General features: G+C 41.0%; 4 protein-coding genes across 5 annotated transcripts; 2 read left to right on the top strand and 2 right to left on the bottom strand.

The window, feature by feature from the left end:
- The first annotated feature begins 609 nt into the window (after positions 1-609).
- PRG4 (proteoglycan 4) lies at positions 610-61,977 on the top strand. Its single transcript, XM_065409921.1, has 12 exons — positions 610-625; positions 28,858-28,980; positions 32,704-32,823; positions 40,364-40,492; positions 42,943-43,107; positions 45,468-48,962; positions 50,572-50,655; positions 53,101-53,240; positions 59,008-59,164; positions 59,986-60,180; positions 60,401-60,526; positions 61,868-61,977. The coding sequence occupies exons 1-12, from the start codon at positions 610-612 to the stop codon at positions 61,975-61,977; spliced, it is 4,860 nt and encodes a 1,619-aa protein (XP_065265993.1).
- Positions 61,978-62,038: 61 nt separating this feature from the next.
- Positions 62,039-130,564, bottom strand: TPR (translocated promoter region, nuclear basket protein). Its single transcript, XM_065410182.1, has 51 exons — positions 130,401-130,564; positions 128,300-128,404; positions 127,659-127,732; positions 126,346-126,442; positions 125,879-125,982; positions 123,399-123,563; positions 122,425-122,517; positions 120,377-120,457; positions 114,978-115,065; positions 114,321-114,461; positions 113,488-113,579; positions 112,495-112,692; positions 111,384-111,491; positions 110,523-110,749; positions 105,311-105,474; positions 104,917-105,056; positions 104,673-104,821; positions 103,723-103,885; positions 103,027-103,161; positions 101,980-102,120; positions 101,640-101,808; positions 99,647-99,813; positions 98,076-98,228; positions 97,267-97,383; positions 95,513-95,716; positions 95,215-95,399; positions 94,572-94,719; positions 93,629-93,766; positions 92,295-92,426; positions 90,791-90,921; positions 90,183-90,393; positions 89,639-89,785; positions 89,162-89,360; positions 88,295-88,500; positions 87,397-87,458; positions 82,467-82,675; positions 81,899-82,171; positions 80,782-80,930; positions 79,722-79,805; positions 78,262-78,462; positions 76,518-76,649; positions 75,912-76,002; positions 75,038-75,222; positions 72,684-72,752; positions 72,111-72,205; positions 71,235-71,341; positions 67,633-67,728; positions 67,257-67,413; positions 65,464-65,582; positions 63,202-63,300; positions 62,039-62,219 (listed from the first exon to the last, which is right to left on the bottom strand). The coding sequence occupies exons 1-51, from the start codon at positions 130,549-130,551 to the stop codon at positions 62,164-62,166; spliced, it is 7,107 nt and encodes a 2,368-aa protein (XP_065266254.1). The 5' UTR covers positions 130,552-130,564; the 3' UTR covers positions 62,039-62,163.
- A 451-nt stretch (positions 130,565-131,015) lies between these two features.
- ODR4 (odr-4 GPCR localization factor homolog) lies at positions 131,016-167,321 on the top strand. 2 transcript variants are annotated; one of them, XM_065409001.1, is made up of 14 exons: positions 131,016-131,134; positions 132,252-132,376; positions 139,799-139,933; positions 140,377-140,472; positions 142,994-143,100; positions 144,505-144,541; positions 144,670-144,810; positions 145,570-145,665; positions 146,605-146,673; positions 148,765-148,893; positions 154,762-154,852; positions 157,345-157,530; positions 163,895-163,987; positions 166,783-167,321. In XM_065409001.1, the coding sequence occupies exons 2-14, from the start codon at positions 132,278-132,280 to the stop codon at positions 166,848-166,850; spliced, it is 1,347 nt and encodes a 448-aa protein (XP_065265073.1). In that variant the 5' UTR covers positions 131,016-131,134; positions 132,252-132,277; the 3' UTR covers positions 166,851-167,321. The 2 variants fall into 2 exon arrangements, with proteins under 2 accessions (XP_065265073.1, XP_065265074.1); XM_065409002.1 differs by lacking the exon at positions 145,570-145,665.
- A 7,747-nt stretch (positions 167,322-175,068) lies between these two features.
- Positions 175,069-179,248, bottom strand: PDC (phosducin). The gene is made up of 3 exons (XM_065410037.1): positions 179,188-179,248; positions 177,400-177,560; positions 175,069-175,596 (listed from the first exon to the last, which is right to left on the bottom strand). Exons 1-3 carry the CDS (start codon positions 179,246-179,248, stop codon positions 175,069-175,071), a joined length of 750 nt encoding a protein of 249 aa, XP_065266109.1.
- Positions 179,249-243,793: the final 64,545 nt, after the last annotated feature.

The raw sequence follows: 243,793 nt of genomic DNA, 5'->3' as shown, positions 1-243,793 counted from the left end.
CTCTTGACCCAGTTGACCCGGGCGGAGGAGGCTGCCGAGTAGATGGCCTGGCAAGCCTCCACCCGTGCCAAGTCACCCAGGTCCTGGACCGCGAGGAGCACGTCGTCGGCGTACGCCGACAGGACCAGCCGCAGCTCCAGCTCTTGCAGCACCAACCCCGTCAACCTCCTGCGGAGGAGGCAGAGGAAGGGCTCAATCGCCAGAGCGTACAGCTGGCCCGAGAGGGGGCACCCCTGCCGTACTCGTCGCCCGAAGCTGACCGGTTTGGTCAGGGTCCAGTTGAGCCTGACTAGACACTCCGTGGAAGCATACAGCACCTGGAGAAAACCCACAAACTGGGGTCCAAAGCCAAACACTCGCAGAGTGCTCAGGCGATACCCATGGTCCACCCTGTCGAACACCTTCTCCTGATCCAGGGACAGGAGGGCGAACGACAGACTATCCCTACACCCGAGCTCCAAGAGGTCCCGGACCAGATACAGATTATCGAATATGGTGCGGCCCGGGATGGTATAGGTCTGGTCTGGATGGACCATGTCCGCCAGCACGGACCCTGGCCGCAGCCAGATGGCCTTGGCTACAATTTTGTAGTCCGTGCTGAGGAGCGAGATGGAACGCCAATTCCGTAAGTCGCGGAGGTCCCTCTTCTTCGGCAATAAGGCGAGCAAGGCTTACCTGCACGAAAGAGGGAGGACCCCGCTCTGCAAGGACTCAGCCCAGACAGTGACTAGGTCTGGGCCGAGGATATCCCAAAACACACAGTAGAACTCCACGGTCAGCCCGTCCTTGCCCGGAGATTTATTGGTGGGCATGTGGCGGAGGGCTTCCGAGAACTTGGCCAGAGTGAGAGGCAGCTCTAGCCGGTCTCGGTCGCCCGCGCTGACCATCGGGAGTCCATCCCAGAGCACTCTGCAAGCATTAGGATCGGTTGGATCCAGGGAGAAAAGGCCTGGGTAGAAGGCCCTGGCCCTCCCGCACATCTCCGCCGGATCCATGAGGGGGGAGCCGTCCGCCGCCAGGAGGCAGGTGATGTGCTTCTTGGCCCCCCTCTTTTTCTCCAGGGCGTAGAAGAAGCGGGAGCCATGATCCATCTCCCGAAGGAGGCAGATGCGGGATCGAACAAAGGCACCCCGGGCCCGATGGTCCTCGAGGGCCCGGAGCTCCTCCCGCTTCTCCTGGCACACCCCGCAGAGGGATGGATCCTCAGGGCTGGCGGCCAGACACCTCTCCAGCTCTAAGACCTCCCGTTCCAACTGCCCTATCACCGCATCCCTCCGTCAGCTGGTGCCCCGGGTGTAGTCACGGCAGAAGAGCCGGGCGCGCACCTTCCCCACGACCCACCACCGCCGCGCCGAGGGAAAGGTGTGCCTCTGCCCTCGCCAGGCCAGCCAGAACTCTCGGAAGGACGCCACGAAGCCCACATCCTCCAACAAGCTGTTGTTGAAATGCCAATAGGCCGGCCCTGGCCTCTCCGCACAGAGAGAGACCATCACGGTGGCTAGATGGTAATCCGAAAACGGGGCTGGCCGGATGTGGGCACATCGAAGGTAGAAGCGTGACAGATATATGCAGTCCAACCGGGAGTGGCGCAACTGATGGGCCTCCACCCGGACAAAGGTGAACGTCAAAACGTCGTCCGGGTGGTGGTCGCGCCAGACGTCCACCAGGGAGTGAGGGTCGATGATCTCCCGGAGGACATCCGCGGCTGTCGGGCACTGCTCGGTCCCCGAGCGGTCCCGCTCCTTGAGGGTGGTGGGTTGATGGGTAGGAGCTTCTGCCCAGCGGGGAGGGGACTTTGGGGGATTCAGCCCTGTGGGGCGCACCTGCCAGGGCTTGGGGCTTCAGCAGGAGTGGGGCTGAAGCCCCAAGCTCTGTCAGGTGCCTCCTGTGGGGCCGAAGCCCCAATCACCGGCCCCTGGCAGGTGTGCCACAGCTCTCAAACTTCTGAAGATTGTTGTATGCAGCTTGGAGGCCAGTAAGATTGACCACTCCTGTTACAGACTGTAATCAAATCACCCCTTAACCTTCTCTTCGACAGAGTTCCTAGACTGAGCTCCTTGAGTCTTTTGCTATAAGGCATGTTTTCTAAATCCTTTAGTCATTCCTGTGACTCTTCTCTGAACTCTTTCCAATTTATCCTTCTTGAATTGTGAACACCAGACTGGACACAGTATTGCACCAGGGCCAAATACAGAGGTAAAATAACCTCTTTGTTCTTACTCGGGATTCTCCAGTTTATGCTTCTAAGGATCACATTAGCCCTTTTGGCTACAGAGTTGCACTGGGAACTCACATTCAGCTGAATATCTAACTCTTTTTCAGAGTCACTGCCCCTACGTACAGTGATGTTAAATGACACTCCCAAGGTCAAAGAGTAAGTCAATGTCAGATATATGAATATCAGAGGGGTAGCCGTGTTAGTCTGGATCTGTAAAAAGCAACAGAGAGTCCTGTGGCACGTTTAAGACTAACAGATGTATTGGAGCATAAGCTTTCATGGGTGAATACCCACTTCATCAGACGCAGTGGGTCATACTGTCAAAAACTGTCACTTAGCGTGCATATCGGGGGGAAAACAGATCCCTTGCTGGCCCACAGTTTGAGAAACAAAAAAAAGAAAGTCAGGCCCAATTTTAAATAAAGTCCAGTCCCTCCCTACTTCTGAATGGCTTCCATTCATTATCATTTATTATAGACTCTGTATGATTACTGTTAGAAATCACTTTGTTTAGGCCTCTGTATTGTTTAGATAGAGGTGAAGATTGTGCTACTCAAACAGGAATGGCTACTCCAAAACCTTGTTGCCAAAAAGCAGGGGCATGGAGAAATAAGTGCTCTCAGATGTGAGGAAACATTGGTTGAAATATATAGACAAAAGCGATGTGTAATTCTCCACAATGATCCACTACGAAAGCACTGTTGATGCTTCCTGGCAGGACACACCTAGAAATAAACCCTTGTATGTTGTTGAGTGCGACAAACATATAGAAGGGGCGGGCAGAACACAGCAAATGATAAAAACAAATGATGCCACAGGGAAAATTCTAGCTTGGTATAAGAAACTTGGGCTGCAGATGGCCCAGTCAGCCAGCCACAATATTTTCATCATATACTAGCAAATAACAGCTGCTCCCATTTTTGGATTTCCAGATATCCATTCTCTCCAGCCTCATGTTTGAATATGTAGACCTGTGATATGAAGAAAGCGGAGGATAGTGGATAGATCAGTTCATAGGAACACCAATTCATAGAAACACTTCCCTTCAAGAGTTAGCAACATTCCAAACAAGATGAACTATGGGTGTGTGAACTAGGGAAAGGCATAAAAGGACACCAGATACAGTATTATAGTGCACAATAGATTTATAGAGCCACACCTATCCAAATGTGAACTATAACTAACTCTGTCTTAGCACTATATAGATAGATAGATAGATAGATAGATAGATAGATAGATAGATAGATAGATAGATAGATAGATACCATGGTGTTGTATGATTGATATATATAAAGAGAAAGAGCCAAAAGAGATATCTGTGTATGTACTATAGAACATCATACGTGATATCTGATACATGGTATCTGAATGCATATAAATGACACCACCTTTCAATAGCATACCGGGGGCAACTTGAATCAGAAAATAGGGCTCACACCATATTTGCTATAAAAAGGGGATTGGCACATTTTTATCTGTGTGAAGGTTCATTCATTTAGATTCTTTAGAGAGACCTGTCCAGGTTTAGGAAATAAAATGAGGTTACTGGCCAAATTCATCGTCAGTGTATCTGCATTTACCAAATATGAATTTGGCTCTAAACGTTTGGGGTTAGATTCTGCTATATACGTGCCTCAGCCCAGAGTACAGGGGAAGCCGGACTGTAGCACTAAAGATGTTGCGCTTCAGGGGGACACGCTTTCCTGGGGCTGCTCCATGCATACATGGCGGATGTGCACTCTGCTCCATCGATGAGAATGTCAGTGGGAATTGTGAAAGTCAACAGAAAGACTTCAGTAACTTCAATGATCTTTGGATCAGACTCTTGGACTGCATTGGCGTAGGGACCATAATTTGATTTGTACCATAAGGCATCTGGCACTATTTAAATGTTGCAAAATAAGTCACCACAATCACCATCATCTGAATTCTGAGAGTAATAGGAAATGATTTCTTCTATTACCAGATGTGCTCAGGGGGCATTAATCCATGTTGTCCAGCTTGGTTTTGCATCATCTGTCCAAACAAACAAAAATATACTACTTTGCTAGTGCTGTTGGTAAAAACAGTGTTGATATGACATTTGGTCAGTCAAGCGTCCACTCTAATTCCCAGCAGACACATTTGGGAATTAAATAAAAAGTATTTGGGTAAGCACCTCACCCACCATTTTCTCTGGTTTGATAGAAGGTTGGTCCCACAGAAATTAATTTTACCATGAAAGATACAAAATAGTATTTGTAAATCAGAACATATGAGGAAATCCAAAAATGTGCCCATATTTATGTTGCCTGTAGCTCTGCCAGAAAGACTTGTGGACAGGTTAATGGAAAATGGAATGATTTTTGCAGTACTCCTTGATATTGCTTCAGACTCAGAGAGTTATAACGTAAAAAGCTTTAAAGTAAACATGTTATATATTCCTGAAATCATCACTACATGTACAATTACAGAAAATGTATACATGTGCCATAATACCTACGGCTGAATTACTTTTTTGGGTTCAAGCCAAAAAGTTATGGGTGAGTAGAACACGACATTCACAGCAGAAAGAGAGACAAAGTGGGATTTTACAAACCTGTTCTCCCTCCAGATGGTATATATATTATATATGGTACTGTTGTGCTTAAGACGTGAGATCTCATCTTGTTCTCATAAAAGTGAATGGAAAGGTAGCCACCGGCTTCAATGTGAACAGGATCTGGCAGGCAGTGCATTTCGGAGGTATGCCAATATTCTTGTTTCCTTTTATTTGACAGAGTTACATTTGGTGTTAGTGGGAATAGTCAAAGTTTTCCAGGATTTAGTGATATTGGTTTAAAACTGGTAAAATATACATCAGCTGGGAAAGCTGGATTTAAGCTGCTATTTCAGAAATGGATAACAGTATATATGTGCTAGGGCATCTTTGGCATTTAGAAGATTCATCAAGTAAGTATAAGGTTAGCTTTAGTTCCAAGACTGAAATACAAATTTGACTTCCCTTGTGTTCATCACTTTTTGATTAATAAATACATAGACTATTTTTTCTAGCATTTATATACCCGTATGTACTGATCACAACAATATTTTTATATATTTACACACACACAGACACACACGTTTCTACAGAGCATATGTCACAGGCTTACCTGTATTTTAAGAAATATTGGATGTGTCCACATTGGGTACTTTTTTTTTACTGTGTTATGTCCTCAAAAACAAAATGCTACTAAAATTGCGTGGTCTGCAAAGAAAAATAATGGTTGTGTAGTTTTCTTAAGGCATCTCAAAGAAAGAACACTATTTACAACTATATGAAAATTTCCCCTCACACAAAATGACAAAATTCATTCAGGAGGCTGCAACTCCCTCAGTAGTGAAGGGATTAAAGTATAATACTCAATGCAATCAATGTTTCAATTCCAAGGTCAGGAAGTTGGGAAATGACTATGTTGTTGTCTCCCCCATGCAGATTATGTAATGGCAAAACTGTTTTGACTGACCAAACAGGACTCTTCAACAGATGTGCATGATACACGATTTAGTAAACGGAAAGCAATTATGGTCTGATCCATTCATAGTGAGGTAATGTCTCCAAAATAACTGTTGGCCCTACATTCTGATGGTAAAATTCTTGCAAAAATTATAAAGATTTGAAAGGACAAATTCATATTACTTTGTTGCCTTTCAATAAAGCTGAAATGACTAACCTTTCCTTAGTTTTCTTCTAATCTGGGACCTTCATAGATTTCATTTCTGAAATGTACTGGTCTAAATATAGTAAGGGGAGTTCAATGTCACAATAGCTACAAACTTGCTGTGACATCTCCTGGCCAAATGATAGATGTAGCTGAGTAACAGCAGACAGAAAGAAGCTTTGAAGAATTCTCGGGTGTTGCCATTGAGTATTGCTCAGTCATGCTCACCAACCCACCCAGCAATACTGGAACAGAATGTTATTCATATCCTAACATCAACCTTAGAATTTTGCCAAGCATCTGACTGTAGCCTTTGCTAGGTACAGACGAGTCATCACATTGAATGCTGGTAAATGAGTCGAAGACAAGAGAGTCTCTTTTAGCACCTGAAACCATCTCCATTTATTTCCTCAATTCACAACTCCTATTTGCGCTCACTGTCGCTCTACAATCTTGGTGTCATGTTCTTGACCCTAAATTCCATTTTCTCCAACACATCCTGTGTCTGCAAATCAACCGATCACCATCACAACATTGGCAAAAATATACCAGTGCCTTGACTCTATCTCTGGTAAAATATTCGTCTGTGCATTCACCATTGCCTCCCCAAGTCTCAATACCCCAGCCTCTGGCACATGGAGAATGTGGCTCCCCAAAGTCTCATTTGAATTGTGGAAAAGTTTTTATGCAGAAAGAATCTGCGTAACGTCTAAGATCGGTCTGTCCTATGCAGCCACACACCATGAAAAATGCCATCTTGTTCTGCTCATATCCATTCAGAACACTGCTACAAAGATCATTTTCCTAGCCTGTGACGTTGACCATGTGACCTCCTCATCCCTCCGCCCTTTCCCTCTTCTCTATCACATTAAACACAAGCTACTTGTTTCCATTTTCAAGGCCCTTCATGACCCATCCCCATCCTACCTATCATCTCTCATTCAGTATTGAAAGGTCAACATTTACCTCATGATGTCAGCCTCCATCCTCCACTTATTACATTATCAAACAAGCACCTTTGTGCTCTTTCCTGTGCTGCCCTTCATGCTTGAGAGTAGGTAAACATCCCAGTAAACATCCGCAAAGCCACTTCATCATTCTCCTTCAAATCCTTCCCTAAAATGCTCCTTTTTCCCCATCATGTTTACAAAAATCTTGACAATAGTTAGGGTATGTCTACACTACAAACCTAAGTCAACCTATATTACTGCGGTGGTGCATGTCTACCCTGCCTTCCTGGGTCGGTGGTCGGCGTCCTCACCAGGAGCGCTTCCACTGAGCTAACAGAGGCACTGTGGGGAGCTGAGAGCCTGGTCTCTCAGTTCTTCTGGCAGCTCCCTGTCAGGAGCCTGGCTGCTGCAGGCTCCTGGGCTCCTAGGAGGCTACCTCCCTCTCACTCCCCATTCCCCGCAGGGAGTGGGGGAAACCGGCCAGGGCTTCTCAGTCCCCCTCTCCTCCCCGCCTGCTCCCCGAGCCATGAAACTGACAAAGCTGCCTGGCTCCCGGCAGAGAGTGGGTGGGGGGGACACCCCTCAGGCTTCTCGCCCCGACTCCCAGCTGGGATCAGGGTTCTAAGCTGTCCCGGCTTCTCATCCTAGCTCCCAGCTGGGATCTGGGTCTGAAGCCCCTCGGGCTTCTCACCCCAGCTCCTAGCTGGGAACAGGGTCCAGCTGCCCAGCTCTCTAGGGGAACGGGGGCTTTCATGTCAATTTCACAGCAGGTGCCATGAAATTGACCAGACTGTCAACATAAGGGTCCCAGTGTCTAGACAGACATTGGGTCACCCTAACTACACCGACATAAGACTTACGCCTCTCATGGAGGTGGAATTATTATGTCGGTATAGTAAGGCACTTTCATCAGTGGAAGGAAGGCTGTAGTGTAGACACTGACATAATTAGGTTGACATAAACTGCCTTGTGTAGACTAGCCCTTAGGCTGCTGATGTACTGAGAATACTGGCTATCATGCTAAAGAATATGGTCTTATTGTTTCCTAGTATGCCCCGGCTGGTCAGTCCTTATCCATCCATTGTCTCTCATCTTATACTTAGATTGTAAACTCTTTGGGGTAGGGACTGTCCTTTTTTCTGTGTTTATACAGCACCCAGCACAACTGGGCTCTGAATAGCACCTAGCATAACTGGGGCTCATAAGCACTATGGTAATACAAAGAAATAATAAAACATTTGGGATAAAGCTTTAACACTGTCTCAACTGGCCTACTTGGTTGATTGGGTCTAGAAATCAAACTATCCACAAATCTTTAGTTGAGATTTAAAAAAAAAAGACAAAAAAAATGTAAAGTACCACACTTAAGAAGGAAAAATCAACTGCACAAATACAAAATGGGGAATAACCGGCTAGGAAAGAGAACTGCAGAAAAGGATGTGGGGGGTTATAGTAGCTTGGAAATTAAATGAGAGTCAACAATGTGAAGCTGTTGCCAAAAAGACAAATATTCTGAATGTACTAACAGGAGTGCCATACATCAGGCATGGGAGGTGACTGTTCTGCTCTACTCTGTACTGGTGAGGCCTCAGCTGGAGTAATCTGGCCAGTTTTGGGCACCACACTTTAAGAAAGATATGAACAAACTGGAGAGAATCCAGAGGAGAGCAACAAAAATAAGAGGTTTGGAAAACGTGACATATGAGGTTGAAAGAATCGGGCATGTTTAGTCTAGAGAAAAGAAGGCTGAGGGGGCACATGCTAAGTATTCAAATATGTAAAAGGTTGTTAGAAAGAGGTCCAATTGTTCTCCATGAACACCAAGGGCAGGACAAGAAACAACCAGCTTAGTATGCAGCAAAGGAGATTTAGGTTAGATATTAGGGAAAACTTTCAAACTATAAGTACTGGAACAGATTACTTTGGAAAGTTGTGGAATCCCCTTCACTGGAGAGTTTAAGAACAGATTATATAAATACCTGTTGTGGATGGTCTAGGCAGGGCCGGCTTTAGGGCGATTCACCCGATTCCCCCGAATCGGGCCCCGCGCCCCTAAGAGGGCCCCACGCCCCTAAGGACCCTCCACCAACGTGCCGCTGAAGGCACTGTCAGCCAATTGAGCTGCTGCCGAAGACAGCGGCGGGACTTCGGTGGCAGCTCGATCGCTGTCGCGGAAGAAGGACCCTCCGCCGCTGTGCCGCCGAAGGCACCGGCAGCCAATTGAGTTGCCACTGAAGTCCCGCCGCTGTCTTCGGCGGCAGCTCTTTCGAATCGGGCCCCGCAGTGCCTAAAGCCGGCCCTGGGTCTAGGTATACTTAATCTTGTGTGTGTGTGGATGTTGGGGGGGAGGGGAAAGGGAATGGATTAGATGCTCTCTTGAGGTCCTTCATTTTTATGATTTGTCAATAGACTTTGGTGTCCATTTTGAGAAGTTTAGTTTTTGAGAGAGAGCTGAGATCTTCATTCTTCATACCTTGATAAAGACCCTTTAACCACTCAATCTCCTGTTTAGTAAGGGACATTTGATAACTAGACTGAGAGAGCCTTTTCCAGTTATATAAATATCATTTTAGCATATTTATAGTATATTCAGACTCTAAGACTTGCTTTTTGGCCACATAGGCTTGAAACATTATCCTTTTTAGTATGGGAAAGTTTGAGCTATTTAGATTATCTGACAGGTTTCAGAGTAGCAGCCGTGTTAGTCTGTATCCGCAAAAAGAACAGGAGTACTTGTGGCACCTTAGAGACTAACAAATTTATTAGAGCATAAGCTTTCGTGGGCTACAACCCACTTCTTCGGATGCATATAGAGTGAAACATATATTGAGGAGATATATATACACACATACAGAGAGCATGAACAGGTGGGAGTTGTCTTACGAACTCTGAGAGGCCAATTAAGTAAGAGAAAAAAAACTTTTGAAGTGATAATCAAGATAGCTCAGTACAGACAGTTTGATAAGAAGCAAGTGTGAAAATACTTGCGCTATATTGATGACATCTTCATCATCTGGACCCATGGAAAAGAAGCCCTTGAGGAATTCCACCATGGGAATTCCACCATGATTTCAATAATTTCCATCCCACCATCAACCTCAGCCTAGATCAATCCACACAAGCGGTCCATTTCCTGGACACTACTGTGCTAATAAGCGATGGTCACATAAATACCACCCTATACCGGAAACCTACTGACCGCTACACTTACCTACATGCCTCCAGCTTCCATCCAGGACACACCACACGATCCATTGTCTACAGCCAAGCTCTAAGATATAACCGCATTTGCTCCAATCCCTCAGATAGAGACAAGCACCTACAAGATCTCTATCAAGCATTCTTAAAACTACAATACCCACCTGCTGAAGTGAAAAAACAGATTGACAGAGCCAGACGAGTACCCAGAAGTCACCTCCTACAAGACAGGCCCAACAAAGAAAATAACAGAACACCACTAGCTGTCACCTTCAGCCCCCAACTAAAACCTCTCCAGCGCATCATCAGAGATCTACAACCTATCCTGAAAGATGATCCTTTACTCTCACAGATCTTGGGAGACAGACCTGTCCTCGCTTACAGACAACCCCCCAACCTAAAGCAAATACTCACCAGCAACCACACATCACTGAACAAAAACACTAACCCAGGAACCTATCCTTGTAACAAAGCCCGATGCCAACTCTGTCCACATATCTATTCAAGTGACATCATCATAGGGCCTAATCACATCAGCCATACCATCAGGGGCTCGTTCACCTGCACATCTACCAATGTGATATATGCCATCATGTGCCAGCAATGCCCCTCTGCCATGTACATTGGCCAAACCGGACAGTCTCTACGCAAAAGAATTAATGGACACAAATCTGACATCAGGAATCATAATACTCAAAAACCAGTGGGAGAACACTTTAACCTGTCTGGCCATTCTATGACAGACCTGCGGGTGGCTATCTTAAAACAGAAAAACTTCAAAAACAGACTCCAACGAGAGACTGCTGAGCTGGAATTGATATGCAAACTAGACACAATCAACTCAGGATTAAATAAAGATTGGGAATGGCTGAGCCATTACAAACATTGAATCTATCTCCCCTTGTAAGTATTTTCACACTTGCTTCTTATCAAACTGTCTGTACTGAGCTATCTTGATTATCACTTCAAAAGTTTTTTTTCTCTTACTTAATTGGCCTCTCAGAGTTGGTAAGACAACTCCCACCTGTTCATGCTCTCTGTATGTGTGTATATATATCTCCTCAATATATGTTTCACTCTATATGCATCCGAAGAAGCGGGTTGTAGCCCACGAAAGCTTATGCTCTAATAAATTTGTTAGTCTCTAAGGTGCCACAAGTAGATTATCTGAGATTATATTTCTGAATCTATCATGTTTCCATTACTGCAGTATCTGGGTACAATTATAATACCACTTTAGTGTGTTTACACTATATTCATACCCACAATTTGCACTTGGACTATCTTTTCATATAGGAATTTTGATGCCTGTCAAAGCCAGAAATTTAACCTTTCCTTAATAGAGGTAAATACACTCATGTATGCATATACTCTGTGTCACAAACTTTTGCCTGAAGATGATTGTGGAATAGTACATTCACAGCTTCATTTATAATTTATTTCCCCCTAGTATTTGACAATTTCAGATAGGAACGTCCTGGTTTTTTAGGTTTCCAAAATATGTTGCTTCATCAGGGCCACTTGGTCTCTTTGTAGCTTTAGTACAGAGGTTGTATTTCACTAGACTGTCCTCAGTTTCTTTCCCCAGAATTCCTTAATCATTCTGGTGTGCATCCACTATACTTTCTCCATCTTTATGTATTTTAGTTTCTTTTTCCTAGGTCACTAATATTAATGGAGGATGAACTTTCAAATATTTGGAAGTTCAGTTCAGTATGAAGTATAGGTACCCAGAAACTTAAGCTCATTCAAAATACTTTGGTAAAGAAATCAGGCTAGAAGTCTGATAGGAACAGGCTGCTTCCTGAGAATTCTGATGCTCACTGGTTGTACCCCTAAGTGAAACACTAAATATGTTTTTTGGGGGGGGGGGAGTGGCATTTAATACTTTTGCTCTCAGCCAAAACCATAAGCATACAGAGCTTTATGTAAATGAGGAAAAAGATTGTCAAAACACTTTTAAACCACACCAAAAAAAGATTCAAATTCATACTGAATTTGTGGAGAAGGTTCAGGTCAGGTTATAATGATCTGAATCATTACACTTATCCTTCAATGTATACAGGACATTAAGCAATCAAAAGGTCACTAATGATCATCATGCCAGCTAATGTTTATCATGGCAGCCAAAAAAAGGAGAAAGAAAAATTATCAGAAAAATATAACAATTTCCATGGTTAATTTGAAAAGGACATTGAGATACCAGATCAGCATGGCCTCCGTATATAATTTTGGTTATTAAAATTATACTTTTGCAGTCTGTGATTTAGTCCTTAAGACTCCCCCAAAAGCAATAGATCAAAACTGACCAAGCTAAGGGACTTAAGCAAGATGGGCATCTGCCATTTACAAGCAGTTTTAAAATGGGTTCTGTGTCAAAAATTATAATCTAAGTACTTGTCCCTCAGGTATATCATTTAATCCATAACCATGGATGTGCCAAGTCCTCTCAGGAGAGTTCTCTTTGATAAAACTCTGTCTATAAGTCTTTTTATCAACAGCTCTAATATTTTCCTCTAAAAATCAAACATATGGAACTCTGACAGTCCATTTCTTCTGGTTTGTTTGAAATACAATGTATGTCTAAAGGGTGGTATGTATTTTTAAATATTATTCACTAATGATTACTTTACTCACTGTAACCTATGACTCATTCTGAAAATAGAAAATATTGCTTATGAAAAGAAATCCTATCAACTCCTCTCCTTCAGACACATCTCTCTGATGTACTAAAATTAGATTATAAACTCTGCAAAGTGGGGCCTTGTCTTTTTTATTTATTCTGTAATGCATTTGGCAGATTTTGAGTACTGTAAAAATATTTTTATGACAAATGTATAAATATACACACAGAGAATCATATCAGCTGACTACCTAGAGAATACCTTCATGGCTCGGTCAGACATGTTCATTGGCACAGTACTAGGGAACATCAACAGGTTTTCTGTAACTGATTCCTGAGCATATAAGAACCAATAGTCAACTGAGTACAGTATCCTGTCTCTACCCGTGATACTAATGATTCAGATTAAGGTGTGAAACCTCAAATAACCAAACCATTCCAGACTATGACACAGGAAAGGGAGGAGATTTCTTCCTGATCCCAGCTGGAGATTAGTTACGTCCTGAAATATGGGGTTTGATAACTTTTTTTTTTTTTTTTTAATTAATGGAGATATCCTATCTCCTAGAACTAGGAGGGACCTTGCAAGGTCATCAAGTCCAGCCCCCTGCCTTCACTAGCAGGACCAAGTACTGATTTTGCCCCAGATCCCTAAGTGGCCCCCTCAAGGATTGAACTCATAACCCTGGGTTTAGCAGGCCAATGCTCAAACCACCAAGCTATCCCTCCCCCTTATTCTAGCTAGTGTAATTGTAGATGCAATTTCCTACCTGACTCTTGAGAGCGTCTGCTGGTACCAGTAGCTTCCTGTTACACAATATGGCAAAAAGCTGTGGAACATGGCAACATATTGAATAAGAACAATTGCCTCTCTGTTAAAATACAGGGGGAAATACAAAATTGGATGTATGAAGCCAATGTCTACCAGTGTATAGTAACCTGTGATGCAAACTCCTCTACTCCTTCACATTGTTCAGCCTCATGTTACACTCAATTTTCTTCTGAAGTCTGTTCATCTGTTTGTCTCATATCACAGTTACAAAGTTAATATTATGAAATTTGTACTTCACTTATTAAATGTCCAATCTCTGCGTATATTTTTTTAAGCAAAGGAGACGATAAGAACATACCTTGGGTACAGAAAAGAAGAAAATCCATCTCTAGTTATTTCCCTTTATTTTATTACTAGTTACGTGAAGAGAAAACCCTCCTAAAACCTACTTTGTGTTCTGTTAGTTATTCATTGCAATAATTAGGCACACCCAGTTCAAAATTTACTGCCTCCACCTAACACAGGTCTGGGAGCAGGGGTGGAGGTCTGGAGGCAGGGGGTCTGGGTACAGGGGGGCTCCAGATGTAGGGGTTGAGGTTCATTGGGGTGAGGTTTGGGTATGGAGGGTTAGGGTGTTTCTGGGTGTACCGTGAGGCTTAGTGGAAGTGTCTGGGTATGGGAGGTCCAGATGCATGGGGGTGGGCAGATGGGGGAGCTGCTCCCCATAGAGTGACCCCTCCCCCCACAGCTGAGGAGTGATAGGGACAGGAAGCAGGGAAGGATGCTGAGCCTCCTGAAGCTGGAGGAGATTTCTGGGGGTAGTTCTGACACAGCCACAGCCACTCCTTGCAGGGGAAGAGGAAATCCCATCCTCCCCTGCTTCCAGCCCAGATGGGATTAGCAGCTGATCCCAGCTCAGGATAAGAGCCACTGGTTAGGGTGTCCCCAGCCCTGTAGTGATGTATCTCTCTGCCGGCTGCTCTGGGTGCCTGAAACAATGTACCTGTGCAGCTAGGGAGTGGTGTGTAACTACACTTGCAGCTTCCCTTTGTTTCCCTGTCAGAAAGTCATTTTTCTGCGGGGAAGCAAAGAAATCTGAAGGGGACATGAATTGTGCACACATGCAGTGGCACAGAATTCCCCCTAGGAGTACCTCTTGTTATATTTTACCTCAGAAACTCTTCCCCTCCTTTACTTGTGCCTCATGGTTTTTCTCTTTTCTTCTGCTGTTATATAGCAAAATTATTTTGTGTGTATTATATATATATATATATATATATATATATTATATTATATTATATATATATAATTAATATTTTTTGTGTGTGTATATATATATATATATACACACACACACACACAAAATATTCATTATGATTCTGTAGCTATATTAACCAAAAATGACTTAAATAATATGGGTATATGATTTATTCTGTAAAATGATTTTGTGGCAGTATAGCTACCTGTGAGCCAGAGATTCACATAGAACGGATTCAGATTTATATGGTTCCTGTTGGGCCTGATTGGGGAGAAATAATTGGAGAGCTTAGTTCACCTGTGGGCTCTTTGGATTCAGCTTGTAAACAGGAAAGCCACACATTTGGGAGCTTATAGAGATGCCATTTAGCAGAGCCCCACCCCATCCCTGAAAGGTTTTCTCTAAAGGGGCTTTTCCTCATAAAATCCATCAAGAGTTATGGTCTAGTTTGTATTATTTATATCACTATTTTGGGCAAAATAAGGCACTTCAGCACGGAATGGTCAGAGCCTTGGGCAGCCTTAATTATTCCATGCTACAACTTTGTGATATAAAGTTGCCCTAGCATATTGTTAGTGCCTGTAAAATAAAGAACATTACCATTTATGCACAGGTGAATGGTCTTAGGGTCAGCTTCCAAAGGAAACCTAATTTCATATACCTGACAGACATACCAAACTGAAAGCTAGCAGCCAATTGATCCACCATCATTCCTACTCCTGCTCTCCAGCGTGCTTAATATTTTCCAAAGGTGCATTCAGTAGGAAGGGCCAAATATAATAGTACCTCTGCTGCTGGTCTGGCTAGCACTATTAGATTTGTTTTTCACACAAATATCAGATTGTTACTTTATCTACTATATCTGTGGCAATGGAGCAATGTTCTCTGACTAAACTGCTCTCTCTACTTATTGACCTTAAAAACTTTTTCTCCAATTTTTCTGAGAGAAGCATTATAAAGGTTTTGTTCTAACAGTGTTTATAATAATTGGAAATGCAGCAAGTCTTTTGTCTGCTTAATTGATATAAAACTGATTAGTTCTCAGAAAGAATGGATATGACCAGCTGACTTCTGTATTATTACAGCTCAGATATTTATTACAGGATAATTAATTACAATAATGCTAATACTTCATAAACTGCTAACAAAGCCAATGCTGCTACTGGTCCCAGTTCAAAGAGGGATTATATATGAGAGTTCTTAAATATTAATTGCACCTTGTATACATTTGTGTACAACAAATAAAATGCAGGCAGCTCTGGGAAAGAAGAGAGCAACAAGTAACTGCTACACAAGAAGGAGAGAGAAAGCTAACAGCTTCCAGAGCAGACTATTTCTCTTATTGTGAAACTACACTCTTCCTCCCTTAGGATCGCTGGCTCTTGCTCCCCAATCTTCCCAAAGCTAAGTCTAGAGCTGCATAAGCCTCTCCAACAGGAGCAAAGATCTCTCCTCAGCTCATTAAGGTTTTCCTCAGAGCCCCATTTGTAATCTTCCAAAACACTCTGGCCTCTCTCCGCTGACACTCATAATTCTCCCTCTGATCATACTTAGATTTATTTTGTTATTAAACCCTCTCTACTGCTCTTCAATGCTAAAATTTAAAAGACCTAAACTCATAACTCAGAGGGGTAGCCGTGTTAGTCTGGATCTGTAAAGTCTGACGAAGTGGGTATTCACCCACGAAAGCTTATGCTCCAATACATCTGTTAGTCTATAAGGTGCCACAGGACTCTTTGTTGCTTTTTACAAACTCATAACTATTATTTAAAGACCAATAGCATTCTAACTACATTTTCATCTACTAATCATTTTTAATGCTTATTTTCCCTCTTACTCAATTCAGATGTCCTTATATAAACTCAGCTGGGGCAGTAGTACCCTTCCCAGAAACTAATCAAGTCCTCACATCAATTTGGCTAATTGACTCCAGGTTTAACACTTTTGTTAGACCAAAAAATATAGCAAACCCGTTTTTAAAAGGAAACTTTTCAGGAGTGGCTCTATTTGTGGAATGGTAACAAGGTACTGCATATTAAGCACCAGTTCAAACACAGCCCAGATGGGTGATGACCACATTTTTTTAAAAATCATGTTTGTCTGTTCACTAGTCTTTATGAAATCAACTGGTGCTTTCAGTTCGAGCCCTGTGCAGATAAAAGATTTTTATCTGCATCCGATCTGCAAAAACGATCTGTGGATATCCGCAGATGCAGATATCTGCGGATGTAAAGCGGATATCCGCGGATTTGCAAGGCTCTACTTTCAGTACAGCTCCTGGTGGGCATGCAGTCATATCCTAAAACCACCACAAATCGAACTAACTGGCCGGATTTGGGGAGAAGCCAAGGCTGAACAGACATACAGATTAATCTCTTCAGGTCAGAGTTATGTTACACTGGCAGAGGATCAATGTTGGGAAGACATTAACGTAAATAAAGGATTTCACTCTCCAAAATTGTTCAGATAGCATCTTTTAACAGCACAGCATTCACTCACATTCTCTTCAAACATACTCTTCTCATATGGAACAACTTGAAAAGAGATTTCAGGTGACTCCCCGTTTTAAAAAAAAAAGGGAGAATTGACAGAAATCAGCTATGGCACAAGTGTCATTTACTTTAATTATCTGAACTTTTGTTTTTTGTTGCTTGATTATATTGTGTAACATACATCCTCTAGTAGCCATTTTGTCATATGGCTATGCTGCAGAGATTTAATTGTTAGATGTCTGCTTTCCACAGTGTGTCAATCCAATAATTAAATTATTGCATGGGCTAAGCATGCATCAATATTGGGTTTAAGGATTTATCTATGTACTTAGGGCAGGGTAGATTCACAAAAAGACTTAGGCACCTAACTGCCACTTTAGGAGCCTAAATCCCAGAATCAGAACCCCACTGGGATTCATAAAAACCTGTTCAGCAGCAACCAAATCCCATAGGCACCTAAAAATTGCTCATCGCCTAAAGTTTTACAGTAAATGTTCCCTAAGGCCCCTCTATTTCTGCCTCTAGTGTGTGCACTGCATCCCCTTGCCAGGTTTCCAGATGCCTACGCCCCACAGTGATGCATAAACTGGGAAAAGATAGGCATTCCTTTGCTTATCTTGCCTGTGGGGCCCAATCCCAAAAGCATGCTCAGACCTCGCCTACTGGATTGGGCCCCTATAGGCAAGCTTCCACAGAACAGACAGGGAGCAGGGAGGCCCAGTGATTCTTCCATTATTTATCCACAGTGCAACAGCTTCAACACTGGGCCAGAGAGAGCAAGCAAGCATAGGAATGACTATGTAGTCTGGTGTTAAAGCACTTACATGGGAGACCCAGAATCCAAACAGCCTTAGGCAGTCACCTGAGAGGTGGTAGATCCCTGTTCCACTCCCTTCTCCCTCTCAGGTAGAGGGAGGAGTTGAACTGGAGAGCTCTCATATTCCAGTGAGTCCCCTAACCACTGGGCTAAAAGACACGACATCGGTCCTTCTCACCACCCCATGGTTTCTTGCAAAAACGACTCAAGTGCCTCATGCCAAGAGAGAGCTTGCAGCTGGGAATCCCAAGCAGAGGGAGGCATCTTCCTGCAGCCTGGACATAGGCGTCTATCTCTGTGAGAGCAGTGGGGGTTAAAACACACCCTTTGACCAGCATCTTCCATTGGCTAGTTAGGCAGCTTCCTGTCTAGTATTCTGGCTTTTGTCGATCGCATTCTAAGGCACCTCTCTCTTCCCATTCATTGTATTGCAAGCCTAGGGGCCTAACTCAGGCTCTGTAGTTCACAGTATCACTCCTGTGATTTTCCAGGTGCCATAATGCTGAGCATTGCAATGCCCAAGTCCCTTTGTGGACCTTGGCCTGAGTGAATGGGCTAAGGTCACGCAGAACTTGAAGAGAGCTGGGAATTGAGCCCAGATCTTCAGAGGTCCTAGTCCAGTACTTAACCTCAAGACTATCATTACTCTCCATTTTGATAAATTGTTGCAACTAATGTGATAGTATGAACCAGTTTTTAAATAGTTATGTGGAGAAAAGGACTGTGCAAAAGAATTACTAGAGCATATCTAGTACCGGCTCTAAGGCCAGTCATACTGCTATCTTTCTCTAAAAAAGCCTTGGACTTTTCAGCATGTGTTAAATAAAGCTAATAATTTTGTTAAGGAAATCCTAAAGGATCTTATATGAGTCTTCAGTGCACAGCACTGTCTTATGTGACAAGAATGAAAGATCAAATCAAAATCATTGCTATCTTTATCCAGACTGAGCTACCTCTGTAATTAAACTTTACATATGCCCCTATATTAGGGCTGTCAAGTGACTAAAACAGTGCCATGTGAATACCTGTTCTCACTTTCACATCACATTGCAAATAAGTAGCAGGCAGCATTATCTCCCGTAAATATAAAATAACTTGTTTGTCTTAGCAATTGGCTGAATAAGAAGTAGGACTGAGTGGATTTGTAGGTACATTGTTTTGTTTTTGCGTGCAGTTATGTAAAAAAATAATCCTACATTTGTAAATTGCACTTTCATGATAAAGAAATTGCACTACAGTACTTGTACAAGGTGAATTGAAAAATACTATTTCTTTTATTTATCTTTTTTACAGTGCAAATATTTGTAATCCAAAATAATCACATAAAGTGAGCAGTGTACACTTTGTAGTCTGTGTTGTAATTGAAATAAATATATTTGAAAATGTAGAAAAACATCCAAAATATTTATAATAAATTTAAATTGCTATTCTATTGTTGTTTAAAACTGCAATTATTTTTTTAATTGAGTTAATTTGTTTTGACTTAATCACTTGAGTTAACTGCAATTGACAGTCCTACCCTATATGTTTACCTGATCACATTCTCTCTCATTACTGATCTTTAACAGGCGCTGCCTGGTGCTGATTAAGGCACACTTGAACAGATTGGTTGATTTGGGCCCCACTAGGAATGGGCTCTTAAATTTAATTCAAGGATTTCAAAGCACTTTACAAATTTTAATTAAATAAGCCTTGCAACAGTCCTGGGAGGTAGGCATGTATTATTAACCTCGTTTTATGGATGGGGAAACTGAATTACAGAGGTTAAGGCCCAGATGCTCAAAAGTATTTAGGTGCCTAGACACTTAAATGCCTTTGAGTATCTGGGCCTAAGTGTCTTGTCCAAAGTCACAGAATCCATGGCAGACCAATAATAGGCCACCAAGCTCCTCACTCCCATGCACTAACCACTAGATAATGCTTCTTCCTAATCTTTCCCTTTGCATCAGATGTAGAGAGTAACATTGTAAACAAACAAACACAAAAGTTGGTTATGTCCCAATAGAACACTAATCCCTGAAAAGAGTTTCTGGCTGCATTTCTCCACCATCTCTTCCTGCATACACTCCCCACTCATGGCCTCACTAAGGGCATGTCTACACTGCAACTGAGAAGTGTGATTGCAACATGTGTAGACATATCCAAGCTAGTTTTGACTAGCTAGTGCACTAAAAACAGAAGTGTAGCACTGGCGGCACAAGCATGAGCTATCTGCCCAAGTATGAGCCATATGCCCAAGTATGAGCCATCTGAAAGCCTACATACATGGTCGCTAGCCCATCCCACCACTCGTGTCGCTGCAGCGACCCCTCTATTTTTAGTGCACTAACTCGATCAGAGCTAGCGAGGGTATGTGTACCCAAGATGGAAATTATACCTCCAGCTGCAGTGTAGATATACCCGTTGTTTCCCCAAGGAGCAGTGTGGCTCTACACTGCTCCCTCTGTCTGCCTGTGGACAAATCACAATCTTTAGCACCAAAATGTGCATGCATGTCAGAAACAGTCATTTTCCAGATCGCGCTGAATGACTGAGGGCAATATGGGTATTCCAGTTAGATTAATAATGTAGAAATAAAAAGACCTAGACCTAATTGTACAAGCACTTTATGGGTATTCTTTCAGGGAGGATTATTCCGGAATCATTAGTTCATTTTAAGTTGCTGCAAGTCAATTTTTTTCAATTCACCAACCTTTTGAATTTTTGATTTCCTGAAAAAATTCAGAATTATTTTGCAAAAAGTTTTCCATCATTTTTCAACCAGCTCTAATCTTACAGTGCTCAGTTACTGAGTACAACACAATTCCTTATTCTGTAATAATAATACAATAATACTAACAGTTTGTCTTTTTATGGCACTGTTCACCTGAGGGTCTCAAAGCACTTCACAAATATTACTGAAACCTCACAACAACCCAAAAAGATAAGTAAAAGATATGTTCAGGAGCGATCACACCACCTATCAATTAGAGGCTGTATGTAGATTAGAGTCCTGATCCAGCAATGCATTAAATAAGCATCTGCTTAACTTTAAGCACAAGTAGTGTCATTTATGCCACTGTTTAAACCCAAGTTTTGCTGAAGGCCACTTAGGTTAGGAAATGAAAGTAGGGAGGGATAGCTCAGTGGTTTGAGCATTGGCCTGCTAAACTCAGGGTAGTAAATTCAATCCTTGAGGGGGCCATTTAGGGAACTGGGATAAAAATCTGTCTGGGGATTGGCCCTGCTTTGAGCAGGGGGTTTGGACTAGCTGACCTCCTGAGGTCCCTTTCAATCCTGATATTCTATGAAGAACATTACTAAACCACCTCACAGTTTGGCAGAAATCAGCACTACTGGCAATCTCTGCTCAAGATTAGATTAGCTGAAAATTTTGTAGCTCTGAAGCAGGGCCAGCTTCAGGCACCAGCCCAGCAAGTAGCTGCTTGGGGCGGCCAAGGGGAAGGGGCGGCACGTCGGGCTGTTCGGTGGCGGGTCCCTCTCGGAGGGAGGCACCTGCTGCCGAATTCCCGCCGAAGAAGAAAGCGGCGTGGTGGAGCTGCCGCCGATTGCAATGGCGATCGCAGTAGGTTTTTTTTGTTTGTTTGTTTTTCTCGCCGCTTGGGGCGGCAAAAACCCTGGAGCCGGTCCTGCTCTGAAGGGTAGGGAAACTTGCAGAGTATTGGCTCAGATTCTAAGCCTGGCTCACACTAGTTCTAAAGAACTTACATGAGTATTAAAGTTGACTCAAATGTAAATAAAATAAAATAAAAATAAAACACATTCAAACTGAACATAATTGCAGGTGAAATCAGCTTGAACTTCCAGGCTGGGAGAGCCTTTCCTAATGCTGGTATGTTTTGCAACAGCTTCTTTCATCAGAAAATCTAACATCTGCATTCTCAAATGATATATAATGCTATAAAAATATTTTATCAAATTTAATACATCTATAAGATACAATAAATCCAATAGCCAAAACATAATTACCCATCTTCATTTTTAATATATGCCTCTGGCCATATTTCTTAGAATGATTTAATACAATTCTAGCAGTACTAAAGGAGAGCAGGCATTCATTCTGTTATATGGGTTTTGTTTTTCTTTAGAATCTGATGCTTTTTTCTCATGAGAGACTTTGCTAATGCCATTATGAATTGGCTGTCATAGGCTCTTAGAAACTACAGATGGAAGAGTCTCAATTAGGTCACGTTTTCCATCCCATGGATGCCAGTGCAAGACTGTTCTCTACAATTTATTCTCAAGTGCTTTGTCCAGTCTAGTTTTAAATGACTCAAGCAATGGGACTCCCGCTATTTTCCAGGCAAGACTATTTAATCACAGTAGTGCTAGTTGCATCCCCCTTGGGACCATCCTAACCAATTTCCTCTCCTTTTCTGGCTTAAAATATTTATAGATAATTCTCCTATTCCTTCCCACCACACACTTTCATTGTCAAGTAAATTTCTCATTGAGTCAACTGATGGGAAAAAATGAACTGAAATGTTATCGCTAGATAATAAATATAATATAATGGTACTACCTCCAGTGTGAGATCGTGAATAAATCCTGTAACTTTTTGGTACCTCAGTTTCCTTTTCTGCAAATAATGCTTACCTTGCAAGCACATTGGGAGGATTGTTTGTCAAATGCATTGAGATCCTTAGATAAAAATGTTATATGCATCAAATGTATCATGTATGTTACTCATGACACGTTGGGTAATTAGTTCATCTCAGTATATTTACAGCGATATATTAAATGTCTGAAATCATATCCTTTGTAGGGTAAGTGCAATACCTATCTCTATTCACAATATATTGTTCAAAGTGCTCTTTTTCAAATAGGAGGGTTTCCATTTTTTTATGTTGGTCCTACTCTAGGTGTTTTTCCATGGTGGAAAATATTTTTGGTACCCTTCATCCCCCATAGCCAAGTGGGTGGGGGAAACACACACACACACACACGCATACACACACACACACACACTAGTTGAGCGAGATGTGGCACCCTTCTTTCTCCCTCCTCCCAGAACACTGATTTGGCAATCTTGGAAGTTGGCACCCCGGGCAATTGCTCTGATTGACCGTGCCGAAGGCTGGCCTTATTCTAATGTCCTCAGAATATTGGAAAAGGGCACTTTTATAAAATGAAATAAATAACATAAAAATTAATTAATTAAATGATACAAGTGTGCTTTATAGGTTATGGAATGTAGATGACTATAAATGTACACAGGGAGCTTTGAGGCTTTTCCCCATGTCATTAAACTATATTCATCTCAAAGCAGTTCTATTATTACCAAATAATTAATCTGGTACAAGCCATATTGGCCCCCAAGTGAGATAGCACCAAGAATGTGCTTAAATCTCTCCCTAATTCAGGAGAAAACCTAAGCAACTACTTTCCTGAACAGGGAATCTTTGCCTGAACTGGACCAATTAAAAGTTTGAAGGAACCCATCTATAGCGTAATTTAGTTTGAAAAAGCAGGGTATGTACATAATGCTCCAATATTCTGAATCTATTCAATAGGGAATAGATAAGGATCTTGATTATCAGAGTAATTTGAGTGTCTACATTAATGCTTACAATTAATCACATGTTCTGCATTGGGTAAATTAAAGAGTGGACCAAATCCTTCAATTTTTAGCCAGTTCTTACTCAAGAAAAAAATTCCCATTCAATTCAATGGGAAGTACCAAGTATGGGCTGCAAGATTTGGTCCATTATTTGGTACCATATGAATTAAGTATTAATAGTATTATAATTGTTCCTTAGAACTATTTGAGAAGAAATGCTGGTATTAATAGCACATAATAGTGCTATTAAACTACTGTTTGAATATATTTTCTTTCCTATCAAATCAAAGTTTGCCTGCAATGATTTGCTACTGCTGTGCAATACGATCTAATCCCTACCAGATAATTTACTGTAAAAAGATAATTTGTTCATTTCACTACAAAATTAAAATTGTGTTTTGACTAATAAGCCTAAATTTAATTCATTAATATATTTTTGTAGTCATTTTTCTTAATCAGAGTGTTTTCCAGATGTTGCTTAAGTCTAGCCATCTGGAACCTTTTCCAAATAATGTGGAAACTTTGCTGTCATAGGTTGTCACTGTTGGTTTTGTCTAACACGTTGGGTAATTAGTTCATCCCAGTATATTTACAGCAATATATAAGATGTCTGAAATATCCCTGAAAGCAGACATATCCTTTATAAGGTAAGTGCAATACCTATCTCTATTCACAATATTTTGTTCAAAGTACTCTTTTTCAAAAAGATGATATTCTTTCCTGAAGGACCTAGAATGGAGATAACCATTTGTATTTTCCTTTTGCAAAAAGAACCACTTTTAACCAGCATTCCCACTGAACATCTTTATATTTCTAAACCAGTGGTTTTCAACCTGGGGTCTCCAGACTATGTCTAAGATTTCCAAAGGGGTCCACACCTTCATTTGCATATTTTAAAGGGTGCGCAAATGAAAAAAAGTTTAAAACCACTGTTCTAAAAAATAATGAGATATCTGGGTAACAGTTTGTTGGATTACATTTTTACCTACTCTATTGATTAATTTGTCTGACAACCTCTGTTTTGACAGCAATTTTTAAATATATAAGTGTTTTTTTACCAGTAAATATATAATTAGAAATTGTTATCTTGAAATCATTTTAAAGAAAAGCAGCTTAAATAAATGTATCTAATTTACTGTGTTCCTCACATTTAGGGACTCCTAGAAAAATATTAACTCCATTAATTGCTATAATTTACAGAAACAGACTTTAAGTAATGATGTTATTTACGTCTATTTTTTCTGCAAAGTTTAATGCATAATCAACTTATTATTAGGGGATACATGGCATAATTCTGTGTTATCAAGTTCTCTATATTTTCAAACTGATGTTTAAGTTGTTGCGTGACTTTTATTAGGTACTAAAGCATTCATTTGCATTTTATTTTTTAGTATAAACTAAATAATGTTTCAGATAGTGATCTGAGAGTATTTTAAATACAGTGTTTCTTTTCAGGAAGGATTCAGTACCTAAATTAACCATGGTGTGGAATATATATTACATATCCCTGGTGTTATTTTCAGCATCCTTGATTCAGCAAGCTTCTTCTCAAGGTATTGTAACATACAAAGCCGAAGCAAGGCTGTTTGGAATATTTGGAAAAATAAATTAATACAGATAAATGATTCCTTCATTGCAAACATGTCTTAAGAAACTACTACATTTTATAACTAATTTACCAACATGGCTATCATGATTCAGTTTGCCAAAATCTGAGAATCCTTTAAAACATATGTCAATATAAATTGATCTTTTAAGTGGAATAATTTGTAAATCTCAATGTCGTAAAATGTATATCTACATGCTTTGTGTGTATCTATAACTCTCTTTCTGTAGATATAAGCTGCATATCCTATTGCCCTCTAAATGATATAGCTAGTCAAATCCATTGCTGATATAATCCAGTGAAGTACTTGCAATTATATCACTGATTAATTTGGCCAGGAGTGCTTAGATACTGATCAGAATCATAACAAGGCATGTACATAACATGCTAACTAAACACTTTCCTTGTCAGTAACAAATTATCTGAACACACTTTTGATACTACCATGCAATCTTCTAGTGGCATTAATTTCTCTAATATTATAGATTCTTTTAATTTCTCTCTTAAAACTTGGCATCTACTAACCAAGATAGCGTCTTTTTTGAAAAATGGAAGAAACTACAGCATAGCAAATATTAAGCTTGCTGCTATAATTCTTAAGCAATTTAAATACTTAAGTTTCTACAGTAGCCGATATTACATAGTTGTATAGCAGTAACACAAAAAAGTTCTCAACAGCTCTCACTCTTTACAAGGCAGGAATCAAATTTTATCGACTCAGGGCCCGATGGAACTCCCTTTCAAGTGAGTGGAAATTTTTGCATTGACTTCAACAGGGATCAGACACTCACTGCCAGGAAAGAATGCACGAAAACCAATTGTGGTTTTGTTGGGTTTCTTTTAAGAAATAACTTCTCATCCTACAGTTCATAAAATTGTCTTTTAATCTTGAATCCAGATTTCACCTGTGTTCTCTCCTCACCCATCTCTCTTACATGGAGGGGCAACTGTGGTGTAACAAGCTATGCATAAGGCTGGTAGTGAGGAGACATGGGTTCTAACTCCTGACTCTTTCACCTACTCATAGTGTTCCCTTTGACAAATTACTTCACCTTAGAACCACAGCTACTCTTTGGAATACTGCAAGTGAAAATAGTTACTTGCCTTTGTAATAAAAAGTGCTATGTAAATGCAGAGTTTAATTATTATTTTTATCCCAACTCCTCCCCTCCTCTTGATACACACACATATGTACAGTGTTTGTTGTTGAAAATTTTTCTTGTCTCCAGTGCTGTGTTATGTGTTATTTCTTGCTGCTTCTCAACATTTCAGTTCACTGTCTTGAGTCTTTTTTTCAGCTTGTTTACTAAATGTACAGTCTCCTGGTTCAGATTTAAGGATGCTTCACTTGCATTTTTCAATTCCAGAAGGGGAGGCTGTTAGTACGCTAGTGTGTTTTCATTTACTGGGGGTATTGTTCCAAGATGATTGTATGATCTAGAAGAACAAGATAATGGACTACAATTAGAAGTTGTGGTGATTTCATTGTGAAAACAGTCGTATCCGTCACTTAGGTTTTCATCTCTAAATGCACAGCTAGGGAGTTCCCCCACTATCTTTGATTATCCGTGATCTCCCAGCATTGAAGCCACTCTGTAAGATGAATGTTACTCCGCTGAAAATAAAGAATCCATATGAACAAAAAGAAAGAATATATTTTATCCTGTTGTGCCGGGCTGGGACCCAATGATTCCTAAATTCTAATCCTAGTTCTGAAACTGACTCCCTTTCTGACATCAGGCAGTCCCTTAAAGTGCAGTCTTGTTCTGAAAAGTGACTGTAACAACATCATCACAGGATTCCTTTGTATTGTGATCTTATTCACCCGTGTACAAGCAAAACAACTTTTTTAAATGCGCAGCCTTGCAAACTCAACCTGAGATCTGAAAGTCAACCAGGGTTGTCTCCTGCTCCTACACATCATCACCAGTAATAAAGATTATACAGCCCTAATTATGCTGTCAGTGGCACCTGTGCATCTCCAGTGCCTTCTGATTCTGCATTTAAGGTATGTCTTCTGGACTACTGGAACAAAAGCAGTGAAGACAGTGCAGCATAGGTAGTAGGAGTCCAGCACACACATGGGTCCTTAGCCTGATCTGAAGCCCATGCTGAGCTATCTGCACTGTTGTTGCCTGTGCTAGCTTGATAGTTATACCTCTGTAACCACACAGAGCCTTCACTGAGATAGCACAGGTGTCATTGAAAGCAGAATATGGCCTTCAGAATTTCTGTTAACTGATGATAAGCATGTGAGAATTTAGCTTGCCTTTCAGATCCCAGGTTGAGCTTGCAGTGCTGGCAGTTGGAAAAAATAATCTTTTATTTGTAATTGGAGCAAATTTGTTCTGGAAGTCACCAAACAAAAAAAAACATTGAAAGCCACATAGAGCCATTTTTACAGTTATTTTCATAGCAGAACTGCACTGTCTCAGTGTTCCATCTGGAATTTATTACCTAATTTTTTGCAAAATGTTTTGAAGAAGTAAAACTTTCTATTCATGTTAAACATTGTCATCATCAGTGGGATGCAAAATTAAAAGGTGAGATGGAAAACAAGTGTGGTCTTACCAGTCAGTTGTTTTTTCTAAGCTATGACCAGTAAAATACAAATGCTGATAGCTCACAATACAACTGACTCATTCAGTATGACAGATGGCCACGTACCAATCCCCAATTCAACATACTCCCAAAACTAGGGCAATTGAAGTTAGCAAACACAGTACTGGATGCAGACCTGAACCACACAGTTGTCTAGGGTGACCAGCAAGTGTGAAAAATTGGGACGGGGGTGGGGGGTAATAGAAGCCTATATAAGAAAAAGACCCCAAAATCGGGACTGTCCCTATAAAATTGGGACGTCTGGTCACCCTACAGTTGTCCCCTATCTATTTCCATAATATACCAAACCAAAACTTCAAACCTCAAAACCCCTGAACTTTAGTATGTTTGAAATCTGTCTGCATTTGTAAGCTCAGGCTCATTTCTAATTTTAAAGTAGAATATGAATTTATGCATTGTGATAGTATGACCATAGCTAGGGTGACCAGATGTCCCGTTTTTAAGGGGACAGTCCCGTTTTTTGGGACCTTTTCTTATATAGGAGCCTATTACCTCCTACCCCCGTCCTGTTTTTTCACAGTTGCTGTCTGGTCACCCTAACCATAGCTCAGCATTCTAGATCTTAGTATTCAATATAGCTCAAAGAATACACACAAATTAACATGTTTTGGGCCCACTCCAACTCCCAGTTAATGAGAGTTTTGCCACTGATTTCCGTGGGAGCAAAACAACTCTACATTTTTTTCATATGCAGTCGATATATTTTGGTTTAACTGGAAAGAAGAAACCTGCCTCCTACAAGCCACATCAGGGTTTGACTTAAATTAGTGCATCCAAACTTTGAAAATATCCCATAGCAGAAACCTTTTCTTTTGAACTCTGGATAATGCAACTATTATACCCCCTAATATAGGGCCCAATCCTAGGCCTACTGTAGACAATGGAAAGACTCCTATAAATTTCAGTGGGAGATGGATTGGGCCCATTGTTTTTTTTCCCCCTTAAGGATTTCATTTGCTTAGTCATTATAAGCAAAACCATTTTACTACTTTGCCATTCGCTGTTTCCTTACAAACCATTCTAGTTTGGCAATGTTTAAAACTAGTATTGTATGATTTTAGATTTATCAAGCTGTGCAGGGAGATGTGGGGAAGGGTATTCTAGAGAGGCTCCCTGCCATTGTGATTATAGCTGTCTACACTACATGGAGTGCTGCCACGATTACAAGAGATTCTGCACAGAGGGTAAGTTGTTAAACCCAGTCAGTTTCTACGATGATGAGCTCTGCTCTTATTTCCTTTTGCACCTGTACCTTGTGCTCTTCTCAATGTTTATACGTCTCTTTCGCTTTACTGTGTCTCTCGTTTCCTTCTCATAAATGTTGTATCATGTCTGAATACAAGTTTTTCACGGATAATCACCACTTCAAAAAGTCCAGTATTCACATTTACAATAATTAGGCTGTCACTAAGAAAAGTGCCTTGCTTTAAAGACTGGCAGAGCAGCACAGAAGGGGTTAATATTTTACCTGCAATTTGGGGCCAATCCTGTTCAGTGCTTTTTTAAAAAACTTTTTAAAGCAACATTTTAAAAACCGTGGGGGCCAAAGGCCATGATTCAAAGCCCAGTGAAGTCAATAGGAGTCTTTCAATGGACTTTGCATCAGATTGTGCTATCAATTTTTAAGCCAAAAATCACTACTGAATAAAGTATTCCTGTTTAAAAAACTGATGGCTCAATATGGACCTATACATTCTAAAGAAAAAGTACCGTATATACTCGATCATAAGCTGGTTCGTTTATAAGCCGACCCCCCCAAGATGGAAAAGTAAAAATGGAAAATTTTTATAACCCATTCATAAGCCAACCCTATAATTCAGTGGTCAGCAAACTTTGGCTCCCGGGCCATTAGAATAAGCCGCTGGTGGGCCGAGATGGTTTGTTTACCTCGAGTGTCCGCAGGCACGGAGATAAACCTAAGTAAACAAAGTATCCCAGTGCGCCAACTGCTTATCCTGACAGGCTGGGACAGCGACTGGTGGGGAAATTTTGGGGGGTAAGAAGCTGGGAGTCAGGGGAGTAACCCCTGTGACCACCCCCCACATGACCCCACCCCTACCCCAGGACCCCTACACTCTTCCCATCCCATCCCTTCCCACCTTATCTGGGGAGGGCCAGGGGAGGATGTCTCTGACCTGGCTGGAGCTGCTCCGGCAGGCTAGGCAGCGTGGCCACAGCCTGCTCCGGTGGGCCAGACCGGGTGGCGCGGTCGCAGCGTGTTCCAGTGGGCTGAGCCGGGCAGCACGGCCACAGCGTGCTCCGGCGGACCGGGCGGCGCGGCCACAGCCTGCTCTGGGGGGCGGAGCCAAGCGGCATGGCTGCAGCCTGCCAGCCAGAGCTGCTGCTGCTTCGGAGGCTGGGGGGAGAGCAGCGTGGCCAGAAGAGGAGAGACTCTGGCCCCGCCCCTTCCCTTCTGGCTGTACTGCCTCTCCTTGCTCCCTCTGTTGGGGGGAGGGGCTGCGTCCCACCTCTCCCTCTCTATACCCGTTCATAAGCTGACCCCCTTCTCTGGTGCTTCCCTTTTTTACTAAAAAAATTCAGCTTATGAACGAGTATATTCGATAGTTGAAATTTGCCACCTTAAAAACTCACTTCTGTTTCTATTTGCTGAGTCCATGTAGTTGAAAATGTTGTGTGGGAGACTGATGGGGAAGAAGATAGAATGAATACTGGACTTAGATATATTTCTCCTATAATCGACATGCCACTGAACAGTGCAAATATGCGTGTTTCGATCTTTTTACAAGGATTTTGGCAAATTAGGTTAATTGTGAGGCAGCAATGCATTAAATTCATGTTTATGACTAAGCGTTTGTTCACAGGGTGCATTAATCTGCACCAGAGGGATGTGAATTCTAGGGTGCACAAGTGTGTCACACACTAACTAGCCTGTGTGGAGTCTGCTGGTGTGCATTAAAAGTTCGCTAGTGTACGTTAATATAGTCCTGTTTAAAACAATACTATGTTATCGTGCACTGGGGAACTTTGTGTGTGTGTGCCAGCAGGGTCCACATGGGCCAGTTAGTGTGCAACATGCTAGTGTGCACTATAATTTATACTTTCTGGTGAGGACTAATTGCTCAATGCAGACAAGCCCTTAAGATAACCATGGTGTACTGTTCCCTGCAGTTCTAACAATGCTGAAACATTCTAGGGTAGGATTTTTTAGTTCTATCATTACAGAATCATAAGTCGCAACTCTGTTACCCTTACTCATACTAAGTGGTACATTACTGCATAAATAGCCCTATGGAAGGGACCTGCATTGTGATTAACCCAGTCTAGGGTGACCAGACGTCCTGATAAAATCGGGACCGTCCTGATATCCACCGGCAGCGCTGGATGTTTTTTTTTTGCTCCGCCGCCAGGACTGACTCCACTTTTTTTTTTTTTTTTTTGCACACGCCCCTCCCCCCCATGTGTCCCGATATTTTCTTTCCCTCATCTGGTCACTCTAACGCAGTCATAAATATTAAACCGAGTGTATTGATGGCTCACATAAACCTGATTTGAATAAGACAAAACGTTAACCTGCTGAGCAATTTCAATATTCCTTCGATTCTCTTGAATGATATGTTTTAAGAGCCAACTCCAGATCTCATTTACAGTGGTACATATCGGGAGATAAACCACTGACATCAGTGGAACTACTCTGGATTTCTATTGGCGTAAGTGAGGTCAGAATCTGGCCGTAAATTATCCTACCAGCACTTAATTAATATTTAACCTAAAATAGGATTTTGAGCCCTGCACATAATCAGAGCTGAACTTCAATAGGAAGTTCAGGCACAGAGAGGCTACAGGCTTGGGTTCATTGCCTGTATGCTAAACAGTGTAACTACCAACTGATTGCTTATTTTGATCCCGGTTCTGGGAGGTACTGAGTATCCTCAGCTCCCAGTGACTTCAGGTCCAATATGACCATTGAAATAGTAAAATTTGTATCTGTAATACACATTCTATACAACATCAACAAATGTTAAGATATTGTAAACATTTAAGGCCAAATGTTGTCCTTAAATGTATAATTTATATAAAATTCTGATGTCAATGGGAGCTGCACACACAGGGGATAAATTGACCATTACTATTTATTATGCAGTGCAAGAAACGTAGTAGTTATTAAAAGTTAAGCCCCAATGGATTATTAAGAATAGATAACAATTCAAAATGAATTAATACTATATAATTATACATCTAAATATTAGTACTGATATTATGTTATGAAAAGGTACAAAAATAATTTTGTACTTAATTAACATTGGGGACAAATTTGCAGAAAAGGACTGTGTAATTTTCTATGCATAGCCATTTGCATGTTCCAAAAATAGCATGTGTATATCAGATAGTCTAACCCATGACAGGTTCAAGCAAATCCTTTTTTTCATGTGCACTATTTTTAATGTTGACGACACAAATAATTGCTCATGCAAAATGGTGTAGAGATTGAGGGGCCCATTTGAAAATCTGGCCCAGTATAACTTTTTTGTTAAATCTAAATTCAGTCCCTATTTGAAACATTTTACATCTGGCCCAATATTTCACAGGCATCACCTCTGACTAGGGGGAAGGAAATCCTGTTCAAAGGAACCTTCTTATAGTGAACTCTGAGATAATGAAACAGCTTCTAGTGAAGCAGAATGTAAATTCTAAATTGTTTCAGTACACCACAATGTGCAAACTGCAGTTCCAGTTACAGCACATGATTCCCAACCCACTGAAAGCAATTGGAGTCTTTACATTGTTTTAAATGGGCTTTAGATCAAACTCAGAGTGACTACGTGCTTATATGAAGTTGTTCTTTATAGCAACAAAAATTAATGACTTCACTATAAAAGGGTTCCACTGTAGAACAACAACAACAAAAGCGGGCAATAATGCTGAACCTCTTGCTTTGCCTTGTGTAGAACTCTCCTGTAAAGGACGCTGCTTTGAAACTTTTGTAAGAGGGAGAGAATGTGACTGTGACGCAGACTGCGAAAAATTTGGGAAATGCTGTCCAGACTATCAGAAACATTGTGAAGAAGGTGAGTGTACTTTCCTTATAAATGGCTTTCTGTATTTTATGTATTTAATATAGCTGCCTACGTGTTGTAGCAGATTAAGAGCCCCACATATGTTGTACTTAATAATGCTCACATTAAAGGAATTTTGCCATTAACTTCAATGGAAATAGGATCGATCATTCCCTTTCATTAACAGAACCCTCGCATATGGAAAACAGGAACTATGAGGAGGTGATTAAATGAATGGTCTGGTTACATTCCTTTATTTGAACATAGATGCTCTGAAATACCTACTGGCATTCTTCTCTGAATTAACTGCTCTGAGCTACCTTCTGAGTCTTCTAACTGCTAATGCTTTCATACAGTCTTTAAATAATTTTTTTTATCACTAGTTAACAAAACAGACTTTCTCAAGAGTAGGAGCTTTATTATGAACAGGAACTGCTGAAATCACCAGAAAGAAAAGAATTTGTAGGGAATGATTTTTTAAATTTGTTTTTTTTTAGTCTTTATATGGAACATCCACACCCCCACAATTCTAGGTCCATGATTTATAATAATATTTTCAAGCCTAGATTCTTTGCAGGTATAACTCCACTGACTTCAATGTCATTACATGCAAACGTAGAATTTGAAGGTTTAAGTGTGGGGAACTGGATGGCTCAGAGTACTGGTAATGGGATATAGTCTGAAATTTACTCTACCTGCAGAGAATCTGACTCTATGCACGTAGGGTACAGAGAGGTTAGGCAAGAAAATTCACACCCCCACTCCCCATGCAGGTGTTCCCTGTAGGTTAGAGTTGATATGTATATGTATATGGCAGGGTAGTGTGAGAAACCATGTCTTGCTGCTTTCCAAGCTGCACCTGTACTATGGATAAAGGCAGAACTTCATTCTCCAGGGAGATCTATTCTAAAGCTTTCAGTAGCACTAAGACATGGATTCAAAGCATGGAAGCACATTCTTAACTTTAATCATGTAAGCAATCCCATCCTATTCTGCAAAGCACTTAAGCATATACTTTAAGCATCTGCTTAAGTGCTTTGCTGAATCTGTGCCTTAATACCCTTATCTGCATGAAACTGATATATGCAGCTGGCACTGAGATACTGCCTTCTGATATCACAGGATCTCCAGGGCATTATTGTAGCCAGTTTTAAAGTCAGCAGTTCAACAATCAACATGAACATTGTGAAAAAAAAATTTAATTACCATCCCAAATGTTATTCTGTTCACAGAACATTTTTAACCAACCACTACCAGGTTTTTTGTTTTACTTTGTGTGAAAAAGTGAAAACATCTAATTAAAGTCTTGGGAATATTGTACTAATTCATGAACATCACGTGAATTTAAGGTCTAAACTACCAGGCTGCTGCCTTTGAATGTTTCCCTCTGTCCATTTGAACTGCTAGGAAGATTCTGTGCACCAGGTGACACTGTCTGATTTTCATCACTGATTTGGGTTCCCTACCCTTTTTGCTTTCTCAGACCTCTGCTTCAACACTGACTCTTTTCAGTTAGTGCTTAAAATAAAACCTTCTCTTACTAATGCAAGAGCAGAAAGAACTAGATTAAAAATACTATGTTCTTCTGCAGAATTATTGCCTACAAAAATATTTAAATTATTTGCTCATTTCTAAACTATCTAAGCAAAGTTTTGTTTATAGTGAATACTTTCACTCCACCTCCCCTAATTTCCCAGAGAAAGCAATTGCATCATAGATCTGCAAGTAACATTAGCATTGCATAGCAAAGGAGAAAAATAGGGAGGCGACCACATTTTGCTGCAAAGCTTAGGTGTGTATCTGCTATTCAATGTTTAAATTGGAGGAAATCCATACGAATGGTAGACACCTCTTTTGCTTTCACTGCTCAGTCTGTGGACACTCTTTAAATAGCAAGCAAGCAAGGTTACTTAAGAATAGTTGACCTAACAAAGGTGGATTTTTTTAATGTCTTACCAAAGTTTTTAATGAATATCATGTTGTACCATGTTAAAAATGTCATAACACACATTGCCAAGTCTCATTTTGTAGCAGCAATGGAAAAAGTGACAGAAAATGTACAGAATTGTCTAAAATGAAATTCAGTCAAATTGTTATCTTGGGCCGCAAGTTCCCTAAGAGTTTGACAAGTGGTCAGGGTTATTTGCAAAGGAGCAAAATCAATGACCAATTTAGAGCCACTTTAAGGCCCCTGTACTGTACACTTCCAGCATGATGGGTAAAAGGGTCTTAGTGTTAATAAAAATCAGACCTGACTTTTTTTTTTTTTTTTTTAAGAGCACAATCATCTTCATCTGTAGGAAGAAAAATGAAATTCACATTTTTATTTTATTGTATTTCATTGAATTCCCTAAAGCTGTAGCATTAAACCATTTTTGAATGGCTGAAGCTAACTGGCAGTTAGACCAGTTAACATTTATTTGTTTACTTTTAAAAAAAGATTTTAGGGGACACCTTGCAGAGTTGGCCTATATCCTGACCTTGTCGTGGCTGCTGAAATTCAAGCTGCCATGTATGTTGATCCAGTCTCCTCTCTGCAATGTTGATTCCAATCACTTCAATCTCTACTAGGCTAAGAACATAAGAACATAAGCACATAAGAACGGCCGTACCGGGTCAGACCAAAGGTCCATCTAGCCCAGTATCCTGTCTACCGACAGTGGCCAATGCCAGGTGCCCCAGAGGGAGTGAACTTAACAGGCAATGATCAAGTGATCTCTCTCCTGCCATCCATCTCCACCTTCTGACAGACAGGCTAGGGACACCATTCCTTACCCGTCCTGGCTAATAGCCATTAATGGACTTAACCACCATGAATTTATCCAGTTCTCTTTTAAACTCTGTTATAGTCCTAGCCTTCACAACCTCCTCAGGCAAGGAGTTCCACAAGTTGACTGTGCGCTGCGTGAAGAAGAACTTCCTTTTATTTGTTTTAAACCTGCTGCCTATTAATTTCATTTGATGACCCCTAGTTCTTGTATTATGGGAATAAGTAAATAACTTTTCCTTATCCACTTTCTCCACATCACTCATGATTTTATATACCTCTATCATATCTCCCCTTAGTCTCCTCTTTTCCAAGCTGAAGAGTCCTAGCCTCTTTAATCTCTCCTCATATGGGACCCGTTCCAAACCCTTCATCATTTTAGTTGCCCTTTTCTGAACCTTTTCTAGTGCCAGTATATCTTTTTTGAGATGAGGAGACCACATCTGTACACAGTATTCGAGATGAGGGCGTACCATCGATTTATATAAGGGCAATAATATATTCTCCGTCTTATTCTCTATCCCCTTTTTAATGATTCCTAACATCCTGTTTGCTTTTTTGACCGCCTCTGCACACTGCGAGGACATTTTCAGAGAACTATCCACGATGACTCCAAGATCTTTTTCCTGACTTCTTGTAGCTAAATTAGCCCCCATCATAGTGTATGTATAGTTGGGGTTATTTTTTCCAATGTGCATTACTTTACATTTATCCACATTAAATTTCATTTGCCATTTTGTTGCCCAATCACTTAGTTTTGTGAGATCTTTTTGAAGTTCTTCACAGTCTGCTTTGGTCTTAACTATCTTTAGCAGTTTAGTATCATCTGCAAACTTTGCCACCTCACTGTTTGATGCATTGCTGGGGTGGAGCTCAATAAACAGTTCACACTTCACACAAATCATTGTTAATATAGCACTCCCATGTAAAAAAAAGATTTTAAAAAAATGTACAACTTCTAAAGGTAATTTTTTGTTCTACATCCTCTATTTTTTTTTCATGAAAAGTCACCTGCCTGGACCTGATCCAGCTCTTGCTGATTTCACTAGGAGTTGATCCAGGCCCCAAAGCATTTTCATTCAATAATTGCATACATTCCTCAATGTAAATTATGGGCTCTATTCTGCCAGTCTTATTCACCTTGAATACTAGCTTAATGTGTCACTAGCCCTGTTGGTTTCCATGGGACTACTTGGGGAGAAAGGGACTACTCAAATGTGGTTTATGCATTTTTAACTATTAGAACTTTCATGTGATCATCCTTACACTCATTATTTCTCTTATGATATTTATAAGCATCTTTGATTGCAACAAAAAAAAGCTTGTAAAACTTCTGAGCTCTAGCTATTTCTTTCATGCAATTTACATGGGCTCTTATAAGGGCTCCCCTTCAATGGGTGGGGAGAGGTGGGGGAAAGGTTACAGGGATGGACAGGAGGCAGTTGGGTTGATGTCAAGAGAAGGTCACTGCACTGCCCTTCCTGCTGACCAGAAGAGTGGTACGCAAGTGTGCGCATTTATACCCTATGCATACCCAGTGAAGCCATCTTTTACCCACCCTCCCACCTATGAACCTGGCAAAAGGACTGACTCCCTCTTGACAGACTGTGGGAATTACACTAGTTGACCATTTCCTTGAGGAACTGGGAAGGAATTTTTCTCTCTTTGCCAGATTGGCCAACTCAGGGTGGTTTTTTCCACCTTCCCCACAGGAGGTCTGGGGTCCACTGGGGTGGAGTAGGTTATAATTAAGGCTACGTTTTAGTCATGGGTATTTTTTTGTAAAAAGTCAAGGACAGGTCATGGGCAGTAAACAAAAGTTCATGGCCCGTGACCTGTCCATAACTTTTACTATATACCCGATTAAAACTTGGGGAGGGGGCATGGCTGCTGCGGGGGTCATGGCCCGGGGGATGCCATGAGTGCTTGGGGGTGCCGCGGATGCTTGGGATGGTGTGGCCCAGGAGAGCACTGCGGGTGCTGGGGAGGAGCAGTTGGTGGGGCTGGAGCAGGCTCCCTACTCGGCTTCTGGGAAGCAGTGACCTCCAGCTCCTAGCTCCATATGCTGCCTCCACTCTGCCCCAAGCCCCAGTTCTGCAGCTTCCATTGGCTGGGAACCAAGGCCAATGGGAGCTGCGGAGGCGGTGCCTGCAGGCAGAGGAAGCATGTGGAGCTAGGAGCTGAGGGAGGGGAGTTCCTGTTGCCTTTCTGGGGAGCCCCCTTCCCCCCAGGTAAGCACTGCCCGGCACCCCAACCCACAGCCCCCCCACAGCCAAACTACTGCTGCTGGGGGGGCAGGGGAAGGGGAGGGAGAGGGCGAGACCGCCCCAGCAGCAGCTGGTGCAACTAGCCCGGGACTGCCCGAGCTGCTCAGGCGGCTCTCGGGCCATCCGTACTGGCCACTGCAGAAGTCACAGAGATCAGGGACAGTCATGGTATCCATGACTTCCGTGACCTCCATGACAAACAAGAAGCCCTAATTATAATGTTGCAACTTAGCATGTAAAACTTGTGGTAGATGTCCAGTGCAGGTACTTGGAATGGAAGGGATACGGTTATCGAATAAAGTGGATTGGGAAAGGATTTGAAGGAAAGCAGCCCTTAAGAGAGTCGAGTAAGGGAGGTTTGATGCTCCTACATCTGGAGCAATGGTGAGCCAACTCCTCTGCTTTTATAGTCCCTTTTCACCTCATATGAGGAGAGGGTGGTAGAATCCTCACAGCAGGATAGCTGGAACATGGTTGGGGATCGTGACGGGGTTGGGACTCACCACCTGGCGCCTCCTACTGGTTGTCTCGGGAATTAGCTCTGTCCAGTGGAGTGCCCCCTCCTGGTGGTGTCCCGTCTGTCGTCTCGCCCTGGTTGGCGTGTCCGGACCCGTGTTGCTCCCAAGCTCGTGGCGTCCTCTTCGAGCCACTGCCCTCCGGCAGTGCCCCTTAGTCCATCCTCGCCCCCTTCCGGGGTGGGGATCAATCAGCTGCCTCTCTGCGTCCTGGCCGATGTGGCCAACTGCACCCTCAAAGTCACTCCCCTCTTGGCAGGGGGTTGGTGCAGCTCTAGATGGTCGCTCTGTCGGCCGGGTGCAAGGCAAGGGGGGGGACCCAGGCCCGCCCACTATGCTGAGTCCCAACCCAGGGATCCTCTAGTGGCAGCCATCCTGCCCTCTTTCTCTCCCTCCATCTGTCCACGTCCCTGGGCCGCTTCCCCTTCGGCCCCTCGCACCAGCTAGGCCCTTCCCTTCAGGGCCTGCAGCCTGACAGACTCCGGGCTGGAGTTACCCTCTGCTCCCCTTGGCCTGCCCAGCACTGCGCTGTCCCGGGTGCTAGTCTCCCAGCCTGGAGACAGACCTTCCCCTGTCGAAGGCCTGGGACAGACCGCCTGCTCCTGCCTGAGCAGCCTTCTTATAGGGCTGAGCCTGGCCCTGATTGGCTCCCTCCAATCTGGGCCCTGATTGGCTCCCTGTCTCCGCAGGCCCACTGGCCTGCTGCAGCCCCAAATTCGGGGAGTGGGGCAGCCGCCCCACTACAGGGATTATGTGGAAATTAATAAGAAAAGGATAATGACCTGCACTGTACAATTTGTTGCCCGATACTTTACGTGAATAAAATTGCAGCCTAGTGAAACTATCTCCATTGCGTCCTGTTTTTCTTCTGGCGTGGCTGGACAATTGGCTGCTACCTGAACCTTTGCTATTTGTCTCACTACCTGATCCAAACTCACAGTTTAGATTCACTGCTGGATCCCAAATTATTTTCTGGTTCTGGTTTGAACACAGTGACAATATATCTGAACCCAAACCCTGATTTAGTCTCAAAATTGAACCTAAGGGGACTAATCTAATATCTGGATCTGACCAGCGGCGGCTCCAGGCACCAGCGCTCCAAGCGCATGCCTGGAGCGGCAAGCCGCGGGGGGCAGCCTGCCGGTTGCTGTGAGGGCGGCAGTCAGGCAGTCTTCGGCGGCATGCCTGCGGGAGGTCCGCCGGTCCCACGGATTTGGTGGCAATTCGGCGGCGGGTACGCCGAAACCACGGGACCGGCGGACCTCCCGCAGGCAAGCCGCCGAATCCGCGGGACCGGGGACCTCCCGCAGGTATGCCGCCGAATCCGCGGGACCTCCCGCAGGCATGCCGCCGAATCCACGGGACCGGGGACCGCCCGCAGGCATGCCGCCGAAGGCTGCCTGCCTGCCGTGCTTGGGGCAGCATAAAAGCTAGAGCCGCCCCTGGATCTGACTTTGCCCACTTGCTCCATGTCTACTCTCTCTCAAGGAATTATTAATTCTTGAAGGCCACCTCTCCTGGAAACTGTCATATGTATGGAGAATGAACTAAATAACTAAAAAATGTTTAGGGCCTCTCAAAAGATAACACTCTGACTATGAGTTAGTTCTCATGGAGGACCAATGTGAAAAACATGTTCAAAGTTTGTAGCCCAAGACATTTTTTAGCTAGAGTAAGTGGACATAAAAGTTAAACAAAATTTAAAAAAGCGAACACCCTCCCCACCCCAAAATCCCATTAGTGAAAAGTGTTCAACTGATCTCAATCTTTCAGAAAAAAAGGCCTTCTCTGGCCTTAGATTAAGCATGAGAAGAGCTTCAGGCTGAGTGTGAGTGTGAGTGTGGTTTTTTGCAAAAGTTTGGGAGAATAAAGGGAGTGGAGCAAAATTAGACTTATAATGGAAATGTATCGCAACTGTTCCATATCATTTGCTAATGATTATATGTTTGATGCTGAATGAGAATGGAAGTCCCATTAACACACAGTATTTTTCTTGGCTTCAGCACTTACTACGAAATCATCATCATCCAGAACAGCTCCTTTGGTCACCAAAACAACAGCCAAACGGTCATCTAAAAATTCAAAGAAGAGGAAGCCAAAGAAAGTAGTACAATCCCATGAAGTTATGGAAGGTAGGAAAGAATACAAATGCAATGGAACTGGGCATTACCTGAATGAATATTAAAGGTCATTCCACAGTTCTGGATATAGAAAGCTAATATGAGACATTACCAGACAGCTACCAGACTTATTTATAAAGCTTATTACATCATCTACTTCTCAGAGAAGAGCTTATTGGCTTTTAAGATCTATCCTTGCTAATATAAATGTTAGAAAAGTGTGGTGATCTCTCTTCGGTCCCTAGTGGATTTTCATTCACATCTCAATAAAGATTATATGAACAATTGGCAATTTCAGGAAGAGTCCAGGACTGTAAAAACAGAAGTACAATAGTTCAGGACAGCAGTGTGTTGACAGAGCTGAGAGGGGAAACTTACACAGCAAGGGTCTGATGCTCCAGTTAAGCCAGGCTGCATAAAATTTCAGAAAATACCCATAACTTTGTGGAAAGTGCAAAACACCTTTTTTCCCTAGTGTTGTTATATTATATAATAACTTGTTAGATTATAGGGTGACCTTGAAGTTCATATGCTTATATTGACTGGGACAGATTCAAACTTGATGTAACTCTATTCACTACAATAGTAACACCAGGGGTCAATCATGGCAAATGTATGAGGGTTTTTAAACAGATAAACCTTTAAAACTCCTGCAAAGTGGAGTTTGCAAAAATGGCAATAATTTCCCATAGAGAGATAATACAGTGGATCAAAGGTAAAGAAATTACATTCATTTTAACTTTTTAAAAGACAACGAGAATCTTTAACAAGGATCCAAATCCATTTATTGTATATTGCAGATGTTAAACGGGAGAAAGACCTAGTCTATAATGCTTTGCCAGTACAGTATTGTTCCTACAGTACGTTTACAAGTGCAGCGTTTCTCAGACAGTGGTCTGTAGAGCACTTCCAGGTGGTCTACAGAGAGACAGATCTGTCACAGTGTTGTCTAACACTCGTTAAGCAGCAATGCTTGCTGTTAGCAATAGCCCAGATCTAAAGATTTCCAGTGGCTTTTTTGAGAAGCTAAATGAGCATTGCTTTGAACCACATGCAGACGTTGCATGTCTGTCAGGTTTTTGGGAAAATAGGTGTGTAAACTTAGGTCGGAGAGTGGATAACACCAAAATTGAAGCAAATCATATAGAAGGACAGAACAAAACTGTACAATATTTTGGAGATACGATACAATGAAAGATTAGGCATTTATACACTTAAGGCCAATTCCTGATCAATTTAGATATGCAAGTATAATCTGACTAAAGTCAATGGGACTACTAACAAAGAGTAAGGCAAGCAGGTTTTGATCTAAGTTCATGGAGAGGAAATAAAGCACAGGATACAAAATGGGAGGACTTGTAACCAAGATGTTACCATGCAGTTGCAGTAAAGTGAGCTAATTTTCCTTTTGTCTCCTTACTATTCTCCTATTAATACTTGTCAGATAACCAAGCTTTATCATAACAACAGGGAAGGTGTGCAGTCGGGATTAGGAGATTCAGAGGGAAGCAGATCCTCCCAGGGATCATAAATTTTATGAAGTGGTCCACTATATGAGAAAGATTGAAAAGCCCTGTACTAGAGTGTTTTCCTGTTTATTAGTTTTAAAGATCTCCAGTAAAGTTTACAAAAAAACTTCTAAGCCAATTTTTCTCAGGTACGGGAGACTCCTTTGAAATGCCTTTAGCCCCACAGGGTTTCTGGTTATGTACCACTTATATCTCAGAGGTGTATATTACAAACAATTCTAAAATCAGAGGATAGGGATAAATGTATGTTTAAATATGATTAAAAATTTAAGGGCCAAGCTTTTCAAATGACCCCCTTTTAATATATAGTCTGAAATAAGTTATTGGTTGACAAATATTATGGGCCTGATTCGCCTCTCACAGAATAAATCTGAAGTAACTCCACTGGCATGAATTAGAGGAGGATCAGGCCCTATATCTTTCCCATGTCCCCATTTTTTTTTCTCCAAAGGCAGAAAGTCTGAATTTGAATTCTTAGGACTTTCCCTTTTTAGTCTATTCTGCAGGTCCTGTACACGCTTTGTTAGAATCCTGAGCTTTTTCTGATTTTAAACCCCTTTACAGCTGATCTGTCACTGCCTTTACTTAGACAACAGCCACCAGCTCAGCCACACACACATGAAATGGGGAATAAACCTCAGAACTTTCTGCTCTAAAATCACAGTCTTCCAATATTAAAGGAGGCTGCCATGGGGTCATATTTTCATGCAATATGATCACAAGATTTGGCAGCACTGCTACCTCCTACTGAGTGTTGCTTCCATTCATTGATGGTTAAGGAGGCAAAAAATTTCAAATTACACCTCACATCATCTTATTTACTCCAAATCTTTATCTTTTGAGAGCAATTTTGTTTTAAACTGTGCATTAGCTTCTTACACATCTTATTTTGCATGACTTTCTGTTTTTACCAATTATTTTACTTGGCTGCAGAACATTCAGAATCTGAGAAACAGAAATCTTCTTCCTCATCGTCTTCCTCGTTGTCATCCACAACAATTCGGAAAACAAAGGCTTCAGCAAGAAACCCCAGTGAAAAAAACCAAACAAATAAAATTAAAAACAAAAACAATAGAAAAGTGAAGGATACCATGAAAGGTATGGATTGTGATCAAATAGCCTAATACAGAAATGAAATTTAAACTGTATATACAGTGGTATAATAGAAGCTGATGTTTAGCAGTGCATGCTTGTCTTTCTGTGTTGAAGGAATTCTTAAGGGTTTACCACAAACTCTCCTCTTTGCTAAATTTTTTAATTTAGCATCTGATTAAATTCTTTAAGTATTGATCCTCCAAGATGTTCTGCATGGGCAGACCATTAAACCCACATGGAGCTCCACTGAGGTTCTGTACGGGTATTTGGAACAGGTTGCCAGATCAGGACCTTAGAGAGGACATGTGGGGCAAAGATTTTCAAAGGTTAATGTATTGGAAGCACATTAATGAATGCATCAATGAACCATACCTGTAAAGTCCCATATTTGTGTGTGCATCAGGTTCAACTGATACACATACAGTTTTGGTGAATAAGTTTTGAAAATTTGGCCCATTACACATGAGCAGTAGTATATGGTGAAGCAGCTTCTGAGCAGATTTGCTGTTGGCGTAAGGGACAGCAGGTCAGTTATGGGAATGGCTTTTATATACTGTGCAATACAGTACAAAACAATGCATGTTCAGATTGAACCTTTATTACTGGCAATGTACCTAGCTTGAATGTCAGCGCCTAGGCTTAGTTTTCAGGTCTGGAAGGCAGACAACATACCTAATTTTACGTGTAAGCTGAGAACATTTGATACAGAACTCATTAAGGGACAATAAACATAGAACCCCATGTTGCCATTTCTACAGGGTCACTTTTCAGAGCAGAGCCACCATTTATGGTTCACACAGAAAGAGACTAAAATTAATATATTTCCATGGAAGAATCGGAATATCCTAAGCAGCATGCAGAAGTCCGCTTTTAGCTAATGCAGCATCTCTTCCTTTTCAGATCTTCAATGTGCACCAATAGCCCTATCCCCTTTTTAAAAAATGAAAAACAATCTCCTTCATATATAATAAAGCAGCTGAAGCCAAAAAAATAAACAATAAAAGCCCACCAAAACTACATATAACCAGAGTCAACCCAACATTTTGAAAAAAACTTACATAGTAAGTAAGTCACTAGGCAGGCTTAGGTAACCCATGTTGAACTTTGGTAGGAGGGAGATTAGACAGTGTGGCACATTGAAATCTCTTTTCTGAAGAAGGATGTGAGTGGGTTTGTTAGGTGGGAGTGGTTTGGAGTGTTTGCTACCCTGACTGAGGAAGGTCACGCCCCTGGAAGGGCCACAGCAGGCTCTCATGCTGGGGTTGACTGCAGGTACACACAGGATAGAATTGCCGACACAGTGTTGCTCTCAAAATTGCTGGGCCCTGTATCAGAGCATATTTGGCCCAGCGCTAAGGTTGGCTGTGTAATACGTAAGGCTCCTTTGGACTCTATTAACTTTTATATTACAAGTATAATATGTCATTAACCCCGTGAGGCCAGAAGCTGGGGTTTGCTAGAACACATCCTTTTTCCAGCCCAGCACCATCTACATTTACCATTTGTGTATTTAACAACTAGAAAAGGTAAAAAAAAATCTAACCTGTCTCCACCGGAACGTCTGGTCGAAAAGGGACCTTCCCCTGCCCAGTGAAAATGAGAGAGTGAGTGAGGGTGGGGGAGAGCCAGCGATGGAGGGAGGGGTTATGGAGTGAGCGTGGCAAGGCCTCAGAGAAGGGGCAGGACAAGGGTGTTCGGTTTTGTGCAGTTAGAAAGTTGGCAACCCTAGAGAGACTTCCCATTTCCTCACACGGTTTGTTATTACAGTTAGAGAACCAACTGACATTGGAAGAACACAACATAGTGCATCACCGCATGTCACAATATTAGGATAGTTTCATAAGGACATAAAAATGTAGATGGCATAAGTCTGTGATAATTAAAATAACTTAGGCCTTTCTATTTTCAAAGGTGCACTTACTTAACTAAAGGTGTAATTTTAAACCAATTTAGGGTTAATTGTTAAATTAGGTTAATCGTTAAACCAATGTAAAATCTTGCATGGACAGTCTTAACACAGTTTAAACCTGGCTTTTATCATTTAGCTTAACTCAATTCCTTATCTCCTGATGAATTAAACTAAACTGATAAAAGCTACGTTTAAATTGAATTAAGATGTCCACAGAGTTTTGCACCAACCACATAGGGTTCTAAACTGATTTAAGTTAAAACAGTGCAACTTTACAGAAAAAAAAATGAAAAAGGTATTGGTACAAGTCACAAGAGTTGCAACTATTTCCATCTGTGTTTACAAAAAAAATATGAGTGGTTACTGTGTCAAAGCCAAAAGAACAAATGCTGGAATGCTGCAAAATATGAGAAAATAAAAAGTGGTGCTTTAACTTGATATGCACTTCTTGTAGAGCAAGACTCAAAAAACAGAAGAACTTCATCCAGGACTTCTACATCTGGTGAAATAAGAGAGATTTCTGAGGAGATTGGCAGTGGATTGGACAATGTGGGTACCAGGCCTGCTCCTACTGCAAAGCGCCCTGACAGAAAAATTTCAAGACAAGGAAATAAAGGTACAACAGCAGCTCCTTTGTCAGAAGAAAGTTTTAGCCAGACCCCTGCCTCCCAGCCAGATCAAGTTACTATGCCCTTCAAAATGAATACTACAAAGACATTAAGTCCGAAGACCAACATGCAACTTACTACTACAAGTATGGCTAAGATCTCAGCATTAACTAATTCAGCTCATTTCACTAAAGCTAAAGACACAAGTACTACAGCTATGAAAAATGCCACAACTACTACAGCTAAAGGGATGACCACAGCTAAGAGAGACAAAACTACTGTAGTGATAGAGACAACAACATCATCTAAGAAATACACTACAAAAACAGCTGAAGAGTCAACAGCTAAAAGTGACACAACTACTGTAGCTATGAAGATAACAACAGCTAAAACAGACATGACTACAGCAGCTAGGAAAGCAACAACAGCTAAAAGTGACAGAACTAGTGCTGCTAAAATGGCAATGACAACAGGTAAAAGAGTCACACCCACAGCAGTCACAGAGAAGACAAAAGGTAAAAGAATCACAACCACAACAGTCATAGAGAAGACAACAACAGATAAAAATGATATGACTACTGCAACTAAAGAGACTAAAACAACAACAGAAAAGCAAGGCACCACGACAGATAAAACAATACGCAGAAAAGACACAACTACTCTAGCTAAAGATACTGTAATGACAACAGATGAAAGAGACCTAACTACTCTGGGCAAAGAGACTGTAACAACAACAGAAAAGAAAGACACAACAACTGCAACAGCTGGAGAAACAATAACCACAACAGATAAAAAAGTCACAACTATTGCTGAGAGAGAGACTGTAACACCTAAAACAGTCACAGCTGCAGCTAAATTCACTATAAAAACAACAGATAAAAAAGACACAACCACAGCAAACGATGAGATTATACTAACTCCAGATGAGAAAGACTTAACTAAAAAAGACACAACTTCTGCAGTGAGGAAGACTGTAACAAGAGCACCTAGAACAGACACAACTGCAGAAATTCAAGACACTGTAACATCAGCAGGCAAAAAAGATACAACTACTGTGGACAAAGAAAACATGCCAACAGATGAAAGAGACAAAACAACCACAGGTAAAAAAGACACAACGACCATGGACACAGAGATTGTGATGACTACAGCGGAAAGAGACACAACAGATAAAAAAGACACAATTACTGCAGAGAGAGAGACGGTAACAACAACAACAGCTAAAACAGCCACAACTGCTGCAGCTAAAGACACTGTAACATCAGCAGCTAAAAAAGACACAACTACAGTAGGTGAAGAGATTATATTGAGTCCAGATGAAAAATACTTAACAACTAAAAAAGACACAACTACTGCATATAGAGAGATTGTAACATCGGCTACAACAGCCACAACTGCAGCAGCTAGGGAGACTGTAACAAGAGCACCTCAAACAGACACAACTACAGAAACTAAAGATACTCTAGCCACCACAGGTAAAAAAGACACAACTACCGTGGACAAAGAGACTGTAATGACAATAGATGAAAAAGACAAAACAGCAGATAAAAAAGACGTAACTACTATAGCTACAGTCAATATAATAACAACAGATGAAAAAGACACAATAGATAAAGCCACAACTACTGCATCCAGAGCTACTGCAGCTAAAAAATCTGTAATGACAACAGCTAAACTGGACACAACAGCAGCAGCTAAAAAGACACAAACTACCACTAAACAGACACCTATTGCTGCTGAAGTAACAACTGTGGCTATAGAACTGACAACTGCAGATAAAGAAGAGACTGTAGATAACAGACAGAAAACTACAGCTACCGAAGAAACAACAACTGAAGAGAAAAAAGAGTTAACTACTGTTATCAAAGAGAGAACTACAGAGGACTCAAAGGGCATGACTACTGCAGCCAAAGAAAAAATCATGAATGAAAAAAAAGAGATAAATACTGTTCTCCAAGAGACAACGACAAGTGATACAACAGAAATAACTGCTGCTGATAAAGAGATAACTATAGCTGATAAAAGAGAGATAACCACTGTTACCAGAGAGACAACTATGGCAAATAAAAAAGAAACAGATGCTGTCACTAGAGACACCTCTACTACCAATAAAAAAGAGGTAACAACTGCTACCAAAGAGACAGGTACAGTGGATAAAAAAGAAAAAGCTTCTGATGATAAACAGGCAACTACAACAGGTAAAATAGACACAACTGTCAGTACTGTCACTAAAGAAACACTGACTGTCTCTGAAGAGGTGTCCACTACAGCTAAAGGCTCCCAGGAAAGACCTGTGTCACCAACAGAAGATAAACCTGGTACCACTGTCACTCAAATCCCACCAGTAAAAGCGACTGCCAAACCCACCATTGAACCTGAAAAAAACACTAAGTCTGCAATACAAATTACTGCTACTCCACCCATAAACCTTTCTACCTCTCAACCTAAAGACCTCCCTGAAACAAAAGTCCATTTTGAAACCACAAAAGAAACTTCTACTGTTACTAAAAGATCTACAGCAACTTCCATTTCCAAGGAGACTACTGAAACCAAAGACATCTCTGAAAATACATACACTACAGATACAACCACCCAGAAAAACACAAGACAGTTTCCAACTGAAAAATTACAAACTTCCAAGATCATCATCAGTCCTTCTTTGGCTCAGAAACCAGCTACCCACCCAGTAACTCCTGAGCAGGAGAAACACATAGATAATTCAAGCCCCACTGCAATTAATCCAATGACTCTTCCAGACAGTAATTTCCCTCGCAGAAACACAGAAAACCCTAAAGAAACTCCTGTTCCTTATGAGGGACCCAATCAAAATCCTACCTCTTCCAAACAAGTTAACTCTATAGACTACCCAGCCATCTCATTCACAGCTTCTATTGTTCCACTGAGAGGTATACCTAATCCTAATGGCAATGATGAAAACAACAGGTTGGAAACCATTACAAAAATAACATGGACAACAACAAAATCTAATTCAGCTATCCCTCAAAAACAGGAAACAACGTCACATGGCATTACGACTAATACCAGCATTGATCTTGTTTCAGATAAAGAAATTACCAAGCAAAGTCCAATAGCTATGAACACAAATACGTCAGTAAAACATTCAATAGTGTCTTCAACCTTTACAGCTGAGAAGGATATGCATCATACCTCCACCTTGCCAAGCGGATTCGTAACCACAAGGCCTGAAGAAAGAAGAGAAGTCACACATTTCCCCACTAAAACATACTCATCAATATCTTATTCAACTAAAGCTCCTGAAAGAAGCCCCACTATACACACAGACTCCAAACTACAGGACAAGATCAACACAACTTACAAAGGTATATTTCTTTACAATTGTAACATTTATATTTATAGGGATGAACAAATGAAATTTCTCAGATAGCCAGAGCATGTCTCCATTTCAGGAACCATACGTTTCTGAAGAGATTACTTGGAACATTGACTGTAAGTACCAGGGAACATATGAATCAAAACAGGGTCAAGGAATAAGGCTAGAGGGAGATTTCCAAGTCTCATGAAAGTATTCCAGCAAGTCATTGGCTAGAGTTCAACTATTAGTCATGTGACCTAATTTGGCAGCCATTTTGCACTGATACCCACAATAAAAAACAAGACACATCCCACCCCTCAAGACTCCTTCCAGCTGCAATATTGTTCTTGCCCTCACTATCCATTATATTTTAATTAAATTTTAGCCCTATTATTTTCCTTTGACAGTTTTCCAAATTCACATATTCCTGAATATTTTGCTACAAGTAGGCACCACTAGACCTAATATTTAAATATTAGAGTATTCACCCATCCTTTATGATTACATAACTTAAACTATGCATATACTCATTCTTAAGAAAAAAAGAGCTACAGGAAACATTACATGGTGTCTGTTTCATTCACACTTATGAGTGGAGAATTCTGATGTGGTTTTGCATCCACTTTTAATTGGTGTGAATGACAGCACGAGGTGCAAGCCAATGGAGAGTTGAAATCAATGGGAGCTAGATGCCTAAATACATTCGAGGATCTGAGCCTAAATCTATATCTGCTCTATCTATGTGAATGAAAGAGGAGACAAGAAAAATATTTTCAGGACCTCTTGGTTTGAGACAGCTCAGATATACTATGAAGGATTGAAAATTTCCTGCAGTTTTTTTTTGTTTCCCAGCTAAAACCCAGAGGACAGAGAACTGTGAAAAGTTGATTAAAACAAAACAGAAGAGGTAAATTCTTTTTTCAAATTTCTATAAGAGATTTCTGGACAATTTGAGTCAGTTCTTATCAGACCTAAATCCATTTACCCAATGCACAATATTTCAGCCCTTTTAGACTTTTTCAAATAAGCATTGTTTTTAAAGATAGTATTTAAACAAAGAAGAGCAATCCACTAAATAGGCAGGAAATGGATACAAAATTAAATATGAGTTTTATGTGAGAGCTAATTAATTTGGTTATTTATTATGGTATACTTAGAATTCTACCCAATTTTTTTTCTGAAATGCAGGTACTCAAAATATTAACAAAAGAAAACTATAGATTTCTATAAAAGTATCGGAGTTTATATTCTTTGGTAACAAATATCAAGGTTAAAACTTTGGATAACATATCTCAAATGAACAATAGCTATTACTTGTAACATAAATATAGGAATCAGAACCCTGGTTCCTGAATAGTCTCAAACACTAGGAAGGAATGGTGCTTGTCTGCAGCATTCCTATTCAAAGTTTTACTTTTATGCTTTTTTATAGTGTAATAAGTTGATGAATACACAGTATAGGTTTCCCTGTGCACACTCCAATAAATAATGAAACTAAGAGTCTGTTCCATTAACAAGAGGTTTATTTTACCTGACAATCCCAAGGCATTTTAAACTATTCTTTGAGCTTCAACTTCATTTAAATAAAAAACTATACACTAATTATTTTGTACCAGATGAACAAGATAAGAATTTGTGTAACGGAAAGCCAGCAGATGGAATAGTTGCTTTACCAAATGGAACATTAGCTGTATTCCGAGGTGAGTGGTCGACTGGATTTTTATCATTTTCATGCCTTCACTTATGTTTTAATTAAGTACTTACTTTTTGGCCTTTCCTAATGATCAGATAATATATATTTGGCTATTGTCCATTTAAGTCCCACTTCCTGATGCTAAAAGGAGGCAACAGCTCAATAGTATTTCCAGGGCCTCACAATTAGTGTGGCAGAGGACATGGCATAGTATTTGCCTTTGTGAGTGATGCTCTGTCCAAATCACTACCAGGAGTGTAATGTAAACATATAATGAAAATGCCATGTGATGCATTTTGTGTGTATTACAAGCAATTGATTGAATCTTAAAAAGTTCAACTTCCAGAGGTTCATTTTAAAGTATGTGTAACAGACAGGGACCCAATATAATGTAATTACCGGACACTTATTTTGGTGCATATGGCACATTATTGTTAAATTATTGCAATGTTTATGCTCTAGAATCTAAGATTTCATTCAAAAAATTCTCTAGCCCTTATAGTGATGAAGTAAACCTTCCAAATGTAACGGAGGGCTTGTCTACACTTACTGAGGGATCAACAAGCAGTAATCGACCGCAGATCGCTCTCCCGTCGACTCCTATACTCCACCGGATTGAGAAGAGTAGGGGGAGTCGATGGCAGAGCATCTCTCGTTGAAATCACGTAGTGTGGACCCCGCGGTAAGTAGATCTAAGCTACGTCGATTTGAGTTACGCTATTCGTGTAACTCAAATTGCGTAGCTTAGATCGAATTTCCTCTGTAGTGTAAGACAAGGCCTGATACAGGAATGTCTACTTGAGTCTGAAGACTACCTGTAATACCAGCTCTGGGATCAGTGTAAAAAATAAACTGCTTAACAAAATAAACACACATAGGCATTACTGTACTGAATGGGAGCTGGGATAACGATGCATAACTTTGGGGACAACTACACATAAGTTAGTTTTATTGTGCTAAGTAGGATATGGGCTACAGAAAAGCCATGGAAATTTCTCTTTGCAGGAACCCCACAACACCAATTCATGCCTTTACCCATCCCAATTTCCATCCTCCACTAATAACTTCTCCACTCCCACTGCTGCTCCCTTCTCTAATTTTTTAATTCTGCCTGCTCCTAGTGTTTGATGAATACATGAACATACAGCCCCATTAACAATTATTAAAACTTTATAGGAAGCAAGGACGAGATGACTTTAAGAAACTAACAGAGAAAAAGGTAGAGTTAAAATAAGGGGTATAGATAGGAGCCAGAGATAGAAAAGGCATAGAAATCAAAGGAAATTAATATCCAAATAAATTCCTCTACAGCAATAATCAGACACTCTATCCCTCAAAATAATCATATCTCCTCTAATAATTAAATGTGACTGGCGTCCCACAAACAGAACAAAATAATAAAAAGTGAGAGCAGCCAAGGAGCTTACCCATAGCCCTTGGAGTGAACCTCTGCGTACTACTACGTGGGTGCTTGGGGTCACCAACCCGAACTATTGACCTCACATGAGCCTGACGGGCTCCAGACTAGCCCTTCACTCACCCCTGATCCCTTTTGTATGTAACACTACATGTAGCATAGCCAGTACTCAATGTTGTGGTATCATCTCATTTCAGTGCAGATAGTTCGCCTTCTGGAGTGGACCTAGGTTGCTCAAAGCCAGGTACCTTGATGAGGCCTAATAGGGGAGGTGGGGAATTAGGCCTCCCCTGCTGAATAGTGGAATCTGAGAGTTCCTTGTTGATCGTAATGTGTAGCTTGATGAGTGTGAGGGGTGAAGGGAAGGGCTGGCTCTTCTCCCCACTCAAAGCCTTCTGTACTTCAGCTGTTTGGGGACAGCTAGCTTGGGATGAAGCCTCCCTGTGAAGCTGGGTGCTGCAGGATGGCACGGTTTCTCTTTCTGGGAACAAAGGGGCTTTGCACCATCTATGCCCTTTTCCCAAACAGTGTGTTTGTGCAGGCTTCATGCATGTGGCTAGGTGATCACAGCCACAGAAAGGATATTCTGGGGTTGTGGTTGGCTGTTCTGTCAAGTCAGTCAAACTCCTCCTCCTCTTTTCTGTCCCAGCAGCATTGCACAGACTTTGCTGCCCTCAGCCACTTAGGTTAGGCAGACTTCCCGTGTCCTCCTTCTCCCCCAAGCTTGCTGAATGTTACTTTTCCAGCAGATGCTTCTGGGCTCCAGGCGCTGCAATTACATGGAGGGTCTGATCCTGCTAGGTGCTGAGCCACCTCTGTTACCTTGGGCACTCAGCCTTGCAGGACTGAGCACTTAGAAAGGATGTTATGCCATTTCAAAGAGGGTGGCTCTGTGGTCCTTGCTTCTACTATTTAGAATTCTTCTATATGTGGCATTGTCTGTACTATTATTTAAAAAAATAAAAGTTTAAGTAGGGGCAAAATGGTGCACATCAGTGAGATTTTTCAGGGCTAGAACTATTTTTTATTTTGCAGGTCATTACTACTGGCTGCTGGATTCAGCTAGGCAGCCAACAGTGTCCCCTCGTAAAATCACTGAGGGTTGGGGTATTCCATCCCCCATCGATACTGTCTTTTCCAGATGCAACTGTGATGGCAAAACCTTCTTCTTTAAGGTAGGGAAGTTATCTTGCTTAGTTTGAGTGTTTTAAAAGATTTAATTTCACAGATGCCTCTACGAATGAAAAAAACAAAACAAAGCAATGAAGGGCTGTATAGCAAAGGGTAATAGTAAAGAAATAGGTTCATGAGCTCAGCTGTCTAATTGCCCAGTTTGCCTTAACAAGTATTCCTGTTGGCATTCTCATGAAAAAGGTCAAGGACTGAAGGGAAATGCAGACTGAATTAACCCTTCTAAGGCAGTTAGAGAGGATGCTGGTGAGCCCACAAAGGGTAGCTTTCGCTGCAGAGGCCTGTATTGTATGCATTCTATAGCCAGAGAATATCAGTTCTCAGAGTTGTCAAGCTGGATCCTTTCCTGTGCTCAAACACTCATTATATAGATATAAAACTGACTACCGAAACCATGGCAACAATATACTAGAATTAACAAGCTGCAGCTGTGTGGGGGCTGTGACACTCAGGCTCCCACTGATGCCTTAACATGGTTTCCTTTCCTATTGCCATGTTGTATGTCTGAGGTAAGAACCTGCAACAGGCAGAATGATCCCAAGTACTATGACAAGACAAAAATCCTCTTTGCAGCAGAGAATGCAGTGCTCTTTCTATGATTTGTAAGTTACACAGTATACAGTCCTTCAAGTGCACTTAGAGAATTTCTAAGAAGGGTGCTGAGGTGTGCACATTTTTAGTACCACCTGAGGAAAAACCCTTTCTGAATGGCTGCTTTCTCCACTTGCCTGCCTCCTGAAGTACAGCAGCCTGGTAGAGCTCTCCATCCCCTCACACCAACTTTCATAGGAGAGAAAGGCAACCAGAAAGAGCCCAGCAGCTCAGGGCACCTCCTCCCTTCCTGCAAGCAAGGAAAAGATAGCTCCTCAGCAACACTGAGCCTGGGAAGGTGAAAGAAGGGATCCTGCTACAGGCCCAGGCCAGGGAGGGCTGGTGGTGAAGAACCTCAGGATTGATGGGAGGGTTTTTGGCAGAATTAATTGATGGGGGTGGGGGTGAATTCAGACCACTTTAAGTACTGGTTATATGTGAACAAACAATGGATACGGGTGGGGGATGCCTGCTCTTTAAGCCATCTGCAGTGTAACAAGCACAGCTATGTAAAGTCTTTTAAACTCGGTACTTTTAAACTGCTCCTAACAGGAAAGGAGTGTTAAAGTATTCAAGTGTTGTTTGATGCAATTCCCACTGGAGGATAAGAAATTCCTACAAAACAAGTAGAAAGAGTAAGGCTGACTGTACTATGAACAGAAGCTTCTTACTCAACAAATTGGCTCATTTGTACTCAGAATCTTCTGTTTACTGCAGTAACAAAACAAAGGCTATGGCTACACTGGCGCTTTACAGCACTGCAACTTTCTCGCTCAGGGGTGTGAAAAAACACCCCGCTGAGCGCAGCAAGTTACAGCGCTGTAAAGCGCCAGTGTAAACAGTGCCCCAGCGCTGGCAGCCGTGCTCCCAGTGCTGTAAGCTAATCCCCTCGGGGAGGTGGAGTACTTGCAGCGCTGGGAGAGCTCTCTCCCAGCGCTGGTGCCGCGACCACACTCGCACTAAAAAGCGCTGCCGCGGGAGCGCTCCCGCAGCAGCGCTTTGGAGTTTCGAGTGTAGCCATGCCCTAAGGCTATGTCTACACTACACAGCTTTTAGCAACACAGCTGTATTGCTAAAAGTCACACAGTGTAGCCTGTTTATCGGCTTTCCTGCCCATAAAAAACTTGCACCTCCAACAAGCAGGGTTAGTTCTGTTGGCAGGAGAGTGCTCCTGCAGACAAAGTGCTGTTCACACTGGTGCTTGTCGTTGGCAAAACTTCTGTCTTTCAGGGGTGGGGGTTAACACCTCTGAAAGACAAAAGTTTTGTCATTCAATTGCCAGTGTAGACAAAGCCTTTCTACTTTTTAATCTTGCTGGTACTGCAGAGCCAATGCAACTATGGGAGTGAGTCCGCTTGTGAATCAACAGAACTGTTAAATATGACCAAACTGCAGCCTTCAGAGAAGCCTCAGTAACTTGACTGATATAGTTGCACAGGTGTTACAGGGCATAATTTGAAAGCACTATGGTTGCACAGGTGTATGCCAGGGTGTAATTTGAACCAAAGTTTTTTATTGGTGATGAACAAGCAGGAAAACACACAAACCCAACTTGACTTTTATAGCCTAGAATGAGGCTAGGACTGGCAGTTAAGAAAAACATTACTTGTCAAATGAGCAAATTTGAGCTGGAGATTAAATACAAATATAAAATTTCAAAGATGGATCGCTACAATGCCTTTTTTAAAGAGGCATTTTTTCATAACAAAATCACATGAAGGCTCCAAGACCATACTGCTCTTCTTATTCAATAGTTTTGAGAAACTGAATAACTGACAAATATTTCAGCACAGGGACTAAAGACCTCACAAGAAGATATGCATAGGTGTGTTCATTCTTGTGAAAATAATATTTTGATATTCTTATCGATAAACTAGGCAATTACAACTTAGATGGGGCTACTATAAGGTGGGTGCATAACTGTCTGGATAACCGTACTCAGAGAGTAGTTATTAATGGTTCACAATCCTGCTGGAAAGGTATAACAAGTGGGGTTCCGCAGGGGTCTGTTTTGGGACCGGCTCTGTTCAATATCTTCATCAATGACTTAGATATTGGCATAGAAAGTACGCTTATTAAGTTTGCAGATGATACCAAACTGGGAGGGATTGCAACTGCTTTGGAGGATGTCATAATTCAAAAGGATCTGGACAAATTGGAGAAATGGTCTGAGGTAAACAGGATGAAGTTTAACAAAGACAAATGCAAAGTGCTCCACTTAGGAAGGAACAATCAGTTTCACACATACAGAATGGGAAGAGACTGTCTAGGAAGGAGTACGGCAGAAAGGGATCTAGGGGTTATAGTGGACCACAAGCTAAATATGAGTCAACAGTGTGATGCTGTTGCAAAAAAAGCAAACGTGATTCTGGGATGCATTAACAGGTGTGTTGTGAGCAAGACACGAGAAGTCATTCTTCCGCTCTACTCTGCGCTGGTTAGGCCTCAACTGGAGTATTATGTCCAGTTCTGGGCACCGCATTTCAAGAAAGATGTGGAGAAATTGGAAAGGGTCCAGAGAAGAGCAACAAGAATGATTAAAGGTCTTGAGAACATGACCTATGAAGGAAGGCTGAAAGAATTGGGTTTGTTTAGTTTGGAAAAGAGAAGACTGAGAGGGGACATGATAGCAGTTTTCAGGTATCTAAAAGGGTGTCATAAGGAGGAGGGAGAGAACTTGTTCACCTTAGCCTCTAAGGATAGAACAAGAAGCAATGGGCTTAAACTGCAGCAAGGGAGGTTTAGGTTGGACATTAGGAAAAAGTTCCTAACTGTCAGGGTGGTTAAACACTGGAATAAATTGCCTAGGGAGGTTGTGGAATCTCCATCTCTGGAGATATTTAAGAGTAGGTTAGATAAATGTCTGTCAGGGATGTGTGACGGGTTGGATCACAGAAACCCCCTTGGGAGCTGCCACCCTATGTACCAAGACTACCCCTGCTCCTGTTTTCCCTGCCAGCTCAGGACTCCAGGACCCTGTCTTGCTGAGCCAGACACTCCCGTCTGCTTCAACACAGACCCAGGGTCTGAATCACTTGTCCCAAAGCTGCAAGTTTACCTGAAAACAGCTCACAGAAGTGTGCTTGTCTTTAGCACTCAGATGCCCAACTCCCAATGGGGTCTAAACCCAAATAAATCCGTTTTACCCTGCATAAAGCTTATGCAGGGCAAACTCATAAATTGTTCGCCCTCTATATCACCGATAGAGAGATATGCACAGTTGTTTGCTCCCCCAGGTATTAATACATACTCTGAGTGAATTACTAAATAAAAAGTGATTTTATTAAATACAGAAAATAGGATTTAAGTGGTTCCAAGTAGTAACAGACAGAACAAAGTAAGTCACCAAGTAAAATAAAATAAAATGCGCAAATCTATGTCTAATCAAACTAAATACAGATAAGTTCCTCACCAGTTCCAGAATGCTCCCTTTTACAGGCTAATCTCCTTTTAGCCTGGGTCCAGCAATCACTCACAACCCCTGTAGTTACTGTCCTTTGTTTCAGTTTCCTTCAAGTATCCTGGGGGGGTGTGGAGAGGCTCCTTCTTTAGCCAGCTGAAGACAAAAAGGAGGGGTTTCCCACAGGTTTAAATAGACTCTCTCTTGTGGGTGGAGACCCCCCTCCTCACTCCTATGCAAAGTCCAGCTCCAAGATGTCCAAGTTCTAGAGTCACCTGGGCAAGTCACATGTCCCTGCATGACTCACTCTTTACAGGCCGAAGCCATTGTCCACATGGTATCTTGCATGTCTCCAGGAAGACTTCTTATGTGGATTGGAGCATTCCAAGATGCATTGTTCCCCAAGTGTTTCCTGATCAGGTACTTAACCTGGCGAATTCCTTCCTAAAGATGACTAAATGCCTCACAAAGCTTACTTAGAAACCAAGCCAGCATACAGCCCATATTCTTAACCTCAAGTAGAAAATGATATACATGTACAAATAGGATGAATAGATATAGTAGACCATAACCTTTACAGAGATATATTACATGGCACAGGCAGCACAAAACATATTCCAGTTATGTCATACATACATTTATAAGCACCCCCCCATAAAGCCTTATGGGGTACACTGTCACAGGATGGTCTAGACAGTATTTGGTCCTGCCATGAGGGCAGGGGACTGGACTCGATGACCTCTCGAGGTCCCTTCCAGTCCTAGAATCTATGACACACTTTATTGATCGAAAAGCTTGAATTTTGCATACCGCTGGTTTGGATGGCCAAGGCAGTAGTGCATGCTCTGGAAACCTGCAATAACAATTTGGCAATTATTGACAGGATTCTATTGATATAGACATTTGTATTTATCAGTTTGAATTTTTCTCATCCTTTCTCCTAGTCCTTTATTTTTATATTACTGTTTATAATTCAAATTAAATAGTTTATTTCTGGAAATATTGATGATTTGTTTATTGTTTTACATGGGGGGGGGGGAATTAGCAATGGCTCCTCTGCGACTGGGAGTCCGTAGTCACGAAGTCCACAGTTGGGAATAAATCAGTGGAGGAGAGAGCAGAATACCTATCTAATTCTTGAAACATTTCTGCTTTCCAAGGGTCCAGACTTAGGGCCTGAGAAAAGGATGGGCTGGTTTGAAAGCTGAAATCTCTCCTATGAGCTATTCAAGGAAAAATTCTGGTCTGAAATTGTTTGGTCAAAATGTTGGTTTTCAGCAGAAAACTTCAAAAGAAAATAAAAGCTTTATTTTGTTTTTAACTTAATGTTTGTTTTTGGAATCAGCAAATTGGGGTTCCCATTTTCAATTTAAGGATTTTCAAGATCCCTCCCCCCCTTTTTTTAGCTAATGTAAAAGGAAGAAATATGTTAGTGTAAGTGGGGGGAGATTATTCCAAAAAACAAAATGGAAATCTAAACAAGTTTTTCACTGTTTCAAAATGTCAATTTGAAATAAAGACTTGTTTAAAAGTTTACTCCAGTAAAATCCACATTTGTGGGTATCAAAGCTTCCTGCTAAAAAGCTTCAGTTTAATCAGTTCAGAGTAATCTCTCGAACATAAGCAACATTAATTTTTAATTTTGATGGATAACAGTAATTAGATGTGGATTTCATAATCACCTGTGTAGTCTACATTGAAACCTATCAGCAATGGACATTTTTTTCTCCTTAAGTAAAAGTTTCTGTTTAAATCCTCAGGGTTCCCAATACTGGCGTTTCACTAACGATGCGAAGGATGTGGGATATCCCAAACAAATTGCAAAAGGATTTGCAGGACTAAGTGGGAAAATAGTAGCCGTTCTTTCAGTAGCACAACACAACAAAAGGCCAGAATCTGTGTATTTTTTCAAGAGAGGTATGTTTCATGTCTACAAATGTTAGAAGTATTCAGCTTATTTCTTTTGGGAATAAAACTCTGCTCCATTTTCAAGTAAGACTGCATGTCTGGCAACAGATAAGTGATGAGAACAGTACATAGTGCACCAGAAGATCCTGAGCTAACCTGAGGCTTCAGAGACAGCCTTTGAATGCCAAAGTGATCATGGAAGTTTACTTTTCAGGATAGGGTTACGAGGAAGAGTTTTACCATCCTTTGAACGCTATTCCATTCACAAGTTAATGGGGCATGGTAAGGTCTAAAATAGACCAATCACCACATATCTATGTATGGAACTGTTTCTCAGTCATGGTTTCTTTCCTTGTAAAGCACTGGATTTATCTTATTTGAATGGTATAGCATCTACACAGGAACATTTGAAGGCGCTATTCAGATTAAAACAGCTAGGCAAGTAAAATAGACCCAATCCTGCAATCCTTTCCCTTGAGGAATGGGAATTATGTAAGCAGAAAGCCTGCAGCATCAGGCTAGTGCCCTACAATTTCACCTTTTCTTCTCAAGGGTATTGATCCCATTCACGCTACTCAGAATAGTGCTTACTACCATGGATAGTCTCATTGACTTTAACAGAACTACTCACAGAAGTAAACAAATGTTAGGACCAGGTCCTGTTAGCATCATACTTCCAAGTCATATATGTAATTTTGAGGCATTTCAAGCTGAAAGTTTCCTCAATAGCCTTTGGACTCTTATCTTCCCAGCCTAGCAAGTTCATATTAGGGTACTAATGACATTTCTGATTCAACTGTTTTCACAACTGGAACAAACTTCTGCTTCAGGTGGCAGCGTTCAACATTATATCTACAATCAAGAACCAGCCAAAAAGTGCAAAAAGAAAGTATATGTTAGATACCCAGCTTACACACCCAGAGCTGTGATCAAGAGGAAACGCTTTGAACGTGCAATAAGATCAGCAATCGTGTACCGCACACCAGTCATGTACCACACTCTCAGAATCAACCATAATCCATCTGGTCAGTTATATTTAATGTTAAATGGTTTTTATCTTCATTTTAAAATTAATAGTTTCTGAAGGACAGCATTTTTCATCTGTTCAACTTCTTGAATGTTTGCTTTTAAATCTCTTCATCCTAGCAGCTGTTCTCTCTCTCAGCTTCTCTTCCCAAGTTATAGCTTTGCACAGCCCATGTTTTAATATATTTTCCTAACTTAAAGCAATTTTCTTGTCTGCAGGAATATTACATCATGAGGTTAAAATAAATTCTTACTGGAGAGGATTTCCAAAAGTAGTTCACTCAGCTATATCAATACCTAACTACCAAAGGCCAGATGGCTATGATTACTATGTTTTCTCTAAAGGTAAGTTAAAGCTAAAACACATTAATTCAAATCTCAAAGGCAAGTGTAGTTTTCTGAAATGTGAAGTTACCGACCTTTTCCACTGCAAGAGAACTGCCAAGATGAAGTTAATGAGTACTAGGGTTCAGGCTTAAAAAAAATGGCAATAACTCAAGCTTCGCCCATAATCCCTGAATAAATGGATGTTTCTACTTAAAATGATCAGCAGAGAAATAGCTAGCCTGTGAAACTCAGTGCCACAAGATGTCAAGCAGACAGGATTAAAAAAGGATTTATCCCTATTAAAAAAGGATAGGGATAACAAGACTATCTGGAGTGGTCATTGTAATGACAAACCATTCAAGAATGAAATCCTCACACCACTGAAGTGGTAGGAGTTTTGCCACTGACTTCAGTTAAGTCAGGATTTCACTCAGACACTTCAGGATTTAAATCCCTGTGCTTCAGGGCATAAATCAACCTCTAATGGGGTTAAGGAGAAACTTTCCCTTTGGGCAGCATCCCGTAACGGCACAGTGAAGGATTTTGTTGTTACACCTACCTCTAAAGCACTGGATGCTGGACTAGGACCACCACTGCTCTGATCTACTATGACAATTCCTATCATGCCTATGAAATAAGTGAGACAATGCACACCTGTGGATAAGAAGGTGCCACTTTTACAGTTTTAAGAAAAGGCTTAAACTCTTTAGACCCTTCAGAGAAGTGCTGGCACAGAATTCAACTGAGCATGAGACAGCAGAGACAAAGAACATTCTCCCCTTAACTCTCAAGTCTTTAGCTGAGGGACGTTCAGTTGTTTAACACTATCTGTTCAAGTGCACCCAATTTTACAACTATGAAGAATGTCTGAGTGTATCTGAATCAGCTGTGTTTGGGTTTCAAAAAAAGATCATATCTCACAGGAGAACTCTGAACAGCGTGAAAGCTTCAAAGTAGTATTTGTCAAGAGACTTGACAAGCTGCCAGTATCTTTTTAAAAAGGGAACTGCTTTATATGGGGTACTGTGACTCGACTAAGTGGCACTGTTTTCCAAGCACTAGCTGGCTATAACTGTTATAGGGTAAGATTAGATAATTGCCAATACTCAAATTTGGGTGACTAAAAAAAGTAAATGTCCGAATGAAATGTTTTGTCTGGAAACTGATATTAAAGCCTCTCTCTCAACTACATGTGCATCAAGTGTGATATAATGTACCAGTTCTGCCAACGTGACAATAAAAAGGGAAAGAGGCATCTGATGTTAACTCAGCACATTAATCAGAGAGCTTTTTATGTACTAAAGACATCCTACATCTGGAATTTTAATTTCCACTTAAACTGCACTTCTCTCATTGCAGATCAGTACTACAACGTGAATGTGGCCAGCAGAATAGCAAGATCAGTTACCTCTCAGACTGGGCAGACAGTATCCAAGGACTGGTATAAGTGTCCTAAAGATGATTTGTAAGACAGGATTTTAAAGAAAGAAGCCATTTTACTTAGAGTTTGTCTAATTTTATTAATAAAGACATTGAAATGTGCGCACATCAATCTACGTACAAAATGCTGCTTTTAGCGCTGCAATCATTACACTTAAGCAACAGTAGCCAATCTGACAGTCTGTATACACAGCTTCAATTACTTTACAGAACTTTTAACTAATATTGCCTCTGTTTAGGCCTCCTCTGCCTCCCATTGCATGAGTTACACCTGTGTAGGGAAAGAGAAGAGTATTAATGCTAGTACTTTTCCCCACTCCAATAATCAAACATTGTCAGTTGGCTACTTTGTTTGGTGATGAGATGAGTGTGCAGTGGAAAATTCTGTTAGCAATCTCTCTCTCTCTCTCTCTGTGATGGCCTAGCACAAGGAGGTACTACTGTGGACTTTCATTCTAGGGGCCAGATGAGTCACAATCACAGCATGCTGAATTACGGGTCAAGTGGGTTACCCTCCTTTTTCAACAGCCAGCCTTTTGGTTAATGTGTGACAATAGATGGGATTGTAATGGAAATTCCTTCTAGTTCTGTAAGTGCATTTTTTTATGGTTAGATCCACAGCATCTGAATGTTAACAGATGTATCTGCACTAGCACAAGTATATGCAGAATATTTAATATTTATGTTGATGAATAAATTTAATCTGGGTAGGTTTTTTTTTTTTAATGTGGGGGTTGTTATAGTTAAAAATCATTAGTAGCAATCAAAGTAAAATCTGGAGAATACTAACATAATAAGCTTCTGTAATTTCAATCATTTAATTTTCTTTAAAAAGCAGCATAATGATTCCAGACATCATCTCACAAAAATCTTAAATTTGAAATAGGAAAATTGTGTTGGGAGTAATCTTAAAGATCAGAATTGTATCATATCAAGCTTATGTCCTAGCGATAAATCGCCAAAAAAAAGTAAGTTTAAAATCGACTGCAATTTATATGCCTTCTAAAAATCAGAGCCAGGAGCTACAGAAGGAGGAAGTTTTCTGTAGTCTTTTTGCCTGTCAGCCAAATGAATGCTTTGGATAATATATATTGAAAGGTCTGTGGGGCAGGGACCCTGCATTATTCAATGTCTCATCATGTATACTTCTGGTGGCATTATAGATATCCAGTTTCAAATGGGTTAAGAAAATTAAGAGTTCATTTGAAAGAGTACAGACAGTCACAATAATTATAACATTGACAGCCACTTACCCCTCTGTCTGTTAAACTGACGACCACGGACACCAGTTCTTAATGTTGGTGGCTGAAGTCTGACACGCCGGAAAGGCTTTGGCTGATTACTGCTTGTGTCTGTAGAGAAGGAAGAGTTTCAGAAAGAATATATAAGATTGTTACTACAGTATAATTTGTAACTGTTAGTGAGTCCATCGCTTAATTAACATACAGCTGTACTTGTCTTTCATATTTTAAAAACTTGAGGGTGCAACATATTTCATTAACATCTTCTCAAATAATAATAAAGCCTCAGATTGAACAAGTATGTTTGTTTTCCTTTGATTTTTTTTTTTTTTACTCACTAGCTGGATTAAATTACTTGCAGCTAAGACCAAATGCATCTAATTACAATCTTGCCCTTTTACTTTTGCATTGCTTACATCACATCCCTTTAAAAAATTCCACTGGGACTAAATTTTGAATCCCATACTCACAAGAGTAGTCCCAATGAAGTACATAATCACAACTCCAGGAAGGGATTCCCAATCTGACCCTAAAATTTTCTTTTGAAGTGAGTATCCTTCAAGGTATTTTAAAAAGTTCTATCTCCATTAGTTACTGATGACAAAAATATGGTCCAGATACTCAGTCTGTTGCCCTCACCAAATGGAAAAGGAAATTAAATAGATGAAAAAATGTCGAACTCTCCAAAGATTCACATGTCCATTTTATTTCAAAATGGAGTGACAGACTAATGGTTGGTAGACCAATGGATTAACAAAAGAACAAAGCTTTGCATCTGTGAATACTCATATGCCCATCATGTTACTTGTAATTTTTCACTTAGTAAAGGGATATTTTAACACAGTGGCTCCCAACCTTTCCAGACTACTGTATGTCTTTCAGGAGTCTGATTTGTCGTGCATACTCCCAAGTTTCACCTCACTTAACTACTTGCGTACAAAATCAGAAAAACATGAGAAAGTGAGGAATTTTTTAGTAATAGTGACACTTTTTTATTTTTACCATATAATTATAAAATAAATTAATTGGAATATATTGTACTTACATTTCAGTGTATAGCAGAGGTGAAAGTAAGCCGGTGTGCCGTACCGGGGCGGCCCGGCTTCCCCAGGTGGCAATTTAAAGGGCCTGGGGCAGCGGCTGGAGCCCCAGGACCTTTAAATTGCCGCCAGAGCCCTGCTGCCGGAGCTCTGGAGTAGCAGCGGGGCTCCAGGGGTTATTTAAACGGCAAGGGCTCCCGCTGCCTCTACTGCCCTGGGCCCTTTAAATAGGTGCCGGAGCCCTGCCGTCGCTACCCCAGGGCTCCGGGGGCTATTTAAAGGGCTGGGGCGGTAGAAACAGGGGAGTCCTGGGCCCTTTAAATAGCAGCGGCAGCTGGGGGCTCCGGCAGCGGTTTAAAGGGCCCGGGGCGGTAGCGGCGGCCGAGCCCTGGGCCCTTTAAACTGCTGCCCGAGCCCCTGGCTGCCGCTGCTACCCCGGCGGGGGAGGGCACTTACTGGTACAGGGTGGGCCGGGGCTGGCTCTGACCCCCCCCATCCCTGCCCCTTCCGCCCGAGGCCCCGCCCCAACCCAGCCTCGTACCGTTAAGTCCCTATTTTTACTTTCACCCCTGGTGTATAGTATACAGAAGAGTATAAACTAGTCATTGTATGAAATTTTAGTTTGTACTGATTTTACTGGCTAGTGCTTTTTATATAGCCTGTTGTAAAATTAGGCAAATATCTAGATGAGTTGACGTACCCACTGGAAGACCTCTGCGTACTCCCAGAGGTATGAGTATCCTTGTTGAGAACCACTGTTCTGGCAAACCTGTGATTATTTATAAGCAACCCAGACGTCTTAGAGGTTTATCCATGTTATCAACTGACACAGAACAAAAATCAATACAAGTTTAAACACTTACGGTGGAAGAAGTTCCAGATTCAGGATATATGCCACTCATCTGCCTACAAATTGCCACCCTAACTTACACAATGCTGCCATAATGATTAGAATTCACTCATAATTCAACCCGTCAACACACTGGGTGAGAAGTGATGGCCACACCACTTAATGATGGCCACACCACTAACCTAAGTTTCCTTTTTACCCACTACAGAGACAATAATAAGTATAAATAAAGTTATGCTTTAGAAGGAACATTAAATGTTCAAAATAGTTGGTCTTAGTTTGGTCTCCACTGCCAACAATGTGTATTGCACTGGGGAAAGGCTTGAGGTACAAGCATCCTACAAAGGAGTATGAAGCAATCTGCATTAGGAAGGGAGCCAATACCTGCTGATGAGCTGGAAGGAGGATCCTGACTGGTGGAAGGGAGGTCTGACTCATCAGATGCTTGAACAGATTCTTCTTCTTGCTGGCTATCAATTTCTAGACCAGCTTCTGATGTAATTCTGGAACACAAAAATTCAGGTGTCGAACAATGGTGATAAAACTCAAGAAAAATCGATAATCCCTAGAGCACAGATAATTTTGTAATTTAACAGGAAATTGATTTTTGTTTTACCATGGGTATTTTCATTCACACACTTCACTTTTTTTCTACCTTGTTACCAGAAATTAGAGATATTAGTATTTTAAAAATAAAGGCAGACAAATCCTCTTTGGCACTCATCTACCCATCCACTGCACACCACCAGGGTGACTGCCTGATCAGAAAAATGAAGAAGAAAAAAATGAAGTTTATTTGGGTGCACTTGAGTAAAACCATGTGGCATGGAAGAATTTATACACCAATCTGCTCCCCATATTACAGAGGTCAGTGGGTAAGGGGGAAGTGAATATTTAATTTAAATGGAACCCATTAAGACTATGCAGTATGATCCAGTATATGAAATGTAAAGGCTGGGAAAAAGAGATGGTTCCTAGGGTTTTGCCCAAAATGTCCTTTTCAATGCAATACCTAAAAGGCTTGGATTAATGATTTTTCAAAAACCAGTGCCAAGACAGTGAAAGACAATAACAAAGCTATCTTAAAGAGCACTCTACAGAGTCCAATGGAAGGACAACTAGATCAGTTGATTATATGGAAGTCTGAGGGCAGAATTAACAAAATAAAAATAAAATCATTTTAAACAATCTATGGGGCTGCTTGGTTGTATTTTCTCCACTTAACTCCCCATTTGTGCTGTTTTATTTCCCCTGCCTGGGTGCAGGACTTTACATTTGTTAATATCAAATTCTACCCTCTGCCAAAAGCCCCACAGCTCTCCAGGTCACTCTTAGTTTGTTTTTGTCCCGTATGTCTCTACTTCTGGCGGTGTTCCAAATTTTGCTCACACTTGAACTTCAAACAACACACACAAAAGAAAAAAGCATTTAGCAGCTGAGCAGAGAGATGCTTTAAAAAAAAAAAAAAATTAGACAGGCTTCTGGAAAGCCTGACAGTCCCAGATCGGGCTCCAACTATCACTGAATAAAGCCTGACGGATACTTCACTACTGTTATAGTTACAAGTTAGTTGAAGTACTCAGCAGACCAGTTTTGAGAGCCATTGCATCAATCCATTTATCAAGGAAATGCATGCCCAACTCACTCATGATCTGGGTGTCCAGAAAGGGTTTATATTCTTTTAAAAGATTTACATTTTGTTTCTGTTATTTCTGCAAAGTAGTAAATTAAGTTGTTCGGAAAAAAGGAAATCTGATACTGATCTGTGACCATTTTGAGATGTCTAGAAATTCTAGATCCCACTACCAGCGCCAGAGGTTGAATAAGCCTCCGATTCAGAGTTTAATTCATGTTTTCCACTGCAAGCGGATTAGCTTGTGAACATCTTCCACCATAAAGTGGAAGCCACGCTAATCCTGTTTTCAAGATGAATATAGTTCAATACAGGGAGACCAAAAGAAGAAGTTGGTATTGAAGGAGGCAAAAGGTCACCAGATTCATTTTACAACTAATTTAGGAAACCACTCAGTGCTGGTGATCCCTCCCTGCCATGGACCAAATAGAGCTAAGATTTAACAGACAACAGACACACTCAAACAATGAAATGCAATGAAAGCATGTAAAACTAAATCTCAAATACAGAATTAAGTCTTAATCCACCGAGTAGTGTATCTTACCCTTCAGATTCTGCCTCCACAAAAACCTCATCCCCATCATCACCCACTCCAGATTCAGTCGTAGTGGATAAACTGCCAGTGGATGTTGTCACCATTGGAACAGACTGAGAAGCATGCTCTGAAGGATCAGCTGAGGTACTTTCAGTAAAAACAGTCACTTTAAAAAACAAAATCAGGAAAAGCAGTTAAGAGAGAAGGTTATTTTGTACTTATACATACCCAATATTTTAATAAATTGGGTATGTATACTACAAGAACTCCATCTGCAGTAATATTTTCACCATAGCAATAAACAACATAACAGTAATATTATGCATTTTGTTAGGAAGTCAAAGCATCTAATATTATCATTACACTTCGCAATACTGATTCTCACCTGGTGCTGCAACTTGCAGCGGAGTTGTTGGGACACTGCGGCCACCAGATTCTTCTTCATGGGCAAGGAAGAGTGGTGTTTCGTACATTCCTAAACCTACAACAAACAACTCTTGGTATTAAGGATGTAGTGAAAGCCTGTTAGACAGCAGAAAAGTATACAATTACCTGAAGGCAAACTAGTTACAGTACAATACTAGTCTAGTACAACCCCGATGTAATCTATTGGTTTGTATTTAAATACTGAGACTGAGTAATTGAGATTACTCAAGAGTAAACCTAGTTTGCACTTATGTAGAACCTTCAGCCCAAAGTTCTTCAGTATTAATGAAAAACTACACTCTCACTTTAAATAAAATATCTCTATTTTAAAGACAGGGAAATAGATGCAGATGAGTTAAGTGACTTGTCTAAGGTTATACAGGGAATCAGTGAGAGCTAAGAACCAAACCTAAATCTTCTGATGATTGACCTGAGCTTTAACCATTAGATAATGCTTCCTTTGACCAACTTGGAATTTTTTTTTTCAATTCTATGAGTGAAAATCCTATTAATTGTACATATGCAACTTAGTTTAAGCTACTTAAAACAAAGATAAGTTATTTCCAAAATAAAATGTGTCACTCAGTAATGGGAAATTTATTTTACAGAATTTAAGGTTGAACAGAAGTAGTCTGGGCCTTCGAGCAATCTGAATATTTTTTACTCTATTTTTTTTTAAAACAGCCCATCCTTTAAGCTTTGGTTCACTCCCACTCGATTAAACTATCATATCCTTTTCAGATGAATATTGGAAGATCCCATGATATTTACTGTTTACTTGAAATCTGTCAGACTTTTACTACTGCAAGAGAATCTCAACCAAGATCAATTTAGGTTAGAGCCAAGTCTTGCCAAAAAGGCCAGAAAGTAATATTGTGCTGCTAAGTACCCAGGTTCGTTAACATGAGATAATTTCCCCTAAATGTATTGAAACCTATGAAAAGAGACAGGCGCTAGGTAATTATGCAATTATGAAAATGTCTCATTTGGCAAGCTTGTGAAAGCCTTACACTTAACTTGATGGCATTTCTGTATGCATACATGCATGCAATGCAGTAACTTTTGAACTCTGAATCCAATCAATTCCAAAATTCCAGGGAATGTTCTCGGCATCAATGGCCACCCTCTTGATTTTGGATAAAACTGAAAAACTCAAAGGGTGAAAACTGTGGATACATGAAGCCACTGCCAACTCTTTAGCACAAACCAGAGACCTCGAACACCTCTGCAGTTGTCTGAAGATCAAACTAGTTGACATCACCCATTAATGCCTTCCAGCACAATAATACTCCTATCTCATCTCTGTCTATCCTCTCAGTTCAGTTTAACATGTTGACACACTAAATGACTGATCTTCCAGTCAGGAAAAAAAATAATGGTGGTGGGGTAGGGGCATACACACAGATCCTGCCATGATGGAAATGGTGTGGGGGAAAACTGGGAAAGCTGAAATAGGGGGCACACAGAACTCTTAGTGGGAGAAGGTTTGGGGACCCTGGTATGGTGGGAGGCGAAAAGAGGGCATAGGGGCGCATACAGAGCCCATGCCATGGGGGAGGGAAAGAAAGGGAGACCCTGGAATGGGAGAGAAGGACGGTATTTGGCACACAAAACTCCTGACAGGTGGGAGGCTGGGGGATCCGGATATGGGTGGTGATGAACACAGATCTTCTATCATAGGAAATGGGAGGCATAGGGGAAGTGAGAATGGGCATGCACATAGAGCAGCTGGTAGGGAGGAGAAAGGAGGAGTCTGGTATGAGAGAAAGAGGAATGCAGGGCACACAGAACAGATGTCTGGGGGAGATTGAGGGAATTGCAGGGAGTCCCTGGATATGAGGGATGAGACAGCGGCACACAGGAGGCTTATAGGAAGATTGGAGGAATGCAGGGAGCCCCTCATGCGTGCAATAAGATCTGCCTACACAAGCTATAAAACGTGCAATCCCCTAGCAATTTTTCTTTTTCCAAAGCTTATCTTAGTGATGGTGCTGTACTTCTCAACAAAATATTACTGCCCTCAGTTCTTGATCTTCTCTCCGTTTTGCTTTTCTGACTCTTCTCAATCCACTACTTTGCTCAGTGCCACCCCTACAATGAGTGGTTTAGCAAATCTCTTACAGTTGCTTCTGTGCTGCCAGGAAGGCATGGAAGGGAGACTGCTTGCTGCAGAACAGCAGCAAGGACAAGAATGAGCAATTGCCTGCCCACCATCATAGTAGACAAGGGCATATCTATCTCAAAGACTTGCTCTCTTCTGTACTCTACCACAGCAGCTCTGATCATAAGGAACGCACTGACGCTGGATGTCCCCAGGTTCAAGCTCATAGGAATTGAAAGCATTTTCAGTGGGCTATCATATTCAGTCACAGCTTCAGGCTCATCTTTATCTAGCTACCTTCAAGAACACAATGCCAGCCCTATTCCTTTACACTAGCTTTACAATAATGAAGTTAGAGCACAGCTTAACAGTATCCCTCCTGGAAGCAGAGACTAATCCAATTGGGAAATAGTTTAAAGTGAGACAGGGGAGTAGAGATTTGGTCTTTGGAACAGATTAATGTTTCATATGTTATGCATGGAAGGCCCAGATACAGCAATACACACACGAGAGTGACATTAACAAAAACTTTCTTGTGGGACATCGAGGCTAATCTACCGAGTACAATAGATCTTGACACACCTGAACCAATGGTGAGAAGATCAACAGAGACACACATCAAGACATGCTAGAGAACTGTATGCTGTGCAATTTGAAAGCATCTGTTATATTTTGTGTGTTTTAATTTTGCTTGAGTGAAATCAAATTTCAATTTGTCACATACGGTGACACAGGCAGTCTCTGCCTGACAACACAATGGCTCAACAAGCTACCTACTTCACTGCTTTAGTGTTGGTTCTCCCAATACTTGTACATGCTATTCTAAATGGCTAACCATAGGCTTAGCAGAATTAATTTTATAATTTTAACAGATAATATCCATGTTTATTTAAGCAACTTTTTATTTGTATCAATTTATATTTTCACAGTTGCTGGAAATTATGGAGGTGGAGGGTAAGACAATTATTTAACAACAATAGATGTTGAGATTCAGAAAAGTTAAAGCTTTATAAGCATGAAATCACAAAAAGTTGTCATCACATGTCAAAATATACAAAGTAAACATCCTTAAAACAAACTAAGTTCTCAGACAAAGTAAGAAAGATGCTGCTTATCTTTAAATTTCAGTTATCATCAATTAAAATATTTTTTCATCAGTTTGTGTATGTATGGTGAAATTGACATTTACCTACATTTACTAATATAAATCGAGTCTTTCCAAGCCTAAACCGTCAATCATCCTTACATTAATAGTAGTTACAAATGACAAAGCTAACAGTACTAGATAAGCAAAACATCTTCTCTGCCTCCTTAGTCCTTCTACCCTTCCTACAACTACACAAAAATACAGACAAGGATATAGTTGGAATGGAGGTGACAATTACCCAAGCTTGATTAGTTTCTCAAGCTGTTTACATTTTTTGTAACAATCATAAAACAAAGGTATTACACAGATTTACCTCCTTGTGATGCAAGTTGGCCAAGATCGGAGTGGCTGGAACTAGTCTGTGGCATATCTTCTGGAGGCCCAAACCTGAATCTGGGAACTCCAGCAACCTGGGGGGAACTACAAAGATGCATAATGTGCTGTGAACAGTTTAATAAACTAAAAACTATAATAAAATTATTTTAATTGAATAAGGAAAACAAATTATCTATGGTACAAATAAGATTAGTATCCAAACATAGATAACACTTAGTGTTATCAGCATTATCCAAAGGAATTAGTTTCTCCATTACAGCTGCATCAAAATGATAGGGTCAAAAAATACTCCACTAGTAAGAAAATAGTAAAATCGCTTTCAATGAATACTGTAACATTTAAATAGCTCCTATGGCTTTACACAACTAATTTGTAAGTGGCCTGCTGAGCATGTCCTCCACTCTCCTCTATCCAAAGTTGGGATAAGCAACTATTCTTCACAGCAGCTTGCTAGTGTATTTTAACTGATCATTATAGTCAATATTGAGAAAACATGCTTTTGTCACTTCTAGCATTAATGTGAATGTGCAAAAGAGGGGCTCAAAGTAGCATGATAACCCACTGTTGCCCTAGTAATTTAACTGTATGACTTTTTAAACAAATAGGTTACACTAGATTAGAATGTGATCATAAACTTACTTTTCTGAACCCCGTTTTATGATGTACGGTTCAAACAACTCAATATTTGTGACTTTCTCTTAACCATCTAGTAGATGGAATGCTATTTAGTATCTTACTACACAATCACTAAATCATTATATTTTCATTTACCTTTAAGCAAAGAACCATTCAACTGTTAGTAAAAGGGAAATATACAAGAGCACTTGCTTTTATTATTATGACTTCTACGTACTGAATTGCTTCTGCAAATCCATCTGTACGATGTGGTACCACAAGAGTTGGGGTGCTTGGAACTGTCCTGTCCTCATCATCAAAAAAGTGTTGCTGCTGAAAAAAATATTAAGATCAGAAGCTAAAATATATTCATTATTCCTACTCTGCTTGCTTCTAAATAAAACTCATCTACAAAGGTTGTTCCCTCCCAAAAAAATAGACGCATCAGCTTTAACTATTATTTGTCCAGTCAACAGTGTGAAGGGAACCAATGTCAAAATAAAAAAGTATTTTAAAAGATTGATTCCTAAAAAATAGTAATAAATATTGGCTGTGTCTAAACTGACCCAGATTCTTAAGGGTTTTTAGCTTCATCTTATACTTAACACACCTTGCCTGGTATTCACATTTGGAATAAGTTAAGGGATGGAAGTCCCATTAACATGATAACCAGAGCTTGACTAAACCTATCTGCAATGTTACACAAACACCCAAGGAATTCTTTACTGCTCTGGTAGTCTTATAAAAGACTACAAAGTTCAGAGTGCTCTCTCAATAAAGGTTTTTTAGGAGCAGACTGCCATTTACTTACCATGCCCCCTATACCAGGAGTTAGTTGAAGCCCACGTCCCACTGACTGCCTCCGAGTCATCTGGATTCTCTTTATAGTAAAAGGAGGAATAAAAGTGGTATAAATGTTTCCTGGGGATTTTAGCAACATGCAAATATCTTCAGGAATAAAGTTTAGTGATAAAAGGTAAATAAAGAAATTATTTTGGCTTTCAACCAAAAGCATGACTTGAGTAACAAAACCAGCTAGCATATTTTTGTTTATTGGTGAAAGCCATATTCCAGATATATTTAATCATGCACTTAATTCCTATAGTTAAAACAATCCCAAATCAGGTGGAATCAACTATTTTACAAAATGAGACAATATTACACCCAAAAGGGGGGAAATTAATATAGGAACTCTGAGTAAAGAGGAAATAGTGAGTGTATCAATGGCATTTAAATCATTTTCACAAGACACAATTTTAGTATAATCTAAACAAATGGTTCAGTGGTTTAGCATTTAGTGTAAAGTGCTCAGAGCGGTTTTTTTGTGCACTTCATCACACACAGAAAGGCTTTAGAAAATAAACAAAATATTATAAACCATATATAATTGCTTGAAAGAGCACAATAAACCAAATGAAAAATTTATGAACAATTATAATTGTGTTTAAGTTAGAACTATTAAGGTCAGTTTAATTTTTTTCCTAAAAAACTTAAAAAATTTCAAGTTCTGAGCATGGAACTGTCAAAACTTCTGGCATTCATTCTTCCACTCTCTCTTGGTGCTCACTGTACTGTGGAGGAAGCATGCTCAGCACAGCTCACCACTTAAATTCTCAAACCAATTAAGCAGCAGTGCAGACCAACTCTCAATGAGACCTAGTCAAGGCAGACTGAGTAGAAGCCTACTGACAGCTGCATTCAACATTTCTCGGTGTAATAAAGTATGCCCATACAGGTCCCATACAGATTCAGGCCACAGAATTTCCCCAAAATAACTCCTAAAGCATATCTCTTATAAAAATTAAATCTTGTTTTAAAAATTGCCAGTGATGGAGACTCCACCACAACTATTGGTAAATGGTTCCAATGATGAATTGCTCTTATTAAAAATGTATGCCTTATTTCCAGCCTGAATTTGTCTAGCTTCAACTTCCAACCATGATCAATGCGGTTTCTGGTCTTTGTCTTCTTTCTCCATTCTTTCCCCATTCTCCTATCTATCCCACCTCTTTTATCCCATCCTTCCTTGTGTGCTACCTTTTTTCTCTCTGCACTTTTTGTTTTTTTGATCTTTATTTTTTCTCTATTCTTCTTTTCTATCTGTTCTTTCTTGGGGCAGAGATGATTTGAAATTTGGCAGGTGTTGTTACATGTACCTAGCTGAGCACAGGCATTGCTCCTCTTCCCACTCTGCAATTTGTGCTTCCAATTCAGCTCCCCATCAGGCTACACTGAGGAAAAGAACCCTGATTTTCAAGAGAGGACGAAAGTACAGGGAAAATCATTGTCTCTGTCCTCACTAGCTGCAACATTTTCCACACCTCATGCATGGGGTGGGCTCATACACAAAGTCAAGGAGAGATCCTGTGACACTGCAGGACTCATCTGTGTAGCACTATGCTTTTAAAAACAGCCGCTTTCCAACCTTCCTTACCCACTGCTAGGTCCAACCATGAAATATAAGCATGCTAGCTGAAGTTCCTGGTAAAGTGGAATAGTTAATGTTGACATGTAATCTGTCACTAGGGTTCAGAGATAAACACCCCATAGAAATAAACGGGAACAGTGCACACCTCTCAGAACAAGGGGACTGTAAAGAATAAGCTCACAATCAGGAGGCTTCTTTTTGCAACCATAAGGGTAAGACTTTCTGAAAGCTTAAAATTCTGTAGAATCTTAAGATGTCACGTACAGCTCAAAGGCAAGGCATTGGGCACAAAAAGGTTAGCTGAGAAGACAGTGGGAGTTTCCTTATGCCACACCTGCATCCGGGCAAAGAATATTTAACAAAAATCTGAGCCAGATCTTGTTGAGTTACAGCCTGCTCAAAAACTGCTTTTAGAGTGGAAATACTGACAAGTATTGACTAGAACAGTGCTGGTATAATCATTTCAAGATACACACCCGTCACTACTGCCTTACTGCTTGTAATGGTCATTTCACTTGTACAGCTAGTAAGTAAAATCACTGCCATATTTCAAGAGATGAGAAATTTAAGTTAATTTGCTCAGCTGTTTCAATTAATATCTGTATGTTTCCTTTTTGTAAGACACCATATAAAAGTAATACAGTTGGATCAAATACACAGGACTAACACCTTATTTACAAAAAGCTACATAATTAAGTAGTTTCCTTAATTTTTTAAAGCATTGAGTGATTTCCTACCTGTACTGGTGGTCCCAGTTCCTGGGGTGGAGCATGAATAGTCAGTCGTGGGGGTAGAGGATGTGGTGGTCTGCGTGGTGACTGAGGTGGCCGAGGAGCCTGTCTCTCTGAGGCAGATGTTGGCTGCTGTTCTCTTGAACTTTCATGGGAGAAAGTGGACTCTGTAGCACTTGTACTTCCTTCGCCTAAAATGCAAGGAAATATCACACAATAAAAACACTGTACTCCACAAATCTATGACCAGAGTAATTCAGGCAGTATTTCTTTTAATTTACTGTCCTTAGTTGCAATGACAGAAGTATGACAACTTAAAAAAATTGATGTACACTGTAATACTTTATGAAGAATATGGGGTCACTTCACCCACCACCCAAATGGAATCAATCCTGAAGCACGAGTAGTTTGAGATGAAGCTGCAATAAAAACTTACAGAACATATACCAAAATTGAAAATCAGATTAACATGCTAAAGCAGACATTTCTACGCGTGCAAAAAGCAGTAATTGACCAACAGTGACAATTGAACAGTGCCCGGATTTAAAAAGTCATTTGAAAGACAGCATGTCTACACGTTAAAGAAACATTTAGCACCCTGACAGGCAACTGTTCACCAATGACTCAGAGGGAAGAGGATCATCTACTGAATCATCAACAGCTCTTTCTGTAAGTAATGTTTTCCATACAAATATTGAATACACCCAGTGCTAGTTAGCTTATAGAATTTTACTGGAGCACACCCCAAAGTGTGCTCCAGTAAATCTGTCTTTTCCACCTCAAATTCAAAAATACATGTTTTAACAGAAAGAGCTCAAAAGGCTTGCACACGTCCCCCCTCATAACCAGAGACTTTAGAGATAGCACAGATTAATTGTACCACTGTTTTGAGAGTCTGCTGCTCTCTGGTTGCTTTCTCCACCTCCCATGCTCTCTTCAGTTTCTGTACAAGGATCTGTACCATCAGCACCCTAAAAATACATAAAACAGTGATTCAGTGCAAAACCCCACCCAGGCCAATAATTGAAAGAGAATAGAAAAAGCTCATATAGGAAAGATGAAAACTTAAGAGATTTTATATACCGTACATAGTTGTAAAGAACAACCATGTATACATTTACACAAGTTTTAAAACCTATCTATATCAAAATATCATTTATTCAATATGTTTCAACTAATAAACATTTGTTGTTAAGAGTTACACTTGGCTAGCTTCACAGCTACCATATTCTAGTATTATAAAGCTTATGCTGTGTCCTGTACTTTGTATTATCCAACCTTTCCACACATTGAAAAGTTTTTTACTGAAGAAGAAAACCAGTTGCAACATGAACTATATTTATTACCTAATCACAAAACCCAATTTACTTGGATCAGTTCAAATTAAGGTTTTCCTTTCTCAACATGAGATTACAATAGGAACAAGCTGTAACATCACAATTACCTCAAGAGATCTCATATGTGTACAAAAGGTTGCTACTCTTACCTCAGCATCATCTGCTTCATATCCATCATTGCCATCAGCACTCCCAGTTCCTTCATTACTATCATCACCTTCATCCCCCATTCCTGTATCTTCATCATCATCTTCATCCTCCTCTTCCTCATCTTCATAATCCTACAAATGTAGCATAACACAGGTTTAGGAAAAGCACAAAAGGATAATATCTAGCTCTTATATAGTACTTTTCATCTATAGATCTCAAAGCCCTTTACAAAGGAGGTTAGTATCGTTATCGCTATTTTAGAGAATGGCTAAATCATTTTGTAGTGTGCAATGAACAGATAGATTTTCTCTAAAGGTCTCTTTCTAGAGATGTTCAGAATTCACTTTTAGGCATATACAAACTTCAAATGTAGTAGGTCAAGTGAAAAATTTGATTGTCACCTGGAGTAATGCGCAGTGACAGAGATGCATGAAAAAGTTTATATAGTGACTAATTAAAATATGCCTGCTTCAAGCTAGTTCTCTTGGGTTACAGACTGTGTCATTGTATATGTTTGTACAGGATCTGGCATAATGAGGCTGGGATCCTAACTGGGGTCTCAGGGGATCAGGTTGAACCTCTCTAATCCGGCACTCCCTGGTCTGGCAACGTCCATGGTTTGGCATAGGCGCCGACTTTGTGGGTGCTCCGGGGCTGGAGCACCCATGGGGAAAAATTAGTGGTGCGGCACATCCACCGGTGCAAAGCTCCCCCCCTCCCCATGCCTCTCGTGCGCCGGCGGCCCCGCGCTTACCAACTCCGCCTCCTCCCTCCCAACGCTTCCGGAGTACCACAAACAGCTGATTCGCGGCGTTCAAGCTCCAGGAGGGAAGAGGAGGAACTGGGGCCGGCGGCTGGGACCGCAGGCAAGGGGCCAATGGCTGGGACCTAGGGCCGGCATCGGAGCTCCCAGGCGGGGGGCCAGTGGCCGGGACGGCAGGTGGCAGTGGGGCTTCCGGGCAGGGGGCCATGCTAGGTGCAAAGCCTGGGGGTGCTGCAGCATCCACTTCCCCCCCCCCCCCCCACCTCTACTTCCATCACCTATGGAGACCTGCTGGCACTCTGCATTGACCTCCTGTGGTTCAGCAAATTCTCTGGTTCGGCACCGGTCAGGTCCTGAGGGTGCCGGACTAGAGAGGTTTAACCTGTATAAATAAGTTACATTAGTAACAGAAAAACTCAAGGTATTTGGTAATGTCAGTGTGATATATTCTGGGGGTTGGATGATTTTATTTTTTTTGGGGAAGCAAGAAATACTGAGGATTTCACTTAAGGATAGGAATTTTTTTTTAATAGCTACTTCAAACTTTTTCTGTGCTGAAAACCTCTCCACAACCTGGCTAGCAGAGACATTTCATTATATAAATGAGTGCTTCAGTCAACTTCACAACAGTTCAAAAATCAAGCTGAGTTGAGTAAATAAATTTAAATGTCCAGCTGTATGAATAAGTGCAGAATTCCTATTAACAGGAATTGTGTGCTTAGTTTTTCCTGCATCAATGAGAAAATGTATTGTTTTAATTCTGCTCAGGCCAGGTAAATGGATGCGCAGAACTTCTAAGAGTGCATATGCTCTTCTATGTTTATTGTTAAACAGCAGAAGTTTGTAAATTGTGAGTTCGTCTTTACAAAGAAAAAACAAAACAAAACAATGTAATTGCTTTTGGGTAGACACCTGCAGGATGAGCTGTTTATTTGCACAAAGTTATTGAAGATTACAAACTACAAATAAGCCAGACATACTTCTTGCTCGCCTTCATTTTCCTCATCATCATCCTCTTCGTCATCGCTGTCAATCACAATGACATCATCTCTCTTGGACTGACCATCCTGGGATGATGAGGTATTCTGTTGATCGGACTGAAGAGGTCCAAGATCTATTGGGAGGGACTGAGAGGTTTCTTCACTGTCTTCCATGGGAGCGTACTCTCCCTGGGTGACCCCCTTTAAAAGATAAAGGAAAGTTACTAAAATAAAAGTGATACTTCATATATGTGTTTTTAAAAATGTTTGCCATAGGAGAGATTAAGTCAATTTCCAATTCCATTTAACTTTTAAAGCCCTCCATGAGTGCTGCTAAAAGCAGCTGTGTCACCACTTGTGGTTCAGAACCTAGATCAGATTTGGGTCCACTCTACACTACAGCTGTGTTGTTGTAATCTGTTTGACACACTCATCTTAACTGGTTGCAACAACCACATTTTTGTTGTGTCCACTCAGTAGCTTTTTGTTGGGTCCACAAACCATGCTACTACATGAATTCAACCTACCAAAGATGGCAATTATGTTTGTATTGATGCATTCTGGGACAATCTGGGCATAGTGCCTGAATAAGGAGAAGTGCCCAGAGGATATGTAAACAGAGCCTCGCTGGTAGCATATGCGTAATATACTCTGGTTTACCCTAATACACATACAGCTGGGAGAAAGGAGAACTGGCCAAATCAATTACAACAGCTCTGTTAGAGGAGCCCATCAACATACAAAAGAGTAGTATGCCAAACTGGTGGTGAGATGACAAGGAATCTGGCTCTAAAGAAATACAAAGGAAAGTCTAAGGTACTGAACAGAACTACTGACATTGTCTTCACTGCCTATACTCTTTTGTGACCTCCTCCCCCCGCCCCCCCCCCCCCCCGAGTTCCTTGCTGACTGAAACATGCTCAACTATTTGTCACAGAATCTTTCTGCAACATAAAGCCAAAAAAATGAAAAAAAGCAGTGTAGTCTGCGGGAACAAAGCAAGAAATTTAAGAATTTAGAACTCACAAACTCCAATCCTGGCTCTGATGTGACTCCTTTAATCCTTATGTCTCAGTTTCCCCCAAAAGTAAAATTACTACATAATTCAGTGGCAGTACTTAATGTTTATATAGTTCTTTGAAAATGTGAAGTTATATATACATGCCAAGTACTATCTATGGAGGTATGTGAAAATCGCAATCAAAATTAAATATACACTGAATGAAACTTCTAGCCCTAAAAATTGTTATAATCTATACAAACTGATTTCCATTACAAATCTCTAAATTATGACTGACATTTCACAAAGATGTTACCATCAACGAACACTTTTCTAATAGCGACTAGATTGATATACTATGCTAACTTCTGCAATTGTTAAAATACAAAAGTGGTATTTGCAGGGAAGGGCTGTTCATGCTACAATTAAAATTAAGATTTTTTTTTTTTTTTTTGCTTACTTCTCCAATGGAGTCTTGAGAATCTTGATTGTAAATTTGAGTTTCTACCTCACCGTCAGTGCTTTCTTCTGCCGTGACTTCCTCCTGAAAAAGCATGTATTTTTCATAGTAAGAGAGTCAGACAGACAACTACCATTTCTACATCAATGCCCAACGCCTATCTTGTGACTGCTGACTAGCCTCTCTCCATCCAATCTCATATTTCTGCTTTTCTGACATCTCCTCATAAGTGTCATATGAGATTCCATTTTCTCTCTACATCTGAATATCCAGACCATGTCCAAATATTATTGCTGCTTCTTTCTCCATAACTCAAAGACCTGGCCTTCTCTCTATCCACACTGCTAAAACTCTTGCCCACGGCCTTATTTCTCATTTTCAATTTCTGCATCTCCTGCCTTCCTGACACCCACCTCATTCCTTTCAAGGCCTATTCAAAATACTGCTACGCTCAACTGCATGGATTTCAAATTAACAGTGTTTTCCTTAAACTAATAAAAATTCTACTCTTTAACACAAAGCCCCTGCCATTAAATGCTATAACTTTTGCTTTATTTGGAAGTTCAAGGTGTAGGCTATTCTAATGGTATAGAGCAGGGGTTTGCAACCTTTTTCTTTCTGAGCCCACCCCCCAACATGCTATAAAAACTCCATGGCCCACCTGTGTCACAAAAACTGGTTTTCTGCATATAAAAGCCAGGGGCGGCGTTAAGGAGTAGCAAGCAGGGCAATTGCCTGGGGCCCCTATGAAGCTGTTGCTCAGGCTTCAGCTTCAGCCCCAAGTGGTGGGGATTTGGCTTTCTGCCTTGGGCCCCAGCAAGTCTAATGCCAGCCCTGCTTGTCGGACCCCCTGAAATCTGCTCTTGGTCTCCTCGGATCCCTGGTTGAGAACCACAGGAAAAGAGTTTGTCAATTATCATTTTCACAAAAGGTCCCTGACTTTGCCAGCAACAGAATTTTAAAAGCTTTTGAAACAGGATCCTTGTCAAAAGCTTATTCCAATCTCAAATCCTGGGCGGGGCAAAATTATTCACTGGAAGTATTTTCCCTTCTTACAAACCTCAGGTCCAACTCTCTGTATGCTTCTCAGTTTCTTTGGAAGAGGTATATCCACTGTTTCCTCTGAAATTTGTTCCGAGTTTTCTACTGTGCTCTCCTCTTCCTCCTCTCGTGGACGCTTGGGCAAGGAAGAACTTGGGGTAGCTGAAACTTGAAAGAGCCCTCGGTGTTATTTTCAAGAGCATTATGGCACACAAAAAGGGTTTAGGAAACTGGCAGAAAACCAGATGATTTCAGATTTTTCTCTGAGAGACTGCCTCTTGCTCTATACTCAACCATGGCACTTGGGACTGGATAGGAGTGTCTTGCTGTTCGCTCCTGGGGATGAACACACTAGGGGTGGCAGCAGAGCTTTCTGAGCTGCAGGCCCCCCTCTGTGAAACTGGCCCCTATTCAAAGTCCACCAGAACCCAGATTTGCTTCAGCTTTTTTTGTTTGTTTTTCAGTAGTCTTGTTCCTGACAGAACGTGGTTGCTAACATTTCCGTGGGTAGCAGCAAAGACAATTAAAAATAGTCACAATGGGTAATTTTGGGGGTAAATTTTGCAAATAACAGAAGCATCTATAATGACAGATGCTCAATGCAGCAGTAAGATCTAATTTTTTTTTAAATTGCCATCTAAGGCCTAGATGGGGGGTTTGAAGAAAGTACAGGTACAATCACAGAATATATGTTCAGTTCAGTTGATTTAGTTTGCTTTCCTACAGTAGTCATTTATAAAGTTTAGACCCAAACCTTTATATTAAACTCTGAATCTTCATACCAAAGCAAGATTGAGGAAACTGAGAAGCGAATGAGGGGAGATCCTGCTTTTTTCTGTAGCAAACAAGATTTAACATCCAGCACTAGTTTGAATAGACATGTGAACATTCACTTCTTGTTTCAGCTAGGATACCTTTTAGAAGTGTGCTAGGTCACATTTTTTAAAAGGTAACACTTTGGCAGGTGCAAGAAGGTAGGCCAGACCTCAGTCTTTTTGAAAGCCTACCCCACAATTTGAGCACGAAGCCATCAGCTGCTATTATATGCATTATGGCCTGATTCAATGAGGATCTGTAGTGGTTTGGGCACACCATGAGATTAGGCCCTGTATATTTATTTAGAGAATTAAACCAACCTGTACCAAACACTGCTGTGGAAGTGGAGGGCCTTTCTATCTGTGAGCTCTGTACGACCTCTACAATGGTGGGGGGTGGCTCTTGAGTTGCTGGCTCAATCTGAGGATGAGTTTGCTGAGTGGGCTGCACAAAAGCTGTAGCTTGAGTCTGTTGCTGAACAGTTAAGATGGGTTGAGAGAGAGATGTCTGGACATTAGGACTGGTGGAGCGTACAGATCCACTTGTGCTTCCAAAGACCGGAACATGCTCTACTGGTCCTTCTGACTGCATAGCTGGAAAGCAAATGGTAGCACATTTTAATTGGTTTATAATTATCTAGTACAGTTCACATTACTTTTCACTTGAGAAAGCAGTGGATAGTGAGATTTAATGTTTCTCATGTATAGCCTGTTAACTGATTTAAAGGTATAAAAACTGTAAAAGCACAAAAAAATTAGCAAGGGGATTCAAGGTCAGGTAGAATACCAGAAGTTATATTTAACTCTGAAATTGACTAGATTTCAAGGTAAAGGAGCCCCTTTAAGGTTATTTTAATTTAGATAGTTGCCCTTTATTTAGAACACTTACCTTCTTGGGTTTCCACCTGTGTTGTAGGCATAACTGTGGCTGTTGGAGTAGTGGTTGGATTTGTAACTGTAGCAGGAGTAACCATTGGACGGATACTTGCTCTTGGAGTAGATTTACTCCCGGGTATGGCAGTAGCAGTCACTTTACTTGGAGTTGACACAACAGGCGTTGGCTTAATGTTTGCTGTTGGTGGATCTGAAGTGCTAGCACTGGAAATAGGACACTGGTTTTATTTGTGCTAACAAAGTCAGGGTCAGACTTACAAGTGTATCAAATTCAGTTTTCTAACAAAATATCAAATGTTGATTTAAAAAAGTTTCACAACAACATTTAAAACAAATCATGGCATAGTACTAGTATCTAAGCTAAATTATTATTTAATTGGCATCACAGAGACTTGGTGGGATGCCCACATGGGTGAAAGTGATCATGAAATGATAGATTTCATGATTCTATGGAAAGGAAGGAGTGAGAGCAGCAGAATAAGAACTGTGGACTTCAAAAAGACGACTGACAAATACAGAGAACTGGAAGGCAGGGTCCCATGGGAAGAAAATCTAAGGGATACAGGAGAGTTGGCAACTTCTAGAGGTCACAACATTAAAGGCAGAATGGCAAACTATCCTGATGCAAAGGAAGATAGGAAGAATAGTAAGACGCCAATGTGTCTCCATTAGGAGCTCTTTTATGACCTGAAAAATCAAAAAGGAATCCTACAAAAAGTGAAAACATGGACAAATTGCTCAGGAGTACAAAAGAATAGCACAAGCAAGTACGAACAAATTCTGAAAAGTTAAAGCACAAAACAAGTTACAGCTAATAAGGGACATAAAAGGTAATAAGAGGCGGCTCTTCAAATACATTTACAGCAAGAGAAAGATGAAAGTGTAGGCTTCTACTTAGTGGGGAAGGAGACCAAGTAAGAGATGACATTTGGAAGGCTAAGGTTTTTAATGTCTATTCTGCTTCAGTCTTCACTAAAAAAGAAAAGTAGTAACCAGATACTCAATACAATTAATATTATCAACAAGAAGGGAAGAATGCAAGTCAAAATAGGGAAAGATCGGGTTAAAGAATATTTGTATAAGTTAGATGTATTAAATTCAACAGGGCCAAAAGAAATACATCCTAGGGTACTTAAGGAACTAGCTGAAGCCATCTTGGAATTGTTAGCAATTATTATCTGAGAACTCAAGGAGGATGGGTGAGGTCCCAAAGGACCGGAGAAAGGCAAGGAGAGTACTTATCTTTAAAAAAAGGGAACAAAGAGGATGCGGGGAATTATAGACCAGACAGCCTAACTTCAGTACCTGGAAAGATACTGGGACAAATTATTAAATAGTTTATAAGCACTTAGGGGATAAGAGGGTTATAAAGAACAGACAGCATGAATCTGTCAAGAACAAATCATGCCAAACCAACCTAATTTCCTTCTTTCACAGGATTACTGGCCTTAGAGTGACCAGATGATAACTCCAAAATATCGGGACCGCCACAGGGGGAGTGCCTTTTCAATTGTTACACTCACCTGGCACGTCCGGGTCTTCGGCGGCACTCCAGCGGCGGGTCCTTCAGTCGCTGACGGTCCTTGGCGGCATTTTGGTGGCGGGTAATAAATCTTGCCACCGAAGAAAGAAGTACCCGCCACCGGAGTGCCGCCGAAGACCCGGATGTGCTGGGTAAGTGTAACAATTGAAAAGTCACTCCCCCTGCCTGTTACCGCCGCCTAAGCAAAAAAAAAAAAAAAAAAAAAAGGGGCCGCCGCGCCCGAATCAAAATATCAGGAGAAATGGCGTCCCGACCATACTTCGGTCGGTACATGGGACAAACTGCTCAATGTCTGGTCACCCTAACTGGCCTAGTGAATCGGGGGAACCAGCAGATGTGATGTGTCTTGATTTTAATAAGGCTTTTGACACTGTTACCACAACATTTTCATATAGACTACATTTCCTGAGTTTGCTTATGAGATTGCTTTAGGGTAAGAGCATAACTGGTTGAAAGACTATACTCAAGCTGGGAGGGCATATCTTTAGGGGTCCTGCAGGCCTGAGTCTGGTACTATTCAATATTAGAAGGATAGAATATTAGAAGGATTAGAATTCAAAACCAACCTTGAAAAATTAGAGAATTGGACTGAAATCAAGATGAAATTCAATAAAGACAAGTGCAAAGTACCACACTTAGGAAGGAAAAAAAATCAAATAACGAACACAAAATGGGAAATAACTAGCTAGGTGGTAGTTATGCTGAAAAGTATCTGGGAATTATAGTGGATCACAGATTGAAAATCAACAATGGCTGCAGTTGCAAAAAAGGCTTATATCATTCTGGGGTGTATTAACAGGAGTGCCGTATGTAAGACATGGTAAGTAATTGTCCCGCTCTACTCGGCATTGGTTAGGCCTGAGATAGAGTAGTGTCCAGTTCTGGGCGCCACACTTTAGAAAAGATGTTTATAATTGAAGAGACCAGAGGAGAGCAACAACTGGGTGATGGGGTAACAAAATGGCAGATGAAATTCAATGTTGATAAATGCAAAGTAATGCACATTGGAAAACATAATCCCAACTATACATATAAAATCATGGGGTCTAACTTAGCTGTTACCACTCGAGAGACAGAGCTAGATCTTGGCATCATTGTGGATAGTTCTCTGAAAACATCCACTCAACATGTAGCAGCAGTCAAAAAAGCTAAGAGAATGTTGGCAATAATTAAGAAAGGGATAGATAAGATGACAAAATATCATATTGCCTCTATATAAATCCATGGTATGCCCACATCTTGAATACTGCATGCAGATGTGGTCACCCCATCTCAAAAAAGATATATTGGAATTGGAAAAGGTTCAGAAAAGGGCAACAAAATTGATTAGGGGCATGGAACAGCTTCCGTATGAGGAGAGATTAATAAGAGTCATCGCTTTTCCAAGCTGAAAAGTCTGAATAAGGGGGGATATGACAGAGGTCTATAAAATCATGACTGGTGTGGAGAAAGTAAATAAGTGTTATTTACTCCCTCTCATAACACAAGAGCTAGGGGTCACCGAATGAAATTAATAGGCAGCAGGAAGTATTCGAACAAAAGGAAGTATTCCTTCACACAACACACAGTCAACCTGTGGAACTCTTTGCCAGAGGATGTTGTGAAGGCCAAGACTATAACAGGGTTCAAAAAAGAACTAGATAAGTTCATTGACGATAAGTCCATCAATGGCTATTAGCCAGGATGGGCAGGAATGGTGTCTCAAGCCTCTGTTTGCCAGAAGCTGGGAATAGGTAACGGGGATGGATCACTTGATGATTACCTGTTCTGTTCATTCCCTCTGGGGCACCTGGCATTGGCCACTGTCGGAAGACAGGTTACTGGGCTAGATGGACCTTTGGTCTGAGCCAGTATGGCCGTTCTTATGTTCTAACAATAATGATAAGAACATAAGAGCAGCCGTACCGGGTCAGACCAAAGGTCCATCTAGCCCAGTATCTTGTCTACCGACAGTGGCCAATGCCAGGTGCCCCAGAGGGAGTGGACCAACAGGCAACGATCAAGTGATCTCTCTCCTGCCATCCATCTCCATCCTCTGACAAATAGAGGCTAGGGACACCATTCCTTACCCATCCTGGCTAATAGCCATTAATGGACTTAACCACCATGAATTTATCCAGTTCTCTTTTAAATGCTGTTATAGTCCTAGCCTAGGATAAAATGTTTAGAAATTCTGACCTATGAGGAAAGGTTTAAAAAAACTGGGTAGGTTTAAGTCTAGAGAAAAGACAACCGGGGGGGAGGGCATGATAAACAGTCTTCAAATACGTTAACGGCTGTTATAAAGAGGATGGTGATTAGTTCTCCATGTCCACTGAAGGTGAGACAAGATATAATGGCTTAATCTGCAGAAAGGGAGATTTAGGTTAGATATTAGGAAAAACTACAAGGGTAGTTAAATTAAGAAGAGGTTACCAAGTGAAGTTGTAAATCCCCATCACTGGATGTTTTCAAAATCAGGTTGGACAAACACCTGTCAGGGATGGTCTAGGTTTACCTGGTCCTGCCTTAGTGCAGAGGGCTGGACTTAATGACCTCTCGGGGTCCTTTCCAGCACTACATACTTATGATTCCATAATCAACAGCTACCTTCAAAGTTTTGTTCATAATTATCATTCTTGCATATCTCCACTAGAAAAGATTCTGCAGGGCAAATTATGCCTGGTGCACAACCCCATAGCCTTGATAGATGTGATTAACTAGAAATCTGCATGGCTCCAGGCGATAAAGCGCTGTCTATACTGGCGCTTTTCAGCACTAAAACTTTGGTCGCTCAGGGGTGTGTTTTTTCACATGCCTGAACAACTAAATTTGTGGGGTTAAAAGTGGCAGTGTAGACACAGCCTTATAATTGTCACTGAAGTCAACTGATATGGCTTAATACAGAGGGAGAATATCTGCTGAATAAGAATGATGCGAGTGATTTTTACAGTCACTTCTCAAGATCAGAACTTCATTTTAAAGAGATACCAGGATTTTAAAAATCAAAGATGTGTATCATTGTTACAAGAACACCCGGGGTCAAAACTGTTCCAAGAACAGAAATGTCAGATTATAAAGCCATAAAGATTATACATCTTCACAGCCTGGCGTAGTATCTGAAACGGCTTATAATTTTTCAAATGGACTAGATTTCAAGTTCACAGTGTACCTAAATGTGACAGTTTAGCAGTAAATGACTTAACTGGTTAGATTTGCCTCAGGAGGCAGACAGTTCAGTTAGTCCATAGCTCAGTATTAGCATTAAGCAGTCAGTAACTTCCAAAAGCTGTTCAAAAATTCTTAAATGAGAAAAACCCTTTAATTCATTTTAATTCATTCCTACAGTTCAAAACAAAAAATATAGACACAGCAACTGGACAAAAAAGAACCTACAACTTACATTCCTCTTTCACCTGAAGCTGGAGTAGATTTGAGTGTAATCTGCCTCTGCTGTTCCGGAACCTATTAGACATAAGTGTTTCTGTACATTATATGATTCCATTGCCAAATATTAAGCCAGCAGGCTCTATAAAATAATCCAAAAATGCAATTTTGATTACTGCTTCAGTAGACATATCTCCTTAATTACAATTGTTTCAACTACGGATTTGGCAGAATACCAGGTGAAGTTCCATGCTTACTCTCAAATATTCTGAGCTTGCTCAAGCAAGTCAAGTATTTTCTGGGATACCCATGATAATGCAGTTTTTTCAGTCAGCCAAAAAGAGTACTGATTAATTCTGTTCTATTGGAAAGAATCATATTTACTGTTGGACCAGGATGCAAGCTCAAAGTGTTAGCACCATAGTCCTGTGATATTGTATGTGCATATAAGACTGCAGACAGAATCAATGAGAGGAGCACTGTTTGAACGCTCCTCTGGTGAAACCTAGTCAGTAAAACAATTATATGCTTTTGTTAGCAATGGAAAGTTTGAATCCTACCAGAACGAATTTTTTGTTATTAACTTCTAATGCGCCGAAGAGCTGTTTCCCTTCCTTCCAAGACCAACTGGCTTTGGGACACTGGAGGTGGTATGTACTGTTTTGGGTTTCCAGCCACATTATTCTGGGTATTAAAAAGACTGGAAGCACCATGGGAAGAGGTTGTGTCTGTTGAATTTCCACCTGCTATCAGAGATATGGTATTAGGGAAGGGGCACCACACAGGAACTATTCTAATTCACAACTGCTCCGTTACTGTGAACTCAAAGCCCACACATTGTTAGACACAAACCATTCTGTTTCACTACATATGCTAATACAGCTAACAAAAGCTTCACATATCTTGTACCTTACCTTATTAGTAGACTCTGGAGGCTCATCTCGCTGTTCATGGTGCCTCTCTTGTTGCTCTCTTAGCTCTCTCTCCAGGCGGCAAATGCGACCTTCATACTGTGATTTGAGTGCACTCATCCGCACCTCCAACTCAGTCTTTTGCTCTTCTAATGCACTACTCTTTTGTTTCCACTCGTCATTTTCTTTTGTCAGCTGTTCTTTCGTACCTAATCAAGTAACAAAGCATTCCGTTTTTTCACTGCAAAACTGCCTACCAAATCTTTGTGCACTGAAAGTCTGTTTGCTTTTATAAGTTAATGAAGTTCTTTAAGCAGAGACCTATGTGTACTAACACACTGTAAGTGATAAAACTATTTCTTAGTGATAGCTTGTGTGATTTTTTTGAAAATATGGTTAGCAATTGTAAATTTGAAATATCGAAGGACTGTATGCTTTCTCCAACCCTCAGAAAGCAGGCACTAGTAATTTCATTCCTTCCTGATTAACACTGAACTTGCGGAAAGAAAGGAATGTCCTTTGTGCGGTTAAGTTATGTGGGATAAATACCTGGGTGATAAGCAAGGACAATATCCTCTGACATCTAAAATAACTCTCAGATTAGTTATTGGCCTCTTAACTGATACCAAGTCAAACATTTTTACAGATTCCAACACTGCATAACTAACTGTATATAGCTGAAAAACCTGCCCAATGAACAGCTACATTCAAAGTTTAATTTTAGAAACTTACAGTTTACATCACAGTTAATTTCTGGCTGAAGTTTACCCAAGAAGACCACAGTTTTCTCCAGGGTTTCAGCCCAGAAAGTTTCTCCATAAAACCAATGAAAAAAATGGAAAACCCTTAAGGCAGAGTAGGGTAACTTACCAGCTAACTGTGCAATTTTCTGCTTGGCAGCCAGCAGGGTCTTCCTAGTCTTCTCCTCTTTCTCAGTTATCTGTTGCCTGAGCTGTTCTTCCTGTGTTGTTCTCTCTTGCAAATCTTGATGAAGACGAGAAAGTTCTGACTGTAGCTGAGATATCTGTTCCTGAAGACTTCTGGCTTCACTTTCTTTCTCTGCTATAGTCTGCAGAAAAAAAAAAAAAAAAGAGATAATTTAGCTACCAGCTATAAGCTACCTTAAAACTAGGTGGTGAGTGCGTCAGACACAAAACACAGTCAATGAGCTGAGGTACTAACTAATCACTTTAGTTAAGACAGTAAAAGTTCTCAGTGGTATAATATTCCAGCTCCTCCAACACAGATAGAGAGAGAACACACATACTTCACAGGGTACAGTGAAGATTTGTTTGTAAAGTGCTTTTAAAACATATGTAGAAACTAAAAATATTGCTCTCTTCTTACCTTCTGTAAATTTTCAATCTGATTCTCCAGGGCTTTTGTCTTTACCTCAGCCTGGCTGAGAGATTCTTTCAGTTCTTGTATTTCCTGGACAGAAGCTTGCTGTTCTTGTTCTTCTGCATAAGACTGAGTTGATGTCTCAGCAACCACCTGAAACATTGCAAATTGGTCAGGTCCGGGTTGTGGGTTTTTTGTTTTGTTTTTTAAAAAGGAGCCATCAGATGTAGAAAGCTATCACTTTTATACACAACACTACCAGATGGGCACTGATCATCAGAAATGGTCTAAGCAGGATACAGAAAGGAATTATGATGCTCTCTTAAGGGCTGTTTCATACATCACACATTCAAACAACATACAGCATATTATTCTTTGGACATTTCAAAGTTAAAGCCAGAATTTCATAGGCAAGTTTCTGTATCAGAAGTAATGTTAGGCACGTTTTTAGTTTTTAAAACTAATTCAGATATTATAAACAGTAATACATATGAAGACTCTGCTGAAAATGTACTGTTCAATTTCTTAAATAATCAGAATTTACATCTACCTTGTCATATTGCGCTTTCAGCTCTTCATACTGAGTCTTGTATCGTCGTCCAATTTTCTTGACCTGTGTTATAGTTTTGACTTTTTCTTGTATGTCAGCCACTTTATTCTCTAGCTCCTTCTGAAGAGTGTCCTTTTCAGTTCTTATTTTAGTTAGCTCATCTCTGAGGGTCTGGACCAGATTCTGGCTTGTAGTCAGAGATGCATTAGATCTAAACACCAAAATTGGATGAAGAGATGCATGAGATCTTGCCAAGAGATAAACAAAGTCAATACATTTTGATATTGCTATATTTTTGTACTGTCATAGTCATCATGAGTGAATATATATTCAAAGTAAAGTACCCATATTGAATCAAATTATAAAAGTTAAATTTGGAGTCATTTGGCTACTTATTTTAAATGTCCTGTTTCCAAACAAATTAACACTTCACTTTTTATAACTAGGAGTATAAAAAGGAGTTAAATTGCTGAACAAACACCAAAGGCTTAACACTTATATAGGGACATTTAGTAGTTTCATTTCCTGATGTTGTCTTATTTTAAATATTACATAGTAAAACAGACTTTTAGTATGCAGAACTTTCCACAAGTTTCCTTATACCGTACCTTGCTATTTCTGCTTTAAGCCTGCCTGTTTCTTCACTCATCTGTTGTATGCGTTTGGTATTTGCCTCCTTCTCTGAAAGGAGTTTCCGATATTCTTCAAGATCAGTGTCTTTCTGTTGGCTCAGTAAATGCTGAAAGATATTTGTAATCTGAATAGTCTTGATTCTTGCAAAAAGAAAACATATTAGAATTCTACAGAATCTGTACGTGTTGGTGATGGTTGCTTTTGTGCTCTGTCAATGATGGTTTAGAACTGCATTCTAAGTTAGGCATGTAATATTGTATAAAAAAAAAAAAAGATGACCATGTTTACACTAAGGTATCACCACTAATGTATCACCACTGTTGCACAATTGTGATAAATCTCAAACAAAGTATACCTTGTAAGTTATCATTGGAAAAGTTGTAAGCTGTTGAACAATGTTATCCTGTTTATATGCGTGTAGTATCATTGCATACGAAGTTATGAATCTTTGCTATGTGTTTGTATCTCAAACATGTTGTGTTCCTGGGTAACACACACAAGACAGATTTAAATCAAGACCAGTCAGCTATGGTTGATGGACCATTAAGGAGAATCAACTCTTCCAGTGGGCCCCTTCCAACTATGCCTCAGAGAGCATGTAGACAATTGATGCCTCATGAATCGGCAAGGGCACGTAGAACATGTGATTCATGACTCCATGTTTGAGACTAACTTTCCATGCACATGGACTGAGAATATAAATGGAGACTGACATTATCCTTTTGCCTCTTTCTTGCTCCTCACCTCTGGACTATGATTTCTATAACAAAGGGAAGCTTTAAACAATGGACTGAGGATCCCCAATCATTTGGATGACCCAAAGAGACTTATTACAAACTGGCTGATTTAACATCACTGCTATTATCCTGATCTACAAACTCTGAAATCAACTGTAATGTATATGATTCATTTTAACCTTTTAATCACTCTTCTTTTCCTTATTAATAAATCTTTAGTTACTAAAGATTGGCTGAAGCATGTTTTTTGGGTGAGATCATGAAGTATATTTTGATCTGTGGGTAAGTAGCTGGTTCTTTGGAACAGGAAAAATCTAATATATGTTATTTCTGGTTTTAATAATCCTTTATCACAGATAAATGGTTTGTCTGGGCAATGCATGAGGGCCGGAGGGGGACTGTCTGTGGCTCCATAATAACTAGTATGGTTATTTGGAAGCACACATTTTTACCGGTTTGGTGAAGACTTAGGATAGACTACACCACCAGCCTGGGGTATATGCCCTGTATTCTGGCAATCTGACCTGAGATTGGTGCTTTTAGCTGTGTCCCATACCAGGCAGAGTGCCAAGGCAAACTCATGGTATCCTAACAAATTCAAGCTTTATAAATACATATTCATTGGTGATGTTTCACAAATCAAATTCATTTCAGTCTTCCACCACTTTTTCAGGAAATGGGGTTGATCTACCAACTTTTGAGTTCTTTCATTTGGATTTCCTCTGTGAAAAGATGCACTCACCTGGGTCCGGGCTTTCCAACGTTTGACATCCTCTTCCAACAGCTTCTTTTCTGCCTGAAGCATTCCACTTTTTTCACTTAGCTCAGCATTAGACTCTTGTAAAGGTAGGATGTCTGCCTCTAGCTTACGCACCTGGGAAATCATCAGGTATTAAAATATACCCCCATCTCACTGGGGGAGCAGCGGGGATGTTGGTCAGACTGCCAGAGTGATGTACAGCCCAGAAGGAGAGATGGGAGAGCGCATGCCTGAGAAGGCCATGGCTAGGTCCTCCTCGGGTTCTCCGCCTCCCACTGGCCAGTCAGGGGAGAAGTGGGAAAGCTGATTGATGGTGGAGCACAAAGGTCAATTTAAATCCCTTTCCATGCTTTCAGGGGTGTCTCCACTGGCTAGCGCAGATAAAGGCTAAAAGGTGCAGTTCTCCCAGAAGTAAATGACACTTAAGATTTCACTGGTGGACCTTGTGCCTGTAAAAGAGGAGGCCCGAAGCCTTCACAAGTTGAGGTCCCCCTTAATATCCTCTACTCGTCTTGTGTGTGTATGGGGGGAAGGGGGTGGGGAAGAGGAGGAGAAGATTCAGAAGTGAGCTGAGTTCTAGGGGTAGACTGAGGAGGGTCAACCCTGAGTTACTGGTTATATGATGGGAGTGGGAGCCCTGTAAATCACACTGGACACCATTAAATTCCTGGTCTGTGAGATAGCACTCCTGCCCAGTGTTATATGTGGCTTAAATTAATAAAATTGCGGCCCACCACTTCAGTCCATCCCTTTTTCTTTTATTTTAAAAAGAGAGTCCTGATCAAAGCGTATTGTTAACCAAGAGTATCTACAAAAAGAACAGGAGTACTTGTGGCACCTTAGAGACTAACAAATTTATTTGAAAATGGAACATATAGTAAGGAGATATATATATATACACATACAGAGAACATGAAAAGGTGGGAGTTGTATATATCTCCTTACTATATGTTCCATTCTCAAATAAATTTGTTAGGCTCTAAGGTGCCACAAGTACTCCTGTTCTTTTTGCGGATACAGACTAACACGGCTGCTACTCTGAAACAAGAGTATCTACTGATTTTTCTACTTTATTTAAAGCTGCCTGAAACTTTTTGCACAGTAAACAGGGCCTTGTCCTCTGACATCTTAATTATATTGAAAATCCTCTCAGTTGTGTCTGAAGTGATTGTCCCCCACTTTATAAACAAATTTTAAGCATACAGTTACTGCAATTAGTGATGTTATATGTCTAACAAACCCAGATGTTGATTCATTCAAGATCTCCTTCAAATAACGAGTGTCTGAGAACTCTGTGCATAAGTCTCATCACTAACCTTTGCCTGCATTTGTTGTAGTTCTTGTTCTAGCCTCTCTTTCTCTTCTCTCAGCATCTTGTTGGTTTCTATCAACACATTCATGGTTTCCGTCTTTTTCATTAGTTCTTCATGCTGAGCAATTGTTTTTGCTGTTATCTGTTAGGTCAAAGAAAATCATCCAAACTGGTTTAGCTTTCTTTGGACATAAACATTCAAACAACATTCACTGGCATTCCATTTTAGAAAACTATCACTGTGTACATAAACTCATGTAAACGCTTTTAAAAGAGTTAGATGAAGAAATTAATATATTGTTTAAAAACCCTGAAAATAGCAGGCTTCCCCATTTGATTCTCTGTACCATTTCTCCAAACATTTCTTTTGACTGCTTCCTAAATATCTATTCTGCACAACTATACATGTTAAAACAAGTTCTCGAAACATAATTGCTATCCTGCTTTTGAGAGCAAGTTCATCGGGCTAGGAGCAAAGTTAGTGCAACTGGACAAATATCAATCCCAATCCAAATACAATGGACTCTTGCACAATTCTTAGCTTTTAGCTTATGTTTGCACCGCAGATGAGAGGCATGCTTCCCAACTCAGGTAGACAGACACATGCTAGCTCAAATAGAGCTCTAAAAATACTGCTATAAATAGCAGCATAGCTGAGGATAGCACAGATGGGTGGCTCAGGCTAGCTGCCTAAGTACATACTCAGGGGGACTGGCTGGCTTCAGACTCTGACTGGTAGCTTGAGCCGCTGCCTGTGCTATCACCGGCTACACTGCTATTTTTAGCAAGCTAGCTTGAGCTAAGCTAGTACTTCTGTCTATCCAAGCTCAGAAACACACTCCCAGCTGCAGCATAGACGTACGCAGTTGAAGTAGGAAAAGACTTGAATAAGGAGGAAGACATTTCAGCCAGTTGTTGAAAGTGTAACCAACAGTTCATGTACACACCTGCACCTTTTCTCTCTCTGCGTTCAGACTATCGTGCAACTCCTGGAGCTCCCTTTCCAGGTGATCCACCCTTTGACGATAACGCAAGCTCTCTACCTGGGCCACCTCAAACCTTGTTTCCGCAATCTCCTTCTCTCGGCGTATAAATCTATAAGAAAGGGGGTCATTTGAACTCAAGAGTAAAAAGGAATTTTAAATCTAGACACCCATGTCAGAATGACGCCTGCTGCTAAAAGAAAATAAAAATGGCAGTTGGCTGAAGAGACCCAAAAGCAAATCCTAATATCTACCAATAAATAAAGGAAACAAGAACACTTGATCCTACTTTGGGAAGGTGTCACTCTGTGGAATGTTCTTGCCACCAACATTTACCAGGAGGTACCAGGCCCTCCAGACAAGTCTTTGCCTTACATCTTTTCCATATGATACTTGGGACCATTCAGCAGTTGCAATTCCACCTATCTCAGCTAGTACTGAAGCAGGGCAAAAGGCTGTCACCATAGCTAATATCAGTTAAAAATTAATCCACTTTAATTTTGAAATTTTCTGTGTTTTCCAAAAAAGAAAATGAAGGTGAACTAACCAGTTCAGCAACTGAAATTACTCACAATGACTAAGGAAAATAGTTTAGGATTAAATTTACCTGAGAATTTCTAAGATTTGTTCTTGTGATTTGCCTTCTTCATTGAGAGAAACATTCAATGCACTTGGCATGGATTCCTTCACAGAGGTCACCATCTTGTCACTTAGATTTTCCAGTTGCTCATGTAATAATCGGTTTTGTTTTTCTAAATCGTCACAGCGAGACCCAAGCTTTGAAGCTTCATCCTACGACAGAAATATTTTTCTGTTTGGTCATGATGAATTTTAATTTGCATGGGTCTGAACACTACAGATATCTATACACTTCAGAAAAGTCACTGAAGCCAGAAAAATCTTACCTTTAACATTCTCTCCCGCTCCTCCCATGAGGCTTTGCACTCCAGAAGTGCAGATTCAGCTTTCTGAGTAGCTTCTTCTAACTGCTGCTTTATTGCTGAATTCTTAGCAACTTGACTTTTAGCAGCCTGCAAGGCCTCAACATCAGCTGCATGAAGCATCAATTCCCGTTCATACTTATTTTGAGCTTCTGAAGCTATCTTTGCCTGTGAGAAACAGTGTACTTTGTTATTTCTTCAAGTATATCACATACCCTCCATAGCTCGTTCAAAAGTTACATAAATACAAAAAGGGAAATTTCCCAATATTAGACTTGTCTTCTCTTGTACATCAATACTGATAAAATAAGCCACCAATAATAAAATCTAAGCCACCTCCTCAAAGTGTCCCTATCCCTTAACCCATGTGATTCTCAAAAGCCTGAGAAAACAGATATGCAGATTTGACTATATCCCTAAATATTAACGCTCTGGCAGCCAGCTGGATGAAATCCACTTTTTATATGCCCTATCACCAGCCCTCTCCCTTTAAATTCTGCATTGAGAGGGATAGGAGCTTGTTCAAGTACTTCTGCTGATTGCAACTATGGAGAGAGATAAATACAAAAAGGGGGGGGGGGGGGGGGAGGACCAGCAAAAGATTGATTCAATCTTATTATCTGACACATGAAAATCCCTGGCACTCAGTCTACATAAGCTACACAATGGAGTTTTCTGAAAGAGTTATTGGAATTCTCAGATGTAGAAAAATAAGCATGACTAGGTTTCACTGTAAAAACCAGCAGTTACTTGACACCAAACTTATCTTCTCAGAGTACTGGCAAAAATGTTTTGCTACAGTTATTGCTGCTAGCATGCACTCTAAGTAATTGTCAAAATTGGGTTTGGAAAAATTTTCCCCTAGTATATACTGGTGAGAACTTTAGTTTTCACCTTCTTCTGGAGAGTTAAGTAAGAATCCATTAAGATCAGTTAAGTACATCCCACAATCAGTGTTCCCTCTAATTTTTTACGTCCATGTGTGGAATGAATTTTGTTATGTGCACCAATATGGAGGTGATGTTTGACACATCACCTTCATATTGGTGCACATAACAAAATTCATGTGGTGGGGGTGGGGCTGAGAGGTTTGGAGTGTGAGAGGGGGCGAAGGGCTGGGGCAGAGGGTTAGGAAGTGGGGGGGTGAGGGCTCTGGCTGGGAGTGCGGGCTCTGGGGTGGGGCTGGATATGAGGGGTTAGGGGGGCTCAGGGCTGGGGCAAAGGGTTGGGGTGTGGGCTCTGGGGTGGGGACGGGGATGAGGGGTTTGGGGTACAGGCTGCCCCAGGGCGGCGGTGGGAAGAGAGGACTCTCCCAGACCTCTCGTGCCGCAGAAGTTCGGGGCTGGGGAAGAGACACCTCTTCCCGGTCGCGGCAGCTCCAGCGGGGCTAGGCCAGGCCAAGGGAGGGGCACCTCCCCGCCGCGGCAGGTTCACACTGTGGCCTTATACAAGTGCAGGATTTTATATTCAAAGTCTATTTAATTAACACTCTAGTTATTTAAAATTTAGATTACATCAAGGCAATAAAGCACCAGGAAATACAGTCTAGGAAACAATCATGTCATAGGAATGGACGAACTGCTCCTGTAATACTCTTCTATTTCCACTAATTTCTCTGACCAACTGCACTGAAAGTTAAACTTGTCCTTGGCTCCAGACAGAGACAAAACTATCAAACAATCTTCATCTGGCCATTTATAGCTAAAACCAAAACTTACTTGTTCCTGACAGTCACGCCTGGCTTGCTGTTCATTATTTATTGCTGTGCTTGCTCTTTGAAGAGCTTCCTGGACTTCAGATTGCACATTAGAGAGACTCTTCTTCAGTTCAGATAGCTATAGGAAGGAAATAAAATTGAACATGACAATGTAATTTATTAAGTACTATAACACAGTGTTTAAAAGAAGCAACACGAAGAGGTACAAGATATGAATAATTTAGAGCCAAAGGAGGAATTTTAAATGGTTATAATCTGGTGAGATTTAGATTTTGGTTTATTAATGTAATAGAGCCATTTTTGTGCGAATTCAGGTCTTCTGAGCTCCCTTTTCAGAGATAGTTAACTATGCTTTCCCAGCTGAGTTCACATCAGTGATGCTGGTTGCACAGCGGTCTTGTTAATTTCAACTCCAAGAGGAAGGAAATCAGCCATTTTCCAAATATAAAACAGAAAAATTAAAGGGCCTGGATGCCCTAATTTTGGCATACATACACAAACACCGCAGCTTGGTTTTGCTAGTGTGCCAACGCTATTTCCTTCAAGCGCTGATTAAAGTATAAGATAAGAGAAACAGTGAAGGACTGAGTGGATAAGAGTTTAATATATGTATTCAAATATTTTAATATAGCATCCTTCTAATTGAATTACACTCCTGTAAAACCTTTTGTGAAAGGTACAACAAATTAGCATTGGAGACTGCATTGCTTTCCTTTTCTGCATAGAAGTTAAAATGAAAACTACAATTAAAGACTAACTGCAAACATATTCTTGTAGACACAAGGAAGGTGAACGTTCAGCACTCTATACCTGTTGCTCCATGTTCTGTATAGCTTTACGTTTCTCATCCTGAAGTTCTTGCTTTTCCTTCTCTGCCTCCATCAACTTCTTTTCTAGCTGGGCTTGATACTCAGAAGAATCCTTCAAACGGGCTTCAACAGTTGCACGAACTTCCTCTGTCACCTTTACAAAAAAAATAATGACAAAAGGTCAAGCCGTCAGTAAAAATTTAGATCCACACACACTACAAGGTACATGAGATCTGCTTGTGTTCCATACTTTCCTTATAAAGATTCACATTTTATGTTTCACATTCATGCAATACTCATTTTAAGCCAAAAAATGGATTCTCAATCTCAGTTAGCCAAATGTCATGGGGACATTGGAAAGTATAGCTAATGGTATTTTTGAATAACTCGGGATATTTTCAACATCCCACTGGGGGCATTTTTGAAGAGCAGTTTCAGATGACTAGGTTGGGATATGTATCAGCTGAAATATCTTATTACATATTAAAGTTTGTAAAATGTATAAAACTCATGCCTCAATGAAATGTTTGCAATAACTATTGGAGGGGAAGAAGACTGGATGCTGGACACAGAGCAACATGTACTTGATCTGTTGGATGCCACAATTTTAGTAAAAACAATACATTTTGTCTGGTGATCAAAGTTCTATTTGGGTATTCTCTACTTTGACAAATCAAGAATCTAAAAGACATACTGACAATTTATAACATTGGGCTGCATTTGCAGTTTAGGCAGTGTTTTTTTACAAATAGGATGTGGATATTTGCCTTCACACTTGAAGTGTGCCTAGAAAGTATTCTTTCGCATATTTGAAAAGTTTACTCCGTTAGGATAAACAGTGATTATATAGAATGTCTGACAGAAATTAGATCTGATTCATATGCAATGCCTACATTTCCAAAGGTCCTGTGAGGGCTGAGGCCACTTTCTTGAACTTGGAGACAGTCAGGCAAGGAGTCAGCCTTTCCTCAAATTTACAGTTCAGTTATATTAACACAGGGGTAGGCAACCTATGGCACACGTGCCGAAGGCACGCGAGCTGATTTTCAGTGGCACTCACACTCCCTGGGTCCTGGCCACCGGTCTGGGGAGCTCTGCATTTTAATTTAATTTTAAATGAAGCTTCTTAAACATTTAAAAAAACCTTATTTACTTTACATACAACAATAGTTATATATTATAGACTTACAGAAAGGGACCGTCTAAAAACGTTAAAACGTATTACTGGCACGCAAAACCTTAAATTAGAGTGAATAAATGAAGACTCGGCACACCACTTCTGAAAGGTTGCCGACCCTTGTATTAACATATGGGCATTAAAGTATGCAGGAAGACTGAATGTGCAGTTTGCTTGAAAGTCTATTTACAGTAAGTACTGAAAAGAAATGGTATAATTTCACAAGACTCTAACACACACTGCAAAATACTTGCTTCTGATTGTGACATCCCATGAAACACAGGCTGCAGAACTCCTCATAAGTAAGAGTACTAATACAGTGAAAAATATGACCAAGATGTACACTGTTATATTTAGCAAGTAATGTTAATGGCTAAATACATATTGACACTTACCTGTTTTTCTTTATTAAGGGATTCTTCTAGACTAAGAACCATAGCTCTGTACTGTTCCACATTACTAGTAGTAGTCTTCAGTCTTTCCTTCAGGTCATTAACTTGTTCCTCAGCTTGTCTTAGTCGACTAACAAGATCATCCACATCCTCATTTGCACTAGACTGTCCTAAGATATAAAAATGCATAAATTTCATAAACTAGAACTCAGTCTTTAAGATGTAAATTATGTCCAAGTTATACCTTCTGAAGATAAGATAAGCAGTGGCATTGCTTTGTGATTTTCACAGGAAGCAACTTAATTTCATCAGACATTACCCTGGCTGTACATATTAATTTTTGTAGTGCTGCAAGGGAGAAGTGAGATGAGACAGTACACACGAGGGTAGTCTGGTAAGACTAGCCTTATCATTAGAGCCCTGTGATTTTCGCAAATATGAAGTCACAGGAAATAAAATGAAAAACATATATAAAACAGAATAAAGCAACTGTGCCCTCCTGCCCCAATACCTCACTCTGCAGGGGTGCATGGGGTCGCAGTGCTGCTCAGGCTTGGCCCAGCCATCTCTCTATCATGACGTGATGGGGTCTCCAGGCCAAATCTGAGTGAATGGTGTTGCAACCCAAATTTGCAGTACTATTTGCTCAAATTTAGCCCAACTGCCCTCCTACTGCCATGATGGCCAGATAAAACTTGAGTGGTGTTGTAACCCTGTCCACCAGGTCACAATGCCTGGAACAGGAAGCTGGACTCAGCCTCATGGGGCAAGAACCACTGCTGCAGCAGAGCAAATGTTGGGTGGGCTCACCCTGAAACCCCACAAGGGCTCCCACCTCCCATGGGACATGAGAACCTTCTCAGCCTCCTACCGCCCCATGGAAGGATCCTCTGCTACTCCTGCTGGGATGGATAAAACAAAGTAACACAAAATTTCCCAAAACTAAATGAAAAACTATAAAAAGTTTTAACAAATGTCATGGGTCTCTACTTATAATCTTACTATCTCTGTAAACGTTTCTTTTTAAAAGATAAAGTGCCCTTTCATATTTGGAGGAGAATGTACAAATTAAATTTGAATATTTTTTAAACGCAGAATTTTTGGGGTATTATAGGAATAAAAAAGTATTTTTTTTAACAAGTAAGAAGTTTCAAGGTTCATAAATTTCTTAAAAACACAGTCAAACCAAATTATTTTCCAATGATTAGAAGTTTTCCTTTAAGGCTCAGAACAAACATGAGAAATTTCAAGCCAAAAGGATTTTTTTTTTTTTAGAAAATCCTAAGCACTAAATAAAAAGTAATAGCTCATGAGGTAAGTCCTTTCTCATCTGTAACTATTGCTAAAAATAAGAATATGTAGATCTAAATGTTGCACAGTGGAACAAATTAAAATAAATTCATAACCAAAACATCATAAAATCCTGTATCTTAAACACACAACTAAAGCATTCATGAAAACAGGACTTTTAAAAAAGTTAGTTGCTATCTGTTGAAAGTATACATCACAAAATCTGCCGCTTTAAAAGATGTAAGGTAAAACACTGGCCCTAGTGAAGTCAATGGAAGTTCTGCCATTAACTTCTGCGGAACCAGGATTTCACCCACAATCTTACATTGCAATTATGACATAAAATGCAAGTTCAGAAATTTCCACCCATTACCCTAAGCAATTAATTAGGATGGTGAGGATGAGGAATTAGAAGATCAGATGTATTTAAGAAATAGCATTTCACATAAAGGTAAGCTTTCAAGTCTACGTAGGAGACCTATTGATTTGTCCTGTTTTTAAGTCTGGTCCATCTGAATTCTTTTATATCTCACATTGGTCAAACTGTATCTGAACATGCTGGAGTAATCAGAATGCGGTTTTCTGATTTCAGAGACTGTATTCCTAGATTTACACACAACACTGGACATAAATCACTCTAGTCTCCTCCTTCATCGGGCAGCTTTCAAACTGGTAAATGTTTCAATAAGTCACCGTTTCACTTTACCTTTCCCAGGAGCCTGCTGCGATGTCTGGGAGGCTAACTGAGCTTCAGTATTATTCAGCTGCTGTTTCAATGTGGCAATCTCTTTTTGGGCATTCTTCAGCAGTTCCTTTGTGTTAAGGTGACGGTTCATTTCAGTCTCAAGTTGTCTCTTAGTATCCAACAGATGAACCTGTAAAGGCAATGTTCTTGAGTCTGCAATACCTGACACATTGCATAAAAATCCAACATAATTAATACAAGACAACAATATAATGATTAAGCAGATCTTGTAAGCTGGTAAGCAATTTCATTTATTTTTCTCTTAAACATCAATTAGAAAAAATTGCTTACAAGTACTCACATCTTGGTTTTTGGTAAGCACGTGCCTTTGTTCCACCTCATTCTCTAGTTTCTTCTTTAGTTGAGATATCTCACGCTCTAGTTTCTCTACCTGGTTGTTGAGTCTTTGTTTAGTCTCTGTCTCGGACCTCTCCAATATCACCTGATAAAAGCACAAAATGCAATTGCTACCATGTGGAACAATTCAGACAAGTGAATAAATCCTAATCACTTAGTAGGCGTTAACTCCATACCATTCCCGTTACCGTCACCCCCCACAAAAAATTACTCACCACACAGTATGCTGTATCAAGTATCAAGATGTTACAACTAACACAGCAGAACTTGTTACCACCATGAAAAATGAGTTTTTACTGCCTGCCAAATTTTTCTCTAGTAAAATTTCTTGTAACTACACAAATCAAACAGCATGTATTTTAAAAAAGATGTGTCATTAAAGAAGCGTTCAGTCATCATTAATGATGAATTTGTTAGGAATGTTATCTTAAGCAATTATTTATGAACGAAGTATTAAACACATCACAGCGTAACAGGAAAACAAAATTAGTAGGTCAGGCAGTGACCAGAATCAAGTTTGTCAGAGTTAATGAAACAAGTAATCACTTTTTTGATCTGATCCACAATTTATAGTCACTTGCATTTTAATGGTAATATTAATCAATGGAAGAAGAATAATTTCTTGTCTTTTGAAGAGTGCATAAAAACGATGCCCATACTGAAAACAGTATTATTGCTCACTGATGAAATTGCTAAGTAACATATTCAAGTAATGAATGTTTATTTATGACTTGAAACAATGATTGCTGTTTAATGGCCTGATCCAATGCTTATTGAAGTCAATGATTTCATCAGGCATTGGATAATATCTTGAAACATGCTATTTTCATCAGTATTTTTAAAGCCTTGAATATATCATGCCAAGTCATTATACTAATTCTTGAAAGATCTGACAAAGGAAGTGTTACACATTTAGTGTTATCAGTTGAAAAGACTGTCTCCAGTTCACATGGTTTTTGCATCCAACAAAAAGGATGGCATTTGATTATACCTGAATAGTTCGCAGATTAGTAAGCAGTAAATTTTGTCCCCTTTGCTCAGCTAATAAAGATTCTCGCTGCTGGGTCAGACGAACTTCAGCCATCTTCAAGATATCCTTCTCTTTTTTCAAGTTGTCTGCTCTCACCTTTAAAAGAGCAGATTACAAATCAAAATTTAGCATCTTAACAGCAAATCTGTGCATTAGTTAATTTGGGCAAAATTTACCTACTGTATAACTTCTTGAAAAACAATCAAGATAAGTAACCAAAGCCAGTCAAGTACTCTTCTAAATGTTAAATTTCTGAAATTTAAGCCAAATTACAATCTAAGTAAATAAGGCTGGAATTACAAAACTTTAGCTTACTGACTAACATTAGCCAAAAGCAAAAGCTTCACTCTATTCATCAGTTGACGAAAACAGCCCTGAGAACAGTTTACTGAGTCTCTCAGTATTTGTGATGGTAAATAAAATATCTCACATATACATGTTCCAACACTGACATGATTTTAACAGCCAGTGTTTTCACAAGGCATGAAGTTAAGAGATTTAGTACTAGATTCCACTGAATTAAAAATTTCAGGTAGTGCGAAGCACTGGTTCAAATTCTAACCGTTTTCAAGACAATGGAATAGAAATTTACTGTGTCATTATACTAAATTTGAAGTGTACACGAATACAGATTGCATGAAAATGTTGTACAATCACCTCTGCCATAGCCAGCTTTTCATTAGCTCCTCTTAAGTCCTGGGTCATAGTGTTAATTATCTGTTCCTGTTTTTGAGTTGTTGCTGTGAGCTTTTGAGTTCTCTCCTGAAGGGATGTTATTTCTCGACGATATCCCTCAACATTATCCTGCAGCATCTCATAACTTTAAATGGAACAAAAAAAAAAAAAGTAGTTTATATTCCTGAGTTAAATGACTTACACTGAATTACAAGGTGGGTGCATACACTCACATGAACGTGCTATGTTTTCATGTACCAGTTTGAAGCATGATTTACAGAGATATTAGCCTTGTAAAAGGTTAGCTGAATTGGAAAAGAGAATGCAAATTAAATAGGTTTTTCTAAAGCACTGCTCCATTTCATATCAAGTTTCTGAATATGATGCATGATATTAACTCAAATATTCAAGTATGGCTAGTTCTTAACAAATAATGACCAATTAACAGAGGCTAAACAGACCCTTCTCTTCCACTTAGTGAAGCTCCTATGGCTTTAAAAAATATAAGGTTTCTCTCGCTCTTTGGCTTTAATCCAGTAAATTGTATTTCAAATAAAGGATCCAAAGTTTCATGTTTGGGTTGTTCCCTTGTTGGATTTCTTGGTTTTTGTTTTTAAATAAAGAATGTATTATGGGCTCCCACTTTGGATTAAGTAACACTGGTACTTTTTTTTTTTTTTTTTTTTTGGAGTAGCAACATGCTATCCGTTTTGGGCTTTTTGTGGAATTATAAAGTTGCCATGTAACAATGCACCTACATTTGCCTCTGTGTGGCCACTGCATTCTCACTCAATTGGAAACATGGGTATTTTATTGGCAGTTCATATCAACAAACATACCATATAGTCTAACACCAAGCAATTAGCTTGTTTTCTCACATGTAAGACAAGAAAATGGAGTTCTACTTGGAAATGTAATAATCACCAACTTACCGTTTGGAGGCAAATTCAAGTTGGGTGGACATCTTAGCATTCTGTGACCGCAAGTCTGTGACTTGCTCCTGAAGTTTTTCATTTTGTTCATTTAGCAGTTTGTCATTCTCTGCCTTTTCTTTTCTGTAGTTCTCAAAAACTTCCCGTAGCTACAGCAAGCATTAAGGAACAATCGTTAAGAAGATTACAAGGTGAAAAAGAAACAAATTATTTGAAATGTTTAATTAAAAAAAACACAGTGTACCTGTTTAAGTGCAGCCTTAGCCTCTACTGCCTCTGCTGACTCAGTCATTGATACTGGAGCAGGAGTTGACATGGCCTGAGGCATACTTGAACGTTTTGGGGTTGATGTAAAAGAAATCTCCTCTGGCAACATACTTGAAGCTTTATAAAAATTAAAGCTACATTTTAAAATCACCAAATATACAAACAGAAGATTGAATATCAGTCATTTGGTGTTGGGCAGGCTAGGAGTTCTTAGAGCAAAAAACTTATATATTTCATATTTTCCATATGCCATCTAATGATAAACACTGAACACAGACCAACTAAAAAAAAGGTTCCAATCCTCTCCATAAATCATTTTAGAAAGCTATCAACTACTGTGGAAACTTATGAGTTGCTAACACAAGCCTAACCTTGCACTGGAATGACAACTCCAGTTGTCTGAGCTAACAGTACGCGGTACATATCACGCTGACGAACTATAGAGTCTACAAGCTGCAGTTGAACATGACGTGCTTCACGCAGTTTCTCTAACTCATGGATGGCTTCCTCAAGTTGACTCTGCAGCTCAGAAATTCTGAAACAGAGAAAAGACAGGATTTTGTTTTCTTTTTAACTGTATTTAGACAGCAACAATTATTAACCAAGGTGGCATTTTTACAGAGGCATTTAAACTATTTAATCACAAGAGGCCTTCAAAACGGTTTATTCCATCCTTGGAACTTTAATTAGTATCACTGGGAGTTCTGAGCAAAGATAAAGGGACTGGATAAGGCCCTTGGACTTTAACAAATTTTCTTTTAAAAAGTGAGCAAACATAACTCAGAGTCACATATCTGCAGATATCCTATTGCTCATCTTATCTGAGCTCTCAGTTGTTTTAACTTTTAGGTACAATTATAGTACCTTGTTAAACTGACAACACAGAAACATTTGCAGTCCATTTAGCAAACACAAAACATGTTCCGCTATGCCACTGATTAATCTGACTGGGGAAATAGAGATTCCCTCCTCTTAAGCAGGGGGAAGGCTATATGGCAGTCAATTGGCTGGCTACCTCTTCCCCACATATATTGACAGGATAAATTGGATACTACAAGGAAATAAATTCTTGCACTCTGCTTGCAAGAGGATCTTCCTATCCCCTGGCAATGCTTTTAGGCTTTGACTTTATTGCAGCACAGCTGGACTAGTATTTGGTGGCCAGGGTGCCAAGTCTCTGTCACATTTCCTGCCATGCTCTAGGCCAGTGGTGAGCAACATGCATCCCACAGGCTGCATGGGGCCATCAGGGTAAGCTGATTGCAGGCTGCGAGACATTTTGCAGATGTTGACCATCTGCAGGCATGGCCCCCCGCAGCTCCCAGTGGCCACGGTTCGCAGTTCTGGCCAATGGGAGCTGTGGGAAGCAATGGGCTGCAGGGATGTGCTGGCCGCTGATTCCCACAGCTCTTATTAGCCGGCAACAGCGAACCACGGCCACTGAGAGCTGCGGGGGGCCATGCCTATGGACAGTCAACGTCCGTAAAATGTATCGTGGCCCGCAATCAGCTTACCCTGATGGGCTGCATGCGGCCAGCAGGTTGCCCGCCACTGCTCTAGGCTATGGCTGATTGGCATTGGTCCCCATATCACGGACCCGCTTAAGAGATGGGATTTTTTCACCTTCCATGAGCATCCACTATGTGTACGCAGCAGGTTCATAGGTTTTGCTATTATTTAGGTTTTCTTCACATAGTTTCAAAGTACCTGTAACTTTATGGAGGCAAGAGACAGATTTGAAGACAAGAGACATTATTAGCGGCATCAGAGCAAACTATCCCACTGCGTAGGAAAGATCGGAAGTATGTCAAGAGACCACCCTGGCTTAACCAGGAAATCAAAAAAGTGTCCTACAAAAAGTGAAAACTAGGTCAAATTACAAAGGATGAATATAAACAAACAACACAAGTATGTAGGGGCAAAACTAGAAAGGCCAAGCCACAAAACGAGATCAAACTAGCTAGAGACATAAAGGGTAACAAGAAAACATTCTACAAATACATTAGAAGCAAGAGGAAGACCAAGGACAAGGTAGGCCCATTACTTAATGACAGGGGGGAAACAATAACAGAAAATGTGGAAATGGCAGAGGTGCTTAATGACTTCTTTGTTTTGGTTTTTACCAAGGTTGGTGGTGATTGGACATCTAACATAGTGAATGCCAGTGAAAATGAGGAAGGATCAGAGGCTAAAATAGGGAAAGAACAAGTTAAAAATTACTTAGACACGTTAGATGTCTTCAAGTCACCAGGGCCTGATTAAATGCATCCTAGAGTACTCAAGGAGCTGACTGAGGTGATATCTGAGCCATTAGCGATTATCTTTGAAAAGTCACTGAAGATAGGAGAGATTCCAGAAGACTGGAAAAGGGCAAATATAGTGCCCATCTATAAAAAGGAAAATAAGGACAACCTGGGGAATTACAGACCAGTCAGCTTAACTTCAGTACCCGGAAAGATAATGGAGCAAATAATTAAGCAATCAATTTGCAAACATCTAGAAGATAATAAGGTGATAAGTAACAGGCAGCATGGATTTGTGTCAAGAACAAATCATGTCAAACCAACCTACTAGCTTTCTTTGACAGGGTAACAAGCCTTGTGGATGGGGGGAAGCAGTAGACGTCGTATATCTTGACTTTTGTAAAGCTTTTGATATGGTCTCACATGACCTTCTCATAAACGAACTAGGGAAATGCAATCTAGATGGAGCTATTATAAGGTGGGTGCATAACTGGTTGGAAAACCGTTCCCAGAGTAGTTATCAGCAGTTCACAGTCATGCTCGAAGGGCATAATGAGTGGGGTCCTGCAGGGATCAGTTCTGGGTCTGGTTCTGTTCAATATCTTCATCAATGATTTAGATAATGGCATACAGAGTATACTTATAAAGTTTGCAGATGATACCAAGCTCGGAGGGGTTGCAAGTGCTTTAGAGAATAGGATTATAATTCAAAATGATCTTGACAAACTGGAGAAATGGTCTGAAGTAAATAGGGTGAAATTCAATAAGGACAAATGCAAAGTACTCCACTTAGCAAGGAACAATCAGTTCCACACTTACAAAATGGGAAAAAGCTGCCTAGGAAGGAGTACTGTGGAAAGAGCTCTGGGGGTCATAGTGGACGAGAAGCTAAATATGAGTCAACAGTGTAACACTGTTGCAAAAAAAAGCACACATCATTTTGGAGTATATTAACAGGAGTGTAGGCAAGACACAAGAAGTAATTCTGCTAAAGACTGCTAACTCGGCGCTGATTAGGCCTCAACTGGAGTATTATACCCAGTTCTGGGCGCCACATTTCAGGAAAGATGTGGACAAATTGGAGAGAGTCCAGAGAAGAGCAACAAAAATTATTAAAGGCTAGAAAACATGACCTATGAGGGAAGAGTGAAAAAATTGGGTTTGTTTAATCTGGAAAAAAGAAGACAGAGGGTACATGATAACAGTTTTCAAGTACAAAAAAGGTTGTTACAAGGAGGAGGGAGAAAAATTCTTCTTCTTAATCGCTGAGGATAGGACAAGAAGCAGTGGGCTTAAATTGCAGCAAGAGAGGTTTAGGCTGGACATCAGGAAAAGCTTCCTAACTGTCAGTGTGATTAAGCACTGGAATAAACTGCCCAGGGAGGTTGTGGAATCGCCATCATAGGAGATTTTAAGAGCAGGTTAGCCCAATACCTGTCAGGGATGGTCTAGATCAGGGGTTCTCACAACAAATTTTTGGGTGGCCTCAGAGTGCAATTTTTCCTAAAACACTTAATTAACTTTAGGAAAAACAAATGAATATGCACATAAATAAATTACAATGATTTGGACATGTATGTAGGATTTTTTTTTGCAGACTCAATAATAAAAATAATGTACAGTTGTCTCTATTCTTTACTGGACCTAAACAGAATAGAAACACAAATAAGGTGCTTTACACGTTCTTGTATTTTTTCTTATTGTTTCTTTTGCTTTTTTGGTTGCTTTTTTATTTAGACTTGCTAGCTACTAAGTCTGCTGTGAAAAGTGATATTAACAAACACACAAATATCACTTTTCACAGCAGACTTACTCAGCCCAGGCAATCCGGGGACAAATTGAGCCCTGGATGGGGAGGTAGGTACGGAGGCAACGGGAGCCAGGGGCAATGGGGCACTAGGAGAGGCAGCGAGGGTCAGAGGTGATAGGAGGGGTGGTGAGCTCGGGGAACAGAGCCCAAAGCCCCATGGCTGGAGGCTGCCACCTCTCACCCCAGAGCTAAAGCCCGACCCCACCGCCCCTGGGAAGGTGGGGAACTCACTGGCTGCCTGCTTTTCCAGCTTTCGTGTCTTCAGAGAGGGGCCACTGCTTTGCTCCCCAATCAATAACCACCCAGAAGGCTGTGACTGCAAGAAAAGCCCCCGGTGGCCGCATCTGAGAAACGCTGGTTTAGGTAATACTTAGTCATGAGATGAATGGAGGGGACTGGACTAGATGACCTCTCGAGGTCCCTTCCTGTCCTATAATTCTATGAATGGCAAGATGGGCAAGGGCCTTTTCTACCAAGAACAATTTAGAGGCAGCCCCTTATTCATGCACATTTCTTCAAACAAAAATTGGGATAGGTTGGGGGGGGAATTTAGTTGCAAATGTATTACACAAGGGGAGTCTGCTAGGAAACTTGTCTGTTATGGTCATAGTTTGAGGACATAAGCACATTGGACCAGCTTGAATTCCAGTAATGGGTTTTGCTATTTCAAATTTAGCCCAGCAAACGAAGTTGCAGCCACTCACTTGAGCCATAATATAACTGTGTGCAGTCTTTATTCAACAATCATTTGGTGACAATACAAATCAACTATTAGTCATCAACTATGAAGAATAACTATTAAAAGTAAAGTACTTATTAAGGGGACACTATCACCCCAAAAATCTTAAACTCACTTTGCCTAAATAGATTAATAAGGAAATCCTTAGGCAAAGTAAAAAACCTAGCATTCAATGCAACTCCTATTACACAAATGTAAGGCACAAATTAAGACCGGGGGCTTGGCATATGTTTTCATCCATCAACATATTTATCTGTTTGGAAAATGTGAAGCACCATTTCAAGAAGTTATAAAAGTGCCAAAGTTTTGGAAGAATCTATAGAAGGTGGCAAGGTTTGTGTGGGTTGAACTGAAAAATAGTGGAAAAAAGAAGAGATGCAATATGAAGCCTAGCAACAATTTTAATCTGCAGCCTAAATTTTGGCTGACTAATGCTATTGAAAATAATTATCGCTTTTGCAAGTAAATTAATATGAACCTCAACATGAAAATTCTTCTGCTTAACATACAACCATAGAAATGTAGGGCTGGAAGGGACCTCAAGAAGTTCAGCCCCCTGTTTTCCAGGGACAATCCCTAACAGGTGTTTGTCCAACCTGATTTTAAAAACCTGCCAATGATGGGAATTTCACAACCTCCCTTGGAAGCTTATTCCAGAGTTTAACTATCATCATAGTTAGAAAGTTTTTCCTAATAACTGACCTAAATCTATCTTGCTGCAGATTAAACCCTTTACTTTCATGTCCTGTTACTGGCAAGTATGAAAATTTTGCTGAAGGAGGAAAGTTTACCTAGATGAAGTCGTTTCTTGTTCCTCTTTTTCTCTAGCCTCCCCAAGCTCCCGAAGAGCCACCAAGAGACGCTGATTCTGCTGCTGAAGTTCTTCAATATTTCTGTAGGAGACTAGATGCTGGGATATTACTTCAGAAGAGCTACTTATGTCAGCAGAGCTCACTTCTTCATCACGAATTACATGATTGCCTCTGGCTTCCTCAAGTTCCATTAAAAGCACTCTCACCTGAAAAAGAACATTCAGGTTATAAAACTATAACTTATATTTGGTTTTCAAAATTTATTTTTACAGACAAACTCTTTAGAAGCAAAACACTTGAGTTCTGTATTTTCTAACTTTCTATAAAGTATTCTGTCTAGAATTAAAATTGACTGGCACAGTTTTCTTTACAAATATGAATTAAATTTCACTAAAACCCTCTGAGGTTAATAGGAGTTATCCCTTTACAGTGAGACAGAGGTTCAGTCCTTTGTCCAAGGTCACAGAATCCATGTTAGAGTCAGAACTTGAACTCAGGTATTCCTGACTCACGATCCTGTGCTCAGATCAGTGGACTTTCCACTTCCACAAAAACAAAATCCAATTCATATCGCAATTTTCTATGTCAGACATGCATCATGTTCTCCCAAAGATGACTTAAGCTTTTGATAAGTTGAACTTAATCTAATTTTATAAGAAGAAATGGAAATAGTACACTGCCCCAGGGAAATGCTTTTAAGGACATCAGCAACATCAGAGGTGTACTTCACACAAAGCCAATCTCAGAATGTACAATACAGCAACTGATCACTGAGTTAACAAGAGTGAGAGCATTCCACTACTGTATTAGGAAAAAGAAATGAGTAATATTTGTTCTAACCTGCTGTGAAAGGTCTTTCACTTGTATTTCCAGTCTTTGGTTCTCTCTTTCCAGTACAGAAGCATGCTTATTGGCTTTATCAGTGTCCTCTTGCAATCGCTGAATTTCCTATAAAAAAAACAAATAAATTTTTATATAAAACATTTACAAACTCAGAATTGATCAACACTTCCCGCTACAGTGATCATGCCAAATATTTCAAAAAAAATTTCTGAGTAACTGTAGTAAAAATACAGCTATTATGCCTCAAAACAACCAAGTATTTGTTTACTCCTTTGAGGCTGGAGTCTGAGGGTATGTCTACACCCAGCCGCTAGTTCGGCGGCTGGGAATCGAAGTTCTGGGTTCGACTTATCGCGTCTTGTCTGGATGCGATAAGTCGAACCAGGAAGTGATCGCCGTCGACTGCGGTACTCCAGCTAGACGAGAGGAGTACCGCGGCGTCGACGCGGAAACCGCGGCGTCGACGGGGGAGCCTGCCTGCCGCGTGTGGACCGAGGTAAGTTCGAACTAAGGTACTTCGAACTTCAGCTACGTTATTCACGTAGCTGAAGTTGCGTACCTTAGTTCGAATTGGGGGGTAAGTGTAGACCAAGCCTGAGTGTCTTTTTCCACAATCAAAACTAGAAGAAACCAAATAATTACTTTTGCAAATTATACTTTAATTATTTTGGGTAACGTCACACAGTAAAATTATAGGATTGTATTCTTCAAAGCTGCCTAAAGGATTTGGAAACCCAATTTCCATGATAATTAATTGGAATTGGAAATCTAAATCCCATTTTGTTTAGTTACTCAATCCCCTATTTTTGGTACCCCCTTTCAAATTAAGATCAACTATGTAAAGCCTTAATTATAAATTTGTTTTCTTCTACAGAAGGTCACAACACTACAGGTAAACACACTGTTCTAGAACTGTAACAGAGGTCATGAACAATCTTGTCCATAACTGCTCAAGAACTGGAAAGCACAAAACAGTTTCTTTTGTACAACACATCATTTACTAGAATCCATTCACTATGTTTACAAATTTAGGGGATTAGCACAATAAATCTTCTGCATGCTCTGTATAAGTCATTTCCTGCCTTTCTTTTTTAATATCCATACTGACCTTCATAGCTTGTTCAAGCTTAGCAGACAAACTGGCTACAGCTTTTTGTGACCGTTCATACTCTTCACGTTGCCGTTTTAAAATTGGTGCTTTGGCTTCCACTTCCTGTACTATTTCATCCAAATACTTATTAATTCTCTTATTTTCCCGCTTCTCCAGAAGTAGCTGATCCTGTGTTTCCACATACGCATTGTAAAGCTGTGTCAAGAAAACATTTTTTGAAAAGTGTAACCAACCACCTCAAAAACCACTTATCTAAGGGTATGTCTACACTACCGCGGTAGTTCGACGGCTGGCAATCGAAGTTCCGGGTTCGATTTATCGCGTCTGGTGTGGACACGATAAATCGAACCAGGAAGCGCTCGCCGTCGACTGCGGTACTCCAGCTAGACGAGAGGAGTACCGCGGAGTCGACGGGGGAGCCTGCCTGCCGCGTGTGGACCGCGTCTGAACCGCGGTAAGTTCGAAGTAAGGTATGTCGAATTCAGCTACGTTATTCACGTAGCTGAATTTGCGTACCTTACTTCGACTCGGGGGGTAAGTGTAGACCAAGCCTAAAGGAGCAGTGAATTTGATATGGTTTGTGAGTGCTACAGTGAGAGGAGCGGAGTAGTACAAAGGAGACTGTTCCAAGGAGACTGAGGATTGGAAGAGCCTTGGTGTCATCCTGCAAGGAGTAACCAGGCTGGTGGAAGTCAGGGTAAGGTCACTATGCTGTAAGCAAGCTGATGGTGTCAGCACTCTGAGCCAAAGCCGCAGAGCACAGAGGCACCCAGGGTTACAGGGAAGGCAGTGACACAACCCATACTGTTCTGAGTGAACCTCCAAAGTGTAGCAGCAGCAATCAAGTGCTTTGCTGGATTAGGGCCATGGACACTTGAGTAAATACTTTGTATCCATGTTGTTAATGTTATAAGAAAGATTTTAGTCAAAAGACCCAAATAGATAAATGGATTTTGAGTCATCAATTTATAATAAACTAATTCCACCTACCTCAGTTAACTTCATTCCAGGTTTCACCACTTTAGCTACTGCTGCAGCAGTAGGAGACATGGCTGTCAGCTCTTCCTCAGACAGTATAGCTCCTGGATAGGTTAAAGCCCCAAAACATATGTCAAATCATACATAAAATAGAGAGAAATAAAATGTAAGCATCTGCGGAATATGTAAGCATCTGCGGAATACTATCTAGTACACAAATACTATGCACATATGCTCACAGACAAACACATACTGTACATAGACAACAATCACTACAAATAAGGTCTTATCAACCTTCTCCTCAAAAATAACGACTAGGAAAAAATTCCATTTGGTTCTAAAATCTTAGAAATTAGAAATAAAATACACCTAATTATAGTGTAAAATTGTTCTTTATAATATATAGTGCTTTGTCCAGTCTAGTTATAAGTGTTCAAACAATCTCAATGTCAGATTCTCGAGTCTTCAATCACAAAATATAAACAAACAATTTAAATAGCAGGGATGCCCCGAAATACAATGGCTGGCAGAGCTCAACTGTGCCAAACTACAAGTGACACTCTAGCAGAGTGAAAGAAGAAGAAGAAAAAAAAAAGTGCTACCTTCCACATTTTATAAAATTAAAACAAAACACAACAGTAATTGGTTCTCTCTGGTATTTGGACTCTAGCAGATACATTTAGATTGCTCTCTACTACATAATATTGTCCCATCTATACATAATATTGTCAGGATGAAGATTTAGTGCACTTATTTGCTTTAGAAACTGCAATGCAAAAACCCTTTTTGAAAATTACTTAGTATATAAAATCTGGCACTTACGAAAAGTTCAAGTGTTATCCTACCTTTACGTTTTGTAGCAGAAAGTAAATCATTAGCATTCTCCAGTTCTTTCTCTAACTTGCTAATCTTCTCTCTGAGTTCTTTTTCCATTGCAGTTTTAGACTCCTCCATCTCAGCCAAATGATCCTCTGTTGCTTTGTTAGCTAAAAATACATATAATTTTTTTCTCTCTTTAAAAAGAGTGAAGCATACAAAAGTATCTTTAAAGAGATTTCTTAAATGTCCTCTACGAAGGACATTAAATCATTCATCTTAGAAAGAAAGCAATAACTGGTATTCTGCTGAATGCAGAAGAGGGCTAAAAATTAAACAGCAAGATTAGGACAAGCCAATCTAAAATAATGAGACAGACATGAAGACACAGGTCAAATTTCTTTAAAGACATTCTGCAGAAATTATATCTTCTCAAAATCACAATAACGTTCTACAAGTACATTCAGACTTCATGGGAATGTACGAAGATTTTTTAACGTTTTTTATAACTATAACAAGACAATTCAACACAACATTTAAATAACATTTCCCACAGATGAATAGTGAAAAAATTCCCTTCACAACTGCCATTGTCTTGGAGGTGTTTTTACTCAAACTGTTTAACTAAACAGGAACAGAAAACAAAACCATTAAAAACCATGCAATTTTTATAAGTAGCTTCTCACCTTCACCTGCTTCTTGCAAAAGTTTGTGCAGCTCCTCTACTGCTCGTGTCAGCTCATTGCTCTTTGCTTCTGAATCATCTGCAGCACTCTAAATACAAGTGTATTATTTAATCTTTTGTTATTGAACAGTTACAAATAAGGTAGCTCCTCAGAGGCCAGGAATCAACAAGATGTTGGTATAAATATGTAACACACACCAAGGTATTACTCTAATTGGAAACAGTTGGCCCTTAGTGCAAGTCCCAGCAATACTGTTATTAAGGGTCTTGAAATTCAGGTGCTAACTCCCCATTTTAGAGGAAAATGGTCAGTTATTGACATAACCAAAGTTATTTAACATGTTTGCATGGCTGTATTTCAGCAGTATTTTTAGGCGCCCAGCTGTCTATAAAAATAATCAAATTTATAAACTTCTTCTGAAGTATGAGGTTTTTGTTCTTAGATATAAATGCTTTTGGCAAGTTAGCATTTATACTATACTTTTCACTTGAATAGCTCCTTCTTTTGAGAATCTCAGTGTGATTGGCTGTACAAACAATAGAATTACTGCTTTGTAACACTCCTGTGAAAAAAACATTATCCTCCATTTTAAAGGGAGAGCAACTGAAGCAGAAAGAAGTTAAGGCCCACACCTCTCTAGAACTTGCCTCTAATTTTGGGTGCCCAGATTTAGACTGCTAGGATCTGATTTTCAGAAATGATGAGAAACCACAATTCCTGTTGAAGTCTATAGACCCTGTAGATGCTCAGCAACTCTGCAAATCGGCCCTATATAAGATGGACACTCAAAAACTGTGGCACAAAAATTAGAGGCCAATTACATTTTTTGTAGATTTTTTCTTATAAACAAAATTTGTTTTAATAAAAACCTCATGCATAATGAACCTTGTTAAGCAAATATTTATTTTTTTATACTTAAAAATAGCAGCAAACTCCTATTTATATATTATTAAATATAAGTATACATACACATACGTATAATTCAGAGAATCATAGGCCTGGAAGGGACCTTGAGAGGTCATCTAGTCCAGTTCCCCTACACTCATGGCAGGACTTATTATTTAGATCATTCCTGACAGGTATTTGTCTAACTTGCTCTTTAAAATCTCCAATGACTGAGATTCCACAACCTCCCTGGGCAATTTATTCCAGTGCTTAACCACCCTGACAGTTAGGAAGCTTTTCCTAATGTCCAACCTAAATTGCAGCAAGGGCAGTTTAAGCCCATTGCTTCTTGTCCTATTCTCAGAGGTTAAGGAGAATAATTTTTCTCCCTCCTCATTGTAACAGCCTTTTATGTACTTTAAAACTGTTATGTCCCTTCTCAGTCGTCTCTTCTCCACGCTAAACAAACCACATTTTTCCTGAAATGTGGCACCCAGAACTGGACACAATACTCTAGTTGAGGCCTAATCAGTGTGGAGTAGAGTGGAAGAATTACTTCTCATGTCTTGCGTACAATACTCCAGCTAATACATCCCAGAATGATGTTTGTTTTTTTGCAACAGTGTTAATACTGTTGACGACCGCTTCCCCCCCATCCACAAGGCTTGTTACCCTGTCAAAGAAAGCTATTAGTTGGTTTGACACAATTTGTTCTTGACAAATCCATGCTGACTTTACTTATCACCTTATTATCTTCTAAGTGTTTGGAAATTACCGTATATACTCGTTCATTAGCCCGTTCGTTTATAAGCCGACCCCCAAGATGGTTAGGTAAAAATTGCAAAAACTGTATGACCCTTTCATAAGCCGACCCTATATTTCAGGGGTTGGCAAACTTTGGTTCCTGGACCATTAGAGTAAGCCGCTAGAGGTCCTGGACATTTTGTTTACCTGGCGCGTTCACAGGCACAGAGCCCCTCGGCTCCCAGTGTCCGTGGTTTGCCGTTCCCACTTCCCGCAGCTCCCATTGGCTGGGAATGGCAAACCGCGCACACTGGGAGCTGAGGGGATCCGTGCCTGTGAACGCTCCAGGTAAACAAAACGTCCCGACCCGCCAGCGGCTTACCCTAACAGGCTGGGAGCCAAAGTTTGCCAACCCCTGCTATATTTTAAAAGTGGGCATCACAAGAAACACTCAAAAGTTTTGCTAGAATTATTTTAATGTAATCTAATGAAAAACCTGTTATAATAACTGAACAAATATGTATTCACCTTCAAAATTACAGTCAATATTTAAAATCAGTAAATGAATATTTAAAACAAGTAACTCAGAACAATATGAGACTTTAGAAAGTCTTAAAATCCTTCAAAGTCTGAATCAATCTCTGATTCACCAAACAGTTCATTAAACTCTGCTTCAGTCACAGCTGCACCTGCATTGTCATCGTAGATGTCGGCAGTGTCGTCTTCAGACTCAGATTCCTTCTCATCATCAGCCTCTGTTGTGCCATCATCAAATACGGCATCATCTTCTGACCCGTCGAGTGCATTGCTGATACAGCATTTCCTAAATGATTTTTCTATCATTTCCGAGGGAATGGACAGATGTCCATTGATCTACTGGGCGACCAGATTGATTTCAGGCTTCATAAGATTCCTGCCTTTTGTCAACTTCGCCATGCCTGAGCACATCCATTCAGACCACATTTTGCGTAGCCTGTCTTTAAAGGGTTTGTTCAGGCAGACATCAAGCGGTTGTAGAACTGAAGTTAAGCCTCCAGGTATTACAGACAAAGTAGTTTTCATATTTTTGGCCACATTTTTCACCTCATCCGTCTTGTGTGCCCCGAACATGTCCCAAATGAGCATAGCAGGTTTCTTGAAAAGTGCTCCTGGTCTCTTATTCCACACTTTTTCCAGCCATTCAACAGTCCCATTTTCATCCATCCATCCCTTTTTGTGTGCACGTACGATGACACCAGCAGGAAATTTCATGTTTTTAGGCAAGGTTTTTCTTTTAAAAATAACAACAGGAAGGAGCTTTGATCCATTTGCCAAACACGATAAAACCACCGTAAAATGGATTTTTTCATGGCCAGTGGTTTTAATTAAAACTGTTTTTTCAACAATATCGGTTACCGTTCTGTTGCTTGTGAGATCGAATGCCATTGGTGTTTTGTCCATATTTCCTATTTGTGACAGTTCAAATGTATATTCCTTTCGATATTTTATAATAAACCTTTGGAAAGATTCGATTTTTATTTCCAGATCTGTTGGTAGCTTTTGACCTATCTTTGTTCACTAACGAAGACAGAGACCATGATGGTTCATGAAGTGAGTACACCAACCCGCTGATGCGACAAACATTGATGGCTTTACTGACTTGTATTTGTCGTCTTTCGACATTTGCAGATCACGCAGACGAATTCCAGTTCTAGTGACAATGTACCCATTTTGTTGACATTCAACAACCCAATTATTGAGATCTTTCTCTAGCTCAGGAAATGAAGCACACCTCATTGGACATTTTTTCTTGGCATGTCTTAGTGTTTTATTTTTTCGCCATTCTCTTACTTGCGTCTCATTGATACAGAATTCACGAGCAGCGGCACAATTATTGTTTGCTTCTGAATATTCAACAACTTTAAGTTTGAACGCTGCGTGATAAGCATACCGTTTTCTTTTGATTTCACCGTTGTTCATTTTAAATACTAGTATGAAAATAGATTATTATTATTGTAGTTATAGATTTTGTAGGACTTTATATAGGAATGTCACCTGCTTTATCACTGTCAAATTATTATTGTTCTTTGTTTAGTTCAAAGCAGCCATGTAGACTGGCATGTCTGTGGGGATAACAGACTCTTTTAGTATTCCTTTCAAGTCAATCTAGTCCACTAAACAAAGCTTTTGCAACTTTAAAAGGCTGCAGTATTGACATCAATAAATGGGTCGGCAAACTTTGGCTCCCAGCCTGTCAGGGTAAGCCACTGGCGGGACGTTTTGTTTACTTGGAGTGTCTTCAAGCATGGAGCCCCTCAGTTCCCTGGGGCCGTGGTTCGCCGTTCCCAGCCAATGGGAGCTGCGGGAAGAGGCGCGCTACTTCCTGCAGCTCCCATTGGCTGGGAACAGCGAACGGGAGCTGCAGGAAGTAGCGCGCCTCTTCCTGCAGCTCCCATTGGCTGGGAACGGCGAACCGCAGCCACAGGGAGCTGAAGGGCTCCCTGCCTGCAGACGCTCCAGGTAAACAAAACGACAATGTATTAGATATTCACTTCAATTATTCCATAGAGTTTAAAATCATCAAATTTTGGTGTAGACCTGTTTATAAGCCGACCCCCGCAGTTTGATGCATCATTTTTTTACCAAAAATATTCAGCTTATGAATGAGTATATACGGTAATTGCTTAATTATTTGCTCCATCATTATTCCAGGTATTGAAGTTAAACTGACTGGTCTGTAATTCCATGGGGTTGACATTATTTCCCTTTTTATAGATTGACACTATATTTGCCCCTTTCCAGTCTTCTGGAATATCTACCAACTTCCATGACTTTTTGAAGATAATCGCTAATGGGTCAGAAAACTCCTCAGTCAGCTCCATTGACTAATTACATGTGTAGAATGGTAGTCCAGTAGATTACAAAAAGGTTATTGGTAACTCTACTATTATTTGCAGGTATTTCAGCTCACATTTATCATACTGAAATTCTAGTTGAATGTTTTTGTAAGACATTAATTTTTATCACATTCAATTTTACGTAGGTAAAACTTTAAACCCTGACTGTGATAGCTTTTCAGCCTCGTACTGAATTATTCTAGGCTAATACAGCACCAGCTTGATCACTTCCCGACTATACCATTAATACTTGGCACTATTAATTTCAGTGGACTTTTAGGAGCCATACAGAAGAATATTGCAAGACTACAAAATAAGTTGCACAGGCATTGATTAAGACCATTATTAGTGAGCACTGCACTTTATCATGATTAACACATTTACAATACAAGGAAATTCCATACAGTAGGTAAGATACTTCCTCTATCATTTTAAATGCAGTTTTGCTTAATCTGTAGAATGAAGTAAAATAGCAGGTCTGAGTTGAGCAATGTACGATTTTAAATGCATTGTGAACCACAACCTACAAAGTTAGGGTCATTTCAAGCATTTGGCCACATCAACTGCCCAACCCAAGCTTATTCTCCCATATCCTTCTTTCAACATGTCAGAGTAAATCTGTGCATAGTGTCCTATGCTGTCTATGAAGTTTTTGAGATATCTGTTCCTTTTAATGAAAATGTATGTGATAAAAGTCACTATCTTCTTGGCCAGAAGAAACTAAACAGGACTTTGGAGGATTAAGGAAGAGAACCATCCCCCCATCTCACATTAACACTTTATATAGGCAGAAATATAGCTCTGGGGAAATAGTCTGACCTGTACCACACTCCAAACCCTGGACCTACTTCCATATAATTCTAATATGAATGTATCCAACATTCCCAAACTTACCTTGTACAAGTTAGATAACTTTATGTGGGCATTTAGTTCATTATGGAATCTTTCTTCCATACCAGCTTGCTGTTCTTTTGCCTGATGAATAAAAAACATGAATTCATAGCACTGGTTCTGTTTCAATTGAAAGCCAGTGAAGTGGCAAAGTTTGCAGACAATATTAAATTACTCAAGATAGTTAAATCTAAAGCTGATGGCAAAGAGTTACAAAAGGATCTCACAAAACTGGGTGACGGGCGAACAAAATGGCAAACAAAATTCAGTGTTGGTAAGTGCAAAGTAATGCACATTGGAAAACATAATCCCAATTATACATACAAAATGATGGATTCTAAATTAGTTATTGCCACTCAAGAAAGATCTTAGAGTCATCGTGGCTAGTTCTCTGACAACATCTTCTCAATGTGCAGCAGCAGTCAAAAAAGCTAAAGGAACATCAGGAACCATTAGGAAAGGGATAAAATAAAAGCAGAAAATATAAGGCCACTATATAAATCCATGGTATGCCTACAACTTGAATACTGTGTGTGCAGTTCTGGTCGTCCCATTTCAAGAAAGGTATATCAGAATAGGAAAAGGTACAGAGAAGGGCAACAAAAACGATTAAGGGGATGGAACAACTTCCACATGAGGAGAGATTAAAAAGATAGACTGTTCATCTTAGAGAAGCAACGACGAAGGGGGATATGATAGAAGTCTATAAAATCACGAATGGTGTGGATAAAGTAAATAAGGACATAACATAGGAACCAAGGGTTACCCAATGAAATTAATAAGCAGCAAGTTTAAAAGAAACATAAAATAAGTAGGTCTTCACACAGTGCACAGTCAGCCTGTAGAACTTGTTGCCAGGGGATGTTGTGAAGGCTAAAAGTATAACTGGGTTAAAAAAAAAAAATAGATATGTTGATGGAAGAAAGGTCCACAAATGGCTCTTGGCCAAGATGGTCAGCAGTGCAACCCCACATTCTGGGTTTCCCTAAACCTCTGACTGCCAGAAACAAGGACTGGACAACAGGGGATGGATCACTCAATAATTGCCTGGCTCTGTTCATTTCCTCTGAAGAATTGGCACTGGCCACTGTCGGAAGACAGGATACTGTGATAGATGGACCATTTTTCTGACTCAGCATGGCAGTTCTTATGTTCAAAGTGAGGTTTTTATAAGTTTAAGAATTATACTGTGGCTGTTAGAATACATAGAAGTTCAAAAACAAAAATGTTTCCTCAGATATACAGTACTACAGACCGAACAATGTGGAAAAGGGCAAGTTATTGAATAAGGGTTTTTTTCCCCTCTCAGAAGTTTGATTTTTTTCCAAAACCAGCCATTTTAATTTACATTTGAGAAAACATGATTCATCACATAAACAATACATACAAATGAAAAAGCAAAGATCAGGTCGTGGCACAAACCATTAAAAGAACACTTTTACATTTCTTTATCAATGTTTCAATCATATGTACCATTGGCTTATTACAACAGAATCAAGAGATCTAGTTTGTTCTACGTTTCTTTTCCAGTTTTACTCTTTGCACTTCTCTCAGAATGGATATGAAAATGTGCCAGTCCATTTCATTTTTAGGCTTTCATACACTTCCAAAAAGCTGTAACATTTGAGTGGCAAATATTACAGGAGAATATTTGTTGTCCCCCCCCCCCCCCCCAAAAAAAAAAAAAAACTGTCTGGAACTTTTGTAAAAGCTGGAAGCTGTTGGCCCTAAGTAAAAGCTTTCTTAAACTCCTATCCTCCTCCCACCCACCTTTGCTCAAAGTTGCTTTATAAGAAAGAGAGTAGTAAGTTAAAACTAATACTCTCCCCAATCAGAGTCCTTCCTGCTTTGCCTGGACACTGCAGCCTGCAATGTAAACTCCCTCCCCTCTACAGATTGGCAATCCCAACAATACCTCGGTACAATGGGGCAGATTAGGGTAGTATTGTACTTAATTCTATTAGATACAGGAGATAATTTTTCTAGTTAAAATACTGAAGCTCTCTTAAATGCTGCCACACTAGATTACAGTTTAGAAAAGGTTTTCTTACCTCCTTCAATTTAGTCAAAAGATCTTCCACATGTTTCTGTAAATTTTCATTTGACAATTTTAAGCTGTTTACCTGCTCCTCCATTCTGGAAACCTGTGTGAATAACAGGTATTAAACATAAGATGATTATTTTTCATTTACAACTACATATATTTTTCAAATGGTACTCCAACAGAAATGCAGTATCTGATTATTATCGACCATAATATACATTTCAAAGTTTCTAATTTCACAAGTGATAGTATAAAGGCCGTTTTTTCTAAAGAATTTTGCCTCTGTGCAGCTATCTAAAAGCAGCCAGATTTTCAAAGGTGCTTTGCATCCAGGCACTTATGACAGCTGAGAACACAGAAAGTCTGGCTGCCTCACTTACTTGCCTAACAGGAGCTGACCACTTAAGTAGATGTCTAAATAGGAGCTGATTAGGGATGAGCTATTTTGAAAATAAAGCCCCACGTTTTTCCCCCACCCAAAAAACACATGCTAAAATGAAGCTGCATTACCAGTACAATATTTTTGTACATATTTTAAAAAAACAAACATTCTTTTTAGCAAGAAATTGTATTTCTGTATATTTTCACTAGCACTGTTGTATTACACCTTGTACTTTCAGCTACTTCTAATTTATCATCACTAATCTTACAAAAATAATCTTCAATTGCTCTACCTTACTTTAGATGTCAATACCAATATATTCATTCCCTGAAAACTATAAGTGACCAAAGCACATAATGGAAAAAAAGCACAATTCCCTACCTTAAAACATATCCCCCAAAACTTCAAGAATGTACATGAAAATTTGCCCCTTTACATGGAATTCAATCCATAGTGAAGAGTGTCAGTGCTATAAAAATTCCTCACTCAAGTAGTCAAGGGGTATTAGACTCCAGATAATTGTTATCGTATCTTGACTAAATTTTGTTTTCTTTTTTAAAATTACTTAGAAAAAATATTTGTATTATTTACTACTTTACCTCTTCTTTCTTGTTCTCCAGACTACATTTAAGCTCAAGGATTTCATTTCCCTTTTCCCTGGCAATAAGCAGGAGTTCATCTGTTTTGGCTTTCAACTCAGTGTGCAGCCACGTGTTCTGATTCTGTAATAATTCCTTTTCTTGCTCCAACCTTTTCTCACGATACTAAAAATAAAATTGTGAAAGACAGCATGGTAAAACTAAATAAATTAGCACTTGTAACAAGACTACTTTCTATGCAAAACTTCTTCACAAATTGCATGTGTGTGTGTTAGTGGTTAGCTCAGGTTTGGGGTTAATGATGCACCCATGCATAGCCATGCATCCAGGAGCCTCACCAAGTTAGAATGGTCTTTTTCCTGTCGTCAAGCTCCAGGAAACAATTCAGCCGTGACATATGCCTACTCCTGGATCCTTGCTATCGTTTTATGAAAGAGAATAATGACTCTAGCATTGGAATTCTAAGACTGTTAACCTGTCTCTTCAATAGGTAGCATAAACCTGCCCCGGCTGAGGTATTAGTGTCTAACTCCTTTTCAGGTACAAGACAGAAAGCACATAAAAGGCAACAACAACAAAAAAAAGTGTCCAACATCATGGAAGGATATTATTTACCATTTAAGTTTAAGGGGACAAAGGCCATAATTAGCCTTGGGGCCCCATTGTGCTATGCTTGACACAAACATAAAAAGATATGAATCAGCCTTTAAAAAACAGGAATTACAGACGTGGAAAAAGAAAATTAAAATAGAGTGCTATAACAGATCCCCACTTCTGGAGACTTAAAAGCTTGATGAATACGTCGAAGGAGAGACTAGGTTAAACACCACGTATAAGCCTCAAAGTATCAAAAGGGTCAGTGTGCCAATACTATAGTCATAACAAAACAACAATAGTTTGCTTACTTGTTTGACTATATGAAGGCAACGTTGCCTCAAACAAACACTCAGAGACAAAATGATACTGAGGAAGAGTGAGTCAGGTTTCATAACTTCAGTAAGCCAAATACAGATTCATGCCATTTGGCTGAATCCATGTGTAACAGGTTCCTGGGGACTGAACCAGGGATCTCTTGACCTAGAAACACAACTGTCTGTGCTAAAAGACCAAGCCCATTTACTTGCAAGTAGTAGCATATTCAAACCTCTGTAAGAGTTCCAACTACTAGAATGGAACAAAAAGCTATATTGTGTTAGTTAGGGATAGTCAAGGAATAATGTTTTCCAGAAATATCTAGGAAATATGGCTGCCCTACAAATCTCCTGGAAAGGAACTGATACAGATGCCAATGTAGCGCTGCACAAGCGTAAGTTAACATGACCTTGAACTACTAAAGAGAAGCAATGTGAAATGCCGACAGATAATATTTTGACATGGCTCTCTATTTAACTGACTGTTCCAGTTTCATATGAAACAAAAAAACTGAATGTATGTTACGAGGACTCTAGTCTGATACAAATAAAAGATAAGGGACCTTCTAACATTAAGCTCAAAGTTATCGATGGAATGAGCAAGGAATATATATTAGCAAGACAAATGACTAAGGTCATTTGACCAAGGTCAAACTTCCTAGCACCGCCTTTGGAAGTTAATTTAGAATTCTGTAGGACTATTGTTTCCTTGAGAAAATGAATACAGGTTGGATCAGCCACTAGAGCAGGGATCTCAAACTCAAATGATCAGGAGGGCCACATGAGGACTAGTACATTGGCCCGAGGGCCGCATCACTGACACCCCCACCCCCGCTGCCCCCGGACCCACCCCCACTCCACCCCTTCCATGAGGCCCCACCCCTGCCCCGCCTCTTCCCACCATTCCCCGCCCCCATTCCAACCCCTTCCCCAAAGTCCCCACCCCAACTCCGCCCCCTCCCTGCCCCTATTCCAACCCCTTCCCCAAATCCCCGCCCCTGCCCTGCCTCTTCTCCGCCTCCTCCCATGAGCTCGTGGCTCCCCGCTCCCCCCCCCCCCCAGAAAGCGCTAAGTGCCGCCCAACAGCTGTTTGGTGGCGGGAAGCGCCTGGAGGCAGGCAGAGGAGCGGGGATGCGGTGTGCTCGGGGTGAAGGGAGCTTGGCGGCCTCAGGAAATAGCTTGGAGGGGGGGGGGGGGGGGAGAGAAGCTTGGCAGGCTGCAGCTAATAACTCCGCAGGCCACGTGTTTGAGACCCCTGCACTAGAGCGTTATCACTACAACCAGGAATGAAGTCTAGAAAGTTGATTTCATGGATATTGGCAGCCCTAGAGTAAGACCAGTTTGCATGAATTACAGAAAACAATTGAACAGTTTAAGCTTATTGGAAAGTTACAAATGACATTTTCCTGCTATGACAAAGACGTTTGCCTGCGTCCTTTGAAAGAAGACCCGTTTTTATACCACATGTAGTTATCTTCTTATTGATACATTGCAAAGACATCAATTAAGTAGGTAAGTCACTGGAAATCTCACTACTGACAAGGGTAATCCATGTAAAACACTACTTACCTTCACAGAGACATCCGATGTTTGAAGCTCATCCAGCTTTAATTGTAGCTCCACTTTTGCTGTGTTTGCTTCCATAAGTTTCTCATTTAGACGTTTAACATCCTCTAGGAAAATCAGAGACAATGTAAGATGCCAAACATTCAAAACAGTATCAGTTATTACTGTAAATAAATCAGATTTAGTACCTTAGAAATGAAGGCTACCAGTTTATGAGAAGACTTAATTGTCAATATGTGTCTCCATACAATTAAATATCACCTAGAATGCTGTTGGGCTTTTCCCCTGACTTGCACTTACATTTCCCCCACCACTTTCCTCTACCAATCTGACTCCTATTCCTTTCTGATCTATTAATGGGAGTTACCCATACAAATTTGGATAATGAACCATTATTGAGTTTAGGTTTAAGTCTGACTCCCAAAGCAGGTGTAAATCAGTTATGGTTTTAGCGTATTTACTAGTCATACCATTTAAGTGTTCAATTTCTTGAGAGCGTCTCTCACTCGTTCGAACCAAATCTCTCTTTTCACCTTCCAATTCTTCTTTTGCTCTAGTAAGCTGACTCTTCAATGAAAAAAAAAAAAAGTATCAGTTTTATGTTAAAAGTCGTGGTCATTTTTTAAACTTACTATCATACAGGGAAAATGCTGTAGTAAGCAGAGGTTATCATCCTAACCATTTGTAATGTATGTGTGAAAGCAATCCTACTATTTAGTACACAGGAAGGTGTTTAACTGCTCAAGCAAGTCAGTTACTGAAACAAACAAACTGGAATCTTGTGTCCACCTTTGATTTCCACTACCGTGCTGAGCATCTGTTCAGTTCTGACACAGAGGGAAGAATCAACATAACTTCATGCAACACCTGAAGTTTTCTTGGAGGTTTCATCCCATGCCCCTGATTAGTTTATGAAATGTAATCTCAATCTGAGATGGTACAGGATATCAACTTCTTTACCTTTAAATGTAAATTGAGAGTACTCTAAAAGGGTACCCTATGTCCAAGAAAAGAAAAAAAAAGAATAGAGGTATCAGCCACTCTAGGAGAACTGTTTATTGAACAGTGATGTTTTCTTACTCCTACTTTTACTACTCAACTGCTATAGAGATTTCCTCACAGGTGCAAGATAGACAAATTTCCTCTGGACTCCAGAAAGCATAGAGACAGCTCTTCTTTGTTAGAAAAGCAGAAGAAGCGGCTCAGACTCCTAATGGGTTTCCAAACTCACAAATAAAACTTGTTCCGAATGTGCCTAAGGATAAAGCCTAGAACCAGAACTGTGGTATCAACAAAAGGTACTCTAGTCACAACATTAGTTCTCTGAATTGGTTTTATTTGGTGAACAAATTAGACTACACGCTATTAACCACAGACTAATCAAAGGGCCAGAGGGGAAAAAAGAAATTGCGAAGAAAGCCATCAGTAGCATGGTCTACACAAGACAGTTGCACTGATTGAACCAAGAATATCAATTTGAAACCAATTTTGTTAAACTGGTGTAAACCCCTGTGCAGAACTTATTTCAGTTAAAGTAAGACTTCTGAGGTTTAATTTAATTTGTTTGGGAACACTTTTAAGCTATGCTAAAATAAGTCACTCTTAATCAGAAATAGGAGTGCCCACAGTGGAGCTTGAACCGGGACTTGAAGAGCACAACTTTCCTGAATAGACAAGGCATTATTTGCATATCTAGCTTTTGATTGTCAAGACTCCAAACAAAACATGCACCCTAAATTCTAAAGCCTTTCAACTACATTTGCATACTCAGTGATTCCTATACCTGTATGGCTGTATTGCGATCATGAGCCGCTTCAAGTTCTTTGTTTTTCTCATTCAATGACTTCAACTGCTCATCTGTGGGAGGAGACGGACAAGGAGGGAAAATTAAGGAAACATTTTAATATTAACAGAACATGTGCATTAGTTATATCCAGTTGGTAAAATTCATGTTCCTGCTTTAGAATAATATAAAATTGAGAAGAGAAAAATTTCCCCAAAATTAAAAATCCAATATACAAGCCATTGACCAAATTGGTACTCTTGTGATTAAAAACAAAAGTTGTTTTATCCCTACTCATCTGCTTTCTGGAAGCCACTGACATATCAGCGTCTCAGGCCTGATCCTGCAACCTGACCCTTATGGGCATATGTGTGCATTGCACAAATCCGTTTGTAGAATCTAACCCCTAGTTCCTTGAGTAGAATGTAAATAAGATGTTTACTACAGTAAAACAGACTGAAAGCCTGTAGAAAGCAGGGACTTGAACCAAAAATATCAATTAACTTCTGTGAAAGAAGTTTGGTTGACAGATTTTTCTCTCTTATTTAGATTAAGCATTTCAAAATAAGTTCAAAAGATGTAATTATTATAAACAGAAAAACAACTTTCCAATCTGCTAATCAACGTGTAGTTATACTTACTAAGTTTGTTTAGCTCCTGACGGAGAGTCTGACATTCCTGTGTCTCATTTACAAGTCTCTCTTGACTTTGAGCCAGACGCTTTTCCACTTCAAAATACTGTTGTTCTGCAGAACAACACATTATATTAACACTATTTCATAATCAGCTTTTATTAGAGAACCATATCTAGCAGAAAATGCAACTAGAAACAATGCTCTTTCAGTAGACCCTGAAGAAAAAACATTTTTTTAAGCCAAGTGCTATATTGCTACCTACTTTTAAGCACTGTTTAAATAATTTTGTTACTATGTTCAGTTCTGTTTTACATTTCTCCAAGTGCATTGCCCTAAAGCAGTGGTCTCCAAGCTTCTTACGCACAAGATCACTTTTTGAATTTAAGATCAACACAGGATCTACCCCGACCACTCCCCGAGGCCCTGACCCTTCCCCAAGGCCCTGCCCAACTCACTCTATTCCCCCCTCCCTCTGTTACTTGCTCTATCCCACCCTCACTCACTTTCACCGGGCTAGGGCAGAGGGTAAATGTGCAGGCTCTGGGCTGGGGCCAAGGGATTGGGAGTGTGGGAAGGGGCTCCGGGCCGAGCCTGGGGCAAGGTGTTGGGATGCAAGAGTGAGGGGTGCAAGCTCTGGAAGGGAGTTTGGGTGCAGGGGTCATATGGTCACACTGCACCTGATCTGATAGAATCCACTGGACATTTAATGAGTTTTACTTTTTATTAGTGTCATTTGTGGTTTATAGATCAAAAATCTTTCAGGGATTGTCACAAATCAGTGTAACATTCTCAACTGTGGGGTGTGCATTGGCTGAGCCTGGGGCAGGGAGTTGGGGTGCAGGAGTGAGGGGTGCAAGCTCTGGGAGAGAGTTTGGTGCAGGAGGGGGCTCTGGGCTGGTGCAGGGGATTGGGGTGCAGGAAGGGGTAAGGGCTGCAAGCTCTGGGAGGGAGTTTGGGTGCAGGAGGGTGCTCCAGGCTGGGGCAAAAAACAACTACAAAAACAAAACACAGCAGTGAGTCTCAGAGCCTGGGTCTACAGACTCAGGCTTGTACTACAGCATTAAAAATAGCCATGTATACGTTGCCACTAGAGCTTAGGCTCTGAAACCCACTCCCTCCCTAGGGCTCAGACCCCAAATGGGAATATCTGCATGGCTATTTTTAGTGCCATAGGCCTGCAGACCCACTGCAGCCGGTGCTTTTTTGCAGTGTAGACTAAACAAACCTCTGATGCTCTTCCTCAAGCATCTGGCTAACTCGGGAAGCAGGTAAAGAATCTCACTCAGTAGGACGTGCATCCCCCTTGACTTTACATTATTTTTAAGAGTTTTAATGTAATAATTCGTAACTTCACACTAAGAACAGAGAGCCTGTGGCACCTTTAAGACTAACAGATGTATTGGAGCATAAGCTTTTGTGGGTGAATGCCCACTTCGTTGGATGCTTATGCTCCAATACATCTGTTAGTCTTAAAGGTGCCACAGGACTCTCTGTTGCTTTTTACAGATCCAGACTAACACAGCTACCCCTCTGATACTTGACACTAAGAACTTTCTCCTATTGTGGTATACAAACACTGCGACCCAGAACTTAAGTGGAAAACAAGAGTGTAAAAATTCAAGGAATCCGCCTCACAGAACAAATGCATAATATTCAGCCACTGCAGTTATACAGATGTAAAAGCCGTGGGGGATATTTTATACGCCCATGTCAGCAACATGAGACCTCCACACAGCATTGCCTCTGGCACTGTCCTTTTGCTTCTTGGCTCGGGCTCAGTGATGACGATTAGCCAATACCCACTGTAGCCCACCTCCTGCCAAACAGGCACAAGTCGAGACTCGGTCCCTCCGGTACTCAGTGGTGGTGAACCTCGGTGCGGGGCAGCATCATGCGCCCAGCGCCGCGGGAAGCACCGCCGGTCCTCGCCCCGGCCCGTGACACCTCTGAGGGCCCCGGCCCACCCGCCTGGCAGCAGACTCAGGTCCGGACCCTGCAGTAGGAGCAGCCCAGCAGGGACAGCACCGTACAAATATCACCCCTCTCTCCCATGCCCTCCCCAGCCCCTCCACTGTCCCTTCCCCCCGCCTCATGCCCCGCTACTCACCGCTGTCCACCTTAAAGCGCTCGTGCCTGGCTCGGAGCCCATCGATCTCGCTCTGCTGATCGGCCAGGAAGCGCTCCAGCTTCCCCTGCACCGGCTTGGGCAGCTTGGCCAGCTCGGCCCGCTCCAGGAGCTGTTGCAGCACCGCCGCCATCTTGGGAGGGAGCCTCTCCAACCTCTCTCTGCCGCCTTCCGCCCCCGCGGGGAAGGGAAACAGCGCGGCGCCCTCACCTCCCGACTCGCACAGAGCATGCGCATTAGCCGCCCTCCAGCGGGCGCCATGGGAAACGTAGTGTTCAACCTCCACCGGAAGCCGAACTCCTGTGCGAAAGCTTCCGGAGGTAGCGTTCTGTCCGCCATGTTGAGTGAGGCACTGCGTCCCAGCCTGTCTGATTAGACCGAGTGAACTCACAAAGAGGAGTCTTTGTTGGTTAGCAGTGCAGCGTTCGTCTTCTCGCAGAGACTGGATCGGCAAGGAAGAGGTGCTGCTACGTCCGCCACACAGAACATGGCGGACCCTGATGGGCAGTAACACCCGGCGCCCATGCTCCCGCGATTAGGTTTGTCTTCTGTTGGGCCCAATGATTCGTCTACGTCATCAACCTACGCTTTGAGAGAGAGTTCACTCGTTGAGACGGGAGGAGAGGCGCAGCCTGGTGATGTGGACATGTGGGACACATCTGTGCTGGGTGTGGAGGGACCTGTGAGAGAAGCTGGTGCCACTGCCCAGTAAGCAGGTGAGGCTGCTGTGGCCGTGGGTAGAGGAGGAGGAGGAGGAGGAGGGGGGAGGCTGGCCGGCCTTGCCGAGGGTGCCCGGCCCTTGGAGATCGGAATCTGACCTGGCTGGGGGAGAGGAAAATGTGTCTGAAGGGCGGTGGGTGTCTGACCTAGCTGAGGGAGGCCGAATTGCGGGAGGGAATGGTGGGAAATGTCTCCCCTCTGTGGCACTAGCTGGCGGCTCTCGCTGTGGCTCAGGCAAGAGAGGTGGATCCCGTTGTAACCCCGTATCTGCTTGCACCTTGTACTCAAAGTCTTTGGGGGCTGGAACGTCGCCCCTCAGCTCTGTCCTGTAGAGCTGAACTTTTTAGTTAGTGCCTTTGGAAGGAGCGAGTCAAATTGATTGAGGTACGTTAGCATGGCGGGAGGGGGAAAGAGAGAGCGAGAGAATCCCCTGATTTCTTCCCATATGTCCAGATCCTACATTTTGCGTTCAGGGATTTTTTTTTTTAAAAAGAATCTGCAAATGGAAAGTGTAAAACGGGCCTTTTGACAGACTTCACAGTGACTTAAAAAACAAGTCATGTCTGAAAAAGGGAAATAAGAAAGTTTGCAAAATACAAATATTGTAGAATGTAACTGAGCAGGACTGTTCTTTCATTTTTCTAGGCAGCAGGTGTTTGCTGCTATTTTGATTATAGGTTAGCGATAGTGGTCTGACTATGTGAGAATTGTGAATGTGTGAGTGAACAAATGGAAGTGAACTACTCCTAAAACATTAAGAGTTGAAGGTTGTTTCATAGATCACTTGTAAATTATTTTTTCCTAGATTTTAATTTGATATTTGATTTGATATGTCAATTTCACATATGTTACCATGTTTAAAATACCTCTTTTTCATACAAGTATGTTAAGAATAAAAGAGTAGACTTTCCTCTGCCATAGAGAGACTTTTAGAACTTCAGTGAAGCTATTACAGGTATAAAGCTCATTGTAACTTTGTTAATGGTCACTGTCATACTAACACATTCAGGGTGTTTTTCCGACACTTTTTATTTCTGTACACTTACCATGCTATGCCTTATGTCCTCGGATTAAGTACCTGAAAAGGTAGAATAATATATTCTCTTTTTATAGATGGAAATTAGACTAAGCTCGCAGTAATGGGCAGAAGCTATTTTGTGGAAGAAGCTCTTGGACAGTATCTTTCAGACTTCAGCACCAAGCCAAAGGCTTGTGTCACTGGCCTTTTGATAGGGCAGGTAAGTGTTTAAATCTATATGAAAGTGAATAGGCTTCTGTATTGTGGATGTGTAACTCAGATTAACATTATGTTCATATAGGGTTTATAATCTATATTCAAAGGTAACACTTCTTTATGTAGCTGCTAGGGTAAAGATCCTGTGTTAGTGACTTGAGCAACTTTGCATCCCACATCAATATCAAGCTACAGACTTGATCCTGCTCTCATTGACTTTAATGGTGTAGGATCAAACTCATAACCGTAATGTTGAACTTGTATGAGACAGGAAGGGGATATTTTGACAAAGGACAAAACCATACTCTTATAAAAGTTGCCATAGTACCCGCTGAGCACTTAGATACTTGGTTTTTGAAATCTTGTCTGAAAGATACAGTAAATGGCATGGAACTACATTTATGCACTTCCAAAAAGATGCACCCCTCACACCAAATGGGAAGTGCCCAGGTAAGCGCTCCACACCCAAACCTCCTGCCCCAACTCTGAGCCCCCTCCTTCATTCTAGCTCCTGGCCAGACCCTACAGCCCAACCCCCAGCCCTGTGCTCAGTGCACTCTCACCCTCAGCTCAGTGCAGAGAGAGAGAAAGAGACTGGGCTAAAACCAGGGAGAAGGTAGGTACCCACTCTATGTGGGCAGGGCCGGGACCCCAGACTGGCAGCGGGCTGAGCGGGGCCAGCAGCCAGGACCCTGGCTGGCAGGAGCCGGCAGACGGAACCCCAGAACGGCAGCGGGCTGAGCGGCAGCGGGCTGAGACGCTCAGTCCATTGCCGGTCTGGGGTCCCGGCCGCTGGTCCCATTCAGTCTGCTGCCGGTCTGCGATTCTGGCTGCCGGCCCCTTGCCAGCCGGGGTCCCGGCCACAGGCCCTGCTCAGCCCGCTACCGGCCTAGGTGGATGGAACCCCAGGCCGGCAGCGGGCTGAGCGGGCCGGCGGCGTAAGATCAGCATTTTAATTTAATTTTAAATGAAGCTTCTTAAACATTTTGAAAACCTTGTTTACTTTACATACAACAATAGTTTAGTTATATAATATATAGACTTATAGAGAGAGACCTTCTAAAAAACGTTAAAATGTATTACTGGCACACGAATCCTTAAATTAAAGTGAATAAATGAAGACTCGGCACACCACTTCTGAAAGGTTGCCGACCCCTGGTCTAGCACAATGGGGCGTTTGTCTCTGACTGTATCCTCTAGCTCAGTGGTTTTCAAACCTTTTTTCTGGTGACCCAGTTGAAGAAAACTGTTGATGCCCATGACCCAACAGAACTGGGATGAGGGGTTTGGTCTGTGGGAGGGGCTCAGGACTGAGGCAGAGGGTTGGGGTCGGGGGTGAGGGCTGCGGGGTAGGGCCGGGAATGAGGGGTTCAGGGTGTAGGAGGCTTGTGCAGAGGGTTGGGGCACGGGAGGGAGTCAGGGCTCTGGGCTGGGGGGCAGGCTTTCACCTGGGGATGAGGGGTTTGGTGTAGTAGGGGGCTCCAGGTTTGGGGGGGGTTGAGGGTTGGGGTGCAGGCAGAGGTCAGGGCTCTGGGCTGGGGCCAGGGATGAGGGGTTTCGGGTGCAGGAAGGAGCTCTGGGTTTGGGGGGGCTCAGGGCTGGGGCAGGGGGTTGGGGCATGGGCTTACCTCGGGCGGCTCCTGGTCAGCGGTGCAGCGGGGGTGCTAAGGGAGGCTTCCTGCCTGTCCTGGCACTGCAGACTGCATTGCACCCCAGAAGCGGCCAACAGCAGGTCTGGCTCCTAGGCGGAGGCGCTGTGCTCAGGACGGGGACAGCGCACGGAGCCCCGTAGCCTCCCCGCCTAGGAGCCGGACCTGCTACTGGCTGCTTCCGGGGCGCAGCGCGGTGTCAGAACAGGTAGGGACTAGCCTGCCTTATCCAGGCAGCACCGCCAATGGGACCTTTAACGGCCAGGTCGGTGGTGCTGAGCAGAGCCACAGCGACCCAGTGCCTTACGTTCCACAACCCAGTACTGGGTCACGACCCGTAGGTTGAAAAACACTGCTCTAGCTGCCATTGCAATACAATTATTAGCTGCTGCTATTTGAGTTATATGCTGTAGATTATTTCTTCTTTCTGGATCTCGGGGCAGTGGTGGTGTTCATTGTCTTCATGGAATAAATCAGAATCCTCTTGGGAAAAAAATTGCAGCCCTCAAAGTTGTGTTCTTTGCTAGCTTCTGGTTGTTCTAATGTCCTAATGCTTTACAATCTTTACACTAGTGCTTTTAAGGACCCAGCATGTCTGCTCACCTTTAGGAAAAGTGTTCCAATCTGTATCCATTTCTGTTCCACTTGAAGTTCATATACTGCAGAGGATTCAGCAATAAAGCTGCTAACTATCGAAGATATTATATATAAATCTTCATTACAGACTTATGTGAAGGATAGACTGCATCAAATTTGCAGGTCATTGTGTGTATTATGCTGGGAGAGGCAGCAACTGCCATTGTTAAATTTGAATAATCAGGTATAATCTGGGGGTATGTCTACATGGCGAAATTAGGTCGGTTTTTATAGAAGTCGATCTTTAGAAAGCGATTTTATACAGTCGATCGTGTATGTCCCCACTAAGTGCAGTAGGTTGGCGGAGTGCATCCTCAATACCGTTGCTAGCATCGATTCATGGAGTAGCTATCCCACAGTCCCGCTGCCCATTGGCATTCTAGGTTAAGCTCCCAGTGCCTGATGGGGCAAAAACATTGTTGCGGGTGGTTTCGGGTACATGTCGTCAGTCTCCCCTCCCTTCCTTTCTCCCTCTTTGAAAGCAACGGCAAACAATCATTTCGTGCTTTTTTCCCCTGGGTTACCTGTGCAGACGCCATAGCACGGCAAGCATGGAGCCCGCTCAGCTCAGCTCTGCTGTTGTGAGCATTGTAAACACCTCGCGCATTATCCTGCAGTATGTGCAGACCGTGGCTAGGAGCCACTAGCACAAGGACGATTGTGAGGAGGACATGGACACAGATGTTTCTGAAAGCACGAGATGTGGCAGTTGGGATATCATGGCAGCAGTGGGGCAGGTTGATACAGTGGAATACTGATTCTGGACCTGGCAAACAAGCACAGACTGGTGGGACTGCATAGTGTTGCAGGTATGGAATGATTCCCAGTGGCTGCAAAACTTTTGCATGCGTAAGGCCACTTCCATGGAACTGTGTGAGTTGCTTTCCCCTGCCCTGAAGCGCAGGAATACCAAGATGAGAGCTGCCCTGACAGTTGAGAAGCGAGTGGCGATAGCCCTGTAGTAGCTTGCAACGCCTGACTGCTACCGATCAGTCGGGAATCAATTTGGAGTGGGCAAATCTACCGTGGGGGCTGCTGTGATCCAAGTAGCCGAGGCAATCAGTAACCTCCTGCTAACAAGGGTAGTGACTCTGGGAAATGTGCAGGTCATAGTGGATGGCTTTGCTGCAATGGGTTTCCCTAACTGTGGTGGGGCGATAGATGGAATGCATATCCCTATCTTGGCACCGGACCACCTTGCCAAACAGTACATAAACCACAAGGGATACTTCTCAATGGTGCTGTAAGCACTGGTGGATCACGAGTGACTTTTCACCGACATCCACGTGGGATGGTCGGGAAAGGTGCATGACGCTCGCATCTTTAGGAACTCCGGGCTGTTCGAAAAGCTGCAAGAAGGGACTTTCTTCCCAGACCAGAAAATTACCACTGGGGATGTTGAAATGCCAATAGTTATCCTTGGGGACGCAGCCTACCCCTTGCTCCCTGGCTTATGAAGCCATACACAGGCACCCTGGACAGTAGTAAGGAGCAGTTCAACTACAGGCTGAGCAAGTTCAGAATGGTGGTAGAATGTGCCTTTGGACGTTTAAAAGTTCGCTGGCGCTGTTTTCTGACTAGGTTAGACCTTAGCGCAACTAATATTCCCATTGTTATTGCTGCTTGCTGTGTGCTCCATAATATCTGTAAGAGTAAAGGGGAGACTTTTATGGCGGGGTGGAAGGTTGAGGCAAATCGCCTGGCGGCCAATTTTGAACAGCCAGACATCAGGGCGATTAGAAGAGCACAGCTAGGCGCGCTGCGCATCAGAGTGGCTTTGAAAAACAGTTTCATGACTGACCAGACTATGGTGTGACAGTTGTGTGTGTTTCTCCTTGATACAAAACCGCCCCCTTCGTTGAATGTACTTCCCTGTAAGCCAGTCCCCCTCCCCGCTTCGACCACAGCTGGAAAAGGAAATAAAATCCCTATTGTTTTGAATCGATTCATTCTTTCTTTCTTTCTTTCTTTCTTTATTTATTTATTTATTTATTTATTTTTTAAAAAAAGAGGAGGGAGATCACTGACAAGGTAGCCTGGGTGGGGGGGGGGGGGCGCGGGGGAGGGAAGGACAAGGCCACATTGCTTATTGTAGCCACGCTACAAATCAAAGCTGTTTGAATAACAGCCTTCTGTTGCTTGGGCCATCCTTTGGAGCTGAGTGGCTGGGTGCCCGGAGCCTTCACCCCCCCCCCGCCCCAGTTCTTGAGCGTCTGGATGAGGAGGATATGGAACTTGGCGAGGAGGGCAGGCAGTTATACAATGGATGCAGCGGGGGTCTGTGCTCTGGTTGCCTTTCCTGCAGCTCCACCAGACACCTGATCATGTCCGTTTGCTTCCCCATTAGCCTCAGCATCTCCTCTTGCGTGTTCTGATCACGCTCACTGAGTGCTTTCCTGGCCTCTGCCACCGAATGCTTCCATGCATTAGGCTGTGCCCTATCAGTGCGGGAGGACTGCATGAGCTCTTAAAAACATGTCATCGCGAGTGTGTTTTTTCCGCCTTGTAATCTGCGATAATCTCAGGGACGGAGTTGATGCGGGGAGCATAGAAACATTTGCACTTGCAGGGGGGATAAAAAGGGAGAGTAAAATTTAAGAAGATACATTTGTGAGAACAAAAGAGAGACTCTTTCACAGTGAATCAAGCAATTCACATCAAACAGCACATGTGTTTTAGGTACAAGGTCGCATTTTGCCTTTTATATTGAGTGCCTGCCGGTATGGTGACACATCACACATGGCTGGGCAACAGAATTCTATTTCCAGGGAGCCATGGTAAGCCACCTCTCCCCCCCACTGCGTGGCTATTCTCCCGGATGATCTCTTGGTGTGGTAAAGTGTCCTACCGTGGAGGACAAAATAAGGCAGCCTTCCCCAGAAACCTTCTGCAAAGGCTTTCAGAGTACCTCCAGGAGAGCTTCATGAAGATGTACCCGGAGGATTCCCGCTCCATCCCCAGACACGTTAACAGACTTTTCCAGTAGCTGAACTGGCCGCGAATGCATCCCAATTCTTCAGGGCAAATCAAACATTAAACACAATTGCTTTTAACCCCTGGAGTGTAGTTACAAATGTGCACTCACCAGAGGTGCCTTCTCCACCTTCAGGGTCTGGGAACGATTCGCCCTGGGTGGTTATTGGCTCCAGAGTGATGAAAAGGTCCTGGCTGCTGGGGAGAACGAATTCTCCACTTGCCTGCTGGGCATTCTCCTCCTCCTCCTCATCCACAAAATCCTCCTCCGTGTTGTGTGAGACTCCCCCCTTGCAGGTGTCCACGGACAGTGGTGGGGTACTGGTAGGGTCCCCCCTTAGAATGGCATGCAGCTGATCATAGAAGCGGCATGTATGGGGCTGTGACCCGGAGCGACCGTTTGACTCCTTTGTCTTGTGGTAGGCTTGCCTGAGCTCCTTAACTTTCACACGGCACTGCTGGTGTAGCCTCTCTCCACTATGCCCTGTGTGATTTTGGCATATATATCAGCATTTCTTCTGCTGGTTCGGAGTTCTGCCTGCACAGATTCTTCTCCCCATACAGCAATCAGATCCAGTGTCTCCTGTTCGCTCCATGCTGGAGCTCGTTTGTGATTCTGGGACTGCATGGTCACCTGTGCTGCTGAGCTCGCCACGCTGACCAAACAGGAAATGAAATTCAAAATTTCCCAGGGCTTTTCCTGTGTACCTGGCTAGTGCATTGGAATTGAAAATGCTGTCCGGAGCGGTCACATTGGAGCACTCTGGGATTGCTCCTGTAGGCCAATACCATCGAATTGCACAGCGCTGCGTCTGCACTACCCCAAATTTGACCCAGGAAGGTCGATTTTTAGCACTACTCCCCTCGTCGGGAAGGAGTACAACAGTTGATTTTGAGAGCCCTTTAGGTCGGCGGAACGGGGTTGGTTGTGTAGCCGCATTGCTTATAAAATCGACCTAACGCGGCTAAATTCGACCTAACCTTGTAGTGTAGACCAGGCCTACGCCTCTGTTCTCACTTGCTCCGATCTCTCTGAAATTTACAATGCTTGATTTCTAGCCAAAGATAACCTTATTTTGTCTCTTGAAGTTTGTGGGGAAATGGTATAGTAGCTTTAGGATATGTCTATATCGGTATCATGGGCTTTGATTGCAACTCGTGTGGACATATCCGAGCTTTAGTCTAGCTAGCTCAGGTACCAGAGCAGTGAAACTGTGACAGCACAGGCTTTAGCGCAGGATAGCCACTCTAGTAATTACCTATACTGCCATGGCTTCACTGCTCTGGTACCTGAACTAGCTAGATTAAAGCTCTGGTATGTCCACACGAGTTGCAGTCGCACCCCATGATTGTAGTGTAGACGTACCCATAGAACGTAAGGAGAGTATCTGGGTGAGCAAGGGTATTCACTTCCCATTATACAAATTTTTTTGTGAACTGTGTTTTGAATAGCCTTGCAGGTAAATAGGTGAGATGTTGAAAGATGAGGAAACTAGAACTTTGAGACTTTTAAAATGATGCACCGAGCATAATAGTCTTTAATTACATGACATGTTGCTTCTCAAGTAATATTACTTATTTCTACAACTTTTTACTATCACCAGTTACTCTTTAGATTATTAAAAATGAAGAGTTTAAAAAAAAACACGTACCACTACTTACACTGTTGACTTTTTTTTTTTTTTAACTTCTCTAGGTTTGGAAAATGTTAATGAAAGTGAAACTTAATAGTCTATTTTCAATTTAGTAAATGTCACTTACAGGTTCTCCTGCACTAGCACAGTACTGCAGTGCTTGGGTTGCAAGCTCTGCAAGGGCGTGTTTTTGTTTGGGGAGGGGGGAACCCCCAAAACCAAAACGATTTCAACAAGAATTTAAAAAAAAAAAAAAAAAAAAAAACTCTATTAGACTTACGTTTTCTAAATAATGTTGTTTGGGGCTAAATTTTACCTCTTTGAGTATATTTAAGAGTTAAAGACAAGGGAGAAAAAATATTTCCATGTGAGATTTTAAACCCTCTTCCCCCCCCTCCCCCCCCCAAAACCTGGAGTATTATAGAGATGAACTACAGAGCAACTCCAAAGGTGCTTTATATTACACTGTGATTATCTTTAAAAATCAATACCAACCTCATAGTCTTTTGTGTTTTGTTTTTTTCCCCCCTAAAGTGTTCCCCACAAAGAGATTATGTGATTCTCGCTATTCGAACACCTCCAAGAGAAGAGCAAAATGAAAGCAACAAAAATTATCATCCAAAATTGGCTGACATTGATGAAGAATGGGTAACAGGACATGCTAGTCAGGTAAACCACTTTCAGAAGATGTATAGTTAGTGTAAGAAATAAGTTTGAAATTCTTCTTAACTTCAAATCCTAATTTTATGCATAAAAGAGTCTTCTCAAGAGTCCTTTGATGGCACTGATTTTGTTAATTGATCAAAACTTACACAACTACAACCAATATTAAAAGTAGTATATTTACGTCTTTTCTGCAAAGCAGGTGGCACTGTAGTTTTGGGCACAAAACTTGCATGAAATATATGATGATAAAATGGAAGAATAGAGTATTTTTAAATTAAGAGAATGTGAAGGTGAGAAATAGCCTTGCTAATTTTAGTCTTGCAGTTTATTCTACATCTGGGTTCTGATACCTTAAAAAAAATCCATAGTAAACCAAGTGATATAGTTTATAGAACTTTATAATCATAATAGTAATTAATAATTTGCTTTTCTGTTTATTTTGTAAGTTGTCTAGAATGCTCCCAGGAGGACTGCTAGTTCTTGGTGTATTTATTGTTGCAGCTCCAGAGCTGGCAAAAGACATCCAAAATGCTTTGCGCAAGGTAAGTGCATAGATAAAGTCCACAGGAAGGAGCTGGATTTTTTTTTAATTTGTGCAGCAGAGTAATTTTCTATCACTGTGGTCTTAGCTATATTTATTAATTGGGTTCACTGAAACAGAAATCAAAAATATCCCAGATAAATGGTTTGCAGTAAAAGGTTGCCTGAATTTTTCAACATGGGCAAAACAATATATATTTCTACAACATTATTCTTGGAAACATCTGTAACCATTTTGACTAAAATTTTCCAAAAAAAAAAGAAAAAAAAAAAAAAAATCGGCCTGAGGCAGATACCTGGCATATAAAATTTCAGTCCCAGTGATTAAAGTTTGACAAAGCGCAACTGAAAAGAAGCTCTTATAATGGGAAGTGTGGGGCAGCTTTTATATTTGGCAGTGCTACCAGTCACACCAGTAACCTATATATCAGTGGAAGCATTATGATTGTTACTCAATATTGGGACAGATACTTCTGTAGATAACTTACCCAAGATGTGGCAAAGGACAACATTTAAGTGATTCTTTCATCTCTATTATTGTTATATAACTTTATTTGATGTATTGTCTTTTTCATACCAACTGTCTTCCAAATTGTCTGACAGAGTTAAATGGTTGAAGTGGGAACAGGAAATGTGGAGGCAAATGAGACTTTAAGTTTTCAGGTGTGGTCTGAAGAGACAGTTGATGAGATGGAGAGATATGAGAAAGCTGTTGCAAATATCAGAAGCTGCAGGGAAGGCAGTCAGATTGTATTGAGAAACTGAGAGAAGAGGAAGGTGAAGAAAGAAACCAGGTCTATGAGCGGGGCATGAGCAAGTCTATGAAGAGTTTTTTAAAACGTGCAAAATGAATTAAGTCAGTAGATTGTTTTGTTTTGAAGATTTGTATGATAGTGGTTGTGCTGCTTTGTACTGTTGTTATACCAATAGAATAAAAACCAGCAGGATCTTATTAAGAGGGATAAGGCAAAGATGCCACATTTATTGTAAATATACTGATAAAGCAAAAGATAAAAGTAAACAACGTTGTTTGACTACTTATTTCTTATACACACACACACATATATATATATAGAGAGAGAGAGAGAGAGAGAGGGAGAGAGAGACATTCATTCACACAATCATTCATTCAAGTTCTGTATAGGTGTTCTAGTTACCAGCCTAGAAGTTGCACGTGCCAAGTTACTGGCCAGGTATCTTGGTCATGAGGATGGAGCCGAGTCTGTGTCAGGTGCACCTGTTGCTCCTGGAGGTTGGCAGCAGAACCAGAGACTCAGTCATCAGTCTTTAGAGTCCATTCTTAAAGGAATTAATTCCTATGTTAGTCTATGGGAACTGTTTCATCCTGCTGTTGCTGACTCAATCAGCAGATGGCACATTCCTGTCCAAAGTGGCACATTCCTGGTGGCTCCACACTGTCCAAAGTTTGTGTTTCTCATCCTTCCAGGTGATGGGGTGGATCCCAGTTTACCCTCAGGGGGTTGTCTGGTGGTCCTACTTGACACATTCTTCGGCCCATGGATACTCCCTTTCTAGGCTGGCACCTCCCTAACCATCCCTGTATATCAAGCATTCATCAGCATACATTCCATATCTTAACCATATTTTAATTTACTGTCTCCACCACTTTCAGGGTGTGTGCTAATTCATTTGAGACTCCCGGCCCTTTAATCACAGAGGGTGGGGGTCTGTCCTAGGAGCCCTTGAATGAAGTGAAAATCACTTAATGGCTTATAGTGTTTGTTTACATTGTATCAATTACTTGAAGAACAAAGTCAATTAACTTGTTTGTAAGTTTTACATAGTAATAAAGTATCTTTCATAGGATAGATACAATCAATGGTTTCTACAGACAGTAGCTTACAAGTTTTAACAGAAGACCCAAGAGATTTTTGTACTTGGTGAAACTGTTGGATTTTAAAGTGTGGGGGACAAATTATGAGGGGGTCACTGTCACTTGGGGGAATCACTGTTAGTACCTTCTTTTATATCCCTACACTGTCGCATGTACAGAAAGCTGCTGTTCAATGTAAAGTCTGCATTTTAGATATTTTCATTAACATCATCTCCAGCTCTTGAGTCTTTCATATGTGATGTTTCAGACATTTAACGGCTGCACCAACCTAACTAAAACCACATATTTTTAGTTCCTGTACCATCTGAAAATGGGATGATCTGAGACTAGCCAACCTTCAGACTGTCTGATTTCATGTTAGATTATAATTAAAAGCCATAAAGTCCTTGGAAAATGGATGCTGGCCTCGGAGTGGCAGTTCCCTAGGGTTTGCACAAATCTTTCCATCAGTTTCAGTTTGTATATTTGCAGCCTGTACATTTGCAAATATTCAAGTTTTGGTTCTATTACAAAGTGTTATACAGCTGAGAAACTGACCTATAGTGAAAATGACATGCTATTTTGCTTAAAAATTGAAATACAGGGCTGTTTTCAGTAATTATAACTACTTGCTTAAATTTTTGTTTGTGCTATGAAGAAAAATCCTGTAACATTTTTTTCTTCTTCAGCTAGTTTTTTCAGTAGAAAAGTCTATAATTAAAAAGAGGCTCTGGAATTTTACTGAGGAGGAGGTCTCTGACAGAGTGGCTCTTCACGTTTGTTCTGCTACAAAGAAGTATCCTTCTATAGCAAAAATATAATGTAGTCTTTTGATACAGTGTATTGAAATATAATATAGGGCAGGATCTAACTAATCTGTCTGGTCTAATTGTATACTTATTGCCACCCAAAAACTTTATTATCTTTGTGTCAAGGGTTGCTAGGATGGATATTCCATTAACACAAATCATAAAAAGCAAGGCATCTGCTCTGCACTCAACTTATCCGTTCCCCTGCTCCTGGCCTTCCACCATTCACAGCCCACATTTCCACCCTCACTCTACTCAACTGATGTGCAGCCATAACTTTTGAGCATGTTTACTGGTTATATGGTCATGTGTTTTGATTGATTTTAGGGTTGGTGTGGCCTCGGTAAATTACATTATATTAATTTTTGTATGATGCATGTAAATAGGTGGGTATGGTGTCCGATTGCAAATAGTAAATGCAGGATGTTTTTCTGTTACGTTTTATATGAAAGGGTAATCTCTATTTGGTAGTAATTTTCATGTAGAAGTTACACTAGTGCACACAGATTTCCATTCTGTTACATTTATTGTCGGAGTTGAAGGCTATACACTGGTTGTTCAGAATGAGGATAAAGATATAGGGGTTTCTATTGGTGGAAGGAAGTTGAGGAAAAAGAGGGTGGTCAGCAGGGAGGGGCCTGGATGGGGAAGCACAAGGGAGTAGAGATCTCTTTTAATGAACCGCTTATGGCTCATCAGAAAGGAGAGCCTCTTCCCAGCAACATCTTCAGGTTTTCCCTTGCACTCTCTATGCATATTGCTACTTCTCACCATGCCCCGCTACTTCACTCCCACGTTCAGTTTGTAAAAGTAATGTTCTTGTTTTAAATATCAAAGGCACCCAAAATAACATCTGATGTCTTTCTATGTGGCACTGTAACTTGCAATTGTAATAATCAGTCTTTAAACTATTTTTTATTATGGTGGGGAAGTAACAGGCATGGTTGGAAGAATGTTGTGGGTCAGTGAAATAGCTGTGCAGGTGAGGATCATGGGGAAGAACTGAGGCTCAACCGATGTATAGGGGGCGAAGTGTTGCTCTGGAGGAGGCCAGGAGAGAAAGCACAATTGTAGAGAAGTATGGGAGACATCAGGGCTTGCAGGTAGATAGCTACCAATGGTGATATGTATTTTCATGTGAATAGCTATCAGTGTTGATACATATTTGAAAGGCAGTTACATCATTCCTGTAGTACTTGTAGTTTACAAGTGAAACTTTTTTTTTTTATTCCCATCAATATGAGAACATTCTCTACAATATTAAAAACTTGGCTCTGAAAAATAAGAAGATAGTAAACGTAGATGATAAATTACAAGTTAATTTAAAATATTTGTTTTTTATTTGTTCCTTTTAAGCATATTTCATTGAATTTTTTCCTTAATTAGTAAAGGATACTTTGTCGAACCTATGATATGCAAGATCCAAAGGTAAGATTGACTACTGTATTCAAGACTTATAAAGTTCAGAAGAAATGGATTTTATTTCAGATTTGTAACATTGTATTAAGCCATATATTTGTTACATTTTAAAAATAAAACCCTGCTTTTCCTCCCAGAGTTCAGCTAAGCCAGCAGACTGGAAGTACCAAAGTGGCCTGTCTGCCTACTGGCTGTCTTTGGAATGCACAATTAATGTTAATATCCACATCCCACTTTCTGCTACATCAGTCAACTATGAACTAGAGAAAAATACAAGGGTAACTAAACAATAACAATACAGTATTTTTTACTCCTTTAATATTGTACATACTATTGTACTGCTTAGAAATGAATAATGTGTTATGAAAATATGGAGTAGATAGGGGAATAGAATTAATGATTTGTTACTGGCAGTTAAATCTATACGGTAATAAGTTCCTTATGCACAACTCACTTGCTGCATTAAGCATAAAAAAGCATAAGGAGATAAATCTTTTAAGATTTTTATTTTCCTGTGTCTGTTTAATTTAAATTATTCAGAAACATTATTTGGAGTGTGTAAAGAAGATAGCAGCTTTCCTTTTTCTCTTCATTCGATGCAGGATCTGGTTTTGATAGGATTTGAAAATGGGGTGCTCTCATTGCCCATTCACTATTAATAGGCCCCACCCCTATCTTATGGAAAAATAAAATCCAGGTGTCATGTCCTCAGTATAGGTGGTTATGCAAATTAGCTTTATTTTTAGGCCAATAAAGATTAAAATTAATATTTCTATTTACTTTAGGAAATGTAGATTAAGAGGTGTCTTGTGAGTAGTATGTTGTCCATCAGTATGATACAGATGTATGAGAGGTCTGAAATTGGTTAGGATTTGTTAATGTCTTTCTTTGGCTAATGATTTAAATATGCATTACAGTAGTTTTGGAGTGTTGGTGGGATTTGTGGCAATATTCAAACAAAAGTGTAGTTTATTTTTAGAGATGCTTTCTTCCCAAAATATATACTTACAATCTTTCTGTGGTTTTGGTTTTTAAAGAACGGATTAACCCGGTGGGCAAAACAGATAGAGGAAGGTGTTTTTCTGATCAACGGGCAAGCTAAAGACGATGACACAGAGCTATTGGAAGGGCAGGTGTGTGCTGTATAGCATGGAATTAATATCCAGGTGTCACTCAAAATGTCTGGTATGGTAATATTAGTGGCTGAAAGGTCTTCTGTAGAATATTTTACTTCTAACTGGCATGTGCCATGTACTTAATATAAAGGATTGCTTTTCTCTTATATAAAAATGGCCATACTGGGTCAGACGAAAGGTCCTTCTAGCCCAGTATCCTGTCTTCCAACAGTGGCCAATGCCAGGTGCTTCAGAGGGAATGAACAGAACAAGTAATCATCATGTGATCCATCCCCTGTCGCCCATTCCTGGCTTCTGGCAAACAGAGGCTAGGGACACCATCCCTGCCCATCCTGGCTAATAGCCATTGATGGACCTATCCTCCATCAACTTATCTAGTTCTTTTTTTGAACCCTGTTATTGTCTTGGCCTTCACAACATCCTCTGGCAAAGAGTTCCACGGGTTGACTGTTTATTGTGTGAAGAGATACTTGCTTTTGTTTGTTTTAAACCTGCTGCCTATTCCCCACCCGTCCTTGAAGTAAAAAAGAGATGATTCTAGCAGTAGTGAAAAGAAGGATAAGTTAGGGAGGACTGGTGTATAAGAACTCTGCCCATATGCTGAAGATTAGATTGACTTTTATGGGTGACTTCAACAGCTTTATTGCTGTTGCAGTTTTTGGAGCTAAAGAGCGAGCCACTCAAGAAGATTCTCATGAGATCATCTAAAACTGTGCAGTTGTTTTGGTACTAAAACCACTACTAATAATTTTTTCCCAAAGATTCCTAACATTTAGTTAACTGTGTCCTTAAGGTTGTTTCGATATCTCAATTTTCTTTCTAAAATCTACAAACTGGTACTACAGTGCTACGGGCCAGTGGAGCACCTAGATATGGTAGACACAGATAAATGCTCTATATATTTCATATACCATTTTTTCCTTTCTTTTATCTCAGAAAAAGTCTTCAAGAGGAAATATTCAACACAGTATTCAACCCTTTGATGTGAAGGTTCTGACGCAATTGGTAAGCGTTGTGTGTGGAAAATGCCGGTAAGGTTAAGTGCAGTATTTCATAAAGCTGTATTCTCAGATGCCTAATCTAAAAAAGGGACATGAAATAAAAATTGAAAATGATGTGGTTTTTTTTTTTTTTTTTTTTTAAATAACTACTCCCCACTATAGGGAGTAATTCTTGTTCAAATTAACATAATCCTGGTACTTAGGGACTTATCCAAGTTATTGACTTCAGTGGGAGTATCAGGTCCTGATAGAACACCTAACATCTGAGGATCATGTAGTATAGTTGGAGGGGAGGGAAACTGAGGCTTAGAGATGTCAAATTCTGTAAACTGCTCATCTTGGACAGAATCCTGCACCTACAAGGCTCCATTTACTTCAGTGGGGCTTTGTGTGGCTGTATGGGATAACATGCACGAAAAAGGTTTATAGATCTTAAGGCCAGAAGGGACCGTTGTGCTCATCTAGTCTGACCTTCTATATAACACAGACCATATCATTTTTATCAAGTGGTTTCTGATTCAAGCCCATACCTTCTGGTTGAGCTAGAGCATATATCTTTTAGAACACTGGCTCTCAACCTTTTCAGTCTATTGTACCCCTTTCAGGAGTCTGATTTGTCTTGTGTACACCCAAGTTTCACCTCACTTAAAAACTACTTGCTTACAAAATCAGACCTAAAAATGGAAAAGTGTTGCAGCGCACTATTACTGACAAATTGCTTTCTTTATTTTTGCCATATAATTACAATATTTACGTTCCTATTGATTTATTTTATATTTACATATCAGTGTATTGTATAGAGCAGTATAAACAAGTCATTATATGAAATTTTAGTTTATACTGACTTTGCTAGTGCTTTTTATGTAGCCTGTTGTAAAACTAGGCAAATATCTAGATGAGTTGATGTACTCCCAGAAGACCTCTGAGTACCCTCAGGGGTACACATACCTCTGGTTGAGGACCACTGTTTTAGAAGACAGTCATCCAGTCTGATTGTAAAGACTCAGGTGATGAAGAATCCATTACGTTCCTAGTTAAGTTGATTAAGTGGTTAATTTACTCTCCCTTCCAAAAAAAAAAAAAAAAAAAAAGCCAAAAAGCGCCTTATTTCAAATAGCTTTTGTGATAAGGGCCCAAGTGGCCTGTTGAAGGTTACACACAATTCATGACATCTTTAAATTTAATCAAAATAGTAATAATGCAAGTTATTTTTCTTGTGAGACATGCCCATTTATGCTCTATGCAAAGGGCAGATGTTTACAGTCAAGCTATCCATCTCCAACAATATTGTTTATACTGGAATCACTAATTGTTCTGTGAACGTCTTTGGGGTAGTCAAGGGAGAGCATCGGACTGAAGGGATTTCCATAATGGTCTCCCTCTTGCCACAGAAACATTATAGTTTGCCCTAAAATAGGTTAAGGACTCCATGGATATTAGCTTTGATATGACCAGATAAAATATCTCTTCCTAATTAATTCTAGGACTGGTGGATGACTCTGCTTTAAGAAAAATACTCAAACACCACAACGTAGATATTCTAGATTATACTTACTAATACAGTAAGTAGACAAACTTTCCGTCACTTAAAAAAAGGCTTCAAAAAGTAGTGTACAAGGGAGGCTACTGGAAAGATACTGTATTAATATTAGCAACAAGCTGTTTGAAAATAAAATTAATTCTATAGCCCTAGTATGTGCAAAATGCTTACATTATTTTTTTAGTTGAAACAGTAGTGATCAAACTTCAAAAACAAGCAGAGGGAGCTATTTTCACAACCTTGCTAGCATTACCATTGATGTCTATTTGCATGCTGATGAGAAGTAAACATAAAATACATTAATTGCAAGAAAGTATAAGTTCCTGGAAAAGCAAATTTTAAAGAGTTTACCAACTGGAAAAGGACAAAACTGTTAAGACAGATCTTCATATTTAAGTTACTTGCTAAAAGGTATAAACTGTGAGGGGGAAATAACACATTTTACCAAGTACTTAACATTTTAAGTGCTGTTAATTGAAATATGTTGTGGCTTCATGACTGACCATATTGCAGATGCATAGCTAACATTATAATTGAAATGCGTTTATCTTTCAGTCCCAGAGTTCAGGTCATAGATCTACAGCAACAGTGCAAGTCTGCAGTGGTTTCATAAATCTTAAAGGTGCTGTGAAATGCAGAGCTTACATCCATAATAACAAGCCAAAAGTTAAAGATGCTATTCAGGTATTGAATGTAGTGATCACTCTCCTTCATTGCTTTTCCCAAATATTTTATTGGAACCATAAAATTATTGTTCTACCTTTGCCTTTGGTAGGATAATAGAGGTCCAAACTGGGCTCCAAAAATTCTGAACTCCAGACAGCTAGAGTGATAGTTTGGAATTTTTGGAAGTCCTTTTTATTGTGCAAGAAAATAAATTTTTCAAAAGTTTAATTTTATTTATAAGCAGTTCATTTTAGGTCTCTTCTAGTGGTTTTTTTTTTGTCCTCCTAAGAAATCCTAACTTACTCTTAGTCTAGTGGTGGTAATGCTTGGTGTAAAGTTTTCTTAAAATTAAAGGAATGACTTTTGTATGTTACGTATTTTTGTACTTGCTAGAGGAAAAATGTAGGCAGATTAGATATTCCAGCTTCTCTCTTAAAATGTACTTGAAGGAGTAGTACTTCTAAATCAAAGTGATCTTTTCTGTTGTCCTGCTGCACTTCTAATATTGTCCAAAAAAGTACTGAACATGACAGTCAGTATTTTTCCATGTTGCAACCTTCTGCGTGGTAACAGACCACATGTTTTGAAATCATACATATAATCTCCTACTTCTGTTCGTAGTTGCTATATGCCGATGGGAGAAAGCTGTCCCATTGACATAATTAAACCTCCCCCAACGAGGGGCAGTAGCTATGTCGGTGGGAGAGTGTCTCCCGCTGCCATAGTGCTGTCCACACTGGCGCTTCTGTTGGTGTAACTTATGTCGCTCAGAGGGGTGTTTTTTCATACCCCTGAGTGACATAAGTTATACCGACAAAAGGTGCTAGTGTAGACATAGCCAAACTAAAGACAAAGGATAAAATTCAAGCCCCATTGGACACTGCACCCACAAAGTGTGTAAGAGTTTTGCTATAATCTTGTCCCCATTAATGTTCATAATTAAAATACATTAAAATCAATAACACAACACAGAGAATATTGTGACTTGATGAAGCAGGTTTTATAAATTTAACATTACTAACTTTTGACTAGAAACACCTTTTTAAAATCAAACTAGCATTCCAAATAACTAAAAAGCACCATAAACAGATAACTTCTATTTCGTTTAACAAAAGGAAACCCCCTAACCACATAAAACAGTTTTATTTAACATACCAGTTATAGTAACGGGCTATATTGTACTCTAATTGGTTTAGATGGAGTGAGTGGTTTTAATGCAGGAGGAGCGTATGTGAGAGCAGTATTTGTCTCGATAGCCTAATTATTCTATCACCGCTTTCTGTGTGGAGTGCCAAGCACTTCAGACATTAATGAATTAAGGCTATGTCTACACTACGAAATTAGGTTGATTTTATAGAAGTCAATTTTTAGGAATCGATTTTATACAGTCGATTGTGTATGTCCCCACTAAGCGCAATAAGTCGGCGGAGTGCATCCTCACTACCGTGGCTAGCATTGACTCACGGAGCGGTGCACTGTGGGAAGCTATCCCATAGTTCCCGCAGTCTCTGCTGCCCATTGGAATTATGGGTAAGCTCCCAATGCCTGATGAGGCAAAAACATTGTCGCGGGTGGTTTTGGGTACATGTCGTCACTCTCTCCTTCCTCCCTCCCTCTGTGAAAGCAACTGCAGACAATCATTTTGCGCCTTTTTTCCTGGGTTACCTGTGCAGACGCCATTGCACGGTAAGCATGGAGCCCGCTCAGCTCACCGCTGCTGTTGCAAGCATTGTAAACACTTTGCTCATTATGCTGCAGTATGTGCAGAACCTGGCTAAGAGACGGTAGCACAAGGACGATTGTGATGAGGACGTGGTAACAGACGTTCCTGAAAGCACGGCTGTGGCAAATGGGACATCATGGCAGAAGTGGGGCTGGTTGATACAGTGCAATGCCGATTCTGGGCCCGGCAAACAAGCACAGACTGGTGGGACCACATAGTGTTGCAGGTATGGGATGATTCCCAGTGGCTGCGAAACTTGCGCATGCGTAAGACCACTTTCCTGGAACTCTGAGTTGCTTTCCCCCACCCTGAAGCGCAGGAATACCAAGATGAGAGCTGCCATGACTGTTGAGAAGCGAGTGGCGATAGTCCTGTGGAAGCTTGCAATGCCTAACTGCTACCGGTCAGTCGGGAATCAATTTGGAGTGGGCAAATCTACTGTGGGGGCTGCTGTGATTCAAGTAGCCAATGCAATCACTGACGTTCTGCTATCAAGGGTAGTGACTCTGGGAAATGTGCAGGTCATAGTGGATGGCTTTGCTGCAATGGGGTTCCCTAACTGTGGTGGAGCGATAGATGGAATGCATATTCCTATCTTGGCACCGGACCACCTTGCCAAACAGTACGTAAACCACAAGGGGTTCTTCTCAATGGTGCTGCAAGCACTGGTGGATCACAAGGGATGTTTCATCCACATCCACATGGGATGGTCGGGAAAGGTGCATGACGCTCGTATCTTTAGGAACTCCGGGCTGTTCGAAAAGCTGCAAGAAGGGACTTTCTTCCCAGACCAGAAAATTACCACTGGGGATGTTGAAATGCCAATAGTTATCCTTGGGGACCCAGCCTACCCCTTGCTCCCATGGCTTATGAAGCCATACACAGGCACCCTGGACAGTAGTAAGGAGCAGTTCAACTACAGGCTGAGCAAGTTCAGAATGGTGGTAGAATGTGCCTTTGGACGTTTAAAAGTTCGCTGGCACTGTTTTCTGACTAGGTTAGACCTCAGCGCAACTAATATTCCCATTGTTATTGCTGCTTGCTGTGTGCTCCATAATATCTGTAAGAGTAAAGGGGAGATGTTTATGGCAGAGTGGGAGGTTGAGGCAAATCACCTGGCTGCCAACTTTGAACAGCCAGACACCAGGGCAATTAGAAGAGCACAAGTTGCCACACTGCGCATCAGAGAGGCTTTGAAAACCAGTTTCATGACTGACCAGGCTATGGTGTGACAGTTGTGTGTGTTTCTCCTTGATGCAAACCCGCCCCCTTTGTTGATTAAGTCCCTGTAAGCCAACCACCCTCCCCCCTTCGATCACAGCTGGCAAAGGAAATAAAGTCACTATTGTTTTGAAACCATGCATTCTTTCTTTATTAATTAAAAAAAAAAAAAAAGGGAGATAACTGATAAGGTATCCAGGGTGGAATGGGGGAGGAGGGAAGGACAAGGCCACATTGCTTATTGTAGCCACACTACAAATCAAAACTGTTTGAATGACAGCCTTCTGTTGCTTGGGCCATCCTCTGGGGTGCAGTGGCTGGGTGCCCGGAGCCTCCCTCCCCGCGTTCTTAGGCGTCTGGGTGAGGAGGATATCGAACTTGGGGAGGAGGGCAGGCGGTGGTACAGTGGATGCAGCGGCGGTCTGTGCTCTTGTTGGCTTTCCTGCAGCTCCACCAGATGCCTGAGCATGTCCGTTTGCTCCCACATTAGCCTCAGAATTGCATCCTGCCTCTGCTCATCGCGCTCACTTAATGCTTTCCTGGACTCTGCCACTGAATGCCTCCATGCATTCAGCTGTATCCTATCAATGCGGGAGGACTGCATGAGCTCGGAAAACATGTCCTCGCAAGTGCGTTTTTTTCGCCTTCTAATCTGCGATAAACTCAGGGATGGAGATGATACGGGGAGCATAGAAACATTTGCACCTGCAGGGGAGATAAAAAGGGAGAGTAAAATTTAAGATGAGAACATTTCTGAGAACAGAAGGGAGACTCTTTCACAGTGAATCAAGCAATTCACAGCAGACCGCACATGTGCTTTAGGTAGAAGGTCGCATTTTGCCTTTTATATTGAGTGCCTGCCGGTATGGTGATACATCACACATGGCTGGGCAACAGAATTCGGTTTCCAGGCAGCCATGGTAAGCCAAAGGGTACGCTGGGTTGGCTTCTTCCGCCTTCATAACATGTGGGAATGGTTTCAAACTGCAGCGCCCTCCTTTCCCATAGCAAGCAATGCCGGTTGGGTTTGCCATTTAAAAGGAGGGGCTGTGGTTTTCGGGTGCATGTGCAGCACATGCTTCTTCCCACCCCTCCGCGTGGCTATTTGGGATGATCCCTTCATCCCTCCCCCCACCGTGTGGCTATTCTCAGGGATGATCCCTTTTAGCCAAGCGCAAACAGCCCAGCATGAACGGGGTCCTTTTACTGTTCCCTTACAAAAATTCCCCTATTTCAACCAGGTGACCATGAATGATATCACTTTCCTAAGGCTAACACAGAAAGATACAGACTGAACGTTGCTTGAATGCGACCAAAACCCAGGACCATTTGCTGCCATGCTTTGTGCTGCAATGATTCCAGGCTACTTGCTACTGGCCTGGTGTGGTAAAGTGTCCTACTGTGGAGGATGAAATAAGGCAGCCCTCCCCAGAAACCTTCTGCAAAGGTTTTCAGAGTACCTCCAGGAGAGCTTCATGGAGATGTCCCTGGAGGATTCCCGCTCCATCCCAGACACGTTAACAGACTTTTCCAGTAGCTGTACTGGTCGCAAATGCATCCCAAGTCTTCAGGGCAAATCAAACATTAAACACTGTTGCTTTTAAACCCTGTAGTGTAGTTACAAATGTGCACTCACCAGAGGGGTCTTCTCCGCCTTCAGGGTCAGGGATCCTGCCTTGGGGGATTTGGCTCCAGGGTGATGAAAAGGTCCTGGCTGCCGGGGAGAACGGATTCACCGCTTGCCTGCTGTATATTCTCCTCTTCCTCATCCACAAAATCCTCCTCCGTGTTGCGTGAGACTCCCCCCTGGCAGGTGTCCATGGACGGTGGGGTAGTGGTAGGGTCCCCCCCTAGAATGCAGTGCAACTGATCATAGAAGCGGCATGTATGGGGCTCTGACCCAGAGTGACCGTTTGCCTCCTTTGTTTTTTGGTAGGCTTGCCTGAGCTCCTTGACTTTCACACGGCACTGCTGTGTGTCCCTGTTGTAGCCTCTGTCCATCATGCCCTGTGCGATTTTGGCATATGTATTAGCATTTCTTCTTTTTGATCGGAGTTCTGCCTGCACAGATTCTTCTCCCCATACAGCAATCAGATCCGGTGTCTCCTGTTCGCTCCATGCTGGAGCTCGTTTGTGATTCTGGGGGGACTGCATGGTGACCTGTGCTGCTGAGGTCGCCACACTGACCAAACAGGAAATGAAATTCAAAAGTTCCTGGGACTTTTCCTGTGTAACTGGCTAGTGCATCGGAGTTGAAAGTGCTGTCCAGAGCGGTCACATTGGAGCACTCTGGGATCGCTCCCAGAGGACAATAATGTCCATTTGTTTCCGCACTACCACAGATTCGACCCAGCAAGGTCGATTTTAGCGCTACTCCCCTCGCTGCGGAGGAGTACAGAAGTCGATTTTAAGAGCCCTTTATGTCGATGTATGGGGTTGCTTGTGTAGACGCATTCATTATAAAATCGACCTAACCCTGTAGTGTAGACCAGGGCTAAGTTTCTCAAAATCATTGTGGGAATAGGCAAGTTTTAAAGAGAGCCTGTAACTTGGCTAAGAAGACACAGGAAATCTGTGGTAGAGCCAAGAATATAACCCAGTCTCCTGAGTTTGGTCATATGCTTTAATTTCAATATTTAAGCTTATTTAAAACAGATAATAACAAAGCCACACTTCTTGATGATTTGTTGTTATGGTAGGAAAACTGAAAGGGAAATTTTTTTTTTTTTTTTTTTTTTTTTTTTGGTCAGGCTTTTTTTTATTCCTGTTTTTTATATTTTGATTTTGTTAATACATATCACTGTTAAGTTGGCCTAAATGCATAGGACAAACTGAGACTTTTTTTTTTTATACACACAGTTTGTTTCTTGATAATCACAAATACCTTGCAAACTGGCTGGCGTGGTGTTTATTGTGTTTTTTGTTTTGTTTTGTCCTTGCAGGCTTTAAAGAGGGATATAATAAACACACTCTCTGATCGTTGTGCAATATTGTTTGAAGATCTGCTTATAAATGAGGCACCCGACAGAAAAAGTAAGAGCCTAGAGAAGAAAGCAAATTATCTTTTTCTAATGTAATTTGCCTTTTGATTTCCTGGAGTTCCTTACTGATAGTCATCAGGATTCAATCTGCAGTACTGAAATCTGGGTGTAGTTAGAGGGAAACAAAAGTGTATCCGGCAACACAAATTCTACTTGTCACTCCTTTGCCTCTTTTTTCAGCTGTCCAGTTCAGAAGGATTTCATTCAACTTCAGGCATTGTTCTTTCGGCCTGCATTTCCCCCCTATAATGTTTATTAAATGCCTTCTTGCCCTGAGTGTAAATTAAACTTCCACTTTATTCCCTTCTTGGCATAGCTGACCCTGAGTACAGTAAGGTTTACCCCATAGTCTTGGACGCAGCATCAAGATCTCTAATACAGAAGGGCTTTGATACTTAGTCAGAATCAGCCAATTATTTTTGTGATGTCCCCACCCAATAAACAATATACTGAACTTGGCAAGATTCAAAAAGGAATTATCCATATCCTAACTATTAGGGATCTGGAGGAAACCTAATATGGGGGACAGACCATACCACATTTGCCTGCAGCAGGAGTCTTACACCTTACTCTAAAGGAGGGGTGGGCAAATTCTTTGGCCCGAGGGCCACATCGGGGTTGCGCAACTGTATGGAGGGCTGGGTAGGGAAGGCTGTGCCTCCCCAAACAGCCTGGCCCCTGCCCCCTATCCGCCTCCTCCCACTTCCCGCCCCCTGACTGTCCCCCTCAGAACCTGCAACCCTCCCTGCTCCTTGTCCCTTCACCACCCCCTCCCGAGACCCCTGCCCCCTATCCAACCCCCCTGTCCCTTGACTGCCCCACCCCCTGAAAGCCCCCCCGGGACTCCCACCCCCATCCAACCGCCCTCTGCTCCTCGTCCCCTGACCACCCCCTCCTGGGACCCCCTACCCCTAACTGCCCCCCAGGATCCCACCCCCTTATCCAACCCTCCTGCTCCCCGCCCCCTGACAGGCCCCCCGGGACTCCCACTCCCAACCCTCCTTGTTTCCCATTCCCTGACCGACCCCCCAGAACCTCCACCCCATCCAACCACCCCCTCCTCCCTGACTGGCCCCCAGGACCTCCTGCTCCCCTCCCCCTTACCAGCAGCAGGAGTTCGCAGCCGCGACCACCGGCCAGAGCCAGCCGGGAGCTATGGGGTCGGATGTGGCCCGTGGGCCGTAGTTTGCCCACGTCTGCTTTAAAGCATCTTATGTTGACCACTGTTAGAGACCGGATACTAGACTAGATTGACCTCCGGTCTGATCCAGTATGGGAATTGTTATGCTCCTATCCAGATTTACAAATGTAGCCCATGTGGTGTTAAAGTCTCCAGTATTTCACCTCTGAGGTTTCCTATATATATAATATACAAAATTCACTTTACATTTAAATAAAAAGGTATATATTTTGCATGTCAGCTCAGCGTATTGAATGAATTACAAGGCTATCTGGGTTTGTATTAATTCCAAGGCCAGAATTATTTTCACTACATACATTTATTCTCCATAATAGTAAACTTTGCTATCTTAATATAATTACAAACATTGAGACCAAATTAGTATATCAATACCATCTCAGTTGGTTCATGCTTAGATTTTCCTTCAAACTCCATTCATTATCCTACATACTGTATAATACTTTTAAAGGAATGTTTTAAAATGCTATGTCATCACCTGTGTGAAATGTTAATTTCTCCTACCTAAGATCTGCTAAGTTGGAGAGGAGGAAAATGTCTTATGGTGTTTTGTGGGTTTTTTTGTTTTTGTGGTGTGTGTGGTTTTTTTTTTTTTTTTTTTTAAATAGTAACTGTTTGACTAGCTAAAAGGAAAATGGAATGCTGCCAAATAGTCTTCATCATCTACTTTAGGATGACATTAAGTTATGTTTATGGTGCTATGTGTACTGAGAAATAACCTCATTGTAAGTATTATTTTAGCTAACATTATCCAAAATGGGGAATGTGGCAGTAGTAGATTTTATCATTTGCATGCAGTTTTCCATTCTCTCTTTAGGTGGCACTTGTACTCCATGGCTGTTAACTACATAAAACAATAACTAATTGTTTGCTATCCTTTATGATGCTGAAATTGTGTACTGTTTGGCACATTCATCAACTCCTTTATCTCCAACCTTCATGAGAGTGCTCTTTGTATCATTTCTAAAGGGCCTAGTCAACATTCTCAATTCATAATCATTTTTAAGGTCCTTTGCCTATTTCTAAGGACCACTGAAGAGGGGTTATATGAAAAAGATATGAAAAGTTTTAGTTAGTAGGAATATAATTTCCATTTACAAATATAAGTGGCTAGAACTTACATGAAACAGTAACAATTAGGCTGGAAATGTTTGAAATCAGACTTTTACATGATGCCTTGGACAGTCCTTTTTACAACAGTTTGTATAATGTGTGCTGATTATTGAAAAGTCTTTACCATAGCTATACAAGTTCTTGTATAGTATTTCCTTTCCCTTTCTTTCTAGATTCTGAGAGAGAATATCATGTCTTGCCTCACAGAGTGTTTGCCTCTATTGCTGGATCAAATGTGATGCTGTGTGATTATAAATTTGGAGATGAAACGGCTGGCGAAATCCAAGAGCGTTTTTTTGAGATGTTGGATCAAGTTGTGCACGGGGAAGCTATACAGATAGCCGAGGAAATAAACACAGGTAAATATAGCATCTGAGTAAAGAACCAAATTAGACTACAACAGGGTTTATGGATAAATTAACCAACAGCACAAACAGACTTTATTCAGGTTCATTACATTACGCTGAAAGCCAGATTTAAGCTTTGATGCAAACTTCATATCTTGTAGCTCTTGTGTATATTAGTGTAATTACACTTTTAAATATACTTACTTAAATTACAGAATAAGATGCTTAAGGCTGTCATATCTTTATATATAATAAGTTACTTGATATGTTATTGCTTTCTCATGGGTTGTGTCATATATCAGCACTTCAGCTATCTAGAGCTTTGTTCAAGGTAAGATGGCAAAAATGTTGGTATTAGTCACAATCCACAAAAATGTAAAAATAATCTTAAATCTTTTATTGTAGCAATGTACAAATATACATGGCTTCCATCAAGAAAGTAATCTAATTTAATTTAAAACTCCATGATTTCAGTGAGTCTGAGTTATTGGTGACCTTATTTCATGAGGCATTTATAAATAATTTTCTTAAAGCCTAAGAGACAAAAACTGCACCACATATGAACTTTCTGACCTCTTATATTTTAGTCAAGAACTTGCTCAGTAGCTCAATATTTTAACTAGAACAATGTTTTCATCAAAACAAATGTTTTCACAGTAAATGTAAAAATGTATTTCCAGCATTTTTCTTGGGAGTTTTGTTTGGGGTTTTTATCTCATTATTCTGAGTTTGAATTTGTCTGTGTCAAATGTATTGTGCAAGACTTTTTTGGGGTGGGGGGAGTGCTCTCTAAGGTAATTAACATGGAATTTCATTGCATGCTAGCTAAATCTTTTTTCGTCATAATTAACACTCATATATATAACTTTTGTATTCCAGTTATGAGTTGTTGTTGTTTTTTCATACTTTTCTATTTTTAAATTAGAAGTATTTTGTGGTATAGTTAGCTATATAGAGTTTCAGTCCTATATCACCTGACCGCAGTTGCTGGCTGGCTAACTCATAAGGAAAAAATAGCCCTTTCCATGGTGAGACAATCAAATGTTGTGGTTGGAGAATACAGCCCATAATATATCTTAATATCTGAGGCATGCTCATTCTCTCTCTCTCTCTCTCTCTCTCTCTCCCCCCCCCCATCCTCTTCCCCCCCAATATGGTTAGAGGAGTTTTATTCTATAGTTTTGTAATGTCTTAAGTCAAAAACATTTTAATACTTTTCTGGTTTTATCATAACTAGTATCACTTTCATTGCTTCAAACCTGCATATTTTTGAAGAGGAAAATGTGAAACGTTGCTGTAGAGTTGACTGTGTAGGTTGGAATGAGATTTCTTGTGCTCATTTATTGTGATGAGTTCCATATTTCTGTTCAGAATTACATAGTTCTGCTGGTCACAAATGCGTTTTTACTATATCTTTTCATTTGGCTCCTGCTAATGACCCACTGCAGTGGGTCAGTCTTTAACATTTTAAAACGGAAAATAGTAAGAAGTAACCAGTCGTATCTGAAAAGTATAAGCAACTCTCAGATTGTAGTTCCAAGGTACTTCAGTGCTTTGACATGAACAACTGAAAGCTTTGCATTAGCAATTGGCTTCACTAAATCCTAGCTCCTGGCACCAACGGATTAAATACGTTGAGTAGGTTAACACAAATACAATTTTAGTAGCTGCAATCTCTTATCGTTCACTTGTTCTTTGTAAGGAAGTTTGCCTTCGCTAGATCTTAAAGGACAGAGAGTATTGGCATTAGAAAGCGTCTGCACTAGGTAATTGTACACAGCATTCTATCAATTGTGCTTTAGACTTGGGCATTGTGTGTGCTAGGCTTTAATCTTCTTTGGGTTACTACGAAGAACAGATATTTATTTTATTTATTTATTTATTTTCTAATCCATCCTGTGAACCACGTCCATTAATGTCCTTCTCAAGAGTAACAGCTCCCAAAGTGATAACTGTGCTTGTAGGAATGCTATCACAGAGCCATATAAACCTGATGGGTTTTTTCCCCCTCCCCAGCAACATTACCCTGACCAGAGTTATGAAGATTTTTTTAAATGCTGACTGAAAAAGGTTGTTCTTTCTGAATGCAAAATTCTGAACTTTATAATGAAATTGAAACCATTAAAATATATATTTAGAAAGATCACAATGTTTCTACCTTTTCTTTCTAATAGGTTCTTAAATATCAAATTATTTTTTGCACTGTAATATTTGAACTGCAGATCTACACACACACTGTAAACCGATGAGCATATGTATTTTTTCTGTGGAAAAACATGGTATTTTTGATAGTCAAATCTTCTGGTAACTGTAGTTGTAGTAAATGAACATATTACCCAAGTTTTATTCTTGATTAGCACTTGAAACCTCTGCATCCCATTAAATAAGTTGCTAAGCAATTGTATTCATTAGTTGCTATGCTGAAATACGTCCAGTATAAGGCTATTGGTTTCTGGAGTAAAAACATGTAGAAACATGCTTTCACAAAGGGAGGCAGCTTGGTTGATTTTTAAATGACATAATTTGTGTGTAAGTTATATGGCGTTAGAATTTCATAAGCTAGCCATACATCAGTCATCTCAGATGATACACCGGCCACCCATCTGATCAACCCAGATCCAGTTTAAACTTACTGCAATAGCTGATGATATAATGGTGAAAGTACTTCTGGAAGTGTGGCAATTTCTGTAATGAGTGCGTGAGACAGAGGGCACTGCCTTGTATTGCTCAACAGTGATTCCTCTAGATTAATGAATGGGTCTGGCAGCCTCACTTATGAGGAGTTTTGTTTATATTTAGATAAAGTAAAACTTCCCTTATCTAGATTCTACTTCTGCAAAATGTATGGACTTAATCCAAAAAGTAACTTATAACAGTCAAGATATAATACTGCAGCATAACATAATACTGCAAGTGGTGTCTCCATATCCTGCTATGATACGATGGTGCAGTGAAACCTGTATGAAAAAACACTCCTTTAGGCAAAGCATGTCTTACAAGACAACCCCAGAGTATCTCCAAACATACAAAGTCCAATTCTTCTCTACCTGTGTTGAATTGCTACCTACAGTGAGTATTGACTTTGGTCCCTTGAGTGGTTGCTTAAGACAGATTTCCCTGTATAATTTCCCTTGTCATGTTCATAATATATTATTTTGATGCAGGCTAGAATCCTACTGGCATTATTTTGTTGCTGCAACTCAACAATACATTTTCATCTTCCTCATGCTACTAACTTGAATGCTATACCCACTTTAATGGTCAATAAATTTCAGATATTTACCCAGCAACTGACAGGTTGTATTATGATTTTTAGATTCCAGTCTCCATTTCCTTACATTTGCTGATAATTGGCTGTAAATTCTTTTTTATTCTTCTTCTTTCATTAAAAGATGAAGTTACTAAGTTAGAGTATATTACTTAGAAATGTGAAATCACTTGGTGCTCAAAGCTCCTCCTTAATAGAAGTGGTTTTTAAAATGATTATTATTAGTTTGCTGGGTAGAAAATCTTTTTCTAAATAGAACAAAGCCACCCTTTAGGGATTCTGGTGCAAGAACACATTGAAACATACTTCCGGGGGGGAGGGGGGGGACGACGACACTTAGGCATAACTTTTCCCAGATTAAATCCAGTGGAACTTCACTTTTACAGAAAATGCCAATAGAAGCTCCTGCTTGCACCATTGGCAGATTAGTATTAATAGAGTCACCCCATGTAGTCACTTATTTATTGCACACCTGAAGCAGTCTGGGTGAATTTGTATGTGTATGCTTAAAGTAAATCATAAAACTGTTTTATACTTGAAGGGGAAAATTCACATATTCTGAAAGTACCATTAAATGGCTGGGATACAGAGCCCTTCAACTTTAGATCAGTGGTTTATTTCCAGTCTAAGTCAATAGTGGCCAATGTGTTTTCCTCTATGTATGAAATCAGTTAATGAGCTCAATCTAATTATAACTGGACGAGTGTCCACCAAACCATTGGTACTTTTAGTATAGACACAGGACTGGATTCTAAATTTATTCTCCCGGTCTCAAAAATTGGCCAGAATTCAAGTACACAGACAAAGAGGTGTACAGAAATGTTTATATCCACTGTCTGGACTGTACTTGTTATATGGAAAAATTTAAGGACTTCAGTGTTTGGGAACCCTATGTGCCATATTTTTGCATTGGTTAATGGATGCTTTGTTCAATGTGTGTGTCTAACTAATATTACTTGTTAAATATATATAGTCTCAATGTGGACAAGGAGGGCAGTGCATCGGGAGGCATTGTCAACTTGAAACCCACCCAGTATTTAAAAAATAAGTGAAAAGTACTTTCAGTCATTACATTGCCCCTGAGCACCACCTCCCATTCCCATCTTTAATGGAAGTTTTACAATCAGATTTCCCAATTTAAAATTTTTCCTCTCCTATATTTTGGAGTTTTTCTACACATCCAGTTGGGGATGGGTGAAACTAACTACACATGAGGTTCTGTCAAACGCACAAAATAAACCAAAAAAAGATATTCTCCCCCCCCCCCCATCCAATCTCTTTATTATGTAATCGTAGGTATTACCTGTAACAATAATAGATTAAATATTTTCATATCTAAATGGTGGTTTCTATGGTCTCCTTTATAACTATTTCTAGTCATGATTTTTTAAAAAAGTACTCTATGCAGCCTTGCATTTCAGCTACTGCCAAAAGCACAAGGACACGAAGTGCAGTAAAACAAACAAAACTGAAGGTTTGTTTTTCATTCTAAGAAAAAATAATTTAGTTTCTTCTTGTAAAGCCCCATTTTAGAACCCAATCCTATGGACGATTATGTACCTGAGTAACTACTTATGTCAGTTTTCCCAGTTGTTCCATTGACTTAAATGGAACCACTTAAGTGAGTAATGTTATGTGCTTAAATCTTAGCTTCTAGCCCTGAGCTTCTAAACTTCTTGGAGTGGAGGTTCTGGGAAAAATTGTGAAAAATGGCTTCGGCTCTAAATGTCAAAGTGACTGTTGAAAATGGGCCTTAGGAATGTAAGTCACTTAAGTGCTTTTTCACAGTTTTACCTTTTTGTCTCTTTAACTGGTTTGTAAAGCACTTAGCATTCTGTTGGTGCTATGCTGCTGCTACTATTATTACTAATAAGAACATAAGAGCTGCCATACTAGACCTGGTCCATTTTTCCCAGTATCCTGTCTCCAACAGTGGCCTGTACCAGAGCTTCAGGGGGAGTGTACAGAACGGCAATTATGGAGTTATCCATACCTGTTTTTTCACTCCCCGCTCCTGGTCATCAGAGGTATAGGATTGCCTTGAGCATGGGGTTGAGTGCTTAATGATCTTGACTAATAGCCATTGATGGACCTATCCTCCATTTTTGAACCCAGTTATAGTTTTGGCCATCACAACATCATAGCAATGAGTGCCACAGGTTGGTTGTGCATTATGTGAAAAAGTACTTCCTCTTGTTTGTATTAAACCTGGTGCCTGTTTCATTGGGTGATTCCTTGTTTTTGTGTGTGTGACAGGGTAAATAATTTCCCCCCCCACACACACACACTATTCATGATTTTAAAGACTTCTATCTCCCCCATATTTCCCCAGTTGTCTCTTTTCTAAGCTGAACAGCCCTAATCTTTTAGACTCTCCTCCTATAGAAGCCATTCTGTACTCTTGATCATCTTTGTTGCCCTTCTCTGGACCTTTTCCATTTCCTGTGTATCATTCTTGAGATTGGGTGACCAGAATTGGAACCAGTATTCAAGGTGCAGGAGCACCATGCATTTATATAGTGGCGTGATATTTTCTGTCTTATTTTCTATTCCTTTCATAATAATTCTTGACATACAATAGTATGTCTCTTTGACCACTGCTGCACTTCGAGCAGAAGTTTTCAGATAACTATCCACAGTGACTCCAAGATCTCTTTCATGGGTGATAACAGCTATTTTAGCACCCATCATTGTATATTTCTGTGGTTTTTTTCCTATGTGCATTACTTTGCACATATCTAGGTTAAATTTCATCTACCATTTTGTTGCCCAGTCACCCAGTTTTGTTAGATCCCTTTGTAATTCCTTGCAGTCTGCTTTGGAGTTAACTATCTTGAATAATTTTGTATTGTCTGCAAACTTTGCCACTTCACTGTTCACCCCTTTTTCCAGATCATGAATAGGTTGAACAGCTCAAGTTCCAGTACAGATACTTCATTACTACTGATGATAATACAAAATGGTAAATATAGTCCACTGGTAGAGCAGATCAGGAATTATAAACTTAATGTCCTTTTTGAATTATTGTGATTGCAAAATATAGGTGTGTTTTTATAAACTTTGAAAGAATACTTGGTTTTGCTAAACTTGTCTCTCAATTTCGTGCAGTTGATATAAAGCCACCTGTCGACAACACAGATGACACGCAACAGATGCAATTGACAAAAGCAACGCTGCTATTGAAATTTCAACAAAACATGGGTATGTTGCCTCCAATAAACCCATTAAGGCACTGTTGAACTGATATGTATAGGCTTTCACTGTCATTTGCTCCCACAATATTGATAGTAATTTCAGGATGTGAGGACATAGTAAACGGCATAATTTAGTTTAGAGTTTAAAGCATAGGGTTAGTAAATGGGGAAAAAAAGTGACTTGTTCTTCAGTGGGCTTAAGCCAAATAGTTATGTGCTTGCTAAAAGTTCAGAGATTTTAGGCCAAAAAAAAAGAAAAAGCTATTTGGTTCACTCTTCAAAGGCTCAGTTTTGCTATTTATTTATTTATTTATGTATTTATTTATTTATTTAGTGTTTGCATATTCGCCGAGCCAAGCAATAGCGTTCTTAGTGGCCAAGTGGTGCTTTTGGAGCCCACCACTGAATTTGGTTAGTGGACAGTCCTCTACAATGTGTATCATTGTTTGATCTGCCACACAGCTGCAGCTTCGGTTGTCTCGAAGACCCCAATGGTGCTAGTTGGCTGCACCAGAGGCCTTGCCCAGTCCGGAATCAGTTAAGAAGGGCCCATTGGTGATGTGGCAGGTCGAAGCCAGGCAGGTGAGCAGTAGGGTCTGTGACGAGGAACTGATTGGTGGTTGATATTAAGCACCAGTCTTCCCGCCACAGGGACTCCACTGTCACGTTCTGGCATGGCAGCGTCAAACACAGTGGGTGCCGTGAGGAAAGATGTATAGCTGGTGGGTTAAAAAGGTTGTTGAACAAAGGCAAGCTTGGGTTGGCATGTACCTTATCAAGCAGCTTACCAGCTGCAATCTCCCTCCTGATGTGAGGAGGAGCAATGTGGCTCAGAACTGGAAGCCATGGAAGATGAGTCAGTCAGAGACTTCCTGTGATGATGCACATGGTTGAGAGGAGTTTCACATCAACAAGTTTGGTGCGTGCCAACCGTCTCCATACTGGTGCACAGTACTCTGCTATTGAGTACGAGATGGCAAGGGCTGAGGTCCTTAGGGTTGGAGCATCTACTCCCTATGAAGAACCTGCCAATTTGCTGAGAAGGTTGTTGCGTGTCTTGACCTTCACTGCTTTCTTGCTCAGGTGGCTTTTGTGTGTCAGTGTTCAGTCAAGGGTCACACCTAAGTAAACTAGATATGCTTCAGCTTCTGGCCTTTCGTTATGATGTTCAATTCCCTCTTAATGTTGGCATGTGGAGGTGGAATATGTTAGAGACTGTCTTGCTGATGCTAGACTGAAGGCGCGCCATGTCTTGCAGTAGTTGGCCAGCTTTGCAGCATCGTTACTCAGGATCTTTTCCATCACAGAGAAGGTCAGAGCCTGTAGCCCGCAGCAGATGTTGTCTGCATAGATGAACTTCTATGACTGGATTGGTGGCACTCTGGCTCTGATCTAGCCATGCACTTAAGATCATACTTTAAGGATGTGAGTAGTCCTGTTGGCATCTGACTCTCATGCTTAAAGTTAAACACGTACTTATGTGCTTTGCTACATGGGGAGCAAAGTGTTCAGCATTTTGTAGGATAAAGTCCAAAGCAAATAATGAAATATTGATGGGGCAGCATGGGGGGTTTGTGATGAGAAAAACAATATAGTAGCGGTGATTTTAAATATAACATCAGTAGCCTTTTAAAAATATTTCCACAGATGGGAGTTGTAGGTGATCAGCATATCTCAGAATCAGAACCAGATCTAAGTTCCACAAAACAGATAACAAGGAAAGCTGCCCTTAAAACAAATGGCTGAGGTAGCCCTATTGCTTTCTGGGAAGCCACCATTTTAGTATCCTCTCTTTTGACAATTAAGAAAGAGAGAGAGCAGGCAAGTGGCTTCTTCCAAGGTGCATTGAATGAATATATGAATTAGCTTGTATCAGTGCTCATGCAGCTATCACTATGCTGCTTGCAAGGATGAACTATGCAACCTTGGTAATGAATTCCAGCCATCATAGAAGTTTTTCCTCAATCAACATTATATGATAGTCCCTGGTGCAGACATCACGCTTATGAGCAAAGAAATTGTAGTAAATCTTTAGGAAAATCTTTCCTTTTTAAAATGTGACTAGACAGACTGTGTCTATCTTGATTTATACTTGGTATTTGATTAGTCAGTGGAAGAACTACAACACCAACTTAAAGCCTACTTATACATGACATTTGTTTTATTTAATATTTTTACAAGTAACATCTACATTTCTGTAATTTGGAGGTTAAAATTTTGTTTGTTTGTTTGTTTGTTTGTGCATATGACAGTCCTTTCCTCTCAATATTCAGCCAGTTTGCCCTGCTTGTGTTTGTGTATCTTCTGCATAACAAAACTGGGGAGAAACATTTTAAAACAATAGGAAAATGTGATTGTAAAACTACAAAAATTGACCATGGAACTTGGGGCAAGTGCAGTATCTGAAACAACATTTAATTCATGTATTGGAATTGTTTAAGTTTAAACTTGTTTTTGTCCCTTTTATCTGAAACCTTTAATCTGAGAGTCAGTTTGCTATCAAGAAGCCATAGGTAGAGTTGATGTGTTAGATTTTTGGTGACCTGGCCCATAAGAGTAGAGTTTATGATTAATTGAATCTCTGAAGAACTTTGCACTTTGAAAAATAATTTATGTAGATTGTCTTGTAAAATGAATTTATATGACTAACGATATAAGCTGATATTTAGGCATTGTAGTGCTACTCAGCAATGTTAAAAATGACTCTTATTGTTCCCACTTTTCCTTTTCTTCACACCCTGACTTGCGGTGATTGTACTCTCCTCTTCACTCACGGAAGTTCTATTTCCTTTGTCGTTTTAGGTGTGGTAATAGCGGCTGCAGTTGCAATCTTTGCAGTAGCTTTCTCCTTTAATTACTTCAGTGACTAGACTCCAAGCAAAAGAAGCAGTCTAATCATCATGGGAACACTGACCAATAGTCACATTAATAAAAAGTGGAAGCTTCGCAAATTTCATATATTAGCAACTAAACATGTTGCCTAAAATACACCAGTTCGGTGTGTTCTAAATTGTAGTGATATATTCATCTCATTTCAACATGCAAATACTGTAGGTGGATCAGATTTCCAGGAAACTAAAGGTATATATCTTTGATGGAAATTACCTGTAAAATAGCATTATTTTCCAGGAAGAATTGTTTTAAAAAAAAAAAAAAAAAAAAAATTCCCTTTTCCCTGCTACTTCATTACAATTTTATTGTTAAAAACTTTACTACTATATTTTTCAAGAGACATTTTCAAGGTTGTTGGATCTTAACATTTGCTCTTTTTTAATTACCCACTATGACAGGTCTTGCCTTAAGGAATCCTTTAACACTGATATGGGCTAAAGTGCTGTTAAGTATTTAAAAAAAAAAAAAAAAAAGAGACAAGGATTGAAATCCTGATTTCAGTGGCACCAGAATTTCACTCCATATATTCTTTTTGTTAAAGCATGTGTGTCAGGTTGGTTAACGGATGTAGTAAATATGCAAATAGTTTGTAGCAGCCCCAAAATCCCATTTTAGGCTCACACACACTATATAAATATTTTAGCTCAAGTATCATAAACCGAAATAATGAAATAATTAAACCTCTAAGATGTATGGTGAATTTATATATGCTTCCTTTTTCATCATGATCTGACTTATCCATCCAATCCTGATTGACTCAATTCCCGTCTTTCCCTGAAGAAAGATATATCAGATAATTCCCCAGATATTCAAATCCCAAATATGCAGACAGACATGAATAATTTTATAAATTTTTAGAGGCTGATAAATAATTAAAATGTTTGGGATATGAATGAGAGAGGTAAGTCTATGCTGTCTTTAAAGTATATTATTGCTTTCCCCCAAGGAAAAATGTTTGAAACAAGGTTAACAAATGTCACTTTTATACAAAAGTTGTTGGCATTCATATAGTTCCGAATTACTATATAAACAGATATGTACCAGCTTAAACAGTATTTAACCTATGTAACTGCAGCTTAATGAGTTTAGATGCAAAGGTACTGGAATTGCAGGAAAAAATCGGAAAGCTTTGAGCTTACAGCATAATCAAGCATAAAATATCAGAAAACTTTGAATAAAAGGTAACTTGCAGATGAAATAATGTTAAAATTCATAGCCTCTTTGTCTGATTTTTGTATTCTGGAAACAGTAAACCCAGTAAAAGAAAAATTTGATGTACAGATTTGTACAATTACTGCTGACTTGCTAAGGATCAAGAAAAGCTTAGACTGACTCTTAGAGCAAATTGAAGCTATAAAAAGCATTGTTTTCATTAAGCATTAGTAACACACCAAATTTGAACATTATAGGAATCTTTTTAATTGTTGGCCAAAGGCTAAATTTCAGACTTGGAGCATGGTTGAGGCCTGTATTAGGCAATGGTGGCATCTCTGATGTCCTCTCTTTCCTTCTCGCTGCATTGTTTGAATGGAGCAACTTGAAGGGCGAAGAAGGAAACAAGGCCCCTATAGCAGAGTGCAGGGACGCCCTCCTGCAGCAAATTTATTTTGCAAATATGTGCTATTTGACATAAATCTGATGGATTCCACAGGCAAAATAGAATGAACACAAAGTATCTTCTTAATGAGCCAGGGACAAATCAATAATGGCAGGAATGGTTCAGCAATATCCAGAGGTGGAGATGAATTCCCCATCCCATCTCAAGCCTTTTAATTTTAAAAACTGCTCCTCACACAGTCTGCTCCTGTCTCCTGAGAGAATGGTAGGAAGAAGTCAGTCTGTCGTCCTAGTTATGAGTAGGTACTTTATTCCTTCCCCACTTCTGGCTGCTAAAAGAAGGTGGACCTTGAACTTTGGTACCAAAGTCCATCTCAACTGAGAGACCGAGGGGAGAAAAGAGAACATAGTGGAGGCACTCAAGAAAGGGAAAGAGTGGCCGCCAGGGCATTCTCCTGTAGGGGCTCCTTGACTTTGGCATTTGATTTCTCACTTGCCAAAAATAAATCTCTTGGTCAGCCAGAGCCCAAGTTTGTTAATAAAGAGCTGGGTGTGTGTATTTTTGGGATAAGTCATACTGCAAAGGTTAATTCTTTTAAAATAGTAATCTGTGAAATATGTTAATTGTTGACTGGCTGGTATTGTGATGACTTGGTCAAAATATAGCATTTTAAATAAAGAGATCTGAACTTTTCAGAATACTTATTCTCACATTGCCTAATTCTAATATTTTATTACTGTTGTTTTTACTGTGTGTATGTATAAACAAATCTGCTCCATACCTGTCATAACTGCCCATTTGCATGCTTTGTATGTTGTTCTCATCCACGTTTGTTAGTATTTTGCCTACATAGATAGTGAACTCTGTGACTGGTAAACTGTTATTTCATGTAGAATGCCAAACAAAGCTTTAGTGAGTGATGTAATAAGTGCTCCTCACAAACATCTGTCTGAAGCATACAAGTAACTCTACCCTCATTTTTAAATGTGGAGAAATTGAGCCTGACACCCCACAAGGAGTCACTATTGGAGTTGGGATTAGAATTTGTGAGTTCATGGCTCCTGTTTGTCTACTCAGATCAACAGTCTCTCCTTAACTCTATTTAATGTCACCATACTTTTTTATTAGGGCACATCTACACTAGGAGCACTTTACCAGTATAAGAAAATTAGTATAGTGTACAAGCAAAGTGTTTCTTTGAGTCCTGCCACTCTTTCCCCCCCCCCCCCCTCCACCCATGAGCAAAACAAACGACACCAGTAAAAGTGCAGTTTTGCTGATATAACTGCATCTGCCCTACGGCCTTCAACGTAGCAGTGCCAGCCAGTCTGGGATCACATCTCTTCATGTCCCTGACTGACCTAGCGAAATCTAGTCAAGGCATTTAAATAAATTCTTTATAGACTTTGAAGTTCACGCCTCTCCTGCGCCTAAAAAAACTAAATCGCAACTCTCTATTACTTCCCCCTCAAATTGTTACCTTTATCCCACACAGATTTGTGTGTAAATCCTCTCTTAGTATTTATACGGAATTGTGAAGGATTAAAGAATAAGGTGAAGGATTCAATTAATTCAGTCATATGAAGAGTTTCCTGTATCAATAACCTTCTCCTTGGTACCATAGGTTGAGAGATATGATCAGTATTGTGATTTAGGATTTTATGGAAGTTGTCTAGTGAAATTGCATTATTGAAGGATAGTTCTGAAAATAATGAAGCAATAGATGATCTACTCTAGGGAATAATCATGCAGTGGCAGGGATAGGTGGCTGTTTCTGTATCTACGTTTTTTGTTCTTTGGGATTTCTTGTACTCCAGATCTGCCTCAAATTAACATGGCCAGTGCAGCATATTCTGCATTGTGATTGCCTTTTGAAAGTAATATTTCAAATAAGAAATAATAAAAGAAGTGCTCCATTTTGAAAAAAAAATCCATATCTGAAACTGGTGAAGTATGAGGTCAAAGGATTGTTTCTGAAAAAAATGAAGCACCTCCTCTCTCTTTATAAAAGTGAATGTTATTAAGTTCAAAATTTCTAATGAGCCTTCATACGTGCACCCACACATACTAATGTTTATCTTTAGTGGGGAAAAGTCTAAGAGAGAGTTATTCTCTGCTCATTTATTTTCAGAATCCAGCCATTAAAAGTGAGGTGGGGGAAGTAGAAAGCCTTAGAATATGGCATTTGCGGATATCACAGTGTCATTCAGCAGAGGAGTATTTTATTGAGCCAAGAACTCACGTTATTATGCAACATTCCGATAGTGGCTCTGCAATCTGACTGCCAGCCACCACTTGTAACGTAAATTGGAGTTTAGCCATATTTGCTATTCCATGGATGCTTGGAAGTGGACCATGTTTTATCCCCATGTTTATTTCTTATTTAATAAATCACCTAGATCTGTTTTATTTTATGCAGAGCGTGCTGACAATGTGCTTGGTGTTGTCAGATGAAGAATTATTTTAATAAAAGTGTGCATAATGGATTTAGCAAAGCCTAACTCATATGTTTAAGATTTGGGAGTGGACACTGAGGTATTGAAATAGTCTAAGGTGAAACACCAGGTATAATGCAAGGCTAACTGTAGCGAGGCGGTGGGATACCCCACAGCCCTGCGGAGGGACGAGCCTCCCCTAGCACCAACGTGGGCGGAGCCAGTGGATCCTGCGCCCGCCCCCCAGAGGTCACAGCGCAGGACAGAAAGTATAAAAGCCCACCTGCAGAGCTCACTTGAAAGACAGCCGCCGGGGAGGCCAGATGCCTGTGGCCTAGCTCCGGGTTGGGAGACGCCGGCAGGCTGTGGCCGACCCGAGGATTGGCCGGGCCAGCCAAGCCTACCCCTGTCCAGGTACCCAGAGGAGCAGCCAAGCCTACCCCTTGCCAGCTACCCCAAGGAGCAGCCGAGCTTACCCCTTGCCAGCTACCCGGAGGAACCAATGGTGCTGGAAACCTCCGAGGACACCGCCCTAACCCAGGTACCTTACAAGGGGGAGTCCGGAAGTAGCCCGGGGGCAGCCGACCCTGGTCTGGCTGCAGCACTGCCAGAACCAATGTCAGTGTGTTGCGGTCAGGATCCCTACTGACACAGCAGCGAGTCTTCTGCCGCTGCTAGGGCCCCGGGCTGGGACGCAGTGGAGTGGGTGGGCCTGCGTCCCCCCTGCCACTCCCCTCACGGGTGGCAGTCTCCCCCTCACACCAGACGCTCAGAACCATGAGCTCCTGTTTGTTTGCTGCCCCGCCCTGACCCAGGGCTTGGGCCCATAGCGAACTATTGCGAGGTGGTGGGATACCCCACAGCCCCGCGGAGGGACGAGCCCTTCTACACTAACCTTGAAGTTTTTTTCTTTCTTTATGAGAAATGGGCAGGGAAGACCTAATACTTTGCTCCTTGACAAGTGAATGGAAGTAAATTAATAAAAACCTGTCCAAAGAACATTGCAAATTCATTTAACATCTCCACAAGCACTGAGCCCAGCAAACATCCTGCCCTTAGGAAACAGTGGATGAGGTAAGAAACAGGACCTTGCCTGCCTCCCTCTGTGGGCTACCTGCAACTCTCACTACAGAAAGGTGGAATGTGATGTGAGAACTGTGGGGACAAGGGAAGGGAGATTGCTTAGCTTTTTAGCATTAACAGTACACTTGCCTCACTAACTGTAGTAGCCTAAGAAAATAGGGAAACGAGCATTTTTAAAAAGATGAAGAAGTCAGGACTGAGAATAAACAAAAACAATAGGGACTATTTATTAGTGGTTCCCTATCTCTCTCTCACGTCTACACCCTTTCAAGATCTAACCTTTCACTATGAAGCATATAGTATTTCTGAAGGATCCAGTTGAAATCTGATGTCCCCCTCTCACTTGAATTATAAGGAAGATTTTCAGACCTACATATTCATTTGCTTGTCTCCACTGACATATCTGGAAAGAAAAATCTAGTATTAAGACCTCAGTTGGAACTGCTGGGTGTTCCACACTTACGAAAACTTGGCCAATTCTTGTACTGAGATGTGTAAGTTTAGGCACTGCAGGTTTGAAAACCTTGGTCCACACTCCTATATAAATTTTGTATTTATTTTCCTTGCCTGTCACATACTAAGCTTCGTTGGTTTGGCAGTTTTGCTTTAAATATAGTGGCTTCAAATTATTGTATATTTTATAGCTGTTGGCTGAATTTTGTGCTAAACTACATGGGTAACTACTGAAATAACAAAGTTAAACTGGTGAAACCTAGAGAAGAACTTGAAACATAAACTAGGTTGGTAAATATGTACGTCTTAATAACCTGAGGAGCTGTCAGTAACTATCAAACCACTCGGCCTTTAAAACCTATTACTATGCACCATGCCAATGAGTGATATCAAAATGTGACAAATGAGCAACTTGTGTTTCGTTGTATTTTGTACCATAATTGATGTTCTTAAGTGGTTTTAACTATAAAACTTAAGGAAGTTTTCTCAGTGAAAGAGAGAACAAATCTTTCAGTGCATTGCCCTTGCATTCCTTTACTCCAAACAGCCTCTTTATTCCCCACATGTCGCTTTTTAATATGTTTCAAAATTTGAGTTTGGTCAACTCTTTTTTTTTTTTTTTTTCTAATGAGTTGGAAACCTTTTTGGTACTTCCTCATAAGAGTCATTAAGGTACATTCTATGAATGATTTTCACATTTTTTATTGAAGTTTTGGTTCTTTGTTAAGCTTTATTCATATTAATTACATAAACACAAAATATAATTGCTCAGGAATCACAAATGTTTTAAATAAGCAACATCAATGGTCAGAACATGGTACACCACCATACTGGAAAGTAGCTGATAAAGGTTGCATTAACAAAGAGGTTAAAGTATCTGTGATATTATTTTCTCAAGAGGAGATCTTGTTTTAGCAATGAACTAATCCATATTTTCACAATTATTAAAAGTTAAATACAAAACCAAATATTTAATAGTGTGACCTATATTTCTTATGTATGTAACTTGTGAACATTCACAGCCCAGATACTGATTTATCTTTAACATTATTGGGTGAAATTCTGGCCCCACTGAAATCAATGGGAGTTTTGCAAGTGACTTCTGTCAGGTGATAATCTTCGTATAGTCCCTTCTTTGCTGTAGATGTGTAGGGTGGTTTTTTCCCCCCACATACTACTCCTGAGGGCATTCTGTGCCAAAAAATTAAAAATTCTGCCAATGTTATTTGTTAAACAAATGTGGAGGTTCCAGCATGGCATTGGGAAGCACAGATCACTGGCTGCACGGAGGTGGGAGATCACTCTGCAGCTCCCCCTGGAACGTGGACTCAGCGGTGAGGCTGCACCCAACCCTCATACAGCGCAAGGACCAGGCCTGCCCTAGAAACACCCCAGGGCCTGCCCCTCTGTGCCAGATGCAGGCAGGCTCAGCCCTGCAGAGTCCAAGGGTGAAGGGGCTTAATGTGGGGGGATCCAGGTGTGTGTTGAGAGGGTTCTGTGTGGGGCAATCGGTGTGGGCGGCTCACTGGGGGATCTGCGTGTGGAGGCGGATCTGGCTGCACAGGGGCTTGTTGGGATTCTGGGTGCAACGGTAATGGGATGCTGCAGGGGGGTCCAGGTGAAAGTGGTTGGAGCTCAGGGGGGGGGGTCTTGGTGGGGGGAGGATAGAGCTTGGCAGAGGGGGCTGGGAGGCTCAGTGGAGGAATCCAGATGCTGGGGGAGAGGGGTGGGGATACAGTTGCAATTACTTGGGGCTCAGAGGGGTGTGAATCCTGGTGCAGGTGGTCCAGGTACAGGGGAAGTGGGGCTCATCAGGAAGGGTTCTGGGTCCGGGGGGGGGGGAGGGAGAGGCTCTGCAGGAGGGTCTGGGTATGAGGGGGTCTGGGTGCACAGGGGTTGGGCGGATGGGGGAGCTGCTCCCTGCAGCTGAGGAGTGATGGGTGCAGGAAGCGCAGGCGGGGGATGGAATTTGCAGAGCTTCCTACAGCCTGAGGAGAAATCGTGGTGGGCCTGACCCAGGCCCGGATGCCAGCCGGGACTAGCAGCTGAGCCCAGCACAGGATAGGAGCCACCAATTGGGTCTTCCCCAGTCCCGACCCCCAGTGATTTACCTCTCTGTCAGCACCCGAAACATACTATGGGGGAGGGTTATGTGACCGCACTTGTGACTTCCCCGTTAGAAAATCATTTTTCTGTGGGGAAGCAAACAAATCTGCAGTGACGTAAATTCTGCACATAGGCATTGGTGCAGAATTCCCCCAGGAGTAACATACACTGAGGAAGGAGTTTAGAAGGGCCTGATTCTGTTCTGACTGAAATTAGATGCTAACCTTTTGGTTTTAGTGGGTACAGGATTAGGGCCTAACTTACCTTTTAAGACCTGTGTCTAATTTAAAACCTATTACTAATTTTATAAAGATCATCACCTGCATTTTCTCCTAATTTTGTTATTACTGTAGATTCCATAGAAACAAATATGTATAGGGCTGTTAGATGTGCTTTAAATAAAGTTCACATACTGACAGTTAAGAAATATTTATATATGTATCTCTTACATATAAAGTAATGAGTACACACAGGCTTCTCTAAACGATCATAGGTTCTGCTGAGATCCAACTGAATAATATGGAGAAATAGGAGATAATGAAGGGCTATATCCCTCTCTAATTATTCAATATCTTGATCATCTGTATTGCCATTTCCAAGTGCTGGAATCTCCTTTTCGGGTAGCAGCCCATACTCATGTAGGAAAGATTCCACATCCACAGCAAAAAATTCCTCACTGAAGTGTTCAGTAACACTAATAAAATTGCTCAAAAGCTCCCCACCCTTGTAGACAAGCAGGGTTGGGAGCACATCAGTTGAAAAGCGGTCTCCAGCACCTGTGTTAGATGCCTTTATCTTACAAAATCTCATTGTGGAGTATTCTGCAGCAAGGCAAGTTAAGCTATTGTTTAGCGCCTCACAACCCTTGATGCCATCTTCGTAAATGTGAACAATGACCATGACGGTTTTTCGCTCTTTCTCAATGACTTCCAAGAACTGTTCTCCATTCTGCAGCTCATAAAGATAGCCATATCTGGGCCCAAAGCTCAGCCTCTGATGCATATCCTGCATGCAGCGTTTGCGGTATTTTCGTAGGCAGCTTTCATCCTCTTGCTCCTCATGGATGAGCTCATACTCCTGCATACTCATCTGTGAATATTAAGAGAGCATTATATTACTGAATGTGTGTGTGTGTGTAATATATATAATTAGGGTTACCATACGTCTGGTTTTTCCTGGACATGTCCGGCTTTTTGGTACTCAAACCCCAGTCCAGGGGGAATTTCCAAAAAGCCAAACGTGTCCAGGAAAAATACTCCCAGCTTTGCCAGCATCCCTGACTTACCTTAGAGTGGGCTCCGGTGACAGCTGCTGCTCCCTGACTCCTCAGCTCTGTAAGAGCCGAGCTGCCCAAGCGCTACTGGCTTCACGGTTTGCTGGGCAGCCCCCATGCCTCCAGACCCTGCGCCCCAGGAGCCCAGGAGGGGAAGTGCCCGCCGCAGGGTCCGGAGGTATGGGGGCTGCCCGGCAAACCGTGAAGCCAGTAGCGCTTGGGCAGCTCGGCTCTTACAGAGCTGAGGAGTCAGGGAGCAGCTGCCGCCGCCGGAGCCCAGGAGGGGAAGTGCCGGACCGGGGGTGCAGGGTCCAGAGGTATGGGGGCTGCCTGGCAAACTGTGAAGCCGGTAGCGCTCAGGCAGCTGTTTCGCGTGGCTGGGAGGGAGGAGGAGGGGGAATGCGGGGCGCTCAGGGGAGGGGGCGGACTTGGGGCGGGGACGTTGGGGAAGGGGTTGGAATGGGGGTGGAATTGGGGTGGGGCCGGGGAAGGGGCGGAGTTGGGGCGGGGAAGGGGCCCCGTGGAGTGTCCTCTTTTTTAAATGTTTTAATATGGTAACCCTATATATATACACACACACACACACACACACACACACACACACACACACACACACACACACACACACACACACACACACAGTATTCACTGAACAAGGAGGGAAACAAGATGTTGTCTGTGGAACCCCACATAAAACCCTTGGGCAGAAGAATAATTGTGCAAAACTGCCCTGTGGGGAATCTTGGAGACAGAGGAAATAAGACATTTAATGGAAACCCCATCTCTCTTTACTTGGGTACAGGTGAATGGTATTGAAGGCAACTGATATATCTAACAATATCAGCAAGGACACATTGGGTGAAATCCTGGCCCCACTAAAGTCAGTTGGAGTTTTGCCAGTGACTTCAATAGGGTCAGAATTTCACCCCTGGTCTTTATCTGTTTTCGGGAGGAAATAATTTACCCAGATTGACAAGATTAAAGGAGATCTGAGGCAGCTAGATACTGTGATAATTATCTCACCACAGTCTTCTCATTAACCTTTATTGAGGGTAGAAGATTCAGCACTGGTCAACAGTTGGCCAGATTGTCATGATCAAGTGGTGTGTTCTATTTCATGTGTGTTTTGGGTCAGATGCTTCCATCTTTCTACTAAGTAGTTCTTTATTCTGTGAGTAGTCTCATTTTCTTCAGTGGGACTTCTTGCAAAGCAAAATACCACTCAGTGTGAGCAAGAATAGCATAATCTACCCCTTCATGATCTCTCTGTATTTTATTTATAATAATCCAAGTGCCTTGTAGCTTTCAATAGGCCTCAAGCTAAATTTCAGCAACTAATGCTAACATGTATCACTCACTGCCCTTCTCACATTCAACATACTTTATAAACATTGACTTCACATTGTCACTTTGAGGTAGTTCAGTATTGTCCCAATTTGCAGCCGAGGAAAACTGAGATGGAGATGTTAAGTGATTTGTACAAGGACAGAAAGGAAGTGGGAATCGGTGGCAATTACATTCAGTAGTTTCTGGCTTCTCCTCCTGTGCTTATACCACATTTTTTTTTGTTTTCATGTTTTATATAGAATCATTTATTCACTTGTGTTTTCTCTTGTTACCTTACGACTGAATCTCTCTCTGGTGTCTTTATCATCTTTACTGAGAGATCTGTGTGGTGAAGACATTTGTCTGAGGATCTCTTTCTTGCTCAAAGGAAGGGAATCTCTGTCTTCACTTTCTAATTTAAACTTTCTCCAGTCATTGATCACGCCTTTGGGCCCTAGGAGAGATAAAGACCCATAATTATTTGGTTTTGTTTGTTAGTTTCAGAAAGACAGTGTCTTTGACCACAGGGCACATTTAAAGACCTTATACGCACTGCAGAACAAGAGGTCAGAACACGGACTTTATAGCCCATATCTATGTCTCAGTCAATGCTGAAAAGTTTCTGATTACAGAACTAAAATCAAATCCTAGTCTCTAGAGCTGGTTGATTAAACAGTAAAACATTTTGCAAAAATATTTTGAAAATTTTACCGGTTCAAAATGTCAAATGGTTCCAAAAACTGCATCTATAGTTAGTTGAAAAAAATATTGTAGGAAAACTTGTCAAATTTTCAGGGTGGTGATATCGGGTGGTTGGTCAATGAAATTTGAACTTGCACCAAAAATTAAAAAATGTCAAGCATTCTCCCTTCAGAGCTACTAAACTGCTAGTTGGTGGGGTCTTTTTGCATTCGGTGAGTGTGTTGCTTTATAATTGTGAATTAAACAATTAACTTCATAATCTTTGAGGACAAAGGCTCTAAATATCATCATATTAAAGAGCCACACGTAAAAAGAGAGAATGTGCCACCCAATAAGATGGGGAAAAGATCTAGGCTAAACATTTCCAAAAACAGGAACCAAAAATTAGGAGTCTAAATAAATGCCCTAAATTTCAAAAGTGCTGGGCACCCAGAAACTCCTAATATATCAATGGATGATCTTGAATGCTCAGCACATTTGACATTCAGGTTACTTATTTAGGTTACTAAATCCCTATTAGGCTTCTAACTTTAGGGTCCTTTTTTGAAATCTCGGCCCAGGTCAACAGTGCTGATTTGGGAAGTAATTGAAGGAAGAGGGGTTGCATGGGGTAGGGCTGAAGGAAAGGGCACAGGAACATCTGGGGCACAGAGAGAAAAATGAGCTGTTTAGAACATATGCTTCCATGCTCCCTGGGTAGGGAGCATGCTGCCTGTCTGTTCTGTACATCACTGAATATAGTGACAGCACTCACATAAACAATAGCCAGTAGACACTGGAAAAAGAAAAGAAGAATGGATCCAACCAAAGATGGTTTAAAGTTTTTAATGGCTATATTATGCTATGACAAAACCATTTGTGGATTAATTTTTAGCAATGACTTCTCCTCCAAACAAAATGAGAGCTTTAAGATTTCACTTTACACTTTTGCTTGTCAGACTAGGAGGCATTAATGTCTCTGGCAAAGACCTATAGGAAGCAAGATTCCCAGATTTCGGCCTTTGTGACTGAAAACTTATAGCCCAGTGCTAGTGGGTTACAGCTGTTTTCAGTACAAAGGAATAAAGGAGATTGTTAATGACTGAGGCAAAGTAGCCTACATCAAATTTGCACTGAACAATGCCACTGCTGCTTTGGTGTCCCGTGCAGCCATTTGCTTCAAGCACCAATAAGGCCGGCTCTGAATTCAACCCTGCGTAACCTGTCCAGTCAAGAGGGGTGTGAATTAGTCATAAAAATGTTTTCATTGGATCCTGAGTATACCTGAATATACCTGTGTAAGGCATTCTGAATTCCAGTCAGCAAATTAAAATTACAGGCTTCCACACTGATTAATTTTTAACAATGAGCTAAAATGTCCCTTAATTTTGTTTCTTTACCTGTATGTGTAGCCTGCCCTTCAAAATCTTGTTCCGAACTGGCACTTTTTTGCTCTTCCATAACTGTTACTTAGTTGGCTAAAATGACAAAGTCAACACAAATAATGAATACTGTAACATGACAGATGAGCAGTACGTTTTACAGCTGGTTATAGTACAGTGTATAATTTCCTGCTGCTTTTAGATATCAGTGCATCTCCAAGTCTGTAATTAAAGCTTATGCAATCTTAATTTAATTATAGTTCTCTTAACCTCATAAAAAGCAATTAGGACAACATATCTGTCTGCATTATTAAAGGTGTCTGAACCAAGGCTAATTTAAAATACGAGGGTGTTCCTTTTCCTAAATCTTATTGTGTCCTATAGGTCAGCAGGAAATATGAGTAATCTAGTGAAGAAAAGAGCTAGTAAAATTTGCTGGAATTATACTCATTGCAAATTTCTCCCATTTTTGTTTGAAAACCATTCAGTAACGGATCCTGATTCCTACAATCATATTTCTTATTCTGAATTATTCACCAAATAGCTCCTATGAAATACATTCTCCATCCTGCACTTTCAGAGTTTATTAGAGGTGACTGAGCCAAACCTCAATACCTTGTGTTTGTACTGATATCTCCTCTGACCTGGCTGGGCTGCACTTGTTGCATGCTGGGAAAGATGAGGCAAAGGTGGCTTTAAGCCACTTTTATGCTCAATCAATCATGGAGCTGTCAGGGGACCTGGCTGGTTCCTGCTGTAAATTAAAGCAGCTTCAGGGGCCCTATGGTCAGCTGGGAATCAGTGAGGTAACCTAGCAATGTCCCCTGAACTTGGTTTTGTGTGTGTGTGTGTGTGTGTGTGTAGAAGCACTGTGATGACTCTATACCATGCAAGGATTCTCCTTTCCCTGGAGAATTCTCAGACAGGCTGATTTTACGCTAATTTGCACTTCCCGAGTGGTACAAGGCAACTGGATCAGACTGGGGCATGGGGGTTGCAAAATGAGCTGATTTGGGCAGTATTCTTTTTTTCCAAAAAGGCAATACTTTTTTTTTTTTAACAGAATGTTGTGACTTTTGTGAACACTGAGAACCTACTAGCACTTTGACATAGGAATAGTGATAAAGGTACCAATTACTAATTCATCTGTTTATGTACCCAATGCTGACAAGGCATATTATTCAACCTAATCGCTACTATGTGCTTGAGGTGAACCTTTTCATCTTCCCTCTAGTAGAAACGTCATACATTGCACCCTTCTGTTCAAAAACTGTAGTTTAAACTCTACAAGCATTTTCCACATAAAAGACCAATGTCAGAAACTCAGAGAAATGAAGATGCCATTCTGTTTAGTCTTACTTCCCACTTTTTCTCTGCAGATATAACTTGGTACTTGATACTTTGCCCTCTACTTGTGTCCTATGAGAATATTTTTATCTGGCTTTTGCTACAAAGTCACTGTCGAGTAAATGTTATTAAATTTTGACCAGATAATTAATGCCAGAGTTAAAAAGCTGATGGTAAGTAAGAACTGAGTGATTTTCATTTTAGATAGTGTTTGTAAAGAAATGCACCTTAATTTTTGCAAACTCCAATGTTTCTGTAACAAATCTGTGCTTTTCATGATAAATAGCATAGTGTAATACCTCCTAAGGTGGATACACTGCTGCTTGTATGTGTGAGTTTCAAGTGGAGGTAATTAGCAAACGTGGTGATAAATTCTTCAGGGCAAAAATTCTTGGTGCAAATAATTAATCCAAACTGGTACCTGGGCAACATTCTGATTCTGTGTTGAAGGGGAGTGGATAATGAAGTACCAGTATATGATATTACTAAAATACTACCTGTAGTATGTGATATAGCTATGCAGATACAAACTACTGTGAAATTGATTCCTTTTCTATATTTCTACTGTAGTTGCTCACTTTATTTGCCAAATTCTGTGGTGAACTATGTAGGTCCAAAAGTAGCATAAATACTGTGGTCAGCTGTTCACAGGACCCTATGAAAGTGAATTCCACATCCTGTTGAATGCCCTCCAGTAGAACAGAGAATAGTGAATATATGACTATTGTGTAGATCCACTGGGCCATAAAGGGGTAGTAGTGAAATGCATCTATAACTCCCTCCCAGGACTGGCATTAGAGACTGCAAATGACTATGTCAGCAGCTACACTACTGGAGCCAAGGTTTCATCCTTGGCTCCATTAGAAAAACATGAGGGTTTTTATGTGGATCCCTTTCATATAGATTTTGCTTTTCTATTGCTTTTGGCCCTAAATGCATCTAAAAATATACATGGTAAGCAAATAGTACAGTTAAGTGGATTTCCTGGCTGCTGCAGGTTTGAATCTGAGAAAGTTGACCACAACAAGAGTAAAGCAGTTTGAGTGGAAACATTGCATAACAGCATCAAAGTATGCTGGGTTTTTTAGAAAGTATATTTTATTGGGCTGAATCACTGTAGTACTGCAAAGAGTATTTTCACATAATTTGGTTGTAAAACAATGAACAACATAACACAGAAGTCTAGTGAGCTGAGCCTGGGATGGGGGGGCCAAGAACTCCTGAGGTGTAATCCTGGCTCTGCTACTGACTCACTCTGAGAGCTTGGGACCTTGGTGCATTGTGGGAAAACTTTACTTGCCTATCTTAACCAGGTATTGTGAGAATGAATTAGTTAAGGGCAGATTTCACATTTAGGCACCTAAGTGAGGTGGTTAGATTTTCTAAGGTACTGAGCACTCTACAGCTCCAATAAGAAGGACTCTGCAGGAGGGCGTGGGAAATGCTGGGTGTGGACACTTTTGAAAATCTGGCCACTTAGGGTATGTCTACACTGCAATGTAACCCCAGGGTTAGTGGGACTCGAGTCAGCTGACACTGGGTTAGAGAACCCAGGGCTTGAACATCTATACTGATTGTTAACCTTACATGAAGAATTTCCTAACCCGGGCTCAAATCTCGAGCTCTGCTATCCACACTGCAGCACTCAGACCTGAGTCAAACCAACCATATCCCAGATTCCCTAGTGGCAACCTGAAGCTCTAGCCCTTTGACCATGATGCACTGTGGGAAAACTTGACTGTCCACCCTGTACATTACAGGAAGTTTGAATGGCCTGCCTGGAGTCATTTTGGTCAGTGCACTCCCAGCACTGAGGGGAGGGATAGCTCAGTGGTTTGCGCATTGGCCTGCTAAACCCAGGGTTGTGAGTTCAATCCTTGAGGGGGCCACTTAGGGATCTGGGGCAAAATCAGTACTTGGTCCTGCTAGTGAAGGCAGGGGGCTGGACTCGATGACCTTTCAACATCCCTTCCAGTTCTAGGAGATGGGATATCTCCATTAATTTAATTTAAGCTACCAGAGCTAGCAATGTGGAGGAGGCACCTTTTGAAGAATTTCTCTGGCTTGCACTTGCACTCTTGTGTCAGGAAATGGGCAGAGCTTCCATGAGGTGCTGATGGACATTTCATTGGCATTTTCTGAACCACCAAAGACACCTGACATAGCTTATGATGGAACTGGAGGAGGAGGAAGCAGATGAATAAGAGTACCCAAGCATGGCAGACTTGAACTGGCTGATGCTTCTCAGTACACATGATACAGCCTCTGATGCCCTCTATGTAGACCAGTGCTTCTGAAGCAAGGCCATAGGCTGGTGGGATCACATTGTCATGCAGACCTGGGATGACCAGCAGTGGGTCCAGAACTTTAGCATGAAGAAAGCTACATATCTGGAGCTTTGTGAGCAGCATAAAGAAACATGCATGCAGCTACCCCTGCTGATCTAGAAGCGGGTTGGCATAGCTGTTTGGAAGCTGGCTACCCCAGACTGCTACAGGTCCATTGCAAACCAGTTTAGTGTTGGAAAGTCAACTGTGGGTGAAGTGGTGGCAGAGGTTTCTGAGGTGATGAGGCATGTGGTTTACCCCAATGTGGTGGGCATAAAAGATATTCCTGAAGTAATTACTGGCTTTGAGAGAATGGTGTTTCCAAACTGCGCTAGGGCCAATGATGAGACTCATGTGCCCATAGTTTGCTCTCCTCCAGGAGCACATAACCGCAAAGGATCCTACTTCACTGTTATGCAGGCCCTTGTGGACCACAGAGGGCAATTTATGAACATCAGCATGGGTTGCACTGGAGAAGTTCATGATGCCGGAGTTTTCTACCAATCAGGAGTCTACATTCGTGGACAGGCTGGGACACTATTCCCACCAAAAGACTGCCCACACTGTTATTCTGGGGGACCCTGCATATCTCCTTGTGCCTTGGCTTATGAAACCATATCCTGATTTCAGAGACCCTGGCAAAATTACACAGTTTAATTACACTCTCAGCAGGTGCAGAATGGTTGTTGAATGTGCTTTTGGCAGCTCAAAGTCCCATTTGAGATGTTTACAGACCCGTTTGCATGCTGGTGTCATTGATGCTGTCTGTATTACTATGGCTTGCTGTGCTCTTCACAATCTTTGTGAAGCCAGAGTTGAGCCATTTCTCCCTGAATGGGCCCATGACAGTGAGGGGCTGCTGAATCTGTACACTCAACCAGAAAGTGCAGCTACCACAGCTGGGGCTGGATGTGCCCGGGCAACAGAAGTCAGGCATGCTTTGTTCTTCCACATTATGGACCTGCATGGTCCAATGGAAGAGGGGGAATAGTACCTATATGAATGTTCTTGGGAGTGAGGGTGGTATGGGAGTCATTGATTGTGTGGGGGGGATGGGGTGCATAATTTATGTGCCATGCCGTGTACTTTTGAATGATATGATCACTTATGAAATAGGGGGAAAGGGGTTATTCACAGTATGGATTGATGTAAGGAAGTGATTGAAGTATGGATTGCAATAGATAAACGGTATTGAGCAATAGTCTGTGAATACTAATTCCCAATGGTCCCTGATCATGTGTATTTTGAACACACACTATATGATGTGAAGCAGTGATAGAAATAAGCTTTCTAGAGGAAATAAAAACCCCTTTGTTTATAAATATGTATTAGAAAAGTACAACATTCACCCATTGCCAGGCAGGCCAGCTGCCATTACCACACTAACACACCAGTGACAACACAAACTTACAGGGGAAAAAAACCCACAACAAAATAAAGTGCAGCAACAAGTGAAACCAGTTACAAGACAGAACTCCCTACCACAGCATGGCCCCTGGCCACCAGTTCTCCTTTCCCTTCTTTCCCCCATTTGCCAGGCACATGTTGCTGTGGGGCGAAGGTGGAGGCATCCACAGGGGAGGGAGTCAATAGGGAGGGCTGCAGGGGCAAAGTTGCCCTGTCCAGCAACTCATGGGGCCCACTCGCATGCGCCACCCAGCCATGGAGACGTCCAAGTTGCTTCTGGACTGCAGCACAAGGTAGCGTGCAGGGGAATCAGTCCGTGATGTGGGTGATGCAACAGGAGCTGCTATTCTTGCAGTCATTAGTGATATGAGCCTCTCAAACAGCTCTTTCTGCTGAGCTCTGTCCTCCTCCCTTAGGTACCCTTCCTGTTCCAGGAACTATGAAGGAAGTGCCTGCTCCTATGCTGAAACCCTGTCCTCAAGCTGTGCAGCCAGCCTAAGCCTTTCCTCTTGCCTTGCTGCATGCCTTTCCTCTAGCCCCAAATCCTTCTGTCTTTGGGACTGGACCTGCTTGTTGGCCCTCTCCAGAAGGTCAATCATAAGTTCATCATGGAAATGCTTCCTTTTGGAACAGTCCGTGAACGTATGTTGGCCCAACCTTTTGCTGCAGTGTGGGCAAGCTGTGGAGGTCCTGGAGCCAGTAGAGATTGAGTGGCCTGGAACCAGGACAAGACACAGAGGGTTATTGTCTCAAATAGCTCACTGAAGTAGCACAAAAAAAATCCTCGTGGAATTTCACGGACAGAAAATGATACTTTTACAAATGGAACTTCACTATATTGCAAGAAGGATGCTTCAAACAACAGAAGATCCCTGGACACAGCTTAGTTAATTGCAGCAAAAACATTGCAGGCACAATGGTACGTTAAAAATGCAAAACTACTTTTTTGATTTTTGCAAAACGTAGGTTTTTTGAGGGGATGGGGTGAGGCTTCCATCAGTGGCCATGCTACCAAAGCTTTTTCTGTCATTTCTGACATGTTCCCAGCTGCAGTCTAAACATACACAGTAAGACCATGCAGTCTGGAGAGACAATGTGGAGTTACAGGGTTTCCCAGGTTTCAGACTCCAGGACTGGAACATAGTTGTGTGTTAAGCATTCAGAAGATAGAGTTGTTGTTTTAGTTCCTGGAAGGAATCAGTTTTTGTTCGGCTTTGAGCCTGAGAGCCCTGGAGAGAGGATAGCAGCTTCTTGACAGAAAGCAATGGTTCTTTGCCTGGGATTCCTTAAAAATGTGCTGTCTGCATACAGTTTATTCCTACCACTGTTCAGGGAAATGGGACTTGTGTACATCTTGTAAATAAACAAATTTCACTAAGAAAATACCTGACTTTATGTCACTGATTTCTGCTCCAAATTGGAGACTGACCTGTGAGTTCTTGAATTTAAGCTGCTGCTCAGCCAAAGAGGGACTAAAATTGTTTTTTATTAATTATTATTATTATTATTATTAATCTTCTGAAAGTAGATAACTAGATTCTAATGTTCCTGATACATCACTGCTTCCTGAATATCAGTAGTACTTAATGATGTTTATTTTCTTTATATACCTGATTTTATCTTTAAATAAATTTTAACTAAGAAATTTCTTTTCTGACCTGCCTGTCTCTCTGGTGGTCTCTTTGGTGACTTTCATAATAGGTATAGATTTATATTTCAATAATATTAAATCTTGTACATAAAGCATGATTCAATTCCTGCCATATATTCTTTGAAAGAATGCTGATTTGTAAATTAGTGCAAAGATGCTTAATAGAAATTTAAACATTATTTTAAGTACTTGTTAGATTAATATATATTCCTTTGTCCCTTTTTTGACATCATCAAATCTAATAATCTCTCTGCCTTTAAAATACAGAGGACCAAATGTTAACTTTATATTTCAACTGTGTATCAGAATATATTTCTACAGCAATTTACCTATTCTTATGGCCCATCAATGTTGCAGAGTAATTGGGTGTTTAAATATGTAGCAGAAGATTTGCTTTAGTTATGTTATGTAATGTTAGTTATGTTTAGTAATGTTAGAAACTTCTTTGATGGGATTAGAACGTGGTGGTAATAGAAGGTGACTGGCCCATTGTAGGTAGGTGTCCTGATACACAGGTAGGTGTCCAATGGTTAGGGCGCTAGCCTGGGAGATCTGGGTTCAATTCCTTTTTGTCATCACATCCTTCCTGTGTGACTTTGGGCAAGTCACTGAGCCTCTGTCACGGACTCACAGATCGTGCCCACTCTTGGCCTTGTGCGGTCCATGGGGGGTGCCCCTTTCAGTGAGACAGCCCTTCTCGGGGGTCCACTCTCTCTCGGGGTCATGCCCCTCCACCTCCTGGAGCCGCACCTCTCTGAGCTTTAGCACATCTGTCTCTGCCGTGGGCCCCCTCAGGGAGTCCACTCGCTCTAGACCCCCGGGGCCTCCACCCCCGAAGGGGTTGATGCAACCCTGTTCTCTAGACCAGAGTGACTTTCAGCCAGCATAAAACAGGAGGATTTATTGAGAGTTGAACACAGCACAGGAAACTCTCAGGGCCTCAGGCCTGGCCTCCCTCAGCCCAGCACATCCCAGTCTCTCTGCATCCAGGTGGGCTCTCCCTGCTCCCCGTCTCCAGCCCAGAGCCCCCCTGCTTCCCAGCCGGGCATCTGAGATCCCCGGCCCCAAGCCCCGCCTCTGTCCATTGTCTTCTCTCCAGGTAAACAGGGCCGTAAACTGGGGCCCCCTCTCCTTGCTTCTGTCCTCTGGCTGGAACTGGCTGGTTAGGTCACTCCTCACTCTGCAGGCCATTGTCCTCCCACTGGCCAGAACCGGCTGCGACTCCTGAGCTGGGTCTCCGGGTCGAGGTCTCAGGTCACTGGTCGCTGGGGTATCCATCCTCCAGGCCATTGGCTGGGGTCCCACGTTCCCTCTCCGGTCCTCTGTAACAACAAACTCCCTCTCTCCTCACCTCGTTAAACCAGTAACACCCAGGGAAACTGAGTCCCACCCCCTCCGCATGCAAACCATTGAAACCCCACCGAAAACAAGAAAATCCCCCACTTTGTCACAGCCTCTCTGGGCCTCATTTCTCCCTCTGTAAAATAGGGAAAATATAAAACAGTATATTCCTACTTCACAAGGGTGTTGTGAGGATAAATACATTAAAGACTGTGAGGTACTCAGATACTATCGTAATGGAGCACCTAAAATAGACAGCAGGAACTACATTCCAGGAAAGTGAAATGATCGTTTCAAATCATCTTTGTAAATAAAGTTTATACAGGAATTAAGACAAACGCTTTCAGACACTGCAAGGCCAGTATGCACACATAACTGAAGAGATGTAATGTAAATATTGAAAAGCCTATTTTTACTAGTTAAGGGCCTGATTTTGTCACCCTTACTCATTGAATTGTACTTTACCATGCAGAGACAAGGGATGTGAGGTAATATCTTTTATTGGACCAACATCTGTTGGTTAAAGAGACAAGCTTTTGAGTTGCACAGAGCTCTTCACTGGTCCACTATAAGATATTACCTCACCCACTTAGTCTCTCTAATAGTCTGGGACCAGCACAGCTAAAACACCACTGCAAACAACTTTACAATGCAAGTAGTTTCACTGGAACTGCTTATTTATTACTCAGCATGGAAAAGGGACCTATATTAACATAAACACTGAAGCTTTTACAGTAGCACTGTCTGTTTATTCAATGGCAATATAAGTCCTAGGATGAACATCCTAACGCTATGGTCCCCAAACTGTAGGTGGGACCCCATAGGGGGGCACAGCGGAACATTTGGGGTGGGGTGCATGGTGGGACCTGGGCCAGTCCCCATGGAGGGAGGGAGAGAGGGAGGGCCATGCTTCCAGCCCCACTCCGCCCCCAGCCCAGCTCCATCCCAGTCTCACTGTTCCCTGAACCCAATTCAGCCCTTGGTCCTGCTCTGCCTCCAGGCCTGGGTGAGCCCCCATGGGAGGTGGTGAGGGAGCACCAGGCTTCCAGTCCTGCTCTGCCCTCAGACCAGCTGTACCCCCACCCCGTTCAGGACCCAGTTCTGCTCTGCTTCCAAGCCCTGCTCTGCCTCCAGGCCAGATCCACCCCCAGTCCCACTCTACCCCCAACCTCACTCCACCCCCAGCTACACTCTGCCCCCAGCCCAGCTCTTCCCTCATTCCCTTTTGGCCCCAGCCCTGCTCTGTTTCTAGCCCCAGCTCCACCCCCAGCTTTTTCTTCAGCCCAAGCTCTGCTGCTGAGGAAGCCATGACTGGGCAGTAATGGAGGGAGGGTGTGGACAGACTCTATTAACGGTCAGAGGTGTGTGTGACTGGAAATGTTTGCATACCACTGCCCTAACCGCATTTTTTTATACTAATTATTGAAGTAAACATAGTAGCTTTCAATATTCTATTTAAATTATCAGCAGCACTGTAGCAAAGACTGCAGTAACTGACAGTCCCAGTTAATGGACTAAATGGGTTATCATTAAGGCTACATTTTATTCAAGGGTATTTTTAGTAAAAGTCATGGACAGGTCACGGGCAGTAAACAAAAAGTCATGGCCCGTGACCAGTCCATGACTTTTACTATATACCCCTGACTAAAACTTGGGGGGCGGGGAAGCTTGGGAGGGCATCCTGGGGAGCTCTGTGGAAGCTGGGGGGCATGGTCGGGGGGGGCGCAGCAGGAGCCGGGGAGGAGAGTTGTGGCCTGGGGGGGAGGCACCGCTGGTACTTGGAGGGGTGGTTGGTGGGACTGGGGCAGGCTCCCTACCCGGCTCCTGGGAAGCATGTCCTGCCTCCACGCAGCCCCAAGCCCTGGTTCTGCAGCTCCCATTGGCTGGGAACCATGGCCAATGGGAATTGTGGGGGCGGTGCCTGTGAGCGGAGCTAGGAGCTGAGGGCCTTTTGCCCTTCTGGGGAGCCCCCCCCAGGTAAGCACCACCCTGCACCTGAACCCCCAGCCCTGAGCCCCCCCAAACCCAAACTCCTGCTGCTGGAGTGTAGGGGGGGCTCCCTCCTCTTCTTCCTCCCCCCTCTTCTTTTTTTAAACAAAATCTGAGAGTGAAGCCAATGCTATTGAAAATGAGGAAGTGTGTAAGAACACCATTTAAACTATGCATAATGTAGACTGTGCCTGTGCACCTGGACTCGGGACCTGTAACAGCAGTATCTTGGTTTCTTTTGAGCAGAGGCTGCCAAATATGATGAAGTGTAAGGTGTCTTTGTGCTGTGACAAATAAGGAGAATGGTGAGACCACTATTCTTTATTTCACTCATCAACTCTTAAAAGAATTTGATTCATATCTCCAGTGAATCCACTGTATTATCAAGCTTCCTTGTTTCTGTCTTTCCTAGTTTGTGGTCATAGAGTGGCCCTGGACTTCTTAGGAACATAGAAATTGCCATCCCACTCGGTCTAGTATCCTGTGTCTGACAGTGGCCACTGTCAGTGGCTTCAGAAGGTGTGAGAAAACTTCCTGTAGGCAGTTATAAACTAACTTGCCCCCAGGAAAAGTTTCTTCCTAATCCCAGTCGATAGATTGGTTTATACCCTGAAGCATAAACATTCATATCCCTTTCAAAATCCCTGTTTTTAAAATCCTTGCTACACCAAAACTGGATGTTTCTGTTATCCATATAAATGTCCACTCGTTTTTGGAATCCTGCTATGCTCTTGGCCTATATGATGGCAAATTTGACTCCACAATGAGGACTGTTATTTTAGCTGTCTGAGGTACCCTGAGATGATACAGTCATGTAAAATAATAGAATGTCAGGTGACGAGTGCTGGTGGGAAGGTTTTATTGGCATGAGGATGATCCTTTTATTTAAATGTCAAAACCATTAGTTACACAGTTAATTCCAAACAAGTACCAGTAATGCCTCCCAAATAAGTGCCAATTAGTACCACCATTCATCATTAGAGCTGATTGCAAAAAACATTTCAAAGGAAAATTTTCAATATCAAAAAGCATTTCAACTAAATGGAAAATTTCTGGGTTTTGAAAACTTTGGGTGTTTTGTTAAAAAAATAAAACAAACCAACCCGATTAGAACAACACTGAATACAACAATGAAGATAACGAATTTTGCCAGCTGAAATGGAAACTCCATAGGAGGAAGAAAAAGGAAGCAAAATTTAATGGCAGCATCTACTTCCTGAGCAAATGCAAGAAACAAAATATCATCCCCACAGGTCTCACTATCTATAACGTTCTGACCACTACATACAACTTCAAATGTGATGAACAGATCTGCAGAAGGACTTCAGAAAAACTGAGGAACCCACTTACTGCACCTCACGTACTCGAGAAAAGACCAGCTCAAACAAGAAATCATCACATGCTCCCACACACTGGAAGAGAAAGATCAGGCAACTTATCTGGAAATCATGCAAGATACCCAAAACAACTATAAAAAAATATCTGACGACAGCCCTCCAACACAAAAACAAAAAGTGGAACCACTACAACAGTTACACAATGCACAGAACACCACCTCTGAGAGAAACCATGGCACCAGGACCCACCATGTGGACTTTACATGACACCCCAACTTCATCAATTTATCAAGACCACCCTAACCAGAGGTGAATTATCTATACTCCTCAAGGGACTGAACTTCTGTCCCAACCTAGAACCTGACTCCACCTCAAAGAATTCTTTCACAACAACGATTACACCACCCACAATTACCACATACTCACTGACAGTCATAAGAAAAAAGAATCATCTGACTGGACACACAGACAAAACCACACTCTTCATCATTACATTGATTGCTTCAGAAAAAGATTGACTGTGAAATCCTTAACAAACATCACATCTACCACAATCTCTCCACCGCCGGGAGGATAGCTATACAGTCCCTGACATGCAACTACCAGATAGTGATCAAACGAGCAGACAAATGGAGTACCATCATAGGCTTCAACCATGATGATTAGGTTAACAAGGTCAACTGACAATTCTGTCACCACTTACTATAAAGAACTCAGAGAAGACCCCACACCACAAATTACCCAGGAATTTAAGGATAGCAGCAAATCCTTCCCCAAAAATTTCAAGAGAAACTCTACAACCTCATCCCCTCACGAACTCACCCCAGGGACCTTCCACATGCTTCCCAGGATACGCAAACAAAGGAACCCAGGCAGACCCATCATATCTGGCTACCGCACATGACATCGTGACCATCACACATGAGTATCAGGATTCATAGAAAACATCCTCAAATCACTCACCACGCAATGTGCCAGCTTCCTCCAGAAACTCCACAACATTAACAACCTCCCTTAGAACACCATTCTTGCCACCATGGATGTCACCTCCCTATACATTAACATTCCTTCCCATAATGGCATTGCTGCCTGCCTTAATTATCTACAAGACAACGGACAACACTCAGATATCCACCCAAAACTCATCATCCAACTCATGCATTTCATCCTCACACACAACAATTTTACATCCAACAACAAATACTTTGTCCAAACCATGGGAACAGCCATGGGTACTAGGATGATTCCCCAATATGCCAATCTCTTCATGGGCCGCCTTGAGAATGATTTTCTGGTGTGTTTGTCCAGAAATTCTATGATATACATTGATGATGTTTTCGTCCTCTGGACAGATGACCTAAACTCCCTTTCAGATTTCCACTGCAACTTCAACAACGTACCACTCATCCATTAAACTCTCTCTAGAACACTCCCACACTAGCATCAACTTCCTGGACACCACAATCAACTTCAGCAATGGAACCCTACAGGCAACAATGTACAAGAAACCCACGGATCACCACACCTACCTTCACAGATCCAATAACCACCCAAAACACACCAAATAATCTGATATCTACAGCCAGTCACTCAGATACCAAAGAATATGTTCCAAGGAGAAAGTCTGTGGTTATACACCTCAACACACTTAGAACAGCCTTCACCAAACAAGGACACTTCACCAGAGAAGTAAATCACACCACGGAATGGGCCACCCAAATACCTGAAAGAATCTGCTTCAATACAGAAATAAAACTCCCTCTGACTACACATCCCTTGTTGTCATGTACCACCCCATACTGGAATCCATACTGGGTATTGTTATGCAATTACAACCCATACTCAAAGGGGACCACATCCTGAAATAAATCTTTCCTGAACCCCCTCTTCTGGCCTTCAAACAACCCCCCCCAAACCTCTCCAAGCTCATCATCAGAAGCAAACTCCCCACAGTCCAGGACACATCAACTCAAAGTGGCACCAGACCCTGCCTGACAACAGATGCAAAAGCTGCAGACATATCTCCACTGCTATGATGATCAACACTCCCACAGCACACCTTTCAAGGTCTAGGGGTCCTACACATGCCTATCACAACATATGGTGTACCTCATCCAGGGTACTAAATGACCCAATAACAACTGCATGAGTGGATGCTGTGGGGACAGGGAGGAGAAATCCTCCCCACGGGCCATGGAGCAGCAGCAGAAACAGTACATGATCACTGCTCCAGCACTGCGGTTGGATCTACTACAATGGCCCATACACCACTCCCCTGCATGGAACAGTGGCTATTGCCTCTGTCCCCAGTGGTCAACCATCCCTTATCTTCAGGGCCATCCCTAGGGGGATGTGGGGCCTGGGGTAGAAGTGACGAATCCATCACTTCTGGGACCGACCCGTCACTTCCAGGACTGATCGTGCTGGCCAATCGCACCGGCCCGCAGGGCCCCACAAAGCACAGGGCCTGGAGTGGTCACCCTGATTCCGCATACCCAAGGGATGGCTCTGCCTATCTTGCCCCCAAGGAGTCCCCATGAAGAGACCTAGTATAGAGTTAAATTCCACAGGGTATCATGCACTCAGTGTGTGGACAACTAAAATCTGATTTTCTCCTCCCCTCACAGTACAGCAGAACAACTAGATTACTCTGTGTCTGAGACCTTTTGCACCCAATGACAAGATAGGAGGGAGGATACACTTCTTAGTGCTGCCATTAGTATTATAACTTCCAGTGGGCCTGCTCCAAAACCTACTGATGTCATGGAATTCTATGGGCTTTGGATTAGACTGATCTATAAGGTGCTGAGCGCAATTTACGTGCTTAAAGTTGAGATGCGCTTGAATGCTTTGCTGACTCATGGAGAGAGTGCTCAGCCCATACAGGAGCCATCCTGTAGTTACTACCATGACAACTATGACAACTTACAGGGGGCTAACTCATTATTTTACTTGCTGTAGCGGCTAGTAAAACTGCAAGCTTTTTAGCAAGAGACCAATGACAAAATAAATAAATACATATTATATGACCCAAAACCACATGAGCCAAATTTTCAAATAGGGACACTCCAAGTCAATACTGAATTGCATACGCATTTCCTATTGTGCATGCATGTATTATTATCATAATTACATATGCAAATAGTATTTAGGGAGATAAGGTTAACAATTTCAGACGTGGGTGACTAATGATATACTCCTACCTACATGTCTGATATTCCAAGGTACAGACCACCTGCAGCTTCCATCGACTTCAGTGACAATCAGACCACTTATATTTAGGAGCCTAAATATGCATTTAGTAGGCTAACTTCAGGAACTCAGGTTTGAAAACATTGCCCCAAATACTCATTTCTGTATTGACTACAAGTGAAATGCATCCATGTGAGGCATGAAATTGCATGTGCTTTTTTTGTACACACAAGTAGCCCAAACTATAATCATGTTCATACAGAATGTAGTCTGCAGACCACCACATCTAAAAATGTTGCAAAATGCAGTGGCACAGGAGTTTATGCCAGATTAAAGAAATGGTCATGTCGCAGGAAGAAAATAAATAAACCTGGATGGGCTGACGTAGAAAGCTGTCATCTTCACTACAGATCACTGGGGTGATGAGAGGGTTAGTGGATTACTCAGTCTATCCGGTTTAGAAGAATTATGTAATTCCTCATATGGTGAGATGGAAACATTTTAAATAGACGCAGTTCAAAGTTTCACTGATCCTTAAAGCTATGTCAAGTCAATTTAAGCACTTTGTTGAGTGACAGTGTTAGACTTCCAGGGATTCTACTAGGTTAAAAATCATATAGTTAAAAAAAAAATCTTTATCTGTGGTACTCTTACACCTTTAGGACCAAACCTTCAAAACTTGGCCTACAATTATGCACACAAAATTGTGTGTGCATTGTCATGTGCATATACATATTTGATCATTTGCCTGTGCAGTATAAAATCTAATTTGGTCTTCACTATTTATGTATGTGTACTTTCTGCATTTTGCTCAGATTGAAAAGTTAAACTAGCTTGAGATTTTATCAGTCAGTTTCACTTTCTGGAGATCATGTCCTGGAACAATGCTGTTGTGTTTGGGTTGTGCACCTAGAACAGAATGTTGACATTTAAAAATACTTGTTTTATCTCCGAGAAACATTTTGGTTAATATTAATAGGGATGTTTTTAATCTTGATTTAATAAAACCACATGCTGTGCATTAAACGGTATCCCTTAAAATTAAAGGAGTTAAATTTTGGAGACCAGGGCTCCAATATAATGTTTGTTACCATGGTGGTGATGTATTCATTTATTTGGATATTCTGATCCATTATTCTTTCAGGAAATCTAGTTTTTATTTATCAGCTCCTTACTCTGAACTGCTTTTATTTGCATTTTTTAAAAAAGCTGTGGTTGTACTGGGAGACGATATGGTTGGAGGTAAGAAAATGTATATTTGTTGCAAAAGGAGAATGCCCAAAAGTTTCAAACTTAGGTGTTTAAAGACAGGAACCAAAATCCATATTTAACCTAAATACCTGGCTTGATTTTCAGATGTGTTGAGCACTTGCCACTTCAGGGAAGTGCTCTGAAAATCAGGCCAAACTTTTCTGTAGATGCCTAAATATGAGTTTATTTGCTTAACTTTAGGCAGTCAAGTTGGAAAAATATGGTCAGAACTCTTAACTCACCCTCTCCAGAGCACTATCTGCTTTCCCCTGTTCAGGTTGCCCAGCAGAGTGTTGGAGAGGGCATCAGGAAAGGAATATCCCCTTGCACTTGCTGGGAATGACCAATCCAGCAGAAATCAATCGTCTTTAAAAACCATATATATATATATAATTTTTAAAGAAGAGGACTGATTTCTGCAATGGACGGTTTATGCAACAGTTGTATATTTTGTGTTTGAGTCAAGAGACACAGCTAGCCATTGCTAACTAGGCTTAAGCAGTCCTGGAATCAATCCGCATATACAACAAGAACAAGGGGGAAAAGGGAAATCTTCTTTGTTGACCTGTCAAGCTGCCAACAGCAGCCATGTGCATGTCCTTATAACAAAACATTTCTAGTAACTTTTTGCTGCATTAGAGCAACATGGCACAGAAATAAATGATCAAATTACAGACATGTAAGTTGCATTCTATGCTACAGTAGCCCCTCAAGCTTCCTCCCTGGTGTCTGCTACATGAAGTGGCTTCTTCCTCTCTTTGCATTGGTTGGGTCCTGGCCTGGGTTCCTTTGTGTGATGCCTGCTGCCGCTACCCAAGGTAACTCCTCACTGTGCCTGGGACACATGGGGTGCTGTCCCTTTGGAAAATGAATAATGCTACCCAGGCTGGAAAGGATTATAAAACTCAGTACACAAGAAATAATAAAGTACATCAACACAAACCGCAGCAACAAAATTACACATCCCAAAATAACAATTTGACAAAGGGGGGGGTTACTGGGAGCAGGAAAATGAGATCTGGGGAAGGAAAGGGTTAGGTTTAACTAATAGGCACTAAATATTAACAAATCAACAAACTTCCCACCTCCCAACACTCATGACTCTTCCTAACTCCCAGCTCTCTGCCAGGCAGATGGTCTGATGAGGATGAGTCTAGAGATGAGTGCTCCAGCACTGTGAATGTTAGCTGGCTTAAACAAAAGAAAGGGGTCCCCTTACTAAGTCTTTGACCCTGACTGGGGGAGGTTCCTCTCCTGGCTCCCTGGACTGGAGTCTCTGCCATTTTGGTTGCTCCTTTCCTCAGGGTTGGAACTACCTGATCCATGCACTAGATCCCACAGCAGTTCAAAAACTCCCTTTGTGGGGAGAGCGAGTTAATCAGAGACTCCCTGACCTGTTACAATTCTCTCTCAACTCCCAAACTCAATGCTTAAAACTGAACCTAGTCTTTTTCTTTCTGGGTGAGGCTGTGCCCTCCCACTGAAGGTATGTCTAAACAGTATCTTGAAGCAAGCCTCTCAGTACATGTCGACAGACATAGGCTAGCAAGACATGCACTAGCACTTTAAAAATAGCTGTAGAGACAGTGCTTTGAAGTTGTGACTTGGGCTCTGAAGCCTAGGAAGGAGGGCAGGCTTCAGAGCCTGAGCTTCATCCTGACTCATCGTTGGCCCAGCAAACTACTTGTCCAGATCATCCCATGCAAAAGCCTCCCTACTGGCCTCCACAGGAGTTTCAAGTCCATTCTTTCCCCACCCTTGACTCCAAGCATACTGGGAAATGGTGTCAGAGGTATCTGGTAGCCATTCTTGTTATAATCATAGGGTAGAATCTGCTAGAGGCTCAGTTCAGAGTTCCAGGAGCTGGCAGACTTCAAGTGGGGGTTACCATACCTTCACAACATTCCTTCATCTGGGGTCTCAGGGTGTGGGCTACATCTGAGTACACCTCCCACATGCAATAGGAGAAATCACCTTCTTTCCCATTTATGATCACATGACATCCCTGTGGCCACCACAACAACTGTTTACAAGGAAATGTAACATTGGGAAGGTATTTAATATATTTCTAGCTTCTTATAATGTGACTTTGCAGCTGGAAACATAGAAGAGAATCAGTACCATGTGATTGGCCAGCTCGCTGCAGACCACCAACAAATGATATGTGGACTACCAACAAAACATGAGTTTGGAACCATTGGCCTATCCCACAGGTAATAACACTGCTCGACAGCCAAAATGCTTCTGAAATAAATGTAGTCAAACTTTACTAATTCTGGGTCACTGAGAACGAAAATGATGCTTAAAATTGTTGATTGGCTCTAGTTTTGAAGATATGCTATTGGGTCAGTATATACGACCCTTGACTTGGGAATGGCGGAGGATAAGTGAGTTATAAAGGGAAGGGATCTCAATTTAAACCAGAAATGACTAAAATACATCTTTGACTGGATCTATGAATAAATCTATGACTGGGTTTGGACAGTACTTGCTTTTTAGGCAAAACAATGAATGATGCAATCTGAAGCTGGTATTGCGTCATACGTGATATGAATTGCATCATGTTATTCCTAGAAGTCATGGATGATGCAATCATAATGAAGCTTACATCACTCTGCTGAACAAATTGCCCTATATCAGCTCTAGAAATCATACAATGTCGTGCTCTCTTATTTGTCAGTGTTTGATTTTGCAAAGGGACACATTTCTGTTTAGCCAAAGTGAGCAGAGATGCCTCGTACTTGTGTGAACACTGCACATAACTTCTGCTATGTTTGTGGTGAAGGGACTTTTGCATCACAAAAGCGCAGTATAACCACTATGGTTAAGAAAGCCTATCACCTTTATTTTGGCTGCAAAATTGGAGATCAGGACAAGAGGTGGGCCCCACACATATGCTGCAACACTTATGCAACAAATCTTCACCAGTGGTTGAACAGGAAAAGGAAATCTATGCCTTTTGCAGTGCCAATGATTTGGAGAGAGCCAACAGATCATACCAGCAATTGTTACTTCTGCATGGTGCCTCCAGTTGGGAAAGGTGTGTCAAAGAAGAAAAAGTGGACTGTGCATTATCCAAACATTCCATCAGCTATACGCCCAGTACCCCACGGAGAAGGACTGCCGGTTCCTGATGCACCAGAATCATTCTCACTTGAGTCAGACGAGGAAGAGGAAGAGGATGAAACTTCTGGTCCTGAACCATCAATGTCACAGGACCCACATTTTCTCCCATCCTCCTCCTCTGAACCACACCTCATAACACAAGGTGAACTGAATGACCTTGTCAGGGATTTGGAACTACCCAAGAGTAAGGCAGAGCTGTTGGGCTCCAGACTACAGCAGTGGAATCTCCTGGCAGGTGATGTTAGGGTTTCCATGTTCCGTGACCGTCAAAAGGATCTTGTCCCATTCTTCTTCATGGAAGGTGATCTTGTAGCCTGCAACAACATCGATGGTGTGATGGCAGCCCTCAACATCGTTCACGATCCAGATGAGTGGAGACTGTTCATTGATTCATCGAAGACGAGTCTTAAAGCTGTTTTACTGCATAATGGCAATGTTTTGCCATCGATTCCAGTTGGTCATGCAGTCCATATGAAGGAAACCTATGACAACATGAAACAACTTTTGAGGTGCATAAACTATGACCAACATCAGTGGCAACTTTGTGGCGATTTGAAGATTGTTGCTCTCTTGCTTGGTCTGCAGACTGGATACACAAAGTACTGCTGTTTTCTCTGCGAATGGGATAGTCGTGCAAGAGATTCCCACTACATCAAGAAAGATTGGCCACTCCGACAGTCATTGGAGCCTGGGAGGAAAAGTGTTCAGCATCCACCACTTGCTGAATCAAGGAAGATTTTGTTACCACCCTTACACATCAAGCTGGGTCTGATGAAGAACTTTGTCAAGGCCATTGACAAAACACAAGCAGCTTTCAAGTACCTCCGTGGAAAATTTCCAAGGTTAAGTGAAGCTAAGATAAAGGAAGGTGTCTTTTTTGGTCCTCAGATTCGTGAACTTCTTCGAGATGATGCATTTGACCATGCACTGCGTGGCAAGGAAAAGACGGCCTGGAAAGCCTTCCAGTTAGTGGCAATAAATTTTCTCGGAAACAACAAGGCAGACAACTACAGGTTGTTGGTGGAAAACCTCCTCAAGGCATACAAAAGCCTTGGTTGCAACATGTCACTAAAGATACATTTTTTGCACTCTCATCTAGATTTTTTTCCACCGAACTGCGGAGCAGTGAGTGACGAGCACGGCGAGCGATTTCACCAGGACATTGCAACAATGGAGAAACGCTATCAGGGCAAATGGAGCCCATCAATGCTTGCAGACTATTGCTGGACAGTGACAAGAGATGCTCCATTTAATGAATACAAGAGACAAACCAAGAAGCGCCGAGTAGACACTGAATAGGACTAAACTATGTACATAATAGTTTTTTGCCTTTTGTTTCATAATAAATTTTATTTATATAACCCTTTTGCTGATTTTTAAAGTGTTACATAAACAGGACAGGTGAAATATTATCATGTAAAGCAACCATAAACACATGAGAAGCAGACGGCTTCTCAAAAATTGTAGACCAGTGTAATACTAGGCTCTCTGCCCCTTCTGGGTGGAGATCAAGATTTTCAAAAATAGGTGCCTAAACATTAAGCTCCTAAATCCATAATTAAACATCTATATAAGTGGCCAGATTTTCAAAAGTATAGCTGCTCATCCAAAAGCCCATTGAAGCGAAGGGGTGTCCTTCCACTGACTTCAATGGGCTTTGGATCAGATCTGGCCCTTAATGAACAAAAGATAATAGTCATGACAAAGAATTCAGTCTCTTGAAATCCCACAGTCACATCCCAGGGAGGATGCTGAACTCACTATGAGGGAAACCTCAGGTGCTTCTGAATCAATTCTTCTTTATTATAGAATTCGTGAAGCTGCTCCATTGTTAAGGTTGCAACTGAGTTTCTATCATAAGCATGTTGCTCCATTTAAAGCTCCACCCCAAAACCCCCCAGAAACCCTCAGTATTACTAAGTTAAGTTGCACCTCAGCTCCACTTCTGTCTGTTCAATTTTGTTGATTAAAATTAATGCAGAAAGTTGTCAATTGGAAATGGCCCCGATCTCCCACTCTGCAGATGCAGTTATCACCCATTCTCATCTGCCTCCTTCTGTGGACCTCCTGTTTTCAGCAGTGGGATTTCTCCTTGATGAGCCACAGGCAGTTCATTGCACAGAGAAAGCAGTGGCTTTCCCTGGTTTCTCTTGCTGTACTTCAGAGCTGTTTTTGAGTGCCTCATCCTAAACAGGTTCCATCTATCCCTCACAGCCCCTCATATCCCCAGTAAAGTCTGTCTGCTTTTGCCCCTCCAACTACCACTCTCCAGTGACCGGTCTCCCCCATGGCTCCCCCGTCCAGAGGCTCAATTATTTTGGAGAGCTGAAGAGCAGCTGTGCTAGAGCACAGGTGCAAGAGAAGAAGGCAGAAAAGAAACACTAGTGCTTCTCTCCCTTATTTATCCAGCAAACCCCACTTTTGAAACTTTCATTGACTCTACATAGTTCCTAGTACAGAGGAGCAGCTAAAATGTTAGTTTTCTAGTGAGTGTTAAAAGTTCTCATGAACTCTGCTCTTAAGGAAGGAAAAAACTACAGATACTAATTTTGAGTTTGCTTCCCTTTAAGTAGGAGAAAAGGGCAGTGGTGTGAATAGGTGCCTTCCCACCATGCTACAAAATTCACCCCATTCCTGCAACTGGACTTTATTTACAAAGAAACCATTCACAAGAGAACACCAATTCCAGGCAAGTCTTTTCCCCAGGATTGTCTCTCCTCCTAGAAGACTGTTCAGTCCAGAGCCTTTCATTTTCTTACCTCCAACCATATCTTGCTGCAGTGAATTAGCAAGAATCCATCAGTATCCTCCCCCCACCCTGTGAACAGGAGGGAGGTCAAGAGAAGGGGCTTGACACCTTGTTATGGGATGCTAGCAGGTGAAGACTGTTTACCCTATTCTTTCTTAAGCTAAGTGAGGAGGAAAAGAAAGGAACACAGGAAAGGGAAGGTCTCTACACTGTTACTGTGAACATCTTTGGGGATGGGTCATTTCATTCTCTCAGATTGTGGCACACCAGTACAATAGATACTAGTACTTAGATGTGAATTTCCTTCTAGTCACTGATTTTTGAACAAACCTCAAGTAGATTATTAGTGTAATCAGTAAGAAATGTAAAAAGATAAACAATATAACTACATTGCAGGAACAATCCTGGGCGACATCCCAAGGCCTCTTGATTCCTGAGGCACTGACCTCTGAGATCAACCAAAAAATTTCATGGCATTGTGAGATTTAGTGAGGCACACTCATGTTTCTAGTGAACATACGTGCTGGATAAAATGTCATCCACTGGGAACTTCTGATTTGGAACATTTACCCAGGCATCTTATGCTGCCTCAGAAAATTAAATTCCCATCAGAATGCAGTATTGCTGCAATAGAGACATCACAGGATCTTGCTCCAGAATTTGGCTCCCTTCTCTTGGGTGCTAGGATTGGAAAAAGGCAGTTTTGTCTCCTCCTCTTATTGCTGATCGGGGGGAGTGCAGAGCACTACTTTCTTCTGGTTGCAGGGGCATGTCTGTTTCCTCCCTTCTCTCCTTTGCTCTCTCCCAAACCATGTGTTCCAGAGGCAACAGAATTGTTTTCAGAGGCAGCAGAGCTGGTTTCAGTGACTTTTCTGCCCTCCACTAGTGGATAAGAAGGGTTGGCAGATAATGTCACTGAGCCATGCAGCAGAGAGTAGTGCACTGTGTTGGTCCAGCACTCACCATAGTCCATTGTTACACCTGGCCATGTGAGAGCTCAGGGGAGGAGATTTCAACAGCTGAGTTTGAGCCATTGATACTGCAGTAAGTTTTGTAGCTGTAGAATTGTGGCAGTCATGGGACCTGATTATAGAATGTATCAATGTGTTGTATTTACCAAGAAAAACGTTATTGATAGAAACAGGGACAAAGGGCCCAATCCTGCAGCATGAGAAGCATCTTGAAGCTCCCACTTAAGTTAATGGTAACTGTGGGTGCTGACCTTCTCTCAGGATTAGAATAGTGTAGGTAGTCTTCACATCAGGGTAAAGTTCACTCCAGTGCTGAGGGCCAGCATGTCCTATTTTAAGAACTTAAATGTGACCTAAGTGGTGTACAGTCGTGTGCTGGCCCTCTGCCCAGGAGTGAATTTTACCCATCATTCTGTGACAGAAGTACATGACTAATATAATTAATAGAACTGGTTGAAAATTTTTTGTTGAAACTTTTGTTTGATGGAAAATTGGGGTTTTGATTAAACATAATTTCAAAGGTTTCTGTTTCTTGAAAGGTTTTGATTTGTAATTGAAAAAAACAAAAACTTGAACACTGAAACTTTTCATTTTTTTGATGAAAAGTTGAAGATTTTGTGGAGCAGGAAAAAAATTCCAACTAATGCTACTATTTAATATGTCTGATTTATTGGATTTTTTTTTTGACCAGCTCTAGTATTCAGTATGCCTGAATTATAAAGATAATACATATAGCAATGCTAAGATCAACAGATAGCCACAAGTAATTATTCAGTCACAAGCTAAACTTCTGGACACAGGGCTTTTTGGATATATATTTTGGCACAGAGTCAAATGGAAACACCAAACATGCAACTACAGTATAATTACAGTGTACCTGCTCTATGAAATCTGTCCAGATTCTGATTTCAGTTACATAGGCATACATCCAGAGTAACCAACTGCATGTTTAAATCTCTGTTAAATTCAATACATGGTTAATAATCATCAACAAAAAAGCATCAGACTTACTTGTTCAATAGGAAGAAAATTGAAAGTTAGGACTAACCATATTTGACATTTATATACCATCTTTTATGGTCCTCATTAGGATTTCTTGACTAAAAAGCTGAGGAGTAGTAGGTAGTGAAGAAAGGATCAACATCTTTCAGTTTTCAGATTCTCAGATTAATTTTATAATATGTGCACATCCAGTGGAACCTATTTAGAGTGAAACTGTTTTCTGGTGAAGTAGAATGAAAGTCACAAGTTATTTCAATGCATATGTAATGTGAAAATGGTGCTACCTCTTTGCTTAGAATAAAGTTCAGTGAGAACAGACTCCACTATAAGAGGGCTCCATGGGAAACCAAGCATGTACCAGATCATTCCATTCTCTGTATGGACAATTTAAGTGGAACAATGAGGAGAACAAATTTGAGCCCTGGCAGGTTAATCTATGAAGAAGAATCCTTTAATAAATCCACTTGGGAGGATTGTCCAGCACTAGAGGTCAGTCCTTGTTAATAGCATCTATTAAGACATTTATTGTATGGGTTAGAATTTATACATATGTATGTGTGTAATATATATATTGTGTATGTATTTTAAACAGATAATGTGGGTGAGGTAATATCTTTTATTGGACCAACTTCTGTTGGTGAGAGAGACAAGCTTTTGAGCTAAGCTCTGTGTAAGCTCGAAAGTTTGTCTTTCTCACCAACAGAAGTTGGTCCAATAAAAGATATTACCTCACCCACCTTTTCTCTCTAATGTCCTGGGACCAACATGGCTATAACAACACTCAGTTTATAAAAGACAACCAAATTGCATCAACCCAAATGTAAAAACAAAAACAATAATATTCCAAAGACTTTATATTTTCCACTTATTCATATTTTCATATATTGTAGAATAAAAGTGTATCTGATTCACATTATTTTCATATTTAGCAGAAATTTTTAATCATTATCACTTCAATCATTCAATTTTACTTGGTCATATGAACTACTCTATTGGGATGGTTAACATTCTGGACAATCAAACATGGAGCTAATATGTAACAGTTTAATTGTGTGTTTGTTTAAATAAGACCCTTAAAAGGTATCAGGTGTGAAGTCATGTAACAGTTTAAATAATACACAAATAGCTGGGAATGAGACTTGGAACTGGCAAGGATGAGGTTTATCTACAGATTAGTAACTTTAAGTTGACCACACACTTAAACATTGCATTGCAGGGTAGTTCTTAAATGATAGACATCTGCTTTCGTACCACATCAGATGATTTAATGAGGAATATTGTTATTAAAAGGAAATACCAAATAAAGTTATTAGTGACTAATGGTCAATTAATTTATTTTAAATCATTATCCTTATTTTTATTTTTAGAATGACCTATATTTTGATTTTTATATATGAGTTTCAAGGAAAAGCCTATTACTGTCTAATACAGATTATGTCCAAAGGCTGAAGTTCATGGACATTTCTGACTACACAACTGTTTGTAGTCATTGGCTCTTCGAAATTATGACCTGAGGCTCTGGAAAAAAATATACAGGGTCATATGGCACTATGATCCTGTGCACCAGCTTTTAATACTGGGTGAGTGTAGGGTGGACTCACTCTCCAGCCCACCACCAATGACCCTTTGCCTCTCTGTTGCAAAACTATGCTCCACCACTGGAGCCACTGAAGAACTACTATCAACTACAGCTGAAAATCATGAACATATCAACAAAGCTCTGTGGTCAATGATATCAAAATTTGTTCAAAGATTTAAAATATTATCACAGGCATTTTATCATTATGCATAGCTTGTAAAAGAGCAAACACCACAGCAAGTGTGTGGCCTACAACTGATTTATTTGAAGTCAAGAAAATATAAGGACTCCATAAACTGCTACAACCTTCCCCATGAAGGACACATTAGCTAATCTCAACTACTGGTAGGCCTAGTCTTCTCTACTGACCTTCACCAGACAGGAAGGACAGGGGTCCAACTGACAACTTGTGGTTAGAAGCACTCATGCCTCCAGGACCTAAGTGAATGACACTTTCTGAAAGTCAAGCAGTGAGGACTTAGCATTTGTCCTTTCAAGATATTACTATGGCTCATCGGAGGCAGAAAGTTGACTACATAAAAAGAAAAGTAATGAAAATTCTTCACAAGGAGACTAAATCAACTCTGTGACCAAGTGTAGGGAACCTGTACTAACCATGCTATCGACCATCCCGAACAACTCCACCCAACCTAGTTCAAGACCTATTAGGAACAGATCTTGCATTTAGCATCATGAAGTGAAGAGATGGATCTTTGTGTGGCCTCCATTCCTGGAACAAAATATACATTTTCTAACTTTGCTGAGCTCTCATCTCCCCAGCATACTACATGCCAAACCAGCTGTCATCCAACACCAAAACAATCTGGTCCCACAGAATATCATGATTTCAAGTCCTACCCAATTATCAAGTGGGACAAAATAAAAAGAGGCAGGAGAAAAAGGGATGTAGACGAGTAATTCACATTGCCAATCAGATTGCACTAAAAAACATAGTTACAGTTGTCTGTTCATAAAAGCTAACTTGATTGTTATAAAAATCTGAGGGTGGCTTGAGGATTTTTTTTATGCCTTCTCAATACCACTGACCATCTGTAAATAGTCTGAGTGGACCATTTGCCTAAACGACAGGGAGGAAAGTGAAAAACCATTTTTTTCATGCAGTATTCCTCTGTCTTCCAGGTCTTGAGGTGGACACTATCTTGAGATCTGACAGTAAATCCAGCAGTGTCCTTTGGACAAATGAATTACAATCTTCTATAATGTTAGTTATCTGGACAAGCAAATTGACCTGTCTGTGTAGTTGTTGGCACAACTGGTATTGAAAACTACCCTACTACAGAGATGGGCCATGCAGGTAATGACTAACTTTTTTTCTTAACAGGATGTCAATTTTTTTTTTAAAATAGTGCAATTCAGCCTTCAGGACAAGAAAACCCTTGCGACACAGATGAAGATAAAAATAAATCAGGATTTCTAAGATGTGAAGCACTGCCAGAGGCTTTGTCAGCACTCTGTAAATAAATAAATAAATAAAATAAATGTATTCAGTCCTGTACCAGTATAAAAACAGTATTGTCAGGCAGAGGAAACAGTGATGATTTCAAGCTCCATTGCAGCTAGAGATGAATGCTGTATATGACTGGAAACCAGGGAATGGCATATGCTGCTATACAGCAATCATCTTTAGTCATAGCAATTTACCTTTAAACCACATCATTCATTTACCACTCCATTCTTTCATTCAGCACTCTATTTCAGAATGATATTAGCAGTGGATTTATAGAAGTAGAAATTAATACTTTATAACATATGAAATCAGCTTAAGATCCCAGTTTTGAAATGGGAAGAAGGATTAACCTATAACTCTAGCAGGGTGTGAGCAATCAGCTGCTAATAGTTGACAATTGAAGTGGGTGGAAAAAATTCAAGATGGTAACTGACATGATTTTAAGTGTTCAACCTGTCCAAACTAGAAAACTCTGCACAAATACTTTTAGGAGCAGTAAACATTTCAAAGCACTTGATTGCAAGGTTCTTGATGATAAAGAAGATAAAGAAGCTGTTGCTGATGCATGAAAGAGAATAAACTGAGCATAATGAAGCAAATATTCTAGCAGGTACATTTACCTCCAAATTTCCTGGCTCATAGGAGTGTTTGGAATAATCTGATTATTCATTCAAATGGAATTCATAGTCTAGGGACTCCAGCTAGAGATAATTGTATCATGGAATTATACTATGTAGAAAACTGTATTGCAAAGGAATCTTTATATAGTCTAATTTTCCTTTGATTGCTTTCTGACATAAGTAACTAATATTTTTACTTGGAATTAACATTTTATGCACATTTTCTGTTTGTTTTTACTTTATGTCCATCACCATCACTTGCCTTACCAAGTTTTATCAATACTAATGAGTTGTGTATCAAGACATATGAATTTTCTTTCCATTGGCAAGACAAAACTTTGAATGCGTCACTGATCTTGTAACTTTATTCAAATTCTTCTCTTACTCTTCTCCCACCAAGCTGCAGCAGGCAGAGGAATTACATTTAAAATGTATTTCTCCTTCATGCTTTGGGAATGCTACGGCAAAGCAGTAAATTCCATAATTTGTGCTGAATGCAAGGATTGTGGTTATCCAAAGCTCTTGTGGAAAGAAGTTCCATTGACCTGTGATTGTGCTTCTGCTTAGAACAAGAGCTTTGGGTTTTACATGTCAGTTCTGTGTGAGAAGATTCCTTTTCCCTCTGTTCACAAACCACCCCTGACTCAAGGATGGATTTGATTGTACTGATTTAAAGGGGCTGTGTATGTCCTTTGTATACAGATTCAGTAGATGCTGCTTGATATCTAAGTTATTTTGACTGTGGATAGAAATTCCCACAGTGGTCTATATAAATTTAAAAACTTGTTAAGTTTGTATATTTTATGTGGATACTGTATTGTCAAAAGTTGCACATTAAGGAGAAAAACAACAATGCTATATCAGATTACATCTTGTGAAACAACAGTACACAATGTTAATAATTAGTTACATGTCAATTAGAAAAGGCAGATCTGTACTTTACATACATCTAGAGAGACATTAGAAAATGATGAATTGTACAGCAATGGAGCCATATAAAAATATGGGCCTGATGCTGTTCCCACAGGAATCAATGGCAAAACTCCCATTGACATTTGCAGGAGCATGTACTTCATCTGAGACATGTTCTTTATCATTATGTACAATGGCTCATATGCTTCAGTTACACTCTCGTAGCCCCATTAATGTTAAAGGTGTAGCAGGGGGTGTGCTTGAGGGCAAAATTTAGCCCAATGTGTTTTGTCTGTCATGAGTTTACAGCAAAATAAAACAAGAATAATTAATGTTACTAAATTGTGAGCACAGGACCCACACTTTCAAACCTGGATGCCTAAAGTTAAATGCCTAAATTTGTATTTAGGCACCTAAATAGAAGTGACCTAATTTGCAGTCATGGGAGCTGCAGGTGCTCAGACCTAAGACAAGGATTTAGGAGCCTAACTTTCAGACCCAGGTTTGAAAATTTTGGTCTGAAAACATTCTGGGGACAAAAACGAAGAGCTCCCCCCAAACAGAAGAGCCCCTAAAGGATCATGAGGTTATATATACATGTGGGTAAAAGAATGACATGTATTCACTCTTTTGTAGCTCATTTTAAAGTAGTGTGGAGTTAAGGTCAGTCAAACACAACGAGTGGAATCCTAGCCATACTGAAGTCAATGTCAAAACTCTCATTGACTTCAATAGGGCCAGGATTTCACCTCAGGAACATAAAAGGTATTAAAAATCAGGGAGACATAGGAGTCAATCCTGCTCCCACTGATAGATGCACAGCTACTCCCAGGACATAGCTGGCACCTCACAGAGTCAGGCGTCTAATAGATTTATTCCTTGCTAAAATTGTTCCATCAAGAACTTATCCTGAACAATTTGTCACAGCCCATGCTGTAAGCAAGGCCAATGCTTGTTCACTGCACAACTTGTGACAGTCTATACTATACAACAAGCTTGTATACTGTACATTCAATGTATGAAAAAACCTGGTAATTGAATAAGTAAAAATCTAGTATTACTTTTGATATCAGTAGCTTTACCTTACTCTGATACCGAACTTAAACTTTTTCTGAGTGACAAAGTTCTATAGCAATTATCTTTTGCAAAATGTTTAGCATAATGTTAATACACCTCTACAGCTACTGCAAAGTATTGTAAAATCATATCTTGCTCCCCTGTTAACATTATCTCTAAAAAATATCAACATGTAAAAGACTTCACCTGATAAGATCAGCTGCTCAGCTCCACTTTTCCAATGTGACCAGTGTCCTTGATCGCTTGTAGCGGAGAAGAATGTGACTCACTGGTGGGATTGCACTTGAGGATAGATAGATCTGGAGTCAGATTTAGGCTTCTGGATAATGATGACCCTTGTAGAAATAGCTCTTGACAGGTAATAGGATTACCATAAGGGAATTAGCAAATTCTGCTCATTAGACTGGGCCAATGAAATTGCAGGCTTGAGATGGATTTAAAGGTTTTAGTATATAGATATAATTGGGAAGGAAAAAACAACCCAGGCTAAAGAAGAGCTACAGATGGCAGTTTGATACTGCCGTGATAGGTGTATTATAAATGTCTAAGGCAGACATCTACTGTATGGGGCGCAATACCAGCAGCTTCTATCACAACAATGATTAGGTTTCAAATAGGTTTGAATTATTATCTGAACCCTGTTCATAAATAAGATAAAACCATCTGCAGAAGTCATGCTATAGTAATACATTCCTAGATGTTAATTTTTAAAAAACTGAGAACTCCAAGTCTGAAAGAGAGAAATTTTACATTATGCAAAATGAAGTATCATCTCTTATGTGGTATAAATGAAAAGTGAAGTGTAAAAATAACTTTCACTGAAAATCTAGACTGTGGTACCTATTAAAGAGCAGGGACCTTGGCCCTTACATGGTGCATGGGGGTGGATAGGAAGTATCCCAAAAAGACCCTCTTCCCACATGTGACCCATGTAAGGATCAGCCACAATTGCAGACTCTGTGCTTAGGGGCTGCCTCTGTGCAACCTAAAGGGAGGAGGCAGGGCCATAGCTTATTCTCCCCTTCATACAGGCCTCTGGGAGCTCAGTCCCCCCACAAGCTCCTTTGTGGTTCTGACCCCAATGCAGGGCTGTGCCTTAACAACATGGATCACCAGTGGGCCACCAGTGGGTTTATTTGTGGCCATGACAGCCTCCAAAGCATGGGCTGATATTGGGGTGGGGGGAAAGCAGTGGCCTGTCCCTGTAGCACTCAGAATAGATGTTACCAAAGGCAGTGAGATGTGCTACCTTCATGTTTGCACTGGTGCCGCTAGCAGGGATTTGCACCGTGCAGCCTCCTCAGGAGCTCTAGGCAGCACCTCCGGAGACATATGGGGCTGGTGTGCACGGCGTTACAGGTGGTTCTTATCAGTGGAGGTGGCTGCAGTGTTTGGTCTCTGGGGCAATCCCTTAGGCTGCTCCCCTGCTCCCACCTGGCCAGGGCACGGGGAGCCTGGGACTCTGCATGCATCTAGTGAGTTCCCAACCCACTTTCCCTGGGCAGGCTCTCACTGAAGGACAATGGGGGGCAGGGACAGAGAGACGGATTTGTCAAAGCTGCCACCAGCAAGAGTTGGTGGCCGCACTCTGAGGCCACCAAAAAATCTGTTGTGAAAACCCATTCCTTCATCTCATTTTTTATTGTGTAGTTCAGGAGATGGCATATTTAAAAACACTCTGGAGAAATCTGGACAGGTTTCTATTTAGCCAGAAAAAAGTGGTTTCTTGAGGGCAAGTCACTACCATGTGTGAAATGAATTCATGGGCTGTCTCTTTTACAAAACATATTGTAGTATCCTGCTTTAAAAGTCCAAAACAGTGGGAGCTAGATTTTAATGGGACTGGTACCTGGGTAAGGACTGCAATACCATGCCTTTTAGAAACACTATTGTAAGATGCAGCATTTTGAAGCATTACTGTAAAAGGCTTAAGAGCTGCTTGTTTGTATGGGATTGCCTAAGGTGCACATATGACTGGGGCAGGACCTAAAACTGATTTCCATATCCAGGAGCGGCGCCAGGGTTTTTGGCGCCCTAGGCGGGGTTCCTTCCGCAATCCCGGTCGTCGTCGGCAATTCTGCGGTGGGGGGGTCCTTCCGCGCTCCCAGTCTTCGGGGCACTTTGGCGGCGGGTCCCGGAGCGAGTGAAGGACTCCTCCCCGCCGCCGAATTGCCGCCAAGGGCGGCAAAATGCCGCCCCCCCAAATCCTGGTGCCCTAGGCGACCGCCTAGGTCGCCTAAATGGAAGCGCCGGCCCTGTCCATATCCATTGAGAACAGTGGGAGCTGTTGGGTGCTGAGCTTTTTGGAAAATCTGGTTGGTGTCTTATTTGGAGAATGCTTATGGAGTGCTTTGTAAATGTTGGTGGCTCCCTTTCTTCTCTTCTGTTCTCTCTACGTGTACTTCACAAAACTGGGCAACAAAATGGCGGATGAAATTCAGCATTGATAAGTGCAAAGTAATGCAGATTGGAAAAAATAATCCCAACTATAATATACAATGAAGGGTTCTAAATTAGCTGTTACCACCCAAGATAGAGATCTTGGAGTCACCCTGGATAGTTCTCTGAAAACATCCATTCAATGTGCAGCAGAGGTCAAAAAGGCTAACAGTATGTGAGGAACTATTAGGAAAGGAATAGAAAATAAGAAAGAAAATATCATAATGCCACTATATAAATTCATGGTGTGCCCAAACCTTGAATACTGTGTCCAGTTCTGGTTCATCTTAGAAAAGAGCCAACTAAGAGGGAATATGATAGAGGTCTATAAAATCATGAATGGTGTGGAATAAGTGAATGGAGAAGAGTTATTTACCACTTCATATGATACAAACACTAGGGGTCACTTGAGGAAATCGATAGGCAGCAGATTTACCACAAATAAGAGGAAGTACTTTTTCACACAATGCACAACTAATGTATGGAATTCATTGCTCTGAGATGTCATGATGGCCAAAAATAGAACTGGGTTCAAAAAAAGAGCTGGATAAATTCATGGAGGACTAGTCTATCAATGACTACTAGCTAAGATGCTCAGGGATGCAACCCTATGCTTAGGGCAACCCCAAATTTATGATTACCAGAATCCAGGAGTGGAAGACAGGGCTGGATCGCTTCATAATTGCTTTGTTCTGTACACTCCCCCTGAAACTCTGATATGGGCCACTGTCAGAAGACAGGATACTGGGCAAGATGGACCATGGTCTGACCTAGTATGGCTGTTCTTATACTGACATAGAGTGGTGTCAATCACTATGTAATTTTACTAATGTCTGCCCAGATTAAAGTGACCCAAATAATTAATGCAAACTGAATTAGTTTTACAGTAAGACCAGTTTAATTCTGTTGTTCCAGGTTAAATCTTTAGGCATAGCACACCCAAACTACTACTTTGCACTGTCAGAATCCTTCTCCAACATTTGCAGTTTCAGCCCCAGTCACTCCTGTGCTTTCCCTCACTGCTCTTCTTTCTACTTCCTCTCTCTCTATTCCCAGTCTGTTCTCTTTTTCTTTAAAGGCACAGAGCCATAAATTATCACTCTGTGGCACTAACAACTATGTGTAGGCCCCAGCACAAACAACTGGTTTCCTCATCTCCTGCAGCAGTGGCTTCTGGTGACCCCAAGATGCCACTCCACACTAAGTTTGAGGGCCCCCAAGAATCATCCCACAGTCTGTGCTCTGTATCTTAAAGTTGGTCCTGTGTGATAATGATGGACAGGAATCAGTTAAAATTGGGGAAGTCCTGTACAATTGTGCCACAGGCTAACCCCAGAGTACTAACGGTGAGTTTGTGGGACAAACTGGTTTAAACAATTTAAGCCCTCTGCCCACGTGGTGGTAAAATAATCCCCTAGGGGATGCTAATGTGTCTGGGGTTACAAGGAATTGCATGCTTTGTTAGCTGGTAGTGGTTAGGCTCAGTCTTAATGTACTTATTCCCCATAGAGATATCAATGTAATTATTTTAGCATTGCATTACTTTCTTTGTGTGGGCTGTAGCATTGCATTATTTTCTTTATATGGGGTGTAGTATGGAAGATATCACCTGCTCTGGTTTCTCTGTAATTCTATCTGTTTTCAGGAAAATTCAGAAGTGCTGCAGCCATGTCCTGTTGTTCCCTCCCAGATGCCCTGAGAGACTCCAGATGCTTCATTTATTCCACTTTTTTTGTGAGAGATTTTACTTCTGTGGAAAGTTATTGAACTTAAATGGAAGATCATATTAAAAAGCAGAGGAACACAGACATTACTAGACCAATTCCAAAGGCAAAAGCAAGACAAAGAACACAGTAGATAAAGAGGCAGTTCTTCTACCTGATGAAAGTTTGTCATAACGTAAGCTACTTTCAGCCTCTGTTCAATGCAACATACAGATAGACACTTAATTTGGAGGACAAACACTTAATATTACTGAAGAATATGACTTCTCCCTCATTCCATAACATAAAAAATCACCTACATATTCATTCTGTTGTTGTTCCAAAATTATTACTGAATAGAAAGCCAGGCAATTTCTGGGCTGCATAATAACCTTAATGTTGCAACTTTTTTTTGAGCTCTGTCAGGCAGTCAGGTCTTAATCCATTTAATATGTGCTTTATTAATATGGGACAGTATGCTAATTTTTCAATCAAAATTAGAGCTGGGCAATTTTTTTCAGATGAATAGTTTATTTGCCAAAAAATGCAATTTCAGTCATTCTGAAATGATTTGCAAATTTTACCTGATTAGTTTCAGCTGGGGAAAATTTTTCAGGTCCAGCTTTAGAAAATGGCGTGCATCTCTCCCTTTAGTATAGGGCCTTTGCTCAAGGGTCCCAGGATGGAATCCCCATTGTGGAGGAGGAACTGGAACTCAGCACTTCCCCACTACAAGGGGAGGGCCTTAACCCTCATGCTACAAGTTATTTTCAGTCGTGGCTGTTGAAACTGTTTCACATTGTATAAATTCTTAAATAGTCATTGGAGCATGAACTTGAACTTAGGTCTTCTGCCACATGCAGGCAAGCCTCTTGGCCAGGAGGTTATAAGCTATTCTGTTCTTATGGTCTGCTCTTGAAGTTGCTGCACTTTGTATCAGTACTTAGTTATTCACTAGGCCGAAGAAAGCACCCAAGCACAAGAATGGCTCTAAAGCCTGACAATTAAGACCCTCACAATCCTTTTGCTGACTCACATAGAGATGCCACCCTGTGGTTTTCTGAAGCGGACCTGAAATTGATTTTTCCCATTTGTTGACAAATTATAAACATTTTCAGAACTGAACCAAATATTTTCCCTGATTTTCTGTTTTGCTGGCCAAACAAAAATATATATATATATTTCCAGCACTAATCAAAAAGTTGTGTGGCATTAAGTCAAGTGCCTTACACAAACGTAACTATACGACATCTACACTGTTACCTTTATCAACCAAATCTGTAACCTCATCAAAGAATGAAATCAGGTTGGTAAAACCATGTTGTTTGCTATTAATTTTAATCCTATCCAGGAATTCATTACCAATTGAATCCCAAAACACCATTACACTTATCCAAATACATTTCTGCCTACAAAAGGAAATTGAAAGGAAAACTTTAACAGAGTAGAAATGTAGTTTCAAGGTGGCACACAGTAGATATGAATTGATTTTTTATTTGCCTGGGTTGTTTTTAACTTTAAAGGCTAAGAACATCTTCACTGCAATCACAGAGTGCAATTGCAGCTAGACATATCTGAGCTAGCTCAGGTACTGGCACCGTGATGTTGTGACAACACAGGCTTCAGCATGGGGTAGCTGTCCTAGCAATTACCTACCATTCTGGGCCTGTTTGTACAGCTCATGCTGCTGCATCTCACCTTCTAGAGCAGACCTGGAAATGAAAGAGGTGGAGAAGACAGCATAAAGAGATGGCAGCCTGGGATTTTGGGAAGCGAGGAGCTGGTCCAGAACCTTGCCCTCTTCTTTCCCATTAGAGAGATCAGGACTGGTCAGGACCTTTCCTCTCCCACCAGAAAGACTGGGACCTCTGCCCCCCCCTCCCCTCTACTCCCACTAGAGAGACTTGGACTGTGAATTTGTAGTAACATCAGTCTATGGCCAAGAGGGGTGGGGCTGGGCCCTCTGAGAACATCCCCCCACCCCTTTGTTGCACCTCTGGCAGGGCCAGGGCCAGGTTTTCTGCCGCCCCAAGTGGGCGGGGGGGGCGGGGGGGAACGATCGGCGGAACTTCGGCAGCAGCTCAATCGTGCCGCTCTATTCTTGGTGGCAGTTTGGCAGCGGGCCCTTTACTCCCTCTCTTCCTCTTTGGCAGCACTTTGGTGGCAGCTCAATGAGGAAGAGAGGGACTGAGGGACCCACCGCCGAATTACCGCCGAAGACCCGGATGTGCCGCCCCAATAGCGGACGGAGTGCTGCCCCTTTGTATTGGCCGCCCCAAGCACCTGCTTCCTTAGCTGGTGCCTGGAGCCGGCCCTGACCTCTGGTGTAGGGATCTGCCCACCCAGTTTGAGGATCAAGGCCTAACTATGTTTTCAATGGCAGTAAAAACAAGATTAGCTCAACCTGTGGTTAATTATTTTGGTCAAAACCAAAAGGGATTTGTGTACAACATCTGAAAACAACAAAATAAAACTTCAGGCTGGTTTTGTCAAGCAGAAGTTTCGGGGAGGTAGTTGCAGCCCTTCTGAGTTTTACTGCACAGTGGTACATGGAGCTATTAAACAGATACTTCTCAATTTAAAACCATATTTTTAAAAAAGCAAATGTCTTCACTAGTATTACTAAAACACTTGAAGCTGGACACATTTTTAATATAAAATGTACTTGTTTTCGTTTATACTGTTAACTTATTTTTTGATTTTTACTTATCTTGGGCAAGGGAAATAAGCTAGTTACTTTTACTTTGTGGTGTAATAATTAGTGCTGGTAATTGACTTAAAACTGCAACCACAAAATGAGAAACTGGGTTAAGACGCTTTTAACATAGAAGCCATACGCAACAGGAGCACCTTCTTTAGTAATCACCTACTTCATACTAACTCTTCTTAGCGAAGGATTGGCATCTTATAGGAACTTTTTTTCCCTGCATGCTTTTCTGTGGCTGGTCCTTTAAATTTGGCATAATGAAGCAGCTGTAGCCCTAAAGAAGCCATTTTGTAGGCTACAGCTCACTACCTCTTTGCTAGCTGGTAAGTACTCTTAATTCCTTCTGTGTTTTATCTAGTTTGATCTTTCTTATTACTGAGGAGACTGCAATATTTCTGATAAAGGACAGTCTTAATATCAATCAGTTCTATTAATGTGTATGGCTAGCAATGTGGAGTATACTTGGCACACTCACAGAGAAATGCTTATTACAAGAACTGATCTCAGGCTGTGCTTTTTAATGGATGTTTTCCTTCTCATGATGAGATAGTTACTACTTGTAAGAACACTTTGAAAACTGTAGCTGTCTATCTTTAGCCCAGATAGTCCTTTGTTTCAATAAGGGTGGATTGAAGCTTGTCATAGAAGCTGACATTGAGCCAACCAGGAAAATTCAGTCTGTTCTGGTCTTTTGTCATTTGGATAAAAATGAGGAACAAACAGAACAAAGTTGCTTACATGTCTGATTTCATCACAGTGCTGCACTGTCTCACTCCACCACAGCACAGTGCTGCCTCAGATGGACAGCCAGCTTTAGAAGTTTTGGTGGGTCTGTGAAGCAATTTCACTCAAGTTGACAGACTTCCCACAGTGGTGACGGCGGTACTGTAAATATCACCTGCCCTTCTGAGGAGTTCATTATCTCCTGTGGTAAAGAGGGGGTGCAATTTACCGGCACAAGCAAATCAAATGCACTAGTTTTTTTTTTAACTGCCTCTGAGTACTGCCAGTTTTTTTCAGACTGAAATACCTCTGATTGTAATCAAACCCATTGCAGTGAGATACGCTGCTGCTGCTAAAGTTTCCAAAATGCTGCTGAGCATGTTTGATTTTGATGGCTCTTGTCTTCAGATTTGAACAGATGATTATATAAAGTATATTTTTGTCTCCTAGGATGTGTATTAGCCATTGTATGCAAAAAGCAACAGAGGGTCCTGTGGCACCTTTAAGACTAACAGAAGTATTGGGAGCATAAGCTTTCGTGGGTAAGAACCTCACTTCTTCAGATGCAAGAAGTGAGGTTCTTACCCATGAAAGCTTATGCTCCCAATACTTCTGTTAGTCTTAAAGGTGCCACAGGACCCTCTGTCGCTTTTTACAGATTCAGACTAACATGGCTACCCCTCTGATACTTGACACCATTGTATGCAGTAATTTTACACGTATAAACCTATTGTCTACAGAGGTCAGTGTTTGTCTTTTAAATGGACAATTCAGGAACACTGTAGTCATGTGCCTCACAAGGAGTGTAATGTAAGTTTCAGAATATTTTATTTGTTTTCATATCCCCTTCTGCTGACTTCTGAATCACAATTTTCTTATTTAAATTATGTTGATCAAATTTTCAAAGTTCTACAAAGGTGACTACATGAAAATGTGGGACTTTGTTATTGACAAATGATTTGGTTTTGATTTTTATGATCTTTAAAATATCAAACCTACCTTTATTTTGGAAAAAAGACTCTAAAATTGAAATGCAATGCATGGAATTCTTCTTGATAGTTCACCATACTTTTCTAAAGAGGAATGCAAAGTATTATATTGTATAAGTAGTATAAATATCTATAGTATAAGTGCTTATAATACTATAGTGGATACAGCATTGGATTGGGACTCAGGAAGAGACCTGCATTCTAGTCCCAGCTCTGCCACTGGATTGCTGGTCACTTCACTCTTTGTGCCTCAGTTTCTCCATTTGTAAAATTGGGGGGGAATGATACTTGCTTCCTTTGTAAAGTTCTTTGATATTTACTGATGAAAGTGCTCTATAAGAGCTTGGTACTATAAGTAGCGTAAATACTTGTCAGTGATTTTCGAAGATGCTTTAAGAAAATAAAATCCTTATACACTTGGCATTTATTTTGACAATGTGCTTGATTTGATTGTCCCAGAAGTGGCATGAGCAATCACTCAAGGCTGTCAAGAAAAGAGAATATAAACTATGTATTCTAAGAGTCCCTCTCAAGTGAATCCACATGTTCCATAGAATCTCTATGGATAGTAATTTCATGCTCTAATAAGAATATAACATTAGGGATCTATTATCGACCACCTGACCAGGACAGTGATAGTGATGATGAAATGCTAAGGGAAATTAGAAAAGCTATCAAAAATAAGAACTCAATAATAGTGGGGGATTTCAATGATCTCCATATTGACTGGGAACATGTCACCTCAGGACGAAATGCAGAGACAAAATTTCTCGATACTTTAAATGACTGCTTCTTGGAGCAGCTGGTACGGGAACCCACAAGGGGAGAGGCAACTCTAGATTTAGTCCTGAGTGAAGCGGAGGAGCTGGTCGAAGAGGTAACTTTAACAGGACCGCTTGGAAATAGTGACCATAATACAACAACATTTAACATCCCTGTGGTGGGAAGAACATCTCAACAGCCCACCACTGTGGCATTTAATTTCAAAAAGGGGAACTATGCAAAAAATGAGGGGGTTAGTTAAACAGAAATTAAAAGGTACAGTGACTAAAGTGAAATCCCTGCAAGCTGCATGGGCGCTTTTTAAAGACACCATAATAGAGGCCCAACTTAAATGTATACCCCAAATTAAGAAACACAGTAAAAGAACTAAAAAAGAGCCACTGTGGCTTAACAACCATGTAAAAGAAGCAGTGAGAGATAAAAAGACTTCCTTTAAAAAGTGGAAGTCAAATCCTAGTGAGGCAAATAGAAAGGAGCATAAACACTGCCAAATTAAGTGTAAAAATGTAATAAGAAAAGCCAAAGAGGAGTTTGAAGAATGGCTAGCCAAAAACTCAAAAGGTAATAACAAAATGATTTTTAAGTACATCAGAAGCAGGAAGCCTGCTAAACAACCAGTGGGGCCCCTGGATGATCGAGATACAAAAGGAGCGCTTAAAGACGATAAAGTCATTGCGGAGAAACTAAATGGATTCTTTGCTTCAGTCATCACGGCTGAGGATGTTAGGGAGATTCCCAAACCTGAGCCGGCTTTTGTAGGTGACAAATCTGAGGAACTGTCACAGATTGAAGTGTCACTAGAGGAGGTTTTGGAATTAATTGATAAATTTAACATTAACAAGTCACCGGGACCAGATGGCATTCACCCAAGAGTTCTGAAAGAACTCAAATGTGAAGTTGCAGAACTATTAACTAGGGTTTGTAACCTGTCCTTTAAATCGGCTTCTGTACCCAACGACTGGAAGATAGCTAATGTAACGCCAATATTTAAAAAGGGCTCTAGAGGTGATCCCGGCAATTACAGACCAGTAAGTCTAATGTCAGTACCGGGCAAATTAGTCGAAACAATAGTAAGGAATAAAATTGTCGGACACATAGAAGAACATAAATTGTTGGGCAAAAGTCAACATGGTTTCTGTAAAGGGAAATCGTGTCTTACTAATCTATTAGAGTTCTTTGAAGGGGTCAACAAACATGTGTACAAGTGGGATCCAGTGGACATAATGTACTTAGATTTCCAGAAAGCCTTTGACAAGGTCCCTCACCAAAGGCTCTTACATAAATTAAGCTGTCATGGGATAAAAGGGAAGGTCTTTTCATGGATTGAGAACTGGTTAAAAGACAGGGAACAAAAGGTAGGAATAAATGGTAAATTCTCAGAATGGAGAGGGGTAACTAGTGGTGTTCCCCAAGGGTCAGTCCTAGGACCAATCCTAATCAATTTATTCATAAATGATCTGGAGAAAGGGGTAAACAGTGAGGTGGCAAAGTTTGCAGATGATACTAAACTGCTCAAGATAGTTAAGACCAAAGCAGACTGTGAAGAACTTCAAAAAGATCTCACAAAACTAAGTGATTGGGCAACAAAATGGCAAATGAAATTTAATGTGGATAAATGTAAAGTAATGCACATTGGAAAAAATAACCCCAACTATACATACAATGTGATGGGGGCTAATTTTGCTACAACAAGTCAGGAAAAAGATCTTGGAGTCATTGTGGATAGTTCTCTGAAGACGTCCACGCAGTGTGCAGAGGCGGTCAAAAAAGCAAACAGGATGTTAGGAATCATTAAAAAGGGGATAGAGAATAAGAAGGAGAATATATTATTGCCCTTATATAAATAGATGGTACGCCCACATCTTGAATACTGCATACAGATGTGGTCTCCTCATCTCAAAAAAGATATACTGGCACTAGAAAAGGTTCAGAGAAGGGCAACTAAAATGATTAGGGGTTTGGAATGGGTCCCATCTGAGGAGAGATTAAAGAGACTAGGACTTTTCAGCTTGGAAAAGAGGAGACTAAGGGGGGATGTGATAGAGGTATATAGAATCATGAGTGATGTGGAGAAAGTAGACAAGGATAAGTTATTTACTTATTCCCATAATCCAAGAACTAGGGGTCACCAAATGAAATTAATAGGCAGCAGGTTTAAAACAAATAAAAGGAAGTTCTTCTTCACACAGCGCACAGTCAACTTGTGGAACTCCTTACCTGAGGAGGTTGTGAAGGCTAGGACTATAACAGCGTTTAAAAGAGAACTGGATAAATTCATGGAGGTTAAGTCCATTAATGGCTATTAGCCAGGATGGGTAAGGAATGGTGTCCCTAGCCTCTGTTTGTCAGAGGGTGGAGATGGATGTCAGGAGAGAGATCACTTGATCATTGCCTGTTAGGTTCACTCCCTCTGGGGCACCTGGCACTGGCCACTGTTGGTAGACAGGATACTGGCCTAGATGGACCTTTGGTCTGACCCAGTATGGCCATTCTTATTATGTTAAGTGTCTTTTAAATGATGTTTGAAATGAACGATGGCTGGCCTGACCTGAACACAGTTTTAGTACTAAGAAATATGTTTTGTTGATTAAGGCTCTTTCTGGTTGTTCTTCTGCAGTAAGTGACATCAGAACCTTGTGGATTTCCCTCCTTCAATCCTCACCCAAATGGGTTTTTAAATCATCAGTCACTGATGCCTGTAGCAGTTCAGCTAACCATCTAAAATGATTTTAAACTGAAATTTGAAGTGCATGTAGCACTTGGATGAAGCACTACATTATCAGTTCTGGAAACTGAAGCCATCTGGTTAACACAATGGCAATAGCTCACTCAAACATGGTGTTTGGCATCATTCTATGCAGCATGACTGGTTACAGTGTAGTGTGAGATGTCATGCTGAAGGGTTAAACCCCTGAAAATAGGCTATGTCTATACTCCAATTAAACATACATAGCTGGCCCATGCCAGCTGAAGTGGTGTCATAGGGCTCAGGCTGTGGGGCTGTAAAATTTGGTGTAGAGTCTACACTGTAGACAATTGAGCTCAGATTGGAGCCCAAGCTCTGGGACCCTGCAAGTGGGGAGGGTCCCAGACCTTGGGCTCCAGCCCAAGCTTGAATGTCTACATTGCAATTTTATGGCCCCGTAGCACAAGCCCTGAAAGCCTGAGTCAGCTGACATGGGCCAGTTGCGGGTGTTTAATTGCAGTGTAGACATACTCCATAAGGGCTGGCTTCTGCCCTGGGACAACTCTGAAGTCATTGGCCCAAGGTCTGTTGATAAAATGAAAACTTTTCCAGTAATATCTGAATGTGCATTGGGAGGTGGCTGAATCCTGCCCAAAAATATTCATCAAAACTTTCAAATAAAAGCTGTGAACTTGCTTTGATGATATTTTCATTAATTTCCTCTGAATTTTCTATGAATGACCATTTGTTCCATAAGAATGTTTGCAGAAAGCAGAGTGCACTAAATGATTTTGGAGAAGTATTAGTAGGAAGGTTCACACCACAAGTGCTTGTGCAGCCATCTCTATATCTTTTATTTCCCTCCTTTATTTATAGATGTTTCAGCATTCCAATCAGATAACAGGAACAAAATGTGATTTAAGTGACCAGTCACACAACACTAAATGAATAGTTAATAGTCAAAGAAATAGTGGACATGAAAGATCGCAAACCATCCATAGGATGAAATATGTTCACATAAAATATTCAAATGATTTAAAATAATAAATAAATCAATGAAAAACAAAGTCTACTAAACATTTTCACAAACAGAAAAAGTAGTAAAAACATTTTTTCCTTTGAATAGTTGGCCCTTGTAAAACCTTTTGCAATAATATGTGCACAGGGGAGATTTAGATAAGTTTTTATGTCTGGACATATGGCACCTCATTCACTTCAATTTTTTTTCATTCAGCTTTATTAGTTGTAAGGGGGCACTCTTAGTAAGATGTATTGACTTTTTCTTAATTTGTTACATAGGCGTCTACTGACCTCTGTAATTGGTAGCAAATCTATGGTTCACTTTGGTCCTCACATAAACTGGCACCAGGTTATTTCCTGACAGTGGGCAAGAGTGAAGCCCAGTAACCTCTATGACACAATCATAGTCTCTCTACAGTTTCCAAGTATTAAAAATCACTGCCCTTCACATGAACACTGAGTGAGTGTTGTCTAGCAGTTAGAGCAGGGAACTAGGAATTAGATTCCTAAATCTACTCTGACCTCTGCTAGTGATTTACTGTATCCACTTGGCCAAATCAGTCAACATCTCTGTCCCTAACTTTATTCATCCTCAGATGGTAGGTACTTAGATATTATGGTGATGGATGCATCATAAACAGGTTAGATAGGTGTATTATGAGGCTTAATATCTGTAAAATGCTTTGAGATCCTTGAATAAATAATACTATATAAGTGCAAGGGACAGTATTATTGTTGGACCAAAGATGCTGGCAATGCAGCTAGATCAATTCAATTGTCATTAATCTCCCAAGTGCTATCAGCCTAGCATTTACAGTATATGCACCATAAACTAGATTTAAACAGTAAATTATCAAAGCCAGCTGTGCAATTGTGGGTGAGAAAAAAATACTTTCTTTTAGGGGTATTCCTAGACAAAGGAAAAAGGTTCTTTTTGAAACCGAGTTAGCTCAATAACTAGCTTCACTGTATCATGATTCAGAAGCCTGCTGGTAACTATTTACACCTTTTTTCATCATGTATACAGAGACTAGGTGGCATTACAAGCAGGGCTGGGTGAGGAGTTCAGAAGCAAATCATAACCAGTTCTTTCTGAACCGTCTCAGCAGAACTCAAACAATGCAGGGAGTTTTCAGTAGACTTTAAAATCATGCTGTACACATAGATTTATTATGTTGCTTGTTATAATTGTAGGTGCTGAATGGATGAATGAGCACAGGATGATATGGTCCCTGGCCCAAAGACCTCACAAAGGAAGAATAATTATATTAAGGAAAGAACAATTAAATCAAAGGTGGTAACTTGTAAAGGGGATGTAATGCAACATGGGTTTACCAAAGGTAGTTCATGCCAGTCTAACCTGTGCATTAGATCTAATATAGTTGGACTTCAGTAAAGCATTTGACACCATGCCATAGTTCAGTTAAGGAAGATGAGGCTCAGCACAAGAATTGTAAGGTGGATAAGAAACCAGCTAAAGGGGAGAAGGCAAAGGGTTGTGCTGAAAGGTGAATTATCAGACTGGAGGGAGGTTACTAGTGGAGTTACTCAAAGATCGGTTTTGGGACTGATCTTATTCAGTGTTTTTATTAACGACCTTGGCACAAAAAGTAGGAATGTGTGCTAATGAAATTTGCTGATAATGCAAAGTTGGGTGGCATTGTCAATTCAGAGGAGGATCCAGAACATTATACAGAAAGATCTGGACCATCTTGAAGACTGGGGTGACAGAAATGGAATGAAATTCAATAGCACACTGTGCAAGGTCTTGCGCTTAGGGTCTAGTTATACACATTTCTGCTACAATCTGGAGGCTCATCAGTTGGAAGTGACAGAGGAGGAGAGAGACCTGAGGGTGTGGGTTGATCACAGGATGACACAAAAGTCACCAAAGCCATGTGGTGGTTAAAAAGGCAAATGTGACCAGAGGATGTATCAGGAGAGGCATTTTCAGTACATATAGAGAAATATTAACACCATTGTACAAGGCACTGGGAATATTCTGTACAATTCTGGTCACCAATGTTCAAAAAGATGAATTCTAACTGGAACAGGTGCAGAGAAGAGCTACTAGGATGATCAGGGGAATAGTGGGCTCATCTTATGAGAGGAGATTGGAAGAACTTGGCTTGTTTAGTCTTACAAAAAGGTGGAGAGGGAATATGGTTGCCTTAAATACATTTTTGCGGGGAGTAAACACCAGGGTGATGAGCTATTTAAATTAAAGGATAGTGTTGGCACAACAACAAATATTACATAGACTGGCCATGAACAAATTCAGGCTAGAAATTAAAAGAAGGTTTCCAACCATCAGAGGGCTGAGGTTCTGGAACAGCTTCCCAATAAGAGTCGCTGGGGCAAACAACTTAATTAGTTTTAAGAGAGATCTGGAAAAATGTGTGAGTGCAGTTGTATGATGGGGCTGCTTGTGATGGCAAAGGGTAGGGCTCAACATCCCTGGGGCTCACTTCTGGTTTATGTTTTATGTTCCTAAAAGTTTGTGCTTCAGGGTTTCAGCCAACCACCTGCAAGAGTCAGGACAGGATGTTTCCTCCCCAGTATATTCTGTTTGTTCGTTTTGTTTTTTATCTCCTTCCTCTGAAGAATCAGGGATGGCCCTGGCTAGAGATGGGATATTGGATGGGGAGGGCCAGGGCTCTGAGGTGACTCCGAGCATTCTCTTTCTCAGGCGTTGGTTCTTGCTTACATGCTTAGGGTTTAACTGACCACCATATGTGGGGTCGGGAAGGAACTATGCCTCAGGTCAGATTGGCAGCAGCTTTGGAGGATTTTTGCCTTCATCTGCAGCAGGTCACTTGCCAGGATTATCTAGGTGCATCTAGCTTAATCATTTCCCTGCCACTGGGGGGAGGAGGGATGGGACTCAGGCACTGGTGCACTTAAGTCCTTCTGTGGCCCATACTATCTAGTCTCCTGTGAGCTGTAATGCTTTGGTCTAGTTTCAGTTGTTGGGTTTAGTGTGCGAGAGTTGGATGATGTTGGCAGCCTGTGATATACAGGAGATCAGACTAGATGATCTGGGAGTCCCTTTTGGCCTTAAACTCTATGACAAGTAACTGGAAACAAGACAGCAGTGAGTGTAGCAAATAATAGGTAGGAAGGGATGATGAGAATAATATGATTATGTGGTTGCACAGGTTGGTTGTGTGCACAACTTGGTTTCAGATCATTTGAGACCTTTTTTTCTTTTGCAAATAATGAATAAAATTAACTACCTGTGATTGCTGCTCCACATAGCTATCACTGGGTTGTCTGATGTCTCTAAGGTGTCACAACAGAAATGGATCTTACAGACTGATTCAGGGAGAGTCGTGTCTGTTGTAATAATTGTCCAGTTTTTAAGTATCGTCTTTAGTTACCAGACATCTTTGAGATTCTAACTTATCTGCTGTATTTTCTAATCAGATCATTCATGCTGATTCATGGATTTTGCATGAAAGATGCTCTTTACAGATTGATTTTTAATGATTGGGCATTATAGACAGTGGAACCTGGCTGAGGGAAAAAAAGTATAAATGACTGAGGTTTAGATACAGACATTAGAGGGATAGTTATGCATAGCTACTGATTTAGTGGTGTATGTCATAACGTGATTCAGATCCAAGTCTGCTAGGAGGATTTTGAACGCAAATCGGAAAAAGCTGGCAATACACACAGATATCTTTAAATATATAATCACAGACTCATTTCCATAGGAAGGAAATCCTAATGGGTCAACAAGTCTATCCCCTTGTATCATGGAATGTTTTCATATCCTTAAGTCGCTGCTTTTCAAAACACAAAATACCATGAGGTTCTCCCACCCCAAAAACACAGGAGAAGTAGCAAACTCTTTGGAGCTGGGACAATTTCTTCATACATGACTTTAAAATATAGATGATTTTTTAAAAGAAAATTCAAGGACTTTTAATTTTTTTTCTCAAACTTTTTCAGTTTGGGGATTTCCGTTTCTTTTCAACAGTCTTGGGCACATCACAATCTGTGTTTCAGGGCTTGCCTATGCTTTGCGTCAATATGCATGAGGTGGGGTGTAAATTCTAGTGCACACCAGCATGTCACACACTAACTGGCTCTGGGGACTCTGTGTACACACTAAAAGTTCCCCAGGGTCCTTTGATGTCAATGTTCACTAACAAAATTTAGTGTGTGCCAGTGGGGGCCACGTGGCCTCTTAGTGCATGACATGCTTGTGCACTAGAATTTACACCCTACTTGGTGCGCACTAATGCGCTGTGTACAGAAGCCCTCTCTTGCCCCATCTGTACAATGAGGATGACAGTATAGTATTTACCTATCTCACTGGTGTTGAAGCTAAAATTCATTGTTTAAGATGAGCCATGGGGTCTTGGATGGAAGTTGTTATATAAATGCAAAATGTGTGTGTCCTGTACAAGACTCAAGAGGGACAGTCAGGATCCACAGACAAGCATGCTGTTGTCTGAGCCAAAAAGGTGCAATAGCTGAGATAAACCTGTCATAGAAGTGGGTTCCTTTCTTCATGTTGTATGTGTCTTGCAAAGGATACAGTCCATTTTTGTCAGCAAAGCAGATTAAAAAAAATAGGGCAAGAAGTACTTCATATTATCGACAAAATATATATGAAAATAAAGGACAAGACTCCCAGCTAGTGTAAATTGGTGTAGCTCGCCAACTTAGACCAGCTGATAATGTGGCTGTAATGACATGGCCAGCCCCTTTTAAAGGCCAGGTGGCCTGGGGGCCAATCAGCCCTGTTCTGCTACACCTGTGCTAAGTAGTGATAGTGGACTTGAGAAGAGGCAAGCCCAGCAGTTAAGGTTGACTGAGGAGGACAGTGGGCAGACTGCTCCTACCTGGTTGAGGGCCAGGAGCTGTCTGAGGACTATGGCTGGCCAGGGCCCTTTATAAAAGGGTGGGCATGGACTGGATTGTTGGGTAGACCTAAGCCCAGGTGCCTGTTGGTGGGTGTTGACACAGGCTGTTGCAGCTGGGGCCTGCATATAAGGAAGGGGGCTGGATGCTAAGCCTGGCTGGGATGAAGATTAATTTGTTTTGTGTTTTTTGGTTATCCACGGACTCCGTTGCCATGGAAGAGGCCGAACTCTTTAAAGTGGGTTGGCCAGAAGGCTGAGTCATATCTATGGTTGGAGTAGGTCAAAGAGCTTGGTCGGGAAGCTGAGGTAGAATGGCTGCAATGCCACAGTGTACCATGATGGGGGTGCTCTAGGATGGCGAGTTTTGTACAGTGGCCTAAAGTTTTTCACTTAAAAGTTATTTTTGAGCCCTATTCTGGTGGCAGCCCTCTAAAAAGTGACTTTGCTTGTGATCCTGCAGTATGAGAACTCAGTCTCTAAGGCTGTGTAAACTCTTTCCTGTGTTGTTTTTAGGATGGTTTTAATATGAGGAGAAAGAATTTTGTTGTGTAAACACTAAGCATAGCAGAACAGGAATCTTTCTATATAAATGATTAAACCTGAAGCCATATGAGAATGGGATAAAAGCTTTCACTGCAACATTATATTGAATTTCTCATCAGTTCAGTTCACAACTGAATTTCAAGTCTTCTGACTTTGAATCAAAAACATTGCTTATGAAATAGCAGTGTTGTATTGTATAATAGAATCCTAACAGCCATACAATGGTCTAAATTATCACCAAGATTACATGAGTCAATCATTTTAATCTTAGCAATTAGTTAATTTACTGAGTAATATTATCAATGCCAATACTAATCCCCTGGTCATAATTATAGGGTGGTATTAAAATAAGACTTTTTCCCAGAGGAAGAACATTCTATATTTAGACTTTGATTCTGCAGTCAATCTACTAGCATAGACACCTGAACCTAGAATGAACCCCATTGCATCCAATGAGTCTTTATGCAGATGCAGGGGGTCAGTGCTACTAGATTCTACTGCAGGACTGGGGACCTAAAAACTAGACGTGGCTCAACAGGTGATGTTAGCGAACAATAGGGAGGGGTGGAAATAGGAGAAAGGAAGGACCAGTGAACAATAAAAGTACGGTTACTCTAGGTTTGTCAGGTGAATGTCATGTGAACGTCCACAGTATAAACACAAGCTTTACATAATTCTCTCATTTCTCTATATTCTTTTTTCTCCTCCCACCAGCTCATTTGTATCTAAATTCCCATCCTTCTCCAGCCACTGACCACCCCCATTTTTATATATTTATACAATTTTGTTACATTTTAATATTTCATTTGTTTGAAAAAATTGTTTCAGCAAATGATTTTCTTTGTAGTTAAATGCCCTAAATTTCTTCTTCTGTTTTCCCTCCAACTCACTTTTCCTCTCCATCTATGGTGGCAGCCAGCCAATATTCTAGGGTCCTTATTTTCCTTCCTAAGTCTACATCTGTGCATCTCATGGTAGAGTGACATGAAGGCATGATAGCGCATCTCTGGCAGCAGACCTGAGTGTCTCTGCTTAACCATGGCTCAGGCTTTACCTCTGGAGTTATGGCTCCTGGGCTGGGACTTGGGAGGAGGGGGGGCTACATACAACTCTCCCTGCACTCCTCACACTAGTTAGTCTTTAGTCCAGGGACTGGCATGTGGGGGGTGTGGGGAGGAGGGGAGGTGGAAGATAGTCCTCAGGCTAACCTACTTCCTCTCTAGTATTGCTGTGTCTCCAGCAGAGGCCTCTTGCATTCTCCTAAGGCTCAGGCTGGGGGTGATGGCTGGGCTGCTGGTGGTTACTGTCTATCTGGATTTGGGGCCCTGGAAACATTCTCTGCTGTGCAATTTGGGGCCCAGGAAAATGGGGTGGTGAGTCTAGCACAACCCTCTGCTACTGCTGCAGCATCTCCAGCCTATAAAATGAATTTTCTCTCTTGAGAAAGACCTTCATTTTAGTCATTGCAGTGTAAATCAATTTCTTTCTTAGAGCAAAAGTGCTTGTGCTCTTTTCTAATGTGGATCACATCTTATTTTTACACTTTTCAGTTTGTCCTGTATTGTTACTTATAACTAAGGCTAAGATTTTGTCATGGTTATTTTTAGTAAAAGTCCCGGACATGTCCCGGGCAATAAACAAAAATTCATGGAAACCATGACCTGTCTGTGACTTTTGCTGCTGCTGCTCCATGGTTTCCCCCACCACCATGGTGGCTGGAAGCTGTGGGGTTCCCCCTCTGCCCACGGCAGCTGGAAGCTGCGGGGGCGGGGGGGAGAGGGACTCTCCATCCATGGTGTCTGGGAGCTGCAGGTTGACCGTATTTCCCAAAGAGAAAACAGGACACCCCCAGATGCTCGCCCCAGGTGCCCCCGACCCCATCCTTCCTGAACCCTGAGGAGGACCCCCTGAGGAGGCTGTCGCCTGTTGCTGGAACCTTGCAGGGGACCCCATGAGGAGGCTGTCGCCTGTCGCTGGAACCATGACGGGACCCTGCTGGCTGCCAGCCCCAGTTCCTCGGCCCTTGAGGCTGAAGCAGAGAATGTCACTGAGGTCTCTGAAAGTCACGGATTCCGTGAGTTCCATGACCTCTGTGACATAAACGTAACCTTGCTTATAATAAAATGGCATAAGGGTGTCCGGTTCTTAGCAAGCATTCTCTGAGTCATCTAACCCCACTGAAGATATTTCAGGACTTCTTCCAAAACAAAAACTATGATAAACCACTATCTGGTATTGGAATAAATGAACCATTACCATGTTCCAATGTTTTAATTGTGAACCCTGTCCAGCAGTGTGTTTTGGTTTCTACTTGTTTTCTTGCTGTGGTAGGGAGAGATTAAAGAAGTGGAATTGGTTATCTCCAGTTGCAAGGTTTTTAGTGTATACACTTACATTTCAGCAGGTTATTTCAATATAAATATTTAAAGGATAAGAAAAACTCCCCAAACTGATTGTATGGCTATTTTCAAAGAAGCCACTTCACAATTTGCGGAACTTCTGTGTAATGAAAGCTCCCAGCTGTGAAGCGTTGGAGTACAGCATGCTATCAAAAGATAATTGCTAGGCAAAATAATCAAATGGACTAGTGCCATGTCTTCTGTTCTGTCTTTGTTAGATTGCTGTGTGGCTGGGCAGAAATCTTCTAAACCACTCTCTCTCCTCCCTGCTCCCCAAAATGTCAAATGTTGGACATACTTTCCTTTGGGGTTTTTTTGTACCGCATGCACTGACCTTTATTTTAAAGGGTGAGTGTATAGAGCACCGCATTGTACAGTCATGTCTACGTGGCTTGTCTGTCTCCAAATGATGTATCATTCTGCAGTTACTAATTGAAGGTGTGTGGACTAACAAAAGAGCAGGCCACGTCGGCACAATATTCCTTTTTGCAGCTTTTGTGTCTACTCCATTGCAGGGATTTTAACTCGTGTGAACTATTGCAAACCCTGTGCAGAGAGTAAGACTTCCAGTTTTAGAAAGAAGCCACTTCTATTTTTTCCATAATGCTTATGTATGAATGTTGAACAACACAAAGAAGCACCATGTAATATATTGAGTAAAATTCTTTGATGTGACTCTCTAGTTGTAAATGGGGTCACCTCCAGTAAAGACACTCTTCTCTCTGCTAGTTAAGAAAAGAGGAGTCATTATATTAGCTTTGAAATTCAATATATGGAAAATAACAATGTCCCTTTTACGTTTGTCAGTACTTGCTAACCTACTATGACTTCGGTCTGTGAAATAAGAGAAACATTTAAATGCTTTGAAAACCTAACAGTTACACCTTTTTCTTTTTGCTTAGCATGAGTACTCTTCTAGCTCTGTTAGCTTTTTAGACTGGGAGTCAGATTCTCAGATTTGTAAATTAACATAGCTTCAATGAAGTCAAGACAGCTATGACAAATTATCCCAATTGAGAATCTAGCCCTGAATAGCTAAATGATTTCCTGAATAAATACTATCAACATTTGGGCACTTAGTTTAAGAAGACAACTTTTCCCTCTTATAATCTGACATCTTGAGCTCTTATATATTAAAATCAGAGAGTTGCAATTGTTTTTGGAGGAAAAGTGTGTGCTGATCCTTGACCCCTGTTTTAATTTGCTCCAGTACTTGCTTGTTCAATATGTGAACTGTGCAGGATCGTTCTGTATTGACTTTTTTTTTAAATTGTCTGGTTTATTGCCTGTGGCTTGTTTGATTTTTTTGGCAAAGAAGCATTTGATTGTTTGGGATTAAGGGCTTGGTCCTTCTCTTTGTTGTGCTGTTACACAAGCAATGGTAAGAGCAGGCAAAGAGAGGCTTAGGGGTAGACATAGGGCTTAGGGTTCCTGCAGGGTAGAATTGCATTATAGTGTGCCAGCCATGTACACTATGTCTTCCAAGGTTGTGATGTATGGTTTAAATGGAGCATCTGGCCCTCTAAACCGCTAGTGTGCATGTTAACATATGCAACACATAGTCAGGAACTGCGGAAGCAGGGAAAACTCCTTCTGGCAACATGTCCCATGTGCTGGTTTCATGGCTGTGTACCTGCTACTTTCACCCTCCAGGCAGTGCTGGATTTGACCCTAGACCTCCACAGCAAGTTAACAATTGAAACCATCCATTGGTTACACAGAAGAATCAACTTCTGCTGTTCATATGTGCTTCAGGATCTGGCTATATTTTGAAGCAGCAATTGAAAGAGAACAGAACAACATGTCAGGATATGAATGTCACTTCATCTTAGTCCGTTCAGCACAATCTGTTTAATTGAAGTGACATTTGGTCCGATTCGGTCTTTTAGGGTGCATTTCACTATGGACATTTCATCTTGTTGTCCTATCCCAATTATTATACCTGGGCCTTGAGTTAGTGAGATTGTATCATCAGACACCTATGTAAAATGCTTATGGGCAATATGTATCTTGAAAAAATCTACTTTTATCAAACAAAGCCATTTTGGGGGATTATAAAAGCGGGAAAGATGTTAAATTTGCGTTTAGTTTAGTTTAGTTTTTGATAACTTTAACAGCCAAGCTGATTTTTTTTAGCACAATTATAAATCCTGATTTTTTTTTTAATGGAAAAAACCAATCCTAGTGCTCAAATTTCAATGTGGACCATTGTTTGTCTAGTGGTTAGAACAGGGGAATGCATTCCCAGGTACCCAGATTCTGTTTCTGGCTCTGTCACTGCCTTATGGTGTCACTCATCCTTGCTGCACCTCTGTTTTAACTATCAGTAAAATAGGGATAATACTTGCTTCCCTCGTATTTTGTGTGAGGCTTAATTAACTTCAATTTTAAATGCAACCTTTTGTATACCCAGTGGTCATGATTATATTGTGGTTATATAGATAGTTTGATTACTTTTTTTTAAAAAGCTATAAAATATCTTACATTTGTACACTTTTAGTGATGAAAATTGAAATAAATTTGGAAGTTCAGTCGTACATTTACACTTTTCTGAATGTAAAGATTAGCTTCTGCAAGAAGCTACTCGTAATATATGATTTAGGGTTTTTTTAAATCTTAAAGTAGATTGGATCTATGTGTTCTACTAGAGTTTACTGATATACCCTTAAATGAGCTGTGTCTAAGCAACTGAAAAAGGCTACATCCTACACTTTCCAATTAACACCTGAAGAACTCCAGAGTACATAGGTATGCTGGACTGCATGACATTTTGCTGTTGTTATGTAGAGGTAAAAGTCCTAAGGCCATCTTGGATCCTCTAAAGGACAAGTAGGCATCCATTTTGTAAACCCTTCTTGTCCCCTCCTCATTCTGAATTTGGCGCCTTTTCATGTTTAGGCAGGAAAAGATGGTTACTGTCATCGGCTAATCTGCCTAGCAACCCTATGTCTATATAAGGGTGGTGCTCAGATTAGATCAGCGCTGCCCGCCAGAGTGGCAAAGTCTTGTTGCTGTCTGAGGTAGAGCAAGTGGCTGAGGGTTAATAGGGTAGGCCATTCACCCCACAAGGGACATCTTAAACAGGGAATATACTTACCTACACGCACCTAATCCATCTCTTATAGTGATTGCTTGTCCCACGCACGACGACACAGGTAAAGGGAGGGGGCGGGATTTACTTACCTGAATACTCTCAAGTTACCCATGAAGGTGCTCATCTGGTTCTGCCTTGAGGTCCTGTCTCCATCTGAGGGATCTGACCATCCTGTCGTGCTGCATCTATCCTGAAGAGGAGAAGACACCATCAAATCAAACTGCCAGGGATGGTAGTGTCATTGTCGTTTTGATCCCCGTATATAGATCCCTATTGATATAGCCTGCCTTGTTTTATTATCCGTCTCACCTTATTACCTGGGGAGTCCTTGCCACCCCATTAATAAATCTTGTTGTACCTTTATCCTGTCTGAGTCATATCTGGGAGCACAAACCCCCGGTGATAGATATGGGAAGGGAGGCGAACCAGAGACCGAGACTCCTGACCTCTTGTTTCGGTTAACAGTTACAATTACATGTTTTTCCTAGCTAAGATACAGTAATGTTGCATTTTGCTTTCAAGAGCCCTGGAATGTCTGTGGAGCAAATATTATAGACTCAATTCACTTTTTAAGGGTGCATCTGTTGAGGATAGCTAAAAAATTCATAACTAGCCTAGGCTTATAACATGAAAAGCTTGTCTAGATAGTTATAATGCTAGACTATGTTCTGAGGGTACAGGTCAAATTCAGTCCTATTGTAAGCAAGTGTAATTTTGGTGAGTTCAGTGGAGTTGTCCCTATTTACATCACAACTGACTTGGGCCCAGGCACTCAAATGAAGGCCTTCCCTGCTACAGCCCAATACTTAAAATGGGTCCTTCGGGTCATAAAAATACCCCCACCAGCAACCCTGAAAATGTTTACTGAACACACATTGAATGATGAGCAGTATGGGTAGCTCAGACATTTTTGCAAGAATTCACAGCAGACCATGACTACTTAGTTCCTAATACAATAATGGTGGAATCCTTGTCCACCATTACTGTCCTTTCATCATAAAAATATTCATCCAGATTCCACAGATGTACATGCAGACACTGAATTTACCTGGATGATGGCAAACTTGGATGCTGGGTAAACTCAGAAACGGTGAAGCCATTGCATGTTAGCAGGGTTTTGTTGTTGCTGCTGGTGTAAATGATTTTTTGTACAGTAGCACTTTTCTTTATGTTCCCTATCTGTTCGCTACCCTGGGGACAGCTCCAGAGGTAGCAATGGTATGAGTGCTAGGGTAGCCTGGAAGAGCAGCCCTTTCATTTCAGGGATGGGTCTCCTCAGGCGGCTATGCAATTCCTCCATCTGGCGCATCTCTTTATGTCCCATATCTAGCTGGCCAGCACAACACTTCTCCACCATGACAAGTCAATGCATAGCTACAGCTCCCCTTTTAGGCTAAGCTGTCCATCTACCTGGCTGTTCCAAATGGCACCCACAAAATCTCTATGCCCAATACCTGGGTTTAATGGTTAATGTGATCCTGAAGGGAGAAGACTAGATGTATGAATTTCTAGAAAAAAGATTTCTGTGGCCAAGAGGTGACTTCTCCAGTAACTATTTCTATTACATCGTCCTTTTCTTATTCAAGTTTTCCTACCACTCTCATTGCCCTGGTGTCTGAGCACTTCTGTGGAATAATGGAACTCAGAGCCTCGATGGATGTCACATTGTAACAAATGTTTTTGACATAAAACGAACATAAATCTTCACAGCTTATTTTAGTGAGCTAAAACATACCAAATGATGAATTTTATGAGTCTCTTATTATGACTGGGCAATACTCTTCATCATACTGTGCACTTTATAATGGCTTTAAATAAACAGTGCCACTTAGTAACATAAGCTGTGAATCACAACCTATTGTAGTATATTTTCAGACTTATTGTTCATTTTCCATAAAACTGATTATTTCCTCCAGGATACGTTTCCCTGGTGAAATTCAAGGTGTAAAAACTTCCATATCGAGAACTTCGTGTTTGACTATCTTGGCTGACGTGATTTCCTTTCTAAAATATTTTGACTGGAAACAATTATAGTGGGTTTAATGTTAAGACGACTTGTTTCCATGGCTTGTGTAAAGGAGGCTTTATTTCAAATTACTGTACTGGTGGTCTGATGTGATAAAGTGATATTGGCAATGGTTTTATATAAGCAAACCGGAGGGTGGTCACATCCTTATGAAAAGGTGTGGAACAGAAGAGCCTTGAACTTTACTTCAGGGTAATAGTGTGGCCAGAGTCTGGAGACCCCATACTAAATGAATGGATCTTCACTTGGTGGTAACTAATAACATAAAATAAGAGTAGAACTGAGTGAAACTATTTGACCAAAACATTTTTCGGTACAAAATGCAGATTTCGTGACACTGAAATATTTTGCGAATTTGTATCACTTTTGGCAAATTGTTTCAGCTAACTCCCACAACCTCTTCCCCCCCCCCCAACAAAATCAGAAAAAAATTGAAATGTTTTCTTTCAACATTTTTGAAACTGTGTTCTGATTTATTTATTTATTTTTGGTTCAAAACAATTTTTTGTTTAGAAATTTCCTTCAGTTTTATTTAAAATTTAAAAAATGTTAAAAAAAAGTTTGAAAACAAAACATTTAGAGGAGGCTTGAATGAAACATTTGCTTCAATCCAAAATGATTTTTTTGTACTTTATGTACAAAATTAAAAAACAATTGGTTTGTGATTTGTCCCAAAGCAATTTTCTTCCCATTTTCTGGAATTGCCAGTGAACTGAAACATTCATTCTTCACACAGCTCTAGTTAAGAGCTCATACAACTGTGGATATTTACATGCAGACCCTTCTCTCCAATTTGTATTCCTTTGCTCTTCTCCTCACTTTGTGGTACAAAAGAGCATTTGGTTCTTGTTGGGGGATTGCTCCAGAAAAGGTTTTATTGATGCTCACCTGGCTTCTGTAAATCATTCACTCCCATTTAAGATTATAGGACACCTTTCAAAGGGTCTCTTTTAAAGCAAGAGGAAAGTTGATAAGGTGGCAGGGTCTTTCTGGGCACAAACCCCAATTTTAAAAGTTGTTTTAAAAAATTCTTTGAAGTGATTCAATTTACTTCAATGGTCACCCTTAGATTTTTACTTCTACTCTTCAAACAGCCTTAATTAAGACTTCAGTAGTTTAAATTGTTATCCGATATCAAGTCTTTGCTGGCTAAACTGTTAGTCAGAAAGGTTGGGAACCACCAATATAGAAAATAGCTGTCTCTTTAGTCATTCCTTTTATGCAGCCTAATGGGTGTTTGACTCTTGGCATAGGGCTATTAATTATAGGCCTTAATTGATAGTAAAACAGCCAATTTATGCATGTAGGGGGTGGAAGATGGAAATTCCCTTATCTTCCTCAGACTGCTTTATTACAAAATCCATAATTAAACATTGTGTTCTTAAACTCCTTTTTTATTAGCAATTCAGTACTTCTGTTTCAATATTTGCATTGAAGGCACTTTTAGTTTATTAACCCATTCAACCCCCATCCTACCCACACATTTATCAAATACAACCATCTGTTTCCTTTGATCAAACATTTTTCTGTTTATCTCATAACTAGGTAACAAGGAGTTTTCGCTTGCCCTGACACCCACTCTCCCCTGAAAAGACACTCCTTTGCATTTTTTAATCTTTGCGTAAATTTATTTTATGCGTTCCAAGTTTGGGGTATGGCTTCCTGAAGTGAGTCATATCAAGACTGTCAGATGTATCCAAACACAATATACTGGTCAGACTGCACACCATCTTCACTTTATCACCGATTACTTAAGGATAACCCTTGCAAAACAAAATTCAATGATAATTGAACATCATTGTCAGCTTGTAAGTTTCTGACTTGCATAGCATTCTATACAGTGTAGATGATGCCCTTGGTAGGGTTGTCAGTGAAGACTGAACCCAGGACTGAGCGATCCAGAAACATGAGTCTTTGCTACTTGAGTTAGAGAATCATTTTTAGTTGCTTAGAAACTGTATCAGACTCCTAAACCTCTCTGTGATTTAGCTACTAGAAGGGGAGAGAGCCACACAGCTAGTATGGGTTGACATGTCCAGTACTGACAACTCAAAAGGTACGTCTACACTTCGAGCTGGAGGTGTAATTTCCAACTTGACTAGACATGTGCGCTAGCTTTGATTGAGCTAGTGTGCTAAAAATAGAAGTGTAGCTATGGTCAAATGGGCTAGCTGCTCTGAGAATATGCCTAGGGTCCCAGGCAGGATTATACCTGGGGTCTAGCCCATCCTGCTGCTTGTGCTGCTACAGCCTACACTTCTATTTCCAGTGCACTAGCTCGATCAAAGTTAGTGTGGGTATGTCCACCTGAGCTGGAAATTATGCCTCCAGCTAAAAGTGCAGACATACCCTTAGTTGTGTAGCGTAAAGGACAATCAAGGCAATGCCAAGTTTATGAAACTTGGTTTTTGACTCAGTGCAATTTTTACATTTCATCCTTTGCCTGAGAGTGCTAGCCTGGGTATACTCAGGCTGGTCCTGGGGCAGGCGAGCACGTACTAACTTCCAGACAGTGTTGGGGCTGAAAATGTTTTCCAGCATGGCTGGCAAAATTACTAGGGCTGTTCCTGGGAACTTGCCAGTCTGTGTTTCATTAAATTCAGAATTTTGTTCCTCATTGTCACTCTTATGTGTCAAATGAACAATACTAGGGTTTGGGGAAACAGTATCTTCCCAATAGGCATTCTGCTGGTGGAAATGGCTTATCACAGGGTTCTATTGGGTTAGGTCTTTCCCAACAGCTCTTGGATCTTCTGTGTGCCTAAGCACCCCAATAAATTATCAAGTTTTAATTTTTAGAAAGACTCGGTTCTCTTGAAAACTCTCAATTTACCATTGTTTTGTTAGCCCATCTAAAGCTTTGTCTATACTGTTTTTGTTGGGTTTTTTTAAGCCACTCATGTAGCTACATGAATGGAAACCCCTGATGTAGATGTACACTGGTCTAAACTGACTTGGTGCATTGCTTTTCCTCCTTGAAATTGGGGAAACTGCACTGGTACAAGTCATGGGTACTACAGGTAGAGAAGGCCTATATCCAGAAAGTGAACTTTTTAGATCATTTTATGCCTTTTAATTTTTCTTAGCACCCCTTGCAGTGCCTGGGTTGATTGTGCAGCATTTTGAACTCTGAGTGGCCACTGGCATGAAATGTGTAAACTGCTACTCAGTCTGTCTAAGGAGGAAATTGGCTCCCATCAGTCTTTGTTTCCCAATGTGCATGTTTTAAATGCCCTCAGAGGCCTTTGATTGTCTTTCCTTGAGTGTCTGCCAGAGGCATTTCCCTTTTCTGTCCCTGTCTGAAATAATTTCTCCACAAACTTACTGTTTTCCTTAACTTCAGTCTACAATCTCCTTTTAGACCTAACTGCAAAGCTTGGCTCTTGATCCAAATTCAAGAGTCCTTGAGTTTGGGGTTTTGGTTCAAAACCCTTTTTAAATCTTAGCACAGACTTTGGCAAATAGGGATATGGGAGTTTCTCCAGGAGACTGCAGCAAAGCAGTTATGAATAATACCTGCGAAGGAGGAAATGGACTAGTCAGAACAAGAAAACTTCAGTTGAATAGTAATAAAGAAAAAAATTCAAGATCACATGAACTTTAATTGCTTGGGTGGAGTCAACTCAGACTCTCTGAATAACACTTTTCTCATGTTGAATGTTTGTTTAAAGTATAGAACGTGTCATGTCAAACAACACTTTTGATGAAAGTGTCACAATTGCAGTTATTTGTACTTGAATTAAAAATGGATGGGGGAAAAAATCTTCTGAATTAAAATATTCAGTAACTTCTAAGTTACCTGAACAAAATATAAGCATATACATATATATTCTGATTTTTTTTCAAACCCTTTTATTCTGATCTGTTTCAGTTCCCCAGAACCAGCATAGGCACAGAGAAGATCTTGTATCAGCTAGAATTGGCCAGAAGTGAAAGTAGCTGACAAAAGGATTAGACAGATTACAGGAAGACCATGTCTCCGACTAGAACAGAATGTATGGAATTTAAAGGGGCAAGGTTAACAGCTAAAATGTCTTTCCCAATACTGAAACATATACCAGATCTTCAGGACAAGGCTACACAGCCGTTAAAGTCATAGTTTATCAGCAAGGTGAACCACCAAAAGAAAGTACGGGGATTTCACATGTGCCTATGAACATCAAGCCATTCTTGCTCTCTCTCGCCCTGCCTGCCCCACAGTTGCTAAAGGTCCTCAGGCCTGAAAATGATGCACACCCTGCCTTTTTTTTTTTTTTTTGGAAGTAGTTATTGAATAGACAAGGGCCCAGGGAAATTACACACTGGTCAGTTTTTTGACCCCTTTTTGCTAAACGAGCTATATAAGTAATTCTGAATATGAATGCACAGTTGCCAGTACATGAAAGATGCACTTCTTAGAGTGAATATGAATATAATACAACTCAGTTTATAGAAAAGTACTGTTTTCTGACGACAAATGCCATTCTGTTGAAACCAAAATGTTTTAGAAAATGTATCTATTTTGATGAACATTCTCACAGAAAAAATAATAAACAAAGCAAACAAAAACTTTGAAATAAAAAAAATGGTTTAATTACAACACACTGGAGATACTTTGATCTAGAAAAAAATTGTTGATCTAGAAAAGATGTTAAAAACAGTTGAAAAAACAACTGTGAAATTTTTTTACTGTTTTTCTGACCAGCTTGATTTTTTTGTAACATTTCTGTCAGAGCTATAACATATCACTGGAAAACTAAATTTTATAGCTTTGTTGCTGACAGGTTAAGTGAAGCTAGGGTGACCAGACAGCAAATGTGAAAAAACGGGATGGGGTGGGGAGTAATAGGAACCTATATAAGAAAAAGACCCAAAAATCAGGACTGTCCCTATAAAATCAGAACATCTGCTCACCCTAAGTGAAGTTATCAGATGTGTTTATTTTATATCCCTTTCCACTTGCAGATTTGTAGTAAATGGAAGTTTTCCATTGACTGTGGAAGCAGAGTTGAGCACTTTGGAAAATCTCACCTTACATTCTGCCATATATTTCATGTTATAGCAGTTTCAGATGATGACCCAGCACATGTTGTTTATTTTAAGAACACTTTCACTGCAGATTTGACAAAATGCAAAGAAGGTACCAATGTGAAATTTCTAAAGATAGCTATAGCACTCGACCCAAAGTTTAAGAATCTGAAGTGCCTTCCAAAATCTGAGCGGGACAAAGTGCGGAGCATGCTTTCAGAAGTCTTAAAAGCACAACACTTTGATGTGGAAACTACAGAATCTGAATCACCAAAAAGGAAAATCAACCCTTTGCTGGTGGCATCTGACTCAGATGATGAAAATGAACCTGCATTGGTCCACACTGCTTTGGATCATAATCTAGCAGAACCCGTCATCAGTATGGACGCATGTTCTCTGGAATGGCAGTTGAAGCATGAAGGGACATATGAATCTTTAGCATATCTGGCATGTAAATATCTTGCAACACTGGATATAATAGTAATTGTAACTGAAACCAAAATATTTGAAAATGTAGAAAACATCCAAAATATGTAAATAGTTTTCTATTATTGCTTAACAGCGTGATTAATCACGATTAATATTTAATCACATGATTAATTGTGATTAATTTTTTAATAGCTTGACAGCCCTAATTTAAATCTAGATGGAAATCAAAATATATTGTTTGTTTTCTTCCATAAACCAATCTCTAATTGAGGAGATTGGGAAGAAACTTCTCATATGGGTGAGTTTTTTTCATAGTTGCCCACATCAGAGTTTTCCTTTCTCTAAAACAGTCAATACTGGCCACTATCAAACAGGGGACTAGATGGGCAATTGGTATGATTCAGTGTGGCAATTCCTATATTCCTCTTTTGAAAATGCCAAAGTTCTTGATGTTGACATTTCAAGAGGAAATATAATGGGTATCAGTAATATTATAGGCCACCCAGCTCTTCTGTTTAGCGAGCTCAAGGCTGACATTTTATTCTTGTGTAACACTAATGTGTAAACCATGTCTAGGCTGAAATTCTTACACACTTAACCCTCATGGTCTTGAATGTACAATCCTGATGAGTACATATGTTAGTAGTCTCATTGTGGCTACTTATGTGAGTAAGTACTCATCAGTATCGGTGAATATTACGCCATTTCCCCCTTTAATTACTTCAGTGATGTGAATGGTCTTGCACAGACCTTGTTCATTATATGACTTTCATCCATATTGAACATTGAAAGAGCATTATGTTATGGATGCTGTCATTAAAGTTCCATAGTTAAGACTGAATTTTACCCTTAGTTAAGCTGCTGAATCTCTGCACTATTTCTGAAAAATACAGCACATTGTCCTCAAAAGTACAGCACTTTTTGAGTACCAAATGTATTTCCTGCAAATTTAAAAGAAAATCCATTAATTACTTTGAGTTAAATTAATTTAAAATATGGGTTATTTAAGAAATCTAGCACTCTGCGTTAGACTATTTTTTTGCCCAAATTACAAAATAACACTGTTCAAATTTTCTTTTGAGTTAAAATTCATAGCTGTCTTTGGCATTGGCTACACATGAAAACATTTTTTAGCTTAATGATCCTTTTTGCTATTATGCTTCATAACTGGAAGGTTAACATCTGCTGAAAAAGGAGGAGTAATGTTATTTCACAGAGAGTTCAATGAAGAGAGTTTCCTTTGTCACAATAGCCATCATCTCCTATTGTTCCTAATGGGCATGAAGCCAAGTTGGCAAAACAACCTTAACTCTGCCCTGCAATGATACCACAAGGGGAAAAATGTGGCAAATATAATTTTCTTTATAAATTAGTTTAATCTAATCTGGGTCTAAAACACACAGTATTATGCTTCAATCATGATTGTGTGGTTATTTTAGGGCAGAATTAAAGTTGTTTGGGTGCATAAACTGTGTATTTCTATACCTTAAAATGTTAGGATTCTTTTAAAGTTAATCTTAACTCCGAGTTTATAATGTGTGTTTTGGAGATAATATATCTGTAATGTATTTTATCCCATAATACTGCTATGTACTCTTAACCTTAACATAGGGAATACAATTTTAATCTTCTTTACTCTCTGTTTTCATTTGTACAGAGCTGGAACTCCTGTTGTGAGTTCATATGTAGTTATCACTGTCAGAGAGAGTGATATTGCTTTGTGAATATTATATAGTTTTTATTTTAAAATTTGAATTTTTTTTTTTTAAAATGCAGAAAAAATAAACAAAGATGTCTCCATAGGAGATTGACATATTTTTTAAGTTTTCTCTACACAACTGTAAAAGATGCATTAAAATAAAATGAGACCAAATTATGTAATTTTTTTCTATGTGGAGTCCTTATTATGAAACCATTTAGACGCAAAATAATCTGAAAGAAATTATGAAATCTTCCCAGGAAAATTTTTTGTATGGGCTCCATATTCATATGTGAATAAAAACAATTCTCATCTGACTGATAACTCTTCCTGCCATATTTCCATATTATGTTCCAGAACAGTAATTATGAGAGATGCTGAGTAAGAATGCTTTAAAGTTGGTTTCATGAGGTTCACAGAATTAAAGAAATGATAATGTTGACGAATAACTAAACTACATGAATTACAAGGACTTTAATTATGAATCTGCTGACTTCTGGTTCCTTGACCACTGTAGCGGGGCAGTCACCCTGCTCCCTGGCTAAGAGGGGTTAAAAGCAGCCCTGGAGAGGGCTGCAGCTGAGAAAGGTAGGCTGATTGGGGAAACAGCCACACCTGGGGCCATGCCCCAATTGGGCCACAGCTGGCCCAATAAAAGGGCTGTGAGGCAGCAGCTCAGACTCTCTCTCCAGCCTTGGAGGGAGAAGGACCAGGCTGTCTGGGAGCTCAGGGTACAGGGAACGGAGTAGGGCTGGGGAAAAGCAGAAGGAGCTCCAGCCTGGCAACTCCCCAGGCTGCAGGCCTTGTGCAAGGCCAAAGCTGGTACAGGGGTTACAGAGGTGCAGCCCGAGCTTAGGCAAAGGCAGCAGGTCCAAACCCCCCTTGCCAATGATGAGTGGCCTTTACAGACTGCAGTTTGCCCCAGTGAGCGAGGGCTAGATGATGACTGGCAGTAGTCACTGAGGTGAGGTGGGGATAGAGGGTTGGGGGTTCCCCTGGGTGGGGAGACCCAGAGAGTGGGAGTACAGCCAGGGGGCAGCACCCAAGGTAAAGGGGCACCGGGGTCCGGGAGGGACATGGGGGCCAGTGGCAAGCAGGACATCGGTCAGCAGAGGGCGATCCGGAGCTGGAGAGCTAATTCCCAGGATGCAGCAAATGGCACCACACCGGTGAATCGTCGCTTTGCTACACCACAAAAGAAGAGGTTTGGTAGAAAAGAAATCTTGCATGCTGAAGAAATAGCTTAAGCTGCTTATAGTGTAAATGCAATACCTGCCCCAAAGCACACAAATGTTTCATGTTGCTATTTTTAGATGTTGGTTTAACCAAGCTCAGGTGAACATTTCAGTAGTGATATAGCAGAAGATGCAAACTTCTTTAAAGAAAGCTTTCCCTTCTTATCTCCTACTTAACAATGTGTGGTTTGGGCTAGCATCAAATATAGCAATATTATGTGGGTTTTTTCCTCATTAAATCCAAATAATTGAAATAGACATAATATTTCTTGGGCAGATCACTTTGCAAAATGAAAGGTTATTCTCATTGGCTTTTCCTGATGAAGTAAAGGTTTCATCAGTATTAATTTGTTTTTTAAAACACAAAATAGCCTATATTTTTTTATAATGTTCTGGTCATGGCATAGACTTAGAATTGATCAGCAGAGGAATAAATCAATCCCATTCTCAACATAAATCAGCATGTAAAAACAATAGACAGCTCAGGGTGTTGATATTGAATTACGGTACCCTTTTTACTTTTAATTAGCCAGTATAGTGATGAAAAATCATTACCCTCTGTTGGCATTTTTCTGGCCTATGTGAAATAAATTCACAGTCCATTTACTAAAGGATAAAGGTAAACAGCACAAAATCTGCCACCATAATAATATGCTTCTTGCTGGTCACAGAGGACCAAGGATTGAATGGACATGGAGAATGAGCTGAAAAGGAGTGGTCCGCTTAGGTCAGCGTGTGGGTTGTTTGAATTATTCTCACTCTGTAGAAGTTCATAGAATAAATAAAACGTTGGGGTGGGATTAACAGGGGATGACAAATTGATGTGAAAGTCAGTAGGAGTTGGGTGTCTAACTCCTTTGCCTCTCTGAAGAACCCAGCCTTAATTTTCAGTACAGTAACTCCGCGCTTAACACTGTAGTTA

This window comes from Emys orbicularis, chromosome 8 (assembly GCF_028017835.1).
Source record: "Emys orbicularis isolate rEmyOrb1 chromosome 8, rEmyOrb1.hap1, whole genome shotgun sequence".
Classification (NCBI taxonomy): Eukaryota; Metazoa; Chordata; order Testudines; family Emydidae; genus Emys; species Emys orbicularis.
This window is presented reverse-complemented; position numbering and strand designations above follow the sequence as displayed.

Excerpts from the sequence above, each read along its gene's own strand:
- PRG4 (XM_065409921.1), top strand. Across the intron at positions 32,824-40,363 it reads TCAGAAACATTGTGAAGAAG|CACTTACTACGAAATCATCA; the intron begins GTGAGTGTACTT and ends TCTTGGCTTCAG. Across the intron at positions 59,165-59,985 it reads TGTGTATTTTTTCAAGAGAG|GTGGCAGCGTTCAACATTAT; the intron begins GTATGTTTCATG and ends CTTCTGCTTCAG.
- PDC (XM_065410037.1), bottom strand. The coding sequence starts at position 179,248 with ATGGAAGAGCAAAAAAGTGCCAGTTCGGAACAAGATTTTGAAGGGCAG. Across the intron at positions 177,561-179,187 it reads AGGGCAGGCTACACATACAG|GGCCCAAAGGCGTGATCAAT; the intron begins GTAAAGAAACAA and ends TATCTCTCCTAG. Across the intron at positions 175,597-177,399 it reads GAGAGAGATTCAGTCGTAAG|ATGAGTATGCAGGAGTATGA; the intron begins GTAACAAGAGAA and ends TAATATTCACAG.
- ODR4 (XM_065409001.1), top strand. The coding sequence starts at position 132,278 with ATGGGCAGAAGCTATTTTGTGGAAGAAGCTCTTGGACAGTATCTTTCA. Across the intron at positions 140,473-142,993 it reads TCCAAAATGCTTTGCGCAAG|CTAGTTTTTTCAGTAGAAAA; the intron begins GTAAGTGCATAG and ends TTTCTTCTTCAG. Across the intron at positions 143,101-144,504 it reads GTTTGTTCTGCTACAAAGAA|GATACTTTGTCGAACCTATG; the intron begins GTATCCTTCTAT and ends TAATTAGTAAAG.
- TPR (XM_065410182.1), bottom strand. The coding sequence starts at position 130,551 with ATGGCGGCGGTGCTGCAACAGCTCCTGGAGCGGGCCGAGCTGGCCAAG. Across the intron at positions 123,564-125,878 it reads CATCGGATGTCTCTGTGAAG|TATCGTGAGAAAAGGTTGGA; the intron begins GTAAGTAGTGTT and ends TTTTATTTTTAG. Across the intron at positions 90,922-92,294 it reads GTTGGAAAGCCCGGACCCAG|CATTTACTGAGCCAACAGAA; the intron begins GTGAGTGCATCT and ends AATATCTTTCAG.